The sequence below is a fragment of the Primulina eburnea genome, chromosome 8 (genome assembly GCF_022965805.1).
Source record: "Primulina eburnea isolate SZY01 chromosome 8, ASM2296580v1, whole genome shotgun sequence".
Classification (NCBI taxonomy): Eukaryota; Viridiplantae; Streptophyta; class Magnoliopsida; order Lamiales; family Gesneriaceae; genus Primulina; species Primulina eburnea.
This window is the reverse complement of record NC_133108.1, coordinates 2,775,065-3,049,208: the sequence shown is the minus strand read 5'-3', so window position 1 is coordinate 3,049,208 and position 274,144 is coordinate 2,775,065. Positions and strand designations below refer to the sequence as shown.

Below are 274,144 nucleotides of genomic sequence, written 5' to 3'. Positions count from 1 at the left end.
GAGCGATATCTGATGAGCAGTGAGTAAGTATCATAATGATAAGTTTTTGGAGTCCTTTTATGAATGCAAGCTTGTATCATCGGTCTCATTTGCTCTTCTTGGTATTCTCTATTTATATTACCCTATGTATTTTTTCGTTTAACGTTCGATTGTAGCTCATTAAATGAGCATTAATGCCAATGCATTGATGTTGTCGTCCTTTCTTGCTTTATCGTACATTTCATTTAACGAGCATATTGACATTTACCAAATGTGATAGAAAATGCCACCGACAACATAAAATAACCAGCTCTGCACCTAGATTTTTGTGGAAAACATTATGATATTCTAACATCATGTTTGGTCAGTCCACCAATGTTTTTGAAAAAATAGGTAAGATCCTTGTAAGATGTGTTGACTCGACCGTTTATAGATGTCCTTGGATACACTGAACAATTTAGTAGTTTGCCACAGACTAATGCACAAGAGACGGTCGAGTAGCTTAGTATTGCGAGAACGGTTGAAAGGATTCTGCTAAAGTTGCCGAGTGCTTGTAATATAAAGCAAACGATAGCTTGATCTAATACAATAAGTTATCGTTTGTCCTCACAAAAACTATGAGATCTAACAATTTTGTTGATATTTTTCAATAACATCCACTTGCTTGTACAACTTTTGTTTTGTTTGCATTGAAGTGCATCAAAAGGTCTAAACGTTGACGTTTACATGTTTCCAAAATAAAGTACATAAGTTTTATGAATATTTGAATATAAATTTTGCTTTTATACTATAAGAAAAAAAAAAGTATAATATCTCACGATTATTTTTTCTCATCAATTTGTTAGAAGTATGTCTTTGTACACAGCTTTTGGTGTACACATCAGATCGATTTTGTAACTTTCCATTTTTTACTAATTTTTTGTAAATCGTTGAGTAACTCCTCCTGATAGTGTAACATAAAGCTGGTCATGGCTAAATATTTGATTGAGCGGTAAGATACCAATATTCGATATTGTTTGACCCTGGCCTTGTTTATTATTAAAACAAAACTTAATATAATCGAGTATTGTCTACGTGTCAGTTCAAATAGCAGTCCTGAATCTTATTCTTTTTTCGAAAGATATTCAATGAAGAAAATATTGTGTACCTTTGTGAGGACCAGTTATTATTTCCGCATTAATGAAGTTTATCCCGAGATTGCGGCATATTAACCTTGGTCCTTTGCATAATTATAGTTCAGATGCAACTTTCCTTAAGAGCATGGTTGAGCAACCTACTTTCAATGTGATTCTATGAGATGACAAATCACTTGACAAAGAGAATTCAAAAACTCTTCTTGGAAAATATTATTTTCATCTTTGCTCACTTTTTCTTCTCGTGGAAATTTTAAAATCACCATTTCATTGATTTCATCAACATTTACATTTTTTGTAGTAATGATAGCTTTGTCAACTTTGTAGTTTGCATCATGTATATGAACAATCATATTAGGAAAACATATTAATCTATTAATCAATTGATTATTCACCATTTACAGTACCTTCCAAGTCATCACCAAAATGTGATATAAATTGTGAGAACTCGATATCTTTGACAATATCATTTTGTTCAAGATGTAATGTCTTGAGGGGACTTTAAAATGACGATCTTGAAATGCTTGCAATAATTTGAACTTGAATTGATCATCATTTAACAATTGACTGATAATATTAGTCTAAAATCTACACAAAAAATCACAGTTTTTCTCTCAAATGACAATACATATTTGAAAGTTACATTAACATATTCGAAAGAATAACAATTTGCAATAAGAGCTTCATCTTATACCAAAGCTGTTGCATGTGTAATTAACTTCGCAAGATCTGAATCGAAGTGCATCATCGATAATTACAGTGAATTAAAAAAATTAATTAGATAATATTTGTTTATATAATAAAATTTTAAATTTTTATTGAGTTTCTTACAATCTGTAATATCAAAATTATTAATGTATATTTTAAGTATAGACAGAGAATTTTTTTTAAAACTTAAATAGATAATACTTATTTATGTAATAATAATAAAAAAAAACTGAACTGTGTATTTATAGTAGTATGTGTATGTATTAATAATAATAATAGTAATAAACAAAAAAAAGTATAAAAACACCGACCACACTGTACACGAAATTTACAAAAATACACATACTTGCTAAATCGGCCCATTTCTTCGTCGAATCACCGTTCTACACCGTAGCTTCCGCCCGGCGACATTGGAACTTCAGAGAAGCAATCAATCAGCTGACGGTTCAGCTCGTTAGGTTTTCTACTGTTCATCGTCAACATTTACGCTCGTGCAGTTTTCAAACTCTGGTAAATGTTTATTGATTCTCTCATTTCCGTTTTTATTTTGGATTCCACCATCAATTGGAATCAATCTTTGCTCCAATTGACAGCCTAGCATGCATTTGATCATAACTGATTCACGACTTGGAGTTCCCCCAATTTGATGAAACCCTAGTATTGTAAAGTTCATCCATTTCATCTCGGATGTAACTCGGTCAGTTTAAGCGGTGATTTGTGTCTGACTCATTGCGTTAAACGCGTTCATGCAACACATATACGTGATTATGCATATGATCAAACTTATGGGAAATTCCATACTGCAAGCTATATGTTCAAGCCTATGTTTAATTTACTGCGCAGCTGTTAAAATTTTGGATCTTGGTAACTTTATTTGTCTCCTTTTTCAATCAGACGAAATGCCTAATTATTTTTGCTTAGAAATACTCTGTGCATTCATGGTATCAATAATGGGAAAAACTTTACTATTTACTTTTTGTTCTATCAAGTTATCAAGTTACATATCTCACGGTCTAGATTTGAACCGTCTAGTGTTTCTTTTTTTTTTAAGGAAAAAATTGGCTAGGAAATTCTGTTTATATGTTATTATTGAAACCAATAAAAATATTAGATGCTTTATTTCACATTTGGTTTGTTAAAAAAACAAGAAATTTTAAATTCTCTTTCTTATTTTTTTAGCATGTTGCCTTTAGGTTTTATATGATGCATATCTCACTGAATGTTTTTTCCCCCTTAAACTGTAAGCGCATCTTTAATTTTTGAAGCTGCTAATCTCGAATCAAGTTCAAGCACTGTTCTGTATTTATCATGTACCATTGAATTTCAATTAATTTCATCTTTAATTTACATCTGTATCGCCTCTGTCTTTGGTGTATCCCTAACATTCCATGAATCAAGGGTGTTTTTGGTGCAGAAATTGTTGTTTGACCTATTAATTAAGGTTTATGGATAAAATTTGCAATGTAAAATCAGCTGCCATTTGCTTTTGAAATGAGTTTATGCTTCGTCGTTGGTTAAAAGAAGGTTGCACACTAAGAATTTATGATATTAGCATGATATCATGTTAACCGACTTCTCAATTGGTTTTCTGTCTTTTGGGGGTTTTGCTTTGCAGGTCTTTTTAGTGAAGTCAGGGCATTGTCCCTGTTATCCGAGATACATGATTTGACATAGCTGTGTCCTGACTAGTTTATGACTATAATGGAGAAGTCTGATCTTATTTTATCGAAGGTGTATTTATTAGCCTAAAACAAAGATGAATACACAAACCCACCATTCAGGGCAAATTGGCCAGATACCAAACCAAGTTGGCACTATGTTGCCTGGGATGTCACAACAAAATGGGAATTCGATACCTAGTCAGATGCAAAATCCTGTTATCCAGCAAAATCTCTTGAATACAGACAACCCTGAAATCACGAGAGCACGCAGATATATGCAAGAAAAAATGTAAGACTTTTCCTGTCATATCCATTGAAGACATATTTTGATCGGAAAGATGTCACAAAATAATAGTATTTTTGCACTCTGTGAGGCATCAAGTTATATAACTAATTAATAAATGGAAAAAGTATAAATGAAATCTCTATGGCAATATATGAATGAAGATGCAGGAGGCTTTTAATTCAACATGGATTGCATTGATGATATAACCAACAGGAGTTCCTCTGTATTCTAAAACAACTTTTGCTTCTTTCTGCACTATTTCATTCCTTTAAATTTTGTTACCTTTTTCTTTAGGCTTCAGCTGCATTGTGTTCCAAAGAGAGGTCTATTCCCCTCTAATATATAAGTGATTTTCTTTTTCATTTTTTTACTGACTGCGGTCCTTCTCTTACTGCTGCCTCATTTTGGGTGGTGTCCATGAAAAATAAGACTAGGTATTACATTCGCGATGGTAAAATCTTCGTAACGAGCTTTAACGGATATTTGTGCCTGCATTATATTTTTCTTTTCACTTGTTTGCTTTTTAATTCTGTTTTGTTAAATGTTGAGAAATTTTTTAGAATGGCATATTTTACGCAATTACCATGTTAGCGTTGTGTTATTTTGGAAAAATGCATGATGGTACGTGCAGCATTTCCTTTTGCATTTGGTAACTTACTTTTTGTGTAGATAGATTATGTATTTTTCTTTCTTTCTATTACATTATTATATTGCTATCTTGTTTTAAATGAATGTTTTCAAATTTCCATTACCCCAAGCTTTTGATGATATTGCTGCAACTGTTTCATGATATTAATGCTGGACAGCACTTCCATAAACTTACTGCTCTTATACTTGGAATGTTTTTGAGTTCTCTCCCTAAAATTTTAGCTTTCCTATGCTGCAGCTTGGGATTTATTTGTCAGCGGCGTCAGCCGCCTCATGAGGCACCCTCTAAGAAAATTATTGATTTAGTGAAACGCTTGGAAGAAGGTTTGGCAAAGAATGCTACCACAATGGTATGGTATATTCGTATTCAGTTTCTGTATATTTAAATAAGTCATCATGATCATTTTCAGGAATAACATATATATGGGAATAAGTAATCATTTTCATGGATACCACAGGGGTAAAGACTAAAGACTTCATTGGAACCTGTAGTTATCTTCCAATCCTTTTAAACTCTTAATACTGTGAATGTCTACTGGTTTTTTCCTTTTGAAGTTATAACTAGTGAAATAATTTATTATCTTGTTGCATGAGTAGTAATTAAACCTGGCAACTTTGGTATGATGTTTGACTGTTTTATTAAACATATAACTTCGTTTAGTAACAATTGATATGCTTATCAGGAGGAGTATATTGACCTGGAAACTTTGGAAACTCGTTTGCAAGTTTTGATTAAACGCGTACCTATGAGCAATAACAATCAGCAGTTTTCGCATGCTAATTCTTCCAATTCTATTGGTACTATGATCCCAACACCTGGATTGCAACAAACTGGGAACCCTGGCTTGATTGGAACTTCCACTATGGATAGCTCTCTCATAGCCAACGCTAACATGATTAGATCTCCCGCTGTTAATTCTGGAAGCTTCTATCCTACTGGGAATTCTGGTGGTTCCTATGGTTCATCTGATGGTAATTTATGGTTTTCATTCTCATGATATCCTTTTTGATCCTGTCTGATAGATTTTTTTTGTAGGAGTTTTGGCTAGTAGATACCAACAACCATCTGCTGCCTTCTCTGTGAATTCTGGGGGCAATAACATGATGACATCCATGGGTGCACAAAGAGTGACGAGTCAAATGATCCCCACTCCTGGATTTAATAGTTCTAGTAATAATGACATAAACAGTAATGCAAATAACCAGTCATTCGTGAGCATGGAGTCATCAAATAATGTAGAGGCATTTCAGCCTGTTGAATCTTCAGTTGTCTCACACCAGATACAGCAAAAGCAGTATATTAGCGGTCAAAATAGTCGTATGTTACATAATATTGGTGGGCATATGGGCAGTGAAATCAGATCTACGTTGCATCAGAAGTCCTATGGATTGTCTAATGGGCCCTTAAATGGAGGTTTGGGGATGATGGGAAACAATATGTCCCTGATGAATGGTCCAGGTACCACTGAAAGCTATTTAAGCGGGACAATGTATGGAAACTTCATCAAACCCATGCATCAACAATCTGACCAAAATATACGACCAGCAATGCAGGGTATAATATTTCTTTCTTTTCCACCTCTCCTAGGTTCCCTCCCCCCTTCTCTCCCCTATGCATTTCTGAACTGGAAAACTTGTGATAACACTAGTAATTTGATTTTATCTGAATTTTTTTGGAACTTGCTGTTTTGTTTTACGCTCACAACCCATTCTACTTTTTAGGAGATGGATATGAAATTGGTGCGGCTGATGCTGCAGGGTCTGGAAATATGTATGTTTCAGTCACATCTGTTGGGTCAATGATGAACAATCAGGGCTTGAATGCTGTATCCATGCAAATGCAATCCGTTCCGAAAACAAACTCTCCTATGATGACCAGTCAACCAACCATGAACGCAGTTCATCAGATGACAGCTATGAAATCTCAATCCCTTGACCAGTCTGACAAATTGAATTCTCAATCACAGTATTCAGGGAGGGAAAATCTTGTGCATACTCATCAACAACAATTTCAACAGCCATCTCATCAATTTCAGCGCCAGCAACTTGTTCAGCATCAAGTCCAGCAAAACCAGCTGTTGTCAAAGAATGATACATATGGCCAGTCTCAACAAACAGCTAATATAGTTTCCGAGACAAAGTCTGGGCGTGCAACTGAACTTCGTGGCGATGGCCTGCATTCTCAAGTGTCCGATCCCTTCCATTTTTCTGATACGCAGAGTCAGTTTCGACAAAATACCATGGAAAACCAGTCTAGAGCTACACAGTTGCTGTCACATCCATCTGGTCCACAGGATGTCTGTTCATCGCTATCGCAAACTTCAGATCAGATGCAGTTGTTACATCCGCAACAGTTTGCTGCTAATTCTCAAAGTGAATTCGCGAGTTTCACCGGTGGCATCCAATCGGATGCATCATTTCGTGGTCAATGGTATTCTAATTCTCAAGATGTATCTCAAGTGTCAGGAAGACTCCTGAATGATCAAAATGTGCAAGATGAATTTCATCACAGATTAACTGGCCAAGATGTGGCTCAACTAAATAATTTATCCTCAGAAGAATCAATTATCGGTCAATCTGATGCTTCTAGATCAGTACCCCCGAATTCAAGCAATACAATATCTAGATCTAACAACCTTAACCGTGAACGACAATTCAAAAATCAACAGAGATGGCTATTATTTTTGCTGCATGCGCGTCGATGTTCTGCTCCAGAAGGGAAATGCCAAGAACCTAACTGCATAAAGGTTCGGGAATTGTTGAAACACATGGATTGTTGCAACATATATAAGTGTCCATTCCCTCGTTGCCATGTTACTAAGATCTTAGTGAACCATAAAAGGCTCTGTCGGGATGCAAGCTGCCCAGTTTGTATTCCTGTTTCGAATTTTGTGCAGGCACAACGAAAGTCGTGTGCACATTCTGACATGAATTCGGGTTTACCTGGATCTATCAATGGATCCTGTAAATCTAATGATACTGCTGAAATTGCTGGAAAGACAACTCTGAAGTCTAGCTCGGTTATCGCTGAAACTCCTGAAGATCTACATCCTTCTATTAAGCGCATGAAAATTGAACAAGGCTCCCGATCTCTTGCCTATGAAAATGAAAGTTCTGCTGCACTGGTTTCTGCTGTAGATGAACCTCCTTTCCAGAAGGTGCTGCATATTGACCAGAATCATGATTCTATTCTTCTAATGAAATCTGAAGTTTCTGAATCTAAACTGGAGGTTTCTGTAAGCAATAGACAATTAAGTTCCCAGTTTACTGAAATGAAGCAAGATAACGTGGATGATGCTGATATCAAAAGGCACGAAGGTGATCTATTTTTGTCAAATAACCCTACTAGATTTGTTGTTCAGGAAGTCCTTAAGATTGAGAAGGAAACAGTACAAGCTAAGCCAGAAAATTCATCAATACCTTCTGAAAGTACAACCAAGTCCGGGAAGCCCAAAATAAATGGGGTATCAATGACGGAATTGTTTACACCTGAACAAGTCCGGCGGCACATTTCAGGCCTTAGACAGTGGGTAGGCCAGGTTAGTATCATATTACACTTGTTATCTATAGTATTCCTTTATTTATATAATCATTCTATTTCTGTCTGGCAAAATTGTGGCTGTGTGGCAGACACTCCTTATATGCATTTCTGAACGTAAGATGCTATGAGACTCCTAGATGCAATTTTTAAAAGGGGAGGCATGTTTTACATGAAATTTTGTCGTTTTGATAGTCTATGAAATTAGATGCAGCTATATATGAAAGGTGAATTTAGAAGAATAAGAACCACTTTGTGTTTTTACCTTCATCTTCATTATCAAGAAGTGTAGTGTACCCAATATCTTAAAACCCAATATCTTAAAAAGCATGATGCACACTATTCTGACTGGAGAGGAGATGGTGCAGCAAGTACAATTTCTTGTAATTTATCTCATTTACATGAAATAACTTATGCTCTTTTTCATTAAAAGAACCATGATATATCTTATGCGTTCTTTGCATGTGTGATTCGCTATCCTCATGAAAATTTGTTAATATACTTTGTCAACATAGAGTAAAGCAAAAGCAGAAAAAAATCAAGCAATGGAGCATTCCATGAGTGAAAATTCTTGCCAGCTCTGTGCAGTTGAGAAGCTTACTTTTGAACCGCCCCCTATATATTGTACGCCTTGTGGTGCTCGAATTAAAAGAAATGCAATGTATTATACCTTTGGAGCTGGAGAAACTCGTCATTACTTCTGCATTCCATGTTATAATGATTCCCGTGGAGAAGCTGTTGTGGTTGATGGGACTCCCATTCCAAAGGCGAGGATGGAGAAGAAGAAAAATGACGAGGAAACTGAAGAATGGGTATATCACATCTACTTATTTGGTATTTTTCTTGGCTGCAGCAGTGAGTATATTAAAATACCGAACGTTTATATTTGCAGTGGGTACAATGTGACAAATGTGAAGCTTGGCAACATCAAATTTGTACATTATTCAATGGGCGGAGAAATGATGGTGGACAAGCTGAGTACACTTGTCCAAATTGTTATATAATCGAGGTTGAAAAGGGAGAACGCGTGCCATTGCCACAGAGTGCTGTTCTTGGAGCAAAAGATTTGCCTAGAACAATATTGAGTGATCACATGGAGCAGCGATTATTTGCAAAGCTGAAGCAAGAAAGGCAGGACAGGGCAAGGCTTCAAGGCAAATGTTATGATGAGGTGAATCAATTTTTACTTGTATTTGGTATGTGATGCGATGTTTTTAATTTTCCATTGATCTTTAATGATAGTTTGCATTATTTATTTTATTTAACATGACTCTATTTGTTATCGCGACTTACTAAATGTGTTCTAGAGATTCGTAAGGGAATATATTTTTGACATTTGATGGTGAACTGAGTGAACTGACCCTGAGTTCATGCTTTGGTACTTCAAGTTTAGTAATTCCTGTGGAGTTTTTTATATTTAGTAAGACCTGCCTTTTAAGAAGTATTTAAATAAGGCTTTGACTTCTGAAGAAGGTTCCTTTGTATTTTCGCCTTAAAAATAAACCGTTCAGTATGAAGTTTTTGTGATGTTTTACCTCAGCATGATGGACCTATTTTTGGTTCCTCAAGTCTGTAGATTTATTGTTTAGACAGTTATATTTTCCCATGTGTTGTTATTTAAAAAATTGTTAGCAGTATATATAAATTTTTTAAGGAACAATAATTTTGTAAATATATGAACCCAAATGCAGAAATGAAAGCTTGAATAATTAAGTAGCTTGATGATTGTTTAACCATATGCAATGTCACGGGAAGATAAAAAATGGTAAGTAAAAATTTTTAAACTTACTCTAGAAATGGACTTTGTTCATAAAGTTACCATAAAATAGGAAAGCCTTGTAATTGTCCATGGTCATTATACATATAGGTAATGGTTGTAATCCCAAATGGTAATAGAGTAATATCCATTTTACCTCTAATTTAAAAATAAATAATAGCTAATCTTTCTTTGCTTTTAGAGTTTCTAGAGTGTACATACTTAGTACACATGCTTCATCTTGTAATATGCAAAAAATGAATTTTGGTATCCTAGTGGTTGCGGTTGTAATTGTTTTCCATTAGCATGATTCTGTATGTGATTTTCAAGTATTGTCTTGTCACTTTTGCCAGGTCCCAGGAGCAGAAGCTCTTGTTGTGAGAGTGGTGTCGTCAGTGGACAAAAAACTGGATGTCAAACCACGGTTCCTTGATATTTTTCAGGAGGAAAATTATCCATTAGAGTTCCCATATAAATCTAAGGTATGGCTTACTGAAGCAATTGATTGGCTGATTCTTAGATATGGAATATCATTAACTAGTATAGCTCCATTATCATACTAAAATATAGAGGAGTCAATAGTTTGATAGAGTTTAACTTTTACTGCTGTCCATGCTTTTAGTTGACTAAAATATATTGAGGTTGCACATCTACATGTTCTGTATTGATTGTAAACGTTATCAACTTGTCTTTACTGTTAGGGCTTTCATTATTAGTATGACCATTTATGTACATATCAATGAGGCCACAAATTTATGGAGGAAGAGAGATTTGTCGTGTCATCGATTTCGATAATGTTGGAATGATTATTTATGAAGGATTGTTATTATTTATGGGCGTTGAACTTTTCACAAGTTAATCATTGAAAGCCATAATATCTATCTTTCAGGTTGTATTATTGTTCCAAAAAATTGAAGGAGTTGAAGTATGCCTATTTGGCATGTACGTTCAAGAATTTGGATCAGAATGCCAGCAGCCAAATCATCGGCGAGTCTACCTGTCATACCTGGATTCTGTTAAATATTTCAGGCCAGAGGTCAAAGCCGTTACTGGGGAGGCTCTTCGGACATTTGTATACCATGAAATATTGGCAAGTTATTGACTTCATTGGTTGTGAAATTGCTCTTATGGCTGATTTAGGGTGAGGTCATTGTTACCATTTGTAATGCAAGTTCCTTCTCTGTTTTTCTGTATTCCAGATTGGGTACTTGGATTATTGTAAAAAGCGCGGTTTCACTAGCTGCTATATATGGGCGTGCCCGCCTTTAAAGGGTGAAGATTACATTTTGTATTGCCACCCGGAAATTCAGAAGACACCGAAATCTGATAAACTTCGAGAGTGGTAAGCTCTGTGGTTGTCTGAAAATTAGACTAATATGTATTGAGTGGTATGGCAACACATGAGTGTTTTACTTTGTAACTTCTATTTCAGGTATCTGGCAATGTTAAGAAAGGCAAAGGATGAAAAAATTGTCGCCGAGCTTACTAATCTTTATGATCATTTCTTTACTTCTACCGGGGAATGTAGAGCGAAGGTAACTGCATCCCGGTTGCCATACTTTGATGGAGATTATTGGCCTGGTGCTGCGGAGGACATGATATATCAACTGCAACAAGAAGATGATGGGAGAAAACCACATAAGAAGGGAATTATAAAAAAGGCCATAACAAAAAGAGCCTTAAAAGCATCTGGTCAAACTGATCTTTCTGGCAATGCATCAAAAGATTTGCTGTTAATGCATAAAGTAATTTTTTACGAAATAATTTTTTCATCATCAATAGTGCTATAAATTTCCATCATCAGTCTACTTTGAACATCTATGATGCTGTAGTTTTTTTTTTTTTTTTTAACTAAAACATGGCTTTAATGAATATTTCTACAGCTATGAGTTTTTGTTATTTCCTGGCTCTTCCCTTCAAGTGCATAATAAAGAGAGAGCTTATTTACTATTCTGTGATTGATTCTTAAACTTCTGTATTCTTGTAGCTTGGAGAGACAATTTTTCCAATGAAGGAAGACTTTATCATGGTTCACTTACAGTATGCTTGCTCTCACTGCTGCATTTTAATGGTGTCTGGAAATCGCTGGGTTTGCAAACAGTGCAAAAGTTTTCATCTGTGTGAAAAGTACGGATTCTGGCCCTTTTTTTCTTCCTTAAAGAAAAAATTGTCTGTCTCGTTCCAAATGTGATTTTCAATGCCTTGTTGGGTAATTTATTGGGCTCTCTATTTTATGTGTTTGAGACATTATATATATCCGAGCTGAAAACAGAAAAGATGTAAAAATATTTAAATGTTCCAAAAATGTATGAATCTGTTATTTCTAGTTACAGTTGTTAATCAGGGATACGATCTTTCTTTCTTATTTCTTTTTGTTTTTTCAGTCATGATGTGTTTTATGCTGATATTCCTGCTTACATGCAATCTAAAATTTTGGTTGCATGATTATACCCTCAATTCCTTGGGTTCTTCTAAAATAACGTCTTGTAGATTGTGTTACTGAATTGTGTCTATTTCACCTTTCAGGTGCTATGACGCTGAGCGAAAACGTGAGGACAGAGAGAGACATCCTATTAATCAAAAGGACAAGCATGCACTTTATCCTGTAAGTCCTTGTTACCAGAATTTCGGACCCAACGTGATATTTCATGCTTTTCCTTTTCTCAATTGTTTCACACAACTTTGCATTTAGATCAAGGCTTTTTCTATTTGCAGGTTGAAATTAGTGGAGTTCCTGATGATACCAAGGATAAAGATGAAATTCTTGAGAGTGAATTCTTTGACACCAGACAGGCTTTTCTTAGCCTTTGTCAAGGAAACCATTATCAGTATGATACCCTTCGCCGAGCCAAACATTCCTCAATGATGGTCCTCTATCATCTTCACAACCCCACAGCCCCAGCTTTTGTGACAACATGTAATGTGTGTCATCTTGATATAGAATCAGGCCAAGGTTGGCGATGTGAGACATGTCCCGATTATGATGTATGCAATCCTTGCTATCAAAAGGATGGAGGAATTAATCATCCTCATAAACTTACTAATCATCCATCCAATGATCGGGATGCACAGAACAAGGAAGCTAGGGAATTACGAGTTGCGCAGGTAACTAATATTTTTCTTTGTTTTCAGATGTTCCATTCTCCATGGATGTTGCTTTTTAATGATCTGTTTTCAATCGAAACATTGATTGCTTTCTACCAATATATTGTGGTATTCTCAAACTACTTAACCAATTAGACCAGTTTTAGGCAGTTAAATGTCTGATAGCTAGCTGTTTCTATGCCACACCACGTGTGCTATGATGATAGCCCACGGATCCTCGTGTAGGGCTCATTATCTGTTTAAGCTCAACCAGGTGTGCATGGCTAATGCCCTAGTAGCTAAAAATGACTTGTTAGTTATTCCACATGTAATGGTGCAACTGACTGCTAGATAAGAATTTAAGTTCTAATGCCATATCTGCTAAGACAGAGATGCTTGAGATCCACCCTCCTTTGTACCTTTTAGTTCTGTAAGATTTTGCAGATAACGGTCGTCAGCAAATACATAAAACATTGAACCTAGTTTGCATAAGCTTCGGCTTCTTGGTGCAAGTTGTGTGATATGACATTGTTTGTTCGGTGTTACAGCTGAGGAAAATGCTCGAGCTCCTGGTGCATGCTTCTCAGTGCCGTTCACCGCATTGCCAGTATCCAAATTGTCGCAAGGTGAAAGGACTTTTCCGCCATGGAATGCTGTGCAAGACCCGTGCTTCTGGAGGTTGTGTTTTGTGTAAGAAAATGTGGTATCTCCTTCAGCTTCATTCTAGAGCGTGCAAGGAATCCGAATGCAATGTACCACGATGCAGGTTTGTTCAGAAATATACATTTTTCTCACCCACGATCTTGCTTTTACCCTCAGGTAAAACAAATTAATATGAAAAAGAATACTATTCACAAATTTTCCCATTTCTTACGCAGGGATTTGAGGGAGCACATGAGAAGGCTGCAACAGCAATCTGATTCACGACGTCGTGCTGCTGTAATGGAAATGATGAGGCAACGTGCTGCCGAGGTTGCTGGGAGTTCTTGATGAGTTATGGCCATTAATGTTGTACATAACACCGCTTTTTGAAAACAAAAGTTATACTTCGTTTGACTGGCAAAGGAAGACATCTTACAATCACAAGTCAAATTTGTTGCAAGATATAAATTAGAGGAGCTTCGATTCAATGTCACCCCAGGGCACACGATTTCTAATTGGTACTTCTCCAGATGTGTTTGATCGGGAAGCCTAAAGATGAGTCTGCTTGCTTCTGTTACCAAAGAGCTTCTGAAGTGTGCCATTATGACTAGATCATAACTGATTCTTTAATTTTGTCTCGCTGTGTTGTATCTGTTGCCATCGTTTGATGGTTGTGTACCATAGTTGTCTTAATGTTTCAGTTTTTCCGTTGCAATAGTAAGAGGAAAAGCTCAGTTTTCCACATCGTTCCTTGCTCGGTATCGTTCTGTCTGCAGTTATGTTTAGTATATATATGATCGAGTCTGAGTTTCGATTGATTTTCAACTATTCCCGCAAACCGTGAACTTTCAAAATGTTCTGGTGATATATTATAGTTTCTTTTCGAGAATCTATAGAAAGTCAAACCAAATTCAACCGTGAAAACCTCAAAATTCCACAGAAGACAAAATTAACAAGGTCGGGAAAACCTCAACATCCTATGGCCAATAAAGAAACTTGTAACCTTGAAGTGAAGCTGGTAAATACGTTTGTGATGAAGAGTTAGAACTATCCGGAGGATAGATATAATCTTTCCCATATCCAAGATTCTGCATTAGCTTCGTTGGTGCATTCCTCAAATGTAGTGGAACCCTTTCATTCTGTCCCACGGATTCTTTTACAACCTTCTGTGCAGCTTCGATTGCGCGATAAACAGATATAGATTTAGGAGCCAAAGCCAAGTATGAAACACACTGTCCGAGTATCACGTTACACTCCGGCATCCCAATAAAATGACAGCCTTGGTAACAAGAAACGGCTTGTGTTAAAGCCTGTGGATCAGCCAAACCAACATCCTCGCAGGCGAATCTAATCAGCCTGCGTGCAATGTAGAGTGGCTCTTCACCTCCTTCTAACATTCGAGCCAACCAATAAATGGAGGCGTCAGCATCACTCCCTCTCATAGACTTGTGTAGGGCACTGATCAAATTGTAATGCTCCTCCCCTGCTCTATCATAGGCCAAATGCTTGCTCTGTAACGATTCTTTGACGTCGTTTACTGCAACAACTATATTCGATTCTTTATCTAGATTAGATTTCTTGAACCGCGCGGTCGCTGTTGTGGCTGAAATCTCGAGAGCATTCAATGCCACCCTTGCATCTCCATCACAATGCAACGACAGAAAGTCGATAGCTTCTTCATTCACTTCAACTTTAACCATTCCCTTCAAGTTCATAGCCAATCCCCGGTCCATGTCTGAAACAGCTCGATTGAGGAGCATTGCTAGATCACATGGCTTCAACGGATGAAGGGTTAGTACCCTGCAACGAGACAACAATGGCGTGATCAAGTGGAAGGATGGGTTTTCAGTGGTGGCGCCGATGAAAACAATGCTCCCGTCCTCAATCACAGGCAGGAAAGAATCTTGCTGCGCCTTGTTGAACCGGTGCACTTCATCAAGGAAAAGAACCGTCCTTTTGTTGGCTTTTTGTTTCAACTTTCTGGCCTCGTCGACTGTATCTCTAACATCTTTCACGCCACAAGTGACGGCAGACAGAGAAACGAATCGGTAAAAGGAAGAGCCACACGAACTCACAATGGCTCTGGCAATAGAGGTTTTACCAGTGCCGGGTGGGCCCCAGAGGATGATAGAAGGGAGGCGGTCACACTCGATGGCGGCGCGGAGGAGGGAATCTCTCGCCAGAAGGTGGTCCTGTCCAATAACCTCGTCGAGCACGCGCGGCCTCATTCTCTCCGACAACGGCGCGTCGGGCAGAGGAAACGCTGATGCTTCTCTTGGGGGTTTCTGGATATTTTCTTGGTGATCTGACAATTTTCGATGCTTTTCACGATGAATCAACAGACGGGTCGATTCATCTTCCTCAGTTTCTTGTCGGGATTTTGGTGGGTGTTGGTCCTTGTTGGAGTGGAAGTGGAAGAATCGATTGATTTTGGGTTGGATTACTGGAGGGGTGGAACTGAATGGTAGAGGGTTTTGAGTTTGGAGAAGCCAATCGGTGGCTTTAACGACGTCGCCAGCGGCGGAAGCCAGAGCTTCAGCGGCGGAATCATTTGAGAAACCCATGCTTACTAGCTGCTCAATTTTAGCATCCATTTTCAAATCGCCAAGTTTTTCCCTTCAATCCAGTAAACAAATTTTCATTAACAAAATCTGATTAGAACGATTGCAGTTCCTGTCCAAAAAAATTGTATCGACCGGATCGAAATTTGAACAAAAACAGATCGATATCGAATTAACCTATTTTGAAAAATTTTATTAAAAAGAGAAAAAATCTATATATAAAAAATTATTTAAAAATATTAAAATCTATATACAGAATAATATTATTTACAAAAAATTAAAACGGGTCATCGATTTTTCACAATAAAAAACCGAAAATGGATCGATTTAACCTATTTGACTATTTTTTCGAAAAATAAAACCGACTTTAGGTTGAACCAAATTAAGACAAAAACTTGTATGAGACGGTCTTACGAGTCGTATTTTGTGAGACGAATATCTTATTTGGGTCATCCACGAAAAAATATTACTTTTTATACTAATAATATTATTTTTTAATGTGAATATCAGTAGGGTTAACCCGTCTCACAGATACAAAAGACCTATTCCCAAATTAATACTTAGCCCTGTATTTTATTTCATAATACAACTCAACGTGCATTGGATAAACTTCCGAACTAACGCAATAGCTTGGAAAATATGTTGTTGGGTTAATCACACTGGACAAATATTACGTGATAAGTACTGGTAGAAGAATCGAACTCTCTACTATTGATCAATCACTCATCGACTTCACCACTTAAGTTGACGTGGGGTGTATATTACAATATTATTATATGTTGATATATGCTATGATAACATAGACATGTATCAAATGTTCTAAATTTAAAATATATTTGTTGGATTATATAATAAGACGAGTGATAAGAAAATAGGAAACATCGATAACTAATCTCGTTTGATAAACTAAATATTTATTCGTTTGGTATGATTTTAATGTGATAGAATTGATTTTGTATAATATTATTTATTGACTAAAATATCCTTTTATTTGCACATCGTCTTCCCTAAACTTCCGTCATTGCCATGTTAGAGAACACCTTACTGTTGTACATTATGGTCATTTCTGCACCCAAACATCGAGTCAGAAACAAGAATTTTACAATAAAATCGAACCAAACAAAGGATAATTTAGTGAATAATTTATATAATGAAAGTTGTTCCTTTGATATATCGATTATTCTAAAAAATAATTATATGAAAGTTCAAAACTTGATTGTTCTATTCTTTCATGGGATTCAGGAATAACAGCTCGTAGCTAGTCCCTACTCCCGGTAAGGTTCAGGTACTAGCTTAGCAGCGGGGTAAGGAAGATCATGTACTAGTAGGAGTGTAGGACTCGTTAAGATCGGGTAGCTTATAGCTCATAAGGAAGACATTGTACTCTTCATTTCGTTCATCATCAGTGTCGTAGCTCTCCGCTCATTAGCTCTCTTTATAGAGCATTCCTACTAAATTGAACTTTGAATCAATTTTTTTTTTTAATAATGCGAGAATCTGCAACCGTTATCTTTTAATGGGTAAATTTGTTAAATATCGTAATAATCTGTAAATCACGTAACTCATTTAAACTCATCCAAAAAAATATTTAAGGACACAATCTTTTTTCTTATATGATAGATATACTACAAGTTATCCGCAAAGTTAAATCATAATTTTACGAGTTAGAAAGTTGCATACGTTTTCTATTTTAATATCATTTAACATAACGTGTGTTGATGAGAACATTTTGTCGCACAGAAAATCTTTGTACTGTTTGTGAAAGATGATAAAACTTTTTACAAACTTGGGTAATTTTTGGGTGTAAAATCAGAAAACAAAAGTACAACAAAACTAGCAACTTAAACAATTATAACACAAAAATACAGATCTTTTACTAGTAAAAAGTTGTAAAAACTTTTAGTTTAAACCTTACGAGTATTTAACCCGTGCGATGCACGGGATGATATTATTAAAAATTAGTAAAAAATAAATTGATATTTAAATTGAAAAAAATAATATAATTATAAAAATTAAAAATAAAAACTATTTTTCACTTATTTTAAAAAACTTTCTTAAATACAACGCATGTCGATTAATGTTTTTGGCTAATAATCACTATCATATATCAAAATTTTAGATTATGTTAGCGTAAGACAATGACATGATGCTTATCGTGTTAAAACTACGTTTGGTTGGAAGGATAGGATAAACTAATTATTAGTATGTAAATGATAAAGAAAATGATTGTGATAGAATTGTAATATATGATGTAAAATAATATTATGTTTGGTAAGATTTTTAAGTGTAGGATAATTTTGAATTTTTTGATGAAAAGACGAAATTGTCCTTCCCCTTCGCGACGGCGACAGTGGCGGCCGGCGGCCGGCGGAAATGGTCGATCGGAAAAGGTCAGCAGGTGAGACGTTTTTTAAACACACCGTCGCTAATTGCGACGTTTTATAAACAAACCGTCGCTAATAGCAACGGTGTTTTGACAAACATTTCTACACAAACCGTCGCTAATAGCGACGGTTTTTTGACAAACCGTCGCTAACCGCTGTCGGCAGGTGTTCGGCCGGTGGTCGGCAGTTCGTCGCTGGTCGGCCGGTGCTCGCCGCGGTCAGCGGTCCGTCTGTGGTTGGCCGGCGGCGGTCGGTGGCGGGAAATGGTGGTGAGTTTGAATTTAAGAGAAGGGTAAAATCGGAAAAATAGGAGGTATTAAGAATGGGATAAATAATCTTAGGGGATGAGGAGGTATTATTTTAACCTACCTAATATAACCTAATCATACCTAGGAGGGATAAGGTAGGTTTATTTAAAATTGAACCAAACACTTGATTGGGCCGGATAAATTAGTCTATCACTCCTAATCCCTCGAACCAAACGGGGTGTTAGTGTATTGATGTCAACCACCAACCTTAATACATATTTAATTCTTTAATTTTCGAGAAGCTATATTATTATTTATTAACGCGATAAAAAAAATTTAATCACATTCAATAAAATTAATGAGAAATATTTTTTAAAAAATTCAGTAATTTTGTTTAAATCCATATTCACAAACAATTTTGTGACATGACACGTGTTTGACACATTTGAATGATAACAATAATTGTTTCATCAATATCTTTATCCAAATGGGTTGTTATTTTATCTACAAAATATCTTCATAACATACACAACATCCTATTATTCCGAAAGAAAATTGAAATATGTGATCATAAGTAAATTACGTATAAATCAGAAAAGTTATTTTATTAAATTGATTATGTGTATTCCAAAACAATGTAAATAAAATTTATGATGTGTCTTCTAATAAGATGCGTACTTTCTTTAGAATTGATTTTATCATTTCCATTACGGGACATTTTACAATATCATGTATCCGTGAACTTTGTAATATAGAAGAAAATTATCACATTAGTAATACATAATAATTAAAATTTTATACAAATAGAAGAATAATATTTTACACTCCTCGATCATTAAAGACAAATTTCAAACTTAATGTCTCGTTGTTTCTATGTGTATGTAGTTCATAACAACGAACAAATATAAATTTACACGAACATTACATCTTGGAGGATTCAAATCATAAATGGTGCTGAAAAGATTATTCATTTCAGAATTCAATTTTGAAGTAGATAAATTTAATAAGATAAATAGAATAAAATCGATTTATAATATTATATGCAATATTGCATTATTTATAATTTAAAATTCAAATTAGACATCTTCAAGGACAAAAATTATACATTGGATGTTTTTAACAGAATTATACCATACATTAGCTCTTTCAAATTATGGAAATATCGAATTGCATGCATTGGGTGTCAATCATTTCTGATTATTGAGAGTAATATATATGTATATTGAGAGTAATTTAATGTCCATTTGAAACTCTTTTGAATCTATCTCTTTTAATTTTCTTGTACTCTTTTATTTGAATTTTTAAGGATAAAATTCGAGATATACAATATACATAAGGTTTTGGAAGAAAACTACAATGCATTAATTTTTTTCAAATTAAGATAATTTCGAAATAATATGTATTTGAGATAAAAAAAAATTATGATTATTAAATGGTAAATTAGTGTTAATTGAAAAACCTTGTTGTAGTGATAACTTTTAACACTCAACCAAATTTATTTTTAGATATATATAATATATAAATTACATTTGAATTAATATAAAAATTAATTAATTTCAAAATTGAATTAAATGAATTGATGTAATCAATGCAAACAATAATTGAAGTGGTCATTTATTGCAGTACACGTATGTCAATATACATAATAAATATTTTCTTTTATAGAAATGACATTTTGGCGGGAAATTACTATTTTTGGCAAAAACTCTGCTTTTATATATATATATAGATTTTATCATAAATTATGAAAACATCCTAGACTAACGTTTTTTTTAAAGAAAAAAAATCTACTATATTTGTTCGAAATATTTATAAGAAAATTTTGTCCTGGAAATTGCAAGTTATAAACCTCAAATGGCTATTTTACTTACCAGTAAGAAGATGCGTAAAAATGGGCTACGAAGCAGGTCAATTCGTAATCTGTCATAATCCATCTTGCCTTGCGCGAGTTGAAAATTACCAACTCAATCCACTTATTTTATGTGACGATCCTAACCAATTTTATGTTCAATAAACTGTCAACAAAACTCACCTATTTTATATGGCTATCTCGTTTTAATATCTCTATATGTCGGTTCGCATAATCAAGTTGTCGCAATACGTTAAAAAATCGGATCGCGTTTTCCAGATTCCATCCTCGTAACAAGTTTGAAAATGTAAACAAAATCGGCCATCATTTTGGCCCACGGTTTTTGGAACCTAACGCAAGTGATACATATCCTCACTCATATGTTGTTTTCCTTCAAGTCAAATAATCAATACAAATTTTGAAGAAGAAATTATGGACAATAATATTTTAGTATTAATTCCACTGATTTTTTGGATGCCTCGACACGGCAAGATACAGTTGTTACATATGTTACATTAATGATTCTAGTCGGGGGAATGTAGCTATTGATTACATTGAAATAGTTAATGATTTAAAGTAGGTAGCTAATGTTAAATATTATTATTGGTTTTGTATGATATAAATATCTTTGGTTATAAGATATGAATGTGATATACAATCATGGTTAGGAATGTAAATAAGTCGAGTCGAACTGACCAGAACAGTCTCATGCTCTAATTTGGCTCATTTAATGTATACATATCATTAAGCTCGAACTCGTTTCGTTTTAAAATTATTAAGTTCACGAATAGCTCGAGCTCGACTTGTTAGTGCTTTGTTTATCATGTTTAATGAGTCTGTCTTGAGGTCGACTTGTTAAGTGGGTTAGTTTTCGATCCCGTTTTTTAGCTTTTCGAGCATTTTTGGCCGAAAAAATGAAATAAGATATGAGAATTTGAAAAGCTCGATCTCGACTAGTTTGAACAGGCTCGCTTACGCCCAAATATGAAGAGCTCCTTACACCCAAATATCGACAAGCTTAAAAAACGGTCTCGAACGAGTTTTTTTACCGAGCTGAGCTCCGAACACTTCATGACCGACTTGATTTATTTATATCCTAACCATGATTGATTCAACATTAATTTTGTATAGAATGCATGAGCGCGTGCATAGTACAATGGTTACGTGCTCATGCATAGTACAATGGTTACGTGTTTCATTTGAGTTTCTTTTATTTGAGATCAAGATTTAGGAGAACAATACTAAAACGAATGCTAGCTACCACGAACTCGAATTTTAAAATATGTAGAACTTCAACTTCAAACGGTGCAAATTTATATTTTTTTTGTATCTAATCTGCAGCTTGGATTTGATTTGGAATGAGAGTTTTGATTTGAGAAATATTTTATAATGAATTTCAAATGACACGTATATATGAAATCCATCACAATTATTATTAAACTTACGTTACTCGAATTTTATCTATACAGACAGATCGAGTAATTTAAAATCTATCAATGCAAACACAACCGAAAAAATAGACAAACTGGGAAGAGTTTGTGTGGTCCATATATGGTTGTATATATGTACCAAGAAATGGAGCCTTCTTCCAAACAACGACAGCAGCACATAGTTTTCTTCTTTCATAAACCAGATAGCTCATTGTCTCAATTCCCTCTCCTTCACAATTGAACCCATTTGCCCGAACTTCAAGGATGACAAATAGTATTATTTTCCAAATTAAATTTCAATAATTCCGACGCGGCTTTGTTTGCCTATAAGTAATAGCAATATAGCTGCTAGTGAACTCCAACCATGGCCAAGCATAGTATTGTACAAGTGCTGATCTTTCTCCTCAACTCGGGGACATTGTTGATTTCTCTAGCATGCCCAACTTGTCCATACCTCCCACCGAAACACCCTCCCTATGTAAAACCACCTAACTCCCATCCAAAGCCGCCCGTCGTCAAGCCACCGCCACCCTACGTCCCCAATCCGCCACCTTACATACCCAAGCCTCCTCCGAATCCACCACCCTACTTGCCGAGTCCACCACCTTACATACCCAAACCACCTCCCATTGTATACCCTCCAATCAAACCTGAACCACCGATCGTGCCTAAACCGCCCATCGAGACTCCATGCCCTCCCCCACCACCTCCGAAACGAAAGGAAACATGTCCTATTAACACTTTGAAACTTGGTGCATGTGTCGATTTGTTAGGTAGTCTCGGGCATCTTATAATTGGTACCAGTGCCAAGGACACTTGTTGTCCCGTGCTACAAGGGCTGGTGGACGCGGATGCAGCACTCTGCCTTTGCACCACTATCAAAGCAAAGCTTCTCAACATCAACATACTTCTCCCCATTGCACTTGAAGTTCTCGTTGACTGCGGAAAAACTCCACCCCCCGGCTTCCAATGCCCCGCCTAAATGAAGGTAATTGGAATAAGTTAAATAAGCAGTACTGAATTATATTCCATGCATACCCCATTTCGTTTTCTAATCTCAACTAAGAAACAATAACATGGATTTCCTAAAGGGACTTTACCAACATTTTCAATATGTGAATGCTAGTTTAAACTATCAAACTCGAGCCGAACGATCTTCGAAACTCGAGTCGAACGAGTTTGATCATGCCAATGCACTCCATGGATAATGTTAACTTCATTTAAATGCCATTGATGCAGATGATGCCACCATATATATAGATATTTACATCGTCAAAACCATCGTGACGGGAAGAGTTTACGGAAGAACTTGCGACATCGTTAAGTCGATCGTGTTGTTTGTGTTGTGTATTCCATATATGATGTATATAGCAAGAAGGAATTTAAGTTTCTCCATAAAATGTCATGTTGATCCCTCTTTATTATTATGTTTTCAAGAAATTGTGTACTTTCGTATAAAAAGAACTCCGGTTCATATAAACCAGTTATTAATATATATACGAATAAATTTATTCCATCATAAAAATCTATTACAGTATATTCTTATCTATTATTTTGACTTTATAACATATAGAATATGACTTTTAATGTTAAACTTAATTAATAATTATTTTTTTAAATGCTTAATTAGATTGAAAATTATAAAAGTGAATATTAACTATGTGAATTGCTAGTATTTATTAATAAGTAAAGGACCTGGTTTACCATTATATATATAATATGGTTGGATGTATAAAATATATCTAAAGATTTTATGTATAAAATTTATAAAGCCTCTCTGTATAATGACATATAATTAAAACGACAAAATGCCTTTTCCTAGTTTATTAAAAGACAAAATAAAGAAACATTATCCAAGAAAAGTAAGGAAGAATTTGTCAGAAATGTTATTTTTTTCAATTACAAAACAAGTCCCATTAGATTTTGATGGTATGATTCTATCTAATATTTTTGTAACAGATGATTTAGTTTAGCGTATTGTCACGAAATGCAATAATAATTTTGTTAGTTCAAATGTAGTTTGTAAATCAATTTATAATATTATTTATGCATATAATGTCGAATCAAATTGTATTGAAAATAAAAATCATTACTCGATCGGACAAGGTATAATTCATTATAAATTATGCATGTTGAATGTTTTCAAGAAATTGTCGGTGCTTCGAACTTCTTGTCTTAATAACACACATATATATATATCGATATTTGATCATTCAAGTGATATTTTTTTTATAAATAAACTATACCTTTGTACGATTTAAATCAACACCGAAACTTTTTACTCTAATTTCAGTATAAAGAGAAGGAAAAATTATATTTTTGTAGTGTATGTTTGTTATTTGTAATTTTGTTTCTTTATATTATCAAATTTGAGTTTCAATATTGTATTTAGCTATTAGTTTTGGTCTTTTTTTTATATAGAAAGTTTTAATGTGATATTGTATATATGAGTATCACACATCGGGCATCAGATCAACATTATATCATCAGTGTCATGTCGGAGAAAATAAATCAAAATTATAAATAAAAAAACAATGATAAATTATTATTAATAAAATTTGATAATATAATAAATTAAATTCGCAAACAAGGAAAACTTGCCATTTTATTGCACCATTAAATTTGTATGGCTGAAGAGGTGGAATTTTTAGAATTTAATCGGTACTACTAAAATTTAATATATCACGACTTTCATCTCAACAAGTAATGATGCTAAGTTCCTTTTTCTTTGTCACAAAAATTAGTCCGTGAGAAAATTTTTGTTAGCTCATCACACAAATTTTTGTAAGATAAATTTGCGACTCGATTCAACTCAACTCATAAGATAATAATACTTTTTATGCCAAAAAAATTAAAAATTTCATAGTAAGTAATGATCAAGTTGATTCGTCTTACAGATACACACTCATGTAATCGTATCATAAAAGACCTCTTCCTTTTAAAAAATTTATATCATTTTAATCAATTCACCATATTTATTAAATACAAAAAATTGTTTTCTATTCATATATATTTTTTGTTTTATGATTTTATTTTGTCACATTTCAGAATTTTATCATATATTTATTCAATTTTGAACAAATTTAATATTTTTTTAAGTACAATGTAACATTTATATATTAACTTCACGTCGAAATCAAGTAAGCACAACATATGTGTCAAATCAGACCTACATCGCAAAAATTCTAAAATTGCACACATAAAACAAAGATAGAGAACCAAGATTTCGACGAAATAGATAACCAAAATCGCTAAAGAAAACTATATAAAACTGATATATCGTGTTTTAGCTGCTAAATAATATACAAAACTAAACAGAAGTATGTCCAAATACCTGGACCCAACTTCTCGACTGAATAGAAGACAACTAAAGAGCATATTCCATGATACCAACAATTCATTTATTTTGATCATTGATTTGACATTAAATTTAATTATATGTAAATATTTAAAGGATTATCAAATATGATTAAACCGCAATTAAATCATAGTCCTTTTCCATCTTGATCTTCGAATCATAAGATTGGGGAAAAAATCAAATAAGAATTCGAAATATGACCGTTTCAAAGCTGCACGTGCAAATGAGACAAAAGCAAGAAAAACATTCTTGCGAAAAATAAGGAAACTTATGTATAATTTTTTAATCTTTCAATTTATAATTTAGTTTGGAGTAGGTCTCATGTGAGACCGTCTCACGGATCTTAATCCGTGAGACGGGTCAATCCTACCCATATTCACAATAAAAAGTAATACTATTAGCATAAAAAGTAATACTTATTCATGGATGACCCAAATAAGAGATCCGTCTCACAAATATGACCCGTGAGACCGTCTCACACAAATTTTTGCCTTTAGTTTGTATATATAACATTTTCTAATTTTCATTCAGGTTTCAAAAGAAATATAATTTTCATTTTCCTCTTATTTTTTATGAAAAATTAAATTCATGTAAAAAAATCTTAAAACTTATTAGAAAATCTTAAATTTTATTTTTAATTTTTCACCTTTTTAAAAAAATATTTATATAAAAAATATCGTCCGTCAACATGTGTAGACAAAACTAGTTGAAATAACAAAAGAATAAAACTTAGTTTATAATATCTTCTTGCTTAAATATATAGTTTATTTTGAAATTATATAACTAATGCAATGCAGCCCTTAAGACATTAATAATTATGGTAAAAATTTGTGTTAGACGGTCTCACGGGTCGTATTTTGTGAGACGGATCTTTTATTTGGGTCATCTATGAAAAAATATTACTTTTTATAGTGAATATCGATAATGTTGACTCGTCTCACAGATAAAAAAATCGTGAGACCGTTTCACAATAGACTTAAATATATTACTGTATATTAATCCTAACTATAAGTACTACAACATTATCGCTGCATTTCCCAAACATGGAAATTAAAAGAAAACTCACCATAATTATACTCATTGAAATTCTCCTCCTCAAACTACCCTATTTTTCTTGCCCAACATTTTGTCAACCTACGGAGAATTCCATCCAAGATTTGGAGGGCAACGAGCTCCAAAAGCATACGAGGTACCACATATTCTCCGGCGCCGGCGGCGGGCTCTCCCTCTCCGCCAGGGACCGCCGCTACCCCTGCCCACACAACGTGATGCAAGAGACCAACAACAGCTCCGTCGGGCTCTCTGTGGAAATTTTCCCTGCTGACCAGAAGCAAGCAATAAAGTTGTCCGCCGAAGTAAACCTAGCGTTCCTCGCAGCCACAGTTTGCGTGCAGTCTACGGTGTGGCGACTCGGAAGCGTGGACCCGTTTACAGGGAGGCGATATGTGAGGAGCAACGGGGAGCTGGGTCGGCCTGGGGCGGAGAACTGGTTTAAGATAGAGAGGAACGTCGGGAGTGGAGAGGGCCGTTACTACAAGATTGTGTACTGTCCTAGGGTGGTCGATATATGTGAGGATGTGGGAGTGTTTGTGGAGAAAGGTCGGAGGTGGCTTGGTTTGGGTGGCGACACACTATTGATTGCTTTCAAGAAAGTGGATCCCGCATACCACGAGTCAACAACGTATATCAGAAATTAAGTCAAGATTCAAGAGCTAGATGATACAAATATTTTATTATCTGTATCTTCTGAAAAATAAAATAAAACTCTTGGATAACCATCTGCATCTTAATTAACTTCTCAAGTAACTCATATCTGCTGCTATAGAAGACAGCTAAATTCGAAATTTAAAATCTTGTATAAGATGAGTTTTAAATACGTTGAATCGGAAAAGAAGTAATAATTTGATATTAATGTACATACACGGATTCCGATAGTTTAAATTCAAATAAATTATAGTTGAAATTCAAATCTTGAATGTTTACTATAAATGAGCCCAATATGTACAACAAATCTCACCATCACCATTCACTTTTAGCAATATAATAATATATATTAAAACGCCTTTTATTACCAAGTTGACCCCTCTATCCTCTGCCATTCATGTCCGATACTCTTTCTTAGTATGCAACACTGAATACAACACAGATAAAAACACCAACTTCCGCCACAAAAATAACCCCAAAAAGAATATGGCAAAAGGAAGCTTTCTTTTGTTTCTTCCACTTGTTATCTTCTCCTTTTTCACATCAGCATCATCGCTTTCCATGAGCAAATCTGATTTCGCTGCATTGCGTGAAATCAGGAACAGCCTAACCGAAATCCCTTCCGCAGCCGCCACACGGTTTTTCTCCAGTTGGGACTTTTCCGCCGCCGACGACCCTTGCACATCCTTCGCCGGAGTCACTTGTTTCTCCTCTAGAGTTACGATTCTTTCTCTTGGCACCGGCCTCTCTGACTCACCTGGGCTAGCAGGAACGCTTTCCCCAGCCATTGCCAAGCTCACCGAGCTTAATCAATTGATTCTCTTCTCCGGCATTGTCACGGGACCCATCCCTTTTCGTCTTGGTTCCCTCCACAACCTTAGAGTCATCTCTCTTACTCGCAACCGCTTAACTGAAGATATCCCAGCCGCCATTTTCAACCTGCCGAATCTTCACACCCTAGATCTCAGCCACAACCAGCTATCAGGCCGTATCCCGCCCGCCGTGCCTGGTTTGAATCAATTAAAGGTCCTGATTTTATCCCACAATAAACTTCTCGGAAACCTGCCCTCCAGCTTCTGGGATCAGCTCCTTCACCTGGATCTCAGCAACAACTACTTAACCGGGACGTTGCCGGAGCAAATGCCGTCAGGTCTCCGCTACCTGTCGTTGTCGAATAACCACATATGGGGCCAGATTGACGGCCTGGAATCGCTCTCAGAGTTAGCATACTTGGATTTGAGCATGAACCGATTCAGTGGGGCCATCCCAACTTACCTGTTTCGACCTTGTATCACATCAATGCTCCTCCAACGGAACAATTTGTCAGGCGGGGTCCCACAATCTCCGCCGTGGAGTTATGGGGAAGGGTCCACTGTGGACCTGAGTCACAATTTCTTGACAGGTGAAATAACTCCGGCTTTAATTGGAGTCGAGACCCTTTTCCTGAACAACAATCGGTTAAACGGGCAAGTTCCCGAGGAATACGTGCAGAGCGTAAAGGCTGGCACCATGAAAACACTATATCTGCAGCACAATTACATAACGGGATTCCCGATGGAGGAGGGCTACGTGCTGCCGGAAACAACCGCGGTCTGCATATCTTATAACTGCATGGCGGCGCCGCCATTGGGGATGGCAGCGTGCCCGGCCAGCGCCGGGTACCAGCTATCCAGGCCTGCTTACCAATGCGCAGCCTCTCATAATCGGACCTCCTCTACTTTGGATTGATCGATACCTTAATTTGCAAACAAAAACTCACACAATCCTTTTTTTTTTTAATTAGTATCTTCCAATTTTTTAGTATTTCCTTATTTTGTTGCCTTGTATAGGGTATATAAGAAAATGTATTATTTATTATTGTAATGTTCGTTTTGGTTGAGTAAACTCTTCGAATACTAATATATAATAGGATTATCATCAATAACATGTGTGTTTTTTTCGTATTTATTATATTCTTTGTCACCTTATTATATATCAATTTTTTTAAAAAAATAAAAATAAAAATAAAAGGTTGGTGTAAAAGCTAGGTGGGGATAAGGTTTAGAATGATATAAAGGTGCACGCGACGAGATGCACATGCGTGTTGGCGCCGGTACTCTAATTGTTTTCACAAATATATGTATGTGTCTATTTTTTTTTTTTTTTATGTGAGGTCCATAGCCTACACGACGTGACAGAAATTTACAGCACTCTAGCTAGCTAACACAAGGAAATCGATCATGCTCAGTGTTGTAGCAATATGAGTACTGATCCGTAGTATTTCTTTCTTACAAAATATGGTAAGAAACAACGATTTGCATCCAACCTTCCTTACCCAACAACACATCCTTTGTCCGCCTATCTTAGTTCACGTAGACTTTTACCTCCTTTTTCTGCCCTTGTCAACAAAATATCATCCGTCCTTGAACCAAAACAATATTCTCAAGCTGTTCCATTTCCTACGCGGAGACAAGCAATGGATGATGAAATCAGTGCCTTAGAAGCCAACAACACTTGGTCAATTATTTATTTACCAGCCCCTTCCCGCCGCGCAAATCTATTATTGGTTGTAGTTGGGTATATAAAGACAAGTTCTCTGCCAATGGTTCCCTACAAAGATACAAGGCTTGTTTAGTTGCTAAAGGGTACACGCAACAGGAAGACATTGACTACCTTGAAACATTTCTCTGGTGGACAAACTTGTGACTGTTAAAGTTTTGTTAGCTTTGGCTGCTGCCCGAGGTTGGTTTTTAATCCAACTTGACGTTAATAATGATTTTCTTCAAGGTGATCTCTCGGAGGAAGTATACATGTCTCTGCCCCAAAGGTATTGCAGAGATGGAGAGATTTTACCACTAAGTGTTGTGTGTAAACTCCACAAATTGATATATGGCTTGAAACAAGCATCGCATCAATGGTTTGCTAAATTTTCTGCTGCGGCTTCTTACAATCTTATGCCGATAATTCATTATTTCTTATGACAAGAGGAAGTGTCTTTGTTGCTCTATTAGTTTACGTTGATGATATTGTTGTTGCCACCAATTGCGAGAAAGAAGCAAATTAATTGAAGATATATCTTGACAGCAAGTTTCTGCTGAAAGATTTGGGAGAGTTGAAATATTTTTTGGGCATAGAGGTGGCTAGATTGCAATGCGGCATCTCCATTTGCCAACGGAATTATGCTATGAAATTACTCACAGAAGCCGGTCTCATTGGATGTAAACCGAGATCCACACCATGGATGCAAACACCGAACTTTCTCTTGACGACGGGGACTTGATTTCTGATCTCCTTGCATATTGAAGACGAATTGGTCGCTTAATATCAATGTTTTCAAAACCGGACCGGACCGGACCGGCCGGTTGGACCGGTTCAACCGCGAACCGGCCTCCAGACCGGTCCGGACATAAATAAAAACCCGGAAAACAGGTTTAACCGGAAAAAACCGGTTAAAACCCGGTTCAACCGGAAAAATCGAAAACCGGCCGGTCTTCAGGAACCGGCCGGGTCTGCGAATCGGCGACGGTTATTTCAAAAACCGTCGCTATATAGCGACGGTTAAGGAATAACTGTCGCTATTTAGCGACGGTTTTTGCAACTAGAAACTTTTTTTTATAAGAAACTTGATGTTTGCTACTTTTTTTATAATTAATCTTGATGTTAATTGGGCACTTAAACTTGGTCATCACTATTTGGTTACATGTTATGTGTAATTTGGATTTTTGAATTTGAAAAGTGATGTTTATTTTGATATTTGTTGTAATTTTCATCTTAAAAATTAAATAAAAACTATAAAAACATAAATAATCAATATTTTACTATTTTATTTATTATATAAAATAAATAAAATATTAATTTTATTGATCCGGTTCGACCGTCCGGTGGAACCGGTTGAACCATTTTTTAAGGCTTGACCGGTTCGATTAACGGTCCGGTTATAAAAACACTGCTTAATATATCTCACAACTACCCGTCCAGACTTGACTTATGTTGTAAATAAACTGAGTCGGTATGTTTCTAAACCACACTCATCTCATATGGAAGCAGCGTTGAATGTTTGAGGTGTATAAAAGGGACAATTGGGCAGGGCCTGCTCTACAAGAATGCATCTGATATGAAACTCAAGTTCTTTTCAGATGCTGATTGGGGATCATGCTTGGACACACGAAGGTAAGTCACAGGATTTTTTGTGTTCCTTGTTGATTTTATGATATCTTAGCGATCAAAGAAGCATCAAACAGTCTCGAGATCCTCTGCTGAAGCGGAATAAAGGCTATGGCAGCAGCGACTTGTCAGGTTATGTGGATCAGAACGTTACTAATTAAAGATCTAGCAGTTGAAAATAATGAGCCATAGTGTTGTTTTGTGACAGCCAAGCTGCTAAACATATTGGGTCCAATCCAGTCTTTCATGAGCGGATTAAGCACATTGACATTAATTGTCACATTGTATGTGAGCAAGTACAAGCAAGAGCCAATAAGCTTATGCATGTTTCTTCAGAATTGCAACTGGCAGACTTGTTCACAAATTCATTGCTCTCCTCGCGTTTAAAGGATCTACTAGTCAAGATGGGAGTGCATAACATTCACTCACATCTTGAGTGGGAGTGTTAGAAGTAGTAGTGCTTATATAGTAGTACTTACGTGTAACTACAGTCAGCATATAGTCAATACATTGTACAAATATCAAGAGTTGGTTGGTCAATAACAATCAATTCACTCTTGTACAGTTCTTCATCATTTCTCTCAGCTTGAGCTCTGCGCTTTCTATCAACGAATTTGTTCTCCTAATATCTCTCGATCACCAAATCGAGCATTTGAAGCCGGAGTAATAGCGGATGGTCGTGTACATATCTAGCATACAATATGGCAAACTTTTCCAAAGAATCAATTAATTGTGCATTAGTATTTGGTAATGTTCATTCAACAAGACACCAAACTACTTCTCCGTCTCATCATAAAAAATAATAATAATAATAAATAGAACCTTGATGGATGTGCTCTTCTTTTGCAGACAAGTTGAAACATTATTTGGATGAAAATGAAGTTGGCGTAGGCCCGCGAATTCAAGAATCTTTATTGCTTACAATTTCATCACATGCAAAAGATATATATAAATCCCACAAGTGACAGCGAAGATTCATTTGTCCATGACTTTTTTGAAAATGATAATCTATTCAACTCGGCCCGATCAACGATGTATTCCAGATCAGACTTGTCCGAAACTCATAAATCTTGAAAGCAATTTTCCTACGGTTCCGTGTGACCAATCAAAATCTGATGCGTGTTATAGTTTATCATTACACAATCATAATGGCAGGATTAAAGACTAAGGCATTCGAACTTTTGATTACAATAGTACTAGAGGAGCATTTGAATTTCATGAAGAAAAAAAATACATTATATTGCTTGAGTTTTGATTTTTGAATGTTGCAACAAATTGAATATTCTTGCGTAGCAGATTTGATATATATCAATCACTCGTGGGGTCTATCGCTGATATGACTCATCTATTGGATATGATAAAACGTATAAAAATGAACATTCAATATGTGACTGTCATCTCAATGATGAACACAGATACAATGAATGGACAACAAATCAAAAAGATATGATCGATACATAACCGTGTTGTTGTGAAATTGGACGAATGATAAAGCCATTTTAAAAATATGTGTCATTATATATATATATATATATATATATATATATATATATATAGATATAGATATATATATATATTTGGACAAAACTACAAATAAAAGAAAGTTATAATTATGATGGTGAATTGACAATACTAATTTTTCCACGGATGCTTCCAAAATTTGAGTGGTGTGATGGAAAAGTACGCAATGGACGACTCCTCGTAATATGAAATAAGTCGTAAATGGAATATATATTTAAAAATCTATATTATTGATTTTAAAATGATTATTTAAGAGGAGTCCTTAATTCGATCTCTCCGTCACACCTTTTTTAATTGATTTTTTTTTTGATTGAGTTAAGTTGTTGTTAATAAAAAATTTAAAATATATTTAAAAATCTATATTATTTTGTCTATCGTAATTTTAAAAAAATAAATAAATATTTTTTTCAAAAAATAAAAAATATTGTAATTTATTAAATTAATAAAATTTGATTAAAATTTTTAATCTTTTTTAATAATTCTAAAAAAATTGTTTTGAATTTCTAATTAATATATATGATAGTAAATAATAGAAATCTATGGACAATCAAATCTAGCAAAATTCACGACGACACTCTTTTAAAAATTTGAAAAACGTAATATTATATATAAAATTATATTTTATTTAATATGATAGAGAGTAGTGAGAACTAAATGTATGAAAATAATATAAAAGTCAAAACTATAATCTATGGATAATCAAATATAACAAAATTCACGACGACATTTTTATAAAAATTCGAAAAACGTAATATTATATATAAAATTATATTTTATTTAATATGATAGAGAGTAGTTAGAACTAAATGTATGAAAATAATATAAAAGTCAAAACTATAATCTATGGACAATCAAATCTAACAAAATTCACGACGACACTTTTTTAAAAATTCGAAAAACGTAATATTATATATAAAATTTTATTTTATTTAATATGATAGAGAGTAGTGAAAAATAAATGTATGAAAGTAATATAAAAGTCAAAACTATAATCAAAATAAAATGAAATGACTTAATCAATATTGATATTTAAATGTAATTTATATTTTTAAAAAATATCAAATTCAAATTTGAATTTTAAAATAAAAATTAAAGAGATTTAGAATGTAATTACGAATTTATATTTGTTATCTAATATTTACTATTGTAGATGAATATATTAATATTAATAATATTTTTTTAAAATTATTTTTTTAAAAAAAGCCTTTTCATATATAACTAAAACTATGTTGACAAAATCTTAAATATTATACAAATTGAATTCTATTTTTTTTCAATCAGACATAATAGTTATTTTAACTTTCAGTATATTTGATAGACAAAAACTTGTGTGAGACAATCTCATGAATCATATTTTGTGAGACGAATATCTTAGTTGGGTCATCCATGAAAAAATATTATTTTTATTGTGAATATCGGTAAGATTGATCCGTCTCACAGATAAAAATTCGTGATTTCATCTCACAATAAACTTACTCTGTTTAATAAATTTATTGAAACATAATTTCGAAACCATACATGACCTAGAATATTCGCCTTATCCTATCCTTTTATATATTCATTATTAGTACCACCAATTCAGACCACTGGAAACACATCCTCCTCCGAAATTCAAATGCAGAAAATACAGCTAATATTCATCCCCTCACCAGGGTTGAGCCACCTAGCCTCCACCGTAGAGATGGCCAAGCTCCTCCTTGAAAGAGACCACCGGGTCTCCATCATCGTTCTCATCATGAAGCTTCCCAATGATCGTAACGTCGATAACTACATCACCGGAGTATCATCTTCACATTCGAATCCCACGTCCCGTTTGTGCTTCAAGAACCTCCCTAATGAAGGATTCGACCCCTCTTCTAAACCCGGCGGGATCTTTAATTTCATTGACGGCCAAAAGGCTCATATAAGAGAAATCGTGAGTGGTTTGGTGAACGTTGAAACATCTGGAGAGGGCGCTCCTCGGTTGGCTGGATTGGTTCTGGACATGTTCTGCACGAATTTCATCCACGTTGCGGATGAATTCGGTCTGCCGTCTTACGTTTTTTACACCTCAGGTGCGTGCTGTTTGGGTGTTTTCTCTGAACTGGTTTCGCTTAAATTCGAGCAAGGTCAAGAACCCTGGCAGTTCATGAACTCCGTCAGGGAGTTATCCATCCCCTGTATTTCGATACCGGTTCCGAAGAAAGTGTTGCCTTATGTGTTATCAACCGATAATCCCATGGCCAATATTTTCCTCACTTGCTTCAATAAATTTAAAGATGCTAAAGGAATATTGATCAATACATTTTACGAGCTTGAACCGTATGCTATTGAATCTCTATCAGACGGGAAGATCCCGAAAGTTTATCCCGTTGGACCGATTCTGAATTTGAGTAATCAAACAGACAGCCACGGAAGTAGCAGCCAATCTGCCGAAAACCGTGATGAAGTCATGAAATGGCTTGATAATCAACCCGATTCATCTGTTGTGTTCTTGTGTTTTGGGAGCATGGGGAGTTTCGAGGAAACTCAGGTGAAGGAAATTGCGTTAGCGCTAGAGAGGAGCGAGCACCGTTTTCTATGGTCCATGAGGAAGCCAGGGCCAAAGGGAGCGTCGCAGTTCCCAACCGAGTACGAAAGTTTTCAAGAAGTGCTTCCGGAAGGGTTCTTGGAAAGAACTGAAGGAGTAGGGAAAGTGATCGGGTGGGCGCCACAGGTAGCAGTGTTGTCCCATCCCGCCGTCGGGGGCTTCGTTTCCCACTGCGGATGGAATTCAACTTTGGAGAGCTTGTGGTGTGGAGTGCCGGTGGCGACGTTTCCATTGTACGCAGAGCAGCAGCTGAATGCTTTCGAATTGGTTAAGGAATTGGGGCTTGCGGTGGAGATCAGAATAGACTATCATAAAAAATTTAACGCAGAAGAAGGTGATGAGCAGGAAATAGTGACGGCGGAGGAAATAGAGGCAGCGATAAGGCGGCTGATGGCAGAGGATGGCGGCGGCGGAGTGAGGCAGAAGGTGAAGGAGATGCAGAAGATAAGCAGGATGGCTTTGATGGAAGGTGGATCATCTTATATGGCTATTGACCTTTTTATCAACGATGTAATTGGGAATATTTCTGACACTTAAATATATTTTTAGCATCGTCTATTTTATTAAATTTATTTTACATTTTAATATAATATAATTTTAATTAATTTATGCTAGCAAACTCTAAAACGAATTGGGAAAAATGTGAGCCAAATTATATTTGATAATAATTTAGGATAATAATGAAACAAGTATAAAGATAGTTTTAATCAACGGAATGAAAAAATTATAATTACAGAAAACAAGTGACTTAACTTCTTACTTTTTTTATTAAAAATATGTATTTTTAGATTTTTATTTTTTATATACAGAGTTTTATTTTTATATATTATATTTTTTAAAAAAAAATCAAACACATTCGGATTTTTAGATATATTTTAGTTAAAAAAACTGATGATTTGATAACTTATCAATAATTTATGAAGAAAATTATAATTTTAATTATCTCTGTTTATCTAATTTTTCAAATAGTGTAATTGTTAAAATATAGTTTTCATCAAGTAATTTAGATATTTTTTTCCCGAAACCCCTAAGCTCTTTTTTAAATAAATTATTTTACACAAATGTTTAAACAATAAACTTAATAAATAAAATTTTATTTTATTATATTAAGATGGTTAGTCTTCATTTTTATTTATATTGGATATTATGATTGATTGAAAGAATTGATTTTTTTTATCTTATAGAAAAGTAAAAAAATATGTGATAAATTATAAAAATAAGAATGCAACGTCTTTTGATTTGAAAAAATATATATATATATCAAGATGAAATAAAATAGGCGTTTTAGGTTTGGTTTAATTAGTTTAATTTTGTTAGTATTTTATTTTATATTTATAGATATAACAAAACTAATGATAATTTTTTGGATATGTAGTTTTTGACAATGTAATTTATTGAGAACTCTTAACAAAATTACTTAAAAACAACAAAAAGTCAAATGCTAAAAATATGTGTGAGACAGTATCACGGATCGTATTTGTGAAACAGATCTCTTACTTGGGTTATCCATGAAAAATATTACTTTTTATACGAAAAGTATTAATTTTTATTGTGAATATCGGTATATTTGACTGTTTCACATAATAAATAAAAACAACTAGGAGGATTTTTTTTAATAAAATATATAAACTTATAAAATAATTTACCAATCAGAACGATCCTTGCGTCATGGCTTTCGAAGGAGGTGACTCTTTTTTAATCAATAAGTAAATAATAATCAAAAGGTTTTACCGATTATTCAAAATGTTGATCCGATTTTCTATTGTTAAAGTTTAATTTTTATAATTAGCTTGAGTAATAAGAAAAAATTTAAATTGAAAGAAAAATAAGAACAAACGTAATTTTAGTGCGGTTTGATACAACTGACCTATATCTAAGAGATCATGCTCAACTATTAAGTAGATCTAATAACTATAAACAATTACAATCATACAAGGACTTTCATATTTTTTAATGATGTCTCTACGATGAACACATATTGTTGAATCTACTTGGCGAACAACAATCATCTTCAATCCCGCCTTGATCAAACTCCCTTCCGAAGACGCAAATTGTTCTCTCATGTGAACGTCAACTCCAGCTCTCGATAAATGAATCACGAGGCTTATAATATGTGTGTGACTAGCATTTGAAAAGCTCTCAAAACATAAACTACTTTTAAATTTTTGCATTTATAATATCAATTCATTTAATTTGAGATGTGTTTTTGTGTTACTGTGATATATTTTGTTGTTATTTAACTCAGTCTTATTTTTACATTACGTTCAAACAATCAATTTTCAATCAGCATAAAAATAAAAAAACGAGTGTCATGTTATGTGTAGGACCGAGTGCTTACCGCTTTACCAAAAGTTATAGCTAGTAGTAATGGTGTAACTCAAATCTTTTAAACCGCACAGAAGCTCAAGCACCATGGTTCGATCGCTCTACCAAGCAGGGACAATTATTGAACCCAACAATCTCTCTCCAAATAATTGCACTCCTTGCAATCAATGGGAATCGAACTCGTGACCTTGGCTCTAATACAAATTGTAGGACAGATTGCTTACCGTTTTATCAAAAGCTATAGCTAGTAGTAATGGTGCAACTCAAGTCTTTTAAACCGCACAGCAGCTCAAGCACCACGGTTTGATCGCTCTACCAAACATAGACAATTATTTCACCCAACATTATGTATAACTCGTGAGGTAAATCATTAAAAAATGCATTTAACGCTTAAACTCTGATTAATTCGTTGATATTATCTACCAACATAGGAAATAAATACGTAATTAAATGTGAATTCTTTTCAATTTGTTTTTTAAAATTCAAATTTAAATTTCAAGTTCTTTGAAAATATAAATTACGTTTAAAAATTTGCATTGATTATAACATTATATTTAATTTCCATTATGATTTTAAGTTGTATGTTACTTTATATATTTTATGCATAGTACTTTCTATCATACTAAATAAAATATAAAAGTTTGTACATAATATTATGTTTTTCAATTTTTTAAAAGAATGTACGTAAATTATTATTATTATTATTATTATTTATCTTAATAAATTTTTAAAACATGTATCTTAATATAAATTTAATATAAATATTTGTAACATATCCAAAAATAATTATATTTTTAATCAAAATTTATTCATCTAATAAATAACAAAAAAAAAATTTGAAAAATGTTTGTTTATTATTTAAAATTTTGATAAACAAGTAATTTATGATTTTTTAAATAACAATTTCATTTAACTAAGATAAATTAGTTAATTTAACGAAAAAATTTGTTATGTTCGTTTAAGTGTTATATCAAATTACATAAATATTTTGATATAATAATTTTTTTAGAAAATTATTTAAAAATTAAATATATACATTATATTATATTAATAATTTTAAATAATTATTCAAATAATAACTCTTCCTATTTTTAATCATTAGTTATATAAAATAATATTTTGTACGAGTGAAATATCAGTCATCTAAAAAGATAATGTCAACTAAAATAACATCTACCACAAAACATAACAAGCAACACACTGTTGGCGACTAATAGCGCGTTTGGATTTTAAAGTGTTTTGCTTAAAAGCAGTTTTTTTAAAAAAATTATTATGTGTTTGTATGGTTTTTTTCGTGTTCTTAAAAGCACTCAATTAAGCTAAAATTATAGCTTTTCAAAAACCCCAAATTTGAAACTTTTCTAAAGCTTCTCTTTAATTATAAATTAAAAAATCATATTTTTATCCAAACATAACAATAACACAACTTTTACTTTATAAAATAATTTAAAAAGCCAAATGAAAAACCATTTTTTAAAACAAAAAACTTGGAATACAAACGAATTCTAAGAATATTGATAAAAACTTGTGTGAGATGATCTCACGAATTGTATTTGTGAGACATATATCTTATTTAGGTCATCTATAAAAAAAGTATTACATTTTATTCTGAGAGTATTACATTTTATTGTGAATATCAGTAGAGTTGAACCGCCTAACTATCTCCTCTGAATCCACATATACACACGCCCTGGTGAAAAGAAACCAGGAAAAACCCTATCCCAATTTAGAAAAGCTCCTCACATCGCCACCCATAAGGATGACAACTTTTCTCACGGGTTTGGGGCCCCACGAAAAAAACCCGAAATGGGGATGGGGATCTTCGATTTTTTCAAAATTTTGAGTTCGGGTTCAGAGATTTTTTTTAAAACTCCGATGTAGTTCGGGACGGGTATGAGATTACTATCCTCATCCCTGAACTAGCCCCGAAAATAATATCAATAATAAAATATTATTATTATTATTATTATTGTCAATAATATAGTAATAATTTTATTTTTTACATATTAATAACACGGCAACACTCTTTTAAAAGTTGGAAAACTTAATATTATATAAAAATTTATAATTCATTTAATATGATAGAAAATAAGGAGAACTAACTAAATAAATATAAAAGTAATTAAAAAGTCAAAACCATAACCAAATATAATGAAATGACAAAATCAATAAAGATATTTAAAATAATTTATATTTTCAAAGTATATCAAATTCAAATTTGAATTTTAAAATAGAAATTGAATAGACTTAAAACTTAGTGACGAATTTATATTTATTATCAAATATTTAGTGTAGTAGATGAATATGGGGGTGGGAACGGGTCGGTTTTTTCGGGTTTCGGGTAGCTCAGATTGGGTATCCGATTTTTTCGGGTAACATTTTCATTATCTAAACCCGATCCGATTCTGGACACTACCCGTCTTTTCGGGTACCCGAAAAGATTGGGTTCGGGGGTTTTTTTTTTTATCAAGTATCCAAAGATAACAACTTTATATCTGAACTCGATCCGACTAAAATATATTCGGGTTCGAGTAGTACCCGAACCCGATTGGTTACCGGATTTTACCCGAAAATTGCATCTAGTCGGGTTCGGGTAGAACCCGAAAAACCTGATCAGATTGTCCACCCGTAGATGAATATATTAATATTAATAATTTATATATCTATAATATTTTAAAAAAAAAAAAAACTTTCCATATATGACTAAAACGATGTTGAAAAATTTAAATAGTATACAAATTGAATTCAATTGTATTTCAATCAAGCATATTAGTTTTTAATTTGAGTATGTCTCTTATGAGACGATTTTACGAATCTTCATCTGTAAGACGGGTCAACACTACCGATATTCAAAATAAAAAATAATACTATTAACAAAAAAAATAAGAATTTTTGATGAATGATAAAAGAGATCTGTATGACAAATACGACCTGTGAGACCGTCTCACACAAATTTTTGTCTTTTAACTTCCAATATATTTGATAAATTTATTGAAACTTAATTTCGAAACCAAACAAGCCCCAGAAAATTTGCCTTATCCTATCCTTTGATATATTAGTACCACCAGTTCAGACCACTCGAAACATATTCTCGTCTGAAATTCAAATGCAGAAAATACAGCTAATATTCATCCCCTCACCAATGTTGAGCCACATCGCCTCCACCGTAGAGATGGCCAAGCTCCTCCTTGAAAGAGACCACCGGGTATCCATCATCGTTCTCATCATGAAGCTTCCCAGTAATCGTAACGTCGATAACTACATCACCGGAGTATCATCGTCACATTCGAATCCCACGTCCCGTTTGTGCTTCAAGAACCTCCCTAATGAAGGATTCGACCCCTCTTCTAAACCCGGCGGGATATTCGATTTCATTGACGGCCAAAAGGCTCAAATAAGAGAAATCGTGAGTGGTTTGGTGAACGTTGAAACATCCGGAGAGGGCGCTCCTCGGTTGGCTGGATTGGTTCTGGACATGTTCTGCACAAATTTCATCGACGTTGCGCATGAATTCGGTCTGCCGTCTTACGTTTTTTTCACCTCAGGTGCGTGCTGTTTGGGTGTTTTCTCTGAACTGGTTTCGCTTAAATTCGAGCAAGGTCAAGAACCCTGGCAGCAGTTCATAAACTCCATCAGGGAGTTATCCATACCCTGTATTTCGATACCGGTTCCGAAGAAAGTGTTGCCTCGTGTGTTATCAACCGATAATCCCATGGCCAATATTTTCTTCACTTGCTTCAATAAATTTAAAGAGGCTAAAGGAATATTGATCAATGCATTTTACGAGCTTGAACCGTATGCAATTGAATCTCTATCAGACGGGAAGATCCCGAAAGTTTATCCCGTTGGACCGATTCTGAATTTGAGTAATCAAACAGATAGCCACGGAAGTATCAGCCAATCTGCCGAAAACCATGAAGAAGTCGTTAAATGGCTTGATAATCAGCCCGATTCATCTGTTGTGTTCTTGTGTTTTGGGAGCATGGGGAGTTTCGAGGAAACTCAGGTGAAGGAAATCGCGTTAGCGCTAGAGAGGAGCGAGCACCGTTTTCTATGGTCCATGAGGAAGCCGGGGCCAAAGGGAGCGTCGCAGTTCCCAACCGAGTACGAAGGTTTTCAAGAAGTGCTTCCGGAAGGGTTCTTGGAAAGAACTGAAGGAGTAGGGAAAGTGATCGGGTGGGCGCCACAGGTAGCAGTGTTGTCCCATCCCGCCGTCGGGGACTTCGTTTCCCACTGCGGATGGAATTCAACTTTGGAGAGCTTGTGGTTTGGAGTGCCGGTGGCGACGTTTCCGTTGTACGCAGAGCAGCAGCTGAATGCTTTCGAATTGGTTAAGGAATTGGGGCTGGCGGTGGAGATCATAATAGACTATCATAAAAAATTTAACGTAGAAGAAGATGATAAGCAGGAAACAGTGAAGGCGGAGGAAATAGAGGCAGCGATAAGGCGGCTGATGGCAGAGGATGGCGGCGGCGGAGTGAGGCAGAAGGTGAAGGAGATGCAGAAGATAAGCAGGATGGCTTTGATGGAAGGTGGATCATCTTATATGGCTATTGACCTTTTTATCAACGATGTAATTGGGAATATTTCTTACACTTAAATTAAATAACAAAAATTTTTGTGAGACGATCTCACGAATAGTATTTGTAAAACAGATTTCTTATTTGGTTCATTTATGAAAAAGTATTACTTTTTTATGCTAAGAGTATTATTTTTTATTGTGAATATGGGTAGGATTGACCCGTCTTACAGATTAAAATACGTGAGATGGTCTCATATGAGACCCACTCAAATTAAATATATTATTAGCATCGTCTATTTTATTAAATTTAGTCTACATTTTTAAACTCTGATATAATAAAATTTTAATTAATTTATGTTAACAAGAGGAACAAAACAAACTCTAAAACGAATGGGAAAAAATGCGAGCCAAAATATATTTGATAATAATTTAGGATAATGATGAAACAAGTATAAAAATAATTTTAGTTACCTGAATGAAAAAAATAAAGTTATAGAAAACAAGTGACTTAATTTCTTACTTCTTTTAAAAAAAAATTAGAATTTTATTTTTTATATACATAGTTGTTATATTTTAAAAAAAATCAAACACATTTGGATTTTTAAATATATTTTAATTAAAAAAACCGATGACTTGATAACTTATCAATAATTTAGGGAGAAACTTATAATTTTAATTTTTTCCATTTATCTATTTTTTGTTTTAATCGTGTAATATGTTAAAATATAGTTTTCATTAAGTAATTTAGATATTGTTTTGTATTTTTTTTCCAGACAACATTAATTCGTCGAATATTTTTTTTGACATTGTTATTTTTCTACATGGTTCACGTGATGAAAATAAAACATATATTACACACATTAAAATATGAGAAACGATAAATTATTTTCTTCTCGTTTTTTAAGTATTGAGGGTAGTTTTGCATCTTTTTTATTAAATTGATTTTAATATGAATAATATAAATTTTATCCCTGTCCTCATCATATTTGGCACATACGAAAGAATCAATATCAAATAAATTATATGCGATGAATTTAGCGGTTTCATGCAAAAAAATGACTTAAACCAACAATAAAATTCAAAGTCATTATATGAAAAATAAACTTTAACAATGTTACGAAACTAAAACTCAAAATCAATCAACTTATGAACTAAGATTTCAATTTTATAATTTTAGGACTCAGTACGAAAAAAGAGTGTGTTTTTAATGAATTGTCTTTTATTTCAAAAAAATTGTCAGTATAAGGTGAATTGTGGTAGATGAGATCCTACATATGTAGGCACTGCCCTCACTTCATTTCAACCGATAAGATCTTGCAATACATATAATTTTTAAAAAAATGGGTCTTATATATGAATGAGCAAATCTTGGTCATCCATCCTATCATAAAGTCAATGCCCACGTGGGTAAGATAAAATAAACCGGGAATTATAGTGTTTGTCATATAATCATAATAAATGACTCTAAGGCAGCGTTTGGTGTGATGGGATGGATTAATGATATATAAAATGTGGAATAGAAAATTGAAAGATATGAATGAATAAGTTGCCAGTATATATTACAGTGTATGGTATTATTTTAACAAAATTTATCAATTTTGTATATTAAAATGTAACGCTGAAATTACTTGTACCACATAATATATCTTATAATAATATTTATATCGTTAGATTTAACTATTATATAATGAAATTTTGTATTCAATGTATATGGAGATTTTCATAAATTGAAATTTTATATTTATTTTTTTTATAAATATTTTTGAATATATAACAAACTTCTTTTGTCAAATACAATTCTTTTGATCTTTTTAGTTTTGTACTCGACAAGGTTACTCTCATCCATTGTTATTTCCTTTTTTCTTTCTTAATCTATATATTTCATTATTTTATTTTATTATAAAAGTTTGATTTACAAAAAAACTTAAATGTAATATATTTTTATGATAACAAAAAAATACATGTTTGAAAAGTTAATCATGAATATATATATATATATATATATATATATATATATATATATATAATTAAAAAATAACTAAATATACGTAAAATAAAAGGACATAAAATTTGTCGTTAATTTTTAAAATTCGTTTAATAATTTTGATGTGTCAAAACTTTTAATTCAACAAGCTGAGACTAAAATGTGAAATAAAATAAAAAAAGAAAATTAAAATATTTTATTATTTTATGGTATTTCTACGAAATATATAATATACGTGATTAAATTCATTTGTTATAAATTAAAGTTATTATTTTATATTGATATACATTCAATATTAAAAATTAATTAATATAAGCTCTTTTTTAAATAAATAATTTTAGACAATTGTTTAAAAAATAAACTTAATAAATAACATTTTATAAGATATTAAGATGGTTATTTTTCATTTTTATTTATATTGGATATTGTGATTAATTGAAAGAATTGATTTTTTTTATCTTGTAGAAAAGTAAAAAAAAAATATGTGATAAAATAAAAAATAAGAATGCAACGTCTTTTGATTTGAAAAAAAATAACATATAATAAGATGAAATAAAAGTAGGCGTTCCATTAATTTCCCAAAAAATTATTTTACCAAAACTTAGCCAATGAAATATTGTAATGATTCACAATATTAAATAATAATTGTGGTGGGACTACTTAAATTAATTGGCTTTGTAAATACATATTTAATTTCATGCATTATTGTTTTGTTAGTCAAATTTAAAATTTTCCAGATGGCTATTTATATTTGACAATTGAATTTCTTTTGATTATGAATATTGATTTTTATATTTTTTACTACAAAATTAGATGAAATTGATTCATGAAATGAGGCTTTATCGATTTCTTGTTTTTTTAAGCATAAATTGATGATTTATTTATTATTATTTTTAAAGCATCGAATCTTGCATTGTGTGGGAAAAAAATTTCAAGTCTTTTTAAAAGAGGAAAAAAAATTCAAAGTAGGAGAGGACTATTCTAGTCAAATATACTATGTATTTCATAAGTTGTACTACATTGATTAAGAATGCAATCAACCTTGATGATAGATTACCGTCTTTTTTGGGCGTTTTGTGACGAGCGTTCACTGCAGAGTTCTCCTTGCTCATTTTCGTGATTACTTTGCTTTTGCTGACTTATCCCGAGGTGCCTTGTTGGTCTTTCTTTTTTTGTTTTTTGTTTTTTTTTTTAAAAACCTTGATGATAGATTATTATACTTATTTTTGTGCATATATATTTAGAGTATTTTGTGTTTTGGAAAAATTATCAGGGGGAGCATAAATCAGTTAAAAACTTATTTAAATAAAAATAAATAAATAAAAGCAATTAGGAGGATTTTTTTTAAATAAAATATATCAACTTATAAAATAATGTACCAATCAGAACTAGCTTTCGAAGCAGGTGACTCTTTTTTAATCAATAAATAAATAATAATCAGAAGGTTTTACCGATTCTTCGAAATGTTGATCTGATTTTCTTTTGTTAAGTTTAATTTTTATAACTAGCTTGAGTAATAAGAAAAAATTTAAATTGAAAACAAAAATAATAACACATATAATTTTAACGTGGTTTGATACAAGTGACCTGTATGCAGAGGATCGTGCTCAATTATCAAGTAGATATACTAACTATAAACAATTACAATCATAAAATAACTTCCATATTTTTAATGATGGCTTTACAATGAAGAACACGTATTGTTGAATCTATTTGGCGAACAACACTATCTTCAATCCCGCCTTTATCAAACTCCCTTTTGAAGACGCAGATTGTTCTGGATCAAGATCTCCTGCTGTGGGTTCCCTCATAGCAGAAGGTGCTATGCACTATTAAAAACAAAATTATTTTTTTAAAAATTGATATTTTTATATTTTAATTATTTCGAAATAAAAATTATATTTTTTATATTAAAATATGTGATTAATATCAAATTTAAAGTTACATTTTTATTTTGGTTACAAATATATATTGTGAGGGTAAAATGACGTCTCTTTTATTACTTTTTTGTAATAATTTTTTCAACATTTTTTAAATGCTAATAAATATTTAATTTTTTGTTATAAATATGTGATTCCGAACGAAAAAAAACAACGGTATATTCAATTTTTTTTATAATATTATAGTTCTTTTTAAAAAAATTATTTTAATTTTTTATCTTATTTTTTTTATTTAGAAGTTAAAACTTATTAATCATAACGAAGTTAAATAAAACATTTAATGGTGAATTGACAGCACTAATTTTTCCACGGATTCTTCCAAAAATTAAATGGTGTGATGGAAAAGTACACAATGGACGACTCCTCTTAATATGAAACTAGTACAACGACGCACGCATTGCGTGCTTGTACGATATGTTTTTATAATTTATTTGATTTATATTTAAATGAAGATCAAAATATATTTATAAGAAATAATGAGTGGCTACATTATAATTTTGATATATGAACTAAAAAATAAATTAAAAAAGACCCAAGCAAAAATTAAACCTACAACCTCATGATTAAAAAACATATGTTTTATCCACTAAACTACATGTGACTTGCTTTTATTTTTTAACACTTTATTAATATATATAATTAGTAATGTAGAGAGTGAGGGTGAAGGGTATTTTAGGTATTTTAAAAAACAGACCAAGGAAGTTACTCTAACCTACTCAGCCTTAATAAATAGTAAGAGATAAGTCGTAAATGGAATGTATATATATTTAAAAATCTATATTATTGATTTTAAAATATTATTTAAGAGGAGTCCTTAATTAATATGCATGAAAGTAATAGAAATTTATGGACAGTCAAATATTGAAAAATTCATGATGACATTTTTTAAAAAGACATAATATTATATAAAAAGTTACTTTTATTTAATATGATAGAGAATAGTGAGAATAGTGAGAATTAAACGTATGAAAGTAATACAAAAGTCAAAATTATAATTGTAATCAAATGAAATGACATAATCAATATAGATATTTTAATGTAATTTATATTTTCAAAAATATCAAAATCAAATTTGAATTTTAAAATAGAAATTGAAGAGATTTAAAATTTAATTATGAATTTATATTTGTTATCAAATATTTAATGTACTATATGAATATATTAATATTAATAATAATTTTTATACTATTTTTTTTTAAAAAAAACTTTTCATATATACCTAAAAGTATGTTGATAAATCTTAAATAGTATACAAATTGAATTCAATTGTTTTTCAATCAGATATATTAGTTTTTAACTTTCAATAGACTTGATAAATTTATTGAAACATAATTTCGAAACCAAACAAGCCTTAGAATATTCGCCTTGAACTTTCCTTTTATATATTCATTATTAGGACCACCCATTCAGATTTCAGACCACTCGAAACACATCCTCCACCGAAATTCAAATGCAGAAAATACAGCTAATATTCATCCCCTCACCAGGGCTGAGCCACCTCGCCTCCGCCGTAGAGATGGCCAAGCTCCTCCTTGAAAGAGACCACCGGGTCTCCATCATCGTTCTCATCATGAAGCTTCCCAGTGATCGTAACTTCGATAACTACATCACAGGACTATCGTCGTCACATTCGAATCCCACGTCCCGTTTGTTCTTCAAGAACCTCCCTAATGAATTCGACCCCTCTTCTAAATCCGGCGGGCTCTTAAATTTCATTGACGGCCAAAAGACTCATATAAGAGAAATGGTGAGTGGTTTGGTGAACGTTGAAACATCCGGAGAGGGCGCTCCTCGGTTGGCTGGATTGGTTCTGGACATGTTCTGCACTAATTTCATCGACGTTGCGCATGAATTTGGTCTGCCGTCTTACGTTTTTTTCACCTCAGGTGCGTGCTGTTTGGGTGTTTTCTCTGAACTGGTTTCGCTTAAATTCGAGCAAGGTCAAGAACCCTGGCAGTTCATAAACTCCGTCAGGGAGTTATCCATCCCCTGTATTTCGATACCGGTTCCGAAGAAAGTGTTGCCTTATGTGTTATCAACCGATAATCCCGTGGCCAATATTTTCCTCACTCGATTCAATAAATTTAAAGAGGCTAAAGGAATATTGATCAACACATTTTACGAGCTTGAACCGTATGCTATTGAATCTCTATCAGACGGGAAGATCCCGAAAGTTTATCCCGTTGGACCGATTCTGAATTTGAGTGATCAAACAGACTGCCACGGAAGTAGCAGCCAATCTGCCGAAAACCGTGATGAAGTCATGAAATGGCTTGATAATCAACCCGATTCATCTGTTGTGTTCTTGTGTTTTGGGAGCATGGGGAGTTTCGAGGAAACTCAGGTGAAGGAAATCGCGTTAGCGCTAGAGAGAAGCGAGCACCGTTTTCTATGGTCCATGAGGAAGCCGGGGCCAAAGGGAGGGTCGCCGTTCCCAACCGAGTACGAAGGTTTTCAAGAAGTGCTTCCGGAAGGGTTCTTGGAAAGAACTGAAGGAGTAGGGAAATTGATCGGGTGGGCGCCGCAGGTGGCAGTGTTGTCCCATCCCGCGGTGGGGGGCTTCGTTTCCCACTGCGGATGGAATTCAACTTTGGAGAGCTTGTGGTGTGGAGTGCCGGTGGCGACGTTTCCGTTGTACGCAGAGCAGCAGCTGAATGCTTTCGAATTGGTTAAGGAATTGGGGCTAGCGGTGGAGATCAGAATAGACTATCATGAAAAATTTAACGCAGAAGAAGGTGATGAGCAGGAAATAGTGACGGCGGAGGAAATAGAGGCAGCGATAAGGCGGCTGATGGCAGAGGATGGCGGCGGCGGAGTGAGGCAGAAGGTGAAGGAGATACAGAAGATAAGCAGGATGACTTTGACGGAAGGTGGATCATCTTATATGGCTATTGATCTTTTTATCAACGATGTAATTGGCAATATTTCTGACACTTAAATATATAATGGGCAAATTTGAAAAAAATATATCTGTACATTTTTCATTTAAAATTTGATATCTAAAAGATTGTTTTTATATATCTATATCTGACAACATTACTAATTTAGTTTTAACTCTCTACGAAGATAAATTTATATTTTTCATTGGAAATAATTATTTAAATAAATTATAATTTTATCCATCAAATTAATTGTGTGTTTTTCATCTATCAAAATATTAGTATCTAGTACAAGGTTTTAAATAAATACATAATTTTATCCACCAAATGAATTGTGTGTTTTCCATCTACCAGAATATTAGTATCTAGTATGATGTTTCAGACACCTAATTTTGTTATTTCAATACTCCAAATATGTAAAAAATAATATATTTTCGAACAATCATCATAAATTCAGTCGTTGTTGGTTTTTAATAAAAAATACATTATGAAGATTTATTAATGTCATTTTATTTTTTAAAAAAATATAATTCATCACTATCATGAAATAAGATTAAATACTTATTTTGACGTAAAAAGTATCTATTTTGAAGTTCCAGAAACTTGATTTAGCTCATTAAATATTCCAAATGTGTAAGAAAATACTGGATTTTGAACGATCACCATAAATTCAATCATTGTTTGTCTTTCAAAGAAATATATATTTGGATGACATATTCATCTCATTTAATATTTTTTTGTAAAAAAAATCAAATTCCCAACTGAGCATTTACATTTTAAAGTACTTAGTTTTACTTGAGAAATGCATATTTTGAGTTTGCAAATACTTGATTTCGTAAATGAGATACTCATAATATGTATTAAAATACTAGATATTAGAATAGACAACGTAAATTCACCCAGTATTGGTATTTCAATGAAAAAGGCATTTGGATGACATATTCATATCATTTAATATTTTTTTGTAAAAAAACAAATTATCAATAAACATGAAAATTTTAAAGTACTTAGTTTTACTTGAGAAGTATCTAATTTCAGTTGGCAAATATTTGATTCCGTAAATGAGATACTCGCGATATGTATTAAAATATTGGATATTCGAATAACCAACGTAAGTTCTCCAAGTGTTGATATTTTCATGGAAAATACATGCATTTGGATGAGAAGTACCTAATTTGAATTTGTAAATACTTAATTTGATATAGGAGATACTCGTAATATGTAATAGAATACTAGATATTCAAATATGCAATACAAGTTTACCAAGTGTTGGTTTTTCATGGAAAATACATTTAGATGGCATATTTATCTCATTTAATATATTTTTTGTAAAAATTAAAAAAACAAATTGTAGAAATAAGCATGAAAATTTTAAAATACTTAGTTTTACTTGAGAAGTACCTAATTTGAGTTGGCAAATACTTGATTTCTTAAATGAGATACTCACAATATGTGTTAAAATACTGGATATTCGAATAGACAACGTAAATTCTCTCAGTGTTGGTATTTCCCATGAATATGCATTTGGATGAGAAGTATCTGATTTGAGTTTGCAAATATTCAATTTGGTCAAGAGATACTCATAATATGTAATAGAGTACTGAATATTCAACTATGCAATGTAAGTTCAACAAGTATAGAAGATTCGTTAGGATGACATATTTATCTCATTGAATATATTTTTTGTTAAAAAAACAAATTCTCAAATAAGTATGAAAATTTTAAATTACTTAGTTTTACTTCAAAAGTACATAATTATATATTTCAAATACTTGATTTGGTACATGAGATACTTATAATATATAATAGAATACTAGATATTCGAATATGCAACGTAAGTACACCAAGTGTTGGTCTTTCTGTGGAAGATGCATTTGGATGACATATTAATCTCATTTAATATTTTTTTGTAAAAAAAAAAAAAACCAAATTCTCAAATAAGCATGAATATTTAAAAATACTTAATTTTACTTGAGAAGTACCTAATTTCATACTGCAAATATTTGATTTGGTACACGAGATACTCATAATATGTAATAAACTACTGGATATTTGAATATACAACGTAAGTTCATTACATATTCATTTTATTTAATATTGTTTTGGTAAAAAGTATAAGTATGAAAATTTTAAAATACTTAGTTTTACTTGAGACGTACCTAATTTGAGTTTGAAAATATTTGATTTCGTAAATGAGATACTCACAATATGCATTAAAATACTGGATATTCGAATAGACAATATTTTCATGAAAGATTTACTAGGATACTTATTCATGTCATTTAAATAAATAAACATAATTCATTATTCATCATTGACTAATTGGGAGATGCATTATGAACATATTTCGTAAATGAGCTTGAAGTTTGCACTTTAAGCATAGCTATCGATTCTAAGATTAATTATTTATAAAATACTCATCAATATTATTTTACAATACTTTTTGATATTCACTGAATGACTTATTTGACATAATATTTATTGATAATTATTCATTATACTTATTAGTATTTTTTTCTTTATACTTATGAGTATTAATTTATAATATCATTAATATTCATTCACAATACTTGTTGGTATTCATTAAATGACGAGACAATACTTCATTTGATATCATTTTCATTAGTATTCATTCATAATATTTATTGGTAATAATTCATTATATGTATTAATATTCTTTAATTATAATATTATCAAATTTGAGTTTTTAAACGGTAAAATTAATTATCAGTGGAATCTAATTATGTAATACTTTTAACAATTTAGGTATTACATTTTTATTTCAAAGATCTCATCATCAAAGGCCACTCAATATTGACTTCAAATTATATATTTTGACATCATCAAATAATCATATTTGAGTATTTAAATAGTAAAATCAAGTATTTGTGGACTCGTATTAGGTATTATTTATATTAATTTAGGTATCACATTTTTACTTCACGAATGTCATCATCAAAGACCACTCAATATATATTAACTTCAAACTTTATAATTTGACATCCTCAAATAGTTGGATATAAGTATTTAAGGAGTAAAATCAAGTATTTGCGAACTCGCATTAGATATTCTTTGTACTAATTTAGCTATCATATTTTAACTTCATCAATTTAGATACTCTTTGTATCAATGCATCTTCCAAGGAAAGATCTTACGTTGCCTATTCGAATATTCAGTATTTCAAAACATATTGTGAGTATCTTATTCAAGATATCAAGTATTTGCAAACTCAAATTAGATACTTCTCAAATAAAACTAAGTATTTTAGAATTTGAATACTTAGTTGAGAATTGGTTTTTGTTTTTTTTTATTAAATGAGATGAATATGTCATCCAAAAGCATCTTCCAAGAAAAGATAAACACTTGGTGAGCTTACGTTGCATATTCGAATATCTTGTATTCTATTACATTTCATGAGTATCTCATATACTAAATCAAATAATTTTAATCTCAAATTAGGCACTTCTCAAATAAAAATAAGTACTTTAGAATTTCCATGCTTAGTTGAGAATTTGTTTTTTTTTTTCCACAAATTTTTTTTTGAAATGAGATTAATATGTCATACAAATACTTATTCCATGGAAATATCAATACTTGGTGAACTTACGTTGCTTATTCGAATATTCAGTATTTGACAAAAACTTGTGTGAGACGGTCTCACAGGTTGTATTTTGTGAGACGGATCTTTATTTGGGTCATCAATGAAAAAGTATAACTTTTTATGCTAAGAGTATTTCTTTTTATTGTGAATATTGGTAGGGTTGACCCGTCTCATAGATTAAGATCCGTGAGACTGTCTCACATAGGGGTGAGCATTCAGTTAATTCGGTTACCGACCGAATCGAATTAGCCATAATCGAACCGAGCCGAAATATTTATCCATAACCGAACCGACCGAATTAATTTTCATAATTGACGAAAACCGAACCGAATTAAAATCGGTTAATTCGGTCGGTGACCGAATCAACCGATTAGTTTTTTTAAAAAAAATTGTGATTTAACTTTAATTATATATAATTTTTTTTAATACTATAATTTACACAAATGTATAAAAACATAAAATCACACACATCACCAATATATAAGTTTTATTTGAACATAATTATTACATATTATATCGATTTTCAAATTAAAATATTTATAAAAATTGATAAATAAATTTTTTTATTAAATAATAATATTTATTATATCGGTTAATTCGGTTAACCGATTTAAAAATTTTGAAAACCATAGCCGAACCGAATTAACCGATATAACCGATTTTTTTTAATTTGAAAACGAAATAACCGAACCGAATTTCCGAATTGGCTCGGTTCGGTCGGTTAATTCGGTTTAACCGAAATCTTGCTCACCTCTCACTCTCATTATTTTAATACATATTGTGAGCATCTCATATACAAAATCAAGTATTTGCAAACTAAAATTAGATACTTTTCAATTAAAAAATAAGTACTTTAAAATTTTCATGTTTAGTTGAGAATTTTTTTTACTTCACGAATATCACCATCGGTGCCACTTAACATTTACTTCAAATTATATTTTGACATCCTCAAATAATTGGATATGAGTATTTACGGGGTAAAATTTTGTATTTATAGTGTAATGCCCAAGATTTTGATTATTGTAATTCGGAATGATTTGAGATTATTGATTTTGGAACTGATATGATTATAGATGCATTATGCCGAGACCGAATGGGCCAAGTAGATGAATTATACAAAATTGGACAGAACTAGTAGCGCCCGAGCGGTAGTTTTTGACCGCCCGAGCGCCAATGTTCAACAGAAATGTGTCTCGGGCAGAAGATGTGGCGCCCGAGCGGTAGAATATTACCGCCTGAGCGCCAATGCATGATAAGTTTCGAAATCGAGCAGAACATTCAGCGCCCGAGCGGTACTTTCTTACCGCCCGAGCGCCAACGGGGATTCAAGAAAATAGGACACGTTTCTTCAACATGCATGTTGAAGTATAAATATATATACATTAAGTGCATTCTTTCAGAAGAAATGATAAGAATCGAGAAAAGGTTTCTGGAAAAGAGTGAAAAATCTTTACGCCTTTTATGAGAAATCTGCCCGTCCGATTTTGAATCCGACTTCGGTATTGAGTTCCTATCGACGTAGGCTACAACTGGACGTAAGTTTTGCTACGTTTTGATATGTTCTGAAATTATGGTATTGTCAGAATCTGATATGATTCATATATGATGTTCTTGGTATGTTAGACATCATATAATTGAAACTGGATTGAGGAACAGATACCATGTGAAATTGTTATGATTTTTAGAGTTGAGATTGAGGAACAGATACCATGTGAAATTGTTATGATTTTTAGAGTTGAGTTGATTGAGAATTGCTATCAGAATTGAGTTGTTATTGATTATGAGATTTTGGAATTGATATCTGACTGATATGATATGGCTGGATATATTGAGATTATGCCGTTATGTTGTTGAAACAAAATTTGATTGAATTCTGTTTATATCCAGTATTGATTTGAACGGGTATTGATAGTATACTCCTTGATATCGTTATTATCAGATTGAGTATTGACAAGCTTGGGGTTCGAGACTTCGACATTGCCAGAGTATAAAAAAGAAAGATATAAATTAATGTTGTGTCGGGATTGCACAACTCGAGTGAGGTTTGACTCGAGTTTCCCTAAATCACATACTTAGTTTATTACATTGATATTTGTAATTGATGAGATTGATGTTTGTTGTCTATTGATTTATAGCTCTGCATGTATTGACTACTGAGTCGTTTAGTCACCGGCTGATTCGCCTAGTCACCGGCTGATTCGTCTGGTTATTGGCTGATTCGTCTAGTTATTGACTGATTCGTCTAAACTTTGGCTGATTCCCTTAATTACTGGCTGATTCGTCTAGTTATTGGCTGATTCGCTTAATTCTTGACTGATTCGTCAATTCTGCGGCTGTTTCGCCCAGACACTGGATATATGAATTATATCGATGCCGTGTAGGAATTGATTCATTCTTATCGACTGAGACTCGATATAATTATCAATATCCAGACATCGGGATCCCTAGGTTAGAGTTGAGTCGAGTCTGAGACGACGCGTTGTTTGAGTCCAGTCTGAGTCTGAGTGTGATTCTTTGCTTGATATTGTATTATGTTTCTGATTTGATACATGTTATGAATATTTCTTATATGCTTTTTTATATGTTTTTATATGATTGTATGTTTACATTGTTTATACTGGGATTTATTCTCACCGGAGTTATCCGGCTGTTGTCTTGTTTTGTATGTGTGCATGACAACAGGTGAGGCTGGATCAGGGTCAAGAAGAGGATGAGAGAAGACAGTTAGCGTGGAGATCCGGACTTATGAGTATATCTATTATATCACCTGAGATATAGTGAAGAAACAGTAGTTATTATGATTTCTTGTTGTACAGGACTTGTACTTAGATCTGATTAGTGATCTTGTAAATGAAATAAGACTTATTTCATATGCTGCGTACTCTCGTATTTTAGAAAGAAAAAAATTTAGACCCTGTTTATTATAATTGATTAATTATTTCCAGAAAGTGATTAAGAATTGAATTAAGTTCGGGTCCCCACATATAGACTCTGATTATATACTCTTTGTACCAATTTAATTATCACATTTTAACTTCACAAATGACACAATTAAAAGTAGATATTATTGTCTCATGATAATGTCATGATACAACTGACCTGTATCCAGAGGACCGTGATCAATTATCAAACAGATACTAACTATAAACAATCACAATCATATAAGAACTTCCATATTTTTAATGATGTCTCTACAATGATGAACACATATTGTTGAATCTATTTAGCGAACAACACTCATCTTCAATCCCGCCTTTATCAAACTCTCTTTTGAAGACGCATATTGTTCTCTCATGAGAACGTCAACTTCATCTCCTGAAAAATGAATCATGATTCTCATAATATATGTGTAACACTAGTAATTGAAAAGCTCTGAAAACATAAACTACTTTTAAATTTTTTTATTTATTATATCAACTCATTTAATTTGATACATGTTTTTGTGTTATTGTGATATATTTTGTTGTTATTGTAAATTATATAAATAATTCAGTCCGATTTCTACATCATGTTTAAACAACCAACATAAAAATTAAAAAATGAGTGTAATATTCTATATCACTCGTGAGATAAATCATTCAAAAATACATTAGGCGCTTAAACTCTGATTAGTTCGTTGATACTATTTACCCACATAGGAAATAAATACGTAATTAAGTATGAACTCTTTTCAATTAATTTTTTAAAATTCAAATATAAATTTGAAGTTCTTTAAAATATAAATTACATTTAAGAATTTGCATTGATTATATCATTATATTTAATTTCGATTATGATTTTAAGTTGTATGTTACTTTTATATATGTTATGTTTAATACTCTCTATAATACTAAATAAAATATAGTTTTTTTTCTTCATAATATTACGTTTTTCAATTTTTTATAGAGTGTCCGTAAATTGTTGTTATTATTATTTATCTTAATAAAACTTTAAAACATGTATCTTAATTGAAATTTAATATAAATATTTTTAACATGCTCAAAAATAATTACATTTTTAATCAAAATTTATTCATCTAATAAATGACATTTTTTTTTAAATGTTTACTTATTGTTTAAAATTTTGTTGGGTGCAATATTAATTGTTCCTGCTTGATAGATCGATTGAACCGTGGTCTTGAACTGCTGTGCTGTTTAAAAGATTTGAGTTTCATCATTACCACCAGCTATAGCTTTTGATAAACCGGCAAGCGCTCGGTCCTACAAATTTTGATAAACAAATAATTTATGGTTTTTTAAATATTTTTTATTAATAACAATTTAATTTAACCAAGATAAATAAGTTAATTTAACGAAAAATATTGTTATCTTCGTTTAAGTGTTATATCAAATGACATAAATATTTTGATATAATAATTTTTTTATAATATTATTTAATAATTAAATATATCTATTATATTATATCAATAATTTTAAATAATACTTCAAATACCGATTCTTACTAATTTTAATCATTAATTACATAAAATAATATTTCGTACGAGTGAAATACTAATCATCTAAAAAAATAGAGCCAACTAAAAATAGCATCTACCACAAAACATAACAAGCAACACACTGTTGGCGGACTAATAGCGCGTTTGGATTTTGAAGTGTTTTGCTTAAAAGCAATTTTTTTTAATTATTATTTGATATGTGTTTGTATGGTTTTTTTAGTGTTTTAAAAGCACTCAATTAAGCTAAAATTATAGCTTTTCAAAAAGCCCAACTTTGAAACTTTTCTAAAGCTTCTCTTTAATTATAAATTAAAAAATCATATTTTTATCCAAACACAAAAATAACACAACTTTTACTTTATAAAATAATCTAAAAATCCAACTGGAAAACCATATTTTAAAACAAAAAACTTAAAAACAAACGAATTCTGAAAATATTGGCAAAATTTGTGTGAGATAGTCTCACAGATCGTATTTTGTGAGACATATCTCTTATTTGAGTCATCAATGAAAATATATTACTTTTTATGCTAAGAGTATTACTTTTTATTGTGAATATCGATAGGGTTGACTCATCTCACAGATAAAGATTTGTGAGAATATTTGGCTCAATTTTTACGAACATGTATAAAAGCATTTTATCATCTCAGTTCTACTATATAATTCTGATAATATACATAAATTGTAATAACCTTTTTTCAAATAACGTGACAGATATTCGAACATATAATGTATAAGGTTAGAATAATCTATATTATTAAGCGTAATTAAAAAAACTGAATTAAAATTAATTATCAATGCCGGAGTAAAATGACAGGAACCAATTAGCTTCCCTTTTTTTTTTTGCGGGCTTTTATTATCTTTGAGTTTTGAACTAAAGACTTCACCAATTAGTCTCTAATTAATGACCTATTAGTAGGTGGAGCACATGCAAATAAAATATATATTATTTGAAATTAAAAATTATTTGTTGGGTGTAATAATTGTCTCTGTTTGGAAGACTGATCGAACCGTGGTGCTTGAGCAGCTGTGCGATTTAAAAGATTTGAGTTTCCCTATTACCACCAGCTATAGCTTTTGGTAAAGTGGCAATCACTCGGTCTTACAATTAATATCAGAGCCAAGGTCACGGGGTCGATTCTCATTGATTACAAGAAGTGCAATTATTGGGTGTGAGATTGTTGGGTGCAAGAATTGTCCTTGTTTGATAGAGCGATCGAACCGTGGTACTTGAGTGATGTGCGATTTACAAGATTTGAGTTACATCATTATTACCAGCTATAATTTTTACTAAAATGACAACTATTCAGTCTTATATTATTTTGTTATTAAAAAATTTATTTTTCTTTAATTTGAATCTAATTATATATATTTTTTGCTTTCATGTTACCGAAGCGATGACATAAGCCGCATTCCAGAAGGTTTGTCTGTTTGCTCTTTGCAGGCGAGCCGCGTGTAACATTTTAAATTATTCCGATCGCATCAAGTTGTTTATTTTATTAAAGAAATTGTTTTATATACGAATTATTAAATGAGTGATATTATGTACACATCCAAATTTATATATCAATTATATAATATAAAAAACTCAATACAAAAATAAAATTTGTCAAAATTTTGTTGTACATCGAATACAAAATCTTATGATCTAACAAAAAAATCTTAAAATATAATAATTATAAATATAACTATAACGATATATTAGATGGAATATTGTTCTTATTAAATACATGCAGATGGAACTAGCTCGTTCCCGTGACATCAAATACAAATATATAATTCCGATGCATGCATCTCTTGAATTAATCTAGAGATAACAAAAATGGCGGAAAAAACAGTAGAATTGGTGTTCATCCCTTTCCCCGCCCCGAGCCATCTTGCAGCTTTGGTGAAACTGGCAAAGCTCTTGACTGATACAGATGGACGCATTTCAGTTACTATCCTCATCTTGAAGGCACCGATTGACACCAAGATCGAGTTTTTAACAAGGAATTCGAGCCACTCTCGCGTACGGTTCGTACGAATCGTCCCCCATGATGAATCCATAGACCCGGAGTTGATTAAATCTCCCAAAAACCTGATGCTCCGGTTCATTGAAAGCCAGAAGAAAGCTGTCAGGGACACGGTGGCGGAGATGATGGAGGACCCGACGAGAAGGATTGCTGGGTTTGTGCTGGACATGTTCTGCACCACCATGATGCAGGTGGCGGATGAGTTTCGGGTCCCGAGTTATATTTGCTTCACTTGCAGCGCCGCTGTGCTGGGTCTTATGCTTCATTTCCATCGAATTAGCGACGAATTGGGGCCGGAATACGTGGCAGCACAGTACGAGGGTTTGGATTCTGAGGTATCGATTTCGACTTACGCTAACCCTTACCCAGCGAGTGTCTTACCTTCTTCTGTACTTGAAAAAGACGGCGGGTTGTTGAACCATTTCAAGAGGTTTCGGGACTGCAAAGGGATTGTGATAAACACGTTCCTTGAATTGGAATCGCACGCGGTGAAGTCTCTTTTGGCTGATGAAAGCGTCCCAAACATTTACCCTATCGGGCCCATAATTCAGGAAGCAAGTGGTGCTGAACAGAGGGAAGGGCAGGGCGAGATCCTGGAATGGCTGGACCAGCAACCAGATTCTTCCGTTGTTTATCTTTGCTTCGGCACCAACGGTTCCTTCGATAGAGAACAAGTGAAGGAGATTGCCGCAGCTCTTGAAAAGAGTGGACACCGGTTTTTATGGTCCCTTAGGAAGCCTCCTCTAGAGGGAAAATTTGAGATGGTCGGGGAGTACGAAGACCATAAGGAAGTACTGCCGGAGGGATTCCTGCAGCGCACGTCGGGAGTCGGGAAAGTGATTGGGTGGGCACCGCAAATGGCCGTACTATCCCATCGTTCCGTGGGAGGCTTCGTTTCACATTGTGGATGGAACTCGACTTTGGAAAGTATTTGGTGCGGGGTGCCGCTGGCAGCGTGGCCACTTTTTGCAGAGCAGCAAGCTAATGCATTCCAATTCGTTAAAGAGTTTGGGATGGCAGTTGAGATTAAGATGGACTATAAGAAAAACTGTGGTATCATCGTAGGGGCGGAGAAGATCGAGATGGCGATTCGGGAGCTGATGGATTTGGACAACAAAATCCGTGTCAAGGTTGCAGCAATGAAAGATAAGAGTCGGGTCGTTTATGAGAAAGGCGGGTCGTCCCAGGATTTCTTGCAACGTCTGGTTCAAGATTTTGTCGATACGGTGTCTTGAAAGCATCCTATTACCTACAACCATTGAGCATCAGCTTTCAAGATTTGATCTCCTTTTAATCTTTTATGAAGTCAAGTGACATACTGTATTGTTCAATTTCCATCCAAATTGAATATTTACTTTGAGTGTCTGAATGGATTCGAAAACATTACTCGTTGCCCAATCTCATTCAGCAGACTGATACAACATATGCTTTTATACTAATTAATGTAATTTTTGCTTTATGATCAAAACTCTTTATGTGGTATTTGTATACTTACATGACAATCTTTGTTTTATGTATGTGTGTATAGATAAAGTCTTTGAATATATTAAAAGTAATATGAGATATGTCTCTCAATATAAGATCATGAAAATCATTAGGAAACGTATCATATATTCTAAAAACAGGTTCTTAGTCGATTCTTTCACCAAGAATTAGAGCCACTCTTGCGCACGGTTTGTACAAATCGTCCCCCAAGATGATTCTAGGATCTTGCAAGCTCAGATTTGTAGTATAAAATCTGAGACAAACGTATCAGGTCTCCAAAATTTTGGTCATCGCTGTTTTTTTATAATTACCAATATAATATAATATAGTTAATGTATGAGTTCATCTCATAAATTCTGATTAATGAGCAGTAACTTATGATGAAAGTTTGAAGTCTCATGTGTCACTCCAATTCAAGTTGAAGTTGTTCGAAACTTATATTTGATAAACTATGTCACAAGAAAGTCTAAATAATAAAAGATCAAGAAAAAAATAACTGAGAAAATTGATTATGTAAACTCAATCAATATTTTCACTTTCAAAATTGCGAGACGAACAATATTAAAGCGTCCCAAACATTTACCCTATCGGCCCCATGATCCAGGAAGCAAATGGTGAGGAACGGAGGAAAGGGAAAGGCGAGATCCTGGAATGGTTGGACGAGCAACCAGATTATTCCGTTGTTTATATTTGCTTAGGAACCAAACACTGGGGAAAGTGAGTGTTTGGTGCGCTGGATGTATGACCGCTTTATGCAGAGCCACAAGCTAATGTGTTCCAATTCGTCAAAGAGATTCGAATGGCGGTTGACATTAAGATGGACTACATGAAAAATGGTGGTGTCATTGTAGGGGCGGAGGAGACTGGGAAAGTCGATTGGGAGCTGATGGATATGGACAACGAGATCCGAGCTAAGGTTAAAGCTATGAAAGGCCAATTGTTGTTGCATGAATGCTCCGTGAATGCAGCTGTTTCGACACTAATTAATTGGTTCAGTGCTGGTCGAGGTCTCTCACGTGCTTGTGACTTCTTTGTTAACAAAGTGGGTAGGTGGCTGTGGAAATCACTACTGCATAAATCGTTCATCAACCCTAAGAACATGTTCACTATTTGGTTGTTTGCACATTCTAAATTCCTTACTCGAGATAGAGTTGATTTTATTTTAGATAAAGCGTGTATTGTGGCAAAGAAGAATGGGGTTCGTGATTGGCTTAGCATGAAGAAGAACATGAGCTCTCCTAATGCAGTACTCAAAGCGTTCCGGGGAATATGCCGAGGTAACTCCATGATCAATAAGCTCAAACTTATGGCACTTGCAACTACTGTCTATCTGATTTGGAATGCGAGAAATCGAGCGATGTTTGAGAATGAGAAGTCGGATGTTGAAACAATAATCAAGAAACTTAAGATTTTGTGCTTTCGTTGTATACCTAATGCTTTAGATGTGATGAATAACAATTGTGAGTAGTCTTTGTTTTTTTTTACATACAATTTTTCATAGTCTTTGGGATGACCGGTGTAGTTGTACTACGTTAATTAGTTTGTGATTGTCCAAGGAATGCCCATCGTAGTTGTATTATTAATTACATTTTTCACCTATTTTAATGGAATCATTTCATTTTTTTTGGTTCTCATACTAAACTAATGAATTTTGATTACATCCCTACTTATCTTCAAAATTTAACATTCTGAGGTTCCCGATGTAGTTGAGATGGTAGGGTATGACAAGACTTCAAAATTTAACATTCTGAGGTTCCCGATATAGTTGAGATGGTAGGGTATGACAAGACACTTATCAAAAGACCAGTTCGATTCTTCCTGTATCTACGACATTGGCTCTTTGGATTTATACAGAACACACCAAAATTTAACATTTTGTAGACTAAATAAGACTATGATTGAGCACTATTTCAAGCCTATGTTTGTAACCTGCAACTATTATCTTTTTGTATATTTTGAGTAAAAGCAAAAATTTGTGTGAGACGATCTCACGGGTCGTATTTGTGAGACATATTTTTTATTTGAGTTATCCATGAAAAAATATTACTTTTTATACTAAAAGTATTACCTTTTATTGTGAATATCCGTAGGGTTAACCCGGCTCACAGATTAATATCCGTGAGACGGTCTCACATGAGACTCACTCTTGAGTAAATCATCGACTCACACAATAGACAACTTTATTATCAGTCCTTCAATCATCACACAACTTAATATTATATGTTCATCTTATCATGATAACGAGCACAACCAACTTATTTGAACTTCAAAAATTATAAAGATAACATAAATAAGTTGAAATATTAAATCTTCACTTTGTAAATGCAGATAATAATCGCTCAAGGCTCATCCAACAAGTAGAGCTATCCAATAAATTTTTATATCTATTCTAAATTTAAAATAGATTGAACTTTAAATAAGTCACCAAAGTAAAAAAACAACTATTTCATCAAATAAATTATTTTAAAAAAGATGTGGTTGGATATTGAAGTAATCATGAAATATATATAAATAATTATCGAGATGAAACTGGAGTAATTAGATGATTTAATTTAATTTTAATAATTCATATTTTATATTAATAATTAATAATTAATAATTAATTAAAATCGATACATCAAAATATCATATTTAATTCGTTTATATTTATGACCCTTTCTCGTTACCGTTAGGGCTTGATCCTCCAAAACCCCCATCTTGTTTACATTCCTTCTTCCCTTCACTGTAAGCGCGCTCGCTATAACAGAAGAAAAAGAAAGAAAAACGGTGGAAAAATCATGTACGGCGGTGGTAAGTGTGGTTGATTCCTCGCCAGTTCTTATTTATTTAAGGATTATGAATAACTGGGCACGATTTTAGTTCTTGTTGTTTGGTACAGATGAAGTGTCCGCAATAGTGGTGGACTTGGGTTTCCATACCTGCAAAGCTGGTTACGCCGGTGAAGATGCTCCAAAGGCTGTTTTTCCATCGGTGAGCCGGCCAAATCTCTGTTTAGCATGTTTTTGTTCTTCTGAATAATTTTCTGATATTTTTTTCTTTCTTTTATTTTGAAAGTTTTTGTATTGTTCTTGCGGAGTTTCGTGTTTCTGGGTTTTTTTTTTTCAAAGTTGGGAAGTCTTTTGTTTTCTTGAAAGGGGTCGAACAATGGTGCAAAGACTAGGTTTTTTCTTTTAGACCGGAGATGTTACCTTGATTTAGTTGAAAGTGTTAGACTTGGAGGAACAGGAGTAAGTTTGAGGGTTAAAGGGAAAACTTCATTAAATTGCAGCCCAAACACAGGGTTTCCATTTGCTCAGAATTTTACCAACTGAAGTTTATCTTGTACAATTATTCTTTTCCTGAAATGGGTATAGTTTTGGTTGAAAATTGGAAGAAAATTTTTTGATGTCAAAGCCAAATAATGAAGCGATGAAGGGGAGGATGTTGAATAATGCAGACAAAACCTTTTGCCAAAGAAGGGAGTCAAGGGACTTCGATGATGTATAAAGGAGTTAATTGACGAATATTGTCTTAAAAAGGGGTTGCTAGCCTATAAGAGTTTAGGTTTTCAAAATTTTTATAACATGTTTGTATGAATAAATTTACCTGAGTATGCCCTGCCAATTCTTGCATTTTCACTCTATCTTTTTATGAAAATATAATATATTTAATCAGGATGTTGGGTCAATTGACCTAATGGAAGTTGATGATATTGATAATTCAGACAAGAATTCTGGATCTGCTCTAGATTCTAAATCCAAGGGTAAGCGTAAACTTTATGTAGGATCGCAAGACATGGGGTTTCGGAGGGATCACATGGAGGTCAGCGTATTAAATTTATTGTTTAAGATTCAGTCCACATCTTTATAATTTTGTACGCTGATCATAAAAAAGTGATATCATCAGGTATTATCACCCATCAAGGATGGAATAGTTGTTGACTGGGATATGGTTGAAAACATATGGGACCATGCATTGAGGTAGCTGCTGCTTCTTTTTAAAATTTTCTAGATTTCATTTCTCAACCTTTTACAATGATCTTGTGTAAGAGTGTAATTCTGACAGTCTTTTGTTCCTACATGCTGAATATTATTTACTTAACATGTTATGCTCAACACTTCAATCTTAAAATCCTCTTAACTGGCAGGAAATGCCTATTGATTGATCCAAAGGAGCATCCAATGCTACTTGCTGAGCCATGTTTTAATACTCAACTGCAGAGAGAAAAGTAAGCTGAATCTTTTTTTTCATATTGTGGTTACTTTTAGTGCTGTCTATGTTTCTTTCAGATTGAAACAGAATGTTTACTTCGTCCTGTTTCAGTTTAAGCTTCTTCCACTTGATTGTTGGGTAGAGTTGGAAGCCTTTTTATGGCTTCTCACATTTCCTAGTAAACATCATTGTAAAAATTAATTTTCAGATTGTTATCAGTAATCACATTGGCACTGTTATGAAATCAAGTTTTGGAAATGTTATAGCATCGATACTCAAAATTTTATATATGTTATTCCAAATGCTTCACAAGTTACATTCTTCATATTAACATGTGGTAATTCGTAGTAGTTTTATTTGGTCTTACTTTGGCTGATATTTTGTGAGTTTTATCGTGATTGTTAAGTGATTTTTTTGTCTAACAGGTCTGCGGAGATCATGTTTGAGAAATACCAAGTTCCTGCATTATTTTTGGCCAAAAATGCTGTGAGCACCCCCGATTGCTGTCTTGCATGCCCACTATTAACAATTTCTTTTTTCATAATTTGGAATAGAGTTTTAATTCCCTTGTCTGTTGGTGCTAGGTCCTCACGTCTTTTGCATCCGGACGGGCCACCTCTTTAGTCGTTGATAGGTAGGAGTGTATTGCTACTTGTTATACTGATCACAGTTCCATTTATTTCCAAGGTTACGATATGCTTGTGAACCTTCCATTGATAATCGCCTGATATTTACTTCCACCAATTTGAAGCTAAACAGAGGAATTTTCCTTTTTTTTCAAAAAAGACACATAAATTTATTGTTGAGGTATCATAAACTTACAGCCAGTCGCTCTTTTGATGGTTTACGACTGTTATTTTATTTTTTAATTTTTTTCTCCAATGAAAGAGCAGTCTGTGTGCTGATTAGAGTCATAAAACCATGAAATCTTTGTTAATCTGAATTGATCTCCACACTCATCTTAATTCCAAACCTAATTTGGTTGCAAAGTTCCTGAGAAAATTATCGGTTTTTAGTTTTCCATAAATTGCTCTCTTATGCACCATTAGTTACAAGAGCTATTTCGTTCCTGGGAAATGTCATTGATGCGGAGAAATTCTGAATGGAGTGGTCTTTCTCATTTATAAATCAATCTAAACTTGTGGAGTGATGCTAAAATCAGAAGTTCGTTTTCATTCTTATGTTCAAATCAGTCACCGAAAAAGAACATCAATGATTTATAATTCAAAATCTGTATTAGAAAATCTGCAAAGTTTTATCTGTATCTTCCTAAATGTGCCACTCTAGCCTAATGTTGCCAAAATATTATTTTCAGGTCCTTGGTTTTGAATTGACTGGCCTTACTTATTACTCTCCTGTTATTGATGTTTCTATTTTTGCTTAATTTTGACCATTTGTGCTTCTTCCTGCTCAAGTATTTGCTAATCACCTGTCTCAGAGAACTCTGGTTGTTTTCTCATATTCCTTCACACGGAATTTTTTTGGTCTTTCCAACTTCCACAGACCATAGACAATTTTTTTGTACTACTATTCTGTTATTAGAGAAAACTGATTCACTATTTTTGCTTTCAGAATCGTTCCTATAAAACAATTTCTCTTTTTTATAAATTTATTAGACAAGGTATAACCTTGATTCCTTTTACAAAATATAATATTTATCTTTTGTGCTTGTAATGGTTTCCCAGATTTATTATTTGGCACCATCTAGTATTAATTCGTTGCTACTGTTGCTTGTTTCAGTGGTGGAGGATCAACTACTGTGGCACCAGTTCATGATGGATATGTTCTTCAGAAGGTACTTCCTTCTGTGTTAAGTATTTGGTGATACTCATATTATAGGTATTATTGGGTTATTCAATTTCATATACCTTGTTCAGAATCTCTTAGTCAACTTTTTTTGGACAAATTATTTTCTTTGTATATGCCATATTCACAAGAGATTTGTTGTACTTGGAAGTACCTTGTAGATGACATTCATCAATACTAATTCCCTGTCCGTAGCAATTACTTTTGGACATTTGTCAACTCCTAAAATTTTATTGAATCTCTCTAATGCTCAAATGTAATCTTCCTCTTCCTCCTTCTGCATAAACACAAGATTTGAATAAACTAACTTGTGGAAACTTGACATGCCAATGACATCAAGAAGTGGCATATCGTATTTGTTGGTCTTGTACGTGCAATATATAACAAAGACATTAGAGAAATTCTTTGTCAATGTCATTGAGCTCGGGTGTGAGAAAAACAAATGAGTCAAGTGATTATCTTAGTTAAACTTGATATCATAGATGAATCCCCCTTCGCCAAGTTCTTCTAACAAAACTTCAGTCACTGTCCACCCTTTCAATTTCATATACCTTGTTCAGAATCTATTAGTCAACTTTTTATCCCATGGCAGCATTTCCCCCTGCTACATTTTGATTGACTTTTCCTGATCACACATACTACCTAAATACCCCCCTTCCGCCCCCCCCCCCCCCCCCCCACCCCAATGGATATTCTATACGTACGTATACAGGGTTTGATTTTTGGTTTGACTTTCTTCTCTTGGTGGTTTAAAAGGACTGGTTAGTATTCTGGATACTAATTGGCTAAATTAGTATTTTGGATCTCTGGGAGGCTTTCTTTTATTTAATGGGTCATCAAGTTTTAAAAGTCGGTGTCATTCTACTGTTGATGTATTAACTTTTTATTTTGGAATTGGATAAGTTTCCCCATTCTAATTACATATTGTTTTGCTCCACGCTTGACATAGGCTGTGGCAACATCTCCTGTCGGGGGAGAATTTCTCACTGATTGCTTATTGAAAAGCCTGGAACACAAAGGACTTCCTGTAAGGTTTTCCCCTCCATATTAGTTTGCGATTTAACAGAAACTAAACTGGTAGCTACTATTGACATGTACTTTTATTTCTTTTCCATCTGTTCTTTGATTCTTCCTGCTTTCTTATCATCGGAAATGTAGATAAAACCTCGATATGCATTTAAACGGAAGGAAATTCGTCCGGGAGAATTTCAGGTGATCTGTCCTTTATTTATTTGAATTTTTTTGAATAATCCTTCACTTTACTTCTGGTAGGCATTTGGCGTGCTACTTAGGTTTTTATTTCTATTTTAACTGTTAATTGATAGCTTGTTTCTGGTACTGTGATGAAATCTATAAAATTAAAGTACAACATAAATTTTGCACTAGCTCTGTGTTGCACTTGAAGTGTGGATAGATCTGGGAGCCTTTGCTAGCTTGATTCAGACTACTGAAGAATGCTCTCCACTTGTTCAAATATGCCATAATCCTTGGCTGCATTCTGAACGGAAAAATAAACCTAACATATCTTCAACTTAGCTGAAACTTAAACTTCTTGATGGTTTTTGTTTGAATGTTATGCCTACTTCATTGCAGTTGCTGTTGTTGATTTGTTTTCTATGACTGCTTATGACCCTTTCTTTTGGATCTCACAGATTATGGACCTTGACTTCCCAAATACAACAGAAAGCTACAAACTCTATTCTCAGGTGTGTGTTTGATCAGGCTTGTTACTTGCTGGTCCTCCTTCATTTACTTAAAAGAATTTTTATTTGTGACAGAGAGTTATTGTCGGAGATATTAAAGAATGTGTATGCCGAGTGCCGGACACCCCTTATGATGGTTTGTGCTCCTAAATGTATCAAAGTGATTTATTCAGCTAAATATTGTGTTGGCATTTTTTAAATACTTAAATGTAGCTAATATTTGTTTTTGCTATAATTAATTTTACAATTTACCACCAAGACAGGGTAGACTAAATGAATTATTTATACTGAATACAAGTTACTCTCTATCATAACCCTGTAAATGAATCACAATATGACTACTGTTATCTAAGACATGCTGGTATTTTAGTTGTGAATTTGTATAGAAATTTCTCGGTCCAAAAGGAAAAAGTTCCTTTGTCTTTACATGGCCGTGGACATAGAAAATATATAAATTATGATAATGCTATGCACGAGTTCTCTGTACTATCCAATTCCACTGGATTTACAAGACCTGCTGTGAACATTATCATCAGACGAGCCTTAGTCACAACTAGTTGGTGATCAGCTAATATTTTGCATCTTACACCAACTATATTTTTCATGGTATCTAGGAAAAAGACAGAATTTCTTGTGGTCTTCTCTCATTAATCTTACTAATCTTTGTGCCTGATCAGTAAAACGTTTGGCCTTGTGGATGTAATTTATTGACTTGTCCCGTCTATGGCAACTCACATACTATTCTATGATTTGTGTTGGATTAGAAAGTTAAAATTGCTGACCCTTCTCCTTTCTCTCAGAGACTTCATATTCCAACATCCCAATGACACCTTACGAGCTTCCTGATGGACAGTAAGTTTGTCTGTAAGCTATTTTTATTCCTCAATTCTCCATCCTTGAAATTTGGATATAAGATCTCTAATGTGATAGGATTAAGCTACGCCATTCAACTGATGGTTCTTTTCACCTTTCGCGAGAATATATGGTGAAGATTAGCTAGTTCAACTTCAGCATGATTTAACTGTTTATGCATTTATTTTCCTTTTTGAGGAATCAACTAGAATTTGGTCATAATATTTTTTTGTTAAATATAATCATAAATTTGTATGTTCATGTGGTCGATTACTATTTTGTTCTTTTGCTACCAAGTTGTTTAGTTATTTATTTTAATGCAGGACGATTGAAATTGGTGCTGACAGATTCAAAGTTCCTGATGTACTATTCAATCCATCTCTCGTCCAGGTTAGTGCAGGACATCTATAATCTTTGTACCTGTTTTGTGAAGACCCAGTAATGGGATATAGGTTATATTTATCTAGTTATGTGTTTCCGTTGGTGTTTGCTTCACGTTTTTGTTCTGGGATTTTTTTGATACCTTGATACTTGTGTGATATTTGCATGCATTGTACGAGATTGGGGCATCTCTGAAGATTTTTTATTTAATCCATGTTCCTGGATATTTTTTTTATTTTATCATATGATATGATAATCACACATGGCTGATCCTTCTACGAAGGGAAATTGTTACTTCTAAGGTTAAGCTGCAGTTGCGTTACAGAACTTCTACTCCTATAGAACAACCCTCGATCTCTATGAAGCAATTTGGAACAATCAAATCATATCATCTAAGTTTGACCTCTGTTATTAAAAACCCTAAAGCAAATTATTCAGGGCATTGAGGACAAGGCAATCATTCAGTATGAGTCTGGTATACAAGCTCACAGTCTCACACCATGTTGTCCGGCGAGAATGACACTATACTGATATCAAGGAATACTTGTACTTAAAAATGGGTAAGCTGCAACATGAATGCATATCAAGGGACAGTCTACTGTTGTTTCTTTGGGGAGGAAAGTCATTTATTAATGAGAAGTGATTTATATTGAAAGCCTAATATACGTAAAAATTGGAATATTGTCTTGTTATAAGGTGGACAGACTAACAAAGCAAATGAAAAGGAGGGGATGTCACATAATTTATTTTCGGAAATCGATCCACATTCAATACTTTAATTGTGACTAGAGTCATGCCATAAAATTACCATCTGTTTATACATCATGTGCTTTTTTAAGATTGTTTGCTCTTGATTTCTTCTTGATATCCTCCATTTTTTTTGTGTTTTATTTGTTGTGGTCAGAGACGTCCATGTCTTGTGGTTTATAAGAGATTCTTTCTAGTTACGGGATATGCCCTTACAGAATATTTGAATCTTATCTAGTTTATGCTTGACCTTTTTGCTTCTACTTAGCAACTTGTACTGACAATTTGATGCCCATCTTAGACTATACCTGGTATGGAAAATTCTTTAGAGATTGCTTCATCTGTCCGTGGTCTGCCTCAAATGGTAATTACTCTTTTCTTTCACTAAACTTATATTTGTTCTCAATGCTCATTACTGGTTCTTCTTTCATTCCTAGTTTCAGTTAGTTGGTCATTCCTGAAAATTTCCAGGTTATTGAGAGCATAAACAAGTGCGATGTTGACATCCGAAGAGAACTTTTTAGCAGCATTTTGGTACGTGTCTCTTCCTTCTCTTTCCACATTTCAAGTATTCCCAATTCTGAGTGTTCTTGTCTGTTGTGTAGTTGGTAAGAGTTGAATCATGTATCAGCTTCAAATTTATCTCTTTTTTTCCACGTTTTCTGTCCTCTACACTGGTTTGTCCCCAGCTTGGGACCCCTTCCATCTTGTAGATTTGCTCCTCTGCTTGGACGCTAACTTAGTTGGCTGTTTTCTGAAGGACAGTGTCATGTTAATGAAGTAATTTTGTTAAATTTGTTTTGTCATGAACAGATGAAGGTTCTGTCTACATACTTACGGGGAGTGTAAAGGAAATATGTTTTTTGCAATCTACTCTTTTGTATTTGTTATAGGACTTGTGTTTTTTCATTGTTGCTCTTTGTTTGAGTTGGACACTATTATTATTATTATTTATTGATCCATCCCTAATTATTATTATTTTTTAAAGTTCTATAGCAGGATAAGCACAACAGATCCACACTTAACTTTCAAGTTTATGTCAGAAGTTGTATTGGCACAGTTTCTGTGGCTCCCATGTGAAACTTGACACACTTTCAAATATATGTATACAGTAGTCTTACTATTGTAATTTACTTTTTTTCCCCTGCAATAATTTTGGAAAACGGGAACCATAAATTTTAGATTTTAGGAGATTTGATTATTGTAAAAGAAATTTAATACTAAATGACGGTTCCTTGGGCCCAGCCAAACTAAGTTGTAGGGATTTTAATAGAATAATTCTATGTTGTGCAGCTTGCTGGCGGTACTGCATCAATGCAACAGCTGAAAGAACGTCTTGAGAAAGACTTGTTGGAGGTGCCATCTTCTTTATGAACATACATGACTTGTTTTGATGAAATGTTTCTTGTATTATTTGTTGTTGATTGCCAAAGAGCGGTGCTTTTATAAAAGGAGGGCAGGAAGGTGGTCATAGCATTTCCTTATTGAGGATTATACTAGTCTTTGATTAGCAGTTGCTTAGTTTGGTTGCCTCTTGGTCTTATATTTGCTATATGGGTTAGCACAACATATGCTGGTTTTTTCACTTACCCATTGAAATTTGTAAAGATTAAGATAATATATTGACTCCTGTAGTGATGTGTAGGGATAAGCTTAATATAGTGGGAATTTACGGCATTGGTGATGGAGTTGAATTAACATTTCATTCTCATAGTACTATTCGAGTGAATCACTTCAATTTATTGACATTCTATATTACGATAAAGACAGCTACTTGGAATAGTGTGTGGCATCTTTAACGTTTTAAGGAGTGGCTTTTTGATGCTGATTATGTTGTTTCTAGGAATCCCCTCAAGCAGCAAGGGTCAAAGTGTTGGCAAGTGGAAATGCTACTGAAAGGAGATTCAGGTTATGTTTATTTGTGTACCACTGCTCGACAGCATCTTTTGCCTTTGTCGCTCTACTCCTCTTTCACGAGTGAATCAGCTGTATATGCGGTTGTATTCTTGTGTTTCATTGAGTCTTAAACTTTACCATAGTTTATATTATGGACATGTTAGGATTAAATGGTACAAAAATATTGAGTGTACCTATTTTGATATCTCAAGAGTGCCAATCAAAATATTTTCTGTACCGGATTTTTTCGTATCAGTGTCGATGATTAAATAATGATCAAAATATCTGATCTGTGAAATTAAAACGGTCATAATTTGAGAAGTTTTGTTACTAATTGTTTTGAGTATTCTTTGTCAATGCGCCTATGTAAGAGTTGTCTGGAAGTCGCTTTGTTTTAGCTGCTGTCCACTTCGGTTTCTAGAGTAAATTTGTATTTGTCTGGAGCACTTTTGCTTGCCTTAAGAATGCTTTAAGATATTCACTTTCGGAATAGCAAACCTTTGATCTCGAACTTCAGATTTCAAGCTATGTCAAGAAAAAATTCCAATCAAAAAGTGACTTGTGTATTACGACCAAAATTGTTTGCTGACGAGTGTTGTCAATACAGCGTTTGGATCGGGGGGAGCATATTGGCATCTCTTGGTTCCTTTCAGCAAATGTGGTTTTCCAAGTCTGAGTGAGTTCTCGTGCCTTTCAGTCCATACACTTTCTTTACGTATAATATCTTTGTAGCAGATTCATAATTTATATGCTGTGGTGATGACAGGTATGAAGAGCACGGAGCTTCTTACGTTCAACGCAAATGCCCCTAACATGCTCTCATGTTCTACCTGCTAATTTACATGAATGGCAAGATGATTGGCTATATCACTACTTCTGTATCTTGTTATACGTTATATTTAATGTGTTAATGGATCTTCTCGGACGCTTGCAACTTTACTACTATTTCGCTATTTATCTCGTGCTTGGTTTCGTTAATGCTTATCTAAATGCCAACTTTACTACTAGAGCATGGTAATATTTACGTGTCTAATGTAAACTAGTCTATCCCATTATGTGGACAATGAAGGTTTGTGTTCGAGTTTTGGCAGTGGAAATAGTCAAGGTGTGGTGTGTAAATAAATGAAAGTTTATAGAAAGATAATCTAAGAAAGATTTTCATAACTAGTTTTATTCTTTCAATTATAAGAGTTATGTAAATGATTTTTTAATTTATTCCCTGGTTTTCTCATTCCCTAAACTTTCATTGGACTGTCTGAATTCATTGTTGCGCAAAGACTACTAACCAATCACAAGTCTTTTTTACTAACTAAGTTTGAGGAAAAATTAACTAGAAGTTAAATAATTTTAAAGTCAATTGTGTATTAGCTCATTGCATGAAAAACTGACATTTGACTAATTCAATTCTTGAATATTTGGAATGCATGCACTTGTACGTATGATGCACCTTTAATTTGTGTCAAATGTTAATCTATATACCTATAAAAGTGTGGATGATGGGCAAAGTTTTTTGATTGTGATTTTACTACATTGCCCAAAAACTATGCATTGTTTGTATTAATTGCATGGGCATTGGTGAAAAAAATATATAAAATTTAGGGACAAATTTGGGATAATGGATTTGTAATGTATTGATTAAGTATTTAATTGAGGTATTTATTTTTTTGAACTCATTAAACACATGAGGATCATAGTGTTTTTATTTTTTTAATAGAAAATTGTAAAATAAGAAATTTTGAAAATAATATTACATAAAAATTGAATCGATATTCGATAATAAAAAATATATTAGAAAAATAATATTTTCTTCATACATATTTCTTACAAAAAATATTAAAAAGAATATATATTTAACTATTATACTTATAAAAGTACAAAAAGAATAACAAAATTTTCCTTGTAAATTTTCTACCATTCTCATAAATTGTGTATTGTCAGATTAATTGCATGAAAATTACACAATCATTAAATACATAAGGATTAAAATAGTGTTTTTATTTTTTAATAAAAAATTACAACATAAGAATCTTTGAAAATAATGTTACATAAAAATTGAATAAATATTTTATAATAAAAATACATTAGAGAAATAATATTTTCTTGATACATAATTCTTAGAAAAAATATTAAAACAATAGCTTTTTTTAATTTTAAAAAATCATTAAAAATATTAAAAGAATATATATTTAACTATTATACTTATAAAAGTGTAAAAATAATAACAAAGTTTTTCATTGTAAATTTTCTACCATCCCCTTAAATTGTGTGTTGTTAGATTAATTGCATGGAAATTTTCTACATAATTTATGAGAAATCTATGCATTAAAAATGAATATATGTTTGATAATAAAAATATATTTTTTTTATCTATAAACCTACGTAAGTGTAGATAATTGACAATTTTTTCAATTGTCAAAAGATAAAAATGACATCCTCATCAATACAAATCCAAAAATTCAATAAAGATATATTTGTAAATTTCTAATTGTTGTAAGTGTAAAAAAAAATATCAATTTTTTTTATTTATTCCACCTAATATATAATTAATTAGTAGCCTAATTATTCCACATCATATATAATTAATAGTCTAACAATTGCTAAAGAATTATCACTACAATATACATTGATTGTAATAATATATATCACTTCAAGAATAAAATGTAATTCCTAAATTAACTTTCTCAAATAATCCATCTTTATACTAAGTTTAAATATTTTATCCTTTTAATTTTCTTTCTACATGTTATTTTATTATTTTAATGCAATTTTGTAATTATATTTTAGTGTAGTTTCTAAGTAAGTAATAAATTATAGTATCACATGAAGATATAAGAAAAAAATAATTATATATGCAATAGTACAATTACATGATAAGTATATAATAATATAATAATATGAAATTTAATACTAATATATTTTATTATTTTTTAACTAAGAATTGAAAGTAAAGAATTTAATAAATTATTTATTAGAATTTATATCAATAATTATGAATTTTAATATACTAATAATATCATAAAATATGAATCTGATAGAAAAATTAAAATAGTTAGCTATAATAAGAAGTTTAAATATTTTAGTCGCACTTATAAATATATATATTTATATATATATATAAGACAAAGTCTTTTATTGGAATCCTTTTTACAGAGGAAGGAGTGACGTGTGAGTGTTGTACATCCATAAAATTCCCGTGTCTTTACTATTCACAAGTTTTTACATTTTAAACTAGGCAAAAACTTGTATGAAACGGTCTCACGGGTCGTATTTGTGAGACGGATTCCTTATTTGGATCATCCATGAAAAAGTATTACTTTTTATGCTAAGAATATTACTTTTTATTTGAATATGGGTAGGGTTGACCGGTCTCACGAATTAATATCCGTGAGACGGTCTCACATGAGACTAACTCTTCAAACTATATCTTGTTGTTTAGATTGTCAACTGGTTGAAAATATCATTAGAAATATTGAACCGTCTTTCACACTTTTCACGTGGTTAGTATTTATAACCGTTTGAGAAAATCTTTCAACCGTGTAAAAATGATTGAAAACAAATTTTAAAAGCAAATTTTGAGTATTATAGTTTATATTTTATTATCAATTATTATTATTTCGTTAGTTTTGATAATATTTTGACGAGTTAGTCATAAATATTTTAAATTGACAATTATTTGTCCTTAGTGTGCTTCACTTATATAAATTATGATTAATGCATTTATAAAATCCATAATCTGGTTGATTTTTAGGTTATTATACCTTATACGTGGTTCTTTAGGTTATTATACCTTATACGTGGTTCTTAGATATATATATTTTCAAAATTTGTTTCAGTTCAATTCATTCTATATATTATGCTAATTATAATTTATTATATAACATAAAATTAACGACTTGAATTTCAATTTGAGAAACAATTTTGAAAGTAAAGTATATAAGTTCTTAATTAATTTATTCGTCTAATATGACAAAAGACTAAATCAATATAAATAAAAAAATGAATCAAATTATTTTTAAAAAAAATCAAATTTTAATTTTTATTAAATAATTGTGCTTCTTGTTTTATAAATGACACGTAATTTAATGTATCCAAAGACTTCGTTTGTGCTTGCTTCATTTATGTCACATTCTTTTTTTCTCGGAAGAAAATAATTCTCTTCTCTTGTCCTTATTTCTTCCGTCGTGTTCTCTAACCACTAAATTTTAAACCATATATCGCCACACCTGACAGACAAGCAAATATTACCGACAGCAAAGTCAATTTTCGTTTATATTTCTATGATTTCTTTCAAAAAAAAAATTCACATTTGCAATAAATTGATTGTTAAAATCATAAGATAATTTTGTCAATTATCATTTTCAACGAATGTAAAAGGTTTAACTTGTGGATTTTCAAATCAGAAGAGCAGTTTGGTTAACTTGTACCTAATCACTAGTACTATTCAAATTGGACATATATAATCACATCTAAAAGATGGAATTAATTGCTAGGTAACATTATTGGTAGTATATGATTAAGTTTTTTTTTTTTTTTTGGGTATATGATTAAGTTTGGTCTACAGAGCATGTGAAGTATCAATCGTCCTTCTCCCAAGCTGTCAACTTTGTTATGGCCTACCTATCTCTGTGTTCAGATCCCAAGAAGATTGTTTGTGCTTTGACAAAAAATAAGTAAATAATTTTTTTTTTTAACATAAATTCTTTCAAAAGGTTTTTCACTCGACCAGCAAAGAAATTAATGATTAAATAAATCATTAGTTATTTTTGTGAATTACTTTTGCCCTTGTCATGTTTGGGACATTTTTCTTTTGAAGTAATTGTTGGGGGGCCACTTTCAGAGATGAAGTTATCAATCGTCCTTCTCCCGAGCTGTCAACTTTGACTTTGACTTTGAATGCGGACTTTCGAGCCGATTAGCTGCTTGTCGTACGGTTCCTTCTCGACTCAAACGCGTTTTAGATTCTGAAATTTAGATAGATCGATGGGCGTGATTTGCCCACATGGGCAGATTTGCCAGCGTTGATGCAAGCTTCCACTTAACTTCAAGTCCTAGCCTACATATGTTTGTGTTTAGATCTCAAGAAGATTGCGTGTGCTTTGACCAAAAATAAGTTAATAACTAAAACTTGTTTTAAAGGTTGCTAAGCAACTTCCTACTTGATTCAGTGAATTTCTATTCAAGTGGATAAGGAACTAGAAATTGGAACAAGCAGCAACTTCTTATTCAATGGAAAAAGAAAGAAAAAGATCACTCCACCGAAAATCCTCCGGTCAAGTGTCCAAACCAAGAAAACAGTGTGACAGTGTTGTATCAGCTTCAAATTAAAAAAAGAATGGCACCAATGGTAAATAAGATTAAAGAAATTGTATAACCAGCATAAGTTACAAAACATCAGAAAAACTCAAGCCCACTTGGCCAAAAGAGACATAGCTCCAGCACCCAAAAGAAGAGAGACATTTGCTCCTAATTGAAGCTTTCCACTGCTTTGCAATTTGGGACTCATAAAATCAGCAGCAAGAAGATCCACGAGTGCCATGTATATCAAGATCCCTGCAGATGCTGAGTTAAAGCATCCTTGGACAATCAGAGCAGTCGGGCTTGTTTCACTGTAGATGTTGGTTATTCCAATGCCAATTGCAATGCCAACTGGAGTCGTGAGGGAGAAGAATAGACCCATTATTGCGACTGCCCGTGACTTGAACTTTGCCTGTGCAATGCATCCTCCGAGGCCAATGCCTTCAAAGAATTGATGGAATGTCAAAGCAGCAATCAAAGGCCGTATTGTTTTAGGACTTTCCGAAGCACCTAAAGCGATTCCAATTATCACCGAGTGGACTATGATACCCAACTCCAACACCTGATGATTCAAACGTATGGGTAATTCAAAAAACTTGGTAAAATATCGAAGTTTTACGATTGAAGAGTACTCATGGTCAAAATTCAAATTTAATTACGGATAGGAAATTAAGGACTAGACGACTAATGCAAAAAGAAGCTCAAAATCCAAATATTTTTCGAAAGAAATTAAAGGACTCGAGAAGATCATTTCCTGAATTGAAAAACTTGTTAATTATTCTCTAAATATGTAATTTTATCTCGATATATTTATACAAGATGATCGATCGAAAATTATATTGCAAAATAAAAAAAAATTTGATGGAACGTACAGAACCGAAAAGACGTGTACGACTGAAATTTCATACAATCTAATAATATACCTGGGATATTACTCGATGCCGGAGGAGCTCCGTTTCATCAGAATCCGACACCGAAGAAACAGATCCATGTGCATGGCCGTGCGTGGCGTGAGCATGCACCTGAACCATCCCTTCCTCCTCATTCCCAACTTGGGCCGCCGCCTTACCGGCCGACCTGCGCCTGTAATGCGAAGTGGCGTACGTATCCACCATCAACGACCCAATAGCAGAAACCATGGCGATAAAACCCGTGAACGGGAAATCCCCCCACGGTCTCTCGCCGATGCACGGAGACGTCAGGTCCTCGAAAGCGTCCGGTAGAACATGTATAAAACCCGTCGACAGGATCACTCCGGCGGCGAAAGCTTTGACGATGAAGAAGAAGTTCCGATCAGGGCTCAATGCAGGCACCGCTTTTCCAAGAACCGGAAGGCAAACCCCAATTGCACTAGCCACTAATATCGACGCGATTGCCACTAATTTGTATTTTAATGCCAGAGACGTGTTTCGTTCTTCTTCATCGGCCTCACACGTACATTCTGCCATAATAACTATGGGCAGGCAGCGCCATTATCGCAAAGAAAAGGGTCTTCATCTCTGCAGGAAAAAAAGGAAGAACAAGAAGAAGAACCAGAACGGTGGGTTGTGGAAGAAGATCACAGAGGGTTTCTATAGATAAACTCTGGCTTCGGCTTGTTTTTGTTTATAATATATATCGTGCAGCAGCAGAAGTCAAAGGATTTGGAGATATTTTGTGTGCAAATCTCAGAGTCAAATGACATGTAAATAAAGAACAAAGGGTTTACTCGGCAAACTGACAACATAATGTGCTCATTCTTTTCCAACTAAAAATTATTAATTTTTATTATATCTATATTAGGTCACTAATTTTTTATGGGAGGTGGTAAAATATTTTTTAAAATTATTTTTCATATCTTTTTTAAATGGCAAAATATAATACAAACTTAATTAAAACTTCCTTATTTAATTTTTAAATATGTCATCCAAATTAAACTATTCTACTTCTTTTTAATTCAAGTCCTTTTAAAAATAATCACAATCTCAAATCTCTATCTTTCTGATTTATGCTTTTGATTTGAGATTAATTGATAATTAACTAATAAGAAAATATGTCGACATGGGTAGAGTTTTTTTTTTTTTTTAAAAAACACTACCTTTTTTTAGAATTAGATTAATTGATAATAATAATAATAATAATAATAATAATAATAATAATAATAATAATAAGAACAATCAGTCTTAATTCTTATATCGTCATTCTCCGCATCATAATCTAAAATCTATCATAGGATTTCGCTCCACCCATTCAACTACTAATCTCCTTTTCTTTAATCCTTTCGAACCCTTTTTAATTTTTATAATGAATAAAATTTCTATTTTATTTATTATTATTATTTTGAACGTGAAGTTTATTTTTTGTGAGATGATTTCACGAATCTTTATCTATGAGACGGGTCAATCCTATCGATATTCACAATAAAAAATAATAATCTTAGCATAAAAAGTAATATTTTTTCATAGATGGCACAAATAAGATATTCGTCTCACAAAATACATATCTGTCTCACACAAATTTTTCATAGATGACCCAAATAAGATATCTGTCTTATAAAATTTTTTGTTTATTTTAATATATTTGAGTTATTCGCCGATATATGATATAATATAATAATATTAATCAGAAAAATCAATTATTTTTTTTTAAAAAAATTGTAATTATGAAGATGTAAAATATATTAAATTTTGTAACGGAAAACTTTTAGCATGATGTATTTTTCCTTCTATTCATTAATTAATGTCCTAAATTCTGATGCATGGCTTTACCTATCGGGTGGTCCAACTGAAAAGAAACTTCAAATCATCTCTCGCTCTTTTTTTTCTGTCCTAAACGATGGATTCTTTGTGCTTTCATATACAGTAAAACAATGTGTAATGCGGATGAAGGATTTTCCAAAGTAAACCCATATATGTGGGAATCGAACTCATGATCGTGTCATGGTGTTTCATTGTTATCATTAGGTTAAAAGATATTTGACTATGTTTTTGCGATTTTTAGTTTAGGGGACCTAGAGATAACTCACAAAGACTTTGGGAATATAGACATATGAGATGTTGAAGAAATTATCATACACGGATTATAAATCAATTATGTATAGATAACATAACGACTTGTAACTCTAATCATTTATAGAACCTGAGTCAAACGTTAAATTAAACAAAGATGTATGATCAAATAATTAAGAGAATTTGAATCTTTAGGCAAAGATGAGTATGATAAAGAGAATATATATTTATCTATCATGGAATAAAGTGTGAGGGCGAGAAGAGGACCAAATGCCATTAAGTCCAACCATCTTGATTTCAAGAACGATTTGACTTCATAATTCATGCGTACAGAAAATGTGTCAATTAACTACATCATTTTATGGCAAAATTTTTAGTTTTTCAAGATAAGATCTTGAGGTTGATCCATGTTGATTGATAATTGTATGAAGATGATTTACACAAATATATCTAAATCATTATTGTTATACCATATCTATATTGTAACTTTGTTAGATTCAATATTATCTATCACACTATCAAATTGTTAAATTATTTCTTGGTACTTATTTATACTATTTAAATTCATAAAAATAAATTATTAAAATATTATAAAAGAATTAATTAGATCGACAAATCTATTCACATGCACGTTTGCGTGCGTTAATCGCTAGTAATTACCATTTAGTTGTAGTCAATTATCTAACAAATCTCGTATAATTAATTTCTTTAATCTAACTGTTATGACAGAAAGATAATCGAATAGCATTGGGAAAACTCAATCAGAAAATTCCACACCCCTCCCAAACAGAACCTTTCAATTCAGAGTTTTGATGATTTTTAATGATTTTTTTAAATGATAGACTTTTTTGGATTTGATAAATTTTTATTGACTTTTATGGAATCTCACAGATTTATAAACAGATTTATGTGGATTTATGTAGACTTTTTTGCAAGATTTTTATAGACTTTTGTAGATTTTTTTATTATAGAATTTTATAAATTTTGTACTTAACTATAACATGTGATTTTTTATTAATTTCTTTGAACCAATAATTAATTGACATATATAACATATTCAATTTGAAATTATTTTTAATATTTATATTAATAAATAAATTTACTTATTTAAAAGTTAAATCGTTTAATCCTTACATATATATATATATATATATATATATATATGTATATATATATATATATATATATATATATATATATGTGTGTGTGTGTGTGTGTGTGTGTGTGTGTGTGTGTGTGTGGTTTTATATGCATGTTCGTAAATTTTTTAAAATACATCAATTGATTAAAATGTAATCTTATTTTTAAATTGTAATATAAATGTAAAAATAATATTATTTATTATTGTGTGAATATAATTTTGTATAAAAATATCATAGCTTACATATTAATTAAAAATACGAAAATGAATTTAAAAATTCATTGTTGTTACGAAACTATTCAATTATTAAGAATTAAACAACATTTTTCTGATCATCTTTTATTATTATTGAATATCACATTAATTTGTATAAATCATAAATTAAAAATCACAAAATCAATTCTATAATTCAAAATTTTCCCGTGTTATTAAAATAAAAAATTATTAAATGAACAATCAACCAAAAAATGAAAAATTTGAAAAAGAAATATGAAAATATATATAGAGATACACTTCAAAAATTTGAGAGAGTAATAGAAATAGATGAGAGGAGAGAAGATATGAAGATATGTGATGTGAAACGACAGAGAGAGTTAGAAGTTTTAAAAATCCATTCAAATTTTGGGGTGAACCAAATATAATTTTTTACAATTTTAGTTGTACCTTAGGCTTTAATGTTTGTATGTCAATGAATTCCATGGAGTTATTAAAAGTCCATGGAAAATTTGAATACCTGTAGACTTTTATAAAGTTTATAAAAGTCAATGTTGAATACCACTTGACTTTTTAAAACTCCATGAAAGTCTATTTTGAATACCACAAGACTTCTATAGAGTATGCAAAAGTCTTGATTGAATACCTCTAGATTTTTAAAATCTACAAAAGTCATTAAAAGTCAATAAATTTCCCATGTTGAATACACCCCCCTTAAGCTAGCTACTGCATCACCACAAAGCTCAAATGAAATTTAATCCTACATTTGTAACTTTTATTCAAGAAAGAACTCCAAACAACGCTTGCATCTACACGGTTTACTCTATTCAATTCAAGACAACTCAATACTCAGAAGCATTCCAGAGCACTCTTCAAAATAACACATAGCTCGGCTATTCTACGATACCTTACGAAGCCCAAATGGTAACCCGTCGCCAGTCAAACTGTCATGTTGTACTTAAAATGACACCTTCATTTCTTCCCATCACTGTCATAGTGTTCATCATCATCAAAATACTCTGCCTCCTAATCGTCTTGATAATAGTCTTCACTGTCGCTCTCATTGCTATCATAGGGCAAGAAACGCCTTGCCCGTTGTCCTGTTAAGCTCTCTTGAATTCGATCCCTAATGGCCGTTCCCTGAGAAATAAATGTTTGTAATGATACAAGAGAGTTGATGTATCTGAGTTTAGAAACTAGAGAATCTGAATGCCACTCCCAATGAATTGCTAAGACTGCTGCTTACCATTTTATGACAACCTTCTTCAAACATCTCAAGAAATCCGGCAACCCAGCGATCAGCATTTTCAACCCAAACATTGGGATGCATGCCAGCTGTTCTTGCAACAGTTTGTATCTGCCAGATGGAGTTTCGAAAATGTAAACAAGCTGGTTAGCGTTATAAGTGAGCAACAAAGGATAGCTGATAACAATCTAATCATGGATTAGCTATATTCAATGCTTAACCAAATGTGACTTGAAGATAGGGATCAAGACAACCATTAGATAGTAATACAAGCTTTGAGCATTTACAGGGGCATTTGCTATAAAAGGCCCTTGCTTAATGTCTCGGCATTGAAATGGCTCAAGGACGCTTAATTACCAACTGATACATAGGTAGGAGTTGGAGAGGTGGCTTTGGGTGGGTGTAACGGTGGTGGAGACGATTGCGTGGTCATTGGCTATATTCTCCATATTTTTTGCTGCATTTTCTATGTTTATTATCTTCCGTTTTTCAGTGTTTCCCTCTCTTACTTTTTTTTATTAAAAAGTATATATTCAATATTATTGGGGTAAAAAAGTAAACCCGCAGAAAGAATATGCCGTAGGTGTTTGTGATCCAGGGTAGCACATGGATTATAATCAAGTAATGAGGAGACTAATAAGCCAACATTTCCATCACTAGAATACCTTCTCCCCTACCTTTTCTTGATGCTCCTTCACTTTCTCTTGCAGCTTCTTCAGTTTCAAATTCACCCTCAGTCGTTTTTCCTGCACATGTTTGATATAAGAATTTAGCATCAACTGGCAAAATTAAAATATGCCACATTAAAATATGACAAAGCAGAAAAAATATATCTGGATCACCATGCCTTAACATAGCTAACATTAAGCTCCTTTCTTGTATAGCCACGATCCAAATTGCGCATAACATATTGGTTATAATCTTTCACTATTCTCATTATAATGTCTGATGTTGAAATTCCATCAGTCCTTTTAGTCTCTTTAAATCTTCCCACAGCTTTGACCTACAAAGATAGCAGCATAATTTATGATATCCATGTGTCAACAAGATATAAAGAAAAAAGAGAATTTACTAGCACATATGTTAACTTTGGAAATAATGGTTTATTCCAAATATTATAAGGTATAGCAAATGCTTACAAATTCATAAACATCCTTTCCAGCTCCACTTGTATCAGCATAACTGGAAAAGAAGGAAAATCCCACCGCACATAAATGCACAATTTTATGTAGTTTAAATTCATCGAGTTAAACTAAATCTTACCATGCAGTTTGCGGAAGTAATAAACCAATTAACTTTGTTATCAAAAACGTAATTTCTTTGGCTTGATTTTGTCACGGAGCCTTAAACACAAGCAATCAAATTCTTTCCATCTGAAATAAATCTTACTGGTCCAAGTATGAATATCAATCACAGTAAGTCTTAAATTTTGTACCACGTTGGAAATCAACACTTGATTGAGTGTGAATTGTGTTAATAAATGTGGGTTTGCATGGCTTGATGAGAATGACTGTCAAGTAACGAAATAACCATGAAGAAAAGAGATAACTATTGAAGTTCTTTCTGATTTTACAGTGCAAAAATAACTATAATTTGATTATTGAAGTCTCTAATGACTGATCCTTAGGTTCTATCCAGAGAAGTTTGCATCTACATTGAACTTTGCAAGCCGACATTGAAGTAACAAAGCTGTACAAGGTTAATAGACCATTCAGATTTTTTCTTTTTTCCAGTCAAAAGCGCACACAGCTTTTGATGGTTCTTCAAGTGTTGTGGTCATATTGCAGGTGACCAAGATACCTTCCTATGAACTAAGAGCTCTCGAATGATAAATTTGCTATTGTATGTCTAGTAAATTTTGGGTAGTATTGTTGCTCCTCAAACAAAATGTTCACGCTAAACAATGACAAATGAAGAAGAAAGGGGATGTGGACAAACATCTGTTACAAAATGAGCATTGATAAGAAATCTTACGGAAGAGAATCATGAGCCACATAGTCAATTTGGTGCTTGTCGAGGAATTCTTGATTTATCACCCATGGCGCATCAGGGATGACCTCATCAACCCACCTGCCAAAAAGAGGTTGCCAGGTGATAAATCGGCAGATCGTTTTTTATTGAGAAAGGAGGAATTTGAATTATCACAAAGTGAAAATTCGAAAAACACAAGTTCAAGGCATTTGAATTCTTGTAAATCTCTCAAAACTTCCAAAACTTTTCCATTGTTAAAAGACAACTATCATCGCTACTGATTAGAACCTCGGAAAAACATTCATCACAAATCAACTTCACTCGTAAACATTATTGATGTAATCATTGCTGAACTGCATGAGTATAGCTTCAGTAAAAACATAAACTAAAAATTCACAGAAAGGCCAGGGAGGATACCCACTTGCAATGGCGAAGAGACTCATAACGCTCAGCATCGGTCATAACAGTCTTCCCCTTGAACTTATGCGTAATCTCATCATTGCAGCATCCGACAAGCAAATACGTATTGGGGAATCTACATTGATTCAAGTCAAGATATGTCGGCACTTCAAAACTTCGATAACACTTGTAAGTTGCTAAACAAATCACAACTCAAAATAGATCCAAAAAATAAAATAAAAATAATTTTGAAAACGATCAAATCCGGTTCGACGTCAGTAGCACCATATGGACATAAACTAAACAGATTTTGTAATTGCATCCAACTTCGAAGGCAGAAAATACACAAACACAAAAAACAAAACAAAACCAGAAAATTTTATGGTCATTGTGGAAGGAAGTGAATTTCTTACAACTTTTTAGCTTGTTCTAGGGAGCGAGCGTGGCCAAAATGGAAAAGATCGTAGATTCCATCGGCGTATACACGAATGGGGCCATCAGTAGTTGCAAGTGGATCGACGGAGTTGGAGTGCTGGTAACCGATGGCGGTCTTCGTCTGCTCTGCCGCAATTCCAACACCGCACTCCCCCATCGAAACTGTCCCCCGCCCCACTCTCCTTTGCTACCTTTCTTTTATGTTTAACAGCCAAAATATCGAATATTCCCCGACTAATCCGGGCCGGCCCAACCATTTATTTTAAAAAATAAACAACATTAATATTTCCCCCTTTATTATGAATAAATCATAATTTTTTTTAAAAAACATCTCTTTATTTCTTGTCGATTTGGCCATGATTATTGGCACAATTCCGGACTGCGTGAAATGGTTGATTCTTGTTTGCCGAAAGCGGAAGCTTTCTCCGAGTTGTTCTTCCTGTTATTCACTAAGCTGGAATAACATTTACAAAAACTCGGCCACGGAGTTCTTATGTGACTGACTGTTCAGAAGCTAAACAGATATCCCAAACATGCAGCAGCAACTAGTAATATTTTCTGCTCATTCGTCAAATGTACGTAAAGTGGATGCTGAGTTTTTTCTCATCAGAACAAAAAAGTGGTCGTTTTGCGTGATGATGATTGATGAGCAAAGGAGGAAAGTGGGTTGGCGATTGCGTGATGATGATGAATTTGCTCGGTGTCAAAGAAGGTGAGGCCACAGGAATTCTTGAAGCTATATCATGGGTTCGAGTCGAATCTAAATTCAATCTTAACATGATGTCAGAATTCGGGTCAGCGTTATGTGTTGGACTATCCATAACTGAAATACTCATTCTTTTTATAATTGAGTCATTTGTATACTTCACTTCTTAGATATTCATTCTTGTAGTTTTTGGATTTGAGTTATGATTATGTCTCGATTTTAATATTTATTTTAAAAAACAAAAAGTTAATAGTAATATATATATATATATATATATATATATATATATCCACATGACCATCAGTCAACCTAGCTCGCCAAGAAACCTTGAGTTTTCGAATATATAGGATGTCATTTTATTTCAAAAAGTTTAATTGATAGTAGCAATTTAAATAAATGTTTAACATAAAAATCTAATTTTGAATGGTCCACACCTTTAGGTAGATGAGAGGTTGCATAAATTTGCATGTTTCGGGAAAATGCAAGAATTCGAATCTATCATTCCATTCATGGATTATGTAAAAGAATCTATTCTTGAATGAGTGGGTCTCATGAGAGATCCTCTCACTCACGGATCTTAATCTGTGAGATGGATCAACCATACCGATGTTCACAATAAAAAGTAATACTCTTAGCATAAAATGTAATACTTTTTCATGGATGACCCAAATAAAAGATCTGTCTCACAAATACGATCCGTAAGACTGTCTCTCACAAGTTTTTACTTTTTTGAATTCTTATACTAGCAATCGAGATTTCATAATTAAAATTAGGGACGGATACAATAAAACCGTCTTAATTAGAGATAATATTTGGTATTACATCAACAAATATTTATTAGCGATAATTTTAGCGAGGGATGATGATGATATGTTTATAATATGATCACACCAAACATAAAGGGTAAATTATTTGTATTTATTTAGTAACGAGGGCAGATTGCAAATAAAAAGGAAATATTATTTATTGATCAAGAATTTACACCTCAAGCCACCGAAGAGTCATCATTCATCAACACGACACTCAACTCAAGAATATCATTATCCTCTTCTCGTCGATCACATCATGTAGTAGTCGTAATTCCGATGATCTGTAGTGCTAGAGAACCCCGGCGGAGCGTGGGATGAAATGGCCTCGCCGCGGCCCTCCTGCATCCTATTTATCGTGAACACTTGCTGTTGCTGTCCTAGGGGGTGCGAATACTGCATGTGAAACCCAGCGGCGGGATCAGGAGCATGATTAATAGCTGTGGCAGCTTCATCAAGCGCGAACGTTTCGCCGCCACCGGAGGGCTGAGGCGTGGCAGAGAAAGTCGAGATGGAGGGAGCCCCCGTGAATCGCTGCACCATGGACCGGAAGTTGGCGGTGTCTGTGTTGAAAAGGGTGGTAGGGGTCCGCCGCGAGGCCCTCGACCGACGCCGGAGGGGCTTCGATATGCGGCCGTAATTCGGGGCCAAGTTAATATTCCTTGAGTCGGCGAAGGAGGCGTCGGCGGTCGGCTGAGGAAAGATTTGGCTGATGTCGGAAATGTAACTGGTCTGGTATTGCATCCATTCGTTAGGGGTGGACATTATTGTTTCAGCGGTAGTCATATGTGAATTTGGTAAACAACAATAGACTACTCGTTGCTTGATTTATCTATTATATAGACAAAGAAATGAGTTGGTATAAATCGATGTAGAAGTGAAGGCTTGGTCTTATTATATAGCAATAAATTATATTTATGTTTTTATGATTTGTAATTTTTTTATTTTTTGTTATTATTAACCATTTGCGTTTTTTAAAATTTTAATCAATTTTCAGGCAAAAGTTTGTGAGATACGGTCTTACGGATCGTATTTTATGAGACATGTATCTTATTTGGGTCATCCATGAAAAACTATTACTTTTTATGCTAAGAATATTATTTTTTATTGTGCATATTGGTATGATTGACCCGTCTCATAAATAAAGATTCGTGAGACCGTCTTACAAGAGACCTACTCCAATTTTCAATATAGTGCACTTGAAAATAATGATGTAATTTCGAGAAAAATTATTGATATGATATTGGACATAATTTATATATGTTTTTGATGTTATGTTAGTATTTCGATGAAAAATGACTGAATTTGAGAAAAAAATATATAAATCAGTTGAATAAAAATATAAATTGATCGATAAACATTATTAAAAATAAAAAATATGTAAATTATATGATCGTAAAAGTCTCATTTGCTCTATTGTGTATATATATAGTGCAACAAATACAATACATAATGATATAGATAAGACTATGTTATAATGTAATATTATTGAATATCCATCTGTTAATTAAGATAGAATAATTACATTTTAGCATTCAAAAGTGTTGGCGTAATAACGAAAACCATTAGACAGAGCAATCAAAATGTAATATTTGAATCGTTATATGATTTAAAATATTTGAGTTGTACTGTTACAATAAGCTGGAATTTATCCTACAATTATTATTAGGATCAAAGTCTCGGGTTCGATTATAATTGATTGCAATAAGTACAAATATTGAGAAGAAGATTGTTTGGTACAATAATTGTTTCTATTAAGTAGTGTAATCGAAACGTAGTATTTGAACTATTGTATGATTTAAAATTTTGAATTACACCGTACCAACAGTTATAATTTTTGATAAAATGACAAAGTTGATCTTAAAAATATATTATAATTATTCTTTATCATATATATTGAATACTGAGTTATTGATTGAAGTGGTCCACGTCTTTGAAAGTTTGAACGAATCGGATAGGTGCGTTCGTTTTGCACTCTATTTAAATTGTTGTTTATTTATATGTCACAAGTCACAACACGAGACAATGAAATGTAAAATACAATTTCATGAAATCACTTAAAAAAACACGACCTTTGGAAAAAAAAAAACTAGTTAATTAAAATCCAAAAAATTAAAACAATGCAAATTAAGTTGAAAAGCCATAAAATTATTTTATATATAATAAAATAATGCTTATTATACAAGAAAAAAATACCGTAAATAAGTAACACCAGCTCCTTAATTACTAATTATTATTAAATGAGAGATTCATTAAAATTACAATATCAGCAAATTTTATTTTCCATAATACACATTCTCATAATATATTTAATTTTATGAAAAAACAAGATATAACAAATTTCAATATAATTATTTTCATGAATATAACTTTTTTTTTTATATCGTGTTCAATAATATGATTTGACTGGGTTTCGAATTCAAAGTTTTTACTGGTCAAAGCAAAGAATACTTGCAAAGTTTGTGATTGGTCTTCGTCATCAACAATGAAGTTCTAGAAGGTAGTTTGATTTTATTTTAATGTTTTAGGAATATATTTTTAGAAATTTCATTTTATTTAATAAAAATATATTATAGTAATTTTTTATCATATATATATATATATATCTATTATATCTTAATAAAACATTGTTTTTAATCTTCATCTATATTTCTGAATTTTAAATCATAACATCATCCATAACATATAAAATTATTATATAAAAATAATTTAGAATTTTAATTTTAATATAATATCTAAAATTTTTAAAAAAAATATTTAGCATAATTTTAATGTATACTAGCTACTTTGCACACGCAGTGCGTGTATACAGTTTTTTTTTATAATTATCGATGAACTATAGTGAAATTTGACAAATTATCGAGAGTCTAATAAAAACAAATATTAGTATAACATGATGACAAAATCGGAAGAACAAAAAATAGACCAAAACAATATTTTTGTCTCTATTATAGAGATTCTTAATAATAGTTTGGAAAAAAGCCACTAATTATTATTACTACAATTGGTGCATGTACTAACAAATGAAACATGAGGCTACAATAAGGGAGCGAAAAATATCTTCAAACAAAGAATTACGTTAAAAAAAGTTAGAATTATTTCTTGCAAAAACTTGTGTGAAAAGATCTCACGCATCGTATTTTGTGAGACAGATCTTTTATTTAGTTCATCAATGAAAAAATATTATTTTTTATTGTGAATATTGGTAGAGTTGACTCGTCTTACAGATACAGATTCATGAGATCGTCTAACAAAAGACCTATTTTTTTTCTTAAAAAAAAAGAAAGAAATCGTATTGTTTTACCGTGTAGAGCGGAGGAGGAGTGGGCAATTTAACCAAGCAGGGAGACTTTATTGACTTGAGGATGGATGCCAGTGATTTTGATGTGTATAGTAGGAACTAGGAAGCTCCAAACCAACAGTAGATTCCTTCTTCAATAAGTTTTAGGTACGTCTAACACATAACATGATTTATTGATTGTGTTATCGATAACGATTATGAATTTCATCGTAAAAAAATAAAAACCAATACTCGATATTTTAGAAATATCAACATTTTATACAATGACTACAAAATACGATCTTTATGACGGTAGACAATGAAAGCATACGTCACCATTCCACGTGGTGTAGTAGCGTAAACCTTCATTCAAAACATGACTTAAAATTTGACGATGACTCGCTCAAGTCATCTCGTTAATCCTCTCACCGAAAGAGTCATTCTCATAGACTCATTATCATCACAACACAGTCGTTACTTCCCCCCAAGCAAATTAAAGCTAATATAGAAATAAAATAGTCCTACCTTCATCTTCAACACAAAAATTCATACGACACGATATCACAAGTCAATTTTATGATACAAATATTCTATTTAAATCCTATATAAAAATATTACTTAATAGTAAATTTAGACTCACAATCAGATCGTCTTAAAAAAAACATACTCAACCTAGCCTGAAAAGCATTCAAAATAATCGATCGTGTCATTTGACAAGTGAATTGTGGATACTCATTGTCAAAGCTAAGAGGATACTCCCCAACGTTATCCAACACTAAAGCACAAAAGAATATCAAAAGGGATGACTTTTCCCCTTTTAAAAGATTGTGCTGCAAAGATACTAACATCAGACACGAGTATACATTTGCCCGTGTGATTCATTCATAAATAGGTCGATACAGTTTTGGACATACAAGAATCTCTAAAATTAATTAATTAATACATATTGGAATTAGAATATGTCATAACAAAGGATGGGATGATGTTACATTAACTAATTAATACAAAAGATAGGGTTGGCCGCCTCCTCCTGTTTCTTCAGTATCCAGTAGGGAAGTCGCATTTACCATACTCTACAACAATTACATATTATTAAAATAAAAATAAAAATTTGTGTGAGACAATCTCACGGATCGTATTTTATTAAATATCGATAAGATTAACCTATCTCACAAAAAATTTGTATCTAAGATTAATTAAAAAATGTTAAAAAACAAAAAAGAAGACCATGGAGAAATGACTCTTGTGAGCCACCCAATCACGTGCATCCCATATTAGCTGGCGTGCACCAACTTTCCCATCTACTCTGGGGCCCACCCCACCCAAATCTAGTGCGAATGATTTATTATGCATAGCACGGATTATTTCACCCTGCCCGTGTAGGCAGTGCCTGCACGGGAAGGGAACGGCCCGGATCACTCCACATGAGTGATCCGGGCCCACCACCATGTATTAAAAAAAAAAAAAAATTGGCTCGGAAAAATCCGAGCCGTTAGATCTACCCTGCGGGCAGTGCCCGCAGGGGTAGGGTCTACTTTACCAGCACATGTTAGCCACCCCAAACTCTCTTTAACATGCGCCACTTAGTTCCGTGTTATGTTTCTTTGAATTAGTGTATTTTGGTGTAGGTTAGTAAACAAAATACATACCCCAAACCAATTCTTCGTAAGGTCGGATTTAATTTTTCGTTATATTTAGAGAAGTAAGAACGTATATTTTAAATTTAATTTTTATATGTTTGTACATAGTATTTATGTTAATAAAAATAATTTTTTTTTAAATTTAAAATTTAATATATATTATTTCATCATGATTGACAATTTTAACCAAAATAAGAGATTTTGGTATAGAATAAAAGAAGAAATAGAGATGCTATGCTTACTTGGGTGTTGAGTGGAAATGTAAGAGGCCCCACCAAAATAGCAAGTCCCCATGCCACGTCCCTTCTTCTGATAATAACTGTTGAAGGCGTACGACGCGTGAGCCTCGAGTGTGTTAGGATCGAAACACGTGGAACCTGGCTGGATCGGATGGCAATCGGCGCCGCCTTCCCCACAAGCGTAGTCTAGACCCTCCTGCAGCTTGTCTTTGCCGGCATCCATCTTCGCCACGCACCACGTCTCCCCGCTCGCCGTCGAGACTCTCTGCTCGCCGCCTGTACCCGGAGGTCGGATGTCTTTGTAGCTCTTCAGATCTTCCGGCGTGAAGGGAACTTCGTAAACCTTCTTCTCGTTGGGGTAGAACAGGCCGAAGTTCCTCTCCGACGTGGGCCCCACTTTCTTGTTCTCGTTGAAAAGGGCAAACAGGAACACGGTCAGGTTTTCTTTCGGTCGCATTGGAGTCCCGCCGCCGGTGAGAACTCGGCGGACTAGGTTCCCGTTGTACGAGGCGGCGTTCTCTACACTAGCACCGTGCTCGTTTGAGTCGCCTTTGGACGGCCACCCGGTTTCGCTGACAATGATTCCGACGTCGTCGTAATTGAGAGCCGACATGGCCGCGAAGACGGCGTCGATCTGAGCGTCGAAGAGGGTGAAATAGTGCAGGCCGTTGCCAGCGTCCACCACCCCGGGATTCTCCCGGGAGAGGGCGTATTCCAACGGTATGACGTCCGCATTGGACTCGTAAGCGAAGAATGGATACACATTTACCATGAGTTTGGACCCGGTTTTCCTCAGAAACTCCAGCATGGGTTTGAACACCGGTTCGATCAAGTCCGGCCGAAACGTACCGGCGGAGGAAGGGTACGAATTCTGCAGCGCGCTGAGTGCAATGGGAGACGACAGCTTGATGTCTTCATGGAGGTTGTACTTCACCAGTGCGTCGTGAATGTTGTACAGCGCGGGCATCAAGTAGCGAGTGGTGTTGTGAGTGTCGACGAAGACCTCATTCCCGACTGCAATGGCTTCAATGTCAGTGGATGGGTGGTAGGCGGCGACATTACGGAGAACCCACCAAGAGGCGAAAGATTTGCGGCGGGCGGCGGATGAGAGGAGTTCGTTGGGAAGATTGACGGTGATTCTGATACCCGACCCGGACAATGCCTTGAGAACTGCCGGGTCAGTGTCGTACACCTTGACCCTATCCAAACCTTGCGATTTCAGGAGCTGCACCACCTTTGTCGCCGATGGGAGGTCGTTAGCTATCCGGCCATAGTTCACACCAATGGAACCTCCACATTCTGCACATTCAAAACCCGAACAATTTACGGTACAACCCCGAAAAAACTAAGTAAATGCAGCATCCGAATCTTTAAATCAGAATGGATGAAATTAATTCGTTCACAGAATATGCGTGTCCGAAGAAGAAGAAGAACAACAAAAGAGAACAATGCAGCCAAATGAGCATATATTTTTTAGCCATTTGAATCCACAGAACGCAAAAAAAAAAAAAAAAAACTTAAAAATGCATTGCCCAATTCACAGACATAATGCACACACGCATCTGCTGGAAGTAAATGAAAAAGATAGTAACGATAAGAATACAGATACCTGCAATTGAGTGAAGAGAAAAGATTAGTAAGAGGAGATAAACGGGGAAAGCCTCCATGAATTTCATCTCGAACAAGCGAAAGCTCAAATCAGGTCACTCCTTGTTTGGGGGAAATGGAGTGAATTGGGAAAGAAGCTGTTTCGTCTTTAACTATATTATCATATTCTCGAGCTTTTAAATAATTATATTATATAATAATAACCATTGCATGAACTTTTGTCGCCAAAAATACTTCAAGGAAAAATCAAATACAGATTGTTTGTGGCACCATTTGTCTTCCCCGTTCAGATATCTTTCGTAATTTCCAGGTTGCTTATTCGTAGCCGGAGAAGAGACGAGTGCCTTCAATCAGTAAGGAGATCGAGGGAGGGAATGAAATATACATTTCATCTTATGTTATATGCTAAGTAAAATAAGAATCAGTATCAACTAATGTCGTGGTACATGTGTATCGAAGGATACATTTTTTTTGGTTTGACAAATCAGAATAAAAAATGGTGACCCTTTAGTGGTTATTCTTCGGATTCTTACCTAAAAGCAATAAAGATCCAACATTTTGATAACAGATGCCAATTTATGTGTGCGTCAGATTGACGATCGCTTTTTTTATTTTTTTTTGAGAAAAAAATAATAAATGACGACGATCGCTTTTTGGTTGCACTATGCACATTGCACGAGGCATCAGGCCCACCACTAAATTGGGACCCATGTTACCTGACCGTTCACGTCGAGATTCTTTTTTCACAGAGGAGAAAATTCTGTCATATTATATTTATTTAACATTGATAAATGTGAACATGGAGTAGCTGTTGCCCGAGATGTGAGCGACCGTTGTCAGAAGAATTAAAACTCTTGTCACAAATATTACATTCTTAAGTTTGGTCAAATACCTTCACACTCCCCGATAATTAAGAGGGTCTTTCATTTCATTATATATGTGTGTGTGTGTGTGTATATATATATATATATTTGCGCAAAGGGTCTTTCATATTTTAGTAGAATTCGTGTTTCCTACACACTGAAAGATAATCGTTTTAAGTTAAAAAATGAAAAATGGTTGAGTTCAAGTTAATGCACGTTATTTTTACACCTAAGGTCCACGATTTTATGAATAAAGACAATTGGATGTTCGCCCCAAAAATATATATCACACAACGCTGATGGACAGCCACATATGGAAAACGGAAACCAAGCCTTAAATTTGGAGGTGATGGCAAGAAATCCCAGTGAAGACAAGTTGCCAAGGTTATCCTATGTTATGATATGACAAAATTTTCATAGATTAGTACTACTTTCTTTTAAAAAAGGGTTAAGTTTGAAACCTTATTAATGCACAAAATCGCAATTAGATTCCCAAATCCGCCATCCGATCAAACCCATCGACAAACACAGAGAAGGCCTAAACAATAAAGAGCAAAGAGATTATGGTATCCAGATTATATAGACCTTCGAACCTGCAGTGCCGCTGGAATTTGAAGGGAAAATGGAGCTCTGGATGATAGAAAACCTTCTATTGAGATCTCCCTGTCGCCAGATTCTTCACGTTGCTTCAGCCTAAGTGGAACCTGCTAAAAGCATGAAAAATTTCAGCAAATCAATGGGTTAGGGATATACAAACGGTAAGGCAACCATGTCCGGAGCCTAAATTGATTTACAATCTGGAAGGCAACCATGTCCGGAGCCTAAATTCCAAATCTGTCGCCGCCTCTTAATCTTGTCACAAATTTCTTACACTGTTGCGCCGCTAACCAGGTTAAAGCAAGAGTCATCAATCAATTATATGGCAGAAAAGCTGAAGCCAAGATACAAAAACGCTTTCCGTGACTTATTAACAGTTTTATAACAACATTTGAGGGGTCTGCCTTCTACAGTAATTATAGGTGAAGAATCCTAAATCTATCAAGCTTTTGAAACATCTACTACAACCACAATATCCCAGCAAAAATGTAATATCCCGATTGATGGCAAAGGATGTGGCTATTATGCCAGTTCTCAAGCATGTCTAGCATTGCCTTGCAACTGCAACGATCTCACATTATGTTCATCCTGATAATAGATTAAAAATGGAAGTTATCGAGGAGTAAAGTCTATTAAGCAGTGATTTTTTGAGGCACAATATTGCTACAAGTGACCTGCATGCCATAACTGAAACTTTGTTGTCCAAAATCCAGATGACCCTACAAAAATAGAGTGAAAAAGGTAACTCATTGTCTAAGATAATAGACATTGCAAGATTGATACGGAATCCACTAGAATACCAATCCAGGCATGCTTTGTTGAACTCCATAAAAACCATCATGACTGGATGTGATGGGTTTTAACTGTCCCTACGAAACAACCCAGAAAGATGCACACTCCATCAACTTCACATGTAAATAGAATCAAGGTTGTGTAGACTTAAAGGCATCAAATTTTTTATGACAAAGTAAACAAAAAGTACCAGCCCCTGCATTGTCTGTTGGCCAACATAATATGCAGCTTGTGGTGGCTCCATCAGGTTTAACTGATCGACAGAAAAGGTCAAAAATATAATACATCACTCTTTTTTTATATATTCATTCTAAAAAAGTAAGTAGATTCAGAAGCTAGCATCTTTGACCACTAAAATGTTCCTACAATGATATGGTCAGGAACCTCATAAAGGCTTACCAGTCCATGCACGTTATGTTGGGATCCATAGAACCCATTTAGGGACATTCCATCTGAACATAAATTCTCCTGGAGAGGAAAAAATCATATCAGGAAAGCATAGTTCCTTAAATCCCTCTTCACGCATATCAAAGATTACAAATGATTTCAACCTTTTAACAGACATCGTGCAAGTTATGATAAAGCCATGGAAAACTATGACTAAGCTACACTATGGCTCACCACTTGTTGCAAATGGTCTTGGGCTTTAACAATAGCTGTCTTGTCTGTTTGTAACTGAGATATAGACAAGCATTGAATACATCCCATGTAACAAGAAGATGATTGCCAAATGATCATAGATATTGACAGCAAATAAAAAGCTACTCACTTTTCTTCTCTTGTTTGTGGTTTTCTTCTTATTTGCTTTAGTAGAATGGACGAATTGTTTCTCTTCGTCAGCACGATGAAGAGCAACAGAACTACTACTAAGTTCCATGGCATTTCGGTTATTAATATTTACACAGTCCTTCAAGGCTTCAATTAAAGTACGGCAAGCAATACTGTAGTTATCCTCAGACAAAGAACCTTCTTCACCTAATTCAATTGCGCGTTTACAAAGATCATTGTATCTCTGCACCCTATTTTGGATTTTCTCTGTTCCTGCTATTGCTGCTTGCCTGGTTTTTGCATCTTTTGTCCACCTTTTGAGGATATATCTGGATGGGATACTAGAAGGACCACATATCTGGAGGACAATCATTGAATGTCTACAAAGAAAGCCTCTATTTTCAAACATCATACATGAACAAGAAACCTCTGAATTCGCCTCATTCCATGTCACCATAAAATGCTCAACTTTTTCGTAGTCATCTACTCGAAAACTGCTAATTCCTCCATTTTCTTTTTCCTTCTTAGGATGGCAGCCTACAACACCTAAAACTTCAACCTGGAATTTTCTGAATATTGCATGTGTATAAATTGTCGACATCTGTTTTTCCCAAGGAGAAGGTGATTTGAGTGCCGGCTGTTTGTGCCATGTGTCAAAGTCAGACATGTCTTCCTCTTCATACCTACTTTGAAGCATTGCTCCATATTGTCTCACAAACTCTTTCAAATTGATCTTTTTGTGAATGTATCTATCAAAGAAGGAGTTCACACTTTCCGATCGTTGAGATGTGGATAACCCTGCCAAAAAACATTCCCTCAAAAAAGCAGGAACCCACATCTTACGGTCTGCATACAGTGAAATAATCCATTCATTGTTATGTAGTTCAAATCTGCTGATCATTTTCCACCACCTCATATCAAATTCTTCATCTGTCAATGACTTGAATATACACTTACTGAATTTTTTCATCAAATTATCATGATATTTGAGTGCATGAGCAAGAGTTTCAGCCATCCTTTCTAATATATTCCAGAGTGCAAAGCAGTGGCGTGTATATGGGAAAACTTCTTCAATAGCTGATCTCAAGTGGTTATCTTGATCGGTAATTACAACTTTAGGAGCTTGCCCACCCATTGCTTTAACCCATGATTTCATTAACCAGACAAATGTAGGTTTAGTTTCATCAGCTAACAGTGCACTACCAAGCAACATTGGCTGAAAATGATGGTTCACCCCAATGAACAGAACAATAGGCATTTTCTCATTGATTTTCATGTAACTGGTATCAAAGCAGACAACATCATTGAAGTAAATATAATCTTTCCTGCTTTTTCCATCCACCCAAAATAAGTTCCTCAGACGCTGATCTTCATTCAAGTCGATTGCATAGAAGAAAGAAGGATTTTCTTTCTGAATTCTCACAAAATATTCAAGAATGACCTGAGCATCCCCCTCTTCTAATGCCAAGTACCGATCTCTGTCGAACTGGTGATCAAACTCATTCTTGTCAACGCAATAATTACGGCCCCCACCATACTGTCTAGACATCTCAACATACATCATCCTTGTCCTCTCACTAACTGCATGCAAAATGTCTATATTATTCTTGTCAGCTAACTTCACATTCCTATGAATACGAAAATGATATGCTAAGGCAGGCAAAAGCTCGTGATTGTGCTCCTTCATAAATTCGTGAATATACCATTTCCCATCCCGCTTTCTCTTTACATGCATATTAGCCTTACAACCCGTCTTTTTGACACTTGGCCTTCGATTACTACCACTCTCTGATTCTGGTGTGACCCCATATCTTGAGCACGCAAACTTGGCGTCAATAAACTCTTTGGTTTTCTTAGAACGTCGACTGTTTTTAATCGATGTGGTGAATCCCATAGATTTTGCATATTCCTGATAAAATAAATAAGCCGCCTCATGGGATTCAAATTCTATCCCATCATGTTGTTCCAAGTTTTCACCTTCAATCCCTATGTTATCACTTTTAGGACAATCAATCAAATGTCCATCCTTATTTTGAGCACTATCTGCAACATCAACTATACATAAACCGGTCAAACCACCAATAGTTTCCACAAAATCCACCATTTTTGAAACGTATTTCAGGTCTATTAAATCACTGCACGACTCATTGTTCTACTGTAAATTAATCAATCCTGTAGACGGTCAAAAAGAAGAACATGAAAGTGTGAATAAAATCTAAAACATGACAAAAAGAACTCGAATACAGCTAAAATCCGGGCTTCTCTGTATCGACTCAGGATCGTATACCACAAACTATAGGGCATAGGCGACCATAAAATTTAAAATACAATGTACCACCAGCAATTATTATTCTTTCTCAACTTCATCTTGCTTCAAAAGAACCGACAAAAATGCCACATGATTGCCTATGAATTGAATCAATATACTCAAAAATATTCCCATTTTGCAGCTTCTAGACCAAGGTAGCATACTAAGTTCTTTCTCATTCCTGATGCGCCATATGTGGGAATTGGCTAAAAAATATGTACGCGATAAAGCTTTACAGGACATGCATATCAGCAGCCCTGGCAACAAAAGGATATCTAAAAAGTAGGTCGGACAAACAATATGAATCACAACCAAACCAATAGAGACATACAAGGCACCATCCAGGCTCGAAGTCCAAGCTCATGAAACAAACAATGTCACCCACAAACAAAGCAGTAGAGACAAAAAAACCACAATATCCAGTTTCATCAGAGAAGTTCAAGTGCACACCGTCTCTTGGATTGAAAAAACAGCTCCAAAAAACCGCAAAGTATTAAGAAAACTCTAGCATGCATGGAATGAACTAAATGCACATATTAAAATTGAGATCTAGAAATGTTGTTGTCAAGAGAAATGAAAAAACCTGTTAAAGAAGAACTCTCAAAGACATTTTAAGCAAGACAGATAGGTAGAATGAAAGCCTAATGGGGTAATTAATGTTCTGACATATTTTCCATACCGGATACCACCCAGAAGGGGTGCATGTAATTGATGTTTGGCTTAAGCGTCCACAAAATTCAAAATCCAATCCTTTCATCATTCATTGAAACACTTTAAACACCGATTTGGGACTCCACAAGGAATGAAATGCAGAAGATATCATACCTACAACATGAACCAAATATTTTGGAACGTATTTAACAAAAAGAACAGTTAGTAAATAGAGCCCATACAGCAGAGAACATCAAATATTTCAGGATAAACTTTAGAAATATCACAACACATTCACTTCACTTCCAACATCTCTGATTCAATTATTTGACACAGCTTAAATTTTGAATAAACAACACCCAACGCAACCTTCCATGTACAACAAGCTTTCCAAAACCCTGATCAACAACTTAATTTATCTAAGATGAAAAATGACACTCGGTTCACATATACCAGAATTTCAACGAAGAAAAAACCTGAAACGGCAATGATTGAAGGCACAGAGAGTTACTTATTTTTGTCTGGAAAGAGAAACCCAAATTACCCGCCAACCCTCCGTTATTATATTCACTCGGAACCTCTTCACATCCCCACGAGGACTCCGCGAAGTTTTGGGTGAGGATTGAAAGAGATGCTTACCCGCACCTTCAGATTACGCCTTAAATGAGCTGGAAATGGATAAACGATGATGCGGAACCAGCGCCAAGCGAATGAAGAACTGGAAAGAACCCCAAATCCATCGTTCCCACGCGCAACTACGCGTTATTGGATGCAAGGATTTGAAGTTACTATATTTGATTTGTTGGAGACAAATATATGATTAATTTTGACATTTTAAATATATAATTAATTTAATTAGCAAAATAAGTGATTTCAATTTGCAATTAAAAATGATTCCAATTTTATTGTTTTTAAAATTCTTAATCAAGAAATGAATCAGTGCACACCCTACATGGACTTTAAATAATTCTATTTGGAAAAGACAAAAATTTGTGTGAGATGATCTCAAATGTCATATTTTATGAGATAAATATCTTATTTGAGTCATCCATGAAAAATATATTACTTTTTATGCTAAGAGTATTATTTTTTATTGTGAATATCGGTAGGGTTGATCCGTCCCACAGATAAAGATTCGTGAGACCGTCTCACAAGAGACCTACTCGTAAGAAAAATAATAATCACAAAGCTTGATGTAAATATATGAAAACATTATAATATGATGAAAATTGTATTTAAAGCGCCTTTTTTGCAATGATTATAGGTCATTAGGATGAATCAACAAAGGCCTCGGCCCTAGTTCAACTGGTACCAACACTTAGGAATCTAGGTACTTATGTTTGGATGTCCTGAGTTCAAGTGTTGGGGATGACGAAAGAAACTACTTTCCAGTAGTGAGATATTCTATGAGTGGCGGTGTATGGGGCCTATGCTGGACTATTCTAACGACCATGACCATTAATGGTACGTGGGTATGGGCCGAGACATTTGTTGTTTCAGCATGATCATAAAAAAAAATATTGTATATAAATATTGAGATTATTTCAAATATTCTGAATAAAACTTTGGTCAAAAAGTAATTAGTATTATCTTAATTTGTTTTTACAGATATGCGATCTTACCAACTATTTCTAATCATGACCTCTTTAAAAAAATTATTTAGCACTTAATAATCCAATAGATTGATAAATCATAATGATTTATCTAGAAGAGTTCATAAGCTTTGTGACACAAACAATTATTTTTTTTTGGGGGTTGAAAACGTGGATTTATTATCTTGGGGAAAAACAAAATATATCATATTTTTTAATAGTTAAATGAACGATTTGAGCGACAACTTAGGACAAAGAGGCGAAATCACTTCAGAAATTTGCTTAGAATCAACACTAATTCATCTCTCCTAAGCCCAACAGGAACTATACTACCCATCACCTAAACCTGTCTCTGAACTTTTGTTTATTGCATATAAATATACATACATATATTTTTCTGGGTTCACTACTGCATGAGGATACAAGTATATCATGATCAGAGTTAAGAGAATCCGCCATTTTCAGATTCAATCATCCTACTTACATAAAATGGGCTACAGATGGATAGCTACAACACACTTTACAATACGAAACTGTCATTCAGAATTTCCTGCCACCAGACACTGCCCCATTATACGTTTGGTTCATTAAGAGACTTGGAACGCTTTGTTTAGCAGTGAAGAAGATGGTTCTCAAGCATGTCTTTGGGCGTCATCATGCAACTGGGCAGATCTCACATTCGGTTCCTCCTGCAAAGGTTATATATGAATCATCGAACTGCAGATTGATGAGGTAATATGAGAGATTTATGAGCTTTAGTCATCTGGAAAGACTAACCCGAAGACCATAGTTGAAATTTGGAGTGCGGAAGAAATCCATTTGCCCCTAAAAAAGACATCCATGGTAATTTTGTTATATATAGATGCTATTCACCAATAAAATATTAAGAAATATATGTAGGATGATTAAGTACCAATCCGTGCATGGTAGGATAAGTTCCATAATAACCATCATGGGCAGGTGCTATAGAATTCAGCTGGCCCTTCAAAAGAAGTTGACAGGAATTAATTATCCCAAACAAATAATCCTAGTATCAAAACTTATTTTCATATAGGCGAATAAATGACATACCAGTCCCTGGATAGTCTGTTGGTTCCCATAGTAATTATCATGTGACGGAGCCATTAGGTTCAATTGTACCTTCCAAAAGAATTTAAGGCCGTTAGAAATAATGTATGTGAAGATCAATTTGCTGCATGAATTTGACAAAACTGCTTACCATTCCTTGCACCCCTTGTTGCTGCCCAAAAAATCCATCAAGAGTGACCGGCCGTGAACTCAACTTCTCCTGCACAAAAAAGAAACAATTCATAAATAATTATTAAAAAAAGAAGAAGGATGGAGGAAACCACAAAGGCTATCACTATTGTGGAGGTCATTAGTTTCAGAATGCACTTTCTAATTCACACGAAAAGCAAAAACAACTGGCATTCATGGCCTACAAGAACTCCAAAAAAAATTTCCCTGCTTTGCTATACTCTATGCATGGTTTCATATTATTTCTACTTTTAATAGTTATTCAGCCAAGCTTCCTGTAGGCTGATATTCACAACTCATCCAGATTTGATATCCTGCACAACTGAGAAGCAAAGAAACTCAAAATGGCATACCATTTGTCGCAAGCTTTCCGGTGAGCCAACTGTTATAATATCTGGCTCCACATTTACCTGCAACAAAGGTAGTACAGCCTTTCAACCCAATGGAGAACATAAAAAAAACAGAACATATAACTTGATTCACAACAACCTTCCTTTTCTTGGTAGCAGTTTTCCTTTTATTTGTCTTGCTCCCTTGAAAGTCTTCTTCAATGCAGAGAAGACCTGGTGAGACGGATGTGCCAGTTTCTACTAAATTCTTATCTGATTTGTTAAGATTCAAACAATTCTCAAAAGCACCATCAAGTGCACACACGGTCATATCATAACTCTCTTGTGATAACGATGCTTCTTCGCCTAATTTTACAACTCGCTGATAAAGATCATTATACCGCTGCACCCTTGAGTGAACCTGTTCAGATGCATATCCAGTTGAATATCCGCTCCTGACATCCCTAGTCCACCGTTTCAAAATATATTGCGATGGAATAGCAGATATTCCACAAATTTGAAGGACAATCATTGCATGTCTACAAAGAAAACCTTTGAATTCAAATAAGTGGCATATGCACGATACTTCTGATGTCATTTCATTCAAAGTGACAGTGAATTCTTGATTCCTTTCAAAATCTTGAACTTTGAATTTAATGGTTGCATCAACCTTTTCCTCTTTCTTGGGAGCACATGCCACGGCACCCAATACCTCAACTTAAAACTTTTTAAAAACGGCATGGGTATACACCCCAGCCACATGCTTCTCAAATGGTGATGGAGACTTCAAAGCTGGTTGTTTGTTCCACGTGTCAGAATATGCCTTTGCTTCCTCTTCATATCTATCTTGTAGAATCGCCTCGTATTGTTTTACAAACTCTAGCACAGTAGTCTTCTTATGTACGTACTTGTCAAAGAAAGAGTTCACACTCTCCGATCGTTGAACTGCAGACATGCCAGCCAAAATTCCATCTTTCAAAAAGCTTGTCACCAATTTTTACGGTCTTCAAACAATGATTGGAATAGTTCATTTTCTTTTATCCCAAACCTGTCCACCAATTTATGCCACCTCTTCTCAAACTCCTCATCTGTCCCTGATCTATAAATACACTTCTCAAATTTAGATATAAAATTTTCGTTCTATTTAATTATATGATTCAAGGTCTCAGAAACCTTCCCCATTAAGTTCCACAAGCAAAAAACGTGAAGAGAGGAAGCGAATATCTCGGAAACCACCGAATTCAAAACCTTATCATGACTGGTAATCATTATTTTTGGAACTTGATCACCCCTTGCTTTCAACCACGTTTGCATGACCCATGTAAATGTGGCTGCAGTTTCATCTGATATCAAAGCACATCCAAGAAGCATGAACTGATAGTACTGATTGACCCCAATAAACAGAATCAGAGGCATTTTATACTTGCTTCTGATGTAGCTGGTATCGAAAGACACAACGTCACTAAAATAGATATAATCATGCCTGCTTTTTGCATCAACCCATAACATACTCTTCAGGTGTTGGTCTTCACCAACATCTACTGCATAAAAGAAATTGGAATTCTGACATTGCATCTGGACAAAAAACTCAAGCATAATATTCACCTCTTCTGCATCAATTGTCATATTCCTATTCTTCTCAAATGAGCTTCTGGAGTCATGTTTTTGACCAACCACACTTTTATATTCAGCAAACTGCCTGGCCATTGCAGCATACATCCTTCTAGTTTGTTCGCTCACAGCTTGGGCAGGTAATAATTCGTGGTTGTGCTGTTTCTGAAATCTATGTATTATCCATTTGCCATCCTGCCTTCCCTTCACATGCATGCTTGCCTTGCAATCTGTCTTTGCACATGCTCGCCTACCTGTGGCAATATCTGGGTCTTGCTTGCTTCCTTGTCTACTGCGTGGCCGGTTTAAAGATTTCTCATATTCACGTTTTGTTCCATATCTAGAGCATGCAAATTTTGCATCAATGAATTCCCTTGATGGCTTTGAACGACGGTTATTCTGAATTGCGGTATTGAATCCCACGGACCTGGAATATTCCTGATAGAAAGCATAAGCATCTCCATGTGATCCAAATTCCATATCAGGAAGAGGCTCGAGAATTGTCAAATCTTTATAATCTATATCGTGTAGGGGGAATTTATGTCCTCCTCGTCTTCAATATGCAACTTTTCCTCAACATCCACAATACTTCCACCAACTCCATCTAAATTGAGGGGTTTCTCATCTCCATCGAGCATATTAACAATTCCATCACGCTCTTCTTTATCAGTTCCTCCAGAAGGTAACCTAAGATCTGTATACATGGCAACAACTTGTTACAATTCAAGTTTTCCAGTGGCCACCTAAAAAAAGGACATGTCAGTGACAAATTCCAAAAAAATTATAAAGTATGCACTCAGGTGTTTATAAACTTCTTCATCAAATGCAACCAATGTGAAGAAAGCTAGGATAGATTTCCCATTATCAAAACACTTTAGAAAATCTTAAAAGACAATCAATTATGAGTCCCGGGGAACAGTACAAAAGACTATTGAAAACTGAATTTAATGACTTCTACACTGAAGCACTGGAAATCTCAAGATTCCCTGGAAAAATATTGTATCCTCCTATGATTTGCATGACAAAAATCTATTATTGCAGCTGATAATTGAACTAGTAAACTTTGACCATGTAAACATGAAATGAGTATATATCAGATTTCTATTAACACCCAAACATTGGAAATTTCAGTTTCACCAAGCTAGATCTCCAGCCCAATAAATTACTTGTGTGCCATGCAAAACTACTAGAAGCCAGTGATTTTTTTAGCATATGCAAAATCAAACATATGCTACGCTGGATAGCCTCAACTTTGGTGCCAAAAAAAATTATACATGTGTCAATCTCATATACCATTCAGTTTTTACAGCACATTCAGATCCTCTTATTTCCCCAACAAATTGGATTTATAAAAACAAAAGAAGACCTTTTGGAGTATTGTCATGACTATAGGCTATCCTGATCTTGCGCTCCTTTATAGGGTCTTTTCCCTCACGGGCTTTCCACATATGCCATACTCATAGTATTATCTCACCCCTGGCAGTGGTCATTACAAGTATACTATTAAAATTCATTATCTATCAGGGACGCCTAGATGGGACCACCAGAACAGGGCACAGGCAGCAAATATTTGCCATGAAGGCTGTAAATATCTCCCATATCGGCCATGGCGTATACTCTTAAAACCCTTTATCTATCACGGAGGCCTGAATAGGACCATGAGAAGGGGGCATAGACAGCAAACATTTGCCATGAAGACTGTCATTAGCTCCCATAACTACCAGTTACTGTCTTACTGATCTCGCCATTCCAAAAAAATGCCTGATCAGCAAAGGGGAAAAATTATAATCTTCTTTACTTTAACTCTCCAATATGTTCCCCTTACCTACCACTCATATCGCAACGTGACTCGCCCACGTAATACATTCACATGCATTTTACCAATCTCAAACTTCTCCTGCATGGCATAGGTAGCCATTTTCATCTTCCCGACCAATCCGAACACAAAACGTTGACAACACCATTTGTGCTCATAGCTAAGTAGATTATGACGGCCCTAACTTCAGCTCCATAAGTCACCAAGCTATTTCAAATTCGAAATAATTCAAGGTAGAATGGTCAACTGCAGCTGACCTTCCTCAATGGAATGGAATTGAATCCGAATCCAAATCCAAATCCAAATCAGAATCAGAATCAGAAAAAGCAAAAGTGACAACCTTTCTTGAAATACAAAACCCGTCATGGCATTTTCCAGCCATTGATTAAAATGTCGAGCATTCCACGACAATTACAGTTTAACGAAACATAAAGTTCAAAACTACAGCTTTCCACACGAAGTTCAAAAGAAACCTTTCCGGTCCTTTTTTTCCCCCAATCAAAATTTGAAGAGACTCCTGCTAAATAGCTGACAATTAGAATCGCAGCTACCAAAAAATAAAAAATTAATAAAATATTGATTCCCAAATTGTCCGGTGATACACCAACGCTAACGTAGAGAAAACTACAACTCCAAAACATAGCAAAACGGCAAAATTCGTTGCAGACAGACTATCATCGTCGATCACTTGGCTATGGTACTGGCGAAAAATTCTAGTTAAAACAAACGAAAAACGACTAATAGGCCGGGGGTGGCGGGAGGATGGCCATACCTGTAATTTTGTTTTTCTGTAAATTTTTTCGATCTTCAGATCTGCAAATCCACGCGAGGGTTGGGCGAGTGGACGAGTACTCTTCCCCCAAATCTATTGGACTCTTTAGGGTTTCCGATATTTCAATCGCTTAAACAATTTTCATCTCGCGCGTGACTCTCTGTTAAAGAGTTAATAATTATGATTAACTACAATTATTGTAAATAATAATTTTCAAATATTATTTTATTTTTATTATTATTGGAGAATATGCATAAACTATATTAAATATGTCATAATCTATACTAAAACTCATATTTTTATTTTGAATTATATAATTAGTATTAACAATATTTAGATATAAGATACATTTATTCGTCAGTGGTTTGATTTGAACTCGAACTTTATTCAGTTAAAATTAATATATTATTGTTTAAAATATTTGTCACACGAAATATAAAAAAATCACAAAAAAATTCATATTTAAACAAGATATGGTTGATTTTTAGGAAAAAAAATTAATTAAAAAATGACGATATCGAAATAACGAATAAATATTATTTTTTATTTTTTAATTGTATTATTTTTTTCAAGAAATAATTACTTTTTATTTGTGTAAATATGTTGTCCAGAATGTAAAGCAGCTGAACTGCACTCGCCTACTTCATATTCTGAACACCTCACACACACACACACACCGCCATCAGCTACCGCCGTCGCTTTGTCTCCTAGCGGTTTGTACTATATTTCCTCCCAACTTCAACGCAAACAGACAAATTAACTCTGACGTCTCTTATTTTGTGAGTAATTTCTTTTTCTTCTCAGCAGTTACTGAAATTTATAAACTACTTAGATTATTGGGGAAAAGAAGAGATTTTTTTTGGCTATTTACGTTACGTTGTGTAACTTTTTTTTTAGCAAAAAACCCATTTATTAGTAAAGTTAGTTTTCAGGATTGAACAGAGGAAACCAACACGCACGCTCAAGGGCAGTGTGGTGCGTTGGGGTTGGGGAAGGCTGCGGAGGGGGAATTGAGGGTTTTAGGGTGGGGTAAAAAGTGATGGTGAGGAAACATGGGTGGCAGTTACCAGCGCACACCTTGCAGGTTCTGTTTCAGCTCATTTTTCGCGCTGTCCGTCATTAATTCTAGTGTTTTTTAATGGAATTTTTTTGTTTGTTTTGTTGTTGCGTAATTGAGTTGGTGTTCAACTGATGAGTTTATGATTCGAATTTGCTGAAATTTGTGGGATTTTGATTTCTGAGGGATTTTTAATGGTTTCAGCCATGAAATCTGGTTAATATCTGTGTTTCTTCCTATCATTTTTATTGTTCTGTGGCGTGGATACTTAATAGATTCTGGTGTTTGCTTGACTATTTGTTTTTAGGTTATTGAATGACTGTTATGGCTTGCAGCATTTTGATTTCTCGATGGTAAACGTATGGATATGTTCGCTGTTATACCTGAAAATTACAGGCTCGTATGGATTTTACGAGAATGCATTTGGTATTTGTCAAATTAGTTGCCGAGTAGAGTGTAAGAAGTAGGCTGTCTTCTCTCCTGCTCTTTCCTATTTGTGATGGCATTTGGATACTGTATGTTAAGATAGGAGTTGCCAGGATTCGTTAGTTCATCAGTTGGTGCTCAAGGTCAGATGTTTGCTGAAGGTTGCTCGCACTTAGGTTGTGTTAAATTTGCTCAATCGTGGCTTTTCATGAATGTCTTTTAGTTCTAGCTCAAACGATAAATACTTACAAAATGAAGTGTAAATTTACCAAATTGCTCGAGCTTTGTTATGTTTGGCTGAGAAGAGTTCAGTCCAACTCAGTTTGAAGGATAATATGAACAGTTTGAGAGCTTGTTTTTCATCATGCACTCGAGTTCATTTAACATCAAAGTTGTCATGTGTTTTGAACATTCATGGTAAAGGTGGAGCTGGTTAAAATTCCCATTCATTTGATTCAGCTTCGTAACTGGAGAAATTAAGCGACGACATAGACTTGTCTGCCTTTTAAGCTATAGGTGCTTTGTGTCTCTTGATATATATCTACCATTACATAACCCTCATCTCTTCTAGTGTTGGCCACACGGTTTTACTTTGTGCTTGAAGTATCTCAATATTGATTTTAAGCTAAAGTTTTTTGAGGGGGCTGTATTTGTGTCAACTGACCTTTGTCTGACTTGTTCCTACATTTTTATGTTAAATTGCCTTGGTGTGACTTTGTATTAACAAGTGTGTGGTTTCTGTGAAAACTGACTTCTTCGTATTCTTTTACAGGTGGTCGCCATCACCGTGTTTTTCTTGTTAGTGGTGGCGTTTTATGCTTTCTTTGCTCCTTTCCTTGGTGGCCAAATTTGGGAGTATGTTCTCATTGCTGTGTATTCCCCTGTGGTACGTATTTACGGCTTATGCATGCAAATTTTATATTGTTTGAACAAACCAAAAACATGTGCTACTGTCGATGACAATTTATACTGAAATTTGTTACAAGATACAGCAAAGATGAGAGTAAAATATTCAATAGCAAATTAAGTAATGAAAATTTCCCCTTTAACCAGAGTTTTTGGATTGTCAAATAGTTTAATTGATAACGAAGTCGTTACCTCTAAATTTCTTTTTAATTTCTGAAAGCAAATTTGACAAGCGAAGGGTAGAAAATTGGTGATATCTTAATTGAATTTGAACTCCAAACTTTTCTGTCTATTGAATGATATGGTAATATGGTGATATCGATCATCAATCTTTTTACAGTGACGATAAAGGAAATAAATGTATAAAGTTGGAAAGCCTACTGATGATTAATTTATGACTTCAAATTATGTGCAAATAGGAATTATTGTCTAAGTAAAAAATAAAAAAAGTAACTTGTAACAAACCATCCTTGGGAATTAAATGGGATGGCATTGATAATTAAAAATCATGGGCTAGAAATTTACGCATCAAAGAACTTAACAGACGACTCTAGGCCAGTCTTGGCAACCTAGCGTTTTTGTCGATGAGCATTCTTTTTCTACGTTTTAAATGTAATTGGATTGGACATTTAGTAAGCTCATGACACGTTATGTATTGTCATAAATTTATATTTGTTATGAGGATGGCTGAATTTGTCACGCCCGAAACTCGAGATTGACACCGGCGTTGTTTAACAATCACACAATCGAAACAACAAGCTTTTCGTAGCACAGTATAAACCGAACCAGTTTATATATCATAATTTCCACGAAATAAACATTGTCTTTACAATAACGAAATCCAACGAATTAGTAAATAATGCGGAAACGTCTTACAATTATTAAATCATAAATTCGAACATAACTACTACTGGTCTCGTGAATCACCAGCCTCAGAACTATTCGGACTCTTCATCCTCAACCTGCTCTTCGGACTTATCTGGGAGGGGAGAGTAAGGGGGATGAGTATTTTGGGAATACTCAGTAAATGGGAGACTTTGAACACAACATAACCAATTTAATAACATTTTCGAAACATATCATAAACGTACAACATGCTTTTCATAATCGTAACGTAAATTCCATAACATAATAACACTGCGATTTTTCACCTTTAACGGTTTACTGACGTCAGTCCCTAAGTTTTGATCCTCTAAGGGGGCAAGGCCATAAAACAGTTATATCCCACTGTTAAGGGCCATATGTTGGAATTCCACCAATTTTCAGGGAATTCTCACAGTGTCAAACATGAACGTACCAAAAGTTCGTAAAAAAACGTATAGACAAAACGACGGTACTCGACCGTATTTTTAAACCACAAAACCGAAATTTTCACGTATGCATAAATCGAAATTATAAATTTTAAAACAGCCCACTTACAGTATATAATGATGCTAAAAACGTGGTGCACAACTTTGGGGATTGGGTCGCTCCTCGTTCTTCGGTCGGACGGCGCTTCGGCTTCGATTTTTCTTGGAAGATTTTCGGGAGAGTTTGGCTAGGAAATGCGGCTGAATTCCGAGACTTTCAGCAAGGGGAATTCGAAATTAAAGGTGTAAGAATGGCTAGGCATGATGGTGTATTTATAGGTGAGGAGAGGAGAGTTTAATATGGTACTTAAATCATGTATGATATGCATCCAAATCCCATGATTTTCCTTCCAATTTGCCACCAAATCTCACGTTTTTGGCTTAGAAACCTTTTTCCATGGTTGAGTTATTTGGCTACCTAATGGTGGGATTTAATCCTTGATTCTTTCCCCCAATACTTGGCTCGAAAATGGTGATGCTAATTCAAGAGATTTTTGAGCCACTTTGATGATAAATTTCCCAATCACACTAGTATCTATCCATCACCATATGTAGGAAATTAATCTAGGAGGGATTTTCGAAAATCTCTAGCAATGATCATGCCTCAATTCTTTTAATTTGTATGATACTCCAATCATGCAAATATTCTTTCCAATTTTCTAAAATTAGCATGCCATAGTGTAGATATTATTGACTTGGTAAAAGATTTCCAACAATTAATTCCCCATGGTGCACATCTTATTATTTATCTATTTTACACAAAAATATCACATCCTACAAATCTTTAAAAAATTCGGTTCTCACAGAATTGACATTGTACTCAAATTTTCACGAGGCATTTTCCTTCTATCGGTCTTTTTAGTGTTTTTAACACTAATTTGACATTTCTATTTTGTTTTCATTTTACCGTTTCTCTATTTCTGCATTGTCCACATGACAATCGGCATTTTACATCAAGACTTCACAACTCTTATTTGCACATAATAAATATGTTGAAATCCAGTGATTCCTCTAAATGCAGGCTTTATCGGTTTTCATCCTTTACGCTCGAAGCACTGCAATTAACCCAGCGGACCCTGGTATCATGTCTAAATTTGACCCCGGGTTAATGGACGACACAAGGCACAAGCATAAATCAACTGCACGTGCCCAGAACAGAAAGTTTGATGAAGTCAGCAATGGAACACATTCTTCTGCATCTTCAGCTTCACGAAGTTCCTTTGGAGGCGCTCATTCCAGCAGAAAAGGTTCGGTTGAATCCGTGAAAAACAATGCTCAAGTTCTCTCACCAAGGAGTAGGTCGTTATGCAACATTTTTGGAGGAATCTTTTGTGCAATCTTTGTTCTCGAGGATTGCCGGAAACCTGATGAGGTGGTCGATCAGGAAGGTACAGGTGAAGATGCCTTGTTTTGCACGTTGTGCAATGCTGAGGTGGGTAATTGTTTCACAGTATTACGTGCTATATGTTGCAACAGTAAATTGAGATGCTATATGGACGATAGTAATCAAGATGCGTTATGTGAACGATTCGAGTTGCTATAAGTTAACTACCCGTACCATGATGCCATTAGAAAACAAAACAGAATTATGCTCCATACTTGTAAACATGTTTGGTGCAATTAATTTGGGGGATTACATATTATATGCCTTTAACTTTATCGCTTCTGCAAAGCAAGATCACTTGGAATATTTGTCACATCTAGGAAAACTGGCAGTTCCTTCTTTTATGTATATGATTAGACACTTGGAAAAATCATAATTGTGTTTTTTTTACAATGTTAGTGTAGGATTTATAATGATAAAAAGAGTTATTTACATTTTGTACTCTATTATTCTTATTCTTGAAGTATAGCAATGATTTTAGCTGTATCTGTTGGTGTTCATTATCAGGCTTCTGTTTTATGTTACGCTTTATTTGTGTCCTATCACTTTTACGTGTGGTGACTGTTGTGTGTACGGCTTCATAGGTTCGCAAGTTCAGTAAACATTGTAGAAGTTGCGACAAGTGTGTGGATGGATTTGATCACCATTGTCGGGTATGGTCCTTGACACACAGAGATTCTTCTTGATGTATTTTCTGGAATTTTGATGCAAGATGTTTATAGTTGTATCTCTGTTGAGGAAGCTTAACTTCATTAATTGATATTGCAGTGGCTCAATAACTGTGTTGGGCGGAAAAATTATGTAACATTTATTTCATTAATGGCCATCAGTCTAGTTTGGGTAAGTTTTTGGAGAAACTATCTGCGCAGTAACAGAAAGGTTTTAGATGACTAATTTCACTCTCTTTCCAGCTTGCTCTTGAAGTTTTAGTCGGGATTGCTGTTCTAGTTCGATGCTTCGTGAAGAAGAAGCACATGGAGACAGAAATAATTGATAGGCTTGGAAATGGTTTCTCTCGTGCCCCATTTGCAACTGTAGTGGTAATGCTATTCTCGATAGGGCTTATGGGAACTCTAGTGTTTGGTGATTAACCTTGTTTTGTTTAAATTGATGGGTGTTTTGAAACATGTGAAATCAGAGGTTTTGTTCTTTTTTATTATTATTTTGAACTCAATGCACATCATCTATTGAAATGAAAATCATGATTTTATAATTTTTATTGTGGCATAAGATAATGAAATTGATTGTTCTCATTTTGTTGATCTTTTTGCTTTGAATTGATAGTTTACCAGTGTTAATATGAATTCATAGTCAAATCCTTTGATCCAAATAAAGCTAACGAAGTATTCATATCGTGGTGTTCATGTTATGCTGCAGGCTCTGTGTACAGCTCTGTCTTTAATGGCCTGTGTACCTTTGGGGGAACTTTTCTTTTTCCATATGATACTTATTAGAAAGGTGAGCACCTGTGAGTCTTATTTTTCTTTGCATTTCTCATTTTCACAAGTAACTACTAAAGCTGCGAACAACCATTACAGACTTGGTTGGAACCTTTGTTTGGAGCTCTAATGAAGTTTTTATACGTATCTCTAAAGGATATTTGGTTGCATGATTTGCATTCTTGAATAATCATAACTTGCCATTGACTGAACTTGTCGACATTTGTCTTTGTATACCAGGGAATTACAACTTACGAATATGTTGTGGCAATGAGGGCCATGAGTGAGGCTCCTGCGGGAGCATCCGTAGATGAGGAGCCCCCGAATATTCTTTATTCTCCGTCAGGATCTGCCACGACTGGTTTCAGTGGTGGAAGCTCTTTGGGACTGCAATATAAAGGGGCATGGTGCACTCCTCCTAGGGTGTTTGTAGATTACCAGGTATAAATTATTTTTGTAGTGTTTAAATCATGTGGCTGCATATTTTGCACCTTGTATGAAATTTATTTGTTTCGGGGGTAAACATTTAATTCCATCCTTCCTTGATTCATTAGCAGATGGAAGAACCTTTTATTTAGGAGATGAATTAAATTATAAAAGTTTTTTTCTAGTGTGGAGGAAAACACCTTTCTTTAATCTTGTTGGCCATTGAGAAGCTCTTTCAATCTTGAATTCTCTTTATTGAATATGGGTCACTCCAAAGTTCATTCTATTTTTGAATTTTGGATATCAGGAAGAAGTTGCACCGCAGCTAGGACCTGGTATGGTTCCATCAACAGTTGATCCGGATGCAACTGCGGTTGGCGATGTGAGGAACAAGGCACAGAAAAAGGGCATTCGCATCAGTGCTTGGAAGCTTGCTAAACTAGATTCGAGTGAGGCTGTGAAAGCTGCTGCAAAGGCAAGGGCATCTTCTTCCATCTTACGACCTGTCGATAATCGTCACTTGCAAGATTCTGAACTAAGTTCCAGCGATAATGTAAGCATCAGAAGCAGTATGAGTACTGAAACAGGAGGAAACAAAGATGTCAGAAATGAACTCACATTCTCTCCTTTGAGAAACACTAGTGCTCCCAGCCAAGGTAGCAGGGATGAATATGAAACTGGCACTCAAAGTGTAAGCAGTTTCAGCAGCCCAAGCCATGTCCATGAATCTGTCACGTTAAGCCCTCTTCCACAAGTTCATGGGTCAAACCCTTTTGTAGCATCTAGCTCGGTGCCTGGACTTGTACCAGATCAGCCCCTGATTTCTCGAGTCACAGCCCCTGTTAAAAGTAGCTTAGCGTCACTCAACCCCTCTGGATTGGACGGGAAGATTGTACAAAAGAGTAGCACTGCAGACCCTTTACAGATTTCTGCTGCTCATGCGTCATCCTTGCTTAGAGACATAAAAAGAACATCTGTTGTTTGGGATCAAGAAGCCGGAAGGTATGTATCTGTTCCGGTATCTGCTTCAGAAGCCCGTAAAAAACCATCTTCACATGCCAATGCAGCATCTATTAATCATGAGAAGCAGCCTGCTGTTCTACCCCGAGAACCTTTGGTTCCTCCAGCAAAACCATCGGTCCAGCAGTCAGAGAAACTAACATACACCGGAGAATCTATCTTCTTCGGTGGTCCACTTTTAAGTGCTCCAAATCGTGATGGCCTTAAGTCTGAAAGGGTTTCAAGCTCAAGAGATGGCCAAGACAAACTGACATTGACTTTGCCCCCTAGATATAAGAGAGATGCTGTTTCAAACCAGCTTCCTGTCTTTATTCCCGGGGATTTTGACTATAACTCGACATCTGGATCAGGACTCAAGTAATTTATCTCGGGTTGTCTGAGAAACCGCCCCGGTGCATCGCATAACACGTCTGATACGAACAAACCTTTGTAAGAGAAGTGTTTCTGAACCATGAGTCCTTCGTTAGGCTTCTGGTTCATTAGCGAAAACTGTTCCTTCTTGTCCGACTCGTTATTTGCAGGAAGATCCCGTTAGAAAGTAGTGAATGACTCGTGTAAGGCTGAGTTTATCGTAGAAATCTCTTTGGCTTATGGGCATGGCTTCTTTTTCTTGTGTGTAAATGTATGCTTACTATTTATTTACGACTGATTGAGAGAGTGTGGGGTTATTTTCTCTCACATTGATACTTGATAAATTATTAATCTTTATTATATTTAAATTTTTCTTTATTAATTTAGGCGAAAGCAAAAATTCCACAAGATAATAAGTTTAGAGTAGGTCTTTTGTGAGACGGTTTTACGAATTTTTATCTGTGAGATGAGTTAAACCTACGGATATTCACAATAAAAAATAATACTTTTTCATGGATGACTCAGATAAGAGATCTGTCTCATAAAATACGACTCGTGAGATCGTCTTACACAAGTTTTTGTCACATGTTTATATATATATATATATATATTGTATGTATAAATGTATAAGTTTAAAATCTATTAATCATCTACCCTTAGAATTAATGAACTTGTCTTTCGGTATTATCGTTAGTTTTATCTCACCCACCATTCTCACAAACAAATTATATCATCATTTTATTTTAAAAAAAACACACACATTATCCATACAATAATTGGACAAACTATAACAAAATAATTTCAAATTTTTTCGATTCAAATTTTCCCAATCTAAATATTAACTTAGCTCTAACAATAATTATTCATAAAAATTTAATTGTATATTTTTTAAAGCGTGGACAAAAATGCTTTTTTATTTAAATTCAAATTCAAAATCAGAACGAAAATTATTAATTGTAAATTGTCTAAATGCATTTATTTATCTGAAAAATCACATCCTTTTACTTATTTACTTATTTTAAATCAATTGTATCATTCCTTTATATTTATGGATATTTTCATTTACAACGATTTTATATATCTATATTCGTGAGATAGACCGACCAAGTTCATTTTGAACATTGAAAAATAATAATATTTTTTATTGGTTAGGTAGATCAAATCCGTCTCACAAATCAAGTCGTGGGATTGAAGATCATTTATAGAATATCTTTTCCCGCGACGGACCTTTAAATTAATTACAATTTAGAAATATTCTTAATAAAAGTAACTAATGTTAATTATATTATAAAACTTAAAAAGCATGCTCTTCATATAAAATTCAAAAAAAATATCCACTGAGTGTAATTTTTTTTTGGAAATATATGATATTTATGTTGTCGATTGATCAGGGTTAAGTCGATGCTACTTAAGGGGCACTGCCCCACATGATTTAGATTAACAAAATTCACACACATATGCGATTTGTTGGATAAATGAAATGATAAAAGAGAAGAGTAGTAAAGCAAGTGGGAGTTGTCCCACATTGAAAGATTAGCCTAGGTGAGTCTCCTTCATTAGCTCCTAGTTTGAGCTATGGGTTTGGGCCCCAAGGGGTACCAGAAGTTTTTAGACGGGGGAAGACGCTAGTAGGCTAAGTCTCGGTGAATTACACACACGCGCGCCCGCCCGGCTCGGCTCGGTGAGGTGCGGTGCGGTCTTTGACCAATATTAATCTTTTTGGACCAAGTTTACTTGGAAATTAAATTTTATTGGGAGTACTCGCGCCAAGATGATGCATATGGACAGGAGTATGCGCGCGTATGCGCCGTTTCGGTGGCCAACGAACAGAGTAATGCGCGCAGCAGCGCAGCTTCCCGCGCGAGTGCGCGCGCATTGATGTGCCTGAGGACAGTAAGCTGCGCGCGGTCGCACAGCTTCTCGCGCGGATGCGCCCGATGTTCTGGCCGATTGTTGGGCGAGAACAGTAGGTCGCGCGCGGCCGCGCGTGTTGTCGCGCGGCTACGCGCGCTGCGCAGTTTCAGAAATCTTGCGTGTCCATTGGCATCAAAGCATCTGTTCGTGGCAGCTACTGCACCAAACCATGTGTCCATTACACATAGTTGTGACTCTTCAACACATCCGGTATGGAAAGACGTGACTCTTCAACACATCCGGTGATCATCTATAAATAACCCCCTCATCATTTTGAATTGGCTGCTGAATTTTCATTGCATTTCTTCTCATATTGCTGCACTCAATCTCGTTTTTATACTTGAAAGATTACTGCAAATTTTGTTCGTTGAAATCAAGAGTTTGTTGTGCTACTACTCTTGATAATAGTCGTTGTATCTAAGGACGATTGCTGTTAACGTAAAGCACTTGTATACGGGCAATATCGTCTTGCGGAAAAGATTTATCCTTGCCTCGACTTAAAGAATCGTTGCTGTTTTCAAGATTTCGAGAAGGACATTTCCAGATTTTTTGAAGGACACCAAGGTAAACACAACAATCGCAAGACGATATTCGTGTTCTACTATCTCTGAATTCTGAAAATGTCGAGCACATCATTCTCTCCCATTGCTACTGCTCCTGCTCATGGTGAAAAGCCATCGAAGTTCACCGGTGCCGACTTCAAACGTTGGCAACAGAAAATGCTGTTCTATCTCACTACCCTAAGCCTGTCTCGATTTTTGAAGGAGGATCCACCTACAATTGCAGAAGATGATACCGATACCCAAAGGAGAAATGCTGTGGATGCTTGGAATCACAGCGATTTCTTATGCAGGAATTACATACTAAATGGCCTTGATGACACACTTTATAGTGTCTATTGTTCAGTAAATACTGCAAAGGAATTGTGGGATTCCTTGGAGAAAAAGTACAAGACGGAGGATGCGGGCATCAAGAAGTTTGTTGTTGGTAAATTCCTAGACTTCAAAATGACCGACTCCAAAACTGTTATTAGCCAAGTGCAGGAATTTCAGATCATTCTCCATGACTTGCTTTCTGAGGGAATGTTATTGAATGAGCCCTTCCAAGTAGCAGCACTCATCGAAAAGTTACCACCTATGTGGAAGGACTTCAAAAACTATCTCAAGCACAAGCGCAAGGAAGTGAAACTCGAAGATCTAATAGTGAGACTTAGAATCGAGGAAGACAACCGAAACTGTGAGGCCAAGACATATAAAAGGGCGATGGAATCTGAAGCTAAAGCAAATCTAGTGGAATCAAGTACTAGTCACAAGAGAAAGCGACCGAACGATGACAAGAAACAAGGAAAAGCCAAGAAGTTCAAAGGGAATTGCTTCAATTGTGGCAAGCCGAATCACATGTCAAAAGAATGTCGTCTTCCAAAAAGAGACAATAATAAGCAGAAACAAAGGCAAGCGAATGTCGTCGAAGAACGGTATGTACCAATTGATATGTCGCAACTTGATTTATCTGTTGTTGTATTTGAAGCCAACTTGGTGGACAATCCAAGAGAGTGGTGGATAGACACCGGATCTACTAGCCACATTTGTGCCGAAAAGGAAATGTTTTCATCCTACTCTCCCATCAGTGAAAAGAAACTATTTATGGGAAACTCTACAACGTCTGATGTCGTAGGAGTTGGAGAAGTAGTGTTGAAGATGACTTCAGGAAAAGAAGTAACGCTCAAGAATGTACTGCATGTGCCGGACATTCGGAAGAACTTGGTTTCCGGTTCCTTGTTGAGTAAGGCCGGGTTTAGACTTGTGTTCGAATCGGACAAATTTGTGTTAACCAAGAGTGGTGTTTTTATAGGCAAAGGGTACCAAGATAATGGTCTCTTTAAGATGAATGTAATGAATGTTATCCGCCAAGAGGCGAAGAATAAAGTTATGAATTCTGCGTACTTGATTGAAAGTTCAAATTTATGGCATGAAAGATTGGGACATGTTAACTTTAACACGTTGCAAAGACTTGCAAACCAAAATGTAATACCTACATTTAAAAAGGATCCACAACACAAGTGTGAGATCTGTGTCGAAGCAAAAATGGCAAAAGTCCCTTTCCATTCGGTAACGAGAAGTACTACGCCGCTTGAGTTAATCCATACTGACATATGTGATTTAAAATATGTACAAACTCGAGGTGGGAAAAAATATTTCATAACATTCATTGATGATTGCACAAGGTTTTGCTATGTCTATTTATTGAAAAGCGAAGATGAAGCAATAGAAACATTCAAAGCTTATAAGAATGAAGTAGAGAATCAACTCAGTTCAAAGATCAAAATGATAAGAAGTGATCGAGGTGGAGAGTATATTGCTCCGTTTGAAGAATTTTGCACAATCTCTGGCATAATTCATCAAACTACAGCTCCATACTCACCTCAATCAAACGAAGTAGCAGAACGCAAGAATCGTACTCTTAAGGAGATGATGAATGCGTTGTTGATAAACTCAGGCTTACCCCAAAACTTGTGGGGGGAAGCGATTCTCTCAGCGAACTACATTCTCAATGAAATACCACTCAAAGGAAACAATGAGACTCCATATGAGAAATGAAAAAAGCGTAAACCATCTTACAAATACCTCAAAGTGTGGGGGTGTTTGGCTAAAGTAGAAATACCAAAGCCAAAACAAGTTAAGATTGGGCCAAAAACAATTGATTGTGTCTTCATTGGATATGCAAATAATAGTAGTGCATATCGCTTCTTAGTGCACAAATCTGAAATTCCTGATATCAATGAGGGAACGATAGTTGAATCAAGGAACGCAGTATTCTTTGAAAAAATATTTCCTTGTAAAGAAAGGAAAGAATCTCGTCTAAACAAAAGACCTTATGAAACTTCGGTTGCACCTTGTCAAGGCAATGAAGATATAAGGCGCAGTAAGAGAGCAAGGGTTGAAAAGTCATTTGGTCCCGATTTTCTAACATACCTGTTAGATAATGAACCAAGAACTATTCAAGAGGCTCTATCAAATCCAGAAGCTCCTTTCTGGAAAGAAGCAATCAAAAGTAAAATAGATTCCATCATGTACAACCATACATGGGAGTTAGTTGATCTTCCTCCGGGTTGTAAACCTTTAGGATGCAAATGGATCCTTAAAAGGAAATACAAAGAAGATGGATCTATAGATAAATATAAAGCTCGATTGGTTGCCAAAGGGTTTAGACAACAAGAGGGATATGATTTCTTTGACACATACTCTCCAGTTACGAGAATCACATCCATTCGTGTTCTCATAGCCATTGCATCGCTGCATGACCTTGAGATTCATCAAATGGATGTTAAAACAGCCTTTCTAAATGGAGTATTGGAAGAAGAAATCTATATGGAACAACCCGAGGGGTTTGTTGTACCCGGACAAGAGAAGAAGGTGTGTAAACTTGTCAAGTCCCTATACGGACTCAAACAGCACCTAAACAGTGGCATGAAAAATTTGATACCACAATGATATCAAATGGTTTCAAAATCAATGAGTGTGACAAGTGCGTCTACATTAAAGGGAATGAAAATGTATATGTAATTGTTTGCCTTTATGTAGATGACATGTTAATCATGGGAAATGATCATGAGTTGATCATGAATACTAAGAAAATGTTGAAAAAACATTTTGATATGAAAGACTTGGGGTTATGTGATATAATATTAGGGATTAAAATCTCTAGGAATTCTGAAGGAATTATATTATCACAAACTCATTATGTTGAAAAGGTTCTTGAAAGGTTCAAGGCACTCGACAATCCTTCGGCAAGAACACCTTTAGATTTGGGTGTTCATTTAGCAAAGAATCGAGGAGAACCTATTGATCAACTAGAATATGCAAGGATAATCGGTAGTCTAATGTACTTGACTAATTGTACCCGACCAGATCTTGCATATTCCGTAAACAAGTTAAGTAGGTTTACAAGCAATCCAAATAAGGATCATTGGAAAGCCTTGACGAGAGTGTTTGGATATTTAAAATACACCATGAACTTTGGATTGATATATACGAAATATCCAGCAGTATTGGAAGGATATTGTGATGCAAATTGGATATCTGACACAAAAAACTCCAAGTCCACAAGTGGATATGTGTTCACGATTGGTGGAGGAGCGGTGTCATGGAAATCTTCTAGGCAAACATGTATAGCTCGATCCACGATGGAATCCGAGTTTATTGCTTTGGACAAAGCAGGAGAAGAAACCGAGTGGCTAAGAAACTTCCTAGAAGATATTCCTTGTTGGAATAAACCAGTGTCTTCTATTGTTATTCATTGTGATAGTCAATCAGCAATAGGAAGAGCACAAAGCAGTATGTACAATGGTAAGTCTCGACATATTCGTCGAAGACATAATACCATAAGACAATTGATCTCAAATGGGGTTATTTCTGTTGAATATGTGAAATCAAAGGAAACCTAGCGGATCCGTTTACTAAAGGTATAAATCGAGATCAATTGTACAAGCTAATAAGGGGAATGGGCTTGAAAACCACAAAATAAAAATGTTTATAGCGGTAACCCAACCTTGAAAATTGGAGATCCCAAAACCTTGGTTCAATGGGAAAACTAAGTTGTAAACATTGGTTGAACACTTGGAAACAATGAAGGCTCATTCCTAAAACGTCCAAGTAAAATGTACCTGCAACATGTGGTGAGGTTAATTTTTTTTTTAATGATTCCTATACCTAAAAGGTAGAGTATGGCAGGATACTCTTGATAGGAGATCACCTATATAAGTGTGAAGTAATGGCCGCTTCAAGAACACTTATGAATCTAAGATATGGTCCAGGGCCGAAACGGACACAACACGAGAACAGTAGGTCGCGCGCGGCCGCGCGTGTTGTCGCGCGGCCGCGCGCGCTGCGCAGTTTCAGAAATCTTGCGCGTCCATTGGCATCAAAGCATCTGTTCGTGGCAGCTACTGCACCAAACCATGTGTCCATTACACATAGTGGTGACTCTTCAACACATCCGGTATGGAAAGACGTGACTCTTCAACACATCCGGTGATCATCTATAAATAACCCCCTCATCATTTTGAATTGGCTGCTGAATTTTCATTGCATTTCTTCTCATATTGCTGCACTCAATCTCGTTTTTATACTTGAAAGATTACTGCAAATTTTGTTCGTTGAAATCAAGAGTTTGTTGGGCTACTACTCTTGATAATAGTCATTGTATCTTAGGGACGATTGCTGTTAACGTAAAGCACTTGTATACGGGCAATATCGTCTTGCGGATAAAGGATTTATCCTTGCCTCGACTTAAAGAATCGTTGCTGTTTTCAAGATTTCGAGAAGGACATTTCCAGATTTTTTGAAGGACACCAAGGTAAACACAACAATTTTAAAAAAATTAGTGGATCCCGTGTATGTGTGGCTAAATTTGAGCCATTGATTCTATCATATGTGTAGATCAGATATATCTTACCGTCATTCATCGAAATTATATCAGATACAGTGATGGAAGTCGAGATTCATACCAGTCCTAGAACTATGGCGAATGTTGCTGAGTACGTTGACAGAAATGAAGTTCCCGACCGATATTAGTTTTTATCATGGTTTTATAAAATAAATAATTTGTCAATGCTCTGATCTCTTAAGGTACTGAAATCAGTCAAATCTCGTTCTTTCTCCATGTTCATATTCCTTCTCACTTTTGAAAATGTAAGACTAATAGTGATTGGCTTTGTATTCCCTGTTTTTTTTTTAAACACGTTATTTTGCTTAATGCATGTTATTTTTCTTGTTTTAAAAAGTGTTCATATACTTAATGTCTGTCTGTATGTTCTTTTTCTGGTTTTAAAAAGGTGTTAGTTTGCTTAATGTCTTCATGCTCCTTTTCTTGTTTTTAGAAAGGTGTTGCTTACTTCAACATGTAGTGCATTTGAATAGTTCTATCATGTTTATGTTGACTTCAATATCCTTGTCAAGCATGTGAAATCTTATAAATGGGTATAGCTCTAGACTTAAATCTCAAATAATTCAGTCTCAGATGCTAACTTAAATTACTGCACTTAACTTGGTCAAGAGGATAGAGAAGTGCTGTACTGCTGTCCTCTATCTTTCATGATATTTTAAGCTTCAGAAAACTGATGCGGAGATTCATGGAACGGAGAAGAAGAAGCAAAAGAAATTACCCTCGAAGGGTGGATTCATACAAGTGGAGAACGAATTGTCCGATGTGAAGGATTGCAACCACAATGCTGAGACAAAATCTTATGCAGGCAAAAGACCAACTGTTGTTGAACATACTGATTGGAATCCCGAGGCGACTAGAGAGTTGCTATAATCACAAGCGACAGTTAAAGAGCTTGAAGATGAATTGGCGACAATTTCTGGTTTATTGAAGGATTCTGAATTCGAGAACATGAACCTAAAGAAGGAACTCTTGCTGTCGAAAAAGCATTATCAAGAAAGTGTAGAGAAACATGACGAGATTCGCCTTGAGCATGAAAGAATGAGTGAGCACATTTCAGAAATGAAGGTGAGACGCATAATTTATTGTTTCTTTTAGCAATCGACCGAGTAAAGTGAACAAAAAGGTGGTATTTGCATCTGAGGTGTTGGTCGATTGCTAAAAGAAACAATAAATTACATATTAATGGACGTGAAATCTCACAAAGAGACTTGGAATAAGTCCCATGAATCCATGATCTCCAATTCTCCATGAAGGTTGGCACATTTCTTTATTCCAACATCAAAGAATAACTAACATATATTACAAAACGAACAAATACAATGTATCTCCATCTCAGTGTGATCGTAGAGGCTAGATTCCAAATTCTCAAGCGAAAGTACCTATATATCCTCTGGTCCACCTTAAAAAAACTTGGTTCTGTATCCATGATCCCATCATCAAAATCAAGCAAGAACATCAGTATCGTGATCCGTTTCCCCTTTCACGTGTGCAAAAATCCGACTGACTATTCACATGGCTGCCAAGCTGAGGCCGTGAGCAATGGCAAATCTTTCCATCCCAACTTCAAGCATCCACCCTCTTCTGCCAATGTATACCCCTGCCAAGGAAACATCCCAAGCAATAAGTTGGCTTGAGCAGCAGGGTTGCCAGCAAGGGAAATTGATCGAAATCCGCCTCGAACCAACTCATCTTCCCACCTCTCCACCTTCACTTCCCCCGTCCGCTTCGGTCCACCTACTGCCACAATGTTCCGAATCTCACACCCGAACAGCTGCTGCTCCACTGTGTGCCTCTCCACGCTCTCCGCCTCCAATCCGTCCCCTAACGCATCAAATAAAGCTGAGTAGTAATGCAACGCCTCCACAAATCGTCCCAAGAAACTTCCTCCATGGCTCAAATCCTGTTCAACAATGGTTATCAGTTTCGGCCTCAACATAGTTAGTATTTTTGAAGCTCCCAAGTCACTCCCTGATACATCGTACAAGCAATGATGCATCCAATGTACCACTATGGTTTCTCCCACTTTGATATTTAATTGACTTAAATTTTTTATGTTTCCAATCTTCCCTTGTATGGGCTGAAACTCAAAAGAAATGTTGAGTGCAGTAGCAAATTCAGCTAAACGCTGACCAGTTGAGTTAAGTAACTCTGCTGAGGATCCAAATCCTGTGATTCTAAAAGACTTGACCTTTCTTGACTTGGAAGCGAGAATGTGAAACAATCCTGGCCATTGGAGGCCCTGCATGATGTCCAGGTCGATTATGTGGACATGATCAGCACCGTCCAATGCATGCTGGATGGCTTGGTTGGCTGTGAAGTGTGAGAATTTGATTAAAGGGGTGACAGAGTTGAAGATTTGTAGTGCGTTCAGGAGTTTTTGATGATGGGTTTTGCAAAGAGGGCTGACGGGTGAGTAGATGCTTAGATATGAGCTGATGATGCGCGCTGAAAGCGCGTCAGCAAAGTACGCGCCGACCCTTTGGGCGGAAGAGCCGAAGGGGGAGGAAAGCTCAGCTATTTCAGGCAGGAGCTGGCCGGCGTCGTCGAGGTTATCCATGGCTACACACTCGGCGCATTGCAGAAGTAACCCGAGGAGGCGCAGTCCGGTCGAGTCATCATCCTCCCGGGTGGAAGCTCCAGCAGCGACGGACTGCAGCTGATCCTCCCCCTCTTCCTCGAATTGTAGGTCCTTCTCGACGGGGGAGCGATGGGTTCGATGGCGCTTGACGGGCTCGGCTACAGAAGGGCTAGGAAGGTCAACGGCGCGCTTGCCGGCGGAGGTCATGGCGGAAGAAGAGGCTTTGGGATTGTGTTGAAGGGTTGGCAGTAAACTACGAAGCATGATCGGAGAAAAGTGAAAGGAATCAAAAGGATATGTACTTTTGGAAGAAAGGATTCAAGCAAGAAATGACAATAAAAGTTGTGCAGAGATACAGAAATGATTGGTCGAGTGGAATTTGTACATTAACTTTTTGTCGGGAATCGGAAGTTTGATGTGTGATGATTCAAATTTATTAGCTGTGGTGTTTCAAGAATTTGATGATGATGATGATGAATCAATAATGGTGATATACCAGAGAGAAAGAGGGTGTGCGAGTGCGTGGTGTTTGGAGGCTTGTGGGACATTGAAAGGGAGTTTTGTTTCCAGTCTCGAGTCCATGTGGTGGAAAAAATAAGACATGGAGTTTATGTTAATTATTTGATTTGGATACGAGGATTCGATTTGAGTGAGTATTTGATGCATATTTATTTTGATTGTATTTGACATTTATCGTAAGCCAAAAATTTGTGTTAGACAGTCTCACGTGTCGTATTTTGTGAGATTTGGATAATCCATGAAAAAATATTACTTTTTATCATAACAGTATTACTTTTTATTATGAATATCAGTAAGGTTAACTTCTCTCACAGATAAAAATTTGTGAGACCGTCTCAGAGAACTATTTTTATCGTAATTATAGTTGAATTTACATTTCAAAACGGATTTGAAAGACCTTAAAATTTTGTTCATTCAAACAAGTTCGAGAAATTTAATTGAATAAAAAATCAAAGATCTCAAATTCATCAATCAAGCGTTAACTTCGATTTTTTTCAACATCAAAGAGGCATATATGTAATAAATTTAACCAACTTTTTTATGGTTGATCTTATCAATAAATTGATAATTTGATGGTTGTATGATTGGATTCCACACACATTAAATCATGTTTACGAGTCATATTTAGCGCAATTGTGCGAGAGAGAATGCTTGAAACATTTACATTGTTTTGTTTGGGAGCCTAAGACAACCTTAGTCAAAGGTCATGTTTTGGATCATCGTGTGGTTAGGGCACCCACTCTCCAATGTGAGTGGTTTCACTATACAGAAAATGAATTCTGATTCATTATTTCCAGGTTAGTGATTTGGTTTTTAATAAAACTAATATAGCAGGAGAAGCAGAAAAATTAAAAGTCCGGGAGACATGAGGCCCCGACACATTCTTGAGAGCCCGGGCAGACATCCAGACAGCCCGGGCAGACCATCCAGACAGCCCGGGCAGACCATGCCAAAGCCCGGGCAGACCATACAGACAGCCCGGGCAGACATCCAGAGAGCCCGGGCAGACCATGCCAGAGCCCGGGCAGACATACAGACAGCCAGGGCAGACATCCAGAGAGCCCGGGCAGACCATGCCAGAGCCCGGGCAGACATCCAGACAGCCCGGGCAGACCATGCAGACAACCCGGGCAGACATACCAGAGCACCCGGGCATACCATGCAGGCCACCACGACACCTTCTTGAAAGTCCGGGAGATACGAGGCCCCGGCACAGTATCTTCAGTCCGGGAGATACGAGGCCCCGGCACATTATCTTAAGTCCGGGAGAGACGAGGCCCCGGCATCTTATTTATAAGCCCAGGGCACTATACCCTGGCTCGGGGCAACAAACCTCGACCATTCCCAAGTCTCGGGACATGCTCCCCGGCCCAAGGCTCCGCACCTTGGTTCTTAAAAGCCCAGGGCACTACACCCTGGCTCGGGGCCACACACCTCGACCATTCCCAAGTCCCGGGACATGCTCCCCGGCCCAAGGCTCCGCACCTTGGTTCTTAAAAGCCCAGGGCACTACACCCTGGCTCGGGGCCACACACCTCGACCATTCCCAAGTCCCGGGACATGCTCCCCGGCCCAAGGCTCCGCACCTTGGTTCTTAAAAACCCAGGGCACTACACCCTGGCTCGGGGCCACACACCTCGACCATTCCCAAGTCCCGGGACATGCTCCCCGGCCCAAGGCTCCGCACCTTGGTTCTTAAAAGCCCAGGGCACTACACCCTGGCTCGGAGCCACACACCTCGACCATTCCCAAGTCCCAGGACATGCTCCCCGACCCAAGGCTCCGCACCTTGGTTCTTAAAAGCCCAGGGCACTACACCCTGGCTCGGGGCCACACACCTCGACCATTCCTAGGTCCCGGGACATGCTCCCCGGCCCAAGGCTCCGCGCCTTGGTTATTTGTAAGTCTAGGGACCCGTACCCTGGCCCAGGGAACCGAACCTCGGTCATCTACTAAGTACAATGATTTTTATCCGGTTTAGAGCTCAATATCCCGACTACTTATTGAAAGTTCCTGGCGTATTATCTCAAGTTCATGAGACACGAGACTCCGACTCCTCATCCCATCTCTGGGAGACATGAAGCTCCCGATGCTTTTATAAACTAGATTGATCATCTCTTTGGGAATCCAAGCATGACTAAATCGGGACAGCGAGTATGACTCTAATTTAAGGGATGTGTGATGATACCCCTGTAAGAGCCTGGGTCATGAATGACCCGGGATATCAAATGGATTCCCAAATCAGGATCAATTTGCAGGATGGATTCTTCTGAAGGCGGGCAAGTGCAAGCTCGGACTCTACTCCCCGGGCAACCAGACGCCCAGGCTCTCATATAAAGCCCCGGGAGGTATTCTAACCGGGCCACCTCGAGAATTGAACCACACTCAATTATGATTGATACAGGCCGTCTAATCTGTCAGAACAACTTGGGCTTGGATACTTAGTAGGTGGTACTGGAATCGAGGTACCTACCTCATTTTCTCCTATAAATAAGCAGGTATACTTCTCATTTGAGAGATCCCCTCTCTGGTTCTCTCTGGAGAATTCACCCTTACGCATATGTTATCACACATATTTACACCAGTAGCCTTTACTTTTATCTAAGCTACACTGGTTATCATCTTCACCTGCTGACGTAAGCATCGGAGTGGCCACGCCGGACACCCCTCCGACGCCCATTCACGAGTTCATCTCCTTATTTGCAGGTCACAGTGGAAGCTATAGCTCTCGGGTTCATCTACCTTGCTCATTTTCCTTAATAAATTATTGATCTGATCCGGTGGAGCACCCGACCCTGCTCGTCCATTTCGCCAGGATCGCATCAGTCATGTTTTGGATCATCGTGTGGTTAGAGGTTAGCCTTGTTGTTTGGTTGGATTTGGCTTTGGATTTTTTGAATATTGTTTTTGGGAATATCAAAAACACGAAAGTTTGTCTTGACGTGGTAGATATAAGATAAGATGTCGATATTACTTTATAAAATTTATTTATTTGCCGCCAACATAATTAAAAAAATAATAATTGGTACATAACGTGTCATGTAAAATATAATTATTTTGTTTGATTGGCTGTATATAATTTTTAAAAAAAATACCAAATATCATTTTTAAAAACTAAGATTTAATATTTTTAGTATTGTTTGTTTGTTTTAGATTTTTTTTGATTACAATCGAGGGGGTCACCCGGCTAATCTCAGTTTTAGATTTTAGTCCTATCAAAGTTTGATCTTCATCAATAATTTGGATTTTTTTTTTGTTGTGACCTCTTTTTATACTTGAAACTCTTAAATCCATCGAATATGTTTTTTTTGACATTAATTCTTTCTTAATTGGCACGTATTATTAGAATCAAAATCATATTATTCAAATTAAAATTAATATGACAAAAAATAAAAGGAAAATAAATCAAAATGACTCATAATATTTCAAAATTGGAGGAAAAAAGGTTTGTCGTTTCTATTTATTTTTGTTTTGTATATTTAATGTGTATAATATATGTTTATTCTCGTTACATGAGTCACATAGGAGATTACTGATATCAAATAAGCAATATTTGATAGATTAAGTGGTTTAAAAAAAATTGACCAAAACCAGAAATAAAAAATTCAAATTATTAAATGAAAACCAAACTTTGACGAGTTTCATGAGTAAAACCTAAAACAAATCTACTTCCAAATGTGTATGTGATATTTTCGAAAATATTCTCCCACGATCCCATCAACCATTTTTTTTTCTTTTCAAAGTAGAAATTGATTTTTTTAAAAAAAAATTGCATATATGTATAATGTTTTTTTGCCATACTTCCAATAAAAAAAAAAAAACATACTGACTCTAAGTGACAATTATTCTTCCCGATAAAACATGAATAACCCTTGACGGCAAAATCACATAGGTCAATTATATTAACACGTGGACAAAACGCAATAAGCACAATTGCACAAATCCCCCATCGTCTGTTTCCATTTCCATTGTCTATCCACAAATGTAAAGTCAGATAATATTTTTCTCCTTTTCAAGTAATTATTATCTTATTTTAGTTTGCTGCATATATTGTATATAGTTGTTACCACGCTTACATACGAACACTTAAATTTGATATACACAATCTAAATATTATTTTTATGTTGACCAAATCAACTTTCAATTTCATCAAAATTGCGTTTGGATTGAATAAATTAGATTCGAAAAAGTATTTGAACAAATTATTAAAAATGACTTCATGTTTTCATGGATGAAAGAGTATGTCTCTTGTGAGACGGTCTCACGAATCTTTATCTGTGAAACATGTCAGCTCTACTGATATTCACAATAAAATATAATACTCTTAGCATAAAAATTAATACTTTTTCATGGATATACGACCCAAAAATTTTTGTCGGGATGAAATCTACTTGAGTAGAACATTTACAACCTAAAAGTCAAACAAATACGAATACTTACAAAATCATTCAGAAAATCTCATTCTACAAACCCAATTATTTGTAAATACACAATCAACAATCTAAATCCCCAAAGATTGTCATTATTAAACATTACATATCAAACAATCTATCCATCGCCCTAAAATCCCAAATACCAAATAAACTATTGAAAATGTGAAAATTTAAGTATACAATGAAGTTTGTAATAAATATGACGAGAGAATCTTCAGCTCCTCAAAAACAAACATCCAATGCACAACAGCAGCACAAGGCGGCGCAACTGCAAAATCAAACATTTCATTATAATTTTCAATAAATTTCGATTTAAAAATTTATATTTTAAAAAATATTCTAAATATCTTGCGATTCATATGATCGATTTTTAAATATAATATAAATTTACGATAAATTAATTAGAGGCAATAATTGGCATATTTTGTAGAAGTTCATGCATCAAAAAGCAACTGTAAAAAATTATATATTTGGTAATTTGGAAATAGATAACACTGTTTCAAATATAAAATTTTAAGACGAGATCTCGAGTCTGAGAAAATTAAAAAATCCTTTAATTTATAAAATAATTTATTTGTATCTATTTTCTAACTGTATCTGATTATTGAATCAACTTTTCATGCACAAAAAAAGTAAAATTTATTAATTAAAAAACACTAACCATCCTTTCCAAAAACCATCGCCTCTGGACTTCGTAGTTTTGGTCGGCGACGGGTTCGCGGCCTGAGCTTCGGATCCATCCTTCGTCGGGTAACCAGCAGGTGGCGGCGGAGCCACGTATCCATGCGTCTCTGCCGGGTACGCCGTGCTCGGTGGCGGATACGCCTCTGCAAAGTTTAATTTTAGACAGATCATCAGAATTTCACAATCAATTCACTCAAATTCCAATGCTTCCGCAACTTCATTTCGCCATAAAAATATCAAATAAATACATAGAGCTCAAACGTGTTTTCTTCAATTACCTTGAGTCTGGTTGTAATTACTCATGTTATTCCCGCGACTACGATCTAGAGCAGAAGATTAATTATATAATGAAATAATAAAACTTGAAGTGAATCTGTTTCATGTTTCGACCGTATATATATATAGACAGAGAGGGGTAGGATGTTTATGGCGAAGGTGGAGTTGTTCTTCGAGAGATTACGTAGGGACGAAGAAACCGAGGGGCGGCGACACCGCGTGAAGGCTGCACCGTAGGAGAAATCCAACAAGGTACGAAATTTATCGTTACGTACGCGTGGAACTAATTTGAAAGCGATTTTTATCTGATTCTTGACTCTCTCCACTAAATGGTGCCAAAATCAAGATTCCCCGTCCAACTTTTGTTCCAGTTCTAATATAATTTGAAATAAAAAACGATTATATTAATGACACCTCTGCAATTATTAATTTGGGCCAAAGCCCAAATGCGCTACGTTAGTTGAAACGGCCACTATAATTAGGGCCCAGTAGTTGACCGTGGCCCAGTATGATAAATACTTGTTTTCGCTAATCCGTTAATTACGTGGCCGATTTTACTCATAAGTAATCAATTAATTAATTGCAAGAATTTTCAAGAATAATTTTGAAATGTGGTTTTATAATATGATTTCGAAATCAAAATTTGTCAAAGACATATTGACGAACTAGTGCACCGACACACACATTACGTGTTTATACAATATTTTTTATAATTCATTTAACTTAAATTTAATTGATTATCAAAATATAATTATAAGAAATAATGAGATAATACATCATAATTTTGATATTTGAATTTAAAAAATAGAAAAAATAAAGAAAAAACAAATAAAGTAAGAATTGAACATATAACTTGATGTTTAAAAACCAAAGATTCTATCTACTAAGTTACATTGACTTACATTAAAGTTATAACACTTTATATATATATATATATATATATATATATATATATATATATATATATATATATATATATATATATATTAAAACAGATAATGACATCAAAAATTAGTTATTCTAAAGTTGTCATATTTAATAATACAATATAGATGATATAATAAAATGAGAGCGAGGTAATCAAATGATCAAAATGGTAGCCACACATTTTATTTATTTTTTAAATTCGAAGAAAATGTATTTCAAATCATTTTTAATTTATTTATTAGATAACGACTTTTTTTTTTTATGTCTATTTCCAAATTATGTGATAGTAGGGAAATTTATGCTATTCCACCATTATCTTGTGGAGCATAGCATTTGCATGTGATACATATGGAACTGAAATGAAAATGATCTTACAATATATTATTGTTCGATCTGGACCATACTTAAAAGTAATCTTAGGTGTCAAAATCATCCAAAACTGGTTATAAATCGGTGAACCAATAAAAAAACGTGTCGAATTGGTTCATTATTTTTTATTTTTTAGAAATTTTTAGGTCAATTTTTTTTAGTATTTGGTTGTTTATTATATTTAAAATCTTAATTAAGTTTTTAATGAATAATTTTTTATTGTTTAGATACAAAATTTAAGATTTTAATTTTATTAAATTATTAATATAATAATATTCCAATAAGCTAATTGAAAGATCAGATCGATTGAAAAGACGAATTATTCAACAAACATCCACCAAAATATTGCGAGTAAGTTTTTTGTGAGACGGTCTTACGAATATGTATTTATGAGATGGATATTCACAATAAAAAGTAATAATCTTAGTATAAAAAGTAGTACTTTTTTCATGAATGAACCAAATAAGAGATCCGTCTCATAAAATATGACCCGTAAAACTGTGTCCCAGAAATTTTTGCAAAACATTGTTTACACTAACCTATTCGTAGTATAAATGCAATAATTGGAATCTAACCCTATTGTCGGTCTCCCTCCCACTTAACCAAACCAAACCAATTTTTTTTCCTTTTTCCTCTCTCTCCCCATGATGAAGAAACAGCCTGCGGTGGGTTGCTTTGTCTGCTTCTAAACCCTACTTATCAAAATCTCTGTTGCAATTATTTGAGCTGGTTCCTGTATGGAATTATGCTGTGATTTGTGAGCATGGAGAGATCGGGTGGCGGAAACTTCAATGACTCCAGCAAGGCCTCCGCCAGTTCTGTTTCTGGTACGCATCTCAGATTCCAGCAAACTCTAATTAATTCAGTTTTTTTATTGGTTAATATTATCGGGTTCATTTTTTTTCTTTTTTCTCTGTTTTCCTTTTCTTTTTCCTTTGTTTCATCTTTTATTTCACTATATTTTTTAGGAAAAAGTGGCGTTTTGTTTGGTTGATTTGATGTCTGTAAGATTCCTGTTAGACTCACGTGTCTTGATATGGCAGAAGGAGTTCTATTCGATGCATCCCAGTACCCGTCTTTGGGGAAAGATACCGTGGATGAATTGGAGTCAGGGAGCCTCGAAGATGAGGTAGAGTGTGTTCATGAAATTGGAGGTGCATTCGGTGGCGAAGAAGAGTTACACGAGTATCATTTGTTTGACAAAGATGAGGTCAAGGTATAGAAGTTGTGCTGTATATTTTCACATCACATGCATGTTAAAATAATGTTTATTTCGTGTGTGATGTGGGCCTTTTAAAATTGACTGGGTTGGCCATGGGTACTGCCGTATGGATTTGGATAGGGGCGGGCATAGCAATTCTTTTTTATCAAATTCAATGACCATCTAGCCTTCTAATGGAAGACTATAAGAGCCTTTGTATATTGCATGTTATATTGTGATGGAGTGGCTAGATTCAAAAAAAGAGCTTTAATTATATGGAGCTTTTAAGATTTTTTAAGAGATCAATAGATTAGATTTTGACCAAAGATGATATAGCAGTTTGTTTGTAGAACAATCTCTCAAAAGCTATTATATGTTTTTAGTAGATTATTTAATTTTAGAAGGTTTTTATGTTCAAAGTTTTTATCACTCGCCTTTTTACTTAATTTCACGATCCACGACAGAATGGGAATGCCATCTATCTTTGAATATGGTAGAATTTCTGTAACACATAGTGGTATAATTTCTGTAGTTCTCGGTAGATGCATGGTTTTGTACCTTCAGACATTTAATTGTTTACAGTTTCTTTAACACCTTCTTCCTATTGCTATTGTGTGGTCTTCTTTGTTGTTGATTTACTTTTTGTTCTTTTTTCGGGTATCACGTTTTGGATCATTATCTGATATTGATGATCTGGCTACTACATTTTCTAAGGTTGTTTGGTTTGTGGATCCTGAGATTTTGACTTCTGTCTCAATTTATGATGCTGGATATGCTTATTTCTTTAAGCCAGTGGTTCCCTTTTCTGATCAGCTGTAATTTGTTTAGCCATTGTTCTGGTCATAAAATGGGTCCAACAAGTTATCAGTTAAACATGTATGTTGCATCTTCAGACATCATATGAACGAAGGGGGCAGGAGTGAAAGGAGGGGACAGTTCCTTAAGTATGGCTCTGGAATATAACTGATATCCGCTAGCTTGTCTTCAAATTTAATGTTTCAAATATTTGAAAGCAGTACTATCCAGGAAAATATTTTAACACTTTACATTTGGCTGTGACAATTCTGATTGACATGCAATAACTGTACTGGAAGAATGGGAACCAAGGCTGTTGTATGTTAACAAAATATAAAAGAAAAGAAATGGAAAACAAATATAATCAAGAGACCCTTGGCTTGAATGAAACTTCAAAAATTGACCTCGGTCACAAATGCTACTGAGAAAGGCGAGTATTCCAAATACCAATGACACTTAGTTTTTCAAAAATTTCTCTAAACAGTCTGCCAAGGTGCTACTGGTGCTAAGATATAATCCCGTATTATATATTTTTGTCCTGTATCAGGATTGCTCTGCCACCTGCTGCTTCATCATTTCACAATCTCATATAATTTTTTTTTCTTCAGTTAAATAAAGTTGTTTCTGGACCAAGACATCCTGGAATTATTGGTGCCCCCGGATCTGGATCTGAACCTTTCTCCAGGCAGAGTGAGTATTTATGGCTTGTCTCACGGAAATTCATGATCATTATTTTTTGTTAGTTAAGTTTCCACGGGCTTGATTCCAAACTAAAGGCAACTGTTTGTGCTTGAGATGAGCTTGAAGCCTGGTTTAATTTCATATACTTTTTATTTCTATATTTCTATCCTTTTTGTGTTTTACTTTAATTTGTGGCTTCCTAAAGACCTGATAATAATTCAGGTCCATCAGCCACAGAATGGGCACCAGAATTGGATTTTCCTGATCGGCTTGACCGTCATATGCCTGACACAGAATGTCATGAGGAAACAAAGAGATGGTCATTGCAGCCCTATCTTTCTACGATGCTTCTTCCAGAACATAAACCATTATACAGAACATCGTCATACCCTCGGCAGCAGCAGCTGCAACGTTTTTCTAGTGAGCCTATTTTAGTCCCAAACTTGTCGTACACTTCCTTCTCTCCACCAGGATCTCAGCAAGCTTCGTTATATAATTCACGTCATCGTTCATTGTCATCTCTTTCTGGTGGATCCCAGCCAAAGTTCTCTACACCAAACAACCCTCCACCATCTAGCTTTACTCAAAATTTACCTTGCTTGCCTCTTGGATTCCGTTATAACACACATGGGTTATTACCGGCACAGGTGTTACCCTCCCAGCAGCAGCAGCTGCATCTTTCATTTCAACCATCTGTAGCCCACATGTTTGTATTGCAGTCTGATATATACTACACATTTCCTTCACCATCACACTTTAGTAAATATGGATACTACGATAAAAGAGAGTCGAAACATAAATCAGCGCAGAAGGGTAGACATTCAGTGCGATTCTCTCAAGGGTATGATTCTAGCAGCCATAGGGGTGACAGTGATTTGCCACTGTTCAAATCGAAGCACGTGACCGTTGAAGAAATAGAGAGCATTTTGAGAACACAGCATGCTGACACCCATGGCAATGATGACCCATATGTGAACGATTATTATCACCAAGCCTGTCTTGCAAAAAATGCTGCTGAAACAAAGTCAAAATATCGTTTTCATCCTTCCCACCAAAAAGAACAATCTTCCCGGTTCCATAATAGTACTGATTCACAGCCTCATCTCCATGTTGATGCACTTGGAAGGGCTTGCTTTTCCTCGATTCGTAGACCTCGCCCTGTTCTTGAAGTTGACCCTCCGCTCTCTGCTTGTGGAGATGGTGGTGCTGAGCAGAAATTGACTGTGAGGCCTTTGGAACAGGAACCAATGTTTGCTGCGAGGGTTACAATTGAGGATGGTTTATGCCTTCTTTTGTTTGTAGATGACATTGACCGGCTCTTAAAGTTCACCCAACCCCAAGATGGAGGGATCCAGCTTAGGCGGAACCGCCATATGCTGTTAGAAGGATTAGCTGCCTCTCTTCAGCTAGTTGACCCATTTGGGAAAAGCAGTACCTCTGTTGGATTTTCTGACAAGGATGATATTGTGTTCCTGCAATTAGTTTCTCTTCCCAAGGGCCGTAAACTTATATCAAGGTTTCTTCAGCTTCTTTTACCTGGCAGTGAGCTTGTACGAATAGTTTGCATGGCCATCTTCCGCCATTTAAGATTTCTTTATGGGGTTCTCCCCCCGGATCCGGAAGCTGCTGATTCCATTAATGATCTTGCCAAAACTGTCTCTGTGTGTGTTGGTGGTATGGATCTTAATTCACTCAGTGCTTGTCTTGCTGCTGTTGTTTGTTCCTCTGAACAGCCGCCTCTTCGTCCAGTAAGGAGCCCTGCAGGAGATGGTGCCTCAGTCATCTTGAAATCTGTTTTAGAAAGAGCAGCACACTTATTAAAAGATCCTCAGTCTGCAATGAACTTTAGCACACCAAATTCCGCCCTTTGGAGGGCTTCATTTGATGCCTTTTTCGATCTCCTGACTAAGTACTGTATCAGCAAGTATGATAGTATAGTACGATCGTTAACCACTCTAAGCCTGCCAAATTCGGAGGTTGCTAGAGTTGTAAGCAGGGAGATGCCTATAGAACTCTTTCGAGCCTGCCTCCCACACACTGATGAGAATCGGAAGAATATATTAATGAAATTCGCACCGCGAGCCATACCTGTGACTAGATCCAGCAATCATGGTGGAAGTGGTGGACAAAAAAAATCCTGAATCAGTGAGAGGTTAGATGAGATATGTTGACTGTGCGTAGCAGCTCCTCTCCCAATTGTAAATGCTTTGCATTGGAGATCATTCCTTTTGCTGCTTCCTTCCCATTTGTGTTCCTTTTATGTTTGCCGCTGCACAAACATGGCATCATGGGATGATGTATTTTACTTTAGGCGCATTTTAATGCCTAGAGTTCTAGTTTTGGTATCAGTTACCGTAGAAGATTTCCCTCCACCTTCCCCTTCCCCTTCCACTCTCTTGCTGGCACGCTCATTGTGTGTTTCATAAAGACTTTAATTTCCGGTTATTTGTACGGCTATAGCGTCGTCTTACAGAACTCTGCATCTTGTAAAAAGCTCTTGAATGGTTTTTAATATGGAGAGCTTTAATCTGATGTATTTAATCTGTGTAAACTATGAATTTTTTCTACTGTAAGATTGTAATATAGAGTCGAACAATTTGAGAATTGTGACTGTATTTTAGTTCGTTTGGGGGCTCTCTTTTTCAACGCGTGGAGGTAGAAGCTTGTTGAGTGATTTAATGTTGCAGGTTTGGACTGGAATTTCAGCATGTCTCTCAGCAACTTGAATCACAAATAAACCACTCTTTTTTTAATATAGATTTTTAAAAGTATTATTTACACTTATAATTTAGTATTTTTGCCAGACTAAATCAAGAAAACACGTACTACATGCTTTTGTTGAGCATGTCGATAGGGACTCGGGGGACAGTAATATGTATTGTAATATATTAATGGAAACTCTGGGATATATAAATCTTTGGTTTTAAATTTATTTTATTAATTTAGTTGTCCTTCTAAAATAATATAATCAATTTTAAATTAAAAACGTTTAAAAAATATATTTATTTAAGTTTTTTTTTAAATAAAGCAAGTGCTTTCGTATCCAAATTGATCCTTTTCTGGCATTTGTGTTTTGATATCTTCCAATCACTCACCATCTTCTTTTTTTCCAATTTCTTTTTTATGGACACTTCTCCTAGTTGTGGCTTCTCTGCCAACCCGTTGACTTGACTGCCAAACAAGGAACAAATGGGAGACAGGGCGATGTTTGCAAAAATATATTATCAATATTTATTAATTAATCAATAATAATTTTATTGATAAACTCAATGACCACGTCAAAATATATATACTTTACAAGAATAAACAAATAGATTAAGTAATTAAATCGTTCTTCACAACTTCATATAACATAACTTGAAAGGAGTTATGATGCAAAAAGTCAACTCTCTGTATTTACACAACTATTTTAAAACAATAAATTTGAATGGCAATTTGGAATTTCATACTACCATGTATTTAATTTTCAACATCCTTGTATGGATAACATTTATATTTAAGTTGAGTAATCAACTTTGGTGTTTATTTATTAAAAGTGCTTCATTTTATTATAAAAATTTATAACAAACCAATTTTATCAACTTTTCAAAACTAAAAAATATGAGAAAAATCATTAGTTTGAAATAACAAATTTATCATATTTAAATCATTATTCTAATTTTACAAACACACAACACCACGTGTATTAGGAGACATTTGTAGATAATATAGATGTTATTAGATGTAAAATTAAGGAATTACTCGTAGACTTGTGAATTAACTAACCACTCTCTGTGCCGTTAAAGTGTCTTTAAAGTAATAGTAATTTAACCTGTAACGTAAAATAATTTGCTTGCTTGATAGAAATTCAACCTATACTTTACATACATAATATATATAGAGACGCACACTATATATATGTTTCAAGGTGGTTAATATTTTATGTTGCCTGATTTTGAGGTTGCTTTCTTCATGGATCGTTAGTTATGTAGTTCTTATACGCATGAAGAACGAGAATTGTCCACTTTTCTTTCATTACAAATTTCGAGATCTTCCTTCTTCACATTTATTATATATTTATATTTATTATTCTTGCTTTCATATTTTCCAGCAACCCTTTGACATTTAGACCAAATAATCAGTCTAATTTTCCTGTATAACTATATAATATTCAGTCCAGCTTCTGCTTACCGTATATTCTTCGTTTATTTTTCTTCTCTAATTTTCCTGGTAAGACTTATTCAAATCCTTGCTGTTTTTCTCTTTTTCTTTTTTGAGTATGATTTGTGATTGATTTCTTATTTCAATGAGGAAAAAAAGTTTGTGGGCAAGTGCAAATTTTATTGGATGGATCACTCTGTTTTTTCACAGGTCAATGATTCCATTTGCCATCTTGTTTTATATTCCTCACGACTGAAAAGGGTCGAGTTGATTGAGTTTGTTTCCTTGTCATTAGATTGTGTATGGTTTTTTTCCTTGGAAAAAAGATAATTTGTTAGTCAGATTAGGTGAATTTTGTTTCATAAATTGTTAGCATGAAATATGGATTGTGCATGATTCTGTTCCATATGGAATGATTAAAGATTGAGCCTTTGGTTGCAACTTAGGACGTCTCCAATCGTCCGATTAATTCGAGTTTGCTGATAGCAATTTTATTCCCTGTTGCTTGCTTGACTGTTGCAATTCAGCCCTTCTTTTAGGATTGGTAACGCATTCTATACTCATTGATCATAGAAAATTTGTTGTGGTATCAAGAAATTGTTGCAATTGTCATTAACATCAGATTGTATTGAAATTAGTATTCTTCATTAAAAGTTCATGTTTTTATCTCCTGGTGATGTGCTTGAGGATCTTACAGGGTTCCTGGGAATGGATTACATGGAGAAGCAGCGCACGAGCAACCTCACAAAGAAAATTATCTTGGTTGCTGGAATCACCGCACTTTTTCTTTTCGTGCTTAATCGATCACCTGTTACAAGTAGCTCAACCAAGGTAACTGGTGGTTAAATTTGTAGCAGCTGCCATGATTGAGTAGTGACATTCGTTTTTTTTTTTTGCTCTGTTGCTCTGAAATGATTATGCTTTTTGAGTACTTAAGATTCTTTTGAGAAGGCTGCTGCCTGCACAGAAGCTTAAGTGCATCATAGTCATCTCATTATTTTTGTGAGCATATTTCTGACCAGGCGTGGCATCGGCAACTATCCAACTACCCTGTTACATCTTATATTTTTGTGCTTGTCTGGTTCAATGTTATATGCATTTCCTAAACATGTTTATAAATTTAATTTTTCTTAGGCTACAATATATACTCTCTTAGTGTTCAGAAGTTGTTCTTGCAAATAAAATGAAGTTTTCTGACTTGTGTGTCTTGATTGTGTTCAGTTCTCTCAGCACGAGCAAGGTGTAACCCATGTTTTGGTGACTGGTGGTGCAGGCTATATAGGTTCTCATGCTGCTCTTCGACTTCTTAAGGATTCGTATCGTGTATCCCTTGTGGTATATCTCCTTTTAGTCCATTTCATTACTGTACTGACTTGATTTTAGTTCATTTCATTACTGTACTGACTTGATTTTTCAGCTGATGTAGAAAAGTTAGAACATGTATTTGTTTTGATAGAAAGTTAAAAACGTTTTCTCATAATGTATTTATGATGTAAATTTTGACAGGACAACCTTTCTCGTGGCAACATTGGAGCCGTTAAAATCCTCCAAGAACTTTATCCAGAACCAGGGAGACTTCAGTTTATATATGCCGATCTTGGAGATGCAACGGCTGTATCCTCGAGAGTTCTTTTGATATGTACTTGGCCACCTCATGTTTCCAACTACATTTTCTGATTTGATTTTCCTTTTCCTTAGCTTTCTATTAGGTAAATAAAATATTTTCAGAGAATGCATTTGATGCTGTTATGCATTTTGCTGCTGTTGCTTACGTCGGTGAAAGTACAGCTGAACCTCTAAGGTACATATCTCACTTTTTTTTGAATTACAAGGCTTGAGTTTTTGTCATCGCAATAATTTTGTCCTACTACATGTGTGTTTTCTTAATTTTTTCAGATATTATCATAATATTACATCAAATACGTTGCTGATTCTGAAGGCAATGGCTACACATGGTGTAAAAACTTTGATATATTCAAGTACTTGTGCAACATATGGAGAACCTAAGGAGATGCCAATAATAGAAACCACTCCTCAAGTGAGTAACTGTTCCTCGAGTGGTTAATAGTTATCCCACCACTTCTAAAATAACGTTGTGAAGTACTAAAAGACTCGAGTATATTGCTCTTGCTCACTGAAAATAGGGAGAACTAAGAATTTAGAGTGTACGCTTAGATTTGTGGCTGATGTTAGTTACTCAAAGTTCAGGTACCTATTAATCCATATGGAAAAGCCAAGAAAATGGCAGAAGATATTATACTGGACTTCTCGAAGACATCAAACATGGCTGTCATGATCTTAAGGTCTGTCAGCACTTCTCTTCCTCCAACTTACGACAACTATAACTAAAAAAGAAGAAACTGGAAATATAAAAAATCATTTACCACAATATATTATGTTTATAACGTAACTTGTCCCAACGACTAGATATCTTTATCATGCCCATATAGGAGTTCCAAAATGGCATTTATCATACACAAACTATACATCATGTGCTCCCAAGAAGTTTTACATGGCATGATATTGTGATCAGGTACTTCAATGTCATTGGCTCAGACCCTGAGGGACGTCTGGGAGAATCTCCACGACCAGAATTGCGAGAACAAGGAAGAATATCAGGTGCTTGTTTCGATGCAGCAAGAGGAATCATTCCAGGGTTAAAGGTTCTAGTTTCTTTTTTCTTGTTTCAGTCATATGGACCTATTGGCAACGGATGCATAAAATAAAGAAAAAAGATTAATAATTTTCCTTAAATTTTCATGTGTTGCACCTCACAACGGTGAAAGGTATTATGCAAGAAAAGCTCACATTGTTCCCTGATTGCAGATAAGAGGAACCGATTATAACACGACTGATGGAACATGTGTGAGAGACTACATTGATGTCACAGATTTGATAGACGCACATGTGAAAGCTTTAGCTCACGCCGTACCCAGCAAAGTTGGTGTCTACAATGTTGGAACAGGGAAAGGTCAATCATTCCACCTATACTTAAAACACATGCGAAAATATTCACACACAAAAATTCAAAGGTTTCTATTATACTGGCATTGCTTTAAACTGAAGTCATTGCAACAATCACAGGTAGTTCAGTTAAAGAATTCGTGGAAGCATGTAAAAAGGCGACTGGCGTGGATATAAAGGTGGATTACCTAAGCCGACGGCCAGGGGATTATGCAGAAGTTTATAGTGATCCTTCCAAGATTAAGAATGAGCTTAACTGGACAGCCAAATATACAAATCTTGAACAAAGTTTGAGTGTGGCATGGAGATGGCAGAAGGCACACAGAAATGGTTATGATAATAATAATTAATTTTAGCTCTTGAAGTTCATGATGAGGTGTCTGAATGAATAAATACAGTTTTCTGAAGGAGCATGTTGTTTAAATATGTGACAAATACATTTACCATACTTAGATCGGTAAGGGTAATTTTGTTTTTAGTTTTTAATAGATCAGTTAAACATGCTGAAGTAACTTTTGTTTTGTTCTCCAACGTTATAAACTAAAATCTGGTTCCTTGGAAATGAGGGTAATAAAATATACTGCACAAGTAAAGGTTCACATCGTTACAAATGCTAATGAAGTGAACTCAACTTAGCTTCAGTCATCCTTGCTAACAGCTGGTAAGGAAATAATATCTCCATAAAGCATGGTGGAGAATAAAACGACATCTAAGTTAAGAAAGAATTTCTTGTTATAGACTTTTTTTTCAAGATTCCACATGACTGGTATAACAGAGTCCCACAATATTACTATGTGGATTCAACCTTGTTTTCCTCAAATGCCAGACAAATTCTTTCCATGGCCAAACAAACCCTCGTAAATGATCTGCCTGGCCATGATCCTAGAAGCATCTTAATGTTACAAGTATAAAGATCATAAATAAAAAAAGCAAAAGGTGCCTTGACAGGGTAGGGTGGGGGTTTGAACCCCGGGTCACGTGTCTAATAATCCGATGGATCAGAAGCAAGAGCCCGTCACCAAAAATTGGGTTCAGTTCTGTGATTTCTAAACAATTCTTATACCATTTGATCTGGAGCTGGTTTATATATGTTCTCGTATTGCAGAATCACTAGCTCCAATGTTTTGCATCTCTAAATGGTTGTTACAACTCATCATGTGCTGCGGGCTCAGATTCTGCTTTGTCATCACCCCCAGTGTCTGAATCTCCTGTTGCTTGGCTATTTGAAGCGGTTGTCTCTTCAGATGCCGAATCTGTGGCATTTGCTCTATCAGTAGAGCTTCGGGTTTCTATCTTCGTAGGTTTCTCAATTGGCTTTGGCTTGGGAATTCTGTTGACACTTTCAACCTACAAAAATCAGCATAAAGAGAATAAACATCAGCAAGGAACTCAACTGCCACGATCACAAGTACTATACTACATAAGTCATAACATCATACATGAAAGTATCACTTTGCCAGTCGTGAGACCGAAATTTACTATGATGATTGTTTTTTTTTGCACGGATTAGTAAATGAACTAGTAAATATGGTGTGCATAATTAATGATTTAACAAAACAAGGACTTGACGAAAAACTTCCGTTTGTAACGAGGAAAAAATGTCCAAGTTCTGAGGACTAAAAAAAACATGGATGAGCTACGGACTTTAAGCAAAGAAAAGGCCCAAATAGACAGAGATACCTTGTCCTGTAGATCAAAAACCTTTGAATATACTTCTTCGGATGTAAAAGCGGGTGTTCCAAATACGGAAGTCCTGTTGAAGATGACGGTGAGAGCTTGATCATGAAAAAAGTTCAACGAATAGCATGATCCAGAGTAATAAGAGAATGAAGCATTCCATTCCACGAATTTGACAACTATTCAATCAATAACTTTACTGGACCAACCTACCCGCATACACACGTAAGGTAAAGTGCAACTTGCTCATCAGCATATTCTTATCAAATGACTTCACATATTACGTAATATAAGAGCTGCCCATGGGTTTCATGTTATTTATTTCAGTAAAACTTTTTAAACATAAAAAATAAATGACAAATTTGATGCATAAAATAACAGGGTAGTTATGTTTTCACTTTGAACATTTAATTTTTTTTAAATTCACTTAAATAACAAATAGACTTAATTAAGAGGCAACAACGTTAATAGGGACTTAGGTTGACCAGTTAAGAGAAGGCATCTAGGATCACACCACAGAACCACCCTCCATTCAACTACTTGCAACTTAGGTTGACCAGTTAAGAGAAGGCATCTAGGATCACATCACAGAACCACCCTCCATTCAACTACTTGCAAATGAATGACAATTTTTTTTTTATAAGAAACATATTTTATTAATAATATGATAAGAAGGATTACATAGTGGACTAGTGGTCCACTCTCATAATGAAAAACACGAAAACAACTATGTCAATGATACACATATTCCCAACTTCTCAATAAATCTAGCGCTGAGACGTTCTTAAAATCGTGATGATTGTCAATCCACAACGCAATATTAAGCTTAATTCTGTCCCAACATGTCACCGCATTTTCTTCAACATCTTCGAAAACCCTTCTGTTTCTTTCAAGCCATGTAGTCCAACATATGCACTGAACAACTACAAACCAAAAAATTCTGCCCCTTGTTCCCGTATGCTGTCCCAAGTCCATATTTAATAAATCATTTGTTGAGTTAGGCATCACCCACACCAAATGAAGTTCTTGCAAAGCTCTATACCATAGGGATAATGTGAATGGACAGTGAATGAGCAAATGATTCTGAGTTTCTGTATCATTTCTACAAAGTGCACACCAATTAGGTTGCAATGCAATCGATGGCCATCTTTTTTGAATCATCTCCGAGGTAGGTAGCTTACCCAATGACACTATCCAAGAAAAGAACTGAATTTTTTTTGGAACCGGAGTTTTCCAAATAGCAAGGGAAACTGATGGAAATGGGAAACGATTAGTAGGAAAGAACGAATCGTAAAACGATCTTACCGAGAAAACACCGGAAGGGTCCCCTTGCCACTGAAGAAAATCATCTGCCCCTTCTACCAAACTCACCGAATCTAGACTCATTAATAACTCAGACAAAAGATGTAACTCCTCATCCCTGACAACCCTTCTGAAATGAAAATCCCAAGACAGAGTAGACGACACACTATCAAAACATGCAAAATAAGAAATAGGCATGTTATGGATTGAAGAAAGCCGAAACAAAGCTGGGAAAAGTTCTTTGAAAGAGGAATCCCCCCGCCATCTATCCTCCCAAAATCTCACTTTATTACCTCCTCTCACTTTAAATACAACCATCTGTTTAAAAGTTGGGTAAACTCGGGAAATGAACTTCCATGGGCATCTAAACGTGACATTCAACGCCAACCCTGCATCCCACATGTTCTCTTGTAACCCATATTTGCTCACTATTATCCTCTTCCACAATGACTCACCTTCCACAGAATCTCCACCACCACTTTCCAAGCAAAGCCTTGTTTGCAAATGAATGACAATTGTGATTCCCAACTTTAATCTCCTAAAGCTACGCAATTAGTTCTCATTACTACATCTGTAAGCCTGAACATTTCTACCTTCTTTTTCCTATGGGCCTGATTTCAATATAGGTCAGTTTAGAATAAGGAGATTTTATGAAGACCAATCAGCCCAAAAGATTTAGAAAATTACTTCTATTATAAACACTCAGCAAAAAATAGTAATCATACTAGCCAAAGATTGTAAAAGCTAACAAACAACCAAACATTGCCAAATAGGTGATGAGAAACAATAAATAAAAGGTGACTAACTTTCTCTGTTCAGCCTCCTTGTCATTTAACCAATTCTTTAACTTCTCAGCTTCTCGTATAACCTGAAAGACCAAGAATTAACACAAACTTCTTTTTTCATTTAACAAAATTCATAACCATATTCATTTGTCAGAGTCCTCTGCAATATGCATAAATGTTTATTGAAATAAAGTTATGATCACCTCATCTATTCTCTCTCTTGGTAGCCAGGATTTGTTTTTTTCCCATCCCTGCACGACCTAAAATATGTGTTGACAGACAAAAGGTAAGACACCGACCTATTACTGCATGCCCGAGCATATTTCCAAAATTCAAAAAACATGCTCTATCTGTTAGAAATTCGTCATTAAAAAATATCAATAACATTGAGATTGGGAAGCAATGAAATTCAATTTTGACCCTCATGCAAGCCCAGTTTCTGTCGAGTTTTATGTATTAACATGGAAATTGAGTCAATAAAAAACTTACTGCATTCAATAGTTCACCAATTTGCACTGAATCAGTAAGCCCAGACTAAAAACATTTCCTCATTATTTTCCATCGCTTATAGGAAAATATTTATGTGTTTGCCACAATTAGCACTGTTCAGCTATCTTAGAAAGAGACATTTTACTAGAGAAACATCAAATCAACAAATGTATTACACCTGTTGCAGCTCAGTAAGATACTTCAGCGCATGTTCTGAGGCAGCAGGTCGTGCCGTAATCTCATTATACCTGCATCACATGACTAATGTAACAACTATAATAGTAACATGGTAGTTTTTTCTGCTAATCTGTTTAAACTAACCACAGGGGCGGACCTAAAGTATATGGGGTCGCCAATAGCTTTCAACATGTCTAGGCGTTCTTTAAATTCATTTGCAGAAGCATCTTCGTCATCCATATACAACCAATCTTCCACCTGGAAATAGGCCATTTAAACCAATATTTTGAAACAGTACTTAACTCAAATACGTGCCTCAAGAGTTGGAGAGAGAGAGAGAGAGAGAGAGAGAGAGAGAGAGAGAGAGAGAGAGAGAGAGAAACAAACCTCAGCTAGTTTCTCCAAGAAGGACTGTCGCTCTTCATCTGAAGATATTTTCACAAACTCCTCAGATTCAAGCTATATCAATGGTTGAAAGAACACAAGTCTATCAGGTGCTCAAATAAAAATAAAGGGCAAGCTTAAAACAAATTACAAACATAACTAGTGTACAGTATAATAATATCCCACCTTAACTGGAAAAAAACCTATACAGTTAAAGAATGCCAGATCATGAAAGTAAAAGTAGCTAAGCATGACGGTGATACAGGGAAATCCACCTAAATCTATTCAGCACTCTAAGGTGTCAATGAACAGGTGCATGCAAAGAAACTTTCAGTAGCATCTTAAATAATGTACAAAAGTAGAACCAGTATAAGCATTAATATGTCAACTCATGAATCAATCACACAAATCACACAGATAGATAGATTAAAGCGCAAAAAAAGATTTAAATAATCAATGGGGCTATTCTAGAATAACATCCATCAAACGCAAAAATATTAGAAATAATAAGATAAATCGATTGGCATGAACAATCCAACAAATTAGAGTTATCACCTTGTCTTTAGTAGAATAAATGTATCCTTCCAAGTTGTTTTTCAATTCAGCAGTTCTTTTCCTTTCAGCGTCCTTCTTGTCCAAAGCTTCTAACTTGTGCTTAGCCAGAGCCAAAGATTCTTTTGAGAGAGGCATTCCAGCCCCTTTTGTCTTCTCAATAACCTACAAGAAAGATACAAGCAGAATTCTAAAATGTAATATTACTGTAATACAGATTAAATAAAAATAGTTTAAAAGGTTATATAAGAAAAGCACTGTACGGGTATAATTTAAATATTTAATACCTTGAGAGCAACACGATAAGTTCTCTTCTTCAGCTTCTTTTCAGTGCCCAGATCAAACGTGTTAGAATTGTCAACACTCGAATCTGAATTGTTACTGACACCATTATTCATTTCCAACTTATCACTGCTGCTATCCTCCGAAGCATTCTTAGAACCAGCATCTGTAATGTTGACAGTAGCAAATGTCGAGTTGTCCAATGTGAGATTCTTGCGTGGAACTTCTACCCATTCAGTTATTTCAATTACAGCATCTGCTCGATCCAAGGTAAATATACCACTTCTACTGAGAGAGAAGTGTAAACTGGCTTTAATTGGGGAGGAAATGTTTCGTGTTGAATACCTGGAGACAAAGCAGGCATTAGAAACTATTCGTTCATAACGAGAATCATAGTCCGATGAAATCAAATTTCTAAGTAACAACATTCTTACTTCTCACTGGCATCTGTGAGACCTAGGACATCATATTGTGCAAACGTCAGAGAGGGTGTGCCAGGTGGTATCATCTCTTCACTTTCATATGCAAGTGAAACTTCAAAATCTTTGTCGTGAACAACAGACCTGAACATCTGCGGTAAAAGTAGATGACATCAACTTAGCACCAAGGAACAAATACACCACTTTGCTGTCAAAAAAAAATCTTACTTTACTAGGTAACTTCTTCATTCTTGGTACGATCAGCTGCCGGGTGGTTTCATCTTTCAAAAGACCATCACCATCCAACTCAAGCACAAATCCATAAATAGAACCATCAATCATTCCTAGCTTGCGGTTTAACTTGATTCCATCACTTAAATTTGCAGCGTGCAATGAGGCACCCAGAACAATAGCTTCATCAGCATCAAGATGCTTGCTCAACTCTTTCCTACCAAGAAATTCCTGAAGTTTGGCCTGCAGAGGAAAATGTTTGGCTTGGTTCGATCGAAATCATCAAGTACAAACAGGTATGAAAAATGCTGTAAATGGCTGGTCATATTTTCCTTACACTTCTATAAAGAGCATGACAGCATCTATGGCCAGATATGCAAGTCAATTAGTGATAAAGCATGAATTAATAAATATTTGTTTGACTTACGGTTTAAAGTTTAAACCTGAAGGGTATAATGACAAAGCATCATTCCAATTTCTGATATCTAAATGTATTTGAAGAACTTTTTCAATGGTAGTTCAAAAAAAAACCTATTTGCATAAGCTCTGTCATTAAATAACAGAGCTCTATTAGTTGGATCTGAGAAAGACCTGCAACTTTGGCACTCGAGTGGCACCTCCAATCAACTCCACTGCATAAAGATCATCTACCTTCAGTCCTGAATAGTTGAGAACTTTTTTAACAGGGACAAGGGCTTTTTCCCAAATATCTTCACAAAGCTCTTCAAACTTCTCACGGGTTATTGTGCTCCTGAGGAAAAATACATTACAGAGAGGAATGTCAAGGTAACAAGCAAGAGTTCATTCTTGAACAAGAGTCAGCTGGAATCTCTAGTTAAAAAAAAATGTAGGCGTGTGATATTCCTGTTCACAACACACAACTCAGGTTCTCACACAAGTATGTTAATCCATTAACTCAAACCAGCTCAGAGTTGGTATCTCCTGCTGTCGATTTTCATGGAAGTACTTTGAAAATGTAAGATGAATTGAAAAAAAACTGCCTAAACTAGAGAAACAAGTAGAAGTAAAGACAAATCTTTCAAGCTTGAGACTGACCTAAAGTCCAGATCATCATAAAGGGATTCTACAGAAAGTGGAGCCATCAGATTAGCACTTAAAATTTCTTTTGTGCGCTTAACTTGTTTCTTCAATTTGGCCATTGCCTTAGGAGAGTTTCTAATGTCAACTCCATTTCCAAGCTGTTTGTTGAATTCATCAGCCAAATACTCCACCAACCTCAGTTCCATGTGCTGACCACCAAGTTTTTCATCCCATTTGACATCCTTCACCTGGAACAACTTCCACAATGTCAAGCTATTCGAAGTAGCACTTGCATATGCAAAGTTTTTGGAATTAGCACGATGCATGAAAAATCTGTTCTTTCTATATGTATAAACACATGCCAGGATGCTCTGTGACATACCACATACATATCCATATTCATAAATAAAAAAGGAGTCCTGGTGGTAATATTTCCCATTAACAACTTTACATTTTCAAGACACGCAAAACAATCTAAGGGCTACAGCAATTTATCTTAACACGAAAGGTCATAAGGTGCGTACGAGTACTAAGGGTTTAGCATTATTTTTTAAGATCAATGTCATAGAATCTATTCAAAAACATGGTTTGCTATTATCACAAAGGCAATGGCAAGAAGTTAAAACGGTGAAATAGCCATCTCTCAACCAGTATCAAATTGTCAGGAACAAGAAATAGCAATAATCAAAGTCTGCTGGACCAAAAAATTCACCTTAAATTGATTGATGGATACAGTCTTGCCGAATTCCTTAGCATTATAAGCGGAGAATTCCACCAACGCAGCATAAGTACTGCTGGCGCCCATGTCATAAAACAACACTTGCCTCGACCCATTCGAAAAATCCTTATCAATCCCATATTGCAATGCAGCACCAGAATACTCGTTCACTAAAGCTAGCACATTTATCCCAGCCAAGTCAGCCGCCGTCAACAAACTCGTTCTCTCCGCCACCCCCATGTATGGCGGCACAGTGATCACCACGTCCTTGATGGTCGTCCTCGCTTGCGTCTCCGCCAATCCCACTGCATACTTCAAAATCATCGCAACCATCTCCTCCGCCGTGAAATTTGCAAATTCCCCAGCGCCATCTGTCTGAAAAACCGCCACATCCCTTTTTTCATCCGGCTTGATTTCGCAACTCAGATAGAGTGATCGAAGAAAATCTCGAGTAAAATTGTACGGTTTGGCGAGTAGTAAGGGTAGATGAGAATACACTTTGTTGGGGTAACGAGCTTGAAGGTTAAGCGATTCCTCACCGATTAACCTCGAACCTGCGTGGAAAGAGATAAGATTTGGGGTCTTTCGCTTCGACATTTCGTTAATAGCGATAGAGATCGGAGCTTGGCCCGGTTTGAGATTGACAACGGCAACTTTCAGCGATTCCGACCCGAGATCTATGCTCGCCACCGCCGATTCAGATAGAATCAAATTCAAGAACAAGATCGATACGAAGAGCAACACGCGAAAACAACTCGCGATCGCCATTGTCGGAGAAAGAATGCAATGATCTCAGCAGGGCATGAACACAGACCGGAGAGCTGATAATATGAATTGGGGGGGTTTCTGGAAGCGGGGTTTTTTTGTAAGCGTTGCGACGAATGGTGGCAATACACGTCGACTAAAGAACACGTGTCGCGATCGGATTTGCTCGATGTGTTGTGCTTTGCCGTTGCCGTAGATCCTTGGATACCAGAATTAATTCAGGGGAGTAGACCGTAGAAAAGACTGATGACGTCAAGGACAATTTTTAAACTTATTTGATTATAATTCAAAATAAAATCTGATGTCTATATCAGTATGTAAAAATATCCGGTATATGTTGTTTGCTCTTATGTGTTTTTGAATGTTTTATTTGATGAATTCATGTGTTAATTATTTTGGCTTAGCATATTGAGCATTGAATCTGTTGACGACGATTTATGTTGATTCTGTTGAGATATATTGAATAATTAGAGGGACGAATTAGATATGATTAGCCACATTCTCATATGACAACTAGGGACAAGCGACTTAGCTAATCGCATTCTTGATGCTACATGAATGGACGAATGACGATTTGATGATGCATTCCTGGCACAGATGACCACTGTTACTGTTGTTGATGTTATTTGTTTGAACTGTGTTTGATATCTGTTATTCTATTGTTACCATTCATGCATCGCATAACATTGCATTTTACTTGATATTATTACATGTCATTTATTTATGTCATAATTTACCGGTTTGTCATACTGGGATCCGACCCCTGTTTTTTTTTTATGTTTTGGTTGTTTTTGATATCACAACATGTTATTCCAAGAGATTTGATGCGTCTGGTGGAGCATCAGTAAGTGATACCCAGTAGTTGAGTCGATTTGTATCAGAGTCTCCTGATATCTATGTATATTATACTAGTTTGATAATTTTGCCAGGGAGATGCCCCGTATAGTTATATTGTGATTTTTTATGCTGTTTTGGATTATTTGTGATATGTTGTGTCTAGTCCTGGCTAGTACGACTGTAAGATATTGGTATGTTTGATTGTGAACTTGATGTTATTTCAAGCGTATATTGTTGTTGTTATTGTTGTTGTTGTTGTTGTTGTGTTTTCAGAAAATTTTGGGATGTCATATTTACGGGGTGGTCGTGCCAAAATTTTTGCAGCTCAAATGAACATTTTAAACTCGTTTCCGCTATTTACACTAATTCATACTTATTGTTTGGTAATTAAATATTAATTAGAAGAACGAGCACTCACATATTTCAGGTCTGCTAGACCAGTTACATTTTCTTTCTAACTGTATCATTCGCTAGTCATTTTAATCACTATGCTATGAGATACTCTCAAAATATTTCAGCTCGCCAAATTCCAGATAGTGCATGGGGTGTTCGTGCAACTTTCGTAAAATGTTGAAGTCTAGAATATCTATTTAATTTTCAGAAGAAAAAAATGAGCATTTTCGTTATTTCACGAGTTGGTTGATGAAAAAAGAACTCTTAAATTTAACTACAAGAATGACGTATTTTGGTCTTTTCGTTGTTAAATTATTATAGCTCGTAGTTGTTTTGAAACACATGGATGATAGTATACTAACAAGAAGCATATGTCTCGCACATATATGCCTGTTAAATATAATATATATTGTGAGAATTAATCATATGATATTATGCTCTATATATATTTATATATTATGTTATTTAAAACACGTTTTTTATAGGTATATAATAACGATGAACAAATAAATATCATCGAAAGTAAATCATACGATAAATATGAAGATTTTTTTTATAAATATTAATAAAAATATATATTCTACTAAAAATACTAATAAAAAGAAATAAAGTTAATTAATTATAATATTTTAATTATCGTACCACCTTCGGTTACAAATAGTAATAAGTAATAAGAATAATAAAATAAAGTTTATGGTTATAATTGAGTTGCTTGAACATTTTGTAATTTGTAACTGTTACTTGAAATACAGAAGAAACTCAAAATATGAAATCAAGAAATAAGCTAAACATAAATAATGAAAATAATAATATGTTTAAACAATTCATTCGATAAATATAATCATTGAAAATTAACTGTATCTAATAATAGTATTAAAAATGTATTTAATTTCACAAAGAAATACGTGAATTTTATTATTGGATTTACCATGTTTAGATAATTTTTTTGACTTCATATATTCAAGAAAAATCATTTTAAATTTGAATTAACAACATTATATTTATCACAAAAACTCTTTTGACTGTTTCATATATCAATTTTACGAAGACAAAAACTTGTGTGAAACGGTCTCATATGTCGTATTTTGTCAGACAAATCTTTTATTTGGGTAATTCATGAAATAATATTACTTCTTATGCTAAGAGTATTACTTTTTATTGTGAATATTGGTAGGGTTGGCCCGTCTCACAGATAAAGATTAGCGAGACCGTTTTACAAGAGACCTCTTCTTTTACGAGACAAATATCTGACCCGATTTAGTTAATGAAAAACAACATTATATTTATCACAAAAACTTTTTTGAATGTTTTATAGGTTAGTTTTACAAAACAAATATCCGACCTGATTCAGTTAAAGAAAAATATTAATTTTTATATCAATGATATTACATGATAATTATGAACATAGTGGATCACGGTCTCTTTAGTTATTTGCAGCGGTCCAGTGTAACATTATTGAGACAATTATCTTCTCGCTTGATTTTACTTGTTTTATTTTCCTGCAACGAAACCCCCACAGCTTTGTAGTTGAGAAATTTAATGCGACAGCAAAGCGAATGAAAGTGAAGCAATCCATTTTGTTGATTATCCACACGTATTTCATTGACAATCTCCCCGGATTAATGTATAGGAATCAAATATTGGGTTGTGTTCTTAATTACATATAAACAAACACATTACTAGGTGTGATTAACGTGTCTTGATATCCACGAGTATTTTTCGGGACAGAAAGATGAAAGAGTTGGAAAATATGGTCGGAGGCGCGAATTCTAAAAATTTAAGGATAATATATGTTCGTCTGTCCAAGATTCCATCAAAATTGAATATGTAAATTGACTGTCACGATCCAAGTCCATGTCCGCGTATTGAAAATTGTAAAGAAGAAAGAAAGTGATTTGCATGCCGCGGCAGTCATGAATCGAATATGCAAATGGTACCACATGAATGTACAGAGTGGTGGAAGACAGATTCTAGAGTCAAGCATGGTCACAATTGGTGGCTATTTGTTTACCTGTCTCTGTCTATATATGCCTGATTGAGACAAAATTTAACGAAACAATTTACTCAAATAACATCGAAATAAAACAATGGACAAGAAAATATGTGAATGGTTAACCTTAATGTTGAAGATGACAGATAATATCACTCTCTGCAGTCGGCTCCATTCATGCTGTCGATGAACATCAAATTTGCCTAACAAAACTTGGGCAATTACTCAACTGGTCTAACATAAAATTTCCCAATTCTTTTATACGCAGATGTCCTTGTCACCGTTATAACTGCAGCATTTGAAAACAACTGTAGTCAGTGGCACCTGTCTGTTCCTTTTAAGTCCAATGCTGGGATCAAAATACCGAAGAAAGATTACGTTTTGATTCTTGAAATAGTGAAGCTTAAACATTATCCATTGGGATATATTTTCTGAGGTGGGTTTTTGTTTTCATCCCCAAGAATTCGAGAATTTATCCCTTTGTCCGACTTGAAAAGAAACCATTTTTTTCAATACAATCCGATCTACGGTTGAGCTATGGATGCTATATATCTTCCTGATTGGAACACAGATGTTGAAGGTCAAGTCCCTGTGCCTAATCAGAGAAGACAGTTGGGGTAAGTGTACTCTAGAAAACAACCGATATTTATAGAGGAAAAAGTTGAAAATAATCTTGAATTCTGTTTTATGCTATGATTCGTTGTTTCCTGACTTTGCAAAATTATATTGGCTAAACTACAGACTAGATAATGGGCTAGTGGAGTTGTTATGGCAGAATGGGGAGGTGGTTTTGCATAGCCAAACTCGCCGAAAACGGAACCACGATCCAATGAAGTCCAAGCAAGTTAACGAGAATGACCAAACAAGGAGTCCCGTTGTCGGTAACCTGGTGACTAATCTTATTCAAGATGATGAGACAATCTCATGGATTCATTGCCCGATTGATGAAGCTTTCGAGAAGGAGTTTTGTTCCGACTTCATGTCTGACAATCCTGCGTCTACCGCGGTACAGGCTAACAAGCCATCCGGGTCGATGGAATTTGAAAAACCTTTCAAGTTTAGTGTATCGGATGTTACCCATGTTCACCAAACTTCGCAACCGCCAACTTTTGCCCCACCTCCAATTTTTGAAACCTTGGAATCAGCCCTCCAAGATCAGAGATCTGGAGATGTTAGAAGAACTGGTAATCTTGACTTTCCAGGTAAAACACCAGTATATAATCATATGGGATGCGGTGAAATTCATGAATTATCTGTTCGGACGATAGGGTCAAGCCATTGCGGCAGCAATCAAGTTGCATCTAGCTGCGGGATTGGTAGAATAACTCTGTCAGCAGGGGTGAACGAGAACCATACTCGAAATGCGAGCCCTCGAAGTGACACGGGGAAAGAGAGACACATGACCAAGCCATTTCATCGTCATATGGAGGATCCGGCAGTAGTTTTTGGAAAACCGGCAAGCAATCCAATGACACCAATAGCCACAAAAGGAAGAGCAGAAATGGGACCGGATTTGAATTCCCAAGTGATGTATGCTCACTCCAGTTTTACATATCTGCTGTCAAATGAAACACTGCTGAAATTTAAAAAACTATTATGCAGGCTACTGAATTCGAATCAGCTTCAGGGAATAAGTCATCCCAAAATACAGGAACGAATCGTAGGAGCCGTGTAGCTGAAGTGCATAACTTATCTGAGAGGGTTGGATTCTTGAATTTCACTTCATGATTTTGGCATGATTGTTTCATACCGATCCCTCTGATGTTCTTCCTTTTTCATTGCAGAGACGGAGGGACAAGATCAACGAGAAGATGAAGGCATTGCAGGATCTGATCCCTCACTCCAACAAGGTAAAATTTGTTGTTTTCTTGGTTTAAGGTAATCTAAAGAAACACCGGATTAAATGTTAACGTCCTCTTATTCAGTCGGATAAAGCATCGATGCTAGACGAGGCAATCGAATACATGAAATCCCTTCAATCACAAATCCAGGTACTAAGTTCCTTCTGAGAATTAAACCAATGTATGATCCCAATATTGTAATTAAAAAAAACATATAAAATTTGGTATCTAAAAGAAAATTTTGGCTTGTTTGCCGTCTTAAATATTATACGTGCCATGACCAGTTAATGTGGATGGGGAGTGGAATGTCACCAATGGTGCTTCCAGGCATGCAACAGTTCATGCCTAGAATGGGAATGGGAATCGGCCCCGCGACGATTCCTACAGTCCCCAATCTCATGCATCTATCAAGGATTTCACTCGTTGATCATGCCATGGCTATTAATCCCGCAACAAATCAAGCTACTGCCGGCCTGAGGCAGGCTTTGAATCCTGTGAACTATCAAAACCAGATTCAAAATCCAGGTTTTGCTGAGCAATATGCTAATTACATGGCCCTCTGCTCAATGCAAAATATTTCCCAGGTCTGTAATTTCCTTCACTTCATTATACACTAAATCTCTGTGCATAGATTACTTTTCTTGGATTACTGTAGTTGTAGCTAAAATCAGGCTAATTGCACCAGATCCTCCCGTCTGGAACGCATAAAACCCGAAATAATATATTATGCTGAATTTCTGAATCTTGTATTACTATTTGTAGCCAATGAACATGTTCGGCTTTGGCTCGCATTCATCGCAGCAAAATCATCATGCGTCGGCACCTCCCGGAAGTGGCAATGGGTCTGTTCCGTGAGGCAAGCGGAAGCCACAATCTCTACCAACATTAATATATTGTCGCAAAAATTATTATTTTCTGTTTTAAAATAAAACATGTCACAGATAAAATTATTTTGATCTTGAAATGTGATTTCTTAAAAGTTCAACTGTTTATTATTTATCATTTTTAAGACTGAAGTTCAGCATCAGCAATATATTCGACTTATTGTTCTTGATCTGTGAATATTTGTTAATTTGTTAATGATATTGGGAATGAAAATGCTGTTGTGATTGCTGAGGTATTTTATGATTAATGTCTGATTCTTGACCATATCCATTATAATTTTCTATTGTTGAATTTTGATTTTCGTCCCTCGTTGGAGTACTTGACTTGTAGAGTAAGTCTCTTGTGCTCACGAATTTTTATCTGTGAGACGGGTCAATCTTACCGATATTCATAATAAAAATAATACTTTTAACATAAAAAGTAATAATTTTTCATGGATGACCCAAATAAGAGACCAGTCTCACAAAATATGACCCGTAAGACCGTCTCACGCAAATTTTTGACTTAGTGATGTGTGAAGTTATGCGGATTATTATTTTCTAAAATCTCAATCAACCAAACTGTCTGGTTTTAATAGTAGACACACTTTGGACTGGCTTAAAAGTATTGCATCCCAAGAAACGATTTTCTAAAAATAGCCATGTTTTTTTAATCATGTGCATGCAAAGTAAGAAATGTACTGTGTTTTTTTTTATATTCTATATTTGCATTAAATGTTGTATAAAACTAAATTATGTCGACATTTTTTCGAAGTCTACAAAATGTACGGTTTTTTTGGATTCAGTAATTTCAAATCATGAATTTTAAACAATCAACATGTAACTATCTACATTTATTCTAAAAATTTACATTTTTTGTCAATTAATTTGTCTTATTTTTCATTTTTGATTTTTATGTTATCAGATAATTCAGAGTTTTAATACATTTTTTTAAAAAAAATAGTCAATTTTTACTAAAATGTTGATGTGACGTGTCAAAAAATGATTAATTGCATCAGAAAATACTAACATGTTATCAGACATTGTTGATATCTCAGGTCACATGTCAATATTCCGATAAAAAATAACTAACTTTTTTACAAAATTATTAAAATTGTGAATTCATCGATAATGAGACAAAAAAATGCTCCAGTTCCTTTATCAAAATGTAATTTACCATTTTTTATTAATCAAATTTGAATTGAAATTAAATAAGTAGGGATTCGTTCCAGCTAAAGACAAGAGCGGCACGGTTCGCCAACAAAGCAAATGGACCAAATTGATTGGAAAATAAAAATGTAGGGACTAAATGTAAATTGCGCCACTTTGGAAGGCCGCGGTGAACGAACAACCAAAACCAGAGGAAATTACCATATTATTACACAATTTTTTCTCCTACAAATGCAATTATCCACAAAATATCTAAAAATTTAGAAACATCAAAAGCTACGAGCAGAAGGGGCGGCTTGCTGTCTCTTTGAATTTGCGAGTTGTGTCTGAAAGCTGAGTATATAAAGTGAGCTGAAGCTGTGGAGTGTGAGATTCTTGAAAACAAAGAATGCCTCAAACTTCAACAATTTTTCTCAAATCTTTCATTTCAGCTCCTTCCACTAGAATTTCAAGGTCTTTTTTTTTTCTTTTATCATGTTGCCCCTTTCTTAATGTGATTTTAATTCTGAAATTACAATTATTTGTAGAAGTTTATTCTTAAAGCTCGTTCTCTGAATATTTCTTTGAATACCGTATAAGCATTTTTCTCTTGTTTTGTTAAACATGTCTTGCTATTTGTGGGAAATGGGAAAATGTGAGTTTCATATGTTTGTTCATATCAGAGCTGGTTTCTATGGGTGGTTTTGAGGTTCTTTGGGAGATTTGTTGATGTTTGTTTGTGTATGTGAAATATTTTCTAAATGTGTGTGGTTACTTTGCAGTAAGTCATATGGTTGTGAGAATTTAGTTGGTGCCAATATTCACGTATGTAAGAGGGCACAGGTAGTCTGTCTGGGTATGTTGGCACCAAGAAAGTTCATGCAGAAGAGGAAGAAAGTGGAGGTTTTTAAGGATGCTGCGGATGAAGCAGACCAGAAGAACTGGAGAAAAATTATGCTTGAAATTGAGGAATCGGATTCTGCGGTTGCTGTGCTCAGGAGTCGAAGATCGAAGGGCGAGCCTCTCCCTAAAGACTTGGTTGTTGGAACCCTCGTTCGGTTTAAGCAGCTTAAGAAGTGGAACCTTGTTGGTGAGGTGTGCAACGCCTCAATTTATCTGTTCTTCATTATTGTTCGTGGTGTTTCTAATTTGTCTATTACACATTTAGATTTACAAATTGAGTTACCACTTGTGTTGTCGTATGCAGATAAAACACAATCGTGAATTCTTGAATGAATACATTTGAAGTTCCAAAGTTGGAGCTGATAAATTTTAGAACTTGAAGATATCTAGATACCGGATTTTATCATGATAGAAAATTTTATTTTAGCATAAAATATTTGGTAAGCAAGAACAAACTAAAACTTTCTGATAGAGGGTAAAATTTGTTGTTTTAAGGACTTTTTACTTGAGGGATTTTAGTTTTATTTTTAAACTTTGAGTTCTCCTCAAATTTATTTCTAATTTTTTTAGCATCTGCAAGGCCCTAATTTACCTGAAGCACATATGTATTTTTTTATTGTTTCACTCATTTATCTTTTTATTTTCTAGATTCTTGAATGGCTTCGAACTCAACATTGGTGGGATTTTAAAGAGATGGACTTCTTGATGCTCATAACTGCCTATGGAAAGCAAGGAGATTTTAACAGAGCTGAGAGGGTTCTAAGCTACATGAACCAAAAAGGTTATGCGCCTCATGTCATATCATATACCGCTCTTATGGAGGCATATGGAAATGGAGGTCAATATAATAAAGCAGAAGCTATATTTCGAAGGATGCAATCTTCAGGCCCTGAACCCTCTGCAGTGACATATCAAATTATTCTTAACACATTTGTTAAGGTGACTCCATTCATTGCAATAATATAATGTATGGCACACCATATTATAACGTGTTACTGCTGATGTGAAACTTCAGAATATGAAGAATAATCTTGCTGCTTTACAGCAAGTAAATATTGGTTTGACTAAAAGCTGTAAGAAAATTTTTAACAGTGGGATTCCCGATTTATGGTCTTCTATTGACGCGGCATGCTTACTGGGGGATGGTGCTATAATATAACCAAGGCTCACAGTTTGTGTTCTGCTACCCCCGGCATCTCATGATTTTATTAAATAACGCGAGTTTGATTATTTGTTAGTTTATTGTTTGTGAATCCTTAATGAATCAGAAAAGAATGACTTGTTCAAAATGATCATGCAAAAGGACTGCTTGGGTTCTTGTATCACTTTTAAGGGCGAAATTTCAAGAGCTTCAAGAACCAAAATTCTAGAATGGGGCTTGCTTAGCTGCTACAAATTTCCAAATGATAGATGCCTCAGGAAACATGACTCTTCCCTATACTTAGGATTTTTTTGTTGGTTGAATGATGCATCTAAATTATTTTAGGATTCTGTTCTTGATTGCATGATATGTCTAAGTTCAGAGTATTAGCTAAGATCTCTAAGTGAAAGGCTTGAATTTTGTTTATTAATAAGGATGTTTTTTTCATGTATAGTAGCATATCATGGATACTTTGTGTGCTCCTACATATTGATGATGGTACTATTGAGTGAAACTTTTTTTGCGACATTGGGCGGCTGCAGGGTGACAAGTTTAGAGAAGCTGAGGAAATCTTTGAGACCCTCCTAGATAAAGAAACTTCACCTTTAAAACCAGACCAGAAAATGTTCCATATGATGATTTACATGTACAAAAAGGCTGGAAGTTATGACAAAGCTCGTCAACTATTTGCATTGATGCCTGAGAGAGGAGTTCAGAAAACCACGGTTACATACAATAGCCTGATGTCATTTGAAATTAACTACAAGCAGGTCGCAAATATGTTTGACCGGGTAGGTTCAAAAGTATCAGCATTTTCGTTCAGTCTGCTATTTTTTTCACACGATTTAACTGAAGTTGTTCTGCTTTGTTTTTTATTGAGAGTGTTAGAGTATGGCAAACAAAAGGCCTAAAACTGTACTTTGAGGTACATATACGTGGTCTAAGCCACGAAAACAGCACTTTCCTGAGGTTGGCAACTTTGTTTAAGGGGGTGCCTCAAACATAAGCTTAGGCACGTCTTGGAAAATGTCGAAGCATGCTGGACAATTTTTTTTTATTTTTAGCACTCAGTCCTGCTAAAGAAACATCAGGTGTTGAAATATTTTAATGGAAGAACTTATGAGATTTTAAAGAGATCGAGAATTCAGGGAAAGCTTTTGTAGCTTTTGTTTATGTTTGTCTTCTAAATCTCAATCCAGCTGTATGTACTTGTATGGTAACTGGTTTACTTTTTTACTGATAGATAGAGTTGTTCTGTCACTTGTATGAGCACACCTGTGGATGCCTCCATTTGTAATAATTTCCTCTTCAATATAATTAAATTATTATGTATCTGGAAACACTTATAAAGAAAAGAATCCAACAGCTGCATCAGGGTTATTGGCGCCTGCAGGTTCCTTGGGTTTGCTGTGTATCAGATCATGGTATTCTAAGAACAAATAGGTTGACAATTCGGTTTTTTTATGGTCATGTCAATTGTCTCTCAGTGTGAAACTTGATTAGGAGTTAAACTATGGTAATTTTCCATGTTTTGCTGCACGATTCACCTACTTTTTTTTATGGAAATTTGTCTTCTAGATGCAAAGAGCTGGTAATCAACCTGATGTTGTGAGCTATGCACTGCTCATTAATGCCTATGGAAAAGCCAGGAGAGAAGAAGAGGCATTGGCTGTATTTGAGGAGATGCTTGATGCTGGCCTTAGGTGTGATTCCCAGTAATTTCTTCATTTCCAATTTGTGCAGTCTATCTGAACTTTATGTTTGGCAAGATGAAAATAATAAATTCAGACACTTTCATCTTCAAGTCCGACTCAGTAGAGCATTCTTACTATTGTAAACAAAATGCAGCTGATCATTTTTACCTTTTTCCGTAAGCATAACTAAAATAGCCGCACTTCAAAGCGGTAAACACATCTTAGTGAACTAGAGACACATTATTAAATAGTCACCAAATATTGAGGCAACTTCTTGTTGCCTTGTGATAATTGTGAATCTAAGAGCCCGTAATTGGACCCTATGTTATGCCAATCAAAAGTAAACACTCAAGCTGCCACATTCTAGTTCCCATCAATGTTCAGTTGATAATTGTGGAATCAGTTGAATGCCATGGCTAGACAAATATTTATCTACTTTCTCAACTTATTTAGTTCTCTTTCCAGGCCGACACAGAAAGCATACAACATCTTGCTTGATGCTTTTGCAATCTCAGGAATGGTGGAGCAAGCACGAATTGTATTCAAGAGCATGCGGAGAGACAGGTGAAGTTTTTCTAGGGCGCAATTTTTTTTCCTTTTTACTAAATTTTCGCTTATTATACTATTACGAATGATTCCTTGGTGCACTGCTTCGTTAACCTCTTACCATTTACCTCACTTTTGATTTGAATTTTAATACAGTCATGTCCTAATAATGAAACGAAATTATTATTTGTGTCTTGTAGATTCTTTTTGAAGCTAATGATAGAAAAAATTGAGAAAACGAAAGCCCAGAAGTATCAATCTTATTTCAAACCAGTGGTTTTAAACATGAAATACTGTGAATGAGATTCGTGGATGTGGCATGGTAAAAATTGCTGTGAAGTTGGTAATTTTGGATGGCTATAAGCCAATTGTTTTCCAGAGTTCGGGGTTTTCCTTTTTTCACAAGTTTAGGATGGAATTAGATTTGAATGGCTTCCTTTCCAAACGGTGATTGGGATTAGGGATTCATTAACATTAAGAGTTCTGGCTAGTCGCTAACCCATTTCTTTACAGTCACCCGCTTGCCTCCACTCACATAAACTACAAATATTTTTTTTGCGATTGATTTTATTTAAAAGTTGATCTGTATTTCATATCATGGCTCAACAAGGATCTTCCTTCCATTGTCAAGTAACATAACCTTAGTTGCTGATAGACATATTGTTCATTGAAATTCCTTAATTTGCAATACCTACATGTTTGTAGAGAATTTATTATTTACCATTCATACTTATTCTTTGGTAACAATCTTGTTTAGCTTGTTACACGTGGAACCTAATATCCCATTTGGGCTGAAGAATTGAGTTAACAGTGTAGTGTGATAATTTGATTCTCGTTTTTGTTCTGCAGATGCACACCAGATCTTTGTTCCTATACAACTATGCTCTCAGCCTATGTTAATGCATCTGATATGGAAGGTGCCGAGAAGTTTTTCCGAAGGATTAAACAAGATGGATTGGAACCAAATGTTGTCACTCACGGGACTCTGATAAAAGGTTACGCTAAAGTAATTAATCTTGAAAAGATGATGGAGAAATATGGTGAAATGCGTGCCCTTGGGATCAATGCTAATCCAACCATTTTCACCACAATCATGGATGCTTATGGCAGAAACAAGGATTTTGGTGGTGCAGTGGTTTGGTACAATGAAATGCTATCGAGTGGCACCCCTCCTGATCAGAAAGCTAAGAATGTTCTCTTATCTTTGGCGAAAACAGCAGAAGAACAAATGGAAGCTAATCAACTAGTAGAAGGTCGAACATTTGAAGGGCGTCTAAAAGATGTCAGTAGTGATGAAGTGGATAATATGAATGATGACAGTGAAGTCGAAGATGAAGAAAAAAGATTTATATTTGAAGATGAAGATGATGATATGATGATTTGACAAGCATGTAGACATATAGGTCTTTTTCGTTAAGAGCCTAAAGATACATCAACCAGAGATGCACAGCAGATATTGAAACTGAACCTCTTTCTATGATATCATATATTTTCCTCAAGGTGTAACTCTTCCTCGGCAGATTCTTTCAACCGATCAGCTGCTTTTGCAACCTGCAAACAATTGAAGAAAACATGAATTCAAGGACCAATATACGAAGACCTGCCTGGCATTGGGCTAAAAACTTCAGGTTTCCTGGTCTAATGTGAATTTATACAATGTTCGGATAATCTTGTAATTTTTGGAGCAATTGATCATGTTTATGCTTAGGCGTTACTGTAGGGAAAGTTGTGTAGATGCAATTAATGCGAAACCAAATAATACTAGGAAACAAGCAAAAAACAATGATACAACATCAAAGCAAAACCAAATATTACCTCAGATGCCCAGTTTGTTCTTGCAGTTATGACAAATAAAAGCAAGGTTTGTAATACAACTCCAATGATCATACCCCACCAAATTCCCTGAGAAAACCGCCATGAATTTTCCTCATCACTAACATACAAAATACAAAAATTCATACCAGTATTCAGAAAAAGCAAAACTTACAGCTACTCCCAAGTTTGTTTTGAATCCAAGAATGCATCCAATGGGCAAACCGATGATATAGTAAGTGGCCAGGTTGATATAAGCAACCACAGCTTGCCATCCACTACCAATGGCAACACCTGAAAGTCACATGAGAAGATACGGATCCATTCCTACCAAACCGTCTTCTCTTAAATAATAGCAAATGATTCATTTATGTTACCTGATAGTACAGGTTGCATTCCATTTAAAAAAACAGATATGGCAAGTAATGGAGTCAAATCAGACACAACTTCAATGACTTGCGAATCACTTGTGAAAAGCTTGCTCAATCCAACCCTGAATATAAGCACAATTGTGCTGAAGAGTATGCTGATTACAGTACTTGTTGCGTTCACTATAATGACTGAGAGCTGGGCTACCCTAGGATGACCTGCACCGAGCTCATTACTGACTCGAATGCTGCAATCACCACAAAATAATATTTAGAATGGAGATTAAGAGGAAGACTTCTAAATAATAAAAGAAACCAGAAATTTTGTCACCTGGCCGCAGCTGCTATTCCCAGCATAAATTGCATATCCCAGTTCAAGTAATTCATGCTGTTATTTCGAGAGAACGAGTGAGAACTGGTAACATTTAAAGTTAAAGAAACCAAGAAATTTTTCTGGATTTTTTTTCTATTTTTTAAGTAAAATTTTCTGGATTTTTACCATATAGAAATAGAGTCCAGGGAGACTGTTGGATTAGGGAGTAGGCCTGAGACAAAGACTAGACCTTGGAAATACCATATTTCCAAGCTGCAACAAACAATAAAACAATGATAAGGGACAAGAAAGACGGATTGAATAACAGATGCATGATTTTCCTGTGTTACCATTACCATAACATAACGGCAGAAGCCACGGTTAGCTTAAAATAAGGCCATATTCCTTTGAAAGAACTGGACGAGAAACCAGTCCAAGTTTCTTTGCAAGATGGACTGAATCTAATGTAAATCCCTTGAATAATGACTAACAGCCACCAAGAAAAACTAAGCGTTAGAGCCGCCCCAACAAGTCCATAGTCAAAAACATTAACAACAAGCCAGTTTAGCAGAACATGCAAGAAGAATACTCCTACAGCCATGTAGGCCAGAGGGTTAACAATGTTTTGAGCTTGAAGGAATCTTTGCATGGGACAACTAATTGCAAATGCGTAGAGTTGAGGGATGAGTCCTCGAGCGAAAACTTGGCCTTGTGCAGCAATGCTATGTGATAGACCTATAGCTTTAAGCGCTGGCCCTGAAAACCAATACAGGGATGTGATCATTACAGCCGCTCCAATGTGCAATACTATTGCTCTTTGGCAAATGATCCCCATTGCTCCATATTGCTTTGCTCCATAAGCTTGTCCACATACTGTTTGAACTGCACTTGCCATCCCTAGCTATGATAAAAATAAGAAAAAGAAGACAACACGTTTAAAACATCTTTTAGTAATATGTTTTTTTTTCTTTTATAATATGTTTGTTGAGTATACGTTAGCTCCGGAGATTAGTTTCATGCCCTAAAACTTCAAACAAGGTGTGAAGATCGACTTGATCAAACCTCAGGGGTTGGTTTTAAGAACGTGTCATTCTAATTATTGAAACTTCAAATTTCAAGGGAGTAATTCTAATTTATCCTGTACGGCTAGAAGAGTTGAGAATAAAGAATTGTGTCGTGCACGTGTCTATTATCGCTCTGACTTAAATGCCCAAAGGTAAATTTTCAGAATAATTGTTTCTATACCATGACACCATAAGCAAGACCTTGAATTCCGACACTGGCAACAGAGGCACCAGCCAGCTCAAGTGCACCTAAATGCCCAGTAAACATAAGGGTGACAAAGCTGAGCATGTAATTGAACAGCAAGACTGTGATAGAAGCACCGGAGAGAAACCAGAGAAGTCTCGACTCCCATGCTACGAGTCGAGGGTACCACCGGATGGCAACCGGCCCATGTTCCAAAAATTCTTCAATTTCACCTGTTGATAAATCAGGAATCTGTGCATGAGAGTCAAGCCCAAGCATCAATGGCTGGTATTCTTCAACGGCCATGCTATGAAATCTTTGACAATCTTTCACCACTACTGGCTAGTATGTTTTGTCTGTTGAGCTTAAACCAGGAAGTCAAACAGAAATGAATGACAGGTAAAGATGGAGAGTGAAATATTGCAACTAACATTCCTGGCCTGATGCCCGGATATCTCTGGTGGTTAGGGGGGAATGGGGACTATGTTTTTGAGTTGTTCGGTTTACGTTTGACCTTCAGATGACCAAGAAACCAGCTAGTGTCTTTCAGGGTAAAGTAAAATGCATGGGAATTTCCCTACGTTAAATTAACCATATCACGCTGAAGGATTAACTCCATCTTTCAGAAAGATTCTGCGATTTAGACACACATTCGAGTGATATTAAAAGAATCATTTCATTCCCTCAAAAAAAAAAAAATACTTCGTTGTTTGATTCTTGCCACAACAGGGAAAATAGCGAAAAAATGTCCTCTCCATTTACACATTCTGTGCTTTGGTCCTTTAGGTAGTCAGAGTTGGTCTTGGTCATGTAACATAGGTTTATTTTTTTAGCTGCAATTCTTTCTTGACAGAGTATGGGCATGGAGAAAATACCGACGTGATAGCAATGACAATGCTAGCGACTTCCGGCCTCAATTTTTTTTAAAATTTTTATATATACAAAATTATATTATATAACTAAATAAATAAAACAATGATCGATCAAAATATAAATGTCAACCCGATTTTGCCAAATCCTAAAATTTTAAAGTTACGGTTTCTCAATTCTATCTAAAATTTCTTTATTAAAACATAATTTTATCTTTTATGATTTAAATTTGTATATTAGTAATTTTATTTGGAAAGATTAAAGTTCTAATTTTGCTTTAGTTTTAAAATAATATATCGTTATGAAATAGATTATAGATGAAAAATAAGCTTTCTTATAACATATGCCAAGTATTATCCATTACTATTATAATTATTATTATTTTGTGAGTAAATGTTAAGTAATATATTCATATTTCTAACATATCAATGATGGTTGATTAAGTTTTCTAAAAAATTATATTTTAACCATACGCCAAAAACTCTAGCTCAATTTCGACTCATATGTCTGACATCATATCATCATAACTCAACTGTGGCTTATATGTCCGACACCATATCATCATTTTGGTAAGTGAGGACCAAAGGCTGAAAAACTTAAAAGTTACAAGATCGATACCCAATTTTAACCGGTTGAAAGAGCAAAACTTGGAATAGATAAATTTTGAGGATCATTTTAATAATGTAAGTTGATTACATGCACCAAGTGTCTCAAGTACATCCCTTCAGCTTTCTTCTTCCTATTGTCATTTTTTTTTCAAGTGTGGATATAAGAACAATCATAAGAGCAATTTATAGCATGCATAATTTTAATCATTTACACACACTACCTGACCACTGTCATAACATATGGCGCAGTCGAGAAGGTGAAGCCGCGACTTGATGCAAACAACAATACGTCTTACAGTTTCATTAACGTCAAATTATTTCTACAAGGATGAGGATCCATTGCATGTATACATGGTAATCATCTGGCGGAGAGCTTCAAATGATCATAAGCTAACTAGATAAACAGGTTACATACCATCATTGGCCTAAAACAGATAATATGTAAAAAATTGTCTGACCAAGACCAGTGGAGAATATTTTGGTAGTCTACAAGAAACATTTCGCATAGTTTTCACAATTGGCTACAGGTCATCAGTAATGAAGTGAACCCGCAGTTGGAATCCCATTTAAGATGCTTCTGGAGTCCTTCCGATTCATATGATCATCACAGCTATTGCCGCTATTGGAGAGCTGGTGCGTCTGGACAGAGTTAGGAAGATCAAGGCCCTCTTTACCCATCTGCCGCACTTCAAGAGGGGAGAGAATTTTGATACACCAGACGTTGTTCACAAATTCCCTGGAATAAAAGGGGAACTCTATTGATGATGTTCAGACATAAATGGTAATCAAATAACATTTTTTGGAGTCCATCTCATAGGTGCTGTTTTGAGGAATCACTATGCAGCATACGCAAAAAATGTATAGGTCAAAATCTCAAACAGAAAATTAAAAGCAAGAGAGAAATGCAAGAAGATAAGTCTTCTATCAAAAAAAAAAAAAGAAATGCAAGAAGATAGAAGCTTACTGCCAAGGGTCATCACCGAGAAGAAGAACATCATTCTCTCGGTCAACAAATACAAGCTGCCAGCCTGATCTTTGAGGTTCTTCCAACAAGCCTTCAAGCCCAAACATGCGAGCAAGCTCGCTCCGCAGCTCATGGTAACTGCTAAATTTGGAGATATCGAATGACCGTCCAAAGGACCCTGACTTGTGAACCTGAAAGTTATATATAAAAATCAATAGTAGAATTGGCTACTAAAACAGTGACATATTGTTCAAAAGGGAAAGAATTTGATCACACTCTGAAAGCAAAAAAGCCATGGATCCTTGAATGTCATATCAGAAGGTGGCGTAATGACCATATAAACATATCTAAAATAGGGCAGTTCATCAGATAAAGGAAACATACAGGGTTCCCGAATTTAAAGACATGATTCCCTTGACCTTAAAGAAATAATATCTCAATAGAAAGGCACTGTTATACGGAGTTGGAACTAAAATAAATTCTTCATACAGGAGCCTATGAAGAAAAGGTTAAGGGAATTATGTCAATCCTTCAAAATGTGCATGCCATTATGAGAAGCCAGGATCATATCCACCTCTCAAATTTTTTTGCATAGAAAAGCGACAAATCTGAACAAAGATGTGTTATCAAAATAGTTGAGAAATATGTGCGGGAAAAAACATGCTTGTTCACCTTCACGAAGGTTCCAGGTGATGAGGTTGTTTGATCAACATTTTCTGAGTGTAAATAACCTGATTCAACGACACAACTTGAGGTTGTCATGTCTGAATTAAGAGGAAAGTCGGTGGCTGCAGCACTTGCAAATGCAGGGGGTGCATATGGCAATGGTAGTGATTCATTCGCATTGCCACCATTTCTAAGGGTTGACATGTCACTTCTTATTATCACTGATGTGTCTGTACTAACTCCAAACAACAAAGTATTATGGGTATCTGTCACACCATGGAAATCAGGAAATTCTCTACCAGGAAACGGTGGCAACAAGGCTGAAAGGTCAGAGACTTTGGAATGGGATATCATCAATTCTTCCGGATGGGGCACGCCAAATTGAGAAACCTTAGAAGGTAATTGAGGGTCTAATGCTAGTCGTTTTGAAGATGAGGAAGGTGAGACTATAGGACTGGGACCGAGCAGGTTCACTGGGTGGGATGCTCCTTCACGGGAAAATGAACTTAGAAAACTCTGCATGGAAGAATTATTAGATGAAGTCATATGGTCACCAACGATATCCACGAAGTTCTGCAGCTGGTTTGTTGACGACAAGGTCTGCAAAGGTGAGAGCTGCGGCTCAGAGGTCAATCCCATTCGCAGGCCACAGGGTATGGTTTTTTCGGTTTGTTCATCTTGAAATTGTGGATGCAGTTGCTGAGATTGCTGAAGTAGTTGTTGCTGCCGCAGCTGATCATTAAATGGCTGACGGAGCTGCAACTGCTGTTGCAAAATTTGAGCCTGAGAAATAGCATTGTTTTCTGGAAAGTTAGGAAGGGAATTCTGTTGAGAATGGGACAGTTGCTGCATCTGATTCTGTATCAGTGAAGCAGAAATATTTGGACTATTTTGCTGGAATTGCAGCAAGGGCTGATTGGTAAGTTTACTGGGACCAAATGACCCTGCTTCCTGATGTGGAGCCGCTGCCATTAGTTGGTAGGCATCAGGTTGTAAACCAAGTATGGAAGCATCGAGCCTTGGTTGCATCCACGGGGATGCACCAAATCCCTGGAAATTTAGTGAGTGGATCCCTTGATCTCCCATACCCCCACGAAGCCATGCAAGTGAAGTATTCATGCTCATATCACCATCTCTAAGACCTGAATGGCACAAAAATAAAACATAAAAAGGAGCGTATCAAAATCTAAATTAAACACAAGAAATATGAATAATTTTCTCAGCCAACTATTATAAACCAAACCAGGGAAGAAAGGAAGTCCAGATGGCCATGGTCGTTTCAATCTGAGGGAAAATGGAGATGGGTACATGGGAAAGGTTGTCAGAGGTTCAACCTCCCACAAAGAAACTCTTGGTTGCTTCTCCCCAGCAGTTGATTCATCCCATCCCACCTGAATAAAGAAAATGCAGGATACTTATGTTCAAGTTCCACATTTTTTAAACGACACAGAAAATATGCACAAGTGTCCTGTGGAAAGCTACATATGATGCACATAGAAAACAATTCAATCCGCACAAACATCTCACTGAGGATCTCAAGGGCCTTGAGGCTAAGGCCCCAGCCGAGTTCATGATTTTGAGACTAATTTAGCCATTCACAAAAAAATAACACAAGTAGACCACTTATGAGAACCATAAAACAGAACCATAATAATTGCTTTAATTATCACCAGAATTTGTAGTTCTACAGTAAGGGAAAATGTAAACAAAAAATGGGCAAAAAGGACCCCAGATATAGTCAGAAGTGCTTTAAAAAGAGGCAGTAGAATGAGGATTCTTTATTCAAGGGCGTGGAATAGATTGAGCAAAGGATTTCAGAAGCTGAAGCAGCATTTTAGTGCCATCACGTTCTGAAATCTATACTCCGCCGCCTTCACAAAGCGGGTCTTGGTTTGGCATTTTGGTTTCGCCTCGGTAGCAGAGACAATGAATGAGAAAGCAATCAATATACCTTTACCGAGCGCCAATGTGAATTTGGCCAACGAACAGGATCCAAATCGCTTATGCTGGTAATTGTACCCATGTACCTATGTTAAAACGTACAAGATTTCAGTAGTGTGCATACCACTTTATCCGTCCAAGAGTACAAGTGACCTTAAAATTTTCAAGTGACAGCAAAAATATTTGCACATAATCTCCTAAGCTTTTGATATTCAGTATCAAACCATGAAGAATTAGAATTTTCACAATCCATAATGTGCTGGGTTTCACTTTTTTTAAAGTGAAATGCTTGAAGACATTGTGATGCCTTTGCTTCTTAAGTATAAGAATAAGGTTTAAATAGCATGTTTTTTTCTGAAAGTTGATAAGCTTTGAAAAACATTAAACAACGTACAAGCATGTTTTGAAATAATTACCAGGAAAATATAAGATGATGCAATAAGTGTATTTGAACATGTGACAGCCTAACTTGTGTCCAAGCCAAACCAAACGAAGCCTTAATGAGGTCAAAACAAGCTTCAAATTCCAACTCATTTCCCAGAAATATACATAAAACTTTGATTTTATTTTTTAAGAATGAAAAAAAAAAGATAAATCCAATTACCAATGGAATATATATTCAAAAGGTAAAATTATTTTCAAAAAATGGAACAACACTAAAATCTTTTCACTCAAATAAAAAACTTTGGGCTTTATGTTTATACACAAAATAGAGCGTTCCAGATTCGTACAGATTCAAAGTGCACGAGTTTGAGAAAAATGAAGATCAAAAGGTGGACTTCTTTCTCACTTGCCGCATGCATTTAATATGCAGGAACATTTAGACATACCTACGGACACTGGATTCCTCTGTTTCAAAAAGCATCCGAAAGCGCATCCCCACAGAAACTCGGGTATGATAAACTGCTTTGGCATACTTCGCCAGAGGTATCACAAACTCAGATGGACTAGCCCTGAGAATAGAATAACAAAACGTGTGAAGGAGCGTCTTACCTAAGACAATAAAATTTAGAAACACACCTTGGATTGTAAAAGATAGTGAAACGACTATTTGTTGCAGCAGCATGGGCAGCTGCTGCAAGAAGACCGATGTGCATACTGTCGCTTGACAGAACAGACGAAGGCATAACAGTCTGGGAACGATTAGCACGCCGAATCCCCAAGAGCAACTGATTATTTTCATTCCTGATAAGAGAGTAAAAGAAAGAGAGAAAACAGCAGAAACAAAAAAAAAATCAAAGAAGAAGAAGAAGATATAACGCAATAAGGTTGTCATTAAAGTTATTGTATATGATGAGAGAGATTATGATACGAATAATAATATATCTGGTGCAGGAGATTAGCCTTGTGAATGATTAAATGACAAATCACCATTTCACCCTCCAAACGACATATCCCACAACATTCCAATATAATATTGGGAGCAAAATTATATGTTAAACATCTTTGCTTTATTAATTTAGGTTATTGAAATCAACAGCTAAACAGAAAGCTCTAAGTCAAAGCGGAAAAAAGTGCAATCATGAAAAAGCTCCACAAAAATCCAGACAACATACCAAATGAATATAACAGAATCTCCAGCAACAATTCTCTTTGCACTCACAAAAACACTCCATCCGGTAGTAAGGAGATGTCTCTTTGGCTGACCTGGATATGTGAGTCAATCTATAAGCAACTCATGAATGAAATTCCACCTAGAAAAATTTGTCAGCATATTTGATATGCAGGTGCTATATTTCAGTATCCCATGAGTAGCCCCCTAACTGAAACCTCTCTGAATAAAATGTTGAAAGAAGACTATGGCCTACTCAATTAATCAATTCCATAAAAAAATCTACTCTTGTCAAAATGTCCAAAATGTGTCATACCAACAAATAGCAATGTCCACAGGCTAAAATCTCCTCAGATGTTCTTATCAAATCAAATATGCACAACATCAACTGTTAATATTCAAAGCATGATCAACTCATCCATTGTTCAATATCTATTGTGATTGAGCACTATTTCTCTCTCTTTGTCAAACTCAAACACATATGTACAAACTACAAACACACATCTTCTTCCAAAATCATAATTTTAAGATGTGGATCACTAAGTAATAAAATTATTATTTCATTTGTCCTTGAAAACTCTTGAATTTATGACATCACAAAGAAATGTGTATCAACAAGTGCCAAATTAATTCTTTAACAATAGTTACCAAAATAAACTGAAGCGATTTGGGACAAAGTATTCTCGAAACCAACCTCGGAATATATGCCTGAACTTCCATTCATTGCCATGAAGATCTTTTGCAATTAATTCTTGTGCAGGAGGCGTCAGAGAGTAATCCTGAAAAAAAATTTATAACTTAACCCAACAAGGTAGGCAATTAATAAAAACTACAATGGCAAACTAGTAAACACAAGTACTGATGAAACCTACAAGAGGAGGAAAAACTTTCTCAGCTGCTCGGCGAGGAACAGAGAATCCTCCATGAGTGCTGGTATCACTAGCTGTCAATGTTTTACAGAAATAGTTGGTTGGCTGTTTGCTTGGTGAGCCAAGTTCTGCCGGCAGCAGGCATATGTCCTTTTGGTCTTGCTAACCAAAATTGAAAAGTTAGTAGTTGTTTCTAATTTTTTTTAGAAAAGTTAGTAGTTGTTGACCAACAGTGACTAGATAGAATTCATAAATGCTAAGTTTAAGAGTGATACAGGGCTAAGTGGTCGCAAAGTCATCTGAGCGTATACTTCTTCTGTTTCAACATCAGCCTGCAACATTGAGAATTTAGGCCATTAATAAAAATAATGCTGGTCAAAAGTAGAAACATGTATTAAAAAAAAGTGACATACGTGCATTGTAACATTGTGAAGTTGGCAGATTAATTGTGGTGACAAGCCAGGATAGTTAGGGATCGTTGCATCTACTTCCTTGTTCGTCGAGGCAGTAACCTATATACAAATCACTGATCAAAATTACACCATGGGCACCTTAGTCTTACGAATATTATCATTCTTGTAGGATACATAAGCTCATTCCAGAATAATAATTGAAAACGCATGTGTTGAACTATATTCAACCAGCTGAAGCTTACAGCAACTGAATGTCAGAATCACATTGAATAATTTACGTATTGGGAAAATATATTTAATTGATTTAATGTAGCAAATTAATTATGCCAGGCAAGAATTCATCACTGCCCAAGACAAGTAGAAAAATACAAAGGGCACTGGAATAAGAACTACCACTACTGTTCCATATTTCCAAATTTGTAAAGGAGAAGGTAAAAGAACAGTTAAAGGCGATATATCAGCGTGAAATGGAACAAAATTTTGGAACGGTTATATGTCGGCTATAACATGGAGAATTAATTTCATCAAAAGAAAAAGGAAAAAGAATAGAAGAACAGATAAGTTTAAAAAAACAAATATTGGGAAAAGGTAATCAAAAATAAATAAGAAACAAAAAAGGTTCAGAAAAAATTAACAGATTCAATTCCTTCACAAAATAGAGATCGTCAGCTTTCTATTGGAAGTGGTGTTGGATATCATGATGCGATTATTGATCTTTTAATAAAATTGATTGCACTAAACTCCTAAGATGAAATGATTTAAGATTTACTCCTTTCCGTCACTCGATGTACTATGTGTCTCATCTTATAAGAGTTTTTATAATACCAATCAGTTATCAGAACTGGTGTTGGATATTATGCTTTTTATTACGTCATTACAATTATGTATTCATTGACATAATAAGTACTTCAACATAAAAAATTTCATTAATTTTAACCCATCATTGACAAGTTGATCAATGACTATTACAATATCAGGTAACCCTGAACTTTTAATCTGGCTCGGATATGTTTGCAAGTAATATTAATGTGTTTTCAACATAGCCACATCTCATTTTCAAAGACGGAAAAGTCTGCCCATCTTTTATTATATTTTCAAGTCCCTAAACTAATGAAATCTCATTCTTGTAGTACCACGAAGTCATTGTTTATTACCACGACGACACCAAGCCTTTGGTGTAACAGATGCTACTAAATCACTAGCTTTGTTTTGGGAATGTAAGAGATGCTTAAATGTGTTTCTAAATGATTGGAATTCCCCCATACTCCATTAACTTCCATTTCTGGTAGCTAGGATGTTAAATAAAGTTTAAACATCACTTACAGATTAAAACGTTTTGAAATTTTAAAAAAAAATATGAAGATTTAACAAAAAAGAAAGTTAAAAAAACCGCAACCAATTCCGTTATATTGCTCTGAGAATTGAAACTGTGGTTATTAAGCCAATTTCGAGGAACCACGGTGACATATCAAATAAACTAACTAAACGAACTACCATAAATTTATTCCATGAACTGTTTAATAACCTCAAACGTCAATACTACATGAAAGTATTGAACCAGAGAACATGCGACTGAAATTGTAAGAAACCTGCTCGCTATGTCCTTGAGGAAAATACACAACCCGACTCCCAATTTGTGGAAGCGATACCAGAGGACCTGCACACGCATGCCACAGCTCCGAATTCAAGCATTTCTTCTCGTCTATCACTCACATAAGAAACACATATCAAGAAAACTGCAAATAAATTTAAAAAAACATTCTCGAAAAAAATAAATAATAATAATGAAACCAGCAAACCTTCCCCCGCCTGCGTATCAAAGCCCGACGTGGAAGACGAAGATGACAACTTCATATTCCAAATAGAATGACAACTACCAGAACCCAAAAAAACAATAGCCCTAAAAACAAAAGGGCTTCATGAAAAATCATATACTTCGAAAGGTCACACCTGAAACTCCCACCTCACCCCACCCCACCTCGCCCCCTTGACGACCAAAAAGAGCCAACCTTTTCATCCAAACTGACACGCACCACCCATTACTCTCCAATTTCTTCCGTTTTCAGCTCAAACAATGAAAAGAGGAGAAATGAAGCAGGTTACAACAACCGAAAACTTCACAAGGGCTTCAAGAAAAACAAAAACTAAAGCAGATCTTGAAGCTTTTACAGCAAGTTTGAAAAACTCGTACAAGAAAAGAGAAAAAGGGAAAGAAGAGGACCGGTCCGAGGAATAAATGAACTAAAGTAAGTAAAAGCAATGGAAGAAGATAATGAGTAGCTTTTCGCCACTATTGAGATCTTTGTGTGTTGATAGCTTAAATGAGCTTCAGATCTTCGAACTATTCTCTCTTCTTTTCTTTTTTTACAACATTTTTTTTTTAATGAAGGGGAAGTGGTGAACGAAGAAAGAAGTGAACTGGTGAAGACAAAGGCTATTTAGGAAAGTATATCAATTATTGAAATCCAGCACAAGATCTACCTTTAATTTGTACAACAAGAGATTTCATGGCATGGTGAAACCCAAGTCTTTTTGCAGTTTGAAATGCTTGTACCAGAGTCCAGACCATGGTAAAAATTGGAATATATCATTTTTTAAATTTATTTACATATATATTGTTTCTTGAAATTATTTTATAAATTTATTCCGACATAACATAAATACTAAATTAAGGAATGTTAAGAATAATCTCGTACTATTTTAAAAAAAAATCATTAAAAAATAAATAAAATTACATTGAGGAAATTGTATTTTAATTTAAAGAATCATGATCTATTGCATATATCAATGATGGTTGGTGATTAGATATGTTATCCATTTTTAGGACTGAGTGAGAGGATGGAATTGGTGTCGGAAGTTGCTCATATAAATGTGCATTCAATCTTGATTTTGTTTGTTAGAGATCTATTATGACAATAATTTGTAATCTAAGGTTTTAATGAGGTCATTATATATAAGTACAATTGCTTAGGTTTTTATTACAATTCCATTGTATGTTTTCAAGGGGAAAAAAATATGGCAGGGCATCTGAGATTTTGCCAAATGATCTAAACCCTAATTCAAGTGCTTCATAAAGTCTCACGGATTTTAATTTGTGAGACGAATCAACCCTATCGATATTCACAATAAAAAGTAATACTCTTTATATAAAAAGTAATACTTTTCATGGATAACCCAAATAAGAGACTCGTCTCACAAATACGACCCGTGAGACTGTCTCACACAAGTTTTTACCATATTTTTTTGCCAAGTGAACTATTAGTTACACAAAATTAGCCCATGTTTGAATATGCATGCCACCAACGGCCAGTAAATATTAGTTAGCAATATGCATACATTTTTTTCTGAAAAAAACGAACAAAGTGGTAGCTTGTGAAAAAAGTGAAACCTTTTTTTGTGAATGTTATGATTTTAAAGATACATGGTCAAAATGACTGTTTTTCCTCTTATTTGTCTTTTATTATGAATGATATAAAGGTACTATTGCACATTTTTTTGGCTTAGTTCTAAAGATGTGTATGCTCTAAAGTTCTCCATATTACAAGGAAAATGCTAAATATGTGGAAGGTTTAGAATCTATCAGGTAGTTTTGTTTGTTTGACATTTAAGCTTTATCGATCCATTCTCCAAGGATTAAAACGGGACGAAGTCAAATTATTGAAAAAAGCGTATCGGAAAAAATGAAAGATTGTGCAAGAGATTTTTTAAGCAATGGACATATATGAAGATGTAATTATAGAAATATTATCAGATTCAGATGTATGTGCTAATCTTGGTATTTCCTTACAAGAGATCCAAGTTCCGTTACTAAACATTGTACGTCATTCTCTTCTAAGAAGATGATGATTTACTTGTCGTTAAACGTGACAATATTACAAAGAAAGGGTCATCTCATTATTAAGAAATGATGAAGATAAGACTTTAGCTGATCAAGAATTTTCTCCATTTTTAACCGACACATTCGATCATGCATGTTAGATTGATAGGCCCTTGTAATGGTATTGTTGCTTTGTATGGTTTTCATGACAAAATTGCTTTATGGAATCAAGTTATAGGAGATCTCAAATTATTGTTCGCATCTAGGGGTGTCAAAATCAGACACGATCCACCAATCCGACACAGTTCAACTCGAAAAAAATTAGGTTTGGGATTGAGGTTTTCGGGTTCAGGTCAGATCAAGTTGGATCCGATAGCTGACCCGAAAAAAATTATCGGGTTGAGTTGGGTTCGGGTCAACCCGGATTAACCCCGAACATTTCAATTTTTTTTTTGAAAAAAATATAATTAATAAATATTGCCCACATTTTTATGTATTGTATATCTGAAAAAATATTTATTGTATATTTATATCATAAATTTTCATAATTTAATATTTATTTTGAATATTTTTTATTTTTTTAAATATTTGTTTATTTAATTTAGTAAATATATGTTTATTTTTCTACAATTAGACTTTCAAATTTAAATCATATATATGATGGAGATTTTGTTATTATTATAAATTAAAATATATTTTTTTAATTTTATTTAAAAAAAATAAAAATTGAGTTGATCGGGTTGATTAGGGTTCGAGTTCGGATTGAGAGTTTTCTGGTTGATTGGATTCCGGTTGAGCAATTTTTGAATAGTACTATTGCTCAACCCGACCCAACCAATCTAACCTACCCGAATTGACACCCTTATTCGCATCACTAGTATCACGTCTTTCTGATGCCAAAATATGTGGTGGTGAACTAAGAATAGGTTTTAATCCTATCACAAACAACTTCAAAGTCATGCAGATCTTATTTTGTGTGTCCGATGAGTCGCCTCATTAATCAAGTTGAGATATGCTCTTCAAAGACAAATTCAAGGAAGAAACATGGCAATAATATCCCAGCAAACATTATGTACCATAACACATGGAGTATGGTTTACAAGAACCAAATCTTTTTGTTGGTGGGCTCCAGATAGCAGTACTGAAGTGAGACTTTCATTTAATATGAGCCAGGAAATCTTTGAAACGACGCCTTTGCCATCAGGGATGGAAGCCTTGGGAGGAGAAGGCAGGATTACAAGAGCAATTTTCACCCTAAAAGAATCAATTGCTTTGATTGTGTATCCTATCAAGCAAGTTGATAAAACTTTTAACATATGGGTATTGGACAACTTAACAGGTGTCGCAAGTTCTTGGACTAAGGTGTCAAGTATTGGCCCTCTTCCAAGAATTCATAGACCATTAAGATTTTGGAATAACGGGGAATGGATCCTGGAAAGTAGTGGTGGTGACTTGGTTCTTTATAATCCTAGCAACAAAGAAATCAAGAATCTTGGAACTTGTGGGAAAAGAAATAGATTGGAATTTATCGTTCATCTATTTCCAGTCAACCAAGTTCATCCAGATTTGTAATTTGATGTCCTCCCCTTTTATTGGTTTTAATTTAATTATAGAAGGGGGTATTTGTTCTTCCTCGCAGTTTCATACGTCTACTTTTCTACAGTCTTCTTTATAATCTTCAAGGGTGACAACCAACGCAAATGAAAACAAATTTAAATCTTAGAGCATAGCAAATGTTCATATCCTGCTTTCTGTATATTATCCCGTATAAAGTGAAATGACAACATGATAAAGATCAGCGCAAACGAATGCACAACAAAAACCACAGCAAAACACATACTTAACTGGAATAATAACCATTAGATACGTCGTCCTACAAGAATCACACACCCTTCGTATATATTCTGAAGCATTGGCTACTTTTGTTTCCTGATGTCAATTCCAAGCTTGACTTACACTAGTGGATATAGATGATTAAAAACAAGAACAAAAAACAGAACCTCGGAGGTTATTATCAAATTACATTCAAGGACCTTACACCACTGCAATTGGACCAACTTTCTTCGATTAACAAGATTATGAACAGTAGGATCAAAGACGGTTGGATGACCAGTTAGAGACTTAGAGCCATAGCAAAGCCATAGCAAGACTCTTGGACTCCAGCCCACAAAAGCAACCTTTAGTTTTTACTAGTCGTATGGAGTATGCCCTGTCATACTGAAATTACATGAACACAAGGCCATCTCATTAGAAACAATAACAAGAACACAGAAGTATAAACTACAGTGACAATTCAAACTATAACCACATCCAAAATTACCAAAAAATGACTAAATAATAATCAGAGTGATAAATTGTATATTGTAGAAATTTAAGGTGTAAAAGAAACTCAGAGATAAAAGTGAGTGAAGCTGACACAAGCTTTCTCAAGGCAAGCCTGGAAAATCTTGCGAGCCGTATGATGTGTAGATTTTTAAAACATACCTGCTTCAAAAGAATCTCCTCCCTGTATTCCGCTTACCATCATTATTTTCATCAGAAAAATCACCAACACGGCTTGAACGATTCTGCCCAGATCGTGAACTGCCAAATCCACTGGAACGATCTGATCCAAAATCCCCAAAACCACTCGAGCGACTAGAACCACCAAAGTTTCCAAAACCACTATTACGATCTGAGCCTCCTAGGTCTCCAAAACCATTTGAACGGCCAGACCCAAAACTGCCGAAATTGCCAGAGCGGCCAGAACCCTGTCCACCAAATCCCCCACCAGATCCATATCCTCCCGACCGTCCTGAACCAAATCCCCCACTACGACCACCACCAGAACCACTGTTACCACCAAAACGGCCACCACCAGAATTGCCAAAACCACCAGAATCACGTCGACCGCCTCCCATATTTCCAATATTACCAAAACGACCACCACGATCCATACCACCATACATGTCCAAGGCTCCAGCATCAACAGCTATTTTTGGAAGCTACACGGGCAAATTTTAAAGAATTTAGTCGTGTGATCAAAACCAACATGCAAGCAATTAATAACTAGACTTCTTCGACAGATCTGAAAGTTTGGGTGTTAGATACCACATATGAGACATGTCTCTTATAGTTGTAATTATACATACAACATAATAGACAACTTACCTCGACAAACCGGCATCCAACTTCACGTTCGATACCCTTAACTTCCCTGTATTGGTGTGTAGAATAGATGAGAATTGCACTACCCTTCTTCCCAGCACGACCTGTTCTCCCAGACCGATGAACAAAAAGCTCTGAAGAGCTTGGAAGTTCAAAATGTATCACCTGGCCAGAATAAACCATCCATTTTAACCCCGGTTCTATGAACAAAGAAAGGAAAGAACAAGAGTTCCAACAAAGGCAACATTAAAATTGCATCCCCGTTGAACTCCCTCTACTAGGGGTATAACAATTACTGTGCTTTAGATGATAGATTTAAATTATAGAATTCATCACAAACATGAGATACCACATATGATGAAGATAAAAGACTCAGTTGATTAATTGCCAAAAGAGCCACAAAACTGTAGTAATTTTAACACTTGTACACTAATGATAATTCCTGACATAAATCGTGGTGCTTACATCTTAATATTAAAGAATGGCATCACATGTTCCATGCATTGACTTAGTAAAAAAGAAAACCATGCCAAAGTTTTCTTTTCGAGCATTAAAAACAAGCATATCTTATCAGAACACCACAACTGCAACTGAAATCCAATTGAGCTCATTTATGCGGATTTGAAAGTTAAAATTTAGACGGCATAAAATGGAAACTAATGCACTTCATCCATTTTCTCTGTGTAATAACCTATGATTACAAATAAAATGCACCATAAACAAGCACATGCGAGAACAGAAAGAAGAATCACCAGATCAACATTGGGTACATCAAGGCCACGGGCAGCGACATCAGTAGCCACTAAAGTATTAAAACGTCCTTCTCGAAAAGCAGATAAAGTTCTTTCCCTTTGGTTCTGTGAAATATCACCATGCAATGCTTCACACTTAAAGTTTCTTTGCATAGCATATGCCAATTGATCAGCATCACGCTTAGTTTGTGTGAAAACAATGCATTTGCCTCCCTTTGCATGTTCCTGGTATAACATCAAATATAAAAAAGTTTGACTTCAGATGATAATTGCCCCTTAATAATTAAAATTAAACGTCAAAGTAAATGCAGCTGCCAGAACAAATATCCAGTCAATAATGGTCCGTTGATTGAAGATCTATATTAATACCGTTATCAAAGGTCCAATGATAGCTGGTTTCTCGCGCATGTCGGCCGTAATTGCATATAAGGAAATCCCATCTGCTAATTTCTGGTCAGATTCTCCCACCTGCAGTACATATTACAATCAATAAGTTCCAGTGAAGATAAAAGAAAAAAAAAAGCTGGAAGTAATCCAAATAGGAGCTGTAAAACTTGCTCAAAGCAATCGAAAAATATTCAATGCAATAGAACGGAGTCTTCATCTCACAAGATCAATGGTAACTGGGTTTTTCAAAAACTTCTGCGTAAGTCTCAATATCCAATTTGGCATTGTGGCTGAAAACATCAAGGTTTGATGCTTCTGCGTAATATATCCCAAGATAACCTCAACGTCATCTGCGAATCCCACATTAAGCATTTGATCAGCTTCATCAAGGACGACAAACTTCACCTCCGACAAATTTAAAGCACCACGCTTAATCAAATCAATGACACGTCCAGGAGTGCCGACAATCACATCAACACCACGGTCGAGAGTACTCATTTGACGAGAAATTGGAACACCCCCATAGACGCACAGAGTATCTAATTTTGGCGCAGTCTCGGAAAACTCTTTGTCCACTTGACGAGCAAGTTCTCTGGTAGGAGCCAATACAAGTGCCAAAGGATTCCGACCCTGTCTGAAGAACAATAAGCATAAACAGAACATTTAGCTTATAACAATTAATGATTCTAAATCAATTAACACACACTGAAACATTCAAAATTTTAATCTCATATAACCGACCCATGCTTCTCATTGTATCGAATTATCTTATCGATTATGGGAATTCCGAAAGCTAGAGTCTTCCCAGTTCCCGTCCTTGCTCGGCCAATCATGTCGCGCCCCTGCATAGCTGGTTCCAAAACAGCCCTCTACAATTGTCAAAGAATAAAAAAATATCATCTGATTCAAAAGATGAAAAGAGCAACCACTCAAAGAGATGACATACAAAAGAAAGAACAACCCAAAAGAAAAATGTAGCTTGTAACATACATCGTCCACTAGGACCTAGGTGTTTTTCCACTCAAATACTAATCCCTTCTTTTCACTTCCAATTTATGAATCCAAACACATTAACAATTTAGTTCATACTTCAGTACCACAAAAGTTCAAGAAACAAAAAAAGGATAAAAACGGACTACATTTCAGCTCAAACTAGTGGGTAAGATCGATTGCTTCCTAGCAGCCCCTGCTGTCCGTTATCATCAAAGTTGTGTTCTTTTTTATCCGATTCTTTTTTAGGGGCACCGTAGGCCTAAAGGTCCGGAAGATCAAGATTTAGTGCCAAATGGTGGAAAAATTATCGAATTTCATCCCTTCTTGAAACTACTGAGTATACCTGAATGGGGAAAAGCCTACTAATACCCTTCCCAGCCAAGGCCGAGACAATCTCCTGCGATATCCCGAGCTTGGAAATCTCAAGCCCATCATCAACGGGCCCATCATCGGATAAGTGAGCGACGGCATACTCCGCCCACAAAGCCCGGCCAGAATGAAACCCCCTGAGGGTCGACTGGAAAAACGACGAAGACTTATGAAGAGCTCTAGTAGAGGGAATTTGCGGAGAAATGAGTGCATTTGACGAAGGGGGTGGTAGCTTCTCGGGAAAGATATGGCTGAGAGCGGTGAGAGCCAACCTCTTCGATGAAGTGGAAGATGATGATCTCCTGAGCAAGAGGAGGCCACCCATTTCGTAAGATTTCTTGAATTTATTCAAGCTCTGACGAGGGAGATGTAAATGTAGTGAATAAACCCTAGACAGGCTTTTGCTAGGGTTTATTGAGGACCACTGTTTAATAATAATGACAAGGAGTGGACTGAACGAGAAATATGTTACATCTTTTCAACACATAACTACTTCTACCGCAATAATAATTACTGCAATATATATTTTGTTAGATACTTTCACCTATTTTTTTTCGTAAAATGAGTTAAATATATTTATATTTATAATAAAAAATAATATTTTTGATATAAAAATTATATTTTTTATAAATATTTGAAATAAAATATGTAGGTATCACAAATTTGCCTAAAAAATCATATCACATGAATTTTTGTTTTTTAATAAATAAATTATATATTGTTTTGATTTTTAACTGTTAGTTCCTCGAGAAACCACTTATTCTTGAGTAAAAAGTTCACTGATTGTTTTGACTTTTAATTCGTTGTTCCTCAAAAACCACTATCCTTTGCTTTTGAGTAAATAGTTCTAATTTATTTGTCATGACATATAGACATGCTTAATATGCTGGTTCGGCAAGAAATCGCATTGAAATCGACCCATCAAAAATAGAATTGATTTGGCGTTCAGAACCGTCTCTAGTCCATTCGCGAAAGGGAGTGGGTCTCATGTGAGACCGTCTCACGGATCATAATCTGTGAGACGGGTCAACCCTACCCATATTCACAATAAAAAGTAATACTCTTAGCATAGAAAGTAATACTTTTTTCATGGGTGACCCAAATAAGAGATCCGTCTCACAAATACGACCCGTGAGACCGTCTCACACAAGTTTTTGCCCACGAAAGGATCGTGGCGGTTTTTAACTTATGAACAATTGCATGGGGCTCATTTCAAATGAAGCTCGATATAGTTTGTATATTTAACACATATTTTTACAATATTCACACAATTAATGAAATTCAGTGTATGTAATATTTCATGGATATATTGTTTTTGTGCTTGTAAACTGTTATTTTAGCAGTCTTATAATTTATAAATAAATTTTAAATGTTTTTATTTTATGGACGTCCAAATTTCTTTTCCCGTGAATTGTTATTTTAGTATGCTTATGTTATTTTAAATTGCAAATAATTTGTTAATAGAATTGGTCTCTTGTGAGACAAGACGGTCTTACAAATATTTATCTGTGAGACGGATCAACCCTATCGATATTCACAATAAAAAGTAATATTTTTAGAATAAAAATTAATATTTTTTCATAGATGACCCAAATAAGATATTTGTCTCACAAAATACGACTTGCGAGACCATCTCTCATAAGTTTTTGCCTTGTCAATGATATGGGCCGATTATCCTTATTGGATATAATTTTCTAGTTTAAATATTTAAAAATATAAGTAGTACCAACCAAGGAGAAGTTGGTGAAAAATCTCCAATCATAATATATTTTTGAGTTCACTCACTATCCACAAAATTGTGGTACTATGTCATACAAATGTGATACACTTCATGTAGAAATGTGGTACACTTCATGTGGAAATGTGGTACTAAAAAAATACCTAGAGACTGAACACCAAAAAAAACGACGACTGGGGACTGAAGACCAATTTCCCGTACCAACTAACAAGCAAAATTGTCATTTCCTATCATTGCTGTACTTCTATCTTCCCTATTTTGAGAAATGAACTTTTTTATGCTGATAAAAATAAGTCATCTATTTGAAAAGGTTTTCAGTGGTTGTGAACTCTGCAATAAGTCAATAACAGCTATACTCGCATCCAAATTTCAGGAAATGGGAAAAACTGGGATGAGAATTTTTTTAAAAAAAATATCATAATTTTACTTAAAGATAGAATATTGACAAGATCTTCTGGGTTCTTGTTCGTTTTTAGATGCAAACAAGCTTCAGGTTTCAGCACAGAAGCTGAAAAAAGGAGGGACATAAAGTAAATTGCATAGCTTCCAACCACATATCAAGCTAAACTACATATCACAATAACAGTCTGCTTCAATTGAAAAAGAATTCGAATTTTCGACATGCATGCTTCTCCAAGTTTCTACTCAAACTTCTTTCCCCTGAACTTGCCTGTAGGGATTCGGCTGAGGACACGAGTATCCAGCTTTCGGTAATTATGCTGAAATTGATCCAGGACATTGCTGACGAAGCTGTCGACTTCATTTTCGTACCTTTCGTACAGTACAGGTAATGTGTGGGCAGCAACAAAACCTTTGGATCAAGACAAAATCCAAATCCATGATACATGAGATTAGCTAAGCAGAGAATGAATAAATACAGCTTTCTTTATTCCAATACTCAATATCTAATTCTTGCTGAAAACATTTCTTAAATGTCATCCTCATAAATATTCATCCTCACAATTTAACAACAAAACAGGAATGGAGAACTCAAATTTACTGGAGAACTGAACACAAACTAAACATTCCACGTAATTGTCAAAGTGCACACAAGTAACTCCATAACGTGACCGTAATTAATATCTTTGTTATAGCATATAGTGTGATCCCTCACCAATATAGATCACAGTCAGTAAGTTGCACCAGCTTCCAATAATAGCAACAGCCAACAAGCTCAACACAACCTGCGAGTAGTATTCAGGATATCAACTAATCTCATAGACAATGATCACTAGGAAGAGCAGAACCAGTAATTGGGAGGTAATTGGATCTCTGATTCTATTAATCCACATGAAATGTTTTTGGTTTGTTTAATTTTAATTATATTATTAAAGAGTATAGAGAAACAATTACATGAAGAGGTAAACAGCCGAAGGGCTAAAACTATTATTATTAATTTTCTTCCGATCATCGATGCAACAGACAAAAGTAAAGTATGACAAACAAAAAGACAGTAAAAAACTAGCCTGCAGGTGAGATTTATACCACTAAAAATTTCTTCATATTTCCCCCACAGGCAACATCCTGCAAGAAATTCAAGCCACGATTCACCTCACCTCCTACCAATTTGCCAACGTTAATGAAAACCTGCTCAGGCAGAACAAGACGAGGAACTTCGGAAGGAGATCTGCCATCAGCGTTATGACAATTAGAGAAATTCTACATATTGTCCTCGCTGAGAGCAATGGAAAAGTGATGGGGAAAGGGTGGTCGCTTATCGGCCCCCTTTGATTTTACTAAGATTTATATATTTCATGTGTTATACAGATAAATTATGAAGTCACTCCTCCCCCTGCCCCATATTTTTTGAGTTCAAGTTTTGCTCCATCTCAACTTTTTGGCACATGCAGCAGAAGGATAGCAGCATATATGTTTATATTGTAGCGTTACCTGTTTAATATGCCTGATGCAGTTTTCCACACAAACTGAGCAACAATGCCAATGACAATCGCGAGGCTTGAAAGAGTAAGAAAATTGTAATTCAACCATTCAAAAAGCACCCAAACAATTGTTGCACCAGTCAAACAACTAACTGAGATTTTCTTGTCCCTCCACAAAAGCACGTCCGCAGCTGTACAACAAAATTATAAAAGCTACGGAATAATGTTGGCTCGACTGATTAAATGATAAAAATGTAAAGAAATCCTACATTTTCCGCCTCCTAGAAGATGGTGAACTGGCTTTTGACGCCCAAACAGTCTATTGAACTCTGATGACACGGAGTTTAATTTTTTGTCCTCGGAAAATGAGGTTTTTTTTTGCTTGGGAAGATTGTCGGAAATTGTTTCCATGATGTTTTCCATAAGACACTCGGCTGTAATTCCCTCAGGCATCTTCTCCTAATGTAAAACATAACAAGAAGACAATAGTTCATATCGAAACTCAATGTTCTATATAAATGGCATATGTATCTTAACTTTTGTTTTTACAAGAACAAATGAGATTATGACATAAAGATAAAGTCAAAATTGGACGAGTTAAAGATTTAGGTAATTAATTCCCTAAAAAATGAACATTAGCCCTGTGATCAGCGGATTACACAGTTCGTAGCTTCAGTACCCTCTATAAGAACTATCACTGAGCTATTGACCAACTAACTTGTTACAACACATCTGGTCTAGTACAGATTACAGATAAATCACGGTGGTAACTTGAAAATCAAATTATTCAATAACAATTAAAATCGACATTATTTGAAAGACATGCTTATTTGCAATCCAGAAAACTTATTTAATAAAAATATATCTTGTGGCTCACATAAGATGATTGCAAGGTTCATATCCTGATAAAAGTACATTTTGTATCGATAAAAGTTATTTGTGAAGGATATTATTTTTAATTGACATATCGTAGTAAATTTAAACCTTAGTAGCAGGCGATGATGGATACACAGCTTGATCTACACACAAAAATCCAACATATAAACATGATCGTAACATCAAGAAGCAAGGGTCAAATTATTCAGCTTTTCAACTTCATATGATCAATTCCTTTAACAAAATCAAGCATCATATTTAAACATGCATTTAAATAAAAGATGATGACTGAACAAACATATAAGTATTCAGCACCGATTTAATTTAACCTTAACTTCACGGTAATTATAATTTACAGGCATGAACCAAATCTATTGAACACATCCCTTAAAAACTCAGAAAACAGTGGGAATATATCATGTCAGAACCATGATTTTTTAGGGGGAAATTAAAGCTCAAAAGTTGAAAAATTTTAATAGAGTAGTCCAGTCCTAGCTCACCCCAATCTGAAACTGCCAAATTGAATAAATAATATCGAAAACAAAAGAAATTCCACGAACTAGCTGTTTGAAAATCAAACACATGGTGTTCATTTACATATTGTTTCTCTTTCTTTTGCACTAACCCATCAGACTGCATCGTGCCTTGGCGAAGAGATTTCAAATCAAGAAAATTGAAAGCATACAAATCAAAACTAAAGTTAAAAATCAAAATTCAAGGGTGCCCAAACATACTTTATACAAGGATAACATTAGTAGAACCACTGTATTTCGATAGCAAATCATCGCTGGCTGTCCAAACTATATAGAAGCTAAGATGCTTAAACGAAGCAATTTCTGTACAGTGCGTGCATCTGCACTACAGTGAATACTGAAGACAACAGATTATATAGGTACCAAAATATTACATGTAAAAACAACAATTGAAAATAAAAAATGATTTTAAACGAAAGGGCAAGAAATATAAACTACACAAACCACTTAATGGAAAATGTAAAACAATTATTTCTTATGATTCGCATCAGTGAGCAGTAAAACGTAGCATTTGCAAGCAACCCAGAACAAAAGTTACATGCGACAGCATAGAGTAAAACCGTGAAAAGGAAAAACCACACAAACTCAAATTACCATTACGAAAAAATACCACATCTAACAGATATTACTCAAGGCATTAAAAAGAAACCCATTGTTGGCAGTTCAGTGCTTAGAAACAGGAAACACAGACGAACCCAGAAGCAAAAACACCTTTTAATGCCACCAAAAATCAGCAAGAACTACAAATACATCAAGAAAATGGTAAAAAGAACTTCAAAATCGCAACTTTACCTATCTCGCTAATGCCCAATGTGAAAATAGAAGAGTTAAATAGAAAGAACTATCCAGATTCGTTGAGATAAAAGGAGATTTATACCAAAAATATCACAACTTGCTTTGGAGAAAGTCAGATTCCTTATATTCTTCAGAATCACTGCGCCAAATTCGCTCAAGAACTGAGTCAATGGCAAGACACTTGGTATCAAGTAACCACCACTCGTTCCACGCACCCGGGCCCCCGTCCTCTGTCCTCGTATAAATCTACATATTTTTGCATTTAATTTAATTAATTTGTAATTTCTCAAACAAATGATACCAAGCTAAAACAAAAAATAAACCACGACTCCACTGTGTTACACCAAACTTCTTGCATAAAGTAGATTTTTAAAAAGGTGATAAAATTTTGTGGGCGATGTTTCCCAATTATTGTCAACCAAAAAAAGAAAAGAAAATCTTTTCGCGTAAAGAAAGGTTAACCCATTTGATAATTTTGGGTTTTGCCCGTATGATGGGGCATGTCTTGAGCATTATATACACAGATATATTGGACATGCTGAGCAAGCACTAACAAGTACAGTCGACTGATATTTTCCAAATTATGGTTTTTTTTTAATTTTTTTTTTCAAAATTTTTAAAAAAGTAAGCACATGAATTTTGTAGAAAGAAATTAAACATATGTCGACATCGTTTGATGAGAATTGCGAAATTCAACATTTTTACGTAATCTCGTGTTCATCACAAGTTTTATAATAATTGAAATTATTTCGATTTGCATCTTCTATAACTATCGTATTATAACATTCAATTTCGACAATTGTTCTCAGTATACCAACACAGTCTCTTTAAGGTGTTTAGGTCTCTACTCACATACATACATAACAAGAAACTTTTTGGAGGATCACTCATCCCAAAATTGTCCAAGTCATCCGTCACAAAATTGTCATCACAAGTCAACCATGTTTAACTTTTGGAGTTTTTAAGTTACGAGCTCCCGAAAATAAGATTTATTTTGTTGATATCAGCAGTATATATCATATATTTTAAGTTCCATCAACTGTACAGTTCTATACATGCACAATCTTGTAGTTTTTCTCATTCTGATGTTAGATTAATTCATTCATTCTCTTTCACTTAAAAGTCATTTTTTGTGTGTGTAACCTCATTGATCCGACGATCACTATTCGCCCTCTTCGACCTCAGGTGTCACATGTCCACTAGCTAGTTCATCACCAGATCATGTCGTACTAGGAGATGTCAACTTAGATATCATTCTGTAACGTCTATATTCGACGACTATTGCTATTATATCAACACGAGTCTTTCCAACATACTTATTTCCTCAGTCATACGTACTCTGATACGAGCCTTTGGTGGACACAAGAGGATGGTCTATTGACGATATTGATCATTTTTGCCTATTGCTATTGTGCATAACTCTGTTTGGTGTAAAGTAGCTGGGTCAAAGACCCGTGAAAGTAAAAGAGCTTTTAATGATTTTCTTTTGGATACACATTTAATAAATGTTTTATCGATATTCATATAATTTTCATAATATGCAGGGTTTTTATTTACCGGATATTAGCTCATGTTTCTCATGCATTGTAGGCAAACATGCGAAATACGAGGTTTGGATTGGCTAAGCAGGGTGATGCGCTCTTATTGGTTTTGAGGTTTGGATTGGCTAAGCAGGGTGATGCGCTCTTATTGGTTTTGAGGAAGAATGCATATAAAATTAGGCAGAGCCAAAAATATTACTCTACTCGAGCTAGAATTTTAAACTTTATAATCTTTTAATATTTTAAATTGATCTATTCGGATTAATATCAAATTAATCCAAAATTTACGTATAATCTTTTTAAAAAAAATATCATATAACGCTACGGCATATGGAGGACTACCTACTAAGAATATTGTAACCTTATTTTGGCTTTTGCGTCCCAAAAATCATATTTTGAAACTTATACCATGTGCGTAAGCTATTTTGCTAACTCAAGCAAATTTTGAATCAGGGACGTGTCTATTAAGAAGCAAATGAGTCAAATGACTCAAGTCCATCTCTTTTTTAAGGCTCAAAATTTTTTTAAAAAATTATTATATATAATACTAGTTACTAGATAGCCCAAAACCAAGTATTTATTAAATGGAACTTGCTTAGCCTGTTATCGATTTATTCCACAATCTTTCCAAATATTCATCTGCAGACAAGTCTTAATCGACTCCAGTAGGTGCGTCTTCTCTAGGTTTAATTGAAAGACCCGTGAGGAGCTGTAAGTCTATTTTCTTGTATTTGTTTTGTTCGGGTAATTTTTTATTGTAGTTTTTTTACTTTCTTCGCGGCTTTATGTGGTATCTATAATCTACGATTTTTGACTGAAATTTTGGTGGATATAATGCTTATCCGACTTTCAAACGCTCATATTACTTATAAAATCTAGTTGACTGTCCTGGTACAGTAGTAAGTGCAGAACGAAATTTCTCAAAGATAAATATCATCAAAACTTTTCTCCGATCAATCATGTCACGAGAAATATTGAATGGATTGGCTATGTTATCAATTGAGAACTTGATTAGTATTTTTAGCTCTAAAACTGTTAGGCGGATTGTTTTTTAATGATCATTTTGGGCAATATTTGATATTTTTACTCCTTTAGTTTTCTTATATTATCTTTGACATATAGATTTAATTTGAAAAATTGTTATAGAACAAAAAAAAATATGAACACACGTTATGATTCAGATGTCTTTTTTTAAAAGTTAGACTCATGCCTAAATATTGTTAGGATCGACTCTATTTTGAATCCACGACATTATATTTTGGAATTTTATGTGGTCATTTGAATAGAAAAAAATGTATGTATAAACTTGTTAGTAAATTATATCAGTAGTGTATTTTGATGATGATGCTTTTCCCAATAAATATATATGAAATGGTTCAGCTGTTATTTTAATTATTATCTAAAGATGTAGAATGTTATACTTATTTAACTTCTTGTATCTTCAAATATAATATAAACAAAGGAGATAATGCCAAAGTTTTTACATATAGATTATAGTAAACTTTTTAGGAGTTTGGGTGTTACAACATGTGACACTCGAGGTTGAAGAAGATAGGAAATTATCATCAATGTTAATAAGTTGTACGGACAACAAGTGACTCATAACAGATTTTTAGCCGAAAAAAAATATGAATGAACCAATAGCACATTATAATGTCGGATTTGATGGCGAGAAAAATCTCTACTACACAATATGATTTTCACTCGATATAACATCTACTTATTTGTCTAACGAAAAAGATGGATGCTCCACCTGTTGATATACTTCCTCTTTGGTTGCTTGAGCAAGCACGAGGGCATAAAGGTGATGCTCATCTTCATGCTGCTATTTGCCTTTTATCTGCCGATTTTTTATTTGTATCAATTACAAGTCAAAGATTAATATTTTGATCCTTAATTTAATTCTAAAAACAATTATTTTGTTTCAAATTACATTTAAACCAACATGTTTCTAGAGCACCCACGGGCCACGTAGGTGTATATACTTTTTACTGTTTTTCATTTAATTTAACATGATAATTACCGACCACACAAATTTCTATAGAAATTTATTATGTTTTAAAGTTCGATAAATAATATATCATGACATTAGAATTAGCAATCCACCGGATTGTTTATAGCTTATTTGTAGCTTATTTGATACTAAAATTATAATTTTTAAACGAAATATCAAATTTAAGATCAAATATAACAAAAACCCCAAATAGCAATCCAAAGTTAATTTTCTTGTTATCGAGATGATTAAATAATCAGCATATCCCTAAACTAACACAAAAAATTCCTTATTTATATATATAATATATATATATATATATAATATTAAATTTGTGTTATTTAGATTAACTAATTTATGGTCATAGTATTTTTAATAATTATATATATAATATATATATTATTAAATTTGTTTTATTTAGATTAACTAATTACTGGTGTCACAATCTTTTTAATAATTATATATATATAATAATAATAATAATAATAATAATAATAATATAATAAAATGTTAAAACTTTAAATCAAGTCACTTCTAGTTTAGAAGATATAGTTTTTTTTTTTGTTTCTTAATCTGTTAAGAATATAACTTGAACCTAACTTAACCCCAAAATCCAGCTCAATAGGAGAAGATTGTCCAAGCTATATATACAACTCCCAGGTTATTTATTCAACCGATGTGAGACAATTAACACACCTCTCTCACGCTCAGGAATGAACATCTGGAACGTAGAGTTTACAAATAACTCAATTATGGGCAGAAGAACGGGCATCCTTATTATAGGCAGTCCAACACATAACGGTGGAACCCAAGCTCCGATACCACGTTAAGAATTGAACTTGGATCTAACTCAACCTCAAAAGCTAGCTCAAAAGGGATTGTTCAAGCTCATATATACAATTCTCAAGTTATTTATCCAATTAATGTAAGACAATTAACATTTGATTCAATTTTTATCTTTTTTTTTCTATATTTTTTTAACTCACATATAAAATTACAGTGTATATTTTGATTTTTCATTAGAATATAAGAATTATAAAAAATGTTGCAATAATACGGTAACGTGTGAGTGGATATAAGAAATGAAAAAAAAAAAGTCTGGAAGCCACGTACTCTGTCACGTGTCTTCCAATCCGAGATTTCTAAAATTTGTCCCAATCCAAGTCGCCTGTCTCTCGTCTGTTTTCTTCATACGTACACTTGGACATTCCACTTTCTTCGATATACACACTATTTTTTTTCCTTCTGTTATCCCGTTTATTCTGTCTCTCGTCTTTCTATTTGTCTAATTGCTAATCGGAGATTTGTTTTCCTAAGTTTCTTTGTTGTTTTTGGTGTTGAAAGCAGTAAAGAAGGATGGGCAGCTCTGGAGTTTCATGGAAATTGAAGGATCACCCCAAGCTTCCGAAGGGGAAAACTATAGCGATGGTTGTTTTGGATGGGTGGGGTGAAGCCAAACCCAATAAATACAACTGCATCAACGTTGCCGAGACTCCAACGATGGACTCACTGAAAAATGTATATATATATTTTTAGTATTTTCTCGTCTAAAATATACTGGGTTCTGGATTTTTCAGACTAAATGATTCGGTATTGCATTAGTGAACACATTAACTCGAACTCTTAAAATCCTACTTATCATCTTACTGTATTTTACCTCCAAAATTTTGTGGGTTCTTAATTTTTGTCATCTAGATGGTTGGATCAAGAGAAATACTTAAGTGCTTAAGTAGATTAATGATATGTTAATGCGTTGAAGTTTTTAATACCCCCTCCTTAAACACTAAATGGGATTGAGATTTGTTTTATTCAAAACGTGATGAAGGGTGCCCCAGAGAAGTGGAGATTGGTGAAAGCGCATGGTACTGCAGTGGGGATGCCCACAGAAGATGACGTGGGTAATAGTGAAGTCGGCCACAATGCTCTTGGTGCTGGCCGGATTTACGCGCAAGGGTGAACTTCCTTTTGCTTGCTCCTTTACTTCGTTGAAGTTATTGTAGCCATCTGGGAAAAAAGTTATATTGAAAACTAAATGTTCAGATGTTACTCTCTCTAATCCGCAGATAGTTGGAACTTGGACAGATAGTTTGTCCAATCAATATAATTTAGAAGTTTGATATCTAATAAATCATGCCTTAATGACTGTAATCGATTTCTACTGGTTTTTTCTATGCTGTAATGTGATTTTCTTCAAAGGAAGAAACTGTGTTCTTTCTTGTAGTGAAATTATAATTTATATGGCTGATCGAGAGAAGTTCTTGGACTAAAAAGGGGGCAGTTCTATTTTTTTTTTATATGAGTGGAATTGCTATCATTATCAGAATTGGATTAAGTACAAACTGTATGAAAACTGCTAAATTATTAAATTTCTGTATGTGGAGATGTTTCACACCCACGGAAGTGTCAGTTGTGTTAGGAACATAGATATATGCAAAGTACTGATGGGTAGATTCTTTTAATCTTTGTTCTCATGCGTAGGAGTGGTTAGGTGTTGCATACTTTATTATTACGGACCATAATATGTTGGACATAGGCCCAACAGTCTCGAGCCCATGGAAGAATCTAGATGTGCGAGGGAATGAGAATAAAATGTGGAGTGGTGGCTGTTGGATCAATTTTATTTTTATGGGCTTTTATGTGAATAATTATGTGTTGTGTGTTGTTTATTAAGTTAAACCCAAAATAAAGTGATCAACTAATATTTTGGGTTATTGATCTTTAATGTATCTAATAGGTTGTGAGTCTTTAATATGTAGGGACAAAAGTGTAATTTCCGTTTTTATGATGGACTAAAACAGAAATATTATAAGATAATGATAAACATTATCTATATATGGGTCATGGTCCTCAGATCGTGCTGCATCACGTTCCCTATACTCTTCCCCATTAAGAAAATAGTTCAGAAGAGAAAACTAAAAATTTCTATTAAGGAAAAAAGCACGTAGATCTGGAAGATCAAGACACGTTTTAAAGAATTCATAATTATGGTTTTAGTTACACTTCCTCTTAAGTTTCAGTCAAATTCTTAATGATTTAGCACGGTGGATTATGTGGTTTATGAATTTTCCCAACAAGTGTATCGGAGTCACTCATGCTCGTATTATCAAGATTTGTTTAAAGTCTTGTGTACATTATCTGGTTCCAGATCTGGAAAAGAAAATTTTGTTAAATTTTTTTTTGATATAACTTCATATATGGTAAATATTTTGGTTGAAAACAAATTTTTTTTAGTTTCAGTTTTGATAAAGAGATTTTGGTTGAAAATTTTAAGGATTTGGTATAAGACTTCGATTTCCGTCCAGTTTTTGTTCAAAAGAAAAGAAAACATTTTAGAGTAAAATCGAAAATTTGGGTTAAATTTTTTTCCATCAAATCGACCTAAGGCGTGCCCAACAGTAAACAGGCATAGAGGCACGATTTTGGGTGCCCCCGTGCGCCATGTCGTCTGGGCCGAAGTAGGCGCGAAGGAAGGTTGATGTTTATTATAATCATATATGCACTTGTGGTGGTAAATATGTGATAGTTGTTCGGTTTTCATGTGCATAATAAATCGGCTCAAATGAAGGTTGTTATTTGACATGATAGTTACTATCAGTGTTTGACTGTTGCATCAGGATGTCACTTACAAGTTAACATTTTGTCTAAAGATTAAAACATTAATGGAGTGTTCGATATCTTGTTTATGGGGTTTACATTATTTGAATTTATTGATTATTTTTTTTGGATATTTGGTTGAGCATATATATTTGGTTTTTGTTCTCTTTTCAGATTTGACTCATACAAATATATATTCCAACATAAATTTTATTCCTATTTTAAATGACTCTAATTTTAAATCGTGACAAGAGAATTTAGTGATAGTTCTCGGAGTCATGGATTTGGACCTTGCGATAACGGTTGACTCTCTTCCATCCATTACAGATAAGAGTACCTCTAATGAAAAAAGAGAGTTTGAAAGGTGGGAGAGGTCGAATCGTCTATGTATGATGATTATGAAGAGGGTAATTCCAGAAACATTCAGGGCACAATGGTTAGTGATATTGCTACGGCTAAGGCTTTCCTTCAGGACCTTGAAAAGAGGTTTGCTAAAAGTGAAAAGTCTGAAAATTGTACATTTTTGGCAAGCCTCGTTTCAATGAGGTACACAGGTAAGGGCAACATCAGAGAGTATATTATGTAAATGCTTCATCTTGTTTCAAGGTCAAAAGCACTGGGGCTTGACCTCTCTGAGGACTTGCTGGTGCATTTGGTTTTGATATCTCTTCTTACACAACTCAATCAGTTTAAGTTGAGGCATAACTGTCAGAAAGAGACTTGGTCTCTGAATGAGCTCATCTCGCACTGTGTGCAGGAAGAGGAAAGGTTGAAGCAAGATAAGACAAAGTGCTCATTATACCTCTACCTTAAAGATAAAAGAAAGAAAATGAAGGACAAGGAAGCTGCGGATACACAGCCTCCGAAGAAACAGGAGAAGAATCCCAATGATTCTCAAAGTTTTGTTTTTTTTTTTTTTTTTTTGCAGTGATGAGCATATGAAGAAGCAATGCACTAATTATCACGCTTGCCGTGCTAAGAAATGTATGTTTCTGAATATGGTTTGTTCTGAGGTTAATTTAACTCCAGTGTCTAGACATCATAGTAGATAGATTCTGGTGGACCAACTCATATGAGTGTGTCTATGCAGGGTTGCTTGGCTTGCCGAAAACCAAGTGATGCTGAAAGATTCATCTACGTTGGTGACGACAACAAAGTTGAAGTTGAGACAATAGGAAAATTTAGATTATTGTTTAGTACTGGAATATATTTGGATCTTTATGAAACATTCGTTGTACTGTTTTTAGACGGAATTTCATTCCATTTTTTCATTGGACAAATTCGGTTATTCTTGTTCAATTGGAAATGGAATATTCAGTTTTTTTCTTGATTCAAAATTTGTTGGTTCTTGTTCTTTATCACGAAAAGATAATCTTTATTCTTTTTATGTTATTGCTTCTTTTAATGAATCTTTGTTAACAAGTAGAGACACTAAAAGAAAATTAATCAATGAGAATTTAGTTGCGTTATGGTACAAGAGATTGAGTCATATTTCTGAAAAGATAATAAGGAGACTTTTGTCAGACGAAACTATCGAACATTTAGATTTCACAGATTTTAATAATTGTGTTAATTGTATAAAGAGAAAACAGACCAACAAAAGGATATTTGAAGCCAACAATTGTTCAGACGTATTAGAACTTATACATATCGATATTTCAGGACCATTCTCTTCGCCTTCTTGGAATAGTCAACAATATTTTATGATGTTCATAGACAATTTTTCAAGATATGGTTCTCATTCATGAAAAGGAACAGTCGGTGGATGTGTTCAAATATTATGAAATTGAAGTTGAAAATCAACTTAGCTTAAAGATTAATAACGATAGATTTGACCATGGTGATGAATACTATATTAGATATGATGGTTCAAGTGAACAACGTTCAGGGCCTTTTGCTAGATTCTTAGAAAAATGCAGTATCGTCCCATGGTACACTATGCCGGATTCGCCCACTATGAATGGAGTTGCTGGAAAATGAACTACGCTTGAAGAAATGGTGATGAGTATGATTAGTTATTCTACTTTACCAGAATCAGTACGGGGAGAAGAGTTAAAGACCACAACATATATCTTTAACAGGGTTCCAACTGGGGATTTGAACCCAAAAGAGATACCCCTTAGTAAGTAGCCGTTTTTTCAACTGTAGTAGACCTAGGTTAGGATGCGGCGAGTGACCCTGTAAAGGAATCAAGTGAGGAAAGAATAAACGGGTCTCGAAGTAAGACCTCCTTGTCTTATTTTGTTTCCTGCCTTGGCTAGCTAGGCCCACTAAGGCTAAGTAAGAGAATAAAAAAAAGCTTTTTTCATTTTCCTACTCGGAGTTTTTTTCTTACAAACAAAAGAGCAATTAATCATGGCATGGACATGGTCTAGCCACTCCACGTTAGTACCCTAACCAAAAAGTATCAAGCTCCTTTGGTGGACAATGCATGCATAAGAATGACCCTAAGTTGCATATGGAAAGATAAGTTCGCGGACTGCGACCAAGAAGTTTTAAGCATCTGCACGTTTGGGATGTCCAGCTGAGGCAAGGACTTATAAGCCTAACATAAAGAAACTGGACTCAAGGACGGTCAACTGTTATTTTATTGGATAGTCTGAAAGATCCAAGGGTACAAGTTCTATGATCACACAAGTGAGTCGATTTTTGAGTCAGTAAATGCGCAGTTATTTGAGGATGTTGAGTTTGCGGGGGAAGATAAAGTAAGTGGTAGTCTTTGAAAAAGGTGTCTTGGATATTGATCAGGATCACATTCCTCACTTGACCAAGACACAATACTGGAAGACAATATTGGAGATCATCTCATTCCAGATGAACAAAATCTAGAACATATGCCATCAAGAGGTCCATTAGAGAGCGGATAATTGCAATGTCAGATGATTACATTGTATTTTTTCAAGAACATGAGGCAGACTTTGGACTGATGGAGGATGATCCTATCAATTTTCGTCAAGCCATGGAAAATTCTAAATGCCAAAAGTGGAATGAGGCCATGAATTAGGAGATACAGTCCATGAAGGCCAATGACGTATGGGATCTTGTCCCATTGCTTAAAGGTACTAAGCCCATTGGTTGCAAATGGATATTTAAAAGCAATAGGGATTCGAAAGGTAATGTGGAAAGAGATAAGGCTCGTCTTGTCGCTAAAGGCTTTACACAAAAAGAAGGCGTTGATTATAAATAGACTTTTTCTCCGGTTTCTTTGAAAGACTCTAAGCATTGTAATGGCTTCGGTGGCGCATTTCGATCTTGAGCTTTGTGAGATGGATGTAAAGACCGCGTTTCTAAATGGTGACATTGATGAAACGATTTATATGGTGCAACCAGGAAATTGTGTCCAAAGAAAAATAATATGGTTTGCAAGTTAAAGAAATCCATCTACGGCCTCAAGCAGATATCTCGGCAATGATATTTCAAATTTCATCAAATGATCATCTCGTTTGGTTTGGTTTTGAGATGAATTTGGTCGATGATTGTGTGCACCATAAGTTCAGTGGAGTAAGCATATTTTCTGGTTTTATATGTTTATGACATTCTGCTCGCTAACAACGATTAGAATTGTTGCATGACACCCAAGAGATTTCTTGCTAAGAATTTTGTGATGAAAGATCTTGGTGATGCATCTTTTGTACTGCGTATCCAGATACATCGGGATTGTTGTCGAGGTATTCTCGGATTATCTTAGAAAGGCTATATCGAGAAAGTTCTCAAACGATATGGGATGCAAGACTGTAAACTAACATATTCCCCCATGGCTGAGGGAGACAAATATAGTCTCAAACAATGCCCCAAAAATAATTTTGAGGAATAGATGTAGAAGATCCCATATGCATCTGCAGTGGGGAGTCTGATGTTTGCTCAAATTTGTACACGTCCAGATATTGCATACGTGATAATATGTTGGGTAGATATCTAAGTAGTTCAGGAGTAAAATATTGGAAAGCGGTCAAAACTCTTATGGTATTTATAGAGAACAAAATATTACATGCTTATATATCGGAGGTTAGATTAGTTTGAGATCATTTGGTATACTTACTCTGTTTTTCTGGGATGCCAAGATATTATGAAAATATTACGTTGAGCTATATTTATTTACTGGCACAAAGTGTTGTCTCATGAAAGAGTGCTAAAAGGTTATAGCATCTTTTATCATGTTATGTTGTATCCAATCAAGTTTCTGGTTGTCAAAGGAATATTTTAGAATTGATATTTGTCTATAAATCACTTCGGTACAAATTCCATAATTGTGGATTCAATTATTAAGGGACTATCACCCAAAAGGTTTTTGTGCACATTATTTGTAAGGGGTTTGGTCAATTAAGGATATTCAGATTCAGTGGGAGTTTGTAATTTTAAATGTTTTATAGACATGTTCAGTAATTCGGTTTATAGTCATGTAAATTTATTTTCTGCATAAATAAATTTCAAGTTAAGTCATATTCTGATTATGGTTTTAAGTTTGATCTCAATAATGTTAAGAGGGAGGACCGGTTGAAAATTCGCATGTTATGATAACATTGCATGAAATTTCATGTTACACGTCCACTTCATGATCTATGTCATTCAGTTGTGTTGACATATGTGACCATTGATGGGTCTAGTTACCTTGAGGGTAGCGAAGACTGCTTTTATCCTACGTTGATGTGATTGATGAACCGGATTGGTTATAACACATTTTGGAATGACAACATTTTTTAGCTCATAAGATTATTTTCGCAAACATAATTATTAGGTTACACATATAGCCCAAGTGGGAGATTGTTAGATCATTTTTATTTTTATGAGCTTATACCCAAAATGAAGTGATCAACTAATGTTTGGGTTATTGGGCTTTAATATATCTAATATGTTGTGGGCATTTAATGTGTAGAGACATAAATGTAATTTCTGTTTTTATAATTGGCTAAAACAGAAATATCAGAAGATAATGACGAGCATTATCTATATATGGGTCATGGTCCCCAGATTGTGTGGCATCACGTTCCATATTCTCTTCCCCATTAAAAAAGCATCATGTTCTATATTCTCTTCCCCATTATGAAAATAGTTCATAAGAGAAAACTAAAGGATTCTTTCAAGAAAAAGAACGCTTACATCTGGAAGATCTTGACAAGTTCTAGAGAGTTCAGAATTATGGCTTCAGGTACACATTCGCTTAAGTTTTCAGTTAAATTCTTTATATTTTGCATGATGAATTATGTGGTTTATTGATTTTCCCCAACAATAGCTGATTAGAGGCATTTCACGTTTTTCTGTTGATTTGAGTAGCTTGTGCTAGGGGCAAGAGTTCTTCCTCTTGTAAAGGGATTATACCCTTGGCTGAGTAGTAATACTCAGATTTTCATATTGAATCTTGAGTTTAATTTGTGTTTGAATCGTTAGGAAATATTGCACCTAACATCAGGTCAAGATCAAAAAGCATGATAGTTAATTGGAGTCTAGAAAAATATGTTACAGTTTTCGATCATTCTTTGTCATTTTGTCCATAGTTGCTGAAACTATTCCACCAGCTTTTAAAAGGTTCAGTTGCCAAATAAATATTGCCTTTTTATCTTACCAAGTGGGAAAGGCAAAGTCTTTCTCGACCGAGTTTGTGAACCTGAAGGTTAGCACATGTAACAATTTGTGTGTGTGTGTGTGTCTCTGTATAGAGCAAAGCTCGTGGATCTTGCTCTGGAATCTGGAAAAATCTATGAAGGAGATGGTTTCAAGCACATCAAAGAATCATTTGAAACAGGAACGCTACACCTCATTGGATTATTAAGTGATGGTGGCGTCCACTCTAGGCTCAATCAGTTGCAGGTATTCCAAATGTTTAAATTTCGTACGCCTCTGTGTTCCATCTAGAAAATAATTTTTTCTTCCTCTGCTTTCATTGCTTCAAATTTCTTAAATATTTGATTGTTTCCTTTTTACCCCCCTCTTCTTATGCAGACATAGTTTTTAACATATAAGAAACACTTTTGTGAACTTACGATCGGGTGTGCAGTTGCTGCTTAAAGGAGTTAGTGAGCGTGGTGCTAAAAGAATTCGTGTTCATATTCTCACAGACGGACGTGATGCGTTGGATGGTACAAGTGTAGACTTCACTGAAACTCTTGAAAATGATCTTGCAGAACTGCGTGATAAAGGTGTTGATGCCCAGATTGCATCCGGTGGAGGTCGCATGTATGTTACTATGGATCGTTACGAGGTGAAACATTCATTTTCTGTTTTGGCCTAATCATTCTCATCAATTTTTGTATTTATGCATTCAGGAATATGTTAACATGATTTGTGGCTGCCTTGACTTATTTTGCATGATTTTTGTGTATCTAAGAATTGCTTGGCTTCTAGGATCAAAACAATCTGCACTGGAAAATTGCACTTTTGAGGTGATTAGAGGGTTTAATTGGGCAGACGTTCTCGACCTTACCTATTTTCATCATAGGAGTAAAAGATAACTATTGGGCCCATAATTCCTTTGTCTTGTTTAAGGGTTGTGTGATATTTATCTTTAAGTTCATTTTTGCTGGACTAGCCTCTTTGTTATCACTTACAGTTATTTCTACTTCCACCTCATCTTTAGTCTCCACTGTGTTTTTCTTTCTACCCTGTTCTATCATGCTTGATCTGATGACCAGTAGTCTTTGATTGGAGGATGTCACGGTTAAATATGATTCGTTAACGATGAAGAGGATGCCTTTTAAACTTTCATTGCTTTCTTTCTATTTGACGAGTGTTGTAAAAATGTCTGATTGTACATAATACTCTCTACTAGTTGGTTGCCAAGCCTTTGGTTCTGTTTCTCATGTACCCATATTTTTCTAAATATTTTCAGAATGATTGGGATGTTGTAAAACGAGGTTGGGATGCCCAAGTACTTGGAGAAGCACCACACAAGTTTAAGAGTGCTGTTGAAGCTGTCAAGAAGCTGAGAGAGATTCCTAATACAAATGATCAGTATTTACCTCCATTTGTTATTGTTGATGATAGTGGAAAAGCTGTTGGACCTATCGTCGACGGTGATGCCGTTCTGACTTTCAATTTTCGTGCTGATCGCGTGGTAATGATAGCTAAGGCACTCGAGTATGAGGACTTCGATAAATTTGACCGGGTTCGATTTCCTAAAATTCGTTATGCTGGAATGCTTCAATATGATGGTGAGCTGAAACTTCCAAATCGCTACCTTGTTTCTCCTCCAGATATTGAACGGACATCAGGAGAATATTTGGTGAATAATGGCATTCGTACTTTTGCTTGCAGGTAATTTGTTTACAATTAAAACTTCCAAAGCTCTAAAAACACACACAGTCAGCGGCCTCACTTTTTTTGACGAAAAACCTATAAATTCTTATTCTTAAAAGATCTGCCTAGCTTTTTGCATGCAGATTCATACTTAGATTCAATTTGTATGTCACGGACTAGATTTCATTTTAGCCCGTCATTCTATTAAGTCATTTACCATGGTTTTTTTACAGTGAAACAGTTAAATTTGGTCATGTCACCTTTTTCTGGAATGGAAATCGCTCAGGATACTTCAACCCTGCAATGGAAGAATATGTTGAAATTCCTAGTGATTCTGGTATCACCTTCAATGTCAAGCCAAAGATGAAGGCCTTGGAGATTGCTGAGAAGGCAAGGGATGCAATTCTCAGCCGTAAATTTGACCAGGTAATCCATCAATGTCTTGTTTCTGGTCAATTGCTTGTTGAAGAAAAATCTTATTGGCGAGTTAATATTAGTTTTAACGTGGTTTATTCCGAAGGTACGTGTCAACCTCCCTAATGGTGACATGGTGGGACATACTGGTGATATTGAAGCAACAGTTGTGGCTTGCAAGGTTGCTGACGATGCTGTGAAGGTATGTTAATTCTACTATTTGATTCGGCTGTGAATGTATGTTGATTCAAGCAACGGTTGTAGCATACCTTTGATTGAGGAAGACCAATCAACTATAGTGTCCCATGCTATTTTTACACACTGCCGATGGTATTTTTATGCCACACGCGGCAAGATACACTCAATCTGGAAGCCTTATCTTAATTACTGTTGTTCATGTAAATTGTTGTGGTTCAGGTGCGCTCACTTCGTCCAATGTAAAATTTGTAACAGTAATTAACCTTTAGGTTGTATCTCAAAATTACAGTTTGGATGTCTTGATCTTTTGCGGATATTGTATTTATGAGGCTTTAGAGTCCAAGATGACTTTTCTTTTCTATAAAAATTGAAATATTCCTGGAGTTTCGAGAACTTCTTTTATCTGTATTATGCTGATGAATTAGATGATAGTGCAACGACAGTCAAAATCTGCTGCCTAACTCGATGATCCTGAAAGTATGATCACTTTTGTACTAAATTTCACCAAAATGCTTGATAGATATAAAAATTCATGGTGATGAAATGCAACTCAAAGAGGCGACTCAGTTGCCTACTTATATGCTGCACTTGTTACATTATCAACCACTTGAAAATTTACTTTCTTGAAGCTGTAGCATATTTATAATGACCTATTAATTGTTAATTTGGGTAGATGATCCTTGACGCAATAGATCAAGTGGGTGGAATCTATGTTGTTACTGCTGATCATGGAAATGCTGAGGACATGGTGAAAAGGAACAAGAAAGGAGAGCCACTTCTTGACAAGGAGGGAAAAATTCAAATACATACTTCTCACACTCTGGGACCAGTAAGTGGTTTTAACTCAATACTTCTCGTTTTCATGCTGTAGATCTACTACTATGGAGAAAAAAATTGTGCTGCGTGTGAATTCCTGATTGTGGCTGCCACACATTTCTCACCAACAGTTGCCTTAACCATAACCTGTTATGTGACTTGAGAAAAATTTGACTGGAAAGATGTGTTCTTATGGATATATTCTATGGTTGATCGGGTATGAACCGTACCTATCGATCATTTAGAAGTCTATAAAAGAAATAATCCAATCCATCACTCATTTTGAATGGTTCAACCAAGTGATCCAGACATATAGTTTCCAGTTGTCAGATTATGAATTCTCGATTTTACATGCATATTAAACTTCTATGTAGGTTCCAATTGCTATTGGTGGCCCTGGGCTGGCACCCGGCGTGAGATTCCGCAAAGATGTTCCCACTGGTGGTCTAGCCAACGTGGCTGCTACTGTCATGAACTTGCATGGATTTGAGGCACCCAGCGATTATGAGACAACCCTTATTGAGGTTGTTGATTAATTACATCTCATTCCCGATTCGAACTCTTAGAAATTTTGCAAATAATGATGATGTGAGGAATACATTATCCATTATTTTTGAATAAAATGTTTTAGGCTAGTATCACTGATATATAACTCAGCATGGAATATGCTAAAAACATGCCCGTGGTTTGAGATTGAGATATTCGAAATAAATTTCAACTGTTTCACTTTATTTTGTCCAGTTTGTTGCCTGAGATGTGTGTTTATTTTTACCCAAGTCGGGGTATTTTTTTAACTCGCACGTTTTTTCCACCAAAATTCTCTTTTTCTAACCTGGCTGGTGCTTTTTTTTTTTTTAGTAATTCCTTCTCAATAAATTAACAAGAATTCAATTTCAATAATGAGTTCGTCGTGTGAAAATAGGAAATCATCTAATATTTAGCATTACCAAGATTATTTTTAATTTTTGTTTTTGTTTCTGTTTTGTAACCAAAAAATAAAAAATCATAAGTAAATAAAAGTATATTTGATCAAGACTTATAACATGAAATAGTCTCCCAAAATTAAATAATAATCCATAAAATGGGTCATGGAGTGATGTGTGTTTTAGTACTTCTAGCCGTGTTAAAAACGTTGGGATTAGTTCACGTAATTTTGTTTATGTTGATGTCAAAAATCTGTGTGAGACGATCTCACGGGTCGTATTTGTCAGACAAATCTCTTATTTGAATCTTTCATGGAAAAATATTACTTTTTATGTTAAGAATATTATTTTTTATTGTGAATATAGGTAGGATTGACCCGTCTCACAGATTATGATCCGTGAAACGGTCTCATATGATATCACTCTACGTTGACAAATATTTATGTGCATGTCATAGAGAAATGATTATAGATTAAATTTAATTTTTTTTAAAAAAACATAATACTTCAATAATTGATTCTTCAATCTTGAAATGAGAATTATGTAGTGTAAGTAATCATTATACTGTTTATGTTTGTTTTTCTTATATTTTGACACTGAAATTCGTATTTTTTTTAAAAAAAATGCAGACAAATTTTAAAAATCTACTACTTTCCAACTTGCAAAACTGACCAGTAACCACATTAGACCATTAGTTAAATGGTTCAGTTAAAAGATTAAGGTAATTATCATCATTTTCTTTCAATCAATCTATCTATTCTATATTCTATATTCTATATCTATACTAATCTATACTAATATAAATATATGAATTGAATTGTGAATTTACATAAATATCCTTACTTTCATTTAATATTAATCATTAATATATATTTTCTTTTTCATTTTCTATTTCATAAAATTGGATTTTTATTAAAAATAATTTAAATTTTAAATTTTTTTTCAAAAATACTTTAAAAAAAAAATATGTTTCAAAACTACCTCAATCCGCTGATGAGAAGAGCGGACGCTGCCTACGTGTAGGAGCGTCCGCGCTTTGTATTGAAAAATTTTCCCTCACTTCTCTTTGAATTTTTCTCCAATCTCAGTGAAAAATGTCTAACATCGACGTACTCTTATATTTTGGTGGTCATGTAGTTAGCAATAATGAATCGATTGAATATAGCATTCCATTTGTTAGACCGATACGAGTATCACAATCCATTAATTTGATGGATTTAGTTGAAGTTGTGCATAAAATGTTAGCAATCGATCCAACGAATTTTGTTTTGAAGATGTCAACCAAGTATTCATTCATGGAGAGAGCATCTTGGCATGAAATTCAAGTCAATCTCGTTGATGACGATGTTTTACAGTTTATAATGCAATGTGACAATATGCATGTTTTTCATCTGTACGTGGAAGCAAATTCAATTGAGAATAATGTTGTATTTGATGATCCTGAATCGTACGTTCCACATGCATCCGATTCAGGTTTTTGTAACCAACCCGGTACGTCTACCTATGGTGGTTTCCAGGAGCAAGAATCTTATATTCCACAGGTTAATGAAGGACTCGGTAATATGAGTTTCGATGATGTAAGTGGGCCTTGGGATCAATTTATAAATGTCTCGTCGGAACAAAATAATGTTCCATATTGGCCGAATCCAACATTAGATACGAGTGCTCGTTGTCCGGATGAGGCCAATAATGATTATATTTGGAGGACTGATTCTAAACCCGATATATCATACAGCGAGTTTGAAGAAGACGATGCAAATGTTGATGATGAAGTGAATATTTTTACGAATCCTGATGAGGGGACATCATCTCGACAACCACCACGTGACACATTGCAGAGGCAGACCGTACCATTTCTGTCAAACACTTCTGAAATACCATCATTTTTCAATAAATTTTTTGGGGAAGAGCATCATGATTCTGTCGATGTTCCTTGTGGAGAGCAATCAAGCTATTACAATCCGGATAGAGGTGAATTACGCGTCAACATGTTATTTAAAGATAAGAATGATCTTATTGCATCTGTGAAGGATTATTCTGTCAGAGTTGTCAGGCGTGAGTACCGTGTCGAGGATAGCACACGCAGTTTGTTGAAGTTACGTTGTAAAAATAATTCTTCTACGGTCATTTGTCGATGGGGACTGCGCGCTTCATTGAAGGCCAAGACAGGTTATTGGAAAATAACAAAATATGGCGGGCCTCACACATGTATATCTACGTCTGTTGGTATAGACCATAAGAACTTGAGCAGTGAGATGGTGGCACATACGCTATTGGGAGTTGTTCGTTGTGATCCTTCGTACGAGATTAAGTACATCATTGAAAATGTGAAAGATAAATATGGTTATCAAATCTCGTACCTGAAGGCATGGCGAAGTTTGAAACGTGCTATGGAAATTGCTTATGGTACATGGGAGAGCTCGGTTCAATTACTTCCGAAATATATGTGTGCTTTGTCCAAATACAATCCGGGAACAGTTGTGGAGTGGAAGCATCTCAGAGCCAACAATGAAATGAGTAAGACACTGAACTATGTTTTCTGGGCATTTCGGCCGTGTGTTGATGGGTTTCGGCATTGTCGGAAAATAATTAGTGTTGATGGTACACACTTGTATACCAAATACAAGCACAAAATGTTGATCGGTGTCACTCTGGATGCGAACAATCAGGTTCTACCGCTAGCATTTGCTGTTGTGGATGAAGAAACAACAGATTCTTGGAAATGGTTCCTGGAGAATCTCGGAAGACATGTTGTTCGTGGTGAAAATGGCGTGTGTCTTATTTCTGATAGACATAAGGGAATCGTGCGCGCAACTGCAGATCTACCATATTGTCAACCTCCACACAGTGTGCATCGGTTTTGTTTGAGACGTGTGTTCAAACTTCAACGCTAAATTTAAAGACGTGCATCTGAAAGATTTATGCTGGGCGGCAGGCACACAGAATCAAATTTGTAAGTTTGAATCAATCATGGAGGCAATCAAACAAAAAAACATTTTGGCGCACCGATATTTGGCTGGAATTGAGAAAGAAAAATGGAGTTTGGCACATGATGGTGGTTGGCGTCGTGGGGTGATGACAACCAATATGTCGGAGTGTTTAAATAGTGTGTTGAAGGGTGCTCGTAGACTTCCTATATCTGCCATAGTACACTTGACACTTCAGAGGTGCGTACAATATTTTATTGAACGTGTGACTAGAGGTGCTCGAATGGTTCAGGAAAATCAGATGTGGTCAGATTATGCATTCTGGAAGTATGACAAGTGGGCGAGAAAATCTAGTGAACATCGTGTTGCCAAATATGATGTACGTGATCAAACTGCTTCTGTTGCAACTGTAGGAAGGCCAAGTCGTGGCCAACATATGCAGGTGGTGAAGTTAGCAACGAGTGATTGTTCGTGTGGTAAATGGAAGATTTTTGGCATACCATGTTCTCATGCTATTTGTACCGCGAAGTGGCACTCGTTGGATCCCACGACACTAGTGCGACCATGGTATAACATATCTGAGTACCTAGCGACATACGAAGGCAGATTTCAACCTCTTGCAGATGAGCGTTACTGGGATCCTCCACCTTTCGAGTTGCTACACAATCCTGTTAGACGTGAAAGAAGAAGAGTTGGTAGGGATAGAACAACTCGATTGCGAAATGAGATGGACACAAGTGTTTCTAGACAGAGACATCATGGATGAATTATTTTCTGATATTATAATAATTATTGATATGATAAATGAGAAATTTTATAGTCACAATTTGTTTTTACGTTATGTTCACGATTAAAATTAATTTTAAATAATTTAACATATGCCAGGGAAAATCGAAATAATTCAAGTGCACGTCCGACGTCCGGCGTCCGAGCGGTAACGAATTACCGCTCGGGCGCAATTTCCAGAGCCCCTCGCGCCCGGGCGGTAACAAGTACCGCTCGAGCGCGAGCAGTGCGTTGGAATTCTTTCCAGCGCACAGCTCGCGCTCGTGCGGTAACTTGTTACCGCACGAGCGCGGGGGGCGCTGGAAAGAATTCCTTTATATTTCCTCCACTCCTTTCTCTATCTCTTTATCTCATATCCAAATCTCTCTCAATTCTCTCTCAATTCTCTTCCCTCCACCCATTTTCCTTATCTCCTTACCAAAATTCCTACAACTCTCCAAATATCACTCAATTATCCTCATCTAATTATCAAACAATGGCTCCCAAGAAGGTGAAAGGTAATCTCGGGTCTTCTTCTTCGTTTGATAGAACTCGATTTGTTAGTGATGCGGCGCAGGCTCGGTATGAACATGCCAAAATCAATAGAAACTCGATTACCGAGCGGGGATTTCGTAGACAAAGGGAGGATCGATACGTTGGGCCTCTTGTGGATTTGGATAGGCGCAGCTGGGAAAAATTTGGAGCTCAACCGAGAGCGGCGGTGGTCTCGATCGTGCGAGAATTTTACGCAAATACGGGTGAGAGGACGGATGCCAAAGCTTTTGTTCGGGGTAAACTTGTGTCATTTGATTCTGATATAATCAATGTTTTTTTAGAAACGCCCGAGGTCGACGATTCCGCCTTCCAGACTTTGGTTGCTAACCCTGATTATACTGTGATAATCGACACCCTGTGTCATCCAGGGGCGATCTGGAAACCAGTAGGGGGATCACCGAGTTGTTTTGATGAAAAATATCTGAAGGCCGATAATGCTCTTTGGTATTTGTTTTTGGCAAGGAGAATGATGCCGGTGTCACACAAAAGTGAAGTTCAAAAAGAGCGAGCCGTGGTGCTATATGCTATATCTCAGGGTTACCCAATCAATGTGGGAAAGCTTATCAATTCTCAAATTTTGATAAGCGTTAATAATAGACATATCGGTCTTTTCTTTCCATGTCTCATACCAGAGTTGTGTGCGATGGCAGGCGTTGTGTTCCGTGATGATGAAGAGTGGCTGCAACCAATGAAGCCCATTTGTATCCAGGACTGGCAGCGTAAGTATGCTAAACGACGTTTAGAATTCAGGACGGATGAGGGCGATACAGGTGGATCGAGCACCGCCGTCCTGCGTCGCCAACAACCCCACAGACGGTCCCTAAACGAGAAAGTAGATGAAACTCTTGCCTTCATGGCACACCAGGAACGAGTTAACTTGAACCACAATGAACATATATCATATTTGGAGTCCATGATGCATACAATGATGGCCCATAGAGGTGTTGACCCAGGGACCATTCCTCCACCTTCGCCGTTCATTTCTCCGTTCAATTTTCAGTATGACTATCAGCCACAGGGGAATGCATCGGGAGTGCCACCACCAGATAATGACGAGGATGAATGAGGTATGTGATCTTAACGCATATCAACAGGTTCAAAAGAAGAACAACAAAGTCGAGGATATGGAAGTCAATTATGTTTTTTCATCTTATTTTTCGATTGTGTATCTTCTTCATTTCAGGTGTGTAAGATGTAAAAGAAATTGGAACGTGTTTGTTTATATTTTTTATTTCAGTTTTGTTTACTTGTGTTTTGTTTCCTGCACTTATATTAATCTGATACTGATGAAATTAAAAAATTTACAATCAGGTAAATAACACTATACTTATGAAATCATAAAATTCACACGGTGCAACAACGCAAACTGTACTACAATTGAAATTTTATAGTCACAATTAATTAGCAGAATCATCATCATAATTAAAATGATACAAATGGCTCCCTATTCCACAGTCGGGTGGATTGCGTCTTCTCGTCCCTCTACGCAATCCTATATTTTCTGGAATTCCTTCATTTGAATAATCTGGATAAGTGATAGGGGATATAACATTCCTCTGCGGTCGAGTATCATTCACAACATGCTGATGTCCGACGTTAAGCAAATTCGTGAAACTTTGTGTGTTCGACCAATAAGGAGTCTGAAAATCTGTCTGACCAAACGGACGAAAGTCACCATACCCTGAATCACCGAAAAAATCATGCTGAGTATTAGAGGTTCCTGCAATATTCATTTCAGCTGACGTAAAAATCGTAGAGCCTCCTGCAAACCCACTTGGTTGCCCAACCATGTCAACTCTCCCTCCAAATGAAGACTGATGCGAAAACGGAGAAGGCGTACTAAAATTTTGTTGAACATTAAATTCTCCAACAAAAGTATTGTACGGTTGTGGTTGAAAACCAACGGCAGTAACTGCAGGTGAGATCGTGCGCACAGTTATTCGATTGTACCATTCAAAGTAATCTTCATCAGTTTGCGTCGTTCGCCCGTATCGCACCCCTTTACAAACATGTCTCAGCCTATTATTCCACAACTCAATTGAATTCCTATGATAATCTCTCCAGTTAGTGTTGCGATGTCCTATTCTCGTGATATTATGCATATCGTCATTGTCGACGGCAGACCCTGGAATTGATTGCCGCCTTCGAAATTGTCGCATTACCCGATTAGGACGATGCATCTCCACAATGTCAAAGAAAATAAGGGGACAAACACATCGCCATATTTTGTTGTCGTATGAATCAATAATGGTCTTCACATCTATGTCATTTTCTTGTATACGCTCCAATTAAACTGCAAAAAAATTATTAAAATTGAATATTAATTTCATCAACAAAAACTAAATAGTTTTCGGCTAATCACTATTATGTATTAAAATTTTATAATATCTCATTATTATTCATACGATCTAGCGAATCCCTTATAATTCTTACAGAATGTGTTGGCGAATGTGTGTAACTAAACTCATACGTCCACCTACAGTTACAAAAAAAAATTATATATCAAGAAAATATACAAGATAAATATGATATTTACAAAAATAATTTTTACATATTACCGTGCACCATATGGAGAAACTGGAATTAAAGCATCCGGATCAACGGGAGGTACAACTAATGTTAACCCATCTCGATCGGGATTAACACATTTAATCCTGCTCCATGCCCAAATCTGCGTGTAATAATAATAAAAAAATTTAACAAATTTAAACAAAATATCGTGTTAAATAATCACATCACATTAATGATACCTGCAGGATATATAAAGGTCCAGCCATTGTAGACTTCTCTACACGTGTCGCGTTGCACAACTCACGATATAGAAATGCTAAAACTGCACTACCCCAACTATAAGACTTCACGTTATCAAGATCTCGTAACAGTTGCAAAAAAATTAGTCTAGCTGACCCTCCTTGATAATCAGGGAACATTATTCCTCCAATAATTATTAACGCAACACAACGTAAATTTCACAACATCTACCTCTGAAGTTTCATCATTGACAGGGTTAGATATACAATGATCATGTAGTGCTGTCATAGATAGATGACCACCTTTCAAATATTTTGATGCTGGCAAAAATCCCAACATATCCAAACATATGTGTTGCCATTCCTCAACTTTATGCGATACGTCTACTCCGGTTACTGCTTCATCATCAATTGTCAGTCCCCAAATTATTGAAACATCTTGTAATGTAACTGTTGCTTCACCACATGTAAAGTGAAACGTGTGTGTCTCACGTCTCCAACGTTCAACAATCGCAGTAATCAAATGATTATCAATAACTTGCGAGCCACATTCTAAAACTCCATAAAAACCCATATGATTTAAATATGACAATACACGCCTGTGTAAGTAATTATCGGTATATAACTTCCAAATCAAATTGTCTGACCTTTTCACTTTGACAATATCATCAACGGTTAATGAAGATGCGCTTGATGAAATATGGGTCGCCTGTAAATATAGGACACTAAGATCTTCTGGATTTCTATTATCTGCCATTTTTGAAAAATGCTGTAGATCTTCTCAACTTCTTCAAAAAATATTGTGCGTAGGAAATGAAATGATAAACGAGAGCACGACAGAGGAAGATAAATGGAGGAAAAAAGAGGATGAGGAAGAAGATAAGAATCGACACTCATAATACTTGGACCAATCAATAAGGGCCACGTGGCATGAGAGAAGAGGGGACGCTCCACGTAGGAGCGTCTGCGCTTGGTAAGCGCGGACGCTCCTACGTGGAGCAGCGTCCGCGCTTACAAAGCGCGGACGCTCCTACACGTAGGCAGCGTCCGCTCTTCTCATCAGCGGATTGAGGTAGTTTTGAAACATATTTTTTTTTCAAAGTATTTTTGAAAAAAAATTTAAAATTTAAATTATTTTTAATAAAAACCCCATAAAATTCAAATTAATTAATTAAAATCTATCTATATCTATACTATACTAATATAAATATGTGAATTGAATACATGTTTTCTTTTTTCTTTTTCATTTTCTATTTCATAAAATTAAAATTAATTAATTAAAAGTTATCTATATCTATATCTATACTATACTAATATAAATATGTGAATTGAATACATGTTTTCTTTTTCATTTTCTATTTCATAAAATTAAAATTAATCTATATCTAATCTATACTTCTATACTAATATAAATATATGAATTGAATTGTGAATTTACATAAATATCCTTACATTCATTTAATATTAATCATTAATACATATTTTTATATTAATCATTAATACATATTTTCTTTTTCATTTTTTTTTCATAAATCTATACTAATATAAATATATGAATTGAATTGTGAATTTACATAAATATCCTTACATTCATTTAATATTAATCATTAATACATATTTTTATATTAATCATTAATACATATTTTCTTTTTCATTTTCTTTTTCATAAAATTAAAATTAATTAATTAAAATCTATCTATATCTATATCTATACTATACTAATATAAATATGTGAATTGAATACATGTTTTCTTTTTCATTTTCTATTTCATAAAATTAAAATTAATTAATTAAAATTTAAAATTAATTAAAATTAAATTAATCTATCTATCTATACTAATCTATACTAATATCTATATATGAATGTGAATTGTGATTACATTGACATCAAATTCACACAAAATCACTTTATTTTTTTTCAAATTCACAGAAAATCACTTTATTTTTTTATATTACAATTTGTCATATAAATGGTGTTATTTAAGTCATTTTTTATTTTAGTTTAATAAGATCATTAATAGTGTATTTAACTCAATCAAACTAACTATTATTTTAATTTATTTTAAATTTAATTTTAAATACTTAAATTTATACATTGCCGTCAAATAATAATAGGAAGACAAAAGAGATGAGTCGGATTGAATAAAAATAAAGTATTAATAAATATTAAGGTCATACAAAATTTCTTTCTCTCATTTAGAATAAAAATATTTTCAGACTCCTCATGTGTCAATAGAAATATACGATTGAGAGAAATATTTTTCTGTAATAGATTTCAAACACTGTTTTTAAGTTATTTAGTCAATTTTTTTATAAATGCTGCTAAATAAATTTTACTAAATAATATGCTATATTTGATCATTTTTTGTTCTTGCAATGAGAGGAGTTTTTTTACCCTAGCGTTAACATATTTGATTGTTATATGTCATTTGTATTGATCATGTAATTGTGTTTGAATTGTTTTTGTTATTTGTTTGTTTGCACAAAGAAAAGAGAAAACAAAATCAAATATCCAACATAAATGGTTATTTTTCAATTTTTTATTATTAAGATATTTTGTTATTTTTTAAACACATAATGCATGTTTTCTGTTTGCTTAGATTACTTAGTTTAAAGTGAGTTAGAAAATATTAAAAAATTGAAATATTTCTTCGTTTTTACCTTATGTCTCAGAATATCAAGGAATAATATTTTTTATTTATTGGGACAAATATATTTCCAAACTTCTGTCTATAAATCAAAATTTAAATTTTTTACGACATTATTATATTATCTAATCAATTTTTTTTACTTAGATTGATAGAAGGCATTTTAATTTGAGTTTTTATGTTCTTGTTTATATTATTTTTGTAATATTATTTATTATGAAAATAATAGGTGAACTACAAAAATTGGTAGGTCTAAGAGTCCTCAGGTAAACGACAAATATGGATAAATTATTAAAATATATAATATCCAGTAGATATTTGGCATGCGCTTTTGTTCTAATTCAATAATTATGCATGATTCTAAATTTTCATTATATCACAAGTTAACGCATGTTTTGTTGTTGCTACATATATTTTGTCAATAGTCTAATATTTTTCTATGGTTTAAGAAAAATTGTGTGACTTTGTATTATATTTTTACAACTGCTTTTCTAAATAGTTTTATTATGATTTCAAGACACCATTTTTCATTTGTGTTTTTTAAAGAAGTAGAATGAATATCTATAAAACGATGACATTAATAAGACGTCTTCTCTTTATTTAAAAAAAATATTGGAAAATTTATACAAATTGTAAATAATATGGGTTAATATTTAATTTGAGAGTGATTTATGCTTTTTATTGTTCGTATATACTTCAATTTCTTTGTTATTGTACTAAATAAATTATTTTTAAACTTTGAGTTATCATTTTTTTTTCTTATCGAGATTGTATGTGTTATGATTTTTTTATTCGTTTTGGTTAGTATTGTTGGCGGTAATTGATTTTTCTGATATTATATGATATGTCTTGTTGTTTATATAAAAATAAGTATGAGAGTACACCAATCAAACCACGTATTTTGGGTCTTCTGTTCTATGGAGAGAATAATAAATGGTTTCTGTGAATTATATAATTTCTTGGTTTTTCATATATATAGTCTACGAAATGCGTCAAATTTTGAACAAAAAAGTTTCGACAAACATAGGATGAAAAAAAAAGACATGTTAAATAAAAAAAATATGTTGTGTGTTACTATGTTGGGTGCGATAATTGTCCCTGTTTGGTAGAGCGGTCGAACCGTGATGCTTGAGCTGCTGTGCAGTTTAACAGATTTGAGTTACACAATTACTACTAGCTATAGTTTTTGGTAAAGCGACAAACGCTCAGTCTTACAATTGGTATCAGAGCCAAGGTCACGTGTTCGATTCCCATTGATTGCAATGAGTGCAATTATAGGAGGAAGATTGTTGGGTGCAATAATTGTCCCTACTTGGTTGAGCGGCCGAACCGTGGTGCTTGAGCTGTTGCGCGGTTTAAAAGATTTGAGTTGCACCATTACTACTAGCTATAACTTTTGGTAAAACGGCAAGTGCTCAGTCCTACATACTATGTCCTAATTTTTGTATGATATAATTCAAGCACATTTTTTTATAGATATTTGAAATTAGGTCCAACTAAGTAACATGAAACATATACATATATATTAAATCATATTTAAAGCAAAATTTTAAGATCAAGAATGATTCAGATTTAAATTTCAACGAAGCACAATGAAGAAGAAATTGAAGAATTGTATGTGTATTAAGTGTTATATAATGATTATGTTGTTACTTCATGGTTGTGCGACATATAAATGTCAATATTTCTCAATAAAATAGTTTTTCAAAAAGAAAAAATTCTTCATTCAGAAAAAAAAATACATGAAAAACAAATTGTACATAATTTTCATTCTATTTATAATGGTATGAGAACAATTCTAAAGCTTTGTTGACACAATATAATAGATGAATTCTGTGCATTTTATTGAGACATCGAGCCAGTTTCACTTTATTTCCTCCAATATTATCTCAATATATTTCGAGGTGATACGAGATTGTTTTTGTCTCTTTTTTTAGTCAAAGTGTCTAACCAGCTAATTCATAACATATATGATGTAGCATAGAAAACTCCTTGTCAAGTAAATTCACTTAGTCAAATATTGAAATTCAAATAAAATTCTACAATATTTCATCAAATTAATTTTGACTATCGTAAAATGCTCATGAAATCTAAATGGTTATATTATTAGATGAGATATTGAATAAAACAAATACTTTGACATATATTAGAATGATATCTCATATGCATATTTTAATTACATTATTCGTATCTATTCTCAAGATTTTTAAAATACAATAAATAATTTTGTATGTCGTTCTACAAGATAAAATATTATAAAAAAAAATATAAACTCGCTAGAAGAAAATTTGTTTTGTTTCAATGAATAATATAATATTATGTTATAAACGCAACAAATGAGATTGAAACTATATCATCCTCATGACATGATGCACGCAATCATTATTGCAAAGCTTCCAAAAAATGACGATCAAAGATGATTTTCTTGAATTGTGTCAAATTAAATGAGGACACAATTCTAAAATATAGTCATTTGAAGAGATTTCAAGTAATTTTTCTCACAGTGATTGAGAAATAGTTGTTGAAAATTTATTAATCTTATAGCTATAGACGATCAGATATTTGCTGAGCATACCAAAATAGTTATATGCATATTATAACAAACTACGACAAAGACAGGGGCGGATCCACTGTAGGGCCGGAGGGGGCCACGGCCCCCTGAATTTTTTTAATTTTTTTTTTACTATGTAAGATATATTTTATTATTTAGTATATATATTATTTGCCCATCAAAATTTTAAGTATCTATAATTAGTCTAATGGTTAAAGACTTTCGAGGTTTACAGATATGGTCCATGTTTAATTCTTTTTATACGCTGTTTTTTGCCATTGTTCTGCAATTTTTTTTTTTTTTGAAAACCTAAATAACGGGCTTTTACAAAGTCCCAACTTAAAACCTTTATAGTTGGTTAATACAAACACAATCAAGAAAGCCATTTGAAATAATAACTTTTTGCAAAACATCTGCTATATTGTCGACTGACGAGTGAAATATTGTGGGACGCGAGTTCGGAGACATATCAGAAGGAAAGACAAGGATTCTTGGAATTTTTTCTACGTTCAAGAATTGAGGTAGACCGGACCCCCCAAACATATCATTCTGGATCCGCCCCTGGACAAAGAGTTGTTGACTTGTCAAAATCAACCAAGAAGCATATGGGAAAGTGTGTCAAGTGGATAAGATAATTTCTCTGATTCATATACCGTCTATAGTCATGATTTTTTATTTTTTATGGCTTAGTTTGTTTCATTTGATAAATGTTATTAACCATGTTTTAATTCATTTAAATATTATCAAAATTTCGTACATATATTTTCAGCAGTTTAGATTTTTACGTGCAACGCACGTGCATTTTTCTAGTAATAGAAAATGAAAGAAAATGATAAAATTAAATAAGTAGGTGTGGAGTATTTATCATATAAAAAGACCTTCGTTGTCGGCAGAAGATTTCCACAATTATGAAATATTGGATATTTAATCAACTGTAAAAACTAAAAACAACACTTTGAAATCTAACAGGGAGCTGGCGTGAACAGTGGAATCGTTTTGTTTAATTCGTTGTTTCTTCTTAATTACGAGCCAAATTAATGAACTATCAAAAAAATTTAGGTAAAAACTTGTATGAGACTGTCTCACGGGTCGTATTCGTGAGACGGATCTCTTATTTGGATCATCCATGAAAAAGTATTACTTTGTATGCTAAGAGTATTACTTTTATTGTGAATATGGGTAGGGTTGACCCGTCTCACATATTAAGATCCGTGAGACGATCTCACATGAAACTCACTAAAAAATTTAAAAGGAAGTGGGTAGCTGAAAGAAAATATATTGTACTGTATTATTTGGGATTTATGATCACACAATTTGGACAAAAAGTTAGCCAACGATAACTACATAATACCTTCAGATAAATGCTACGACAATAACATAGTACCCACTTCACACCACACTATATAAAAAAAAGGATTAGTAACCGACACATTAAAAACCAAATCAACTTTAATTACGTAATGTGTATCAACTTTAATTACGTGATGTGTTATTCCAACCGATTTAGGAAAACTAACATATCCATAATTGATCATAAAGTTTACGAATGATAATCCAACTATAAACAGTCCAACACATAACAGTAGAACTTGAGCTCTGATATCATGTTAATATTGAGTCTTGGATCTAACTGAACTCAAAAACTAGTTCAAGAAAGGAGGATTGTCCAGATCTATATATATAATTGTCAAGAATTTTATCAAACGGACGTGAGATAATAACAATTATATTATATATAAATACACATACCTTGGTAGCATTTTTCTTCATCAAAGAAGTCTCAAGAGGGGAAGATTAGTGGAAACCATGCAGCTTAGAATCTTGATTCTTCGCCTTCTTCCACTAGTGCTGTCCCTTCCCGTCATCGCACATGCACACAATATCACCCATATACTTGCCGGGTACCCGGACTTGTCCACCTTCAACCACTACCTCACCGTCACGCACTTAGCGGCGGAGATCAACCTCCGCCGCACCATCACCGTGTGTGCTGTCGACAATGCAGCCATGGACGACTTGATCTCCAAGAATTATCCACTCTACACAATCAAAAACATTCTTTCCCTTCACATCTTCGCTGATTACTTCAGTTCCAAGAAACTCCACCAGATGCCGAAGGGATCCACCACCACCTCCTCCCTGTTTCAGGCAACAGGGGAGGCTGCCGGGACATCTGGATACGTCGACATCACTGACATTAAAGGCGGGAAAGTTGGCTTCTTACCCGTCGACAGCAGCGAAAATCAGCCGATGGCAACCTTCATCAAGACCATAGGAGATTTACCGTATGATATCTCAGTTATCCAAATCAGTCACATTCTAACGTCTCCGGAAGCCGAAGCTCCGTCTTCCGCCCCCACGGACGTGAACGTAACTTCGCTCATGGCGAAGCAAGGTTGCAAAGCGTTTTCCGATTTGATCCGAGCGGAAGGGACCGAAGACACGTTTCTTCAAAATGTCGTAGGCGGATTAACGATCTTCTGCCCTTCCGACGACGCGCTAAAATCCTTCATGCCTAGCTACACAAATTTAACCTCCGACGGAAGAACTTCGGTGGTTCTGTATCACGCCATTCCGACATACAATTCGCTCGGAATGCTCAGATCAAGCAGCGGATTGGTGAACACTTTAGCTACTGAAGGAGCAAACAAATACGATCTCACCGTACTAAACGACGGAGACAACGTGAAACTGGAAACGAAAGTTAACACGGCCACGATCAAAGGAACTTTAATCGATGCAGATCCTTTGTCGGTTTTTAAAATCGACAGGGTTTTACTGCCGAGGCAGCTGTTCAAGGCGGACCCGTTATCCAAATCGAAGAGCAGCAACGGCGCCGAATCTCCAGGTCCCTCCACCGACGACGAGGCGGCGGCGGCGGCGGACAACAATTCAAGCAATGCTAGAGAAAGAATCCGCGGTGGCTGGTTTGTGATGAGCGTGATTGGAATTTTGGCCACCATTTTTTAAATTGTTAATATTATTGGAAATTGTCTTGAATATGAATATATATTGTGATAATTTTCATGATACGTTGCTACAGTTATCACATATTTTTTTAAATTATTACTTCTTGTTTGCAAAATAAAAATAATTTATTTTATTTATTATAAATGTGGGTATTTATCGAATGCAAATTTGAAAATTGTATTTCATATTATTTATGCATTGGGTGACCTTAAACTTAATATTAACAGTCACATATCTATTTTATGAAATATGTCAACTTAATTCATATTTAAAAATAAAAAATACAAATATATTTTTAATGAGATATGTCAATTCATATTTAAACTTATATTTAAAATATAAGTATAATCAACTCGAGTTCGAATATTAATTTAATATTCAAGTTATAGAACTTGACTCAATAATATATCGATGACTCGTGCTAAAAAACTCGATTTCAATATTATTTTGATATACCCAGTTCAACTTGATCATTAGCTCGAGCTTGGTCAGTATTTAATTGCACAAAAATAAAAATCAAATAAAAAAAAATCAAATACAACCATATACATATAATTTAATGGTGAAGGGCCTTAAAATTTAAAATTGTATTTGGGGGTTACCCCAGGCCCAATGCAATAGTGCAACGCAAAGGCGACGCTCGAAAGCCCAGATAGCAAGCTACCTTAACAGGCTTTCCCCTTAAAAATATAAATTTAATATCGTGTGGGCCATTGACCCACGTATCAGATATTAAACTGATAAGAACAGATACTACTTTTGATCTTAGCCAAAAGGCCGAGAAAGGTATGAGCAAGACAATATGCGTGCCCACCATTTTATAGCCCTTCTGGTCCCTCAAGTTCATATGAGGTTTCAATGTGGGATAAAAATAATCTGAGAATCAAGGCCATTATATTCAACATCGTAAAAACTGTGTGTTTTGGCGAATTTGGCAAATGTTATTCCTGATGGGAAAACATTAGCACCAAATACATTCTTATGCATTTGATGTCATTTACAGGAAACCTAAACTAAACTAAACACAAGTCTAATTTCCATTTAGATATTTTTTTTAATGGTATTTGGCCTCAAAATATAACCATATCATTTAAAAATCTGTATTTATAAAAATAAGGTGCAAAAGTCTTGTAAATGATATAAATATGCTTGATTTTCAAAAATAAAAAATTTAAAAAGACCTTTAATTTTACACGAGGTTTGTGGAAACTGTACTTTGCCACATTTTATATTTTCTTCAATTTAACCATTTTTTGCAAGTATTGTATAACTCCAACAAATATATGTTTTATATTTAAGAAATATATATTTGAGAAAATGTATTTACGTACTTGGTTTCGAATAAATTAACCTAACTAAAAAATAATTATTACTTTTAAATAAAAAATAAATGATTTTGCCACTGCTGGAACAGTATGTTTCTATTTAGTATACCCAAGGCCCAGATTCCTCCTCTCTCCACACAAACATCAGTGGGAAGAAGGAAGAAGAAAAGAAAGGTCTGGTGTTGTTGGTCTCAATGTTAAGTTTGATGATCGAGTCAGTTCAATCTTTACCTCTTTCTATTTGTTATATTCCTGTTATCGGGAAGTTTTTGGCAACATATTTGGTTTTTTCTATTGAGGCCTCTCGAATTATTAACTATGTTTATGTTGACTGATGTAATATGAAGAACTAGTTAATTCGAGTGAATGTTCCGTAATATCACATCAGGTGATGCATATTTGCGTTGTAGTCAGGGGCGGATCTAGGATGTGGACACTGGGGGGCCACTTAATTTATTTTGCGACGGATTTTTCACAAAACCGTCGCTATATGGCGACGTTTTAAGAAACCGTCGCAAAATTGGCGACGGTTTTAGTTACACCCGTCGCTAAAAAATTTTTTTAAAATTTTTTGGGGGGGCCGCTTAGTTTATGTTGCGACGGTTTTCTCAATAACCGTCGCTATATGGCGACGGTTTTTGCAACAACCGTCGCTAAAAATTTTTTTTAAAATTTTTTGGGGGGGCCATGGCCCCGTTCGCCCTACACTAAATCCGCCCCTGGTTGTAGTCGGATGACATTCTTGACATTATCCAACATCACATGCCTGTCAAGTACAACTAGCTAGTAAGTCTTTTCTCGCTGAACATAAATGTTGGTTCCACGTGCGATAATTTCAGATAATAAATATGAAAATAAAGAATAAACTGGACAACTAGATTTACTTGAAAAACCTCTAAAAATTATTATGTTAAAAAACACGGGCAAGAGGAAAATAATTTCCACCATAATATTTTCACCAAGAGAATCTCCTCTGTAAACTGGAGGCCTTCTTGGATTCACGATTATACTTACACCCCAAAGGAGATGGATACATGAAAAGATTAACTCAGACAATGCAGTGCAACTCTACTTCACACAGACCTATTAACTTTGACACACAGGTGTGTGTGTGTATAACAAAACTCCACCAGTGCTAGATGTCTGTTAAGCTTTGAATTCTTTCTATGCTCTACAATTTAAGGCCAACTAAGAAGATTGGATAATTCAAGCATGCTCACAAACACACGCGTGCGTGTGTGCTCGCGCTTATCTTTTTCTAAGCTTATTATTTATTGCACTACCTTTTGGAGAAGATGAAACAGTGGAACGAGTTGAAAAGCCTGCCAGCTTATGTTCAGCCATGTCTCTGCTGAATGCTTTCATCACATCCGCCTTGAGTTCCATGAAGCGCATCTTTTTCGTTCTTTGTTCTTCTGCTGTACCCTTCTCCAGCAGTAGAGCGCCTAAAATGTCGTCCTCTAACAGTCTGTCAAGAACTTCCGAGCAGTTGGGGAAATATCGCCGCCCCGTCTCCACTGCCATTTAACAAAGATTGAATCTTAATTCGCTGAGCTATAATGTTCATAGATTCAGATGAAATTTGCATATTAAAATTTATGTCAATGGACAGGGAAGTGATGTATAATGCTTTTAAGTTCAAGAAATTCTTTTGAGTTGGTACTCTTACCAGTTTTTTGCAGGGCTTGCAACCTCTGCTGGAGCCTTTTAACTTGCTCAGTCGGTATTTCATTCAAATCAACCTCTCTAAAGTTCCCACATGAACCTTTGGATGCCGAAAGCCCAGCAAACTCCAGAGTCGAATCTGCATGTGCTATCTGCATAGCTAATCTTGCTTCCAGTGGAAATAAGGTTCGTGCCATTGCAACTGCCAAGTAAACTCCAAGTTTATAAAGCACTAACACATTCAACTATAGTTGAACAATTGGTTAGTAATTGACTCGGAATACATGCAAGCATCTCTTAGAGCTGGATGAATAAAGGTATAAGCTGCAGCTTAAAATTTGGTAACTAGCAGATCATCATTATTGCCTCCGAGTTCAATTTTAGAATCAAACTTTGTCCAAAGTTATAACGATTAATAATGATATGACTCGAATATTCCAAACTACACGGACAATTGCTGGTCCAGACAAACTCAAAACTCGAGCAACTTTCGCAAGGTTTAGCTATTTAATTTGACTCCCTAACTCTAATTTCTAGCCCTGTCCCTCAGTCATGTGTGTGATCATTTTCCAGGGAAAAAAGGATAATAACGCTAATATATGGCAACGCGTATTAACTCGATAACTTTTCGTTACCTCTGTTTTCAAAAAGAAGAAGCGTCATGTGCAGATCATCGGCCACCATAATAGATGATATTGACACATTCCCAGCCATCGGATTCCAGCACATCTCTCTCGCCAGCATATCTACACACAATCGGTCCTTATTCGTCTCCTGGCCATGCTTCATCACCTCGTTAAAATCCTTAGGACGCGTCAACCTCCTGCATATCGTCACAGCTGTACGTCCATCCCACGTCTTGTCAAACACAGATGCACCCTCGGCAAGCAATCCAAGAACTATAGATGGGTCCTTGCGTCTTGCAGCAACCTGAAGTACGGAGTACCCTTGAGAATTCCTGAGGTTAATATCAGCATTCTTCAAGTTCAGAACCTCGTTCATAAGCTTGGGATTGCAATATGCAGCAGCATAATGAAGAGCACAAGCTGCATCTAAGGTGATATCGGATTCCTCCAAAAGTAACTTCACTAGTTCAATGTCATCAGAATCAAGTGCTTTGTGAATTCTCCTGATTCTCTTCTCATTCACAGGGTCCACTATGATCGAGTTATTTTCTTCTCCTTCTTCTTTCTTGAAGCGGGCGCAGAGTGATTTGACATCAGCCAACACCTCATGGGGCAGCTCCTTCTCCATGGCAATATTGTCGAGTTCTGATCGTGCTATTCTTTGGACACAACTTGCAAGAAGTTGCTTCAAGTCACAATGAAACGCCACCGTAAGAATTGGAATTACGTCTTCCACAAAAGCTTTGTCAACAAAACTAAGAAGGCGATGCTACAAGCAAACAAAAAGACAATTATCAAGAATCCACATCTCCGTAAAAAGTATATGAGAAAATATTTTATTCAGCACAGCATTCAGAGACTAGTACCAAACTAACCTGAACAACCACCAGAAGTTCTTTAATCTCAAATAAAGCACAAGCATACATCATCTGCACAGCATAATCGATGGCAGGACCACAGGAATCATGAGCACAAGATTCATCAACACAGGTTGATACCTCGGTTGGATGCGCCTTAATCTTTCCAGTATACAAATAATTCAAGACGACCACGAATGCTTCGTATCCTATTCTTCCATGAGGCACCAATTCAGACATATGATACTTCGGTTTTCCTTCCTTAACAGATTCATCACTCACTTTTTTAAATAGATTGTGAAAAAATTGACTCTGGGAGGCTAAAATGCAGCGATGGACGCCCACAATGTGCCCCTCAACTTCTATTTCGGCGTCACTGTAGTCAAAGTCACCACCAAGCAAGAGCTTCTCAAGGCCGGCACTTGGTCTACTCAAACTCAATAATTCAAGACTCGTCACCACTTCGGAGGTAGCAGAGGAAGATATATTGTTGCTTGTAGAGCCATTTGACAAGTGAGAATTGGAGGCGAAGCTCAATGATGAATTCAGCTCACTGCCATAATCCATAGTTATTGCTCCTTGGGTCTTATTTACCCAAAATTAGATTATTTTTAACAACACGAGGAAAAAAATGTACAAGATTATAAGCTCCAGCCCTCCAAATTCCTCAAATCCTTGAGAACCGCTCACCTCCCTCAAGTTGCTCTGATTCAAAATTTACATCCATTAAAAAAATACCGAAAACACCATAGGATTTGAGCATGAACCTGTTTTGTACGGAGCTCCTAATACAGCAAAATCTTCAATCCCGAGACAACCAACTGTTAAACCAATCTCTATATATGCTAACCTTTAATCAATACAGGCAAAACCTTAAAAGTAACCCGGGAAGCCAACAAGTCAACGCCTCAATTATTCATCATCTGCGAGCTACACACACCCGATAAGCCACGCAATATGCAAAGACAATTTTCGATTTTGGGCCAACAAACAGACTCGTCACCTCTCCTAGCTAGCAAATTATTCTCTGAAAAATGAAACTACTCAACACGATCCCCTGATTGTCACAACGAAGCTGCCAGCAAAGTTCAAGAAACAAGAAACCAAGTCATACAGAGTTATCCCATGTGAAAGGAAAGTATAAAATCTTCCCAGAAAAAGAAGCAGCAAAAAATTCTTCCAAGTTACCTGCAGTAGTATTTGTTCAAGAGCCGAGAAGCTCGCTCATTGTTTGAGGTGACAGTTGACTTCGCTGAAAAGGGTTATGCATACGGTAACTATTTCGGTTAGAAGTTGAGAAAAATGGCGTAAAAAATGTGAATGACTGGGTTTCCGGGAAATGACAGTGAAGGACGTACGGATCACTCAGAACTCATATTGGGGGGCTGCGTTTGTCTGTTTGCTCCAAGTACACGCCCTTTGCTGACCAAATCCAACGTTCCCCCCTTCCTCTCTCCATCTCCAATTATAGCAAATATAAAATTATTATAACGGTAATTTAGTGAATACTTGATTTAGTAAATACTTGATTTAGTAAATGACATACTCAAAATTGGTATTAAAATATTGGATATTTGAAAATATAACGCAAGTTCACCTAGTGATCGTATTTCCATCCAAGATCTATTTGGATGACATGTTCATTTCATTTAATTATTTTTTTTTATTTTTAAAAACACAAATTCGCAATTAACCATTGAACTTTTTCAAGTACTTAGTTTTACTTGTGAAATACCTAATTTCAGTTTTAAAATAATTGATTTGGTAAATGAGATACTCCGAATAGGTATTAAAATACTGAATATTCGAAAATGCAATTCAATTTCACCAAGTGCTCGTATTTTCATCCAAGATCCATTTGGATGACTTGTTCATTTCATTTAATTATTTTTTTATCTAAGAAGAACAATTTCGCAATTAAGCATTGAACTTTTTCAAGTACTTAGTTTTATTTGCGAAATATCTAATTTCAGTATTAAAATACTTGATTTGGTAATTGAGATACTCATAAAAGTTAATAAAATACTAGATATTCTAGTAGGCAATGTAATTTCACCAAATGCTCGCATTTCCATCCAAGATACATTTGGATGATATGTACATTTCATTTAAATATTTTTTATTTTTAAAAGAAAAACAAATTCACAACTAAGCATTGAACTTTTTGAAGTACTTATTTTTACTTGCGAAATACCTAATTTCAATTTTAAAATACTTGATTTGGTAAATGAAATACTCATAATGAATATTAAAATACTGAATATTCGAATATGCAACGTAAGTTCACCAAATGCTCGCATTTCCATTCAAGATGCATTTGGATGACATGTTCAATTCATTTAATTATTTTTTTATTGTAAAAAAAAAAAACAAATTCGTAACTAAGCATTGAATTTTTTTCAAATACTTACTTTTACTTTCGAAATACCTAATTTCAATTTTAAAATACTTGATTTGATAAATGAGATACTCATAATGGATATTAAAATACTGGATATTCGAATATGCAACGTAAGTTCACCAGGTGTTGGTCTTTCCTTGAAAGATGTATTTGGACGACATATCCTTCTCATGTGATATCTATTTTGTAAAAAAATATATCAAATTCTCAACTAAGCATGAAACTTTTAAAGTAATTAGCTTACTTGATAAGTACCTAATTTCAGTTTCAAAATACTTGATTTCATAAATGAGATACTCAGAATAGGTAATAAAATACTTGATATTTCTAATATGCATCATGATGCAATTTCAATGCATTTGAAATTTTAACAAATACATTGTTCATCACTCCTCATGAAATAAAAATAACAATTTATTTCGGTATACAAAGAAATAACTTACTTTTATTACGGGACAAGTATGCTACTATATTTTTGTTAAAGGTAAGTGCTTATTTTGATCTACAAACAACTTACTCTTACTCCACGGATCAGTAATGAACTATGTTCATTTCTTTAAATGACATGAATAAGTATTCTAATAAATCTTAGTTGAAAAAACCAACCATGACTGAATTTAAGTTGCATATTCAAATATCCAGTATTATATCACATATTATGAGTATCTCATTTACCAAATCAAGTATTTTAAAATTAAAATTAGGTATTTCGCAAGTAAATGTAAGTACTTCAAAATATTCAATGCTTAGTGATCGGACAAAACTTTTATTGTAAAATTCTTAGTAAAAATTAATAATATTCAAGGTAGAAATAATCACAAGTGCACGATATCAAGTAATAATATAGTGTACAAGAGTATGAATATAGTTCCTTTAAGGACTGTATTTCTCAATTATTATTATCAGTTATTCAATTTTTAGCAGCGATACTTCAGATGATTGTTTACTACTACAATTATTAAATAAAAACTCAATGAAATGGTTCAAGGATTAAATGATGAAATAAATAAGCTAGAAAGATTGATTAAAGTTCAATGAGAAATGAATTTGTTGAGAATCTCGGTTCACCTACCTCTCGCTAATCTACTTAATTCGTTCGACAATGATCTATTCTTTCAAAGAGATTTCCTATCCAATTGAACATGCCCTCTCAAGCTATGTCAAACTAATTCAACTCAATGAAGTAATTAAATCTCTTTAATTATTTATCAAGGGTGAATTGCATGTCGTTTTATTTCGACCTACTGGACTATGACTATCGACGGGTATCCGACTTTATATTCCTATGTAAATTGTAAATCCACGGATTATGCTACTCGTTCCTATCAGAGGCTATTCTCTCGAAGAACATTGTCTGGAAATCTTCAAATATTCGCTTCAAGCTTATTTTTCTCTTTCAAAGCTTTGTAGCTGCTGAAAAATTCTTGAACATGTCATCCAAATGCATCTTAGAAGGAAATCCGAGCACTTTGTGAACTTACGTTGCATATTCAAATATCCAGTATTTTAATACTCATTATGAGTATCTCATTTATCAAATCAAGTATTTTAAAACTGAAATTAGGTATTTCGCAAGTAAAATTAAGTACTTAAAAAAGTTCAATGTTTAGTTGCAAATTTGTTTTTTTAGAATAAAAAACAATTAAATTAAATGAACATGTCATCTAAATGCAGCTTGGATAGAAATGCGAGTACTTGGTGAACTTACATTGCATATTCGAATATCCAGTATACGCATTCTGAGTATCTCATTTACCAAATCAAGTATTTTAAAATTGAAATTAGGTATTTCGCAAATAAAAGTAAGTACTTCAAAATGTTATATACTTAGTTGCAATTTTTTTTTAAATAAAGAAAATAATTAAATGAAATGAGCATGTCATCCAAATGCATCTTAGATGGAAATACGAGCACTTGGTGAACTTACGTTGCATATTCGAATATCCATTATTTTAATACCTATTATGAGTATCTCATTTGCCAAATCAAGTATTTTAAAATTGAAATTAGGCATTTCGCAAGTAAAAATAAGTACTTGAAAAAGTTCAATGTTTAGTTACAAATTTGTTTTTTTAACAATAAAAAAATAATTAAATGAAGTGAACATATCATCCAAATGCATCTTGGATGAAAATGCGAGCATTTGGTGAACTTACATTGCATATTTTAATATCCAGTATTTTAATATTCATTCTGAGTATTTCATTTACCAAATCAAGTATTTTAAAATTGAAATTAAGTATTTCGCAAGTAAAACTAAGTACTTGAAAAAAGTTCAATGCTTAGTTGCGAATTTATTTTTTTTAAATAAAAAAGTATTTAAATGAAATGTACATTTCATCCAAATGCATCTTGAATGAAAATGCGCGCACTTTGTGAACTTACATTGTCTACTAAAATATCCAGTATTTTATTAACTTTTATAGATATCTCAATTATCAAATCAAGTATTTTAAAATTGAAATTAGGTATTTCGCAAGTAAAAGTAAGTATTTGAAAAAATTCAATGCTTAGTTACAAATTTGTTTTTTTTTTTACAATAAAAAAATAATTAAATGAAATGAACATGTCATCCAAATGCATCTTGAATAGAAATGCGAGCATTTGGTGAACTTACGTTGCATATTCGAATATTCAATATTTTAATATTCATTATGAGTTTTTCATTACCAAATCAAGTATTTTAAAATTGAAATTAGTTATTTCGCAAGTAAAAATAAGTACTTGAAAAACTTCAATGCTTAGTTGCAATTTGTTTTTTAACAATAAAAAAAATAATTAAATGAAATGAACGTGTCATCCAAATGCATCTTGGATGGAAATGAGAACATTTAGTTAATTTGCGTTGCATATTCGAACATCCAGTATTTTAATACACATTATGCATATTTCATTTACTAAATCAAGTATTTTAAAATTAAAATTAAGTATTTCGTAAGTAAAACTAAGTATTTCAAAAAGTTCAATCATTAGTTGCGAATTTATTTATATTAAATAAAAAATATTTAAATTAAAAATAAATGTCATCCAAATACATTGGTGATGAGTGAAAAAAGAAGATAACCAACAAAAATAGGTATTTATATAATTTTTTTTATTAATTACAAGGGTAAAAAGGTATAAAGGTATGAAACATGTAGTAAAAACTAAAATGATCTTTTGTCAGGTACTAAAATAGAAAAAAAAACTAATAGGTACTGAATCTTAAGTAAATCATATACAGATGTATTGTTCTCAAAATTGCCCTTATTATAAACACATATATGATATATATGTGTATATATATAACATGAATGTGACTTGGATTGGATGTCTGGATTCTTTGAAGTTTGAACCCGAAGCTCTTGGATTGGCTGTTTTGTCGCCAAAATGAACGTCAAAGAAAAAATGATCAACGGTGGATGGGGACCGTCCGATGCCATAATTCATATTTTAGGAAAAATAAGTAATTTTATTTGTAGCATAATAAAACAAACAACGCAAATTCCAAACAATACCCAAAGCAATTTTTCATTTATCGTTCACTCCCTAAGTCAGAATTTTTTATTTTTCAAGTCCCTATTGCACCTAATTTGTTATTTACTTTGTGCTCCCTCTTGGACAAAAGATTGCCATTTTTTTCCGTAAATTTATCTTAAAAGTCAATGTTACACTTATATATTATAGACAAAAACTTGTGTGAAACGGTCTCACGGGTCATAATTTTTTGAGACGGATCTCTTGTTTGGATCATCAATGAAAAACTATTATTTTTTATTGTGAATATCGGTAGGGTTGATCTGTCTCACAGATAAAGATTCGTGAGACCGTCTCACAAGAGACCTACTTTATATTATATTATTCGGATAATATTACATTATAATTTTCAACACTTGGGTTTTAATGGACATTATCAGACAATGATTAAGTACTTTGTGTGTCTACTATGATCGAGTAATGTTAGACAATAATTTTAGATTATCTGACAAAAATTTGACATTACTATATAATTTTCATGCATTATTATATGTGTACACTATTTGACAACAATTGGATATTGATAAACGATATTGAGACATTATTAAATTGTAATTGTTGTACTCTCAAACTAAGTTTAAACACAAATTGAATACAAATATACAATATTTGCCAATTATTTCCCACCAATTAGTCATTATCAGGAAGATATTAGATACCCTCAAATCAAAGATATAATTTGACTACTGAATTTAATACCAATTGAGTGCAAAATTTTTTTAATGACATAGGAACTTGCAGATGCTGCGTGTCGGTGTACACTGGATAAACTTCTCGGGTTATCATAATAGTCTGCAAATCATAGTAGTCATGTAAATTGCATTGAGCAAATTTTGTGTGACATGCTCGTACGATTATGCGTTTGTGTGAGGAATCAAACTCCTGACTATTTGTCGAGATCTTATCTATTCCACCCATTCGAACAGCCTATCGGAAGGCCAAGTTGAGTACCATTATAACATAATTACTCATTATTTATAAGTTATCGAATAAAAATCGAGCATTTACAAACCAGATAAGATTTGTTATTTGAACATTGAATTCAAGCATCATTCTCATATCAATATATGTTAGAGCCGATTGAGGTGTTTAGAGATGATGAATAAACATCTCACCAATTTTTCTTGGTGGTTTATGAAAATAAAACGTGTTCTTAACTGGTGTAACAAACTGATTATTATAGAATTAGGGGAAGGATGATATTGGAGGAATTGAGTTTTATAAGTGTGACAGCAGAGAACCAATAATATCGTACTTTTAAATAAAAAAACACACAGAGAAATTTGGTTGGGAGAAAAAGGTTGAAAGAGGACAAAATCAATAACATGTTTGTCAAAAGAGAGAAGAGACCACTTGAGTTTGAGAGTATTTTGGACTTTTGGAATGATTGAAGAGTGAAAATTATATTTTTCTCAAACTAAAGACCCCTTACTATTAAATTATGACACAAGGACATATCCTTCATTAAAAGTAGGCTCTGAGGATTTTTTTTACAGATTCCCCCATAAAACAATGTATTTTCCCTTTAATTTTTGCAAAACAAATAACTAATAAATAACTCAATATGAGATTATAAATTATTTTTTCACATTTTAAAACTTATTAAAATTGAATAACCAAATACACTCTTATATCAATTGACATCTAAAATAAAAACTTCTCATTCATACTATCTGAGGTTTAGGACATGAATTCTATCTCATAATTCATATTTTCTGGTGAATTTTTTTTTATTTGTAGAAAAATAAAACAATATATTTAAAGCTAATTTTTGCTAACCAAAATAAAAAACTCGGTTACAATAAATTATTTTTCAAATTTTAAAATAATTCATAAACTAATTAAAAAAATTATCTTATTGAAAATAAAACAAAATGAAAGTTATATTGTGCTCTGAGTTCTCAATGTTTAAAAACATATTTTAAAGAACAATTTTATAAAAACACAGGAAATGACAAGATTGCAGCAAGGGTGACTGAAAATACAGCATTGGACTTCATTTCAAAAAAAATAAAAAATAAAAAAGAAAATACAGCATTGGACTTGAGAATCTTGCTTTAGAGAGTTTTTAACACCCAATTTTTTTTTTACATTTATTTAAATTAAAATTTATCAGTACTTGTCATTGAACATAAAGCTAAAATTACAAATTAAAAAATTATACGTGTTTAAATCATCATTTTGATTTAATAGCATACTTTTTTATATTTCTCTTACATGAAATGTTGTAACATTATTGTATGCATTCTGTCGATTTTTTTATTAGATCAAATGGAAATACTGTTCATTCCTTGAAGGCCAAGAAGGGGGGGAAAACAATGAAGTGAGTGCAAGTCCCTGTCTTAATCTGTACAGAATACGAAACATCCTGTGAATGTCTTAACATACAAATAAATAAAAGATGTATCATAGCAGCTCTTTTTCTTTTTGATTCTCCAAGTATTCACAGATTTGGTGAGTGAGAATATTATATTCACAATTCCCATTCACTGGCTCTTCTTCCTCTTGGCTAAAGTTTTCTTAAGCCCTTTAAATATTTTCCCAAACCAAACAAAATTCATCACAGAGATAATAAAGGGAACCACAAGTACCAACACCACTCCACTTGCATGCATTTGCTTCACCTGTTGTATTCCAGAAAGGAGGGTAACATAAATGAAAATCCTTCATTTATCTCTTTAATTGATACAAAACATGTCATTGTAAATGTATGGAAAAACTGCGAAGTTGGTGGAATTACCTGACCATAATGCACATACGTATGATAAAACAAATAGACGAACAACAAAATTCTTGCAACCTGCAAACATGGCGTTTAAAACCATACTCAGAAGCTGATCAAACAAGATTTGCACGTGAAATTGATCCTCAAGAAAATAGAAAAGGTATAATAGATTCGTTTACCAGCCACGCTAAGAATATTATGATCCCATTCGTAAGATATAGACGGGAATTCTTCATTCCAGCTTCATCAAGATACCTGTTCGAAAGAAAGAGTCGAAGAACATCAAAATGACTGCAGATGCGACCAAACTTCCAACAAAACCTGAAATTTTACCATCTCAAATTGATCCAAGGTGTGGTTGCCTCGGATGTTAAAACCATGTAAGTGTAAACCTGTGCTTCACCGGTCAACATGGCGTAGCTAACACCCACCACAGAGAGAAGATGGTGAATAACCTGGATGATCGAAACCGTTACCAATTTTGAAAGTTTCGTGTGAACTATTCATAGCAGAAGTACATAACAGAAGCAAAGGCACTTACATATTCCATCCCACCTAAAGAAGGATAAAACCAAATTATCATGCCGAGATCAGAAAAGAAATAACCGGCAGAAACCTATCAAAGAAAGATGAAAATGAATTCTTGGAAAATTCAAGTCTGAAACTGCATCTCATACCCAAAATTTTTGTAGATTGAAGGCGTTTAGGCATGCAATATTTTTTTCATATCTTTAAGTAGTTGTATAAATATCACAAGCCCGCCGGAAACATGGAAGTCAATGCTCACCAATCAGGGGGCTTTAAAAATATTTAATCAAATAAAGCAGAACAAATTTCAAATCATTAACATCCTATAATAGTCGTAAAGATATTTGGAAATGCATGTTTCTCCTCTCGTAGATATGGACTCAACATAAATACGCTGAAAATTTCATGTCTAGAAAAAGAAATACTCACTCCCAAAGCAAATGACGACAATGTTGAACGTCGAAGAGTAATTGGACCAAGAACCTCGTCGTTAGAGTAGAGATCTGACCAGAATACAAAGTACAATGACACGGTCGCAATAAATAATGCATGAAGTGTCGACATGGCACTGCAAAATAGGGAAACATAATTTAAAATTCAAGCAAAGAATGGTAATTGAGGTGAATTTCAGGGGATAAAGGTCACCGGTTATTCCATTCAATTTGTTGAGATTTTGGAAGGCCAGAATAGCTTTTGAAGTAAATTGCACCAATCATCCGGCTAAGACTGTAAACCTAAACATCAACAAAACGACTCATTAGAAGCATAGAGATTTCGTGCATTCCAGAACTAAGGAGAATAGGAGATAACTAACCAAAACAGGACGTGATATAATGAACATAATTAGTAAAAAAAATACTGAGATTTGATTCATGGAAAGGACTTATGTTTTCATACCATTTTGCATGCGAGAATGCCAATGATGACAGAAGAGTAGGCAACACGGGAATCAGTAAATACATAGTTCTGCAGAAGAAGATCAACTATACTTTGGGTAGATCTGATCACCATATTAGTCTCTTCAAATGGCAGCGTCAATCTATGTTCCTGCTCGAGCACCAGAGTTGCTGTATTCTTAAGGTTCCCTCAAAGCTGGATCCCAATTTAACATATTTGCAATAAAAACAATACTAAAAGTCTAAAAGCATAGAATAAAATAAAAAATAGATTATGAATCAATTGTGTAGACCTTAGCTGATAATTTGGTTTGGAGAATCTTCGTTGATTTCAATATTCCAACTCATTCAAGGTTGGAAAAAGTCCTGGTCTTTGCCCAACTAAGAACATAAAGGTCCCTGATTTCGTGCTAGTAATTTATCATGATGGAAATGGTTGAAATCGTGAGCATCTTAATCCATGTAATGAGAAAGAAAAGTAATGTTTGACCGACAAGGCAAAGTCCACAAATGTTAAAGAAAAGCATCTTCAATCACTCCTTTCCTTCATGAAAGGTGGTTCTTATCGTCCAAAGGTCAACACAATACAGGACAGAACTTTAATCATGAAAAAATACAATTGAAATTTGCAGCAACTATCTCTATCATGCCTCTACCTATATAAAGGATCTGTTGAAGTTAACAAGGCCTAGCTCAAGTGCAGACCGAGGCCAAGAATCCCGAGGGTATCATTAAGCTGGTTGAAACAGTGCATGATTTTCTAACATAAAAAAATAAAACTCATAAAAAGCTTGCCTATTCTTCATTCAGACAAAATATACAAAACCCAAGAAACTTTTCAGGCAATCCACCAATTACAATTAAAGAATAACACGCGCCAAAACAATACAACAAATTAAAGTTCTTCACGCAAGAATTAGAAATAAATACATGTAATCATGATCAAAGAATGAATCAACACAACAAGACACCGAAGAAACCAAAAAAAAAAAGGAAAAAAGAAAGAAAAGAATATTCGAAATATCATTTTTGCTACACATACCAGAAGACAATCGGAGAAAAAGAAGCGCCGAAAATGGGTTTTCTCTCTTTATACGGTTTTGTACTCTTGATTGAACTATTTGGGGATATATTCGTTCAAGAAACCGGAAGCTGATTTTCGACGCTTGTCTGATTCATCATGGCTCCTATAAGAATTTTTGTGAATCTCTAATTAATGCGTGTCCTCGTCACTTTCCTTCAATCCCCTTGTCTTTTTTTATTGCATTTGCTTTTCTTCGAAGTCCAACTTCGATGGAAGTATTAGCTGTATCTTAAAAAATAATATATGTTTGTGCCATTGGCACGCGATGCACCATTGGTGTGAATATATATATATATATATATATATATATATATATATATATATATATATATATATATATTGGGTAGTTCCTTTCCATAAAAAAATGAAAGAATTTTTATTTGAGAGATTGTTAAATTTATAAATGTTTTTTTTTATTATTTTTGAGTAGTTCTTTTGTTGAGGCATCAATTTTGCTCATAGTTACAATAAAAATAAATATTTTTGCATGAGTGATCTAAATAAAATATTTGTTTCACAAAATTGACCCGTAAACTAGGGATGTAATCGAGTCGAGCCTAGCCGAACTCTTGAATGTTTATGCTTGGTTCATTTATAATCGAGCCGAGTTCGAGCTTTATTTAACGAATATATGCATGGCTCACAAGCTTATTCAAGCCTTTATCGAGCCTAAACAAGCTTAATAAATATGAATTATACATTTAAATTTTCATTAAATTAATTAAAAAATAAATTATATATTTAAAGAAAAATATATTATTTTTATTAAAATTTATAAATTTATTATAATAAATAAATTTAATATATTTTTCTATATATTTCATAAATAATATTCAAAATCAATAAATCAAATATCAAAACTATTATTTTTTCATCTAAAAGATTACTCATGAAATTACCAACGAACATGTTCACGAGCTAACGAGCTGAATACTGTAAAGCTTGAGTTTGGTTTGTTTATCTTAACGAGCCTCATTAAACGAGCTTTTATCGAATCGAGCTCCAAATAACTCACAAATAGTTGTTTACATCCCTTCGTAAAACCGTCTCATAAGAGTTTTGTATTTATTCTTATGTTATGGGTGATGAAATTTTAAAATATAGATAATTTTAAAGAAATATTTCATTAGCATTTGTTAGTTGTATAAGATTTATAAATTTATTAAAATTAGGTTTTAATGAACTTTTTATTGAATAAAATGAAATATTTTATAATTTGATAATAATGAATATATCATGATCCAAATATTAATTGTCGTAAGCTCTTCAACCTTGACCATATATAACAATATACACAGACACATATATAATAACATCATTCAATTCAATTGTTAAATGAATATTTAATTTTAAAAAGGATATAATATTCTTCACAAAAATTAAAATAAGGAAAGACATGGTTTATATGGAATTAACACAATTGATAACGCAATAAGCAGCAGAATTTCTTCTCTAATTTGGTTCTGCCTTTGAGAATTCGATCATCTTATCTACCCATTCCCAACCGGATATCTGCTCTTTCAACAAATCAAATGAGAAGTATCATTTTATTTGTGTTTTTTCGTACTTGTACATTAAAGGGACATACGAATATTTCCTTCCAAAGAAAAAAAAAACCTTACATCTAAAAAGTTAACAGCACAACATTAAAACTTTGTGGTAATTTTGTCTATATAACCGCATAAGCACTTTAAACACCTCTTTGCAGCAGAAATACTTGGGCTATATATAAGCGTAGCATATTAAAAAAAACGTAAACACAGTATAGAAGTGAACCTCCACGACTGCTTGAAGAAAATATGATCAAACAGGAATTCAAAGTTCATCGTGCATGCGTTGCTCTAATGGTACATTCGGCTCGGGATGAACCGGAGCAACATTCATACCATTCAAAGGTAAAATTTCTTCTGATCTCACCATGCCAGCTTTAACAGCTTCCATTACTTTCCTCTGCAACTTGAGTAACCCAATGCGCTTTGAAACAACGTAAAGTACAGCCAACGAGAAGATAAGAAAGCCAAGAAGAAGTATCACTCTGCCCAAACATACAAATAAACACAAATTAGGTGGCACACAAACAGAATTTGGATATTACATTTAAGAATAACAACGGTTGAAACCTGTCAATAACATCCTGGCGCTGCATTGTAGAAAGAAGGTTTCTTGTCCGTGACAGTAGAGAACGTTGGCCCTTGTACTCGGTCTCAGCCTTCCTTAATACTCCAGTTGATTCCTCTGCAAACATGCCAAATTTATACAACATACATGTTGTCTAAGTCTGGAGATGTCCTTTGTCTACCCCGAGAGTCAAAACACAAATTTGGTGGAGTTAAGTATTACAGGTGAATGGACTCACATAACACAATAGTTCAGATTATATTTGGCACTAGGATACTTATACTGACTTCAGGGGTAAGTATAGTATCTTCGCAAAGGAATGCTATAAGAGAAACTGATCCGCGGGAATGCAATGGAAGTGATTATGCATGCTTGCGATTCTATTTAATAGTAGCACTTCATACCTCGATTTTTAATTGCTTGCATACTGATACGTAAAACTCATTAAAAATTATACAGAATGGATATGAAGTAACAGCAGTATTTTCTCTCTGTTAGCTAGCACGAGTAGAAACACATAAGAACAATCAATTTCTCGCTTGAATGGTTGGGGACGTACCGAATGTAATAAGGGTGCTTGCACTCCTTTCAACCTCCTATAACACAATGGAGAAAGAAAATTACATCACAATTGATAATATATGAACAACAGAATGTTAAGTTATAATGACCTGAACCATAAGCTGTCGAGTACGACGAAGACTCTCTGTGATACTTTCAGCAGCAGAAGTCATCCCTGCTTTTGTCCTGAAAAACAATTACAGAGAAACTTACACTCTTGCAATGGTCTTATTCCAGAAATATTACAAATTCACCAAATGCACAATTGTATTTGACAACTAATAAATATACTGCAGATTTCGCCTTCGAGTTGTAGATTCTTCTCCACCTCCCAAAAGAAGCTCTCTCTGTAATCAATAGCATCAAGTTACATTATATTTCTTGATTGTATGATGATGAAATAACGTTTACTCTTTCCTGAATTAGCCAAAAGAATATCAACTTAAAAGTAAAACCAGCAACGGCTCACATCCATAACTGAATACTAAAAGGATAAAAAATTAATAGAACAACCTTATACATACATGGATAAACTATTTACCTCTTGTTGAGCAGCTTTCTTCATGTTTGCCTTTGCTTGCAAATTAGCATTCCTTAAATCCATCCGCAGACTAAATCAACCAGTTAAAACAAAATACATACTATTATACTCCACGTACCTACGTAACCACCAGATTGATTAAATGAAAACATGACACATGTAGCTGGAGTGAAAAGAGAAATGTAATAGAAATTCTATGTTATGAACCGAGAAATAGCAAGATTTTATATCCCAAGATTCCATGTCTAACTGTACTGTCTTTCGGTTACTCTTCTTTTTGGCTGCCTACATCTAAAGAGGTCTCAGGAGTCCCAAGAAAGACATCTTCACCACCAAAATCATAAAGTACTTCACAGATGTGCTTGATTATGGAAAACATACACACAAAAGAACACAATTTTTTAGCAAGAAAACAACGAAACCTTGAGCTCTTGTAAGAATTGTTTACCAACACTCTCATTCTAAAAATCCAACGCATGCTTCTGTAAATCCATTAAAATCCAATTAGTCTTGAACCCACACCAAAAAAAAAAGTCACTTTCTTTCAATTTCTGGACAGGGACCTACACCCCAAAAAAGGGGGAAAAATAACGCAAGAAGGATCAATTAGCACCTCTGGATTTGATTTTGCCAAGACTGAGCCAATGATTGCGCCTTTTCAGCATCGTCGACAGAGGGTATTTGTGGGGCAAGGAGATCGAGCCTGAACTGAAGTGATTGCAGCATTTTAATTCCATCTTGAACCAACCCATTTATTCTTGGCAGTGAATCTTTTGACCCATCTCCTTCAATGTTATCTGCTTCAGTGATTCTCTTCCCATATTCTTGGATGGAGTGGATGTGCTTCCTAGTTTCAGTGTACGTTTCTTGGAAATCTTCCTTGATTTTCTCCACTTCTTCTACAACCTGATCCATTAGATTTATATGATGCAGAATCCGGACTCTGCGCCGTGTTGGTGGTATGTGGGAGATGGAGGAAATCAAAAGCTGATTCAAATCTCTCTTATATGATCGGTGAGAAGTTTACTGAGTCGTTTCGGGGAAAGATTGGGGGCAAATGGCCATGGCTTTCATTAGTTCAATATTTAAATAACGCAAATTTACTGTTTCATGAGAACAACTAAATGAATTGTGCCTTGACAAATATTAAATAGATAAAATGATGAAATTGAACAAAAAAAAATAAGTAAAATCTTGTATGAGACGATCTCACGAGTCATATTTTGTGAGATAATATCTTATTTGGGTTATCCATGAAAAGTATTACTTTTATCTAAGAATATTACTTTTTATGCTAAGAATATTACTTTTTATTGTGAATATCAGTATTGTTGACCCGTCTCACATATAAAAATTCGTGAGACCGTCTCACAAGAGACGTACTCAAAAAACAAATCTCATTCTTTCAGTGACCATCAAAATCTTCACTTCTTTCCTTTATTTTTTTCTAATTTCGTCAATAATACCTAAAAGGTTAACACAGAACTATAATGTTGTATTTGCACGGAATGATTTGAAATCCATGAATTCAGATGTACATAACTTACACAAAAGAAATTCAAATTCATCGTCCTACTTATTTACAATACAATTATACTAACGACATCAATTTCAAATCCTTATAATGTTGTAGTAATTTGAAATTCATTGTGATATGTATAATAATAACGTAAATAAGTAGAAGATGTATTATAGTTTTTTATATTTAATTAACTTATTTAATAATGAAAGTACATTTGAAATCATAGATTTCAAATGATTTAATTCAAATGCATAATAAGTTAATTTAGTTCTGAAAGAAAATTCATAAAAAACATAGGTATAAAGTATGATCCATCCATGAAAAACTATTTAAGAAGCGGTGCGTAAATAGAGGAAATAAATTGTATTTAGTGCAAACCGTAGCAGGTTTTTAAAAAGCGACGGTTACTAGGACCTATTTTTCAAATAGAGGAAATAAATTGTATTTAGTGCATATTTTTTTTTTTTTTAAAGAAGAGGCATATAAATATATAAACTGCGTACACCCTTAACGTCAGCTAACGTCACCTTGTATTTCAGCATTTGCAGAGCTAGTTGTGAACATGCCCGAAGCTCTCAAATGAGTATTTCCGAAGAATAAATCTGCTTAGAGCTTGAGTTAAATGAGAATCCATGTTTGATCGCGTACATTTTCACTCAACAGATAATAAAACACTTCACCCTCAAACTCTCCTTGTCAATATAGTTACCAATCCATGCAAGATTAATCAAACACGGAAAAGACCAACGAGTGAGATGCACAAAGAAAAATGGCACTCCCTCGTGAAAGATATCGTTTTTATCCTCTATGACAATGATTCCTTTCAAATGGAATGAAGATGAGCCCTATGGCTGATTGGAAGAGCCGTGCTCCTGATGTCCAGGGAAGGTTACCACGGGTATATCATGGCTGTTCATTTCTGCATCAAGGGCGACTTCCTTAACATCAGCTATTCTGGCTTCTGTGGTTTGAATATCACTCCATTCACTTTCTGCAGGCACAGGTGTAGGTTTCAACTCGCTAAGACATGCTTTATCCACATTCTCTTGCGAAGGATCAACATGCTTTGTTAGTGGTAAATCGGGGCCCGAACTTGAGCAAGACTCGGTCTTCTCTGCAAAGACTTGCCGTGTCTCAACCTGCTGTCTGCTAACAGGAGACAGATATTTACGTTGCTTCAGGATATAAATCAAGAAAAAGAGAGCTCGTATCGGGGTTAATTAGTTCATGATCAATTTCGTTGATTTTTTCAGTGTCATTCCTCTGGGTGGGTAGGCAGTGTCAAACAAAGCAGACTTTAAAGTTGAAAAGCAAAAAGCATATTAAGAAACAAATAAAAGAAAGCATGGAATCTTCTCACTCAAAATGAGTCCTCTGCTATCACACATTAACTACTCTCAAAAGTATTGTATATTCCTGTTGCCATCCATTATAACCCGTGGTCCTGTGTTACTGGTTAATATAAACAAAAATGGAGTGGCCAATTAACACAGAGATCTAGAGTTTGAGTTACATCTAATATGTAAATGAATTTTTCTGTTTTTAAGGACAAAGTATCAAACGATCTTCCAGGTTTATTCAACTTAAATAGAGCTAGCAAAGAAAGCAGGCATCATAAAAAATAAATAAAGATAAAAGAGTAACAAGACAGGTAAAACCTTTTTTTCATAAGACAAATGAAAAATGAAGATTAGGCACAGAACATCTTTTCAGTAAACCACCTATATAGAGTAACGAGGCCGGTAAAACTTTTTTGTTCATCAAAAGACAAATGAAAAATGAAGATTAGGCACATAACACCTTTTCAGCAAAACCACCTATATAAAGCATTTCACTTATAATGGATCTTATACCAAACCTTTTCAGTTGCTCTTGCAATATAGTTATATATGCAAGCAGTTCTTGCTTCTCATTGGCTGCTTTTGCCTCCTTTCCTATTGCTTCTTTTATTCTAGATTCAGTATCACCCTCAGAAACTCGGACCTTCTCTTCTGCTCGAACAACAGCACCTTCTAATATCACTGCACGCTCTCTTGCTTTTGCAAGCTCAGAACGCCACAGATGTGCCTCTTGAATGGCAGAGTCCCTATGTTTTACTAGCTGATCTTTTTCTTTGCTCAGATTCTGAACTTGCTCTTCCAATTCTCTCACCTATATTGCCAAAGGTAGAACATTGACAAATGAACAAGAAAGAGGGAAAAACGGCATCTAAAAATGAAAATTGCATTGGATGAGATTATATAGCACCTTCAGATTAAATGATTGCATTTGCTCGCCTGAATCTCTTGTTAACCGTTCAACCTCTGCAAATGCAATTCTCCGTTGCTCATCCATGGTATGAGCAGCAGATGCTGCAGCTTCAGCAGCTTCAGCCGTTTCACACAGTTTCTCTGCTATTTCTTTTATTGTCGAGTCCCTAGCACGTAGATCCCTTGCCAGATTTTGCAGCTCTTCATCCTTTACCCTTAGTGTTTCCTGCAACACGCTACAGCTTGAGACAAGAATGTAATTGAACAGGGAGTTTAGTCCATGCTACTTAATATATATGTAACACAAAGCCCGTAGACTGGGCTGCATTCTCACCTTTTTATGGATGTTAGAGAGATCGAATTTAGTTGTTAGTACATCAAAGCAGTATATCCTTAGGGTAAAGCAAGAACAAGGGCTCGTGGAATAAAAATTTAGAATCTGAAGGAAAATACACAGCTCAACATTACACACGCACTCAAAGACAGTATCCCTTCACCTCACTTCCCATTGCATTTCAGCCAATTATCCAGCTTTCAGACATGAATAACCCAAGTTTTACACACACACAAAATGTCTGTACATCATCATTGAACATTCATCACCTTCCAGTAGAACATCAATTAAAATCAGGAGGAGAAATAAAGTCCTCAACAGCACAATACAACCGATAAATTTCAGTCCAACAAGTTCCAACCAGAAAACACACAGAAGAAAAAGAACAAGGAAAATATGATTCAGCAACACAAAATCAGCAAAAAAGATACAGGAGCAGCAGCATGCATGCGAGGCTTCAAAAACTGCAGTACGAAACGTTAAAACGAGAAGTTTTGGAAAGAAGTGAAGGTGTTCTAGTTTTTTCCTTTGTGCTTTCATAAAAATGTATTCATAATTTAGCATTTTGAATCTTGAAGAATTAAGATTTTGTGTAATAGAGAAGTCGGTAAAAAAACATATATTTATATGTGTGTGCACACACACACACACAGTTTTCTGGGCGCCACCTTCATGATTGATAAATCATCCATAGGTAACTCAGATGTTCTATTTAACATAGCTCCCAAAGCATTCTTCATAGCAATTTGCATTGCAGCTTCAATTTCTTTAGAAGCCTCCAAGGCTGTCGAATTGGCAGCAGCAACTACAGTAGCAACTGTTCCCAACTTTGAGGACCCATTTCCACTTAAGGTATTTACAGCTTCTTTATGAGCCTTTAAGACCAATTGGGTTGCACTGCAATTTTAAAGGCAAAACCAAAATCAAAAGACAACACAACATCACAGTATAGTTGATTTTTTTAAATAAAAAATTAGATCAACATGAATCAGAAAGAGAGCGGGTGGAAAGAAAATTCAGCTAAAGAATTGAAGGTGCATTAAACATGAGATTAATTCAGGGGAAAATGTATTAAATGAGAGAAAATAAGGTGACAGTCAAATATTCCAAATTTACTTCTCCTATTATGGCTACTCCCATCACCAGCACTATCATTTACCCCCAGCACCACCGGACACACCCATAAAACAATCCTTTCTCTCCCTACCATGCTACCAATACTCACTCGAGAATTGTCGAGCAAAAACTAACTCCCCCCTTATTTATTCCTCCCCATTACAGGTAAAATCTCACCATTTCCCCCATTGGATTTCCCTAGTATAAACTATTAATGTAGGATGCTTCATACTACTTGGGATGTTTTACCTCGATTTGCCTTGACCTAACCCACTAGATCCCCCTAAGTCCAAGTCTGTAACATCCCTCACATTATAACATACATGCTTGCATGTTCCTCGCTTATTAAAAGTACAATCTACATGACTACACATACCTAAAACCTTTTGAACAAGCAATATTTTCTTACACGAGATGCAAAGAAATTTCTGCAACACTTTTTCCAACACAAATGTCATTGTCTTCAACGTCTATTAAAGAAATATTTGATTTGATCAAAGAAACTCCAAACCGTGATTGTGTTCTAAGTTGGTCAACCAGCTCCTAATGGGGTCGAGTTCCCTTGCAATAGGGCTATCATCAAATGAGGGTCGATTGCTCCAACCTTTATCGGATAAAATAGATACCAGGAAGCAGGGTTTATAAAGCAACTATCTGTAACAAATACATTTTTGCAGAAAAAGTTCCACCATTATGATCGAATTTGACATCGACATTTTATGTTAAACTTTGTTTAAATATTCATGCACTAATTTTTTAATACAACATGTAGACTGGCCTTATGAAGTCCTTCGCTAAAATTTTATATGACCTCCATAGTAATTAGGTCTAGAGTCAGTTGAGGTTCGACTTTTATGTTATGTCAGCATTAATGTTTCAATCAGAATGTAATTCTATATGAACATGTTCATAATAAGATAGATTATTGATTTGTCTCTGAGGATTTATATCACAACCAATCTCAAACATGTGATTCTAACAGTTTCAATAAGCGACTTTCCACTTGCCAAAAGAAGTGGTTGAGCTCTTTAGAGTAGTATGTGTACATTTTGCGTAATCAGCATATAAGATAATTGTTACAAATCTTAGATCGAAGGTGAAAAAAACAGGGGAGGAGGTTTTGGACCCAAATTTTCAGAGTCTTGAAGAAAAAGGTGAGATGATAATAGGCAACGAAGATGGCCGAGAGGAAAGTTTCAGGCTGGAAGAGAAGAAATATGGCAAGGGGGTTCAGACTTACTTGGGTTTGATAAGATAGACCCGATTGAATGGTCAACTAAGGTAGAACAGGCCCTTGTGGACATCGTTGTATCTCACCTAGCTACCACTGATTTCTTGCAGATTTGTGGGTTCCAGAAAATTAAAAAGGAAATTCCATACAGATGTTGGAAGTTTCTTATCGAGGAGTTAATCAGAAAATATAGTGGTCGGAAGGCGATTAACTCAGTTATTTCCTTAAGAGTTGTGGTTACTAGCATTGCTAGGGGGAGCAAGAGCTCTTGCACACAGTTGATACTCTGGGTTTTGTTTTTTATATTTCATATATAAACTTAAATCTCAGTATTCAAAATTATATTGTTCTTGATCTCTTTTGTTGATAAATTGGGAATCTAACACAAAAACTCCAATTTTTTAACTTAGATTGGATATAGAACATTTGGTATTACATTTCACATCGATTTAACAAATAATTGTGGAGTGACATTTAAGCTTTAGCTATTCTCAGACATAACAAACTTGTCTCTTGGGTTTGCACACTATTTTTAGGTTTCTAGTTTATGAATCCTTGGAACATGAACAATCCCAGACATACATTCAAAATAATTTCCAAAAGATTGAAATAATGTCAGCACAATGGAGATGCGAAAGCATATGACATGAGAAAGAATTCAACACTCACTGTAAAGTAGACACCCAAGCTCTAGCAGCAGCAGGCGTTTCTGCACAAAGGAAATAATCGTTCTTCTGCGGTGTCCCAATATCTGATAAGCAAATTAAGTGTTGAAAAATGCGAATGCTATGGAGTTTAACCATTATGGCAAAAGGAAACGGAATACAAATGTACATGATTATATTCAGTAATTCTGAATTTCAACACCCCGTCATCACCACTACAGTCAAATTTTTTTATTCCACTCCAAAATAATATAGAAAAAGAACAAAGAAATCAAGTGAAGACAAGAAAATATTAATCATATCAGCATGGATACAAAAACAGCAACCATCATACTTTGGTAGTCCTCTGAATCAAAAGAAGAATGATGTTAATAAGATTAGTCACCAGATGAAGGAAACATATCTGCTCAAAATTTATAATAGCATGTCAACAAGTTCAAAGTGTAAAACGATAAGAATATTACTGAAAATTCACAGGAGATATTGCTATAGTGCTGTTTGCATCAAATTTTATTGCTCCTTTGACTGTCGGCTCATTTCTTCTCACCCTGTACAGGGAAACCAATAGAAACTTAGTAGGCAGTACATTTTTATTTTGGAAAAACTGATAACGAAAGAGTTATCTGCAGTGGCTTACTTGTACTCCATTTTCCCAGTTGTTGGATCTAAAATCACCCACCTCTCATTCCATTTCCTCAGCTGTTAAACAGAATAATTTAATCATGTATACTAATTTTAGAAGAAATAGTACAGATTACTAATAGATTGATTTCGAAATCAAATACTTTTTTTAAAAATAGAAAGTTCCATTTTCTCCATAAATTCCACTTCAACAGCCATAAATTTTAAATGTTATGGAGCCTCTCTGTTGCCTGGCCCCACACCTATAATGAGACTGCTCAAGAACGCATGAGTCACATGACTATTAACTGGGAAACAGCATCTGTAACAAAATTAAAACAGTTTGGGATGCAAATAATCTGACTAGCTCCCTCTGAAACCAATGAATGTTCATAATATCTTTCTAAGACCCAACATCTCCCTTGAATTTTATTCAGTTTACACCATTTTCTAAAACATAAAGCTGGGTTATCCAGCAGTGATCACTATCCAAACACTATTTCAAACTATCAATTAACACTCTCTTTACCTGTATCCGTGCTAACAGATTGAAAAACATTCATTCCCCGTTTAATGTATTTCTGTCATGATTAAAGATAAGTATACTGTCTCGAAGCCACATTATCATCCAAACGGTTTGCTAAAAAATGATATTACTAGCAAAAAAAATGTAAACATAGGAAATCTAGATTTAATATTATAATATGGATAAGGATGACAACATGAGAAGCAACAGTGACAACTAAAACATAAAGCTAGGTTATCCAGCCAATGTCTACCTAAAGCTATTGCGCTTCGAAACCTATTACTGATAATGTGGGTACCAATCCTTTACAGCAGTGATCCATGCCCAAACATTATCTCAAACCATCAATTAACACTCTCATTACCAGTATCTATGCTGACAGATTGAAAAACCTTCATTCCCTGATGTATTTCTGTCATGATTAAAGATGTGGATACTGTCTAGAAGCCACATTGTAATCCAAACAGTATGTTAAAAAAGTATATTACTAGCAAAAAAAAATTGATATACATAGGCAATCTAGATTTAATATTATAATATGGATAAGGATGACAACATGAGAAGCGGTGGTGACAACTAAAACATAAAGCTGTGTTATTCAGCTAATATCTACCTAAGGATATCCCACTTCGAAACCTATTACTAATAATGTGGGCACCAATCCTTTACGGCAGTAATCCCCTATCCTAACACTACTCAAACTATAAATTAACACTCTCTTTACCTGTATCCGTGCTGACAAATTGAAAAACCTTCATTCCCCATTTAATGTATCTCTGTCATGTTTAAAGATATATATACTGTCTAGAAGCCACATTGCCATCCAAACGGTTTGTTAAAAAATTATAAACTAGGAAAAAAAAATGGCAACATGAGAAGCGACGGTGACAACTAAAACATAAAGCTGGGTTATCTAGCCAATATCTACCTAAAGATATCGCGCTCCTATTACAACAGTGATCCCTATCATCCAAACACAATATCAAACTATCAATTATCGCTCTCTTCACCTATATCCGCGCTGACAGGTTGAAAACCCTTCATCACCCGTTTAATGTATTTCTCTCATGATTAAAGATATGTGTACTGTCTAGAAGCCGCATTGTCGTCCAAAGGCTTTGTTAAAAAATAATATTACTAGCAAAAAAAAATTGGTAAACATAGGAAATCTAGATTTAATATAATAATATGGATAAGCATGACAACATGAGAAGGGCGGTGACAAATGGTAGCTATAATACTGTAAGACATTTAAAACATTCATAGCCTGATTGAACCGATCCCATGCTGAAAGCTTACTCTTACATTGACATGAAATCATGAATAAACATCAATCAAACAAGAAAATGACGAGTGATGATAGTAAAAATAACAAAAAATGGCAAACATTTAACATGGCAATTGACAATGTTTTGGTTTCTTTATGTTACTATGATTCAATCTCCACGAACCTTACCAAACAACCAGGTTCAAATATTATTCCTTTTGAGTCCCACCATATTCACCTAAGAACGCTCCTTATCACATCTCTCCGAAGGCGAATTGTGACCTAACTAATACATGCGCAGCTCATGATGGAAAAATTAAAAAGATTGAAAATTGACCAAAAAAAAAATGCCTCCTACAGTTTTAGAACACAACCAGCCAAAAAATAAAAAAGAAAACAAAAACATTGTATGATTATGTACAACAAAATACCGTCAACCATTAAACTATATTAAAAAGCAACAACCATTCCCTTACAAGCACTGTAACTAACGCAATAAAGTGAAAATTACCGTTTCAGATCGTTTGAGGAGAGGCCCTTGCAGAAAATTTCTGCCTGAGCTGGTCGCCAGCTGCCTTTTGATCCTCTCCAAACTCGTCTTTGTATCCGCATCTCCCTGAATTATTAAAAAAAAAATTGAAGATCTAACATATCAATCAAACAATCTACAAAAAAACAAATCCAAGGGTCAGTGAACTTACAAGAGAAGCTCCGTTCGAACTCATGGTGATCGACGATGATTATTATATTTATCTGATTAATGGGAACTCCAAAATCGACGAATGATCGCGAATCGCGAATTAAGTGAGGGTTTTTGGGTATATATATATATATATAGAACAATGTCATCTTGTCGGTTTGGCTGTTATTTCACTGTCCTGGACTTTCAGGTGGAACGGATTACGTTTCACCTTTGTTTTTTTATTTTTATTTTATTAGAATATGATGCAGATAAATTTTAACTAAGACAATAACTTCCAAATAACTCGAAAAAATATTCATATGATTAATTAACGCAATAATCTTCAAATAAAGTTAATTCGAAAAAAAATTCACGAAAGTAATTGAGCATTTGATTAATTATTGCGTTAATTAATCATATGAGATTATTAATCAAATGCTCAATATAAAGTTTTAATATATTATTTATCAATCACGTTCATTTTTGTGTCATAAACTAGCAATCATTTAATAGATATATATAATTTTTATTTGGTAGACAGATGAATATAACATGAAAAATAAATACAAAAATTGATATATTATATCAAAACTATATATATATTATATTATATAAAAATAAATAAAGAGTTTTACTATACGAGAATAAATAATGTGGTGAAGAATTGAAAAAATGTGTGTGTGTATATATATGTATATATTATATTACATAAAAATTGAGGAAACTAAAGAAATCACGTCCACTTTCGCTGGTGTGTAATAATGGAAGTAACTCAAGTATTATGATAAAGACATGGGATATTTTCAAAATTATCTTCTTTTTTTTATTTTATTGGATTATTATATGTAAATCATATTACAATTTAGGGTTCTAAAATCAACAGATTTTTAGTTTGGGCCACAAAAGTGTTTGGAGGGGGAGTTCGGTTTTCAGGGGGTGAATTCGTCGCAGCGATGAGTGTAAATGAATTCCGATTCTTCTTGTCGTGCGACATTAATCTTCCTCTCACTTTCAAGATTGAACGTTTGGAAGGGAAACTACCTCCTCTCAAGCCTCCTGATTCGGGTAAAAAAATTTTTTTAGCACGGATTCGAAGTGTTAGTCTGGAATGATTATGATGTTGATTGTTCCTTTGTGTGATTATGGAAGTGTGGGTTTTGTTAATATTAAATTGAATGGGCTCGCTGCAAGTTGTACTGTATTTCGGATTGTGGTATTTATTACTAGTTCTATTTGGGAGATGTAAGATTCTAGTTAACTTTAATTCGAAGTACTGAGTGTAATAGGATAAATTGAATTGTTCAGCTGATGGTGATTGTACGGTAGATGAGAGGAAACCGGAGTTATACGTTGAGTGTATGTTGTACATTGATGGCGCCCCTTTTGGACTCCCGATGAGGACAAGGTTCGCTCCTTGTTTGCAAAGTTTTATTTTTTTAATTTTTTGGCTTGGAGGTGTGTTTTTCACCCCCACATTAATGGGCTTTTTTGTAAACTGTAGGTTGGAAACCTCAGGTCCATCATTTTCTTGGAATGAACTGATCACGCTGAGTACGAAATATCGGGATTTGACAGCAAATTCACAGCTTGGTATATCTGTAAGTCTTCAAATTTAGTCATTATAACCCCCTTAAAGTTTAGACGTTTGTCGTGTTCAATTTTTTTCGAAAAGTTAGTTTGTGAATTGTGACTGTGATTTTTAGTTCTTAATTGGTGAATTAATGCATTGAACTCCATAGGAAGATTTCACAGTTAATATTTACATATTGCCTTTTCTTAAACTTCTTTAAACAGACAATGATATTTCATATGTAGGTCTATGATGTTTCGTGTAATGAAAATGAGGAAGCGGTCGGTGGGGCAACCATTAGGCTGTTTAACCTGAAGAAACAGCTCAAGACTGGGAAGCATAAACTTAGGCTTTGGTCAGGCAAAGAGGCAGATGGCTCCTTAAACACAACAACTCCTGGAAAGGTTTTACCTGTCACAAGTCATCATGATTATGCCATTGAAATTAAATAATTTTATCCTTGAATCGTTTTTGTTTATTGCCTCCTCTGGGAGGATGATAGGTTCCAAAAGATGAGAGAGGAGAATTAGAGCGTTTGGAAAAGCTTGTAAATAAGTACGAGAGAGGTCAGATTCAAAGAGTTGATTGGCTGGATCGACTTGCATTCAAATCCATGGAGAAAATTAAGGACCGCGAGAATAGTAAAAACGGGAGTTCTCATTTATATCTTGTTGTTGACTTTTGCAGCTTTGAACATCGAGTGGTTTTCCAGGTAATTTCAGTGCGGACTGAATCTTTTTGAACCTTTTGATATTCTGTTATATGCATGAATCGCAAGTGTAAATCATCAACTCTTCATAATTTTCTGTTTTAAAAATAAAAACTTGTGTCTAAAGGTTGGGTGTATGGCATGAACTCTAATTGTTCTTTTTCTTTATGAAAGAATTTATTAATTAATATAATAAAATGCACAATAGAATGTTGAGACATTCTTATGATCAGTCTTTCAAAATCGCTTGGTCCTTCATTCTATTATAGCTGTTGAAGTTTCACAACGAGAGCCAAACCTAAACATTGGAGCTAATGGGTAAACTATAACCAAGACAATATAAACTGGTTGAAGACTTACATGTGCAAGATTTCATGAAGATTGTACCATCATTTCTAGCAACTCAAACAACAAAGACTATGTACTCGTGTCTAACATCTCAAATGCAGGAGTCCTGTTTAATCTTTCCCAATATAACCTTGGCCCAGGGTTTGTTGACATCTCTATTTATCTTTCAAAATTGCACACGGTGCGATTTGAAACTAGAATTCAAGAGTTCGGAAACCAATATCTGCACCACTAAGCTAATTGTTCAGTAACTGGTTGTGCAGAACGGGTTATTTTCATGGAAAGCTGGCATTAAAATGTTTATTTAAGCAGCATAGTGTGTTTTTAAGTAAACAATCAAGTACCATCTTAAAGGTTAAAACATCGTTTCAGTATGGTTCTGATAAGTTCTCACAGCCAGTTTGCGACTTTGCATCATCAATATTATGCCATCCAGTGAATGGTAAAACTTGATACTGACTTAAGCACGAGATACAACTTGATACTTATCTTGCGCCGGCCAAGTACTTTTTTTAAAGCATGTTGAACTAGTTATAAATTTGATTTAATTGCTGATTAAGTGCTTATAGATTTGAGCTTCAATTACTTTGATCTGCAGGAGTCCGGAGCAAATTTTTTAATGCCTTCTCCAATAGCTTCAACAAATGAGCTTGTTACAGTCTGGGATCCTGAAGTGGGAAAAATGAACCCTTCCGAGCACAAGCAGCTAAAGCTGGCTAGAAGTTTAAATCGTGGCATCATTGACAGAGATCTTAAACCAAGCTCTACAGATAGAAAGTAAGTTTTACAAATCCTAAAACTTGATTCCTGTTTTTGGTTCTTTCATCTTTTAATCAGTTTTTGCTTTATATTTCTGCTAAAAAGGTCTCTATCTATATGATATGATACACATGATGTCTTTCAGGGCTTGGCTCCAAACCAACCTTATTACTTGACAAAATGTTATATCCATTGGTTCTGTGCTTATCTGGTGTTTAATTATTATGTACTACTATTTCTCGTGCATCTGGGAAAGTCTTATCTGTCTTTTGAGGGAGTAAAGATAGTTTTATGTTTTAAGGAACCTATAACTTGGTTCAGAGCATTCCATTTCACTTAATCTGTCTATTAGAATTTTATAACCAGTTTATATATATATATATATATATATATATAATTAACCAGTTTATGATGCGTTTATTTGCATCATATGACTGCCCATATCCCCAGCCTTTAGTCAATAGTCATGTTTTTAACTTCATATAAAAATTATGTATGACCTAATTCAGCCACAATTGGAGGCACTGTTACTTTTTTTTATGTAAATGACTTTATCTGCTGTAGCTAAACAACTACCATGTAAATATTTAGGTTTATACAAAGGATACTCAAATATCCACCTACAAGGACTTTAAGTGGAGAGGAGAAGCAATTTCTCTGGAAATTCCGGTTTTCATTGATGTCAGAAAAGAGGGCTCTCACAAAGTTCTTACGATGTGTAGAATGGAGTGACGTTCAGGTATTGTTACAGAAAATCTCTTAGGTAATTTGTTGTGAAACATATGTTTATGTATAAAAAGTCATCTGGTTTTTAATGCTATCATTAGGTTAAAGTTGTCTTATATGTTATAGATTTATTGGATACACTCACAAACCCCCTTCCTCGAGGTAAGTAGTAGAGAAATTCTTGAAATGTACTGTGACTCTCGTCTCACATTACAACCATGACAATAGTTGAGTATTCAGCAAATGGAAAAAGGTAGGTGTTATAAGCTTTTGCTAGCTTAGGTTTGTTAGTGGGTGAATCTAGTTTTTTCCACTTTTCCTCTTGATGAAAAATGTGAGTTGGTTTCAGGAAGCAAAGCAGGCCTTGGAACTGATGGGAAAGTGGGAGACAATTGATGTTTCTGATGCACTAGAACTTCTATCTCCTGTTTTTGAGAGTGAAGAGGTTAATATGTGACTTCTTTGCATTTTCTTGGTTTATTCTTTTATGCTAGTGATATTTTTGGACTAAGTGTAAAGATGTCGTCTGACAAGACCAGTTCCACAAACTGATGCATGCTAAGCAGGAATGGCTTTTTTTTTTTTGCCTTATTTTTTTCTCTCTGTGTAGAGCAAAGTCTTGTTGTTTAAGAAATTTTCATGTAACTCCATTCCCATCGTGGTTTGAGTAGCATAGTTATGCGAATCATATTGGTTTATTTGTTTGAAGCTCGGGGAATATTAAACTCTTTTGGTCGGTGCCTAAACCTTGTTTTTTTTGAGTTAATGGAACACAACATTCATGTGACGAATCCATGATACTTGTTTTTACCTGTAAGTTGGAAATACGAGTTCCAGTAAGCGGTTATGTATTATTTGGTTCTAGTACTACAAAAGACTCACAGTTAGACACTTTGTGCAAGGATTGTCTGGCCTCACAATCTCAGTGAATTTGATTAATCTATTCGTTATATTTTGTGGATGTGGATTGAATTAGTTCGTTGACATCTCTTCAAGAAAAAGAGTTGCTTAGGTGCTATTAGAAACTATAAACTGACTCTGAAATTGTTGTGATGATGCTAGCTTTATGCCCAACTTTGTGATGATTGTTCCAATCAACAACATGGTACCATTTTTAGATATTCAATCTTTGCCCATATAGTAAGTACTAAACAAACAATCATAATACTAATATGAACTTTTCAATAGGTCCGAGCATATGCAGTGAGTGTACTTGAGAGAGCTGGTGATGAAGAGCTTCAGTGCTACCTACTTCAACTGGTTCAAGCTCTTCGATTTGAACGTTCTGATAAGTCACGCCTTTGTCACTTTCTTGTGCAACGGTGTAAGCTTCTCAATAAATATTGTAAACTTGTACAGATTTGAGATATTTCCAAGCTCATTTTAAGGTCCATGGGAATCATTATGCAGCATTACGCAATATTGAATTGGCTAGCTTTTTCCGGTGGTACGTTGCGGTTGAACTCCATGATCCTGTATATGGAAGACGTTTCTATTGTGCCTATGAGGTTCTGGAAGAGAGTATTTTGAAGGTATGAAATTTCCCTTCTTTGTTAGAGTTGAAATTTATTTTTTTAGTTCTCTCTACATGTGTGTTTTTGTTCTGGATGTAGATTGGTTCCTGCTGAAGCATTTGGTAGGCTCTGTCAATGTTGTAATGCTATTTTTGCTGACTTGTATTTGTGGTTTGGCCACCCACTGTAGGAAAGAGATTTGCATGATTATTAACTATTTAAAATGTTCGAGAAAATGTGAATTATGTTTCCATCCGTGCGTCTTTGGTTTCTGACAAATAGTATTTGCTACTTGATTTGGACATCATGCCATTGTGCCCGACAAAATATGTGGATACATTTTAATTCATCTATCGTTTGTCTTGATGTGGCCAGGCATGGAAGAGAACTTTTAATACTATTGAAGTGTGTATTATGAATAAAACAAAACAACCAATACCTGACAAATACTTGAGCATCATTGTTGGATACATGGTTCTGCTGTCTTTTTGCCCTCTCTTTGGTCTAGTTATTGTTGGCTGACTGTTTTACATTTTATCAGTTGGGTCCTGCTGCTAATGGTGATGAAGATGGTTTGAAGTTGTGGCAGAGTTTGGTGCGTGAGACCGAATTGACTGCTCAATTGTGTTCTATCATGAAAGACGTGAGAAATGTGAAGGGTGGAACTCAGAAGAAGATTGAAAAGCTTCGTCATCTCTTGTCAGGCCTTCTAAGTGAGCTCACATATTTTGATGAGGTACTGCCCTTAGTGGCTTCTCCAACATACATGTGCTTCTTACCTGTTCAAAACATGTCATGGATAACATAGTCTCACCCTAAGTATTTGGAATTAAAGAGGTAATTTTATTGTCAGCCTATACGATCACCTCTAGCACCTGGGGTCCTTATAACAGGAATCATACCATCAGAATCATCAATTTTTAAAAGTGCATTGAATCCTTTGCGGCTATCTTTTCGAACTGCAAGTGGAGGAATTTGTAAGATCATATTTAAAAAAGGAGATGATCTCAGGCAAGACCAATTGGTAGGTAGATCCCAAATTGTAACTGCACTTTCTGACTTAAGGATGATTTCTTTGCGATTGTGTGTAATGTTTCAAAGTTAATATCAGGTTATTCAAATGGTATCATTAATGGATCGGTTGCTTAAATTGGAGAATCTCGACCTGCATTTGACTCCATATAGAGTGTTGGCGACGGGGCATGATGAAGGCATGCTTGAATTTATTCCATCCAAATCTTTGGCGCAGGTAACTAATTCGACATGCCACTGAGCCATCGTGATTCATGAGCTTTATATACTTGGATTTAAGTGCATCAGAATTTCGCTTGCTTCATTAAGTTGACATATAGAATAAAATAATTGATCATATTACAATTTTCTGATTTAGCATTCTATTAGAGATACCACTCTGAAGATGCATGCATCATTTAACAGTATTAATTATCATTTCTGAATTGTTCTTCCTCACTCTTCCAGATTCTGTCAGAACATCGAAGTATTACAAGCTATCTACAAAAATTTCACTCTGATCCTGATGGACCATTTGGAATCACTGCTACTTGTCTTGAAACATTTATTAAAAGCTGTGCTGGATACTCAGTTATCACATATATTCTAGGCATTGGTGACAGGTGATTTTAATATAGCAATCATTGTGCCTGTATTTCTAGCATCTTGTGTTTTTTTTACTCTAATTAATGAAACTCTAAAGTTATGTATCTTCTTGATTAACAGGCACCTTGATAATTTACTTCTCCAAGATGATGGCCGACTTTTTCATGTGGATTTTGGTTTTATTCTTGGTAGAGATCCGAAGCCCTTTCCGCCGCCTATGAAACTTTGTAAAGAAATGGTTGAAGCAATGGGTGGAGCGGAAAGGTATTTGTCCAAAAATATAAGCCTACTCAATCAATTACATTTTTAATTTTTTCAATTTTTTTAAGTCTTCTCTTTCCCCTTTTTCTTGCAGTCAGTATTATACGAGGTTCAAATCCTACTGTTGTGAAGCATACAACATTCTCAGGAAGTCGAGCAACTTAACTTTAAATCTGTTTCATTTAATGGCTGGTTCAAACATTCCTGACATAGCTTCTGATCCTGAAAAAGGAATTCTTAAGGTGATATCTCCTTTTTCATGAATTTTATGCCTTCCAAAATGAACAGCATTTATGTCTTTCCCTGAGTAAATATGTTTTTCATTGTTTATGTAGCTTCAAGAAAAGTTCCGTCTGGACTTAGACGATGAGGAGTCAATTCATTTTTTCCAGGATCTTATCAATGAAAGCGTCAGTGCACTATTTCCTCAAATGGTTGAAACCATCCATCGCTGGGCGCAGTATTGGCGTTAATTTAACACTAAACCGAGATTCAGGTCAGTAGGAGTATTTATATAATCTTCTTATTAACTGTGATTGCTTTCCGTGCTCCTTACCAACTTATGCATGCAGAAAGGCGACCTCGCGATGTATCATTAATATGTAAATATTGATTGGTTTTTAAACTTTAGTGTTTTAGCTATTTTTGTAAATAAGCTGCATTAGTTTTCCACTTAGCTTATTCATATACCTTTTTATGAAAGGGAAAATGAACGTAGGACCTTTTTCCACTTGGTAACATGGACCCGATATAGCTAAACATATGATAAATTCCTAGCGTTAACGCAACTTTTTATATAATATAATACAGGTTAATCATAGAACTTGACATCCTATACGAAAAGAAATCTTGTGTTGATTATAAAAGAAATTAAAAGAAGTTACATCTCATTAATCATGAATGTTACGGAGAACCATGCGTTGGAGAAGATCTTTTGGCACAAGAAACAGAGACACAAAAAATAAGTTAAATCAGAAGGGAATGAAATAGAAGTCCATCACATTTCTACAAGAGTAGGTCTCTTGTGAGACGGTCTCATGAATCTTTATCTGTAAGATAGTTCAACTCTATCGATATTCACAATAAAAAGTAATACTCTTAACATAAAAAGTAATATTTTTTCATGGATAACTCAAATAAGATATCCGTCTCACAAAATAAGATCTGTGAGATTGTTTCACACAAGTTTTTTTCTTTCGACAAACGAGTGTCATTACAGAGATCTCCACTTTCTTCTCTTTTTGACCAAGTGCGTGAATGGGTTTCTGTGGCTACCCCCCACTTCACATAAAATATATTATTCTCTTCCCATAGAAACCCAGACGTCGGTTTATTGAATCGTGGTAGGAGTCAGGCAAATTTATGGGGAAAAAACAAATTTTAGAAAAAAAATTATCTAATATATCTGTGTAACAAATTTTCATTTCAAGAACTCAATTAATTAACCTTTAAAACCTTGTTTACAAAAAAAAAAAAATAGGTGTAGAACTCGTTGAAAAAACTCGGGGTCTGAAAATATTTTTGATCATAAACGTGGAGTTTTATGATTTTCTTGTATTTTACAGAGGTGATGAATACAATTTGCACTTAGAAAAGTCATCGATAATAATTTTAGTTTTTTTTAATACCCTCTTTTTGATGCACAAACAATATTAAATGTATAGTTATTAATTATGGCTCATTGAATAATGAAAGTAGCAAATCCATGCACGCCCACACAATATATATTGCTACAAACAATCATATTATATACGTGTAGAAGCCTACCCAAATGATTACATAATATTTTGGGATAAAGTAATTCTCACGATGTTTAAAAGATGGTAAAAAGAGCTTTTTGTGTGTGTATAAGAGTAAGTCTCTTGTGAGACGGTCTCATGAATCTTTATCTGTGAGATGAGTCAATCTATCGATATTTACAATAAAAAATAATAATCTTAACAGAATACGACACGTGAGACCGTCTCACATAAGTTTTTGCTAACGAAAGCAACATTATTTGGAAATCATCCAAAGATATCATCTTAAATGTATGCACACACACGTATATGTATAAAACGACAATCAGAGAATTGTTGGTGAGCCAGGATCATTACTATGACATGAGATTCCAATTAAAATGAATTAAAAATAAAAGGCTTTTTAAAAAATCTCAGTGATCCGATTCATGAATAAAAAATAAATAATAACTTTATGTCAATTTTTCATAGTTTTCTCTCTAAAATAATGTAAATCACAACATCTTGGCAATAAATATTTCGATGAAATTGATCATCTCAGTGATCCGGTTCATGATAAAAAATAAATAATAACTTTATGTCAATTTTTCATACTTTTCTCTCTAAAATAATGTAAATCACAACATCTTGGCTATAAATATTTCGAAGAAATTGATCATAATGTAATTTGAAATCAAATATTCTAATAGAAGCAGTTTTAAAGTTTTTATACAATCAATATGATTATTCAATTTAATATTATTTTGAAATCAACCCTATAATATAATGACATTATAGTTTAGATTGAATTGATTCGAATTTTGAAAAATACTAATGACACTTAAATCCTTTTTTAATTTAATAATAACAATTTGCAGAGGGGAAAACAAATAAATTTATTTTTTAAAAAAAATCAACCGATTGTCTCCACCGCAGGTTAACTTAACAATAGGTCAACATGCATGCAAATCATACTCTCCCTCTCAAAAATATATATACACAGACATCCACTACTCCATTCATTCTTCTCAACAAATATTCCAATGTCAGCCCCATCCTCACCCTCCCACCACCACCACCTCCCCATCACCACCGCCGCCGACAACCACCAGCACCAGCACCACCATCCGCCGCCGGATTCTCAACCTCAAGTGGAAAGGCGCAAGGCCACTTCCCTTGCTGATCTCCATCACCCTTGGCCTCATCCTACGCTTCGCCGTCCCCAAGCCTCACGCCGTCACCTATAAAGCTTGGTCCCTCCTCTCCATATTCATCACCACCATATCCGGCCTCATCCTCAGCCCATTGCCTGTCGGCGCCTGGGCATTTGTCTGCCTCACCGCCACAGTCATCACTGAAACGCTCACTTTCACCGCCGCGTTCACAGCCTTCACTAACGAGGTCATATGGCTGATCGTCGTTTCGTTCTTCTTCTCTAGAGGGTTTGTGAAGACTGGTCTAGGGGATAGGATAGCCATGATGTTCGTGAGATGGCTAGGAAGGAGCACACTGGGTTTGTCTTATGGGCTGATTCTGGGTGAGGCGGCGATTTGCCCCGCAATGCCGAGCTCTACTGCTCGAGCTGGTGGGATTTTCTTGCCCATCATCAAGTCTTTGGCCATGGCTGTCAATAGTATTCCCAATGATGTCTCGTCCAGGAAGCTTGGTGCGTATCTCGTTCAGTCTCAGATTCAGGTAAGTAACTAGTGCTCTTCGTGATTGAACGACAATTCAATTGTTGGGTTTACTAAATTTTATTTTGCGTATAGTTATATGATCAGTTGACTCGATAAATAATCATCCCTTGTGCGGAGGATATGCGAAACAAAGTAAGAATCTTGAACCACATAGAAAAAGGGCGTACAAGAATTCAGTGGAGTAGGCTTGTCCAATTGTTTTATTTATTTTTAATGTGTGAACTAAATTATATATGAAATTTTAAAATAAATAAATTTTAATCCCCTTTTCGACTTAAAAAGATTCGTGATGAAAGTTTCAGTTGTTCATACGAGACTAGAGATATATGATCAACTCACCTTAGTAATGGCGTCACTAATGACCAAGTTATGTGCGACTAAAAGAATTTCTCACTGACCAAAAGGGCGATCGTGTTTAATTAGGTAATGTTTGCAAGAGCTTGTTTCAAAGCCAACGAAATGTCTGAGAATTGTACGTAGAAGTCGAAAAGCACTTGTAATAAGCTGTTGCAAACCCTTAACATGTGACTAAGTGATTGAACAGTTTTAGTTTCTGATGTGTGACAGTGCAGTAGTAGCTCAACTGCTCTTTTCCTGACGGGTGCAGCTCAAAACCTGTTGTGTATCAAATTAGCCGAGAGTCTTGGCGTTGTCGTTCCTAGTCGATGGATCACCTGGCTTAAGTCAGCTGTCATACCTGCACTAATATCTCTTTTAGCAACTCCGATTATCGTGTATAAGATATATCCTCCGGAGATAAAGGCCACCCCAGATGCTCCTGCTATGGCCAGACGGAAGTTGGAGCAGATGGGTGGCATCAAGAGTGATGAATGGTTGTTGATGGGAATAATGCTTCTCACAGTTGCTTTGTGGATTGCAGGGTATGTCTGTCTACATACTAAGCTTTATCAAATCCAGAGAATCTGTATGGAAATCTTGAAAATATGTCGATTTCTTATTACATATAATATGATTACGATAACATCTGGTACTACTGGTTCCATCATCTTGCTCTGAATTCTTAAGTCCCTGATCGGTGAAGTATGTTAACGCATAACAATAAACTGTACAGAGAAGCTCTCAACATGAGTAGCGTCATTGCTGCTATGCTCGGTTTATCGTTACTCCTGCTCTTTGGAGTCCTCGGTTGGGACGACTGCTTAAGCGAGAAACAAGCATGGGATACCTTGGCTTGGTTTGGGGTACTAGTCGGAATGGCGGGACAGTTAACAACTCTCGGTGTCATACCTTGGATGTCTGAATGCGTGGCAGATTTCCTTGAATCTCTCTCAGTTGGCTGGTTTGGTGCGTTTTGTATACTTCAGACGACGTACTTCTTCATCCATTATTTATTCGCAAGTCAAACCGCCCACGTCGGAGCTCTGTACTCCGCCTTTCTTTCCATGCATTTAGCATCCAAAGTTCCCAGTTTGTTGGCTACACTTGCTTTGGCATACAACACCAATCTTTTCAGTGCAATTACACATTATAGCAGTGGTCAGGCTGCTATCTACTATGGAGGTACTTTTGGAGTGAATTTGGCCGTTTCTTTTACATCAACCTTAAACATTTGAATCTTGTGGATTATGATCTTGAACATATTCGATTCATTGTCCTTTTTTTCACTTCGGTTCACAGCCGGTTACGTAGATCTTCGCGACGTTTTTAGACTGGGTTTAGCAATAGCTGTGATCAACATTGTTATGTGGGCATTGTCCGGAGCTGCTTGGTGGAAAATCTTAGGCCTTTATTGAGTTCCCAACAAGCAGGTTAGCATTCTCATTGCACATTTTGCTTCACTGATTAAGTATTTATTACACCAAATAAATGTATATTTTAATGTGATATTATATAATACATGTGGCGACCATCCACTTGTAATAAATGTATGATTTCTTGCTTTCAGTGGAATTATTAATGGAAAAATTCAGTCAATTTTGTACTGAGCGTTACGGTGAGGAGAATATATTCTTTTCGAGGCAAAAATAAATATATAATATGATCTCTTTATTCAAAAATATTGATTAGAATGAAATGGATAAAAAATGTAATTATTGATTGTAAATTAAAATATTCACTCAGCTTTCCCACACTTTTGGACGAAATGGAAAATAAGACAAACTTTTAAAAGCCGACAACTTTAAGGGCGATCATGTCTTTTTTTAAAATTTTTTACCCTTTTTCAGATTTTTTTTTAAATTAATGTTACATATATTTGGGAACATATCATTGAAAAAATATGTGGAAATAGATAAATCTTTGATTATATTTTTTATTTTAATAGATAGATCAGATTTAAAAAAAATTCAATGAAATTATTTTATGATATCCAACTTTTGGTTTTTTTATTTTTGTTTAGTTTAAGAGTAGGTCTTTTGTGAGACGATCTCACGAATCTTTATCTATGAGACAGGTCAACCCTACCGATATTCACAATAAAAAAGTATATTCTTAGCATAAAAGGTAATATTTTTTCATGGATGACACAAATAAGATATTTGTCTCACAAAATACGACAGATGAGATCGTTTCACACAAGTTTTTGCTTTGGTTTAAATATGAATTTGATTTCACATGTGTTTTATCTGTATGATACAATTCATTTTTGGCAAAAACTTGTGTGAGACGGTCTCACGGGTCGTATCTGTGAGACGGATCTCTTATTTGGGTCATACATGAAAATGTATTACTTTTTATGCTAAGAGTATTACTTTTTATTGTGAATATGGGTAGGGTTGATCCGTCTCACATATTAAGATCCGTGATACGGTCTCACATGAGATCAACTCTTCATTTTTTATGTGATAAAAAATAATTGACGTAGTGTAAAATTTAATTTAGTAATAATATTGATAGGTTGTTATCAACAAAGAAAAATAAATTGATTTTATAAATTTTACTTATAAAATGTTTAATTTTAATACGAAAAAAGTATAAACCAAAGTCTTTGTTTTATCTTAGTATAATTAGAAATTTATTTTGTCAAGATATAATAATGACCATATTTTTTTATTACATTAAAATTTAGAAATCAAGTGAACCATGAAAATTTGGGGAATGTATTGTCAAATTTTGATAGATCGAGTTTCCTAGAATGAAAAATATGATCAAGTCTTTATAACCATGAGACAAATTGATCTTATATATAATTATCATGAATATAACATAAAAAATAATATTTTTTTCATTGATTGAGTCGGATCGAATACCCGTCTCACAAAATTAATCGATTTAAAGTATAACAAATTGTGTCATCTTTCGGAATTTTTCTATTAGACGAATTAATTCGGTCTATACTTAAATTGAAAATTAATATTTTTACCATAAAATATAATATTTTATCATAAATTGGTTCGAATTGCATCAAATAATATTTTTACCGTAAAAATAATATTTTTACCATAAAATATCATTAGTTTCATATAAAGGGAGGCAATATGATATTTTCCTTTATTTATCTGAGATTACCCAACGTCAGCTTTGATTAATTTAATGGAGATTGCGATGAAATTGTTTAATTTTTTTAATCATTTCTCGATAAATCTACCACTCGATCCGATCACGAAATTGTTGAATTCTGTTTAGTTTTATATAAGAATTTATATTCTATCACTCGATCCGATCATGAAAAAATATAGTTTTTATATTAAAAGTATTACTTTAAAATTTAAATATAGACTGAATTAATCCGTCTCATGAAAATAAATCTGTGAGACGGCGTCAGACATATTCTCATTTCTAAATATAATCATCGTCATCCATTTTTGTAGATTTTCAATGTCAAACTTTTTTTGTAGATGAGAAAAAATCCTAATAATAAAGGATACTATTCACATATCCTGTAGATTACTTGAATCTGATGTATACCAAACAAAATTTTTAATTGCTATTGTAGGGACTTGTCCCACCACAAATTGTAAGAAATATTATTGCTTCAATATTATCATATATTATATGTTGTAAATATAGTTTATCTTATAAAAAATTACGGGAAATTTGGGTTCAGTCCCCAGCCGCCATTTTTTTTTGTGTTCAGTCCCTAGGTACTTTTTTAGTACCACATTTTCACATGAAGTGTACCACATTTCCACATGAAGTATACCACATTTTGTATGACATAGTACCACAATTTTGTGGGTAGGGAGTGAAGCCAAAGAAATTTTTTGATTGGGGATTTTTCAATAACTTCCCCTACAAATTATACAAGAACTCAGACACTCTTATGAATCAATTTTTTAAGATAAATATTCTACTTCAGTCATTCATAAAAAATATTACTTTTTATACAAAAAATATTATTTTTATACCAAAAAAATATTACTTTCGTTGCAGATATAAGCATGATTGACTCATCTTACGAATAAATATCCATGTAAATAAATGATATTACAATGGCACGTTTAAATTTTCAATTCGAGTTGGTATTTTGATTATGTTAATGCGAGGCATAATCGAATATTGGATTTCCTTTTAGTACTTACTTTATTACTTATATTTTTCGGAATTTCGAATTGATGCGCTGAAATCTTAAGTATAACAACAAACTATAGTTTAGTTAATTTTTTTATAAGTATATTAATATTATCAAATCATAAATAACAAAAATCAAATAATTTGACTTAGACTTGTAAAAAATGAAAAATACCTCGAGGCTCGTGGAGATTATGTAGGCATGAAAATAAGGCTATCTTTGTGTGTGTGCGTGAAATAAATACATTTCTTTTCCAAAATGAATAATTTTTTTCACAACTCATTTCATTATATTGTTATTTCTTCCTATATAATTATTATTATTTTTAATACAAAATTATTCTATAAAATGATTATACCATTTTATATTTTAACAATTCTGTTGGAGTTTAATAATTGCTTCTGATTAGTAGAAAAATTGGAAGGTGGTGGTTGACGTGCATAAGTGCATTACAATTTAAAATATCAGAATCGCACAATTGCACTACTGTAAATTTTGGAAAAAATGACAAACATTCGGTCTTATAATTCGTATCAGATCAAATGTTACGAGTTTGATTCTTATTGATAGTAAAAATTGTTATTATTAAGAGTAAGTTTGTTGGGTACAATAATTATTTTTTGCTTGGTGGAGTAATCGCAACATGACGCTCATGCTTCTGTATGATTTAAAATATTTGAGTTATATTATTATCGACGATTATAATTTTGGTAAAACGATAAGGATTCGATCATATATATTCTTATCTTAATATATATATATATATATATATATATATATATATATTATTATTAAGTGTGAGACCCTTAGAGTAATTATTTTAGAGTACATCAAAATATTTAATTTCATAATTACTCTTCTTACTCTACTAAAAATCTCCTCAAATCAATCCATATTTTATATATAAAAAAATCTAATAAACTTCTCTTTTATATTGAATAACTCTTGTAAATAAAAAATAATTTTATTTAATTATTTAATATTACTTGATCAAATTAAAAATAATAATAATATATATAAAGTTACATTTTTTACTAAGTATATAGCATGAATAAACATCTATGTACCAAAAAGTATATAATTGAAACCAACGAGTACCCAGATATCCCAAATGACACCAGGCTGTTGAAAATTTCTGGCGGTGGCCCACTGCCAAAGTTTTCTTCATTTGCCGTGAATTTGGAGTTCATTTCATTTGCAACCCAAAGCAGCAATTCACCTAACCCCAGTCAGATTCTGACCGCATGTGTAACCCGAGTTGGTTTTATTTATAGATACAGAAAGGTTGCAACTTGCAAGACTGGCCAAGCAGTGTACTACTGATCTTCACCCACTACCCCCGAGCTTCTTCCGTTGAATTGATTGAGTAAAACAAACAAGAAAGCGATTACTTGTGCTTTCCATCATTTAGTTTATTTTGCTTTTGGTGGATTGGAAATGGCTCGAAGATCTTTATTTTTCTTTCTTGAGTTTCGGGTTTTCGTTGCTTAATTTTCTTGGTTTTTCTTTTTCTTTCCGATGGGTGCAGAGTTGGAGGAGGTGATGAAAAAGAAAGGCGATGGGTACCATAGAAAAAACAAAAGACTCACATTGAGTTTACGTACATATGAAACTGCACCTTTTGGGAAAGTTTGTGTGATGGGATATTGACTACCATGTCCCCTCATTCCAAATGAAAAAAGATTTACTGCTAAAATGAATGGAATTAAACACCTAAGTTCATCCTTGAGTTTTTGGTTTAGAACGAAATTCTGGTAACTAAGTCTCCTCAATCATCAAGCATGAAGAGACCAGACAGTTCGGATTCATTGGGTGATTTGATGTCCATCTGTCCAGAGTCTACAGGTGATTAGCATCAAATATTCCCTTTTATTTACTCTTGGTTTCATTTTTAATGGATCTTGTTTTTTATCCCATACATTCAAACATCCCCTCATTGTGTTTTCTTGTCCCTGCACTATTCACGTTCATGATTTGTGAAGTTTTTCTAATCAAAGATCCAATCTTGTTTCCTTTAATTGATATGAATTTTAATTTCCCTTTGTTAACCATTTTGGGATCTCTTCTGTCTTTCCCTGGGACAATATATATAATCACATGATGTTGTTCTCTTTTGGTGGTACTGATTTTCCGTCTTATGTTGTTGAACATAATCAAGAAAACAATCTCATGTATTCCGGGGAGTTTGGGACCATTTTTGAAGGGTTGGTTGAAGAATCTAAGCATGTTACGGAGAAGAAACGAAGATTGGGAGTTGAACAAGTGAAGGCATTGGAGAAGAATTTTGAAGTTGAAAACAAACTTGAACCTGACAGGAAAATGAAGCTTGCACAAGAGCTCGGCTTGCAGCCGAGACAGGTTTCTATTTGGTTCCAAAACCGCCGTGCACGGTGGAAAACCAAGCAGCTGGAAAGAGATTACGGCATCCTCCAAGCCAACTACGACTCCCTTAAGCTCAACTATGAAACTCTGCACCGTGATAATGAAATTTTGACCAAAGAGGTAATAATTTATGAGAAATATAGCATAAAGCAAAATTTCTCTTTTATTTGATAATCTGAGATAAAAATATGTATTTTTCAAGTTATAAAACTATGTCAGTTACGCATGACTTCTTGTTTTTGTTCTTACTTATTAGATTCAAGAACTAAAAGCAAAGGATAATGGAGATGGTAAAAGCGAGAGCAAAGTTTCTGCAAAACAAGAGGCAACAATGGTTTCTGATGAAGAAAAAGGTAATCTTGAACATGAAACAGTCGCTTGCGAGCATAATAATAACTACGTGAATTATTATGGAAACAACGGATCCTCTGATAGCACAGATTCGAGTGCAGTCTTGAACGATGACAATAGCCCACATCAATTCCTAGATTCCCGAAACGGGTCCATTTCTTGCATGAATCTAAGTTTCGAGTTTTCAGATGTTAAAGCGAGTGCAAGTGTTCTTGAGGATGCCCACAATCCTCATCCCCAGCCACAGCTTGTCAAGATCGAAGAACACGATTTTCTTGATGAGGAATCTTGCACTTCTCTGTTTTCTGATGCTCAAGCTCCAACCCTCCATTGGTACTCATATGATGTATGGAATTGAAGATCATCTCGTCACATAATAAGGCAAAAAGTTGAAAAATAAGGTAATATCAAACAAGATCAGGCCGCCAGTGACTCACTCGCCCAAAGCCAAGACAATTTTGTATAGCGATGTGAATCTTGGACTTGGCACTTGTAAAATCAAGCAAAGCACCGTCTTTCTATCTGATCGAGTCCTTGCACAAATCAACAAAAGTTAAGTGTAGGGGGCCAGAGAATGGTGCTCAGAGTTCACGTGGGGTGTGGGGAACAGGAAGCGTGTAGGTATTAAGGCAAGGATTAAAAAGGGAATAAAATTTCACAATCATGCTTTTATTATTCGTTTTCAAGAAAATCCACTCCAGAAAATTCTTTTTGTTATGGTGGAAAATTTATGCAATTTAATTTTAAGTGTGGCTCTAATATAATAATATGTATGTTTAAGATTGGTATTCTTCTTGATTTTTGATTTGAGTGAGTCTCATGTGAAACCGTTTCACGGATCATAATCTGTGAGACTGTCAGTCTTACTCATATTCACAATAAAAAGTAATCTCTTAACATAAAAAGTAATATTTTTTCATGAGTGACTCAAATAAAAAATTTGTCTCACAAATACGACTCGTGAGATCGTCTCACACAAGTTTTTGTCTTTTGATTTTGATGGGAAAAAATTGTTCAAGTTCATAGTCTTTGTTTTCCGATTGTAAAAATTTACCAACTATTAAATATAAAAACTAATATTTGATTCTTAATATTTTATGACGATAAATGTGCAAGTTTTCGTTGTTTTTTTTTTTTTTTGCGATTGTAAATTTTTACTATCAAATTTCTATGAAAATTATGTACTGTATATTGTATACAAGCATGGTAGTGTAATGAATTGAATTTTAGCATGTTGGTGTAATGCTTTTCTGATTGTGACAATGAAATTTCTAGGAGAAAAAGAGATGCATATAAATTGTCGATACATAGAAGATAAATGAATAGATTAAGGGGCTGTTTATTAGGATTTAGGGATGTTAACGAGTTGAACCGAGCTAGAATAACATAAAGTTCGAGTTCGATTCGGGTTTTTATCATAAAGCATAAACTTGGATCGTTTTGATATTATTAAGCTCGAGTTTGATTCATTAATAGCTCGTTTATTATGTTTAATAAACTGTCACGAGTCGGTTTATGAAGCGGACTCGTTTTCGAGCTTGTTAAACAGGCTTATTTTCGATCTCATTAAACATTTTTAGTCAAAAAAACAATTAAGGTACGAGGGTTCAAGGGGGTAGATTTCTCATTTTACAATATCAATATCTTCTCTTTCACTCAAATATCAATGTGGGACAATGAAATAAATTAGCCAGACTTGAGCTCAAGTCACATAAATGAGCTGAGCTCAAGTTCGTAAACAAACTCGCGAGCTTATTAGTCGAATATCATTAAACTCGGGTTTGTAAAAAAAAGTTGTGTAATTTTTTCATATGTTCAATATTATCAGATAAATAGACATAAACAAAATTTAAAGTGAATGCTGAAAAAGTTGTGTGGTATGAGTTTCTAAAAGCTCTTCCAATTTATGTATCTAAGAAGACAACAAATTCCGTCTGGACACTTGGCACGTAACCATCCAGATTTGATAGTTTATCACCTTATATAAATATATTTCATGATTTTTCAATATTATTGATAGGATAATAATTAAGGTATAATAGTTCGAGTTTTGAAATACTATTGAATATCAAGTTTGATTTTCAAATTAAGCGGAAAACACTCAAAATAATCATTCGTAAAAACATATTAATCATTTTAGTAAAGCATTTAAAAGATATGTAAGTTGAACGGATAAAAACTTTTTTTGTTGAAACATTTTATCAAACATTTGTTATGCAATATTTCGGTATTTGAAATACACATAAAATGATTCAACAATGTATCTTCAAAACAGTAGCAATATAAGTAAATTGGATAAATAAATAAACACAGATTTGTTTATGAATGTTCGGGATTAACAGCTCCGACGTCACTCATTCTTCCCCTAAGAAGGATCTTCTGGAAGATATTGATTTATAGAAATCCTTGTACAAACTCATTTCAACTTAAGACTTATCTATTGCCTAATCGAAACTCATAACACACTCAATTATAGGCCGCAACCTCACAATTTTAATGATGTTTACCGTTTTTATGTCAAGACTACAAATACACTATTTAATATTTTGTGTGAAAATTCATTCATCTAAACTTTGAAACCCAACCTCATGTATATGTTTGAGTAATTGTGTGTGAGGATTTTTACCCTATATGTATATATCAAATATATCCTCACACATAGATTTTCTCTCATTTTAGCTAATTTCTTAATGTAGGTTGCTCATGCTTTGAATACACTTTAAAACTTGTATTTGATATGCAAGATTTTGTATTTATAGGCTCTAAGAATGATTAGACACGAGAGTATGATTGTTTGAAAACCTTTTGTATTGTTTTTTATATCGAAACGATCATTTTCACATCGCTAGCCACTTTTCTCGAGTCTAACTGATTTTGAGGTCCGCTGCTAGTTGGGCTCGTCAGCTAGACTGAACCAAACTGATGAGGCCTGTTGAAATCAATATTGTTGATTTCAACCGGTGTAGAACTAGTATGTTCATTGTCATTTATCAACATCTTAAACTCCGATTCAGACTTTGATTTGTGAAGATGATATGTAGATCATCGTATTAGCTTCGTAACACATATTGAATCATTCTATTTGGATAACCAACCTGATCAAAGTGATCAAAATACTTCAACTGCTCATGTCCAAAAAATCTTTGCTAATCTGCCAAACTGATATGCCTTCTTCATATCAGTTTGCCTTGATAACATCCGATTGAGCTCAACTGACGTGAAATACAACTTCTCCCAAATTTAGTTTTATGTTCAGTGGTTTTGGCTGCTGGTCTTGTGCATCACCGAGCTGTGAGATATCATCGAAATACTGCAGATCGTCAAATTTTCGGTTGGACTAAATTCGAGTTTCGACTTTCATTTTGAGTTACCAACTTCTCACTTAGAGTAAAAATGTTAAAAACAAAATAACAAGTTTAGTTATCATTAAAATCAAGATTGATGGATTTTTTTAAACTCAACAATTATGCAAAAACAAAAACTTGTGTGAGACGGTCTCACGGATCGTATTTTGTGAGACATATATCTATTTGGGTCATTCATGAAAAAATATTACATTTTATGCTACAAATATTACTTTTTATTGTGAATATGGGCAAGGTTGACCCGTCTTACAGATAAAGATCTGTGAGACCGTCTCACAAGAAACATAATCTTATTCAATATAGGTCTAAAATAATATCCATATTTCTCCACTAAATTATCACATATAGAATACGATACTCAATAAAATATAAATAAAGGTTGTTGAAAGTTGAAACTTTCCTAGTATTGGGCCTCGATCAAGTTTACCACTTGGAAATTTGAATCTTAGATCAACGATTTCATTATTACACTTTTTAATCACATATCATACCCTACATTTAAAACTTGGATTCGCTGAAAAAATCATTTATTTTTGGTTGAGAAGAGAGTGTTTGAAATAAATATTCTTTCACAAAAAACTCCTATGAAATCATTTCACAGGTTAATTTTATAAGAGAGATCTCCAATCCGATCCAGAAAAAAATATTATCTGTTATGTCAAAAATATTATTTTTCATTGTAGATATGAAATAAGTTGACATTTCTCATAGATAAATATTTATACTTTTAGATTAGTGATTAAAATTATAAAATATTGAAAGAACAAAAAGTGGTAATGTTTGAGAATAAAAATCTATGGTAAAATAGTTGCTAGCTGACCAGTTGATAACTCGTGAAATATCATCATATCACATCTTTTTTCCTAGTTATTTCTTTGTGTGTTTTTATATAAGACAAAAATTTGTGTGAGACGATCTCATGGGTTGTATTTTGTGAGTCAGATATCTTATTTGGGTCATTCATGAAAAAATATTATTTTTTATGCTAAGAGTATTACTTTTTATTATTAATATCGGTCAGGTTGACTCGTCTCACAGATAAATATTCGTGAGACTGTCTCACAAGAGACATACTCCTTAGACAAACGTCAAGTTAAAAATGTATATGAATCAATAAATATTACATTTAAGTATAGTTTGGTACATGGGATAAGAGAGGGATTGATAAATAATCATCTCTTATCACATGTTTGGTACATTTTTAGAAAGCTCGTGATATTATCATAAGCCCGTGATAAATAATTTTATGTGGGGATAAAATATCCCTTTTATGAGATGTGATAATTTTAATCTTATGATAAAAACACCACAAATGACTTAATTGCCTTCAATATATAAAAATCCTAAACTCTATTGTTCTCTCATTTTACTTGTAGGTAGAAATTAAAATTAAATAAATATTTTTATTTATTTTTATATATTATATAATATGATAAATATATAAATGAACTCGAGATAATTATATAAATGGTTTGTATGAATCTCAATAAAATTATTAGTATCACTCGATTAACCTTAAAAATTTATATTTGACTTGGCTCACAAAATTAAGGGCTCAATTATCATATTATATAATATATAAAATTAGGTAAAATAAAAATAAATCATGCAAAAACTGTCGGCGCATGAACAAATAAGAAATATGAACTCAAGCAACAAATTTGAAATTATAAAATTTATTATGATAAGGTTAATTTTGTCATTACAATCTAATATATAAATTTAATCACTCTTATTAAAATCATACCAAATATTAAATATAATATCATACATCTTATTTATCCTTAACTTATCCTTATATTATATATCACATGTTTATCCTATCATGTGTGCCAAACTATGCCTTAAGTTATAAGTCGAAATGGTGTAGATTTTAAAAGCTAATAGTAGTGAAATCGAAATTTTTGAGAACTTATTTCTTATTCATTTGAATATAAATTACTACTGATGAACATATTTAGGCTTCAATTACTTTTTGAGTGAGTCTCATGTGAGACCGTCTCATGGATCATAATCTGTGAGACGGGTCAACCCTACTCATATTCACAATAAAAAGTAATACTCTTAG

General features: G+C 34.6%; 36 protein-coding genes, 2 long non-coding RNA genes, 1 other non-coding gene and 3 pseudogenes across 73 annotated transcripts; 22 read left to right on the top strand and 20 right to left on the bottom strand.

Moving 5' to 3' along the window:
- The first annotated feature begins 2,120 nt into the window (after positions 1-2,120).
- LOC140838431 (histone acetyltransferase HAC1-like) lies at positions 2,121-13,989 on the top strand. The gene is made up of 17 exons (XM_073204722.1): positions 2,121-2,330; positions 3,436-3,770; positions 4,654-4,765; positions 5,099-5,387; positions 5,452-5,970; positions 6,138-7,954; positions 8,469-8,765; positions 8,846-9,124; positions 10,063-10,191; positions 10,599-10,799; positions 10,909-11,051; positions 11,142-11,454; positions 11,697-11,836; positions 12,236-12,314; positions 12,425-12,814; positions 13,342-13,559; positions 13,672-13,989. Exons 2-17 carry the CDS (start codon positions 3,577-3,579, stop codon positions 13,781-13,783), a joined length of 5,232 nt encoding a protein of 1,743 aa, XP_073060823.1. The 5' UTR covers positions 2,121-2,330; positions 3,436-3,576; the 3' UTR covers positions 13,784-13,989.
- Positions 13,990-14,330: 341 nt separating this feature from the next.
- LOC140838432 (uncharacterized) lies at positions 14,331-16,146 on the bottom strand. The gene has a single exon (XM_073204724.1). It carries the CDS (start codon positions 16,027-16,029, stop codon positions 14,413-14,415), a length of 1,617 nt encoding a protein of 538 aa, XP_073060825.1. The 5' UTR covers positions 16,030-16,146; the 3' UTR covers positions 14,331-14,412.
- A 6,084-nt stretch (positions 16,147-22,230) lies between these two features.
- LOC140837686 (uncharacterized) lies at positions 22,231-23,354 on the top strand. Of its 2 annotated transcripts, none has more exons than XM_073203799.1 (2): positions 22,231-22,895; positions 23,147-23,354. In XM_073203799.1, the coding sequence occupies exon 1, from the start codon at positions 22,272-22,274 to the stop codon at positions 22,887-22,889; it is 618 nt and encodes a 205-aa protein (XP_073059900.1). In that variant the 5' UTR covers positions 22,231-22,271; the 3' UTR covers positions 22,890-22,895; positions 23,147-23,354. The 2 variants fall into 2 exon arrangements, with proteins under 2 accessions (XP_073059900.1, XP_073059901.1); XM_073203800.1 differs by having other exon boundaries at positions 22,231-22,908; positions 23,168-23,354.
- Positions 23,355-26,261: 2,907 nt separating this feature from the next.
- LOC140837685 (alpha-amylase/subtilisin inhibitor-like) lies at positions 26,262-27,040 on the top strand. Its single transcript, XM_073203798.1, has one exon. The coding sequence runs from the start codon at positions 26,309-26,311 to the stop codon at positions 26,960-26,962; it is 654 nt and encodes a 217-aa protein (XP_073059899.1). The 5' UTR covers positions 26,262-26,308; the 3' UTR covers positions 26,963-27,040.
- A 294-nt stretch (positions 27,041-27,334) lies between these two features.
- LOC140837684 (uncharacterized) lies at positions 27,335-28,766 on the top strand. The gene has a single exon (XM_073203797.1). The coding sequence runs from the start codon at positions 27,456-27,458 to the stop codon at positions 28,695-28,697; it is 1,242 nt and encodes a 413-aa protein (XP_073059898.1). The 5' UTR covers positions 27,335-27,455; the 3' UTR covers positions 28,698-28,766.
- A 5,410-nt stretch (positions 28,767-34,176) lies between these two features.
- On the top strand, positions 34,177-35,770 carry LOC140838430 (anthocyanidin 3-O-glucosyltransferase 2-like). The gene has a single exon (XM_073204721.1). It carries the CDS (start codon positions 34,249-34,251, stop codon positions 35,737-35,739), a length of 1,491 nt encoding a protein of 496 aa, XP_073060822.1. The 5' UTR covers positions 34,177-34,248; the 3' UTR covers positions 35,740-35,770.
- A 4,776-nt stretch (positions 35,771-40,546) lies between these two features.
- LOC140838429 (anthocyanidin 3-O-glucosyltransferase 2-like) lies at positions 40,547-42,230 on the top strand. The gene has a single exon (XM_073204720.1). The coding sequence runs from the start codon at positions 40,634-40,636 to the stop codon at positions 42,125-42,127; it is 1,494 nt and encodes a 497-aa protein (XP_073060821.1). The 5' UTR covers positions 40,547-40,633; the 3' UTR covers positions 42,128-42,230.
- Positions 42,231-47,333: 5,103 nt separating this feature from the next.
- Positions 47,334-48,940, top strand: LOC140838426 (anthocyanidin 3-O-glucosyltransferase 2-like). The gene has a single exon (XM_073204719.1). The coding sequence runs from the start codon at positions 47,424-47,426 to the stop codon at positions 48,909-48,911; it is 1,488 nt and encodes a 495-aa protein (XP_073060820.1). The 5' UTR covers positions 47,334-47,423; the 3' UTR covers positions 48,912-48,940.
- Positions 48,941-58,633: 9,693 nt separating this feature from the next.
- Positions 58,634-60,298, top strand: LOC140838425 (anthocyanidin 3-O-glucosyltransferase 2-like). The gene has a single exon (XM_073204718.1). The coding sequence runs from the start codon at positions 58,711-58,713 to the stop codon at positions 60,133-60,135; it is 1,425 nt and encodes a 474-aa protein (XP_073060819.1). The 5' UTR covers positions 58,634-58,710; the 3' UTR covers positions 60,136-60,298.
- A 2,735-nt stretch (positions 60,299-63,033) lies between these two features.
- LOC140838424 (actin-related protein 4-like) lies at positions 63,034-72,900 on the top strand. Its single transcript, XM_073204717.1, has 20 exons — positions 63,034-63,175; positions 63,264-63,355; positions 64,040-64,186; positions 64,271-64,344; positions 64,512-64,592; positions 65,002-65,062; positions 65,161-65,210; positions 66,317-66,371; positions 67,332-67,409; positions 67,541-67,594; positions 68,035-68,088; positions 68,161-68,221; positions 68,886-68,937; positions 69,261-69,327; positions 70,367-70,429; positions 70,537-70,599; positions 71,359-71,421; positions 71,909-71,973; positions 72,569-72,637; positions 72,728-72,900. Exons 1-20 carry the CDS (start codon positions 63,163-63,165, stop codon positions 72,771-72,773), a joined length of 1,308 nt encoding a protein of 435 aa, XP_073060818.1. The 5' UTR covers positions 63,034-63,162; the 3' UTR covers positions 72,774-72,900.
- Positions 72,901-77,305: 4,405 nt separating this feature from the next.
- LOC140838423 (zinc transporter 8-like) lies at positions 77,306-78,768 on the bottom strand. The gene is given in 3 exon segments (XM_073204716.1): positions 77,306-77,818; positions 78,180-78,719; positions 78,721-78,768. Coding segments are annotated over 3 exon segments (1,029 nt in total). The 5' UTR covers positions 78,754-78,768; the 3' UTR covers positions 77,306-77,362.
- A 3,574-nt stretch (positions 78,769-82,342) lies between these two features.
- Positions 82,343-86,350, bottom strand: LOC140838422 (choline-phosphate cytidylyltransferase 2-like). Its single transcript, XM_073204715.1, has 8 exons — positions 85,627-86,350; positions 85,236-85,349; positions 84,818-84,913; positions 83,983-84,025; positions 83,691-83,846; positions 83,521-83,589; positions 82,844-82,954; positions 82,343-82,737 (listed from the first exon to the last, which is right to left on the bottom strand). Exons 1-8 carry the CDS (start codon positions 85,803-85,805, stop codon positions 82,624-82,626), a joined length of 882 nt encoding a protein of 293 aa, XP_073060816.1. The 5' UTR covers positions 85,806-86,350; the 3' UTR covers positions 82,343-82,623.
- Positions 86,351-87,412: 1,062 nt separating this feature from the next.
- LOC140837998 (VQ motif-containing protein 22-like) lies at positions 87,413-87,925 on the bottom strand. The gene has a single exon (XM_073204082.1). It carries the CDS (start codon positions 87,923-87,925, stop codon positions 87,413-87,415), a length of 513 nt encoding a protein of 170 aa, XP_073060183.1.
- A 3,352-nt stretch (positions 87,926-91,277) lies between these two features.
- LOC140838421 (glucan endo-1,3-beta-glucosidase 3-like) lies at positions 91,278-94,225 on the bottom strand. Its single transcript, XM_073204714.1, has 3 exons — positions 93,929-94,225; positions 92,323-93,618; positions 91,278-91,513 (listed from the first exon to the last, which is right to left on the bottom strand). Exons 1-3 carry the CDS (start codon positions 93,993-93,995, stop codon positions 91,479-91,481), a joined length of 1,398 nt encoding a protein of 465 aa, XP_073060815.1. The 5' UTR covers positions 93,996-94,225; the 3' UTR covers positions 91,278-91,478.
- Positions 94,226-95,729: 1,504 nt separating this feature from the next.
- On the bottom strand, positions 95,730-100,704 carry LOC140838419 (protein FAR-RED IMPAIRED RESPONSE 1-like). Of its 15 annotated transcripts, none has more exons than XM_073204710.1 (9): positions 100,552-100,704; positions 99,935-100,080; positions 96,949-99,002; positions 96,801-96,854; positions 96,579-96,647; positions 96,370-96,432; positions 96,188-96,256; positions 96,062-96,106; positions 95,730-95,975 (listed from the first exon to the last, which is right to left on the bottom strand). In XM_073204710.1, the coding sequence occupies exons 2-9, from the start codon at positions 99,957-99,959 to the stop codon at positions 95,922-95,924; spliced, it is 2,433 nt and encodes an 810-aa protein (XP_073060811.1). In that variant the 5' UTR covers positions 99,960-100,080; positions 100,552-100,704; the 3' UTR covers positions 95,730-95,921. The 15 variants fall into 15 exon arrangements, with proteins under 15 accessions (XP_073060811.1, XP_073060809.1, XP_073060808.1 ...); XM_073204708.1 differs by having other exon boundaries at positions 100,451-100,702; XM_073204707.1 differs by having other exon boundaries at positions 100,546-100,702.
- A 1,194-nt stretch (positions 100,705-101,898) lies between these two features.
- Positions 101,899-107,426, bottom strand: LOC140838418 (protein FAR-RED ELONGATED HYPOCOTYL 3-like; annotated as a pseudogene).
- Positions 107,427-107,909: 483 nt separating this feature from the next.
- On the top strand, positions 107,910-116,009 carry LOC140838417 (probable protein S-acyltransferase 19). 2 transcript variants are annotated; one of them, XM_073204696.1, is made up of 10 exons: positions 107,910-108,062; positions 108,216-108,367; positions 109,539-109,652; positions 112,043-112,453; positions 112,990-113,058; positions 113,174-113,245; positions 113,317-113,445; positions 113,783-113,863; positions 114,085-114,285; positions 114,578-116,009. In XM_073204696.1, the coding sequence occupies exons 2-10, from the start codon at positions 108,323-108,325 to the stop codon at positions 115,649-115,651; spliced, it is 2,196 nt and encodes a 731-aa protein (XP_073060797.1). In that variant the 5' UTR covers positions 107,910-108,062; positions 108,216-108,322; the 3' UTR covers positions 115,652-116,009. The 2 variants fall into 2 exon arrangements, with proteins under 2 accessions (XP_073060797.1, XP_073060798.1); XM_073204697.1 differs by having other exon boundaries at positions 107,920-108,062; positions 108,209-108,367.
- Positions 116,010-124,105: 8,096 nt separating this feature from the next.
- LOC140838416 (scarecrow-like protein 23) lies at positions 124,106-126,166 on the bottom strand. The gene has a single exon (XM_073204695.1). It carries the CDS (start codon positions 125,840-125,842, stop codon positions 124,505-124,507), a length of 1,338 nt encoding a protein of 445 aa, XP_073060796.1. The 5' UTR covers positions 125,843-126,166; the 3' UTR covers positions 124,106-124,504.
- Positions 126,167-130,515: 4,349 nt separating this feature from the next.
- LOC140838415 (protein CYSTEINE-RICH TRANSMEMBRANE MODULE 6-like) lies at positions 130,516-131,739 on the bottom strand. Its single transcript, XM_073204694.1, has 3 exons — positions 131,493-131,739; positions 131,192-131,357; positions 130,516-130,798 (listed from the first exon to the last, which is right to left on the bottom strand). The coding sequence occupies exons 1-3, from the start codon at positions 131,515-131,517 to the stop codon at positions 130,753-130,755; spliced, it is 237 nt and encodes a 78-aa protein (XP_073060795.1). The 5' UTR covers positions 131,518-131,739; the 3' UTR covers positions 130,516-130,752.
- A 1,644-nt stretch (positions 131,740-133,383) lies between these two features.
- Positions 133,384-143,079, top strand: LOC140838414 (UDP-arabinose 4-epimerase 1-like). Of its 4 annotated transcripts, XM_073204689.1 has the most exons (13): positions 133,384-133,613; positions 133,830-134,006; positions 134,649-134,701; positions 135,391-135,472; positions 140,301-140,434; positions 140,825-140,938; positions 141,110-141,217; positions 141,313-141,404; positions 141,500-141,641; positions 141,812-141,906; positions 142,137-142,266; positions 142,430-142,574; positions 142,688-143,079. In XM_073204689.1, the coding sequence occupies exons 1-13, from the start codon at positions 133,550-133,552 to the stop codon at positions 142,915-142,917; spliced, it is 1,566 nt and encodes a 521-aa protein (XP_073060790.1). In that variant the 5' UTR covers positions 133,384-133,549; the 3' UTR covers positions 142,918-143,079. The 4 variants fall into 4 exon arrangements, with proteins under 4 accessions (XP_073060790.1, XP_073060791.1, XP_073060793.1 ...); XM_073204690.1 differs by lacking the exon at positions 134,649-134,701 and having other exon boundaries at positions 133,830-134,002; XM_073204692.1 differs by lacking the exons at positions 133,384-133,613; positions 133,830-134,006; positions 134,649-134,701; positions 135,391-135,472 and adding an exon at positions 139,525-139,672.
- LOC140838413 (protein PAT1 homolog 2-like) lies at positions 135,563-138,168 on the top strand (annotated as a pseudogene).
- A 179-nt stretch (positions 143,080-143,258) lies between the features above and the next one.
- LOC140838412 (heat shock 70 kDa protein 17-like) lies at positions 143,259-151,564 on the bottom strand. Its single transcript, XM_073204688.1, has 14 exons — positions 150,619-151,564; positions 149,922-150,154; positions 149,457-149,616; positions 148,863-149,108; positions 148,650-148,786; positions 148,221-148,560; positions 147,937-148,098; positions 147,385-147,456; positions 147,155-147,255; positions 146,999-147,068; positions 146,535-146,591; positions 146,353-146,414; positions 144,248-144,320; positions 143,259-143,914 (listed from the first exon to the last, which is right to left on the bottom strand). The coding sequence occupies exons 1-14, from the start codon at positions 151,390-151,392 to the stop codon at positions 143,711-143,713; spliced, it is 2,691 nt and encodes an 896-aa protein (XP_073060789.1). The 5' UTR covers positions 151,393-151,564; the 3' UTR covers positions 143,259-143,710.
- Positions 151,565-154,728: 3,164 nt separating this feature from the next.
- Positions 154,729-157,506, top strand: LOC140838411 (transcription factor PIF5-like). The gene is given in 8 exon segments (XM_073204687.1): positions 154,729-155,226; positions 155,351-155,991; positions 155,994-156,139; positions 156,212-156,310; positions 156,394-156,459; positions 156,535-156,600; positions 156,735-157,034; positions 157,213-157,506. Coding segments are annotated over 8 exon segments (1,491 nt in total). The 5' UTR covers positions 154,729-155,146; the 3' UTR covers positions 157,306-157,506.
- Positions 157,507-158,700: 1,194 nt separating this feature from the next.
- Positions 158,701-164,567, top strand: LOC140838409 (pentatricopeptide repeat-containing protein At3g59040). Its single transcript, XM_073204684.1, has 7 exons — positions 158,701-158,936; positions 159,245-159,557; positions 160,014-160,304; positions 161,049-161,297; positions 162,085-162,209; positions 162,666-162,764; positions 163,596-164,567. Exons 1-7 carry the CDS (start codon positions 158,872-158,874, stop codon positions 164,128-164,130), a joined length of 1,677 nt encoding a protein of 558 aa, XP_073060785.1. The 5' UTR covers positions 158,701-158,871; the 3' UTR covers positions 164,131-164,567.
- On the bottom strand, positions 164,153-166,994 carry LOC140838410 (protein DETOXIFICATION 41). Of its 2 annotated transcripts, none has more exons than XM_073204686.1 (7): positions 166,505-166,994; positions 165,596-166,136; positions 165,426-165,512; positions 165,258-165,314; positions 164,936-165,174; positions 164,734-164,852; positions 164,153-164,648 (listed from the first exon to the last, which is right to left on the bottom strand). In XM_073204686.1, exons 1-7 carry the CDS (start codon positions 166,791-166,793, stop codon positions 164,508-164,510), a joined length of 1,473 nt encoding a protein of 490 aa, XP_073060787.1. In that variant the 5' UTR covers positions 166,794-166,994; the 3' UTR covers positions 164,153-164,507. The 2 variants fall into 2 exon arrangements, with proteins under 2 accessions (XP_073060787.1, XP_073060786.1); XM_073204685.1 differs by having other exon boundaries at positions 165,596-166,140; positions 166,485-166,990.
- A 1,241-nt stretch (positions 166,995-168,235) lies between these two features.
- Positions 168,236-176,836, bottom strand: LOC140838408 (auxin response factor 6-like). The gene is made up of 15 exons (XM_073204682.1): positions 176,380-176,836; positions 176,170-176,270; positions 175,960-176,072; positions 174,371-174,469; positions 174,233-174,289; positions 173,961-174,119; positions 173,783-173,867; positions 173,093-173,183; positions 172,557-172,721; positions 172,367-172,489; positions 171,547-171,622; positions 170,839-170,986; positions 169,602-170,737; positions 168,930-169,120; positions 168,236-168,701 (listed from the first exon to the last, which is right to left on the bottom strand). Exons 1-15 carry the CDS (start codon positions 176,385-176,387, stop codon positions 168,497-168,499), a joined length of 2,757 nt encoding a protein of 918 aa, XP_073060783.1. The 5' UTR covers positions 176,388-176,836; the 3' UTR covers positions 168,236-168,496.
- A 2,395-nt stretch (positions 176,837-179,231) lies between these two features.
- LOC140837992 (uncharacterized) lies at positions 179,232-179,759 on the top strand. The gene has a single exon (XM_073204077.1). The coding sequence runs from the start codon at positions 179,232-179,234 to the stop codon at positions 179,757-179,759; it is 528 nt and encodes a 175-aa protein (XP_073060178.1).
- A 246-nt stretch (positions 179,760-180,005) lies between these two features.
- LOC140838407 (DEAD-box ATP-dependent RNA helicase 53, mitochondrial-like) lies at positions 180,006-184,283 on the bottom strand. The gene is made up of 8 exons (XM_073204681.1): positions 183,810-184,283; positions 183,215-183,342; positions 182,696-183,107; positions 182,456-182,554; positions 182,087-182,311; positions 181,338-181,499; positions 180,672-181,171; positions 180,006-180,404 (listed from the first exon to the last, which is right to left on the bottom strand). The coding sequence occupies exons 1-7, from the start codon at positions 184,158-184,160 to the stop codon at positions 180,677-180,679; spliced, it is 1,872 nt and encodes a 623-aa protein (XP_073060782.1). The 5' UTR covers positions 184,161-184,283; the 3' UTR covers positions 180,006-180,404; positions 180,672-180,676.
- A 1,729-nt stretch (positions 184,284-186,012) lies between these two features.
- On the bottom strand, positions 186,013-189,971 carry LOC140838405 (reticulon-like protein B8). 2 transcript variants are annotated; one of them, XM_073204679.1, is made up of 6 exons: positions 189,740-189,971; positions 187,723-187,912; positions 187,464-187,644; positions 187,059-187,200; positions 186,688-186,757; positions 186,013-186,384 (listed from the first exon to the last, which is right to left on the bottom strand). In XM_073204679.1, the coding sequence occupies exons 2-6, from the start codon at positions 187,904-187,906 to the stop codon at positions 186,215-186,217; spliced, it is 747 nt and encodes a 248-aa protein (XP_073060780.1). In that variant the 5' UTR covers positions 187,907-187,912; positions 189,740-189,971; the 3' UTR covers positions 186,013-186,214. The 2 variants fall into 2 exon arrangements, with proteins under 2 accessions (XP_073060780.1, XP_073060781.1); XM_073204680.1 differs by having other exon boundaries at positions 189,655-189,959.
- Positions 189,972-194,378: 4,407 nt separating this feature from the next.
- On the top strand, positions 194,379-206,174 carry LOC140838404 (2,3-bisphosphoglycerate-independent phosphoglycerate mutase-like). Its single transcript, XM_073204678.1, has 9 exons — positions 194,379-194,709; positions 195,017-195,144; positions 202,440-202,590; positions 202,778-202,981; positions 203,609-204,033; positions 204,249-204,441; positions 204,536-204,631; positions 205,301-205,456; positions 205,818-206,174. Exons 1-9 carry the CDS (start codon positions 194,548-194,550, stop codon positions 205,977-205,979), a joined length of 1,677 nt encoding a protein of 558 aa, XP_073060779.1. The 5' UTR covers positions 194,379-194,547; the 3' UTR covers positions 205,980-206,174.
- A 3,162-nt stretch (positions 206,175-209,336) lies between these two features.
- LOC140837987 (uncharacterized) lies at positions 209,337-210,059 on the top strand. The gene has a single exon (XM_073204074.1). It carries the CDS (start codon positions 209,337-209,339, stop codon positions 210,057-210,059), a length of 723 nt encoding a protein of 240 aa, XP_073060175.1.
- A 2,942-nt stretch (positions 210,060-213,001) lies between these two features.
- LOC140838123 (uncharacterized) lies at positions 213,002-213,542 on the bottom strand. Its single transcript, XR_012119535.1, has 3 exons — positions 213,364-213,542; positions 213,172-213,284; positions 213,002-213,089 (listed from the first exon to the last, which is right to left on the bottom strand). It is a non-coding gene; the product is annotated as an uncharacterized lncRNA (long non-coding RNA).
- A 6,765-nt stretch (positions 213,543-220,307) lies between these two features.
- Positions 220,308-221,594, top strand: LOC140838403 (fasciclin-like arabinogalactan protein 2). The gene has a single exon (XM_073204677.1). It carries the CDS (start codon positions 220,369-220,371, stop codon positions 221,530-221,532), a length of 1,164 nt encoding a protein of 387 aa, XP_073060778.1. The 5' UTR covers positions 220,308-220,368; the 3' UTR covers positions 221,533-221,594.
- Positions 221,595-222,125: 531 nt separating this feature from the next.
- LOC140840295 (U2 spliceosomal RNA) lies at positions 222,126-222,322 on the bottom strand. Its single transcript, XR_012119883.1, has one exon. It is a non-coding gene; the product is annotated as a U2 spliceosomal RNA (small nuclear RNA).
- Positions 222,323-223,867: 1,545 nt separating this feature from the next.
- LOC140838402 (BTB/POZ domain and ankyrin repeat-containing protein NPR1-like) lies at positions 223,868-227,474 on the bottom strand. Of its 3 annotated transcripts, none has more exons than XM_073204674.1 (5): positions 227,194-227,474; positions 226,024-227,080; positions 225,158-225,917; positions 224,527-224,724; positions 223,868-224,374 (listed from the first exon to the last, which is right to left on the bottom strand). In XM_073204674.1, exons 2-5 carry the CDS (start codon positions 226,570-226,572, stop codon positions 224,106-224,108), a joined length of 1,776 nt encoding a protein of 591 aa, XP_073060775.1. In that variant the 5' UTR covers positions 226,573-227,080; positions 227,194-227,474; the 3' UTR covers positions 223,868-224,105. The 3 variants fall into 3 exon arrangements, with proteins under 3 accessions (XP_073060775.1, XP_073060776.1, XP_073060777.1); XM_073204675.1 differs by lacking the exon at positions 227,194-227,474 and having other exon boundaries at positions 226,024-226,710; positions 226,856-227,175; XM_073204676.1 differs by lacking the exon at positions 227,194-227,474 and having other exon boundaries at positions 223,868-224,369; positions 224,521-224,724; positions 226,024-227,178.
- A 6,772-nt stretch (positions 227,475-234,246) lies between these two features.
- Positions 234,247-237,386, bottom strand: LOC140838400 (uncharacterized). Of its 9 annotated transcripts, none has more exons than XM_073204672.1 (10): positions 237,114-237,386; positions 236,728-236,831; positions 236,073-236,222; positions 235,821-235,909; positions 235,605-235,743; positions 235,189-235,263; positions 234,981-235,102; positions 234,827-234,902; positions 234,663-234,722; positions 234,247-234,546 (listed from the first exon to the last, which is right to left on the bottom strand). In XM_073204672.1, the coding sequence occupies exons 3-10, from the start codon at positions 236,184-236,186 to the stop codon at positions 234,409-234,411; spliced, it is 813 nt and encodes a 270-aa protein (XP_073060773.1). In that variant the 5' UTR covers positions 236,187-236,222; positions 236,728-236,831; positions 237,114-237,386; the 3' UTR covers positions 234,247-234,408. The 9 variants fall into 9 exon arrangements, with proteins under 9 accessions (XP_073060773.1, XP_073060766.1, XP_073060770.1 ...); XM_073204665.1 differs by lacking the exon at positions 236,728-236,831 and adding an exon at positions 236,365-236,481 and having other exon boundaries at positions 236,073-236,267; positions 237,114-237,385; XM_073204669.1 differs by lacking the exon at positions 236,728-236,831 and adding an exon at positions 236,365-236,481 and having other exon boundaries at positions 237,114-237,385.
- A 1,415-nt stretch (positions 237,387-238,801) lies between these two features.
- On the bottom strand, positions 238,802-241,456 carry LOC140838399 (uncharacterized). Its single transcript, XM_073204663.1, has 7 exons — positions 240,989-241,456; positions 240,376-240,445; positions 240,126-240,181; positions 239,945-240,020; positions 239,833-239,869; positions 239,276-239,390; positions 238,802-239,190 (listed from the first exon to the last, which is right to left on the bottom strand). Exons 1-7 carry the CDS (start codon positions 241,288-241,290, stop codon positions 238,971-238,973), a joined length of 876 nt encoding a protein of 291 aa, XP_073060764.1. The 5' UTR covers positions 241,291-241,456; the 3' UTR covers positions 238,802-238,970.
- Positions 241,457-242,479: 1,023 nt separating this feature from the next.
- LOC140838397 (uncharacterized) lies at positions 242,480-250,788 on the bottom strand. 2 transcript variants are annotated; one of them, XM_073204661.1, is made up of 10 exons: positions 250,608-250,788; positions 250,418-250,522; positions 248,130-248,191; positions 247,957-248,040; positions 247,807-247,838; positions 247,497-247,578; positions 245,149-245,377; positions 244,145-244,372; positions 243,756-244,048; positions 242,480-243,046 (listed from the first exon to the last, which is right to left on the bottom strand). In XM_073204661.1, the coding sequence occupies exons 1-10, from the start codon at positions 250,629-250,631 to the stop codon at positions 242,743-242,745; spliced, it is 1,443 nt and encodes a 480-aa protein (XP_073060762.1). In that variant the 5' UTR covers positions 250,632-250,788; the 3' UTR covers positions 242,480-242,742. The 2 variants fall into 2 exon arrangements, with proteins under 2 accessions (XP_073060762.1, XP_073060763.1); XM_073204662.1 differs by having other exon boundaries at positions 242,483-243,043; positions 250,608-250,781.
- On the top strand, positions 248,541-250,254 carry LOC140838398 (uncharacterized). The gene is made up of 2 exons (XR_012119586.1): positions 248,541-248,580; positions 248,873-250,254. It is a non-coding gene; the product is annotated as an uncharacterized lncRNA (long non-coding RNA).
- A 697-nt stretch (positions 250,789-251,485) lies between the features above and the next one.
- On the top strand, positions 251,486-258,822 carry LOC140838395 (phosphatidylinositol 3-kinase, root isoform). 3 transcript variants are annotated; one of them, XM_073204660.1, is made up of 17 exons: positions 251,486-251,653; positions 251,894-251,993; positions 252,090-252,186; positions 252,404-252,562; positions 252,661-252,870; positions 253,814-253,992; positions 254,566-254,713; positions 255,050-255,145; positions 255,889-256,024; positions 256,111-256,232; positions 256,756-256,950; positions 257,068-257,238; positions 257,326-257,463; positions 257,694-257,848; positions 257,952-258,095; positions 258,187-258,334; positions 258,428-258,822. In XM_073204660.1, the coding sequence occupies exons 1-17, from the start codon at positions 251,542-251,544 to the stop codon at positions 258,563-258,565; spliced, it is 2,448 nt and encodes an 815-aa protein (XP_073060761.1). In that variant the 5' UTR covers positions 251,486-251,541; the 3' UTR covers positions 258,566-258,822. The 3 variants fall into 3 exon arrangements, with proteins under 3 accessions (XP_073060761.1, XP_073060760.1, XP_073060759.1); XM_073204659.1 differs by having other exon boundaries at positions 251,875-251,993; XM_073204658.1 differs by having other exon boundaries at positions 251,894-252,186.
- A 2,031-nt stretch (positions 258,823-260,853) lies between these two features.
- On the top strand, positions 260,854-263,377 carry LOC140837683 (dicarboxylate transporter 2.1, chloroplastic-like; annotated as a pseudogene).
- A 3,879-nt stretch (positions 263,378-267,256) lies between these two features.
- On the top strand, positions 267,257-269,402 carry LOC140838394 (homeobox-leucine zipper protein ATHB-6-like). Its single transcript, XM_073204657.1, has 3 exons — positions 267,257-267,823; positions 268,137-268,480; positions 268,617-269,402. The coding sequence occupies exons 1-3, from the start codon at positions 267,760-267,762 to the stop codon at positions 269,067-269,069; spliced, it is 861 nt and encodes a 286-aa protein (XP_073060758.1). The 5' UTR covers positions 267,257-267,759; the 3' UTR covers positions 269,070-269,402.
- Positions 269,403-274,144: the final 4,742 nt, after the last annotated feature.

Coding starts and splice junctions, on each gene's coding strand:
- LOC140838424 (XM_073204717.1), top strand. Junction 64,593..65,001: donor ACTCAACTGCAGAGAGAAAA/GTAAGCTGAATC, acceptor TTTGTCTAACAG/GTCTGCGGAGATCATGTTTG. Junction 71,974..72,568: donor GCTACTGAAAGGAGATTCAG/GTTATGTTTATT, acceptor TTGTCAATACAG/CGTTTGGATCGGGGGGAGCA.
- LOC140838417 (XM_073204696.1), top strand. CDS start 108,323: ATGGTGAGGAAACATGGGTGGCAGTTACCAGCGCACACCTTGCAG. Junction 113,059..113,173: donor GATTTGATCACCATTGTCGG/GTATGGTCCTTG, acceptor TTGATATTGCAG/TGGCTCAATAACTGTGTTGG. Junction 113,446..113,782: donor CCCCATTTGCAACTGTAGTG/GTAATGCTATTC, acceptor GTTATGCTGCAG/GCTCTGTGTACAGCTCTGTC.
- LOC140838429 (XM_073204720.1), top strand. CDS start 40,634: ATGCAGAAAATACAGCTAATATTCATCCCCTCACCAATGTTGAGCCAC.
- LOC140838430 (XM_073204721.1), top strand. CDS start 34,249: ATGCAGAAAATACAGCTAATATTCATCCCCTCACCAGGGTTGAGCCAC.
- LOC140838397 (XM_073204661.1), bottom strand. CDS start 250,631: ATGAGTTCGAACGGAGCTTCTCTT. Junction 250,523..250,607: donor GTTCGAACGGAGCTTCTCTT/GTAAGTTCACTG, acceptor TTAATAATTCAG/GGAGATGCGGATACAAAGAC. Junction 244,049..244,144: donor TGCAATCATTTAATCTGAAG/GTGCTATATAAT, acceptor TTGGCAATATAG/GTGAGAGAATTGGAAGAGCA.
- LOC140837685 (XM_073203798.1), top strand. CDS start 26,309: ATGGAAATTAAAAGAAAACTCACCATAATTATACTCATTGAAATTCTC.
- LOC140838402 (XM_073204674.1), bottom strand. CDS start 226,572: ATGGATTATGGCAGTGAGCTGAATTCATCATTGAGCTTCGCCTCCAAT. Junction 224,725..225,157: donor TCTTCTTTTTGAAAACAGAG/GTAACGAAAAGT, acceptor TTTACTTGGCAG/TTGCAATGGCACGAACCTTA. Junction 224,375..224,526: donor GCAAGCCCTGCAAAAAACTG/GTAAGAGTACCA, acceptor GTTAAATGGCAG/TGGAGACGGGGCGGCGATAT.
- LOC140838425 (XM_073204718.1), top strand. CDS start 58,711: ATGGCGGAAAAAACAGTAGAATTGGTGTTCATCCCTTTCCCCGCCCCG.
- LOC140838431 (XM_073204722.1), top strand. CDS start 3,577: ATGAATACACAAACCCACCATTCAGGGCAAATTGGCCAGATACCAAAC. Junction 7,955..8,468: donor TTAGACAGTGGGTAGGCCAG/GTTAGTATCATA, acceptor TTGTCAACATAG/AGTAAAGCAAAAGCAGAAAA. Junction 13,560..13,671: donor TGCAATGTACCACGATGCAG/GTTTGTTCAGAA, acceptor TTTCTTACGCAG/GGATTTGAGGGAGCACATGA.
- LOC140838394 (XM_073204657.1), top strand. CDS start 267,760: ATGAAGAGACCAGACAGTTCGGATTCATTGGGTGATTTGATGTCCATC. Junction 267,824..268,136: donor CATCTGTCCAGAGTCTACAG/GTGATTAGCATC, acceptor AACATAATCAAG/AAAACAATCTCATGTATTCC. Junction 268,481..268,616: donor ATGAAATTTTGACCAAAGAG/GTAATAATTTAT, acceptor CTTACTTATTAG/ATTCAAGAACTAAAAGCAAA.
- LOC140837987 (XM_073204074.1), top strand. CDS start 209,337: ATGGAGGCAATCAAACAAAAAAACATTTTGGCGCACCGATATTTGGCT.
- LOC140838426 (XM_073204719.1), top strand. CDS start 47,424: ATGCAGAAAATACAGCTAATATTCATCCCCTCACCAGGGCTGAGCCAC.
- LOC140838422 (XM_073204715.1), bottom strand. CDS start 85,805: ATGGGGGAGTGCGGTGTTGGAATTGCGGCAGAGCAGACGAAGACCGCC. Junction 84,914..85,235: donor GAGTCTCTTCGCCATTGCAA/GTGGGTATCCTC, acceptor TCTTTTTGGCAG/GTGGGTTGATGAGGTCATCC. Junction 82,955..83,520: donor TGAAGGAGCATCAAGAAAAG/GTAGGGGAGAAG, acceptor TCCATCTGGCAG/ATACAAACTGTTGCAAGAAC.
- LOC140838399 (XM_073204663.1), bottom strand. CDS start 241,290: ATGGATCAGGTTGTAGAAGAAGTGGAGAAAATCAAGGAAGATTTCCAA. Junction 240,182..240,375: donor AGAAAGCTGCTCAACAAGAG/GTAAATAGTTTA, acceptor TATTGATTACAG/AGAGAGCTTCTTTTGGGAGG. Junction 239,391..239,832: donor AAGCACCCTTATTACATTCG/GTACGTCCCCAA, acceptor GCATGTTTGCAG/AGGAATCAACTGGAGTATTA.
- LOC140838412 (XM_073204688.1), bottom strand. CDS start 151,392: ATGGCGATCGCGAGTTGTTTTCGCGTGTTGCTCTTCGTATCGATCTTG. Junction 147,457..147,936: donor TTTATTCTACTAAAGACAAG/GTGATAACTCTA, acceptor CCATTGATATAG/CTTGAATCTGAGGAGTTTGT. Junction 144,321..146,352: donor AAGGAGGCTGAACAGAGAAA/GTTAGTCACCTT, acceptor CATCTTCAACAG/GACTTCCGTATTTGGAACAC.
- LOC140838416 (XM_073204695.1), bottom strand. CDS start 125,842: ATGCTTCGTAGTTTACTGCCAACCCTTCAACACAATCCCAAAGCCTCT.
- LOC140838395 (XM_073204658.1), top strand. CDS start 251,542: ATGAGTGTAAATGAATTCCGATTCTTCTTGTCGTGCGACATTAATCTT. Junction 251,654..251,893: donor TCTCAAGCCTCCTGATTCGG/GTAAAAAAATTT, acceptor TGAATTGTTCAG/CTGATGGTGATTGTACGGTA. Junction 252,187..252,403: donor ATTCACAGCTTGGTATATCT/GTAAGTCTTCAA, acceptor TTTCATATGTAG/GTCTATGATGTTTCGTGTAA.
- LOC140838407 (XM_073204681.1), bottom strand. CDS start 184,160: ATGGGTGGCCTCCTCTTGCTCAGGAGATCATCATCTTCCACTTCATCG. Junction 182,555..182,695: donor ACCCAGTTACCATTGATCTT/GTGAGATGAAGA, acceptor TATGTACTGCAG/GTGGGAGAATCTGACCAGAA. Junction 182,312..182,455: donor TCATTGGACCTTTGATAACG/GTATTAATATAG, acceptor ATGTTATACCAG/GAACATGCAAAGGGAGGCAA.
- LOC140838419 (XM_073204703.1), bottom strand. CDS start 99,051: ATGGTGGATTTTGTGGAAACTATTGGTGGTTTGACCGGTTTATGTATA. Junction 96,648..96,800: donor AAGACCATTTGCAACAAGTG/GTGAGCCATAGT, acceptor TTTCCTCTCCAG/GAGAATTTATGTTCAGATGG. Junction 96,433..96,578: donor AACATAACGTGCATGGACTG/GTAAGCCTTTAT, acceptor TCTGTCGATCAG/TTAAACCTGATGGAGCCACC.
- LOC140838404 (XM_073204678.1), top strand. CDS start 194,548: ATGGGCAGCTCTGGAGTTTCATGGAAATTGAAGGATCACCCCAAGCTT. Junction 202,591..202,777: donor CTAGGCTCAATCAGTTGCAG/GTATTCCAAATG, acceptor TCGGGTGTGCAG/TTGCTGCTTAAAGGAGTTAG. Junction 202,982..203,608: donor TTACTATGGATCGTTACGAG/GTGAAACATTCA, acceptor AAATATTTTCAG/AATGATTGGGATGTTGTAAA.
- LOC140837686 (XM_073203799.1), top strand. CDS start 22,272: ATGGCCAAGCATAGTATTGTACAAGTGCTGATCTTTCTCCTCAACTCG.
- LOC140838432 (XM_073204724.1), bottom strand. CDS start 16,029: ATGGATGCTAAAATTGAGCAGCTAGTAAGCATGGGTTTCTCAAATGAT.
- LOC140837992 (XM_073204077.1), top strand. CDS start 179,232: ATGGCAATAATATCCCAGCAAACATTATGTACCATAACACATGGAGTA.
- LOC140838409 (XM_073204684.1), top strand. CDS start 158,872: ATGCCTCAAACTTCAACAATTTTTCTCAAATCTTTCATTTCAGCTCCT. Junction 158,937..159,244: donor CCTTCCACTAGAATTTCAAG/GTCTTTTTTTTT, acceptor GTTACTTTGCAG/TAAGTCATATGGTTGTGAGA. Junction 162,210..162,665: donor ATGCTTGATGCTGGCCTTAG/GTGTGATTCCCA, acceptor TTCTCTTTCCAG/GCCGACACAGAAAGCATACA.
- LOC140838400 (XM_073204672.1), bottom strand. CDS start 236,186: ATGGTGATCAGATCTACCCAAAGTATAGTTGATCTTCTTCTGCAGAAC. Junction 235,103..235,188: donor CTTTAGGTGGGATGGAATAT/GTAAGTGCCTTT, acceptor TCGATCATCCAG/GTTATTCACCATCTTCTCTC. Junction 234,547..234,662: donor CGTATGTGCATTATGGTCAG/GTAATTCCACCA, acceptor GGAATACAACAG/GTGAAGCAAATGCATGCAAG.
- LOC140838415 (XM_073204694.1), bottom strand. CDS start 131,517: ATGAGTAATTACAACCAGACTCAAG. Junction 131,358..131,492: donor TAATTACAACCAGACTCAAG/GTAATTGAAGAA, acceptor TAAACTTTGCAG/AGGCGTATCCGCCACCGAGC. Junction 130,799..131,191: donor GATGGTTTTTGGAAAGGATG/GTTAGTGTTTTT, acceptor TTGATTTTGCAG/TTGCGCCGCCTTGTGCTGCT.
- LOC140838408 (XM_073204682.1), bottom strand. Junction 170,738..170,838: donor TGGACTTCCTTTCTTCCCTG/GTTTGGTTTATA, acceptor TGTGCCATTCAG/GTCTTAGAGATGGTGATATG. Junction 168,702..168,929: donor CTCGGTGATGACCCTTGGCA/GTAAGCTTCTAT, acceptor CTTTTATTCCAG/GGAATTTGTGAACAACGTCT.
- LOC140838405 (XM_073204679.1), bottom strand. CDS start 187,906: ATGCCTGAGGGAATTACAGCCGAGTGTCTTATGGAAAACATCATGGAA. Junction 187,645..187,722: donor TCTTCTAGGAGGCGGAAAAT/GTAGGATTTCTT, acceptor TTTGTTGTACAG/CTGCGGACGTGCTTTTGTGG. Junction 186,385..186,687: donor ACTGACTGTGATCTATATTG/GTGAGGGATCAC, acceptor CTTGATCCAAAG/GTTTTGTTGCTGCCCACACA.
- LOC140838410 (XM_073204685.1), bottom strand. CDS start 166,793: ATGGCCGTTGAAGAATACCAGCCATTGATGCTTGGGCTTGACTCTCAT. Junction 165,175..165,257: donor GGAATAGCAGCTGCGGCCAG/GTGACAAAATTT, acceptor TGGTGATTGCAG/CATTCGAGTCAGTAATGAGC. Junction 164,649..164,733: donor AAACAAACTTGGGAGTAGCT/GTAAGTTTTGCT, acceptor CGGTTTTCTCAG/GGAATTTGGTGGGGTATGAT.
- LOC140838414 (XM_073204689.1), top strand. CDS start 133,550: ATGGAGAGATCGGGTGGCGGAAACTTCAATGACTCCAGCAAGGCCTCC. Junction 140,435..140,824: donor TTACAAGTAGCTCAACCAAG/GTAACTGGTGGT, acceptor GATTGTGTTCAG/TTCTCTCAGCACGAGCAAGG. Junction 141,907..142,136: donor ATGGCTGTCATGATCTTAAG/GTCTGTCAGCAC, acceptor TATTGTGATCAG/GTACTTCAATGTCATTGGCT.
- LOC140837684 (XM_073203797.1), top strand. CDS start 27,456: ATGGCAAAAGGAAGCTTTCTTTTGTTTCTTCCACTTGTTATCTTCTCC.
- LOC140838403 (XM_073204677.1), top strand. CDS start 220,369: ATGCAGCTTAGAATCTTGATTCTTCGCCTTCTTCCACTAGTGCTGTCC.
- LOC140837998 (XM_073204082.1), bottom strand. CDS start 87,925: ATGTCCACCCCTAACGAATGGATGCAATACCAGACCAGTTACATTTCC.
- LOC140838421 (XM_073204714.1), bottom strand. CDS start 93,995: ATGAAATTCATGGAGGCTTTCCCCGTTTATCTCCTCTTACTAATCTTT. Junction 93,619..93,928: donor TTCTCTTCACTCAATTGCAG/GTATCTGTATTC, acceptor TTGAATGTGCAG/AATGTGGAGGTTCCATTGGT. Junction 91,514..92,322: donor CATTTCCACTCAACACCCAA/GTAAGCATAGCA, acceptor TAATTGTTGTAG/AGTATGGTAAATGCGACTTC.